This window comes from Tympanuchus pallidicinctus, unplaced genomic scaffold (genome assembly GCF_026119805.1).
Source record: "Tympanuchus pallidicinctus isolate F22 unplaced genomic scaffold, pur_lepc_1.0 scaffold7, whole genome shotgun sequence".
NCBI lineage: Eukaryota > Metazoa > Chordata > Aves > Galliformes > Phasianidae > Tympanuchus > Tympanuchus pallidicinctus.
The window spans coordinates 21,376,880-21,665,237 of record NW_026294791.1 but is presented as its reverse complement, the minus strand read 5'-3'; the positions used below and the strand labels follow the sequence as shown (position 1 = coordinate 21,665,237).

The 288,358-nt window shown below is 34.9% G+C and overlaps 1 protein-coding gene and 3 long non-coding RNA genes across 11 annotated transcripts in view; 3 read left to right on the top strand and 1 right to left on the bottom strand.

The window, feature by feature from the left end:
• The window catches only part of LOC128072710 (uncharacterized), a 123,126-nt gene extending 3,429 nt beyond the window's left edge, over positions 1-119,697 (top strand). Inside the window, exons 3-4 of the long non-coding RNA XR_008202412.1 lie at positions 68,047-68,097; positions 119,593-119,697. This is a non-coding gene — a long non-coding RNA (uncharacterized LOC128072710). The remainder of the gene's footprint in view (positions 1-68,046; positions 68,098-119,592) is intronic.
• A 17,447-nt stretch (positions 119,698-137,144) lies between these two features.
• Positions 137,145-280,624, bottom strand: KCNT2 (potassium sodium-activated channel subfamily T member 2). Of its 8 annotated transcripts, XR_008202461.1 has the most exons (31): positions 280,420-280,619; positions 256,109-256,188; positions 251,224-251,323; positions 246,539-246,595; positions 245,628-245,676; positions 243,850-243,909; positions 241,906-241,980; positions 241,372-241,455; positions 240,687-240,781; positions 218,627-218,807; positions 215,910-216,074; positions 214,412-214,548; positions 210,540-210,603; positions 206,180-206,288; positions 198,672-198,780; positions 196,082-196,138; positions 194,856-195,005; positions 193,585-193,814; positions 192,485-192,701; positions 191,075-191,180; positions 190,648-190,820; positions 188,458-188,529; positions 185,203-185,337; positions 180,931-181,042; positions 173,702-173,803; positions 172,332-172,415; positions 170,246-170,374; positions 168,867-169,167; positions 167,583-167,667; positions 166,129-166,460; positions 137,145-137,158 (listed from the first exon to the last, which is right to left on the bottom strand). XR_008202461.1 is itself a non-coding variant. In XM_052667067.1 (30 exons), the coding sequence occupies exons 1-30, from the start codon at positions 280,512-280,514 to the stop codon at positions 166,349-166,351; spliced, it is 3,525 nt and encodes a 1,174-aa protein (XP_052523027.1). In that variant the 5' UTR covers positions 280,515-280,619; the 3' UTR covers positions 159,851-166,348. The 8 variants fall into 8 exon arrangements, 7 of the variants coding, with proteins under 7 accessions (XP_052523027.1, XP_052523029.1, XP_052523030.1 ...); XM_052667067.1 differs by lacking the exon at positions 137,145-137,158 and having other exon boundaries at positions 159,851-166,460; XM_052667069.1 differs by lacking the exons at positions 137,145-137,158; positions 170,246-170,374 and having other exon boundaries at positions 159,851-166,460.
• Positions 146,862-153,197, top strand: LOC128072851 (uncharacterized). Its single transcript, XR_008202463.1, has 3 exons — positions 146,862-146,950; positions 151,215-151,324; positions 153,066-153,197. It is a non-coding gene; the product is annotated as an uncharacterized LOC128072851 (long non-coding RNA).
• Positions 272,416-279,007, top strand: LOC128072850 (uncharacterized). Its single transcript, XR_008202462.1, has 4 exons — positions 272,416-272,503; positions 277,003-277,157; positions 277,788-277,871; positions 278,738-279,007. It is a non-coding gene; the product is annotated as an uncharacterized LOC128072850 (long non-coding RNA).
• Positions 280,625-288,358: the final 7,734 nt, after the last annotated feature.

Genomic DNA, 288,358 nt, shown 5'->3' with positions numbered 1-288,358 from the left:
TAAACACAGTGCTAAAATAACACAGCAAATGTGATTGTAAAAGTATGTTGCTTATTGTTTAGAGACAATTATAGAATTTGGAGCTAAATCTATAGAACTTAAGAGCAAACAAGTCTTCTAAAATATATAACTATCAAGTATAACAATCTATTTCACTTTACATGATCGTTCTTGCATTGAGTGTATTCTTTCCACTGGAATGAAACTGTCTGGTGCTTGAAGTAAATAATCCATTTGTCAGTGCATGGTTCTGGAATCTTAGTCATACATGGCATGAATATTATCTTAAAGCAAATAAACACTTAAAAAGCAAGATAGTAGTTGAAGATCTTGCCCTATGATGAATTTTGCTGGTACATGAAGTCATGCATTTATAAAATAAAAACCATAAACAAACCACTACATTATCTTTTCCTCAAACTGGATCTTTAAAACTAAGTATGTGAGAAAAATTTCACTGTAATCTGGACAGTCTAGAGTTTAAAAAAAAAAAAAAAAAAAAAAAAAAAAAAAAAAAAAAACCAGCAACATAAATCAACCCGTTAGGGTTAGATTTACATTGTTTCAAACAAATTTGGTGGCAGTTGAAGTACTTCATTATGGTATAAAGAACTCTTCTGAGATCTGCATGTGTAATGTGTAACCTGTGTAAGTCATTATGTCCCAGAGCCAGGATGAGTATGAGACGGGACCAACCCCAGATGTTTGACTTGGGTTAATATTTATTAAACTTAGAAATAGTTTTAAAACTAGACAGTAATCAATTGTTCATGCTGCAGCTCTCTTTACATGGTTTCTATGAACAGAGCAGCCTGTTAAGAGTAATAATATCTGCTTGAGCATACAACTACTTCTGCAATAATTGATGCAGCAAGCAGCTCTGTTCAATGACTGATGGTACGTATGCAGACTTAACTCCAGTCTTTGGTGGTTTCAAATAAAATTGTGCTGAATTTGGAGAATCTTTACTGTTGAAAGGGATTTAGGCTTGGTATTAATAGTTATTTTTTTAAATAAGTATGAGATGGAGATTTGTATTTTTATGATATTTTGATCTCTGAGGATGTAGGAGGAAGACAAACCTGTTTTCTGATCTAGAATCATATAATGGCTTAGGTTGGAGAGAACCTTAAGGATGTAGCTCCAGCCCCCTACCCGAGGCTACGTTGCCACCCACTGGATCAGGCTGCTCAGGATCCCATCCAACCTGGCCTTGAATGCCTTCAGGAATGGCACGTATCGTAAGTTCACATCAGTCTTTTCTTTTTCCTCCGATTTCATCACATGAATGAATTGAGCACAGATAAAAAAGAAAAATGAGAAAAAAAGAAATTGCTCTTTTGTTTTATGGTTAGGATATGTGGAGTTATTTGTTTTTTCATTTTGTAAAGTTTTACTGCATTGATTTGGAATAGAAGTGCTGGGAGAAGGAGCTCTGATTCCTCAGATAATTAGCTATATACTTCAGGTCATGGTACCAATTGGATTTTAAATATGCTGGATTACATTGGAACTAGTGGAAGTAGCTGTGACATTCATGTGAATTCTAGATAAGTTTTGAGTCATCGGTAGATTATGGTGAATACTAAATTATTAAGGCAAGTGTAACTGTATTCCATATTTGTGATGCAAGCAGCTGTATGAGTAGAAAAGTAAACATCCCTGACTTAAAAAAAAATATATATATATAATAGGAAAACTTACAAGATCCAAATGCAGTGTATGTGTTGAAGAGAGAGGGAGAGAATCACATCCACAAAGCTTTTGTGGGAAAGAAATAAAAGCCTTCTGGCTCTGGTTTGGAATTTTTTTTTTAAATGTTTGAATGTAATAGGATGAGTTATGGAATACCATGCTATGCCATTTTAAATGAATACCAGGCAGATTACCTTATTTTTTATTTATAAATCATAAGTGCATCAAAACTGGAGAGTACAGGGAGAATAAAGTGGCAAGAAGATGAATTACTATTACTTTTTTTTAGAATTATATTCTAATTAATTTGTTAAGGATGATACATGGGGGCAAGAGAAGAATGAAAGTCTCTTGGTGAGTGGGTGAAGGTGGGAAAGAGGAAATGCAGGTAATGTTAACCAGCAGTACAGAATACGAAGGAAGTGGAATTCTACCTCTACTGAAAAGCCTGCATATTTTTGCCCATTTATTTTATTTTTGTTGTTTATTTTGCAATCCAAATCTTGCTGGAGAAGTGCGAAGGTCTTCTACAGTGGTGGTAGGTTGGGTTAATCTAGGTTAAAATCTTATGTTGTTGAGGCATTGTCCTTGTCCAAACAAGTGTAACAACTAACTAACAATTAAAAATAAAATAGAGATAAAAGCATTTTTTTAATGAAGAAAACAACATGAAGCCATATCTTGCTGTTACCATATTACTGTACACAGAGTAATAACAAATAAAACAGCAAACACCTTGACTGTCTAGTGATCTTTGTGGTTTTTTTTTTTTTTTTTTGTTTGGTTTTTTTTTTTGTTTTTTTTTTTTTTGTGAAACACTTTCACACTTAGTTCTAGGCATTTTCAGTTGCAAATAGTAGCTGATGATTGTAACTATTTAGAACTGCTAAGAGTTGTCCTGTTTGAAATGAGCATTTTTGTGGAGAGTTTTCTGTAATCCAACTCATCAAAGTAACTTTCTTATTAACTTATGTTGTACCTGAACCTTTGAAGATACAGTGCTTATTAGATCAGAGTTGTGTACACGTTCCATTATTCATTCATTCACCTTTATGTTGTATTAAATTGTTAGTCTTCAAAGTGGTTTGCTGTGCTTTTGGATTTTGGAGAGCGATTGTTTTAGAGGAGAAATTGAGAATTTTATCTATTTTAGAAGGAAAAGTTTCTTTTTAAAGCTTACTTTACAGTCCACTTCAAAGCTGTGGTTGCAACTCAAAAAAACCTGAAACATCCCCAGTTCATCATCAGTGATGAACTGACTTCTTTCTTTGGCCCCACATGGAGGTCAAAAGTTCAGCATCCCTTATTAATTCACTTTTCATAATACTAATACTCTTGAGTGCTTAACTATGCAATGACTTTAATACTGTATTGTAATCAAGTTGCAGTGTTAGTAGTAGCGTTACCTTTACTGTGTAGATAGGGATATACTAATTACTTATTTCTATGTTTTGTGACTTAAATAAATCAATCTACAGTTAAAGAAAGCCCAAAGCCACTCTGAAATGTTTTAGTCATGTTGGCTTTGAAAGAAGAAAATGCTTGGTAGGTTTTGGATATCAAACCCTTTAAGAACAGTTAGTCAAGTTCTTCCTGCTGTCTCCTGCAAAGCAAAGTTCACAGTAATGCTTTTCAAATGGATTAAAGAGACTCTTACTGAAATTATCATAGCATCACCGGAGACATCTCCATTAGATTAAAAGAGCTTTGGCTGTAGATGCTTTATGGGCTCCAGCATCTTTTATCACCGTTAAATTATAAGAGGCTCAGTCCTTCTGGGGCAAGTTTTTGAAAGTTGCATTGCTTATATAATAGAAGGTGCAACAAAGCTTCATAAAAGCATTTTCTTTGCCAGTTATCCATGTGTGAAGTCATTTATGTATGCTTCTATATTCTTGCAGTTCTTACATGGTTTGTTTGTTTGTTTTTTGAGAAAAGTATTGAAACTAAAAACTGAAATCTATAGGCTATTCTACAGTAGTAGATTTACTGTAGGAGGAATTTTTGTGCTTTTAGTGAACTGAGGTGTTCAATTTGTCTGTCCTTAAAAGGATTGACCCTGTATTACAATCTTACATAGAGATTTATGTGGTATTTCTTTAATGTGCTTATAATGACCACCTTTGGAAGGAGTGAAGTTGTATGAGCCTCAAGTTGTATTGTTCCCACAGAGCTCCAGAGTATAGAATGAAAATGATGCGAGTAAATAGGAAGAATCTACAGCATCCTTCTATTATTTAATTTATTACATTTGGAGGACTTGGAACGATGAGAAGTCCAACAGATTTTTTTTCTTGACAATTGTTTTTTGGGATATATTTTTTGAAGTTAATCATCTTTTGAGAATAATGACCTGAGCATACATAGTTAGCTTGGATCTTAATATTGTATATCTGGACATAATAAAGTAGCAACAACCTATCAGAGCAAAGTGGAGAGGATAGTGGTGGCTGTCTTGTTACTTAATTTTACTTCTACTCTGCATTATCGAACCTGACAGTTGCTGTTACTTAAGTTGTAATATCTCCAATGAACTATTAATTTGAAAAAAAGTAAATTAGCATAGAAATTAAATATAACTTTTCAATGATTTGCAAGTTTATGCAAATGACCAATTTTTAAAAAAACTTAATATAATCAGACAAATTCACTTCTCTAGCTGAACATAAAATGTTCTTTGCAAATTTCATTATATGCAGCTCATGAGAATGTAATTAACTTCCTAATTCATATGCAGATAGCCATCTAAATGTCAAAGCTCTTTTATTCAGTAAGTTATTTCTCATTTCTGAATCAGTACTCAAAAAAAAAAAATAGTGCAAGAAAACTTCATAGAGGCTAAATGAGAGACATCTAGTCTTTCATGAATACCATTTTGACTGTTCTTCTAAGCAGGAGTGCTTTCAGTTGTCTTTGTTTTCAGGGCATATTCTCCATCAACTAGTGTAGCTTTATACATTTGTCTGTTTTAGAATGAGTGTTAATATAAAGTACGTATATTGAATCAACTTTGTTTTGGATTTAGTTTGAAATGTATCCTTTGTGAAGTCAGGAAAAGTATATTGTTATAGTCTCCCTACTTAATCCTGTAGTCTGAAGTCATCTATACAGCATTGCATCGTTGCAAGAGAATACTTTAGACATGAATGTGAGAATAAAGTGAATCTAAAGTAATCAACTGTCAAAGCTATACATTAAAAGCATAAGAGGGGTCTCCAGCAGGCAAGATGGAACATTAAGGACGGAATTATTTTGTTAGAAAATATGTGAAGAAAAGTATGATGTTTCTATGATAAAATATAAATGTATGATAAAGCTAATACATATTTCTTTAAAATATTGTTTTTCAAATAATTTTAACCCTTCTAAATTTTTAACGTATAATGCTTAAACTGGTTCCATTATCTAGTGTAGCAAAAAAAAATAAAAAATTAAAACCAATGGTGTTAGCATAATAAACATCGATAGCCCTTCCTAGGCATCATTTAAGGGTTTGTTTGGCAGTGCAGATGAGTGTGTCTCTCTGGAGATAGTCATGTCAACAGCATAAAATATGTAGCCATGTTTTCTGTTCTGATGGAAAAAGTTGAGAATAGATTTGAAGATTTCCAAAGTTCAGTTTTTATATATTTGCAACTCCGTTTTGAGTCGGTGTAAATAACACTGGATTTTCAAATGGAATTGTGGAGTTGCAGTCAGACATAGAAGTCAAGGATAGATTTGATTGTCTTTCTACCAGACTTTAAAGCCCACGTTTAAATCCAACCCTGAGTAAGAAGGCAACAAGAGGAGGTATTGGCAATTCTCAAAAAATATGATATATCAAACACAGCAGTTGAATAACAGATGTTGAGTAACTTTTAAAAAAGCATTTAGTAGCTGAACTTTTGAACTTTATATTTAGATGACACCTTTACTTTTTAAAGTGTAGCTTTTTCTGCCATTTTCTAAAAGGGCATATTGTTGTGTTTGAAGATATAGTGAATGTGTGGTTACAGATCAATCAATTTCTTTCACATTTTTAAACTGGCCAGAGGGAGAAAAGACTAGTTGGGTGAATGCATCAATTTGGCTCAGTTTATTTCTTAATTTCTTTTGCTGCTTTACTGCTGGAAGCAGTATATACTAAGGGAGGTAGGAAGGGAAAGATATTCTATAGTTTTACCCTTTAAAAAAAAAAAAATAATAATTATAATCCCTCCTTGCATATGTTCTCAATTATATTTCAAAATGATGGTTCTTTTTAAAAATATATGATAGTGAAATCTAGATTGTACAAATACAGTCCTATTAAAAAATCCAGTGTTTGCCGTAATGGCTGCTGTGAGCTTCTAATATGTTATACAATTATAAAATGAAATTAATGCAGTTTTAATGAACTTCCTCTGTGAGAGCTGTAACACATCCTGTTAAATGTTTTATTATGTATTTATGTGTTCAGTTCAGCCATTTTAATCAATAAAACATGGTGTTTAAATGCTAATTAAACTTAAAATCAGACACTTAGTAGAATGCAACAGGAGCAAAAATCAGAACTTATTCTGAATTGTTAAATGACTGTTAGGTAATTTTATATGTAATTATTAAAAATCAGCGGAAAAATTATCTTCTCTGAAAACTAATGGAGTTGTTCTTGAGGATGTTAACAGGTTTAAACTCTCTTGGAGTAACTGTTGTATTTGTCTTAAACTCCACTTGGCTACTTCAGCTTTGCAATTATTTCAACATAAAAATAATTTTCTAGCATGTATGATTTGTACAATGACTTGTTCTTGTACTCTATCCGTGGATACTGTATAATTATTGGTCTTATTATCTGTTACCCATTGCATTACTTACAATTGAATATTGGAGGTTTGTCTTCCACCTAATGAATGTGGCAGGTATTTTCCTTTAGGGTCACTGGATAAAGATCTTATGAGGTGCAGTTTAGATTATGGCTTCCCCATTTCTTCCTGCTGGTTGAAGTAATTACTCATTTATCATCTTTCCTCATGTAATGTGATTAGCTGCTACTTGTTAGCTTGTGTAGAGCTACTATCTACTGTCAGAGATGGTAAACTGGATCATAGACCTAGCACTAACTGTTTCACTGTGGGGTTAGGAGAAGCATTTGCTTTTAGAGAGGATTTGGATTACGTTTGTAGAAGTTTCTGAACTCTGTTGGGAAGATTCCATACGTTTAATTACGTACTTTATTCGTCTTCCTTAATAATTCTTGTATTTGTTTCAAATGTTAGCATCTTTCCTGCTGTGCCTGTGGCAGTAATAAACTTCTTGAGATCTCAAAGTAATGACTTGAATGTATGTTCCAAATGCACAATGCAGCCTGTCAGGATAAGAGTGCACAATGTTGTCACGTCAATAATGTGAGGTTAAGTGGTGGGAGCTGGGGGAGAGCAGTAATGGAAGGAGAGGCAAAATAGTCTCATTTTCCTGGGAAAGTATTCATGGTTAGTTCTTTAATAGCTCTTTAAGTTGAGATGAATATTCACTGGATTTATGAGAAATTTATCGTTTGAAGGTTATTTGTCTTAAACTAATTCTAGTGTAAGAGAAATAACGGTATCACAGTTCTTGAATAGACAAGGTTCTTATTACATTTTTACATAATTTGTAAACTTCCCTTATTTTTAGTGAGTTTAATATTCATCTTCTGGTAAAAATCTTTTTTATCTGTTTCAATTCCAGAAGTATGATATCTAATTCTGCTTGTAGTAGATTCACTAAAACAAAACAGTGCCCCAGCCCCACTCTAGTAATTATCTAGTAAAGCTGACCTGAGCAGTGTCTCGTGTTTTTTGCACTATTGTTTCCATGGCATTAAAAAATAGAATTTGGAAAAAAAAAAAAAAAAAAAAAATTATTCAGAAGTCTTCTCTTTAATAAATGAAGCACAACCTGCTGTGCTTTGAAGCCATAGCATTAAGAGAAATGTTTAGTGAAAGGAAAAAAGTTCTGAAGTCATGGTTATTCTGCTAAAATTAAAATGTTATGCAAAATATTTTTAATAGCCTAAAAATGCTTGTTGATAACATCAAATCTCCTTTCAACTAGCGTGCTTTCAGGCTGTTTGGGAATATGTATCCTTCTTGGGTTCCTTCCTTAATCCAAGTCCTTGATTTGATCCTTCTGAGTTTGCGTAATCTCTCTTGTTTTACCTCTTTTTTTTTCTCCTGCCCTTCCTTGTGAATTAAATCTTATTGTAATTTTTATTTTGAAGGCACTGTTGCCCAAATAAATGTTAGATTCATTGTACAATGCATCTCTTGTTATTGTATAGAATAACCTGGGCATTAGAAGGAAGTTATTAGATACCAGTGTCTGGTTTCATTCTATTCCATTATTCTGTGAGGAGCAGGGTAAGTCAGACTTAAGTGTGCTTCAACTGTACCCAATCATGACAAACCATAAACAATTTATGTGCTGTTGTGATGTTTACTTTCTTATTTTTTCTTTGTACACAGCCTTAGTAAGCCTAGTTCCTACTGGTACAAACAAGTTTTTAAACTTATTAAGAAACAAAGAGTAAAAAGGTCAGAAGATGATCACATAATTAGACAGAGTTCATTAAAGATTGGAGTTGTTGAATTTAGAGTCATAGAATCCTAAAAGTAGGAAGGAACTATGAGTTGCTTAGTTCTACACAATATTTCTGATTAATGATAGATGAAATATGGACAATTTTATCTGGACAGGAGGCTAAAATAAAAATAATTCATTTTGGGGTTAGACCCAAACTTTTCTGTAGAATAAGCAAGACTGGTGTCTGTTATTCCAAGGATGTGGAGAAGGACAGGAATGGGGAAATGGGAAAGAAAATTGAGGGTTTGAACACAACCTGTTTGTGGGGAGCAATGGGAGAGAATTCTGGACAGTTAACCTCATTTCTTCAACTACAGAAGTAGATGAAGGTAACCACTGGTACAGATGAGTGGCCTGCCATCTTCATTATTCTCTTACATGGAATCAAATCTTGACCATCTCCACAAAACCAACAGCAGTGAATCTAGTTCTAGAGTTTTGTCAGAGTCAAAGCAGATAATAGGACTGCAGCCTTCTTTATATGCAACTCAGTTTGTTGTATAGTAACTATTCAGTTTTGACTCCCCATTTTACCTGTGCCTTGTCAACTCTTTGTTTCTTACTGTTTGCTCAGAAACTCATTTCCCAGGTCACAGCAGGATTTGAACAGGAAACGGCTTTGAATCTGTCTGCAGAGAAAAACCTTAAAGTGCACAGCATACCCAATAAGCAAACTCTTTTCCACATTGTTTCCCTCAGTCCCTTTCTCAAATCTTTTTATGATTTCTTCTCTTTCTACTGTGTGTCCGCTCCTGACACACAGCTTCATTCACAATGATACGTGTTCAGACCGCTCTGTTTTCTAACTCTGTTTATATCAGTCCTCAGGGAAGCTTTCAGTGTCAAGCAGTGCTGCTCTTACTTTGCCAGTCTAATAGCTTTTTGTTTCATGTTGTTACTGTCACAGCTGTCTTCTTTCAATTGCTCTTCATGTTTGTCATGACAGGATGTAAGACTGGCTTACTGAGTCCACTGCCTGCCTTGTGCTTGTTAACATTGTGGAACAGGGTTATTAAATTTTGTAATATAAATATTTGGGTTTTTGTTCACATATGGGTAAATCCATTAACTCTGAATTTTGTTAAGTAGTCTGTGAGATATTGGCACTGAACTGTTTTGCTTTTCTCTCAAAGTAGCTGTCTCCAGTCTAGCAAGATATAGCTGGATTTCTCAGAAATGGTGTTGGAAAACATGTGGGTTTTGTATTGTTTTATATTCATGATTAATTGGTCCTATGGTATATTCCCCAGGATGTGGTGGTTTGTATAAAAAAGATTAAATTTCCTTCAAAGAAGAGGGTCTGGGGGGAAAATCTTTTTCTTACTAGAAAAACAATCATGTTCTGAGAATTATTTTGCTGATGGACTTTCCTGATGTGCTTCAGCACTGTGAGTTTGGAAGCGGCGTTAATATTGTTCCCATGTTATGTGGAATACAGCTGTTCAAAGCACAGTACCATTGTGTAACAGCCATGATCTTAGTTTCTTTGTCACCTACCAGATAAGATTTAAGCTACATGAGCAAGCATGTTTTCCTTATTGCACCTTCAGAACTGTTAGACTTCAAAATCACAGTTTGGTGAAGAAAGTTCAAGAGAAAACATGGGAAAAAAGATATAACTTCCTGTGATCAGAAAATTCTTCTTGTTTAAAAACTACCTGGTGGAGTTTTTTGTGTGCTTCTCCCCCCAACTTTGTCATCAGAATAGAATCTGTTAGAGCTTATAAGAAATATGAGATGTCTCTTCTGTGACAATTCTTATTGACCTTGCCATGTCAGGCTTTGTTTTACAAGAGAAATACTCTATAATGATAACTACTGTGGAAGACTGGTCTAAAATAGATGTAACTTAAGAAAAACTCAAAAGATTTGCTTTCCATTTTGAAGCTGGTTAAATAATATTTACGATAACATTGCAATTTTCTCTCCAGCAGGGCTGCACTTCAGTCTTTATTAAGTTATGGGAATACAAGATTGAGACTGACACAATGTAAGAGACATCATATTTGTTTCTGGGTTGTTGCTTATGGACCCATATTAGAATGTTGGTACTAAAATTTCAGAGAAGAAAAATGTTTACACTTTCCTCCATCAGTTGCTGCATTCAGGTACCGGTGAGAGAGAGAGTAAGAACAGTTGGAAAACAGCACTGAGATAATTCTACAGCCATGAGGTTTTCCTTGATTTCCATAAATTGGAATGTGTTATAATTACCTAATTTCAATCTTAAAATGTACCAAAAACATTATTAGAGTCCCTAGATGTAGACAACTATCTGGAAAATTTGTTTGTATTATAATTTTCCAGCATATATCATAGTATGTGAAATATAAGCTTTATTTTAGTTGCATCTCTGTGAATCACTCAATGTAGTTTTTACCTAGTTTTCTGGTGATTGTTTCTGGTGGTGCTGTACTTCTGCATGACCATTGCAGAGCTCAGAACTGAGGAGGATTTATCCATATTGTTAGTTGGTCCAGATTCCTGGTTGTGTATTGAGGTCTTGGAGTTCTTTACAGGACCTAAACTGTATTTAGAAATACCATTTAGTAGTAATCCACTACAAGTGAAAGGTGGATGTATTTCCAAGGTACTCGAGGGCAAGAAATCAACATTTGGGAAGCAAAACTTATAAAACTACCCTAGAATTATTTTTTATTTCTTAAATACTTGTTAAATTGCTTGACTGCATACCTCAAATGTGTTTTGGAAAGTAAAGTAATTGCTTATAACCTTTGTGGGAGCTATCTAGGGAATGTCTGTCAAGTGCATGCACTCTGACTCTAGTGGAGAGACAGCACCTTTAAGAAATACATTACTGATGATTGCATTTGGCAATTTTGCTCTGTAATACCTGAAGGGAGGTTGTAGTGAGCTGGGGGTTGACTTCTCTCGTGTAACTGGTGATAGGACTAGAAGGAATGGCTTCAAACTGTGCCAGGAGAGATTTAGGCTGAACATTAGGAAATACTACTTCTCTGAAAGAGTGGTCAGGCAGTGGAATGGGCTGCCCAGGGGAGGTGGTGGAGTCACCAACCCTGGAGGTGTTCAAAGAACATTTGGACGTTGTGTTGAGGGACATGGCTTAATGAGAACTATTGGTGATAGGTGGATGGTTGGACTGGATGACCTTGTAGGTCATTTCCAACTGTGGTGTTCCTGTGATTTTGTATTTCTGTGGCCTAGCATTTTACAAACAAATGGGATGTTGGAAAACTACCAAAATCTTTGCTTCTCTTTGATGTAAACAAGAGGTACTGGGCGATCAACACTGAGAACTGGACTGCTAAGTTAGATGTTCGAGTTAAATACATAAGGGTTTTGTCATGGAAGGTGAGGGGAAGCATGGAAGAGGAATAGTCCTGCTTCCTCCAAAAATGTCAGATATTTGAGGAAGTTAGTAAACACAGTCTGAGCCAAAACTGTTTCCCCAGGGTTCCCCAATCTGCATGTGTAATGAATTCATTACTGAATTTACTTACTGAACGACTTGTTTTGGTGTGTTGTTTAAGTCATCCTTGCCACACTGAGTCTGAAATGAAATGTTTATGTGTAACTCAGGAAATATTTGCCAGAAGCATTCTGTAGATAAAACATGGATTAAAGAAAAGTTGGAGTCATTCACTGCTCTGGACAGTTCCCAAGTGGTTAAAAAAAAATTAAAAAAAAAAATAAAAAATAGTTGCCTTAGAAAATATCTGATCATAAAAGTTAAGTAATGTAATTATTAATACTTTGTGAATCTTGAGTTCATAGATTGTTTACTTTATTTACTAATAAGGAGTGTTGATGTCATTTACTAATGAGCCTAATTAAAAAGGTTGGCAAATAGTAAGAAGTAGGGCTGAGAACTGGTAAAAAAAAAAAAAAGTGTACAACAAACTGTAGTACAAAAGCGTACTTGAAAACAAACTAACAAGTCTATCTGCTTTGTTATATGAATACACCATGATAGCTCTTTATCTGAATGTTTGAGGAGGAAACAGTGCTAATACTTCTAGTATCTGCAATAATATCAGATTCTCAGCAATATGGTACTTCTGTACTCATTTTGACCATTTTTCCTTTCCATTTAGTTATTGAGTTAAACGACACCAGGTTCAGTCAGGTAAACTGATTTATATCACTTATAGGTTTGCAGGATTAATCTAGTTCTATTTTAATGCACTAATCATCCTCAAAGATGATTCTGTGGAAGAATACTCAATGTTCTCAAGTTAGATGTGGTGCTGTTATCTGGTTTTCATTCACATGTTTTATGTAGAATAATGTGAGAAGAAAAGCTGTGCTAAGTGAAACGCTTTATTTTTTCACTGTCAGTGAAGAAATTGCTACACAAGTTAAATGAAATTAAGTGTGCGAAGCATTGGTAGACTTCTGAAATATATTTTAGTTCATCAGAGTACATATGAAGTTTTACCTGATATCTGAAAAGGATTCATTTTATGCACTGATTGTAATCTTGTGGCAATATGTGCTCAGAGAAAAATTCATATTGATTAAACTTAAAGTAATAACAAAATAATCATGCAAAATTCAAGTTTTAATGAAAATGCTGCTTGAGCAACCTAAAGTTAATCCCCATAGGTAACGATGTGCATTGCTGAAGATTCTATAACAAAATTGCTTGCCAACAAATATAATTGTACAGCTAAATGTGCAGAGAGAAAATTGCTGCTGTGTGAATTCAGGGGATTGATGCAAACTGTCTTAAAAAATGCAAGGGCTGCTCTGAAATTAATGCCTCCTGTTTCAATATTTGGCCCATGACATCAGAGGTGGATGTTGGTGGTGTGGCAGCAGAAGTTGAACCTTCCCACCAATGTTCTGTGGCGTGTTGTTGCTGTGTGACAGATGTCAGCAGAAGGGCAGTCTCACAGAGTGGTGTCTGATGTGGAAGTGTGTAAAAAGCAAAGGTGTGTCATTGAATTCCTCCATGCGGAAAAAGTAGCACCTTGCTGACGTTCATTAATGCTTGGTGAACGTTTCTGGAGACCAAACAGTGAAGTGAGCACAGAGAGGCAGTGGGTGGCATGTTTCAGAAGTAGCAACATTGACAGTCACCTCTGCTGGTGCAGATTATTAGGAGTGAGGCATGCAGGCTTTTGCTCAAGGCTGCTGGAAATGCACAGCTAGTGGTATTGACTATGCTGAAAGTTGGTGTTTTGTAGCTGACGGCACAATCAAATAGTGTTATTCTGCTCTTTCTTTTACAAATGGAAATAAACTGGAAGCATTATTTTTGGAGCGACCTATGTACATTGACAAGAGTAAATGATTTTAGAAGTGATACAAATATGAATTTATAAGCAGCCATAGTATGAATGAAATTTGAATAAATAAATCATTATTAAATCAGCGCATTGAAATTACTTCAGTGGCCTTGTTCAATTACAGTCTTCTTATGTTGGGTGTTGAATAGTTCTCCTTGGATAAGTATTATTTACAGGTTACAGTAAAAGCATCTTCTGTTAGCACATATGTTGATAGTTCATTATGCTGATTGTTCTTTGTAGTACTTCTTAGTGGAATGAGTAAAGATCAGAATGCGTGCTGATTGCTACTGTTCTCTAACACATGAATCTCTGCTGGTCTCTGTGGCATTTCTTGTGCCTCATGTACCAATGTTACATTCAAATACACAAATCTTGACATGAGTGAAACGTGAGAAGCTAATGTATGTTTCTTCTTAATACTGGCTCTAGTTTGGTCTTGCTGTAATATCCCAGGTTTTCCCACATGTGACATTTAAAGCTTACAGGCTTTTAAACAAAAAGGTAAGATCTGTTACTGTTAGTAGTAGCTTTCTATTGAGACAACAAAAGCAATTTGTCTAGTAGGAGTTTTCATGGTATCACAGCTTACATAAATAAAGGTCAGTAATTTGATCAAGGTCACAGAATGAATTAAAGGCAGCTGGAGCCAAATATTCAGACTTTCATTGAGTCTCTGACTATGTTCAGATGAACTTTGAGATCACTGAGGATGAAAAAAAGAAGGAAAAAAAAAAAGAACCTTTACTATTTAGGCTATCATAGCTACTTGTAACTGGTGAAGACGATATTTACTGAAAATCTTGCATTTAAAAGATTTTTTTTCTTGATAGTTTTATGATCTTTTTCTTCAATAGGACTTCTCTCAATGAGGCAGCTAAATGGTTTTTATGTATGCTATCGGAAGAAATGAAACTCTATTCTGTTCTCATAGTCATCACAAATTAAATATTTGATTGGATCTGGCAAGAGTAACTAATCTTCACTGAGATAGGAAAAAACTAACCTGAATTGTTTGTTTGTACATTTTTAATAAAGTATTAAAAGTGAGACAAATTTATAAAATATACAGCAAGGTAATAATGAATGATTGCATCGGAGAATATTCATCATCTATATGATGTGCTGTGTGAGATGCAATTACAGTTTCCTCTTTGTTTATTATAGGGAATATATTCTTGTGTTCTGGTTTTGTTTGTTCATTTCTGTTCAGGTTTGGTTTTGGATGTTTTTTGTTTATATTTTTAATCTCTGTTAGTCTAAAACATAAAACAGACATAGTTCAGCAAATTAATGTACTGAGTTGACTTTGCTTTTTTCAATATTACATTATCCCTTTTAATTAGTATCTGCCACAAGATGCATTTTACATTTAAACATTTTTCACTTCACAGTATAAAAATTTTAGGATTGCTTATTGTCATGATGTTTATCAAATCTTTTTCCCCAGCAAATAAATGCATGAAAAGAAGTGTTATCCCTTTGGAGGTATGTTTTCTGCAGAGTTGGCAGGGTGTATTCTTGATGTGTATTTAATTGCTAAATATGAACAGAGCAAAACAGTAGAGAGCACTTCAAAGTTCATTTTCCAATAAAATATTAAGTTTCTTTTGAAGTGCTTTTTTTTTTTTTTCTTGGAAATTAACTCATGATTCTTTAGAAGACTTAATGCACAAAACTGGAGGTATGTATTTAAATGTATTAGTTCAGTGGTATGTTTATAACACTATACAAAATAAGAGAGTAACACATGCAAGTCTTACATGAATTAGGGTTATACTTGAGTATTTTGAAAAACATAAATATTATTCTTTTAAGGATGTTGTATTGAAGCCGTTAGATGTTCAAAGGAGCTGTTCAAATCAAGCTTCTCTCTTTTTTTTTTTTTTTTTTTTTTTATTTGAACTGACTCGTACACAGGGCTTTTCCTGCATTTGCATGTGTCCTTCAAGTAATGGGAACAGAAATCTCCAGATGGCTTCCTTTCTCATTGAGGAGAATTGTTGGCAACTGCAAGTATGGAAATCATAAGCTCTTACAATTGCTGAAGTATATATTGTGAAATATAGGCTGTAGTGATGCAGGAAGTGATTCTCAGGACTTTTTAGTGGAAATTCCTCATCTGCTATAGAAGCAGAACAGCTGATCATCAGTGTAGATGAGATATAAGCAGGAAGTTTGATACAGGGATAATATCCAGCGTGTTCCATATCACATACCAGCTGTGGTTTTTTTTTTGGTTTTTTTTTTTTTGTGAATACATCACTGATGTTCAAAATTGGCTTCCAATGAAAACAAACCATCTCTCTCACCCTCTTCGTAATTGGCATAGTAGAATTGTGTAGCCTGTCCTAGTTTTCTTTAATGCTGGGGGGTAGTATCTGAGATGGGAACTTTGTAAGATATGCTGTGGGCATGGATGCAGTTAAAATTGCTGCAACCTGTCAATTGTGCAGAACAAATAACAGAGAGCTTGGGTTTCAATCCCTGAGAGTATAGCTGAACTTGAGAAAGATGAGCTCACTGGGCTGGAAAGCTCCAAATACTTGCTACTGTGTATTAATGTGCTACTGAGAAATCAAGTACTCCTGTTATTGTTGCTGTCATTCTTTGGAAGTGTGTCTCTAGAAAAGGCTGTCATTGCCCATGACAAATAAATAGAGAGAAAGTTCTGCTCTTGTGAACACACAAACGAACACCTGTATGCACGTGTTATTTGCTGATTTTCATTTAAAGTCATATGACAATTGTAAGATGACAAGTTCTGAATTAACATTCATCTAATAAATGGTTTAGAGAATTCCTAAATAGAGTATGGGAATATATAATTGTAGCTAGAAACATCTAGCTAGAAAGTATCAGAAATGGAACATAGCCTTTTTGTCCAGTGTAAATTCTTCACTTGTGTATTGACTACAGTTGCTAGTTGCAAGGGCAATTCAAGATAATACTTATTGCCAATTAACTTGCAGGGTGATCATAAGGTGTGGGTTTTTTCTTTTTTGTTGTTGTTGTTGTTGTTGTTGCTGTTGGATTTTTTGTAAGATTTAACAAAAAAAAAACTAACATTTCGTTGATCCTGATCATGATTGGATGGTAATTTTATTTTAATGATAACTATGCATTTAATTAAAGAGGATTATAAGTTATGCATTAAGATTTGTTTATATTAAACTTAGTTTAACTTGACAGTTTGAAGGGGGGGTGGGGAAGGAACTGTTTCAAAAACGTTTGGACTTACAAAATTCCTTGTATACTTCCAGGCTTCCATTCCAATTTTCACTTTTCAGGATCTTTTATAATCGAAGTCTGGAAATGTTATTAAAGAAGTAAATATATCAACTATTAAATAAAAAAAAAAAAAATTAAGAGATCTTGAATTAGTCTGTGCAGCATTTAGACATAAATGACTTTGGTAGATATTCTCATAGTATTTTAAGCTTTCTATTGCTGAAGGGTATGCACAATCAAAGCTACTTAAACAACGCATGAGTTTTTATAGGTAGAATTGAGTAGCAGCATGTAATGAGCCTGCTTAAACAGTGTAGCATTCCACAGTGAAATGGATCTTACAGGCATTATAAATCCATTTGTGTAATGGAGAGCTGCACTTGGTGCAGTTGCTATTTGGAGTCTTTTCTGTTGTCAGTGGTGTTTTTAAAATATAATAATGAGGAAGTCAAAAAGAATGCATCATGTTAAGTAAACACGCTGCAAGTCTGAAGATCAGTCAGAAAGGTATTTAAATCTCTCCAACACATACAATTAGTAGAAATAAGTTAAATGTGACGCTATAAATGCATATCACCCAACAGACTTTCTGACCCATTAATAACTGGCTCTTTTTTTTTTTTTCCTCCTGCTGTTGTCATGAATGTCAGTGAATTGGCAAAAATATTGATATCCTGTATTTCTGACTTTGCTATGTGATACAGTCTGTGACCTTTATCAACTTTACCATCAGTCTGCAATTTGTGACACAAGTAGATTTTACTCCGAATATAAAGTATTTGAATAATTAATATTACTGCTTCCTTCATGCTGTGAAAGTACTGTATGCAAACAGAGTATCCTGGTTTTGGCTGGGCTAGAGTAAATTTTCTTCCGAGTAGCTGGCATGATGCTGTGTTTTGGGTTTAGAAGAAAATATTGATAACAGCAATGTTGTATTTGCAGCTGAGCAGTGTTGCACAGTGAAGGATATTTTAGCTTTTCACATGTATACACAATTACTATTGATAAATGTGTTTTCTATACAACGTATCTGTCAGCTATAAAAAGCATGCACTCTGAAGCAATGGCAGTATTAAATATTGTTCGATTACTAATATTACTTTCAGTTTTAAAATAAAAATAGGTCATCTCATAAAACATTGTTTAAAGTCTAGCCTCTCTCTGCTAAGATCTTGCAGGTCCTGTGCTTGCGACTCTGGCTTGAACTTCTAAAACACAAGAAAATGAAGGAGATAACATAGCTTTAATGTGTAGATCTTAAGAGTTGTAAAACTGTCAGTATCCTAATCAAGCAAAGCAGCAACAGCTACTGTGCACAATATCTTAAAAAAATGTTGAGCTACAGGGGTGGAACATTCTTTTAAGAAGCATTAATAGAAGTTCTGCTGTCTTTTTAATATTTAATTGAAGGCATTCAGAACCACAGAAACATATCTAGTGTGGTTTCTATCTTCCAAAAAGAAAGGGAAACTGCTAACCATTATTAAAAGCAATATCTGCAATTTATAAGACACGTTAAGAGTAAAAAGTGTAGAAAAACGTGATGATTATGGCCAGCTATTCATTTGGAACTGCAGCTAGTTTTCCACATTTGTGCATGTATCAACTGCAGAGAATAAGAATGAGATAGTTGCTTGCTTGGCCAGATTTAGAGCAGAGATTTGCTTCTGACTCCCTTTACCCAGCTGTGAGTGTCCGTAGAACAATTCTGACTGTTTTGTGATTGCTTTCTTTCTTGTTTGCTGATTCAAAGAATCTTTTCTGATAGTGTTTTGTTTTTGTTGGACTGTATTAGCTAAAACAAGAAGCCTTCATTTGAGTGAATCATTATCCTCAGTGTTAAACATAAATAAAACTAAAGCTGCTTGCTCTCACGTGACATTTTCAGAGCCATTGTGTTGGCTTTCTGTGGTGTTGATTTCTTTTATTTATTTATTTATTTTTTTTATTTAACATCTCTGAAATCATTTAAGCTGGAAGGCATGGTTTAGGCTTGTTTTGTAAGTCCTTATTTTAAGTATTGCTTACCTGAACAATTTGATAAAGCAGGGTGTTTTGGAGGGTATTGTGACTGTTTGGTCACGGAAAGTTGTGAGAGAATGATGGAGATGTAACAAAATGATTTAAAAACAAAGGCAAAGAAACTGAGGATGATGCAGTTCAACAGAGTTGGAAAGAGAATGAGTATGCCTGAGGTTTATGTATTTCCATATGAGATGTTTTAACTTGAGGGCTTTTTGACACTTTGTATCCAAAGTTTTATCAAATGCGAAGGAGAATATGTTAATGTTAGCTATGAAGTACGAAGTCAGAACCCTAATGTTGACCTATATTTTTGTAGATTCAGGTACTGAATGTGGAAAACTTTGTCCTCAGTATAATAGAGTTATATTATTATACATAGTATTTACAATTTTCAGCTCTCATTCTCAAAGGCAAATTCAGGTGGGATACTGAAAGACAGACCGAGGTTTTAGAAATGGTGGTATTTCTATGTATTATAAACTGTTCTGGATAGCTAGTCAAAGATTGGGATGGTTAAGTTATCTTCATTGTCTTACTCTTCATTGTGTCACCCATCTAGCAACAGAAATGGCATTCATAGAATTATAGAATGGCCTGGGTTGAAAAGGACCACAATGATCACCTAGTTTCACAACCTCTCCCCCTCTACTATGTGCAGGATTGCCAACTGCTGGGCCAGGCTGCCCAGAACCACATCCCATCTGGCCTTGAATGCCTCCAGGGATGGGGCATCCACAACTTCTTCGGGCAACCTGTTCCAGTGTGTCATCACCCTCTGTGTGGAAAATCTTCCTTCATATATCTTAACCTAAACCTCCCATGTCTCAGTTTACAACCATTCCCCCTTGTCCTGTCACTATCCACTCTCATAAACAGCCTTTTCCCTTCCTGTTTATATGCTCCCTTCAAGTACATACGTATTACATTATTATATTACATTACTCTTGGATTGTGTGCTGTTTGTATTGCAATACTCTGTGCATAAGATTTCTATCTTCTTTTGAAAATAGCAAATCAATTGTACTTTTCTGGATTTCTGTGAAATAATACTTGAATTTTTTTCAAATGCAATAAGCTATTACTTGACTCTCTCAGGAAGATCCTGTACTGTTCAGCATCTGCAGAGGTGAGATGACTTCGTCTTTGTCCAAAACAGGCAATTTAGTAGTACAGAACTATTCTGGTTGTTCTTGTTGTTTTATCAGGAGGATTAAAACTTTTACATGATATGATCACTTCCACATCTTTGTACAGTCTGTTGACATGGAAATGCAGTGTGGGTGAAGTAATCCATGGCCCTCTTGAGCAGAGTATTCCTTCATTGTGACTGACCTTGTGGCACTGAAAGAGTTGAAGGAGAAAGTTACACAAGTGAAGCACTAGGGAATGTTCTGGAGTAGTCTGAACGCGCAGCCCTGCTTTTTTCTACCTCGCTAACCCAGTCTTCTCATGGTACTGAGTCATTTCCTATAGAAAAAATAATAGTCTGGCATCAGTATTTCCAACTGATAGGAGTATGTAATACAGAGAGAATACATTTCTGGAAGAATGTATGCAACTAGATTTGTGAGGTCAGTGAGAAAATTGATATGTTGCTTGCTGAATACCAAAATGGACATAGTAAGGGAGTACTTACAGCTTGTGTCACCTATGTATTCGCATAGCAGAGTGATCTTAGAAGCAAAATCGAGCTTGCTAGCTGAAAGGTAGAAATAGTGTAGCAGCTTTCAGAATATTCTGTTGCTGTTTCTGATGCAAAACCTCACTGCAGACAGTCTCAATACTATTTGAACAAACATTAGCACTTACATTCAAGTGAAAGAATTCTGAGTTTCCCCAGATTTGTTACGTATTGTATAAACATACTGCCCATGTGGTACAAATAAAAATCGGAGGAAGAGATATGTATGATGACAGGAGGATAATATTCATGGTAGTGGGTGAGATTACTTACTACTTCTCTAGAAGCTGCTGTATCCTTCAGCTGGCAATATTTACAAGAGAAAAAGATATATATGATCATTCAGAAAGGAAATTGCATTACTTGAGATTTATATGCACCTTAAGGAAGTTCAAAAAGGGAGCAATAATCTTTGTATTTTATTGTGGAAATCTCATAAGATTGGGGGATATAGATTTTCTTAGTAGTAGATTATAAATTAGTTATAGATTTTCTTAGAAAATAAATTTTAGTGTTCTGACATTCATCACTGTTAGTAATCTTTGTCATGTACTTAGACCATATTAAATTAATTTTGTTACCATGCTAACAAAAGGCAGTTGGCAGGGTTTTTCACCCTTTCTCTTGTCATCAGAAATCTTGTTCTTTAGCATATGTGTAATTACAATGAAAGCACTTCATTTAATGTATTTACACTATGGAGTATCACACACAGCTGAGGAAGTGCTAATAATTTATTTTACATTTTCAGCACAACATGCTAAAGCAACTGAACTATAAGTCTTAGGTGAGTAGACTTCTCTACTTGTGGTATTTACTATGTGGATAAATTAGGTATACATAGCAACCAGCTGTCAACTTCCAGATGTAACACAGTCAAGCTGCATAAATTCTGTAGATTCAGACACTACGGTCTCCCCTGATGAAGGGTTTGGTGGGCTGCTGTAAATAATTCCATACTGTGTAATCTAATTTCATGCCACCTTTGTTTCCATTTTTATTTTTCTAGTAATTTAATGAAAAGCATGTTTTTGGTAGCAAAGTCTGGTTGAAACAAAAGCTGTTGGAACTCTGCTTTCTGAGAACACAGGATCACGAGGAAGTAGGAGTATGACATTTCAGCTACAGCATTTAGAGAATATTAGACAAAATAAACGAGTGAAGAATCATTTCTAATGAACTGTATAGGCAAATTGAAAATATCGGTAATTATATATAAATATAACATGAAGATTTCTTCTCCATTCTCTTTATTTTGTTACTCCTGATGGAATAAGATCTTTAAGAGTCTGAGCAGCTCACAAATTTCAGTGGAGCTACTGAATAGATCTGATAGCGTAAAAAATACTTTGATGCTTTGATGGTCAATTAATGTGATAGGAAAAACTTAATGTTAGATTTTTTGCTTGATTTGTATAAAGATCACTATTGCTGTTCCAAATGAAATAAACTTACTATATACAGGCATGACATACTTAATGATAAAATAATAAAATCCATGTGTGTATCTCCAACTTCCAAGCACCTGTGCATGGAACTTGAAAATGCGCCATGTTAAAATGGAAATTAAGTACCATTTCAAACTTGAAATGGTGGAGAAGGGGGGGGGGGAAAAAAAAGATTTGGGAGAAACATGAAGTTGAATTTTATGAAACCAAAGCCTTTTAATATTATGTAGTAATGTAGACCAAAAAAAGACAACAAACCACCAATACAGCTAAACTGATGCATAAAAACATAGCTACTACGCAGTCTGTCAACAGAAGAGATTTCAGAAACTGTAGGTTATACTGGACAGAAAGAGAATCGTAAGATAAATTTGTCCACCTGTATTTACTGTAGATAAATAAGGTGGAATTTTTAGTCATCTAAAAATTGATTTTGTGGCTTGAGGGGGGGGAAAAAAAAAAAAAGATACAAGAAAAACCTGTCTTGACAATTCAGGATAGTAGGCAGGAGGTGGTTTGTGCAAGCCTCCTTAGTCCTATCCTTGTAGGTGCTTTGAGTTCTCTCTATTAAACAGGTTCCCAGCTTTTATTTATTTTAAATAAGCTTTTCTGCATTAAAATCTGTTTTGATGGATTTTGCTTAGGGATAGAGGTACTTCCACAGCAAGGCTATACCCAGTTCAAGGTTTAGTCAGCAATAGTTAGGCATTGAGCTGAATGATAATTTTTGTCACATCCCCTCCTCCCATAGTCACTTTTCTGCAACTTCAAGTACCTGATAACTTTTGTAAAGTTGTCCTCTGAAAGACCTGAGAGAGTATACTAGACTATGGAAAATAAACGTACAGTACTGTCCTACTGTCCTTTTGAGGCAGCTGGTACTGTTCTTGTCAATTTGTCAACCCTCAACTTTAGTGTGTTTTTTTTTTTCTTTTGCATAACTTCCACAGATTGCTGTCAAAGAGCCTCACATCAATTTTAATCCAGACTGAATTCTGAGTAGGTCAAAATTGCTTAGTATGCCATGCATATTCTTGTACCTTTGCCTTGGCTGTTGGTTATTTTTTCGTCTTTCATTTTTGTTTTCTTTTTTCCCAAAGACTTTACTGTCCTGTTTTACTGATGTTATTGTCCATATAGCTACTAATTTTCAGGCTTTCTGTGTATTTCAGAGTGGAGGTGGTTTGTTTTGGACTCGGTTCTTGATTTACTTAAATAATTTGTTTGGTTTCTTTCCATTCCTCCATGGTAATGATACTTCTAGACTTTTGATTTCTTACCTAATTGTTGTAACAAGTTTTGTCTTAAAAGCTATTGTATCTTAAATTCTGATTATGCTTTCTTTTAAAATATGATTTGAAAACTCCCGTTAAAAAAAAAAAATGAATTGCCACATAACGTGTTAGCTCATAATGAAAGTCTTCCAAACACCTTTTTGCTTCAAATTGTTTTTTACTTAATAAAATCAGATGAAGGATTTATAATGGTCAAAGACAGGCATGTTGAATCTATGGTTCTGCAATTGAGTTAATGTAATAATAATAATCTTGATTCTTATGCACATTAATGTGTAATGTGTTAGCCATTTTAAATTTATTTCTATTTTTCAAATTTTGTTAGAAATTTTCAAATGGAGATAAAGAGCTCATAATTTCCAACAGTGCTTGCTAATATATGCTGTAATTACTCCAGATTCATGAAGGAAGGGATTTGCTTATGAGTTCAAATTCTTTTATCTTGTCTGTAGAAATGCAGTGTGTGCTCTGCAGAGGTAAAGCATTATCAATCTTTTTCATGTAACCTTTTATGGAGTGTATAGTTCTAAAGTCTATGTGAATGCTGAACTATCTGAATAGCAAAACAAAGGGAGAAAGCAGTGAGAAAATCTGACAAGTTAGTGTACAGATAAATTTTTACTATAGACTAAACTTTTTATATATATATGTTTTAATACTTTATGAACTTGAAACATTTTCTGAGAAGTCTTTAACTTGGCTTAAAAATATATTAACTATTAAGTGATTAGATTAAGTTGATTGGAAAAAATAAAAATAGGCAGTGAGTTATGTCTTTGTCTTGTTAGTATTCCAGCTATTGCTTCTGACTTCAGCCAGCTGCCTAACAGGAGGCTTAAGGTTACTTCATCAAATTACAGTACTAAAAAGCAAGTCCAGTTAATTGTTAGCACTATATTTTCACTGTTCACTATAAAAATAGCAATAAAAGTAACATCTTCGCTGTGAATTCCTCATAGGAGGAATACAGATAAGCATCAACATTCTGCTATGCTTATGCAATGCTTCAATTTTCAAAACGTTTCCATATGCTTTAATTTAATAAGCACATATCTATTTGTATGTTTCTGCTGTTTTCCGTGTGACAGCCTAGATAGATACTCATCTGTCCCAACAATAAGTCAGTACAGGAGCCTGAACCAGTAGGAATTGAAAAGTGCAAAGTATACTCTGTTTCTTAAGAAATAGTCATATCTGAAATGTATAATTCTGATATGTATAAATCTGAAATTACCTACTTGTCATACAAAGCTGTTGAGCTAATGGAAGACTGGGAGCATTACTAAGATTGATGTCATCTCATTTGAAATGAAACTGGATGGCTCTTTTTTTAGGTTGTCTAGGTAACTTGTTCAGTGGATGTCTATGTTTACTTAAAATTGACAGAGGTAGCTAGATAAAAAATTACTTGCATTTTTGTATTAATTGTTAGCAGCATGTGTTATGGGTAAAATCTCCGTTAAAGATTGCTCTTAACTGTTGGGAAGACAAAAATTGTTACATGTTTAATGTCTGGAAAATGGCTCTTCATACTGTTAGAAAATTTCACATGAAATTAAAATGATTATCTCATAATTCTGGAGTAGGTTATGTGGAAATACTCCAGAATCGTTTGATGTGCCAGCCATAGCTTGAGTATGAAAAATATAGTTTGAGTCTCTTGTGAGATTTGTATTAACATTGCTTTAATTACCAACTTGTTTTAACATTTACTGTGCATAATATTGCCCTTTTCTTTTAGATGTTTCTTATGATTTCCTAGAAAACTATATAGAAGTATGCTCACACATAGCTGGTCATATTTGTTTGAAATGTGTGCCTCTATATCATTATTTAGAGGACAGTATGATAAGTAATCAACAAATCCAAAGCTGGTCTTCATTAGTCATATTCAGATATTTATTTAAACACATCTTATTAAACTATGGATTTATTACTTGTGTTATTTTCTTCAGTGACCCAGTAGAAAGCTATGCCTCTATTTGATGTTCCATACTTTGTTCTTAGCTATCTTTGTGTAAACTCACTTCATGTTGATTAACTTCATATGTCATTGTCTTAACCTAGGGCTTTATGTCTTCATATAATGAAGGGCTATTGATTATTTTTTCCAGTCTAGTGCAGCAACACAGATAATATACATATATTCATTGTCCCTAATAAAAAAAAAAAAAAATGCAGAATTTCATTTTGAATCCTTGAATTGAACGAAAAAAAAAAAATCCATGTCAATGTTATATTTTGCTGCAGTCAAGCACTCACACACTTAATTTTCTTCTCATCAGAAATCTGAAACCTCCCAAATTTAACTTTACTGGCCAGTTACTAGAGTTTAATGAAAAGCCAGATCCTTAATTTTGTGGCTAAATTCTAAATAAATGCTATGTATGTATCCAAAAAGTGAGCTGAAAAGTAGATTTTAAGTACGGGTGTGACTACTTTTGTATTACACACTGTGGCTCTTCCCTAACAAACACATACATGTAAGGTACTATGTAACAGGTGTCATGTATTTATAGGCATAAATTTCAATTCAACAAAGTAAATGAGTTGCTTGAGTATTTTCTTCTCTTCAGTGGAAGCTAATACTTAAATATTTTACTTAACTGGGATGCTCTTATTAGTTATTTTGTATTGAAAATGTAGAGCAGATGAGTACAGTGCAAACACTAGAATACTGCCTCTTCAAACTGAGAGCTTCAAGAATAAGCTTAGTAGTTCTGCAAATAAATAAATAAATAGAACTACTCTGACTAGTTCATTTGGCTTACATTTTGAAATGCCAGGATGATGATGAATGTTCTACAATACATTAATAATACTGAGGAGCTTTCATTCCTATATTTGAATGTGTTTTAAAATTGATTCCTAAATTTACTTTAAATGATTGCAAATGTGAAAGGGACTCTTGAACTGATTATAGACTGTTTTACCCTATTTTTTTTCTTGTGTATTTGAGAGACATTACAGATTACAATGCAAATAATATCTGACCATTTAAGTAAGTTTGGTTTCATGTGGGTAGATCTTTGAGAGTATTTTTCAGCTGTTATTTGTAGGCCTGTTAAGCGGCAGGAAAGAGAAGAAGGTTAGTAATTGTTTTCTGTCCAGCATGACTGTTGAAACTGATTTGGCTTCAGGCTGAGAGATAAAATCAATCCAGTATATTATAGATGATGAATCTATACCACATTGTGCAAATGTACACGTGAGGAATTTTCCTTCCTTGCATTCAGTTTTGCATCCCAGAATCTGATTCTGAATCTTTTCTGCTAAATTCCATTGCAAATCAGGGTTTCCTCCATTTCATCTACACTGAATCTTTTGTTTTCTTAGAAGGAATGCTGCTTTCACTGCGTTGAGTTTTGTTTTTTTTTCCCCCTTATATCTAAGGAATATGGGCTATAAAACATGATGCGCAAATAATGAATGTGAATGTGAAGGAGTGCAAGAGAAGTTGATACAAAAAGGTCTTGACTGCAAATGTTTTTTATTTTCCTTAATTCTAATATAATATTTATATTTTAACAGTAGCTATAGCCTTGGCTCTAAGGAAGATAAAAACCCCTGTATTTCACTTATGATATCTAAAGAAAATATCATAGACTACTTGAAAAGTTTTCCTTCAGAATAGGGGTTTTGGTAGTAGTTACTTTGGTAGAACAAACTTTCACTTGATATAGAATTAAGGTCTTATTTGTATTAATGATGATGTAGAAAGCTTTTTTATTGTCAGACTTCATGAAGTAATTTCTAGCTGTAAGCCATTACATTAAAAATGTATTTTTATTTTTCTTAAACAACAGATGCCAGAATATAAAATAAATATAAACTTAAAAATAGCTAGCTTCCATGAGATAAACTGTTGCCTCATTAGTAAAAATCTACCGTTAGAATTTAATTAGGTGCTTCTGAGGCTAACTGTGGAATAAATAGCTTGTAGTATGCAGTACTGTAAAATATTATGAGGTTGCTTTACAACTGTTGCTCTGAGTAGCTAATTAGAGGTGCTAAGTGCTATACAGAGACTTCTATGTTAACTTCTGCATGGTTTCCAAGTGATATTCACTTTACATAAGTTGTTATACTCAAAATCTTCTTTATGGACTAAGGAAAACATATTAAAGATTTTTTTTTCTGTAACTGAAATTTTTGTAGGCTAAACATTATAAGTCAATATCTGTTACAGAAAGAGAATATATCTACACAGGAGTTCTCTAAACTAATGGACTTGAAGTTATTGTGTGTCCACTCAGCAATGTTGTACTTCTCCCTACATTATATACACCCTTTCTCTGCTCCCTTGGGTCCCAATATCAGCATTTTTGTCCCAGCATTGGTAGTAAATGTATTATAGCAAGTCATCAGCATTCGCAGGTCTTCAAGGAAAGGAATATCATGTTGATTTCTTTTTTTTTTTTTTTTTTCCCCCCCCCCTCACTCGAATCCACGTTGGGGGATGCTTTTTATTCATTTGCCATAATATAATTTTGCTGCTTGCTCTTTCATTTGTGGTCTGTGGCACTGTGGTTTGTTTACATGTATGATGTTTATTGTGTATGTTAGATACTATTTCATTGTTTTCTATTACTCTTGAAACCCTTTTTGTCTAGATCTGCTTTTCTTTAGCCATTGATGGAAGTTAATTCTAGCCAACATATTTCAAATGCTGAAGCTCTATCCCACTTGCTTGTGTTCTTCCCTTTGTGTATCTCCAGTTCTCAAGGCTTCTATTATACCAGGCCTGTATTCTTTTGTACTACATCTTATGTTTGAATTGAAAACCTGTGGAGATACTATACAAAGATAAGCTTAAAACCAAGTAGCGGTAGACACAGGTCAATTAGAAAACTTGTTATTGTACTTAAAACCATGCAATACAAAACTGTGAACCTGTAAAGATAAGTTCAGACAAAGCAACTCTCAGAAGCCTCTGTTAAGAGGAACTGCAAGCTTAGGACAAGGCTTACAAAAAAATTCTAATGCTTTCAGCTAACAGCATAATCAAGTGTTTCAATTGAAGTACTGAACAGTAAGAAAAAAAGACATCTCACTGGCTTGCATCTATTAGATTAACAAAACAATATTGTATTGACAGTAAATAAGACTAAACTTTAAGTTATAATTTGCCACGATGTTCCCAAGTTTTAAGGTAATGCTTAATTGTACCTTTTTTAATGTTTTACACACTTGTATTAATTAAGGAAAGATTTCATTTCCCCATTTACTTAACAAACAGCTTTATTGTGATTTAAGGTTGCCTATGGCATTTTGATAATTGTTGGTCTGTGATTATTACTTGGCCTTTTTGGCTAAGATCAAGAGTAATGTAGCATCTGTGATCACTACGGTTGTTAAAAGTACAGCCATATCCACTGTCAGTACTTGATCTGAATTTCTGGTAAATGTTTTTTTGTGAACAACATGCTGTCCACCACACAGACCATTTTGCGTATACTAACTGGGATCGTGAACACAGCTCTAGCCCAAACAATTTGCAGACGTGCTTTGTAGTACTGTATATGAGCAGCAGATGTCATAGCTCATGTGAGACAACCACAGAAGTAACTACACAAGCTTTCAAGGTTTCCTTTCATGATCTCATGTTTTCTCTAGCAAATCACAGACTAAGCACTTGGACTATAGCTTAATACGACATGACTCTGATTTCATAAGGTCATATTGATCCATTCTGCAAAGCTGCCTTGTCTTGTGTATTTGTATTCTTTTCTTCATCATTTTATTTCTTTCTGTTCCTTGCTATTATGCTTTTTTTCTTCAATTTCCTCTGCCCCGAAGCAGTGAGGATGTCAGTAATGTGGGAACATGCAACTCATTTTAATGGATTTCATTTAGATTTTGAGTGCTAGACTACGAGTTTTAAGGCTTTTGCCATGTCCTCTTTTAATATCAGTACAAGAACAAATGTTTTGAAACAGCCTAGTCATGGGTGTTACCAATGATCCTTTCATTACTGCTGTTTCTGTATGCATTCCCTTTTTTTCTTTGTTTTTGTGGGTGTGAGAATTGAAGACTCCGCTAAAGACTTATATTTCACTGAACTGTATGATAAAGGCTTGTTGGGAAAAGTAAAGAAATATTTCTTACTGCTTCCTCCAAGATTACTTGAAATTTTAGAAATCTTTTGTTCTCAGATTAAAATTATCAAATTTATTTTGCTTTTTGTTGTGTGGTAGTTTCCTGTCAGTGATCCATGTGTAGCTTCTCCTTCATAGATTTTTCATTTTCACTATTTGCTTTTCTTGAGTGAATCAGGTCTGTCAGAGGAGGTTAAAAAAAGAAAAAAAGAGGACTGTGGGGATTGTGTCATGGTATTGTGGTATTTCCTCTTGAGCTCTGTTTCTTTGAATTGTGCCTGGCTGTTGGTCACTTCATTTCAGTAGAACTGTATCTTCTAACTCCAGTTTGTTATCTTTGGTAATAGGTGTAATTGTGTAGATTAAATTGCAGTTACCTATTCCATGCATGCCTTACTTGACAAATAATCCCGTGTTCAGTTTTGACTTACTTTTCATCACCAGTTCACTTGTTATTTTGAAGACCCTAATGTCTGCTGCAATCTTTTGTGATGTCATTTAGGCTACACAAATCAAGGAAGTTGGCTATTAGAAAATGTATTTGCTCAAGTGGATTTGAGCAAGCCTCAGCTCACTTCATTTCACTATTTCCATTTGCAAAGTGAGATAAACATGTTTTCCTTTGTAGTCTGATCTGTTCTGTATAAATACACTTTCTTCAGCTCTTCATAGTAGTGAAGACTATCGATTGCCAAGTGCAATGATTTGCATGAAGCTGTATGAGGAATTTATAAGCATCTTCACTTAACAAAACATCTTCAATCTCTAATTCATGTCTAAAGTTAAGTATTTGTTCACTAACTTGCAGGTGGGCTTACATATTGAGTCTATGTTTGAAAAGAAGATTCTGACATGTTATTTGCTCTACCAGCTGGTTTCCAGATGGATAACTTGTAAATGCTGTGACAGACTGAGATAAAAATATTATCGAACTAATAGCCAAGTAGGAATAAATTCATATTTCATTAGTATGCAGGATTAATATAAAAATATCCCTGAAAATACAGTCATCTTCAAGTATTATTTGAGAGGCTCTTATGAATCTTGAAAATCTTCAATAGGAAATACAGCAGGAGTAACTATGTAAATCTTTTGGTATCTGTCTGTATTTATAAACACAGTTTTCATTTGCTGCAGGTTATTTACTATTGGCACTCACAATTGAAGTGTGACAGACATCCCAGGGCTTCTATTGATGAGAAGTTTACTAAAACTTATACTTTCATTAAGACATCCCTGGTCATCAAGTGTGAATATGGACAAATATTACACTGGCAGTCAGAAATTATGGAAGATCAGAAGCTGCCAGAAATACAAATTCTAGGATACTCTGAAGAACAATCTCTGACATGTCCTTAATAATAGATAACTGTGGGCTTTCTACTCTATTTCAAATTCATTTAAAGCTATAGCAGTTGTCTTTTTAAAGTTATATTAAAAAAAATCTTCATGTACGTATTTTACTGAAAGCTAGTACCTAACACTAACATGTTGTTCCTTCATGATGTAAACTTGCCTGATTTGGAATTTGTTATTTCAGTATGTAGTCTTGATTGAACATCCTGGTTTTTTTTGCAAACCTAACTTTTCTCGTATATTAAGAACGAGCTACTTGGTACCTGCAGGCAAAGCTCTGAGAACTGCTGTTAAACGCCAACAAGTACTGCAGAGAATCCCCTGACCTCACCGATGTGGGAGGGTGATTTTAAAGCTGACATCTCAGATGTATCTCAGACTCTCTTATTATTCAAATGACCTATACATATATATGCACACACATTTCCAGGCAAGGATATGTCTGAGTATTTAAACTAAGTGTTTTTGCATCTGGCCTGGATATTCTACTTATTCGTATTCATGCTCTGTGGATCAGTGGTTCTGATAGCGTATGTGGGGCTGAAGTCCAATTTCTTCAGAGTGTTAATTGTGGTGGTATCAACAGAGCTTGTTGCTGTTGATAACAGATTTCTCTGCAAGAAAGGTGCTGAACTATTTGTAAAAGAGGAAACTGACTAATAGATTTTGAAACATCTTTTTCTGGTTTAACAGTATTTCTAATCTGCTGCAGGATTAGTAGGTAATCTTGGCCAAACTAGTTTCCCTCTGAATAGTAAATCCATTTTAGTTTGTGCAACCCTTGCTTGAATAGAGCTTACTATCAATATTTGGCTGTTTTGGATGGCTTTTCTGGTGTATTTGTTTTTCTCAAAATGTGGCTTTCTAGTTTTTGGTTTCACTGTGGAGGCTTTAAAGTAGCCTACCAAACATGTACTGAACTAAAAACCAAACATCTAACTAAATGTTAGTCTCTTACCAGTATGTAAACCAGAGAGAAATAGTAGCCTTTTATGATTTTGTGATTTAATATGCTTCTGCTAGAAAAAGCACATTCTTTGGTAACGCAGGCAGTCCAACAGAAGGCTTAGCCTGTTTTGTGTCATCAAGCAAGTGCATATATAAGACTAATAAGTACAATCAATTGGGAAATTCTTGACAAGGCCTAGGGGCTGGGGTAGACTTGTTCCTTCATTAATGCTGTCCACAAGCACAAAGTCATCAGAGGAGTTTATGTAAATGATTTAACTGACCATTACTCTACTACCATTGCAGCCAAAGTCGTCTCACTTTTGTAGACAGTTTAGAGTAGGAAGTGTTAGAAAAAGAACAGCTACAAATACAAGTTCAGTTTAATCAGAATAACAGCAGAAAAGAGAATGCGGAAAGTTTACAGCCCTTTTTTGCCTCGTAAGTTTGAAAACAAGTTACAAAACTGTACACCTCAGAAAACAACTTCAACAAGAGCAATAGCAAACAGTTTTTCGAAGCACTGAGGGTGCTTTTTCACTTGGATAAATTAATGTTTGCAGAGGAAATGCTATCAAAAAATATTTGTGTAAAACAGAGCCCTTTGTTTTGCAGTGTTACATTTGTCCACGTTAAATGGTTTTCTTGAACTTGAGATCTCCTTACCAAGTATAACTACTCCTTGGTTATATAATCAAATAAATGTTCAGTACAATGCAACCTCACATCCCTAGTTGTTCTGTGATGACATTAGATTTTAACTTGATAAAATTGTCCTGTTTGATCCATCCTTCTTGTTTCCTCTGGTCTATGCTGACTTCTATTGAGCAGAAATGGGATCTACCTGACCATCTGGGGCAAAAGCATGCCAGCAGATCTGATTCTGTTTGTTATTTGAAATTTGATAGTGTAGTATTTTCCAAGAATCTTTGTTGTTGTTCCAATATTGATTGATTTATTTTGGCTATGTGGCTTCTGTTCAGGTTTTTCTGTCCAGCTGCAAGTTTTGGTCTGTCTGGAAATAATAATTTTCTGGTAGCAGTGTTATTTTTACCAGTAGTCTCATTTCTTTGCACATGTGTACAAGCATGTGTAGGCCCTTATTTTAATTTAAGTTAATGAGACCTCTACTCAAACATTTTCATGAATCGCAACAGAAACACTGTTCTTAGTGATCATTTGTAGTGATCACATGGACATGATAGTTCCATAGGCTATAAGCGTTTAATTTTTAAAGCTATGTTCTAAGGAGAAAAATAAAACATTTAAATAATTTCAACCGATCCAAGAAAAAAAAAAATCATGTTTTATTACTGTTAAACTTCCTGGCAGTACTGTAGAATACTTCCTATGCAATAAGCAGTTCTTAAGCGTGTTCTTATGCAGTGACCTACCTGAAAGTAATTAAGTCCAAATGGTAGGGAATAAAGGTTGTCTGCTAACTACTTTTTAACGAATACTGGCAGATTACCTTTTTTTTTTTTTTTTAAGCAAACTAGGCTGGAATAATCAGCTTCAACATTGTTAAAAAGAAGTACACCAGGTTGGGAAGTTATGAATTATGAGTATCATAGGGAGATCAAAGGGTTGTATTCACATTACAGCTGCCTGCTTTGTTAGCACATCTATGTACACATACACAGGTGTGATGTTTTCAGAGGAAAATTTTTCAAGCATAAGGTATCTAAAATTATTTTTCAATATTGATATCACAAGATGTTTAATGAGATAGGGATTAATGATGGATAAGCTTGTACCAGAGCACCTTATAATTCAGGAGCTCAAGGTTATTGTTTATTCATTCTTTATTGCAATGTTGAATCCCAGAAAATGTTGTTCTTCTTTTCAACACCTAAAATCACTGCAAAAACTTCAGACCCAGACCAAAATCAGTCTAGTTAAGGAAGTGAATGTACATAAGTGTGTGTGTTTATGGCTTAAATTGTCTTCATTGAACAATGAAAAAGCAGCTTTCCAGGCATGTCTTTGAACTTTAACATTTCCTGCCAAGTGCAGGTAGAAGGTAAGCAATCACTGTTTCTTTCCTCTTCAGCTTGGTTTGCTGTAGATCTTTACAATGCATTAATTGCAGCTCAAGCAATTGCAAAGAGGAAACTGGCTTATGGACTGTTTCAGAGGCTATTTGTAATTAGAGATAATGAAAGATTCTGCTTCCCTCTGTACAAAGAATATGAAATATATGATTGTTAAGGTGACTGTGGCAGGGAAACTGAAGTGTCAATAACAGTGCTACAGGTGTTACTCAAGGAGTGCTGCTTTTTATTAGTTTTATTAGATCTTAATGGTGTAAAGAAATGTAGATTTCTTGTGACAGTTAAGACGATATTCTTGTCCTTCTTTCCTAACTTCCAGTTATGGGCACTAACTATATGTTGTTTAGGATTTGTGGTGGATTTTTCTTATGATTCTTTGGTTTTTTGCTGCTTTCTCTTTGCATTTGGTCGATAGATTTTTAATGATACTGGGCCAAATGATACCAGAATTCAAATTGATCCAAAATAATGTATGTCATTTACTGGCATATAGAGGAGGACTGTGTTAACTAAAACAAGACTGGGACCGTATTTTGAGATACTACTCCTTAAATAGCAGATACGAAGAGGGAGATTCTTTTTCTTATTATTAATAATTTGATTGTTGCACTTAGATGAAACTAATTTCAAATTTTTCTATTGAAAATTACTTAAAACGTTGCTTCTACGTGAATGATAACAGTGAATACTTATTTGGGTAATTATTTTTTTGAACGTTGCCTGAATGTCACTTCTGTCTCTAGTTGGCAACGATGATTAGGTTTTTTGGGAATCAAAATCAGGAAACTGTTCTTAGTATGTTGATACTCAGATCTCCAGTTTATTCTCAGTTTCTCAGGTATTAAGTTAAACTCCAATTCTCAAAATTTTCATGTAATAATCTTATGTAATGAGAAGACATTGTAAAATAATGCATTTTATTCTTTTTTTTTTTTTTTTTTTTTTTTTTTTTTTTTTTTTTTTTGCTACTGTCACGGAGTTGACCAGATCAATCTATGTCCGTGACAGGGGCGACAGGCCTCTGCCCTCCCCCCCCACCCCAGTCCCACAAAAATGGGAAGGAAGGAAGGGAGGAAAAGAGCAGCGGCAACAATCTATGGAGGAAAACTTATTTTACTATAATATTGGAATGCAAGATAACACAATGTATACAATTTAATTGAAATTGAGATTAATAAATCAGACAAGATAAGAGAGAGAGTTCCCGGGACCGATTCAAACCTGAAAAGCTTGGAACGGCTAGGAAAGCACCCTCCAGCACCCACTGCCAGGCAGCAAGAGAGCGCCCCCCCACCCGGAAGGGCCAGATCCCGTGACTGCTGTAATGTACAGGGACAGGTACCTGGGATTGGGGCAGTGACACTTTAATGCCCCGTACACTACATGATGTTTTGATGTGGAATACTAAAATCCAAAAACTAAAAACAAAAAAAACAAAAACATAGAACCATGACAGCTACCTGGCGTTATAAAATTAATTCTTAGCCTGTTCTAAACTATATTTGTTTCTCTAACTTGTTTGGATGCTTTTCCACTAGTTCTTTAGTTAAAATTAATTAAAAGGATTTTGTTATTTCTTGCATCATCAATTTTGTTTTTCTGTTTGGATTTATCTGGATAATAATGCATTTTAATGTAGGTGTTGTTTCAGTCTGTTATTTACTAGCCTTCCTTATATTTCCATTTTCAAAGTATAATAATATGCTAATTCTTTGGTTGCTTTCATTCAGTGCTTATAGCTGCAGTTCTATTTTGAATAAATTTTTTCCTGCGTCACATTTCTTCTTTTTATGTTCTTAAAAAAAAGCCCATGAACCAGAATTTAAATATGAAAACTTGTTCTGCAAACATTTAAAAACTCTGTTCTTGCATATTGGAACAAGTTCTCCATTAAGTAATATCTAATTTAAGTACTTTCTCAGTTAATAGCAGGTAAAATATTAAGCTTGGATGGTGCTGTTTCATTTCACCGGAAGTCTGAATACCTTTTCTTCTGCTTCTTTTCTTTCTGCACTGACAGAAATACTACCACCATCCTCAATGTAGTAATATAGAACTGTAGCAGTTTTCTGCAGATGTGAATGAAGCTTAGGCAGGTTGACAGCAGTACAGAGTCCCAAGACTATATTTACCATACTTAGACCATATAAATTATTTGAAGTGATAGATTTTGATTAAATTCATTGGTGGTCTTTTTGTTGCAGTGGGGGCTGCGCTGCAGTAGGGTCGTCTTGTTGGTAACAGAGGAAATTCACTGTTTGCATGTTGTATAGATATATCTTGCGCAATTTTTGGTATTTTTTAAAACAAACTTTATCATTATAGAGTTATATAAAATGGAGGTTCTATGGCTGGTAGATCTGTTGCTCAATGTCAACTCAGAATTATACCTGGAGAATGTAACATAACATGCAAAGGCCCTGAGTTGCCATGAACATTGCATGTGTGATGATTCAACAGCCTGTGCTCTCTGCTGCTACTCAAGGCAGGAAAAGCTAGCTCAAACGATTTCCTACTGGCGTTTACTTCTATGATTCTGGAACAACTTCATTATCCTACATTGTTTTGGCCAAGTCTGAACATGAAGAAGATGTAATAACCAGCTGTCTGTAGTGGTGCTTTGTTAGGGATACTGCCACAATAACAGAATGGACTGAAAGTGTAGGTGCCTCTACCTGATCTTCTTAATTTTGGTTTAGCATATTGCACTGTCACTGAAAGCACATACCTCTGTAGAATACAAAAAAAAACATGCATTTTAATTTGCAGATTGAGTTAATATGGTGAAGAGCGAAGACTGGTAAATAACTATGGATGTTTATGAAGTGCATGTTAGTCATAGCTTTCAAAAATGTTTTTTGATTACATTGCTATGTGAAGCAATGTTACAAAAAAATTGGGTTTGATAGATGTCTAAACATAGTGACAAGTGAAAAAGGTTGCAACTGGGGACAAAATGTTGGGTGTCTTAGATGCTCCAAAATAGTAACACTTGGAATAATAGTAAATGAAATGAGACAGTGAGAAGTACTACTAAATGATTCTGTTGAACTGGTCAGTCATACTTTGACAGCAAAAAATATATAATGATATAAGAACATCAACTTTAGAATATTCTATTTACAAAACACTAAATGTGGGAATAGTATACTTATCTTCCAGGCAAATGACAGACAAAGTGACAGTAGAGCAATCAAATGGTATCATGATGTGCTTTAATCAAGATCCATGACCTATTAATCCCTATGTATGAATCACGATAATGAATTATTTGCCTGAACTAGAGGCTGCCAACAGAAAGAACTGAAATTATTACAAAGTTTTGAGGTTCTGTACAGTCCTACAGCAATACCTGATTTTCTCCATAATGTTGTGCAACTGACTTGTTTCCTGTAGTTGCATAGAAGTCTGTATTGAAAATGAACTTTCTTTATACAGTGTGACTTTTGTTCCAGAATGAATATACAGTTATATATTTCTGAATGTCTGATGGGATTTCAATTTCAATGCTCTCTTGCAAACTTCATAACCAGTATCAATTGCTTTATAAAATCCTTACTATAAAATGATGATACATTATTAAGTGGCCTTGAGAAAATGGATTTCAGAATACTAATGGAAGAAGCAAATACCTTTTAATCAAATTATTTTAAGTATGCAAAGTTTACTATGTTCTGGGTAGGGATTAGAAATCTTATGTAAGTCAATATAGAGTAGATGGATTTCAAGCTAAAGGGCTTGGGGTGGATTTTTTGGGTTGATCATTTAGGAACTGTTTCGTAAAACCAAGTATATGTTTCAGAAGGTTTTAATTTAAAACAGATTAAAAAGATAAGCAGTGTACTGGAAAATGTTAAAATGCTTGGCATTGGGGAGGAGGTTTTTTCTGTGTGCTTCTAAAGTAAAGCATTGAGGTGAAAACCTCAGTGTTAATTAAAAAAAGTCTGTGATTTATGTCTTTATTTTTGATCAGGAAAAAAAAAAGCATAACGTGTTTGTCACTTAGTGACATGAAGTTATTCCATTTTGAGAAGATAGTGCTTCATGTGGTTGTAGCTGGGTGCTTCTCGAGCCACATTTTGAGTTAATATTGAATGGTACATCCCCAAATGCACTGTGTTCCTTGTGTCTCCAGGGAAGTAAGAATGCATTGAGGAGCCACTGGTACCTCATCAGTGGGAGTGGATGATGAGAAATGGGACTTCAACCAAGTCCATTCTCTAATGAAGCATTCAATTCTGTCGGAAATGAGGTTTTATCTGCAGCTGCTTTGGCTACTGAAGCTTTCATTCCCTGAAATGTCATCACTGCCTACAAACAACCATCTGCTGAATATTCTCAGTCATTTCATATAACCACTTTTTATTGTTTCTTTTCTTGTGTTCACAGATAGAATCTGACTAGAATACTTCACATATTTTTTTTTTTCCTAAAATAAGTCATCTTGCAAAATTCATTCTTTATAAATATAAAGAATATAAAGAATATAATTCAAGACTTGAAATTTCAAAAGGTAAATAAACTTTGAAGTACATATAGCGTGATTCTAACATTTCTTGTTAATTATTTAAGTGAACTCTAAATATTTTATAAATGTATTTTTATAAGCAGAGTAGAAAATCAGCATCTTAAATACTGAAACAATGATTATTTTCACGTCGTCTGTCAGAGCTGACCTTAAAATTTGAGGTACTAATTTCTACTAGAACAAAATCCAGAAAACAAGTCAGAAGACTTGGAGATAATAGTGCTTTTGAGCACTTCTTATGAAATGAAAACACGTAAGTCGTAAATCCCTGATGGGATAGGAAAATGCCCTGCAGTATATTTTCAGCCAGCAGCGTGCTAAATACAGAATTTAATTACATCTCTGGCAGTCACAGTTGCTTCATTTGAAATACCAACCTCCCCAAAGGCTTCTAGGAATGACATTTATTTGAGCTTGCATGTTTTTTTTTCTTTTTTAAGCTCTTCAGTCAGAATGGAGAGGGCACTGTATTCATTGTCTTATTGTAACCTTGTTAATGTTTGCTTTCAACGAAACTATATGTGAAATGGACTGAATGTTTTAATTGAATTATATTTAAAAAATGCAAACAAAAATAATAACACTTGTCTTTTGAAAAGTATGATTTTGGCATATTTAGGTTGGCAGAATTGTATCTATACTGCACCAGCAAAGTGCAGAAATAAGAACTGTGAATGAGTGTAGGACTAAGAGGAAAAACTTGATGTGCAGTATGTGAAGCATCCAGCAAAAGAAGATAGTACAGGGAATGTTGCACAGGTCAAGGAAAAGACCGATGAGGTCTGTTCATTGATATGCTCATTAGGTATCTAGAGAAAAGGTGGTGATTTCACACCATCTTTTTCAAACCCAAGTATAAAGCTAAAAGTTGAGGTAGTTTATTTTGCAATTGCAGAGAGACGATTAAAAATTGCAGAACAGGATGCATCCTAAGGTAATTCATGCAGGCAGGTGTACTTTTCCACTTAGAACTTCATCTGCCTTTAATATGCAGTCTACATAGTGCAAAATATTTTTTTTCTCTCAACTCATCTAACCTTCCTAACGCCTTGTATGTCCTTGCAATGCTTCTGAACCCTGTGAAGCAAACTTGACTCCCAGATCAGGTTATTTTTGTTGACAGCCTTTGTTAGGCAATAGCATTTGTACCTCACCAATAACAAAGAAAGAAGACGTAATGTCTTTAGCACCTGTACAATTCTGATTTCACTAGAAATTAGTGGAATTAGTATGCTGACCTTGCTGTTCATACTCTTTAAAATAGCATATAAGCTAATATGATTGGCTAAGGGAATCATTTGTACTAAATTCATTCACATTGTGCACTGAAGAACTAGTTCTGCTTTACATTCCTAGAAGATGCGTTTAGCTACATTGCTGAGATATCACCATGAGCCAGCTTTCTAGTTTTCTGTCCCTTAAGGATCTCCTTAACACAGTAGGGAAGTCTCAGTTACTAATAAGCTGTAAAAACTGAAGTAATTTCATCTTATCCTTTAGTTTGGCAAAGGTATGTTCAGAGTTGGTATTAATTGCACATCCGTAAATTGAATTTTTGTCAAATGAAGCTGTGTTTTGTAACTGTTGTTAGGTATTGATGATGTTTTCCAAACTTCTGACTTGTGCAAAGGTTCTGCTTTATGAAAATGAGCTTCCTTCCAAGCAACAGCTAACCATATGTTTAGATGTATTTATGAATATGTCTTCTGCACTTGAAGTAGTGTTTTATTTTTTTGTAGCTTTTTGGAAATATAGTATTTCACCTGTAATTCACATATACGTAGCAGTGATATGGAAAACTATTATCTCCTGAGAGGATCAGAAATGAAGCGGTTGCAAGAAATAATGAGAAGTAACTACACCAGAGAATTGGGTTTAAATGCAGTACCTAAACAGTGGAGTTCAGTCATGTAATTAACTATATTTCAGACTGTAATTTCAGGATTAGGTTCTTTGAAGTCAGCATATCTAATTCTCATTTTTATGCAAAGATGCTGTGATACAAATAGGCTGAGCTGAACTACCTCTGCTTTTGAAGCTAGACGTGTACTCCTGTGTTGCTGAATAAGGCCTTGACTTAGCAGGTCATCGAAATCAAAACTCTTCTTTTGAATTGCTTTGATTTTTTTTTTCTGCTTTAATACTATTTTCAAACTGTCAAACACTTTTTTTAGCTGACCACTAATTAAGACTAATAACTGTGCCTCCTTTTTGTTTTATTTTGGAGTGATTGTCGGTGATTCTCCTTTTTTTTTTTTTTTTTTTTTTTTCCCAGTCAAATTAGCTAGTGAAGTTAATTGTCTGAAGTATCTTTCAGAAAAGAGGTAACAAAGTCAAGAGTAATATGAATCACTGCTACTGTAGGATTTCTTTCAAAGACATTGAGTGAATTCTGTGGAAGCTGAAATGTAGAAAATATTTTCATTCCTTCTGATAGAACGCTGTTTTATTTCAAAACATTGCAGTAAACCTAGTTAATTTATGATCAAGTTATATTTATGGTAAAACGTATCAGTTACACAATGGCTGTCTGCCTCTACTGAAATGATGACAATATCAAATCAGACATTGTGACCTTAAATTCTATCTTACAAATTCTTGCAAAAACAGAAGAGATGTTTGCGCATTTGACTGAGAATATGATATTAATGACTCTGATTTTGAGACACTGTAATCAAAGACAGACTGTAGGATTCCTTTGGAGCTTCTATGTGTTGTGATGATTGTGGTTGTCAGAATGGATTTCAAGACTGTTAATTACCTTCTGATGTACAAACCCAAGTTCTTTTTCTAGCTTAACAGAATATCTTTAATTAGAATTAAATATTCACTTTTCCTTACATTTAAAGTTATTCCATTGCCAAACACTATTTACAGGTAAAGTTCAGCTTTATGGCAATGCTTTCAAATCAAAACAGCTGAAAATTAATGGCTCTGTAGCTTTCCCCTCCAAACACATACTATGTTTGCTAGTGAGATGCAACTAAATCTAGCAGTAAGTGTCCTGACTGCAGTCTGGAAAGGCAGTGTTTTTTAAAGATAATGTTATTTTTAATGTTCCACTTCTACAGTTGAAAAAAAAAAAAAAGACAATTTTTTATTTCTTACATGAACTTGAAGAGGGGATAAACATAAATTTGTTTTTCTATATTTTAAGGTGAAAATATCATTAAAATAATTCTTGTTCATGTTTAGTGTGTATGTTACTGCACTGCTGTTTGTGAGTCTCCGAACTTCTTTATTAATCAACATCTGAAATACTTGAACATAAATAATCAAAATCCATTTGATTCCAGAGTATCACTGCTGTGCATCATGAGAATTCAATGGGGATAAAACACCGTACAAATGCTTTTCCATTTATATTAATTTAAGCTGTCTAAATCCAGGATATTTATGTTTACAAATAAAATTTTCATATCATTATATTGCTGTGAAGAATTTTAAATCAGAATTGTAAATTAGTAATAAATTAGTAAAGATCCAAGTAAAGGATTTAAATGCTAGAGGGTAACTGTCCTCACTTTAAAATAGTAATAAACTCACCTATTCTTAATAAATATTTTTCTAGTCACATGAATTAAGTTTTGCTCCATAACCCAAAAAAAAAAGCAGATTTTTTAGTATGTTGTCTCTGTTGTCAAATCTGTAACAAGACAATAATTAAACTCAGCAGGATTCATGTTCTAATTAGAGTAGGGCAAGAAACTATTCTCTTGTCCCATGACAGTTCTATGAGCTGCCTATTACTCTTATCTAGGTTTTCATAACAAGCAAAACACGAAAATCCACTGAGAGAAATTTAATGATCCACTAGTTTGAGAGGTCCCAATGAAAGAAGAGAATTATGCCCAAGTGAGGGCGTTACAGAATAAATTTCACCTTGCTTCTATTTTTATACTGTATGCATGAAAATTAGGACGCTTTGTAAGACAGGCACTTTAGAATGGACGAACTGACACAGGTCTTGACATCAGCAGTAAAAAATCTTAGCTACGTTGCATTTTGTTACCAAACAAATTCGTATAGATTTTCCAGTCTTATTGTTAGGAAACAAGAACATCTGAAGGTGCACATGATGAAAAGGAAACATATATTTCTGTTTAAAATACACTTATCTTTTGTTCTCCCTAAAGCTGGGCTAGTAGAAGAAAATAAGGTAGTTTCATTTGTGCCTCTTGAATTTACCTTCACTGTCTACTATTTAACCCTTTCTGTGGCATGTTGTGCATTTGTTCCTGTACTGCCTGATGATATCAAGATGATTGTTATTGTTAAGATGGTGTTAAAAGTTAAAACTGTGGCTTATTAATAAAACAAAGTTGTCATGGAGGTGTCACTACTGCAGAAAATATTGAGTTGGTTGCCATGAGCTGAGTTTGGAGCAACTTAGTGCTGAGACCTGATCATGGAGCACTGAGTTTACCAAGCACTTACCCCAGCCTTTCTTGCCATAATTCCCAGTGGCTGGAAGAGGTTGTGTTGTTTGGGAAGGCAATAGTCAAAGAGTTCTGCCAGTTTAATCTTTAGCGTGGTGAAATACTGAAATACTGTTGCCTCACTTTCGTTGCAACTAACTGTAGCAACAACAGCCCTTCCTCTGCTGTCTGCATCTTCCTATGTAAAAACAAGGTAAGAAGGGAAGAAAGACAGTAGCCTGAAAGCATGTCAGTTGAATTTAAAAAGCTTTGTGAAAACCTCTAGCAGAGAGGGTATTTGTGTTCTGTGGTGCTTTTGTTTTTTTTTTTTTTTCTTTTTTTAGCACTGATAATTTTTAGAATCGTTCAGGAGATCCACACTGAATTCCATTTCTTCGGTAAATTTGCCTCTCTCTACAGTCCTACAGAATTGTCAGAATTGCTGATTTGCCTCAAATCTTCTTTTTCTCTCTATTGTGCCCAGGTTTTTAATCTCTAGGTTATGCAGCTGTTACAGTTTGTAAACTTGCTAATCCTGTACTACATGGAATAATATCTCCCAATCACTTAAATAAAATCCTATTCATCCTAGCAGGAAAAACAGATCAAAGACAACAGTGATGGAGCATGTATAATTCCTGTAGCCTTTCCCATACTCTGAGAAAATGGAAGTAGTTTAGTCTAGATTGAAAGCAAGGGCTTAAATACCATTAAAGATTGCAGTAGATCAGAAATTCTGTAGACACCTAATTTATAGATAGTCACTACCTCTGAAAGTTTGATTTCTATTCTATAGCATGCTCTATTCCCTAAGGAGATAATCACCAGCACATGAATCACAGCACAGAATCATAGAATGGCCTGGGTTGAAAAGGACCACAATGATCATCTAGTTTCAACCCTGCTATGTGCAGGGTCACCAATCAGTAAACCAGGCTGCCCAGAGCCACATCCAGCATACAACTTCCTGTAGTTTAAAGATGGAGGGGTAGTGAGAACAAAACAAAAACAGTAAGAAAATATAATTTTTCTTCTCTTTCGGTAGATTCTTAATTTAGTAAATCACTCTTTCTGGTCATGCAGGTCTCCCCAAACTATCATAAACCCTAATTATTGCCATCTGTTATTCATACATTTTCATTGGAATTTTCTGTACTCGCTGTAGTTGCACTGTACATACATAGCTGCAAGACTGCAGTGCGGATCTCTATGGGCCATGAAATTGCCACTTCTTTGCGTTTGCTTCCAAAGAGACATCTGTGAGTGATTCGGCCACCTACTTCCAGAGTCTGACTGCTTTGTCATTAAGAGTCCTTAGGGTTGGTTTGCAGTGTAGTAGTAGGGAAGGTACTCTGTGAAGTACATCTCACTATTACTTATGTAGTTTTAATCCTGCATAACAGCTCAGTGTTATTTATTATTTTATTAATCTAAGGATGGGTGTATTAAAGAGATAGAAAGAAGCTCATAATGTAAAAATATTATCTCTGTGATTATGATGTTGTCAGACATTAAGAAGTTTTTTAGGGGAGGGACAATCTATTACAAAAGATTAGCAAGGTATTTAACTTCTACCATGTTTCTGTACACACAGAAGATGCAGAAATCATCTTAACAATGTTTCTGGCTTTGTTGAAGCTTATGTACCTTTTTTTTTTTTTTTTCCTCTGTTGTGAATCCTAGGATTTTATTTTGTCTAAGGAATTGAAAGAAGAACAAGGCCCTTTAATTGTATAGGAAAAAAAAAAAGCTCTTCATTTAAGAATGCATAATATAATAATTAACCCAACAGTAAATTACAGTGGTCAATTTTCTGACATATAATTATTTGTGCAACTGTAGTCCAAAAAATTATTTTCCTGGGAGTGCTATTAGAGGTAAAATTGCAAAGAAAGACCAGAAGCTCAGCTGTCATACTAAGAGCAACTTAAAATCATCTGTAGCTGCCAAAGATTATTTCAATTTGTACTCATTGAGCAGGGGGAGGAAATGTAATTGTTTTTTCTTTTAACTTATGTGTAGACATAAGATCTCCATCTATAGTGATTCTTTCACCGAGAAATTCTGTGCTAATTGAATTTTATAGAAGCTTTGCTATTAGCCACAGCAAAGAGAGATTTTTACACTGTGTATTTCTAAGTAGTCAGCATGACCCTTAGCTGTGATGTTTGTTCAAGTATATTTAATAGTTAGTGTTTGTTTTTTTAACATTTGTAAAGCTGTCTCTGTTTGAAGCAAAAAGTTATATTAAAGCTAAATATTAAAAGTTTGCTGTTATTAGCTATCTTTGCCCATTGTGTGTTGTACTGAGAGCACAGCATTAATACAGTTTAAAAAGAAATGCTTAAATGATCCCTTTTAGATTTAAGTATATTCTCAACAACCAGGCCTGTGTCCTGTTTCAAAATATATAAAATATATTCTACCTCATTATGATACTTACAGAATCCTGTATATACAATCTGTATGGATTTGTTCATGAAATCTGAGGTAGCTAAGGATGTGTCCAGCAGGCAGGCTTTTATAAACAGATGTGAGCAATGACGTCTTCTGCTAATGCTTTCTGAGTGATGTTCATGTCTGAGGACGATAGGGGAGCTGTGCCCTGACAGCAAGTATAGGCACTGTAAAGGCTATTGTGATCAGTAGCAATCCACATACGTGCAGATCCTCTGTATGCTGGCAGCTTTGTGCTTGTGTTGTTACACAACTTAAAATCGTAGAATCACAGGGATTGAAAGAGACCTCCAATATCTTCTAGTTTAACCATTCACCTAAAGCCAATATTTTTCCCTAAACCATGTCTCCTAATATAGTGTCTAAATGTTTCTTCAACTCTTCCAGGGACAGTGACTCAACCTACTACTTGGGCAGCCTATTCCAGAGCCCAACCACTCTTTTAGAGAAGAATTTTTTCCTAATAACCAACCTGAACCTCCCTGGTGCAAGCTGAGGCCATGCCTTCTAGTCTTATAGCTAGTTATGCATGAGAAGAGTCTGACCCCCACCTTGTCTCAACTCCTTTCAGGTAGTTGCAGAGAATAAGGTCTCCCCTGAGCGTCCTCTTTATTATACTAAACAATCCCAGTTCCCTTAGCAATTTTTCCTAAGACTTGTGCTCCAGACCCTTCATAAGCTTCCTTGTCCAGGACATCAGTAGAGGTATTAAATAGTACAGGCCTCAGTAGTGATACCTGGAGAACACCACAAATGACTGGTTGTAAGCTGAGCTGACTCCATTCACCACTGCCCTCTGTGTTGTATTGCCTCCAACATCTCTGGTCTTGGCCCTCCAACCAGTTTTTTTTACCCAGCCAAGTCTGTATCTGCCTAGATTAGGGGCTACCAGCTTCTGCAGTAGTATACTGTGAAAGGCTTTGCTGAAGTCTAGGTAGACTGTACCAACTCTTTCCCTTATCCACCAGGTGGGTCACTTGGTCATGGAAGGAGATCAGGTTCTACCTGCCCTTCATGAAACCCTGCTGGCTGGGCCTGATCCGCTAGTTGTCCTGCAGGTGCTGTGTGATGTCACTCAAGATGATCTGTTGTATCACTTTCCTTGGCACTGCAGTCAGGCTGACAGGATTGTAGTTCCCCAGATGCTCCTTATGACTCTCCTTATGAATGGGAATTGTGTTGGCAAGCCTCCAATACTCTGGGACCTCTCAGTTGACCAGGAACACTGATAGATGCTGGAAAGTGCTTTGGCAATTGCCTTTGCTAGCTCCCTTAACACCCTCAGGTGGATTTCACCTGGCCCCATGGACTTGTGACAGTTCAGGTGAAATAGTAGGTCTCTGTTTCCAGCTGAATTGTGAGGGGTTTATTCTGTTCCTCATCTTCTTGCTCAGGGAGGTAGAGTACCCTGAGGATAATTGGTCTGAGTTTCAAAGCCAAATGTAAAGGCAACAAGAGCCTCAGCCTTTTCCTCAGTGGTCACATTTCCCACTGCATCCAGTAAAGGATGGGTATTTTTCTTAGCACTCCTCTTGTTAAAATACTTGTAAAGAAGTTTTTGGTTTTCTCCTGCAGTGGCCAGGTTGAGCTCATGCTGGGCTTCTGCCTTTATGATTTTCTCCCTGCATATCCTAACATTTTCATTGTACTCTTCCTGAGTTGCCCACTCCTTCTTTCTTTCATAGGTGGCAGACTTTTTTTTTTTTTTTTTCTTCTCCTGGAGCCTCTGAGAAGGTTCCCTATTCGTCTATTCCAGTCGTCTTCCCTGCTAGCTCATCTTACAGCTTAGGGGAACAGTGTGCTCTTGTGCCTCTAAGGATTTCCTCTTGAGTGTACAACCTTCCTGGACCTCTTTACCCTTTAAGACTGAATACCAAAGGGTTCTCCCTACTCACGCCCTGAATAGTTCAAATAGTTCAATAGTTGCCCTCTGGAAGTCCAGGGCAACATTTTTGCTGGCTCTCCTCTTGAGTTCACCAACAATATAGAACTCTACCATTTTGCCATCACTGCCCAAGACAGCTCCTGACTTCTACATCTCCTGCCAGTTCTCCTCTGTTTGTGAGCAGCGGGTCTAGTGGGGCACCTCTCCTAGTAGGCTCTCTTAACAATTGTGTCAGGAAGTCATCTTCCACGCACTCTAGAAACCTCCTAAACTTCTGTATTGTATTTTCAGTCTATCAGTACATATTGGGGAGGTTAAAGTCCTACATAAGAACAAAGACGGGCGATTATTCAACTTCTGCCAGCTGCTTGCAGAACAACTTGTTTGTCTCTTCATGCTGGTCGTGTTACCTATAATGAACCCCTACCAGGAAGATAACACTGTTGGCCCTCCCCCCGATACTTACCCATAGATGCTCCATCTTATCATATGTAGGGCCTTAATGTCCTAGGCCTTGTTACCTTCTGTAACCAGTGACAGACTCTGGCACTTGATATAGTGATTGTACAAGCTTTAGATATGAAATTATTTCTATATCTAAAAGGTTTAGAAATACATTCAGTAAAAATAATCCATCGAAAAAAAAGCTACTTTAGTAGCTTTCCTTTCTTTGCTGTGTTTCATTGTGTACATGTGGTTATCTGGTGCTACATCAACAGGTTTTTAAGTGAGCCCTGCTTCTGTCATACAAAACTAAATGTTTCTTCTTAAAAGCAGCTTTGTTCCATAAGGTAATTGTGTGTAATGTTCTCTCAAAACATAAATAGAGCACAGGATCAGTGCAGAAAGAACAGACACTAACGTTCTATAATTTGAAATTCTTGGAATCTGCAGCAAAAATACTGATGTCCATTCCAAGGCACTGTAGACTTGCTCTTGAAAAACTGCCTCTTGAACTTGGTTTTCTTTTTAGAAAGAGGTTATTGATGATTCAAAAGAAAGCAGAGACTATACTGTGTTTTAATTACTTGCTTTTCTTTTTGGATATGAAGCACTGCTTTATTGTTGTTTTGCAATTATGTGGGCCAATTAAGAGCTAGTAGGGTGGAAAAGTAGCTTCCAATGCTGCTTTTATAAATTCTAGTAGGATTTTTTTTTAGCTATAAAATAATAAGGTTAAATTCCAGTGGTACCCAAAGTCATCTGGATTTGGTTGACAAATTTTCTTTTAATGTAGATATTCAAGTTAACAGAATATGCCTGAGCTTTCATCAAATATAAATAGGATGATAAATGTGTCTTCCAGATTCCAAGCAGCCAATTCACACATTAAGGAGGTGTTCACAAAACCTCTGTCACTGATGTTATGAACAACATCCTAAGAGTTCAGTTTTGAATTGATATGCTTTGATTAGCTGAGTACGTTCTGCTGTGTTATTGCGATTGTTTGTCTATGATACTACAAGCCAGAATACTATAGTGCACGTAAGAAGCTTGCACCGCTTCAAAGCTGTAGAGGTGCCAACAAAACCAGAAAGGGACATGTGAATAGTCAGTTCCAGGAACTAATTCCTAACCCAGCTGGATGTATGTATGTATAATTTTATTCCTTGCATGAATACTCTAATATATTCTGATTAGAAATGCAAAAAATATTGATCCTTCTGGTACAAAACACAACTATAACTCTTGAAGATCAAATCTTAATTCAGAGTAACATGTCTAGGCAATCCTAACTTAATGCTTCCTCGCAGTCCTGTATTAGATCTATAGAGTATCAATGGGTTAACTGATCTTATTAATAGACACAGCTGGTTAGGTCAGTCTTCTGTTTTACCCTTTTTTTTTTTTTTTTTTTTTGTCTCATATGATCAAGTTCATTTCTATTAATTAGCATGAAAAGTTAGCAGTGCAGTTTGATGTCCTTAATAGTCACCGAGCTTTTCAAGTTTTGATTTCATAAAAAAAACTTTCAGAAAAAGTTTTATGCTTGACCATGTTTAGCAGTACAATGCATTCCAATATGATATCGTAATGGGTTGAAACAACAACAGAAACCAATAGCTTTCTCCATTTGTTTATGGGTGAGAATCTCTTGTGAGGGAAGTGAAATGTTGAAAAGGTTCAGTCAACCAAAAGTTGATTTGACTTGTTTAAAATGTGGAGCTGTTTACCAATAGCAATTGAAAACATTATTTGTGTACAGTATATCAAAATGTAAGTAAGAATTAGACCATCACTTAAAAAGAAAAATCTCTAGAGAATGTTTCAAACGTTTCCTGTTCCTTTAATCCTTCATGCAGTTGCATATCTCAATTTTTACAATTTATTTTTCTGTAAGCAATTTAGTTTTCTTCTTTCTAAATGAAAGCTAGGAAGCGTAAAAGCTATTCTGTTTAATATGTCACCATATCTGTAGCAGTAGAGAAACTCTCTGTATAAGTACATCCTTAGGTTCTAGAAGAACATGTTAACCACTCCCAAAATGTGTGACTTGGTTGATCTTTTCTCATTTGCTGGAATAAACAAGCAGGCAAATTTTGATTAAAGGAGTTTTAGAAGATGACCACAGTTTTCTGAGGAGTTATATAGTTGTGCTTAGTTGATAGCTGCTTTGTATGTGCTTTCAGCTGCATGCAGTCTTTACTAGCACTGTACCTTTTAATTAAAAATAACTGCATTTTCACTTATTAGCCTCTGTGTTCCCAAGCTCATTAATTGAAATTTTCCAGAGATATAATAGAAATTAGTCATCTGACTTCCACTGAATTTTAATGATATTATGATGCATGCTTGCTGCCATAATGTATTTTCTAAAAGAGACCGCAGACCAGTGTTTTTGTACATGTGTCAAATGTGGAGGTTCTTTGTGCTGCTATTTGTGCTGGACTGCACTAAGAAAATTGGATTTTCAGAACTGATACTGGGGCTCTAGTCCAAAGAAATCTTAAATTATTGGCTTGCAGAGAAAATGAGGCATTTTTTCTAACAACTGAAGCCTACATATCTTTGCCTAACGGCCTTGTGAGAAAAGCATAAACCATGCTGGTTATTTTACGCTGATGAGCTTACGCAGATCATGCAAAATGTTTTCCTTTTCATCAGTCTTCTCAGTACTAAACTGTCTCATGCGCTGTTTTGTTATTAACTGGTATGTTTGCTCAAAGTAGGAAAGTGTTTTACATAGCATTGTAGCAACCTGCTTTATTTTACTACATGAAACTGAAAAAAGGAGCAAGTAGCCAGGCTGAGTGCTGGGCAAAGTTCTGTTTACTGTAATCCATACATAATTTTATTTTTTTTTCCTGGAATATCTCTAGTACAGTCATCTCTGAGAGAGCACCTACTCTGATAGTAACCAAATACTTACTACTGTGCTCTCTAAGGAGTGTGGAAGAAAAGCTAGTTATACTATATAGTTCCTAATTAGGTCACCATGGTAAATTTGTCCTGTTAATGAAATTTTATGGGAACAAGGAGTAAGAGAACAGGAAGGTTACATGTGTTTGCTTTTTTTTCCATAAAAGTATAGATGGAAAAAGTGTATATATAGTATATATAAACTGTATATGTAAAAGTATATATAAAGTAAAATGGATGATAGCTGGTATGTCGTAAAAATGTGGTACAACTAAAATAGCATTATAAAGCTGAAGAAAACATTTTTTTTTTTTAATAGAGAAAATGCTTGCTCATTTTACTGCTGTAATCTGAAGAGCTTCTTCAAAATAATGGAGGAAAAGATTTTGATGACTACTTTAAGGTTTTGAAAATTTAAGCCAATTTCAAAAATAGATTTTCTTTTCCTCTAAAATAATTACACTGATTACTGTGAAGCACTACAGTGCTAATTCCTGTTAATTTATGTAGATAATATTATGCAAAGTTGTCTGTTTGCCCTGATCACAAAACCTAAACAAACGTGAGAAGATTAACATTAATTGTATCCCTGGCCCTTTGGAGCCATCTTATTAATTGCATTACTCTATTTTATTTCATCACTATTTCTATTTCAGTCCTATTTTTGTCTGTTTTAGCAACTCTAATTTCATTTGTACTGATCCTTGTTTTATGTTTAATCTTCCATCTTTTAGCATGAGAGACATTTTTCAGCTGGATCATTTTTTTTTCTTATACTCTTTTATATCTAATAGCATTCTTGTGTCAGTTTCTTAGATGTTAAATGTCTTACTACAGAAATAAGACCATAAATCTTCATGTGTTTGTAACTTAAATCAATGATAAGGCTTGACTTTAATATTAGTTACTCATTCTAAGATTAAAGAAGTACCAATTTTGCACAGACTAACTCTTTATCTTCAGCATTAAAAAAAATCTTGCTACCTTGTTTTCTTTCTATGAAATCCCTAGGGTTAGAGGGGACTTCATAACATGATCTAGTCTCTATCTGTCACTTGCTGTCTTTCGTTTCTTGCTTCCCGTCACTTGTGCTCTTACCAACAATGTCTTTGTGAAGATGCTTCTCACTTCTAAACTCAATGGATCGCCATGGAGAAGAGTGCAAAACATTGTACTTGGTTGCTTGCACCGCTGTGAACTGGAAATTCAAGTGATGATAGTCTTTTGTACAAAAAAAATTAAAGGGAGTAAGAATTCCTGCATTTTTTTCTAATTTGTTTTTTCAAGTGATATTCATGAAAATTTCAACCTTAATATGGTGTACATGACAAATTAACATACAAACATGTTTCCCCAGGAAAAAAGCTCGACTTGGGAGGGGCAATATATTTCTTATACTCAAGTACATGGATTTAGAGGAAAGAGACCAAATCCTAACTAAAAAACTTGGTTATTTTGTGGATACAACTGCTCTAAAATATTTCTGACCTTATTTTAAGTGCTTTGAGGCTGTCTTTTTTCAGTGTACGTTGTATGTAACTTTATGCAGGGAGGACGAATGGGAATTTCCTCTTGGCTTCTCTGGGACCACAGGTATCAATTAGAATGCAAACTAAAATACTCTCATTTATAGTGTGGCACCTATTCTTGCCTTTCCTTATGTAGTATTTATTTCTTGCTCTGAAGCAGATTGTGATTTTTTCTTGATATATTTCTGCATATTTCTTTACTTGACATGAGAGTTAAGCAATATCACTTTCAAAAAACAAACTTTTGCTTATTCAGGCAAACTGCAGTAAGAAAGGAAAAATCAGCTATGACTTGATTAGATTGTGTCTGAAGATAAGAGCTGAAAGTTGATTGAATCACAGCAGGGGCAACTTCAAGAATCGCAGCACGCGAGCAAAATCTAAGGATTTGATCAGATTTAAATATGTTATTTATGCAAAAGTGATGTAAACAATTTTCCTTTTCAGAGGTTAAAAGATCTTTCCTAAGTAGAATAAAGGAAGAAAGAATCAGTAGGTATTTACTGTACAGCCTGTCCCACTTACCTGGGCCAAGTGGAGCTTGACCAGCTACAAATATAAATATAAACTCAGTGAATTCTGAATTCAGTGTATGAGGATGCTTCTATAGTATCATCCACCTTTCTACACTTAGAAGCTTCTGGTCTTTTCTTAGGTGTGCATTTTAGAACTTAGTTTGTTTCATGTTGAACAAATACATATTATCGACATATTTACTGTAAGTTAGAAGATGGAAAAAGTAAGGCTCAAAAAATTTAAACTAAAACCAATTTAAAATTGTGAATCCTATAATAAGAATTACAAGCAAAAAAAAAGCAACCATTTTAACTTACCTAACAAGTGAAATCAGCAATTTACCACAGCAGTTTCACTGATCCCTGATAGTCTTTCAAGTTAGAATTAAAGTTTTGATTATCAGGTTATTAAAAGCTGAACTGAATTTTTAAAAAGATACTCTCAGTAATATGCAACTTCTGGAAATTTGGACTGAGATAACTGAGTTGATTTTCTCTGTTGAAATAGGTGAAGTTAACACTTGATTTCTATTAGGCCATTAATTCATCTCTAGGATTTTTTCAGAAGGACTGCAGCTCTTTTCTTGTCCCAGTCTTGTCTTCTGTCCATACCCTAAATAGCATAGTTGAGAAATTGGCAAGAATGAAGGCCTATAGTCTTGACCCAAGGATGAGGAGAAGCTATTCTATGGAATGTACCTGCTAGGAAATAATCTCTTAATTTGATTCTTCAGCCATCTGCTGTAGAGTAGTAGTGTAGGAAATAGTAAACAGGAAGAGTAGGATGTTGGTTTGGGTATGTTTATGAATTGCAAAAAATCTGTTTGACTTCAGAATGGTCAGAAGTCACATTGTGCAAATTTAATTAAAAAAAAAAACACAAAAACTCACCACCGTGCACGCTCTCTAATGAATAAGACACAAATCATTAAAGCTTTAAATTAAATTTGCATGCTTTGTCACAGTTGACATTCTCTATACAAGAAGGTGAAGAGGAGTTGTGAAGATCCTGACTGATCTGTTAGCTTGAGAAAGAATACATGTTGTTATTTTTGCTGTTCCTGGATTCAGCACCACAAAAAATAGATAAATTAAGAAATTTGTATTCTAAATTGTCAGAGTTCAGCCCAAGCTGGTTGGCTGGACACATTCTTCCTTCCAGTGGGAACACAGAGCTACCCTTAGATCATGGTCTGTACTGTACATGTGACAATTGCTGTAAGAATAGGGACTTCCTTGGAGATTTAGGAACTGGAGATTTCAACAAAATACACTTTTTATTCTTTTGACCTCTTTGTCCTGCTGAGAGGAAGAGTTCTTTTTCACTCTTGTCAAAATCCTATCCAGCCCACGTAAACTGAAATGGAAATTTTCCTGAAATTTATTAAGCAATGATATCAAAACCTTACTTCTGTGGGAAAGGTAGTCTCCATGAAATGCTTTGTTCTAACTCTCTAATTTGAGAGCATAGGGATCTGACTGGGTCATTATAACATAACCTTGAGCATAATAGACTGTAATTTCAGGCAAATATCTAAGGTCTGTTGACCACTCTGTGTAACACTAGAAGGTTCTTCTTATTGATGCTTGTTTTTGCATATCACTATTTCATCCAAGTAATATTTTTGATAGAATACTTCTTTTCAGCAATTAAGTGCTTTCAGTATAAGCCATTAATCCGCTTCTCTTATAACGCTGTAAAAATAGACTGAAAACTTGCGCTTGTCTTATCTGTGCAATTTAAAGCCATAGAAAGGACTGTGTTTCCTTAACACTTGTGTAAATTAATTCCTGAAATGATGGTTTCTAAAAAGGCTGCAGATAAGTTGATTGTACAAGAATGACTGCTATCTATATGAACATATTGTCAGATATTAAAAATAATTGAGAAGACAGAGTAAACAGAGCACATTTCTGACTGATATGCCTTAATATGCATCAAGTTTGCCCCCTGTAGAAATTTTAAATGAGTGAATAGAAAAGTTTTTAACTGTTGGGAACACAAAGACAATAGATTTTTCTCTACTTGAAATTAGGGTAAGTAATATTAGCATTATCACAGGGAGCTGCTATTTCCTCAGTCAGTGGCTGAATGGTTTTGGAGCATGCATACAGAAGAGACACCAAAAACTGTATGCATTTGACAGATAAGTAGAGGCATTAAACTGCTTTTAAGTGCCAATTGTTGAAAACTGCAACAATGCACTGGTGAATTCAGGCTGTTTTTTCTCTTTATATATGTGCACAGACATGTTGTTAGGCAGCTGAAGAGCTAGTCTTGACATTCACTTAAACCCAGATTTCTGTTCAGCAAAACGTAAAATATCTGAGCAGACCTGCTTGTGAGGTGGAGCACGGTTATAAGGAGAAGAAATCTGGCAAACTGGTTGTCGAATATTATTCAGATATACAGCACTAGTCTTGTTCTGTACCTTTTAATATGAAGAAGTTACTTTGGTCACAACACTCTGAAACTGTCTTCGCTGTTAAAGAAATTCTAACTTTGATTCATAATGTGAAAATTAAAAAATACAAGTCAAAAAATAGAATTACTCAAAGACTTACAACTCATTTACTGAGGAGCCTTGCAGAGCTCTGACAGTACCTCTTCTAAGCTGTATATTACCTGAAAAACCCCATCATTGTATTCCACATAGTTTAATTTCAGCTGAGAGATGTTGCTGTCCATGTGGTAGTATTCGGTAGTCATTGTATGCTAGAATTGCTGAGTCCTGAGTTTAGTCCTGAGCATGATCAATTTACAGTTCTGTAAAGTCTGATTAGCTAGAGCTAGTTAAAGAGAAGCATAAGCTTACAAATAGGGCTTGGCATTGCACTTTTAGTTCTCGGTTGAATATTGCAAGAACTGTTAGGTAGAAACTCCACTATTTCTGCGTTTCATCTGAAATTGGAAGTGTATTCATCTTTATTTTGCAAGATGATATATTTTTTAGAGATTCTGAAAGTATTCAGTTGTGGTTAGAACGTAACAAAATTATTTTCTAAATCCCCTATTAGGTTTTGTGTTTGAGAGTTGGTATTGATTGACTTATAGTTTACTGCTTTTTTTTCTTATTCAATTGCACACGTCAGAAACAATTTATTTTGTGGAGTGTCAGTGTTAAGTGAATGTGATTCTGAATGTAGTTTATTGGAAAACTGATTTCCCCTTTGATATAAGACAGAATTTGTATAAGGCAAAATAGTAGTTTGTATATTTTGAAAATTTGTCTTGTGTTTCAACATATGTATGCTAAAAATATTGCAATGTGGAAATATTTCATATTTGTATTTCAGTCTTACTCTGGGTGTGTGATAACATTTTTCTTCCTTCCAACTATTTACTGTCTGTAGAGTTTGTCATGGGGCTCATAGTTATTTTGCCAGATATGACTCCTACAGATATCAGTAACTTATTACGGATTTCAAACAAAAAGCTAAAGAGTTCTACAAATCCACCCTGTTGTGCAAACAGTGTATTTTGAAATCATACAAACATGAGCTATTGCTCTCTGCTGAAAGATTGAAGATGGCAATCTGACTCAAACTCTAAAATTTACCTCTCAGCTGTTTATATATCATTCCGTTTCCTTAGCTGTCTCTTAGCTACACAAAAAAAAGAATACATGCAGTTACCAGTCTTTGCAACATGTCGCTCCTGGTAACAGGCTCTTACTCATCTTTTCAGATAACCCTGAACCTATTTTGTGGCAAGAGTTTCGTATATTAACTTACAATCTCTACAAGTTGTGTGAAATTCAGAGATTGTATATGATTTTTGGTGGCCTAATTTTTGTTCAGTGCTTAATAAAATGTTTAGGAAGTAAAAAAATACGACAGCATTACAAAACAATCTTATCTGAATTCTGTCAGTATGGTTTCTAACCATAGAGTGATTGCTGCGGAGTGTGGTGGCTTGGTTGTAGTTGCTTTTAAAAACACCACACACACACACACACACACACACATCCACCTCAAAGTAGCGTTCTCAAGTGACACGATGGTTTTTGATTTGGAATCCTCATTGAAATAAGAAAATGGAACTTTCTTATTTGTTTGCTTCTCTTTTTACTAATCCAGCATTACTACACAGACTTTCAAAAATATCATATTTTAGCTTTCTTAATACTGATTTGTATGATGTTGTTTCAAATAGAGGCTTGATTTTAAAGCATTCATACGGGTATGCTTAATGGCTGATCTTTCAAGACTCCTCACAAAAGTGTGGGGTGCTGAATATCCTTTCCAAAATTTGCATTATAATTAGCATATTACAAATATGAGTAGGTTGTTTTAATGATCAGGTATGGCACTTAATTAGTATTTTTGTGATTATGACTAAAGAAATCTACTAAAAATTATAAAATAGGCTTGCTTAGTTCTAACTATGATTGTCCTCCTTAGAATGAAAGATTTAATTATGAAAATCTGATGAAATGCACTTTTAATACAGATTTTCTGAAAGAACGATGTAAAGAAAAAAAAACACCACCTTTGAGTAGAAAAGATTTAGTGAAACATTTAAATTTATGTCCATAAATTTAAGGCTTAACATAAGGCTTTTATGTTTCTTTCTGTTATCTGACATGCAGAAATTTTCCATTCTGATTTTCTGTGAGCTTCATGAGCCTTGCTAATTGTTGGGTCTCTAGAGACATCACCTTTCATCCATTTTCTCAGGTGTGGAAATAAGATGAATTCTCTTATTGATTTTTAATGTAGGTAAATGTAAAGTATGCATCAAGATGGGGGGAAGAGAGGAATCCCAAAATCTGCAAGTTTACTTTTGTAAATGAAGTAAATCTTCCCGTTTGCAGATGTCGCAGTAGAGATCTGACTTTAAGCAAGAGAAATTCTTTAACGGTTACATCTGACTTGTATTTTTTGCCAGTATATCAAAATATTAGTTCCCAATTTCATTCAATTTAAGAAACATAAATGCTTATCCTGAAAACAGCTGATGACTGAATATGTAGTTTCCATCTTAAAATACTTCTAAAAGTGCGTCACAAGAAATAGTGACAGTAAAATGTCATTCTTAATTTGTAAGCGAATATGCCCCAAAGCCTCTTGTGTCCATGAACAGAAGTAAAGAAAAAGCCATAATTTAAAATTATTTCCTGATTAGATCCATCACAAATTGTTAAAGAGTCCTGGTCATTTATTCTTTAGCATTTCATCAATTCAACAATTTTATTGCGTGAGTCTCCCGCAAAGCTAGAAGTCTTATCTTCTAGTCACCAGGAGGTACTCTGAGAAAGAGAGATGAAATCTATTGATTATTCTACAGTTAAATCAATTTAAAAGGATCTAAAAACTGTGAATGAGTAGCACAAACAGTGCAGTTTTCCAGAATCATTTATATGAGTGAGTAGTTCTGTGACTACTTTTGCTGACTACATTAAGATTACCTGTGTGAATGAAACTTATTCACAGAATCTTAATAACAGAAGCAGTAAAATATTGTTCTATTAGAATAAGAATGTGAATGTCACCACTTCTTTAGAATCGTTACCTAAGTTACACTTCTTTTTATAGCTTGGTGTAATTCAGTCCTCTAAAAACTCAGCGATAACCAGTTTTTCAATTAATACCTTGGGTTTTGAATCAGTACAACATTTCTGTTGGATCCAGCTGAGCGTCACATCAGCATGGTGAAAATCCATTGGATTTGTTGGAAATTTAGTGACCTAGGATTCAAAGAATGTGAGCACACTTGAATTCTAGGGGACAATAAAAGAATAAGAGATCCCAAGTGGACTATATAATATAATATAATAAGAATTATTACTCAGAATATTTATCAAAATTACAAGTGCTTATGCAAAGACTTTACTTCGCATATTGCTTTAAAAAAAAATTATTATTTTCTAAGTGGAAAAATTCACCAAGCAACACTTGCAGTTGTGTTCATGCATATTGAAACTAGAATTGAAAAAACGTCTGTTTTTGTAGCTCACAAAATGCTGCTTGAGATCTTATCCTTAATTTTAGGTGAACAATCCAGTGTAAAGCTGCTTTTTTCCATTAATGCAGTTGAGCTGTTAATTTTTTTATTCTAAGCTGAAAGCTGAGGAAAGGCTAGACTCATTTCCAGTGGCATGGAATTTAAGCTGCAAAGACAAAGTGAAAAGAAATTAAAATAGTTACAGTTTAAGACTAATTGTTAGTCATGTAAAGAGTTTTGAGATGAAAACATCTTTTGTTATAAATCTAGGGGATAGGATTTCTGGTCTGATAAAATGAGCAAGACCATTTAATACTCAGTTCTGTATCAATGAACAATGCATCTTAAAGATTTCAAGGTCAGCCAAGAGCAGGCAATGGCAGCTTGCATTATGTGATCTTCCCTTATGTTCACAGTCTTGGTTTGTGATGATTTAGATTTCTTAAGCATTTGACAGTCTTTGTAGTTACTGATTATAATTAATTACAATTTAAAAAATATGTAATAAAAAAAAATAATTATAACTACTTTGTAGTTACCTGATTATAATAGTTCCAAAAACCAGCTGGAAATACATGCAGAATAGCAGTACTTAGACTCTGTTAAGTCTTTGACTTGAATTCAGGGCTAGTAACACTGTTCCGATTCTGGGCCAGCCAAGCATTTCTTCATGCGAGTAAAATCATAGCTAGCAGTTTGCAATGGCTTGACATGCAGCTTACTTTGTAGGAACTGTGCAGAGGAGACTGAAAAGGCTGGCATATCTGACTTTTCATAGTAATAAAACTTGTGGTCATTATGCAAAATTTAAATGTATGTGAGTTCTTAAGCATTCCGGTACACCAAGGAGAAACCTGGATCCAAATGACTTGGGAAAAGATTGAGTGCAAATCAACTTTTTAAATGAATACATGCTTGCTTTATTTTCTATAATCACGGTGCGTCTATTTTTGTTATTCAAGATTTTTAAATTAGAGGGTGGAAAAATAAAAGCTTCTATCTAAAGGAAATCAGGAAATCCTTTTTATAGACAGCTCTGTAGCACAAGCTTCGTCCTTGAGAGAAGCTGAGGCTTATTGGACTGCGAAGACAAAATTACCTGGAACAGAAAGTATTTTTAAACACGTTATTCCAAGGTAGGCAGCTGCTCACTGCATGTGTCCTTTGGTCACTGCTGTGCTCAGCAGTTAACTTTCACTACTTAAAGGCACTAGGGCATGGAAGAAAACTTCAACACATTGTTTTTCTTTTATTCTTTACTCTCCAATATTATCAAAGTGACTATTTTAGTAGCAAGAAAATTATGGAAACTCTGCTGAATGTGGATAAGCTGGTTAAATATTACCTCCCAAGAGAAGACCTCTTCATTACTAGTTCTTATTCATACATTCTCCAAATCATGGAGGAAAACTTAAAGGTTATTATTCAGAAAGAGTCACCACCTCTCTAGAATGCACAGCAGTTTACTTTTTTTCAATAGAGTATTAATTTCTCTTTTTAATCATACTTTTTAAGTTCTGTGAAGTACCATTGCATTGTTCCAACAGTAATCAGTTAATGTTTTCTTCAGAAACACTTCTAGTTATAAAACTGTAGTCTTAGAGTCTGTATGAATTCTCTTAATTAACAAAATAATAGCAAGTTAGAATCCGCTGAAAGTAAGAGGAAGCAAGGAAACTCGGAGTATTAAGATTGAAGGAACAGCCAGAAATATTACTTCACTCCACACATTTTGTAAAATTGTAAGAGTTCAGAAGTCTCCCACCCAAACTATAAGACAAAAAATATTGTGAAGTTATCTCCAGGTAGCATTGTTTCCAACTGAAAACCTTGCAGCATCTGTCTTGCTATTGTTCAAGACCTGCTCATGTCATCTTCAGAAACTCCCTCTGGATTACTTACTTTTTTACTCAGAAAGCCTTGCATTTAATTGCCGTACAGGAAGTTAAATAGGTTTTCAGTAAATATTATAATTCTGTAGTAAACATTGTATCCTAAGCTTCCAAAAACAGTTAAGTAATATTGAAAGTAAGAAGCATAAAAATATCAAGTAATTCATCAAAATATTTGTCATTTAAACAGTCCAGTGTAGAAATATATCAGTACTCATAAATGAGGATTTTTAGCATTATCTGTTTAGGAATTTGAGTGATCTCTTCAAGAAGTTTCTATGTAGATTTTGAAGGGCAACCTATCTCTTTTTTTAATATTGCCTTTTAACATTTTTATTATGCCGGTAAGTTAAACTGGTTTCTGAGATTTTCAAATGCTTAAGAAGAAATAGTACTTTCTTATTCTTCTGTATCAATTTTACAAGTTCATGTTTGACTAAATATTATTATAGAGTTTTCTTAAGTAGAGTGTGTGTATAGAGTTTCTCAAGTCAAAACTGAGTTCAACAAGTAACTTGTTTATATTTCATGATTTTTCTAGTTGTTTTTAGCTTTTACATAACCAGGATGGTGAGTCTAGCTTTCATCTCTTTCTTTCTCCTATGAGCTTTTCATCAGAAATGTGTAGATTTATAATTCCCGTGGAGTATAACTCCTTTGGAAGCTCACAATCACACACGCACAGATAATATTTTGTCTAGAGAAACCTGTTCTAGGTGACCCTGATCAAGCAGGGTCATTTGACAAAATGACCTCCAGCAGTGCCTTCCAATCTCAACTGCTCAGTGATGATATTTCAGGTAGTTAAAGAGGACTTAGAGGCAACTCCTGAAAACAATCTCTGTTGGAGGGGAAACCAGACTGGAGACAGCAGCAGTTGTGTGATAATGATTAATAAGGATGCTTGATCACACAATACATTGCTTTCAAGCAAGTAGTTTCAGTTAGTGAGCTAAAATAATCAGTCTGAGGGCACGCAGCATAGGACTGTTATCTCTTAAAAAGTAGGACATCTCTCATACACCACAGGACATGAACACAAAGGCGAATTCTTAGTTAGTGAGTACACATATTTGTTATAATGAAATCTGTTTTCATCCTGCTTTCTCATGACAGAAAGCTCTCCCCTCGTGATAGAAAAATTTCTGTCCCCAGGATATATGTTCCTGCTTCAGCAACTTGGTTCTCCCAATAAAATGGAAGCTTTGAGATTATTGGCTGTTTCACCCTATGGAACATTTCAGTACGCCTGCAGAAAACAGCATGGATATAGCCACAGGCAATTATCTTTCCCTAAATGGTGAACGTTTCCTTCCAAGTTTTCAAAGCCATTTGGGGGGTTTGTTTACCTGCTTTCCTTTATCTGCTTTTTCTTCTGGTGATCACAGGATGAACTGTAATGTTTTATAGCTTCGACCTTCTTATTAATGAATTAACATTCTTCTCCACGATGAGCCTTGATGTCTAAAGAGAGAGGCAGATAAATATCTGTTTGATAGTATCTGTTCTATTCTTCCTACAATATTGTCAGCTGAATGTTCTTTACTTTTTTATGATCAATTTGTCATCAGGAAAAGAAAAAAAAAGAAAAACAGGAAGAAGTGTTGCTATTTCACAGTCAAATGCTTTTTTATGATGTTCAGAAAATATCATTCATTGATAATGTCAGGAAACATATTATCAGCTATCAAAGAACAGTTTTAAAATGGAAAAGAAGATGAAGAGTGTACATAAGTGATGCTTATCTAGTACATAAACTTATGGAAGACTTGTTTATCAATTGAAGGCCTTTTCAAAGATGCAATGACCGTTTTCTGCAGAACGTGGGAGGGAAAAGTTTCTTCACTGTTGTCAAACATACAGTGTTACTAGCGAGCCTATTCTGTGATGCTTGGTTTTGTAACACACCAAAGTTACATATTCAAAGTTTTATTTTTCATTTTTCTTTATTCCCCTATTTTCTTAACTCATTTATTTCCACCCTTTCCCAAAGGTTTTAATTTCTTTCCCAACTAAATTTTCATGTAGCTGCCACTGTACGGAGTTTTCCTTAACTTAGGCTTTTGTAAGGAAGTTCAATCAGATGAGCTGCTTATTTTCCCTCTAGCTGGTTTCCAGGTGGTTATCCCCAGCATAGTGCACATACAGCTGGCGTACAGCTGGACTTCATGTCACAGATCACAAGCCTATGAGCCTAGCAGTTTGGCCATTATTTACTTCACCTTATTTCTATTTGAACACAAACATTAGTATTTATGGAGCTGTGAGAATACAGTGGCTTTGTATAGTTCCAAAAATTCATTGCCATTCAGCTTGAACTCTGTTTAGTATGTCTTTACAGGGAAGTGCTCTGCAGTTGTGCAGACCCGGGGCTCACTTACTGAGCTGATACGTTCTGTAGCTCCCTGCAGCTGTACCAAGTATGTGACTACTGCAATGTCATTCTTCCAGCGTAAGTTACACACAAGTTGGAACTACAAAGCTGATGTATATTACTCATTTGTACATGTTTCATAGATAATGTAGCCATAGTCATTTGTGTAACTGCTTAGCTGTGAATTTTCCTTGAGTGGTGAGGATGCCTGAAAGAGAAGACAAATTTGGCATATTTCCTCCAGACAGCTGAGTTCTTAGTTTTTTGGATATGAATAAAGACATGGAAGAGTCCCTGGGTTTCAGTTGTGATTGTAAGCTTTCAAGCTGTGATTGTAAGCTTATCACTGTTAACTTACTTGTAAATTTTTAGTCTGTAATTCGTTCTTTTATACTGACGAGATTCTTATCCAACTTTTAGTTTCATGCAATATATATATATAGTTATCATTTTTACTGTTCATGCACATTTTTAAGTTTCAATACCAGTGCAAATCTTCAATTAGGTAAGCTTAATATGTTCAGTAAAGTAACTGCAAAGTACAGGAGATCAGGAAGGCAGAATCCTCGACTGGAACTCAGTGTACAGAGTTATTTCCCTTGCACTCCTTATTTGGATGTGTAGAAATTCAGGGAGTCTGTAGGCACCTGATAAACTGGTCTTCACAATTCCAAAACTTTAATCATTATAGGTAGTATGTTTGGTCAATAAGCATTTATTCCTTTTTTTTTTTTTATCTGAAGTTTGTTATATTTATATAACTAAGTACAGTTATGCATGTCTCAGTGCAGACTAATTCTATGCATTAGAAATCAGTTCCCAAAATAGAAAGATTTTTAGCACTTGAAAAATATTTTGCTTCAGTGTTCAGGAAAAGAAACAACTAAAATGAACCAATATTTTTTTTCATATATAACTAATATATTATGGTCAAGAAGCCTATGTGCTTGAACCACAGTTAAAATGAAATGCTTAAAGTCGGTATTAATCTTCAGAGATATTTTCTGATAATTCAATGCTTGTATTGCAGTAGCTGCAAGAATTCATGGAAACGTACAATAAGGATAATACGCACTCTTGTGATTGGCTGAAAAAATTAAACTAGAAGGAATGCGAAGTAGATGATGCAAGCAGAAAATAAATTGAGAAAGGAAATGTCTGTACCACAAAGCTCAAGTGGAATCCAAGTCTGTTGGCTCCCAGTCAAGAGGCTGTTCATTAGCCTGTGCTTTCTCCGTCATTGTCCAACCACAGCTATTTCAAAAAAGCAAAGTGTGACTGCAAAATAGCATTTTGTCTTGGGATTTATTTTCTGTATGCAGAAATATAAAATCCACAGAGTTCTTCACTAAGCTAGAAAGGCAGAAATTGGATTTATTTATTATATAGAATATTTTGTATTAACAACATTCTTTATATTTCACCAGAGTAGCATTTTTGTCAAATAATTTATCTTCAGAAGCAGTATTTTATATGTCTGTGTAATATGTAAGTCTTTTAGCCTCATTAAAGTCCAAGGAGATATTTTTAATAGTCAAGGGAGAATAATGAAGGGCAAAGTAGTGTCTATCATTTCAATAAAGAAAAGCAAAAGAATCCATCAAGTCATTTCTATTGAGAGACTTAATTGGTGTATAGTAGGTCTCATGGGTTACCATTGTTATGAAAATTAAAGGACATTGGGTCAGCTAATTAGGAATTATACAAAAGTCCTGATAAGATAACCTGTGTTCATGGGACTTGGTTCCTCCCCACCCCCCAACCTTTCTCAGCAAAGCCATTTTAAATTGCTATTTATTCATGATGTTTCTAGAAGGTGCTGATGATATTAATGAAAGCATAAGCATTACTTTTGGATTGGCAAATGTTACTGTTAAATATTAAAAATAATGATAATAATAACTTTCGTATTTTGAAATTCTGTCCTTTATTAAAAGATGTATTATGGTTACGATATTTAAGGCTTCTTTGTGGAAATGTTTTTGTATATGGATTAAAAATAAATATTCAAAGGTATCATGGATTATTTACTTTAACATTTTTCCATATGCTTACATCATTGAAATTAAACCTTTAAAGTACCTGTGTAGAATATATGCTTTTGGCACACCTTCTATTTCCTTTATAAGCCTGCAGATGCGAGAACTGATGCCCTCTGCTGAAATTAGTATGTTGCTGTATAGACTTTGGAGGAAAAGAGCTGCAAGAAGTTTTCCATTTTGGACACAACCCCTGGTAGCCCTGTGTTGATGGGATAGCATTAACAGGTGTCTGGGGGGCGAAGGAGTGCTGTGCATTTAAAATGCACGTTCAAGCTTGGAGAATCAGGTTTAATGATCTTAAAAGCTTAATTGTCTCAGTGGTTGGTAAGACTTGATGTTTTTGAGGGTCTTCTCCAACATCAGCGATGCTATGATTCTATAAGCATTAGCACATCAGTGTCCTGACAAGAACAGTTAATAAATACATGGACAATCACCTCTCAGGTGTGGCTGAAATTAGGAATTCTTGAGGTTGGAGGACAACACTTCCATGTAATTCCAGGAAATCTGAATGGAAAGGTCTGGTCTGTGGACACAGTATTTTGAAGGCTACTCTTTTTTTTCATTGTTTGCTTGTTTTCAGTTGACATTTAGCTCTGGAATATTTGGTTAGTAGGAAGATAGCATTTTTTTAACTCTGATTGGAGATAAGTCTCATATCTTGAGCAGGATTTGAATCATAGTCGTGTTTTATTCACATGATAGCCAGGTAATTGAATTGTGTTCATTCCTTTTGTCACAGGTAATAAATCAAACTAGGTGCAAAATAATTTTGTCCAACTGCGAGAAGGAGAATAGATCTACAGCTATTTCTAGAAGTTTGTAAGGACTGTTAACATAAACTGACTACATGAGTTTTAGAATATGAACAAATTCTATACATTTGTACATCAGAATATATTATACCTTTTCTATCAAACATTTCAGTGATAACCATAAAGGAAATAAATGCCATCACAACAGCAATTCAGAATATGCTGTTTGCAAGGCAATAAAGTAGGAATTGCTTTACAAAAAGCACATTTCTTGGCTTCCCACTATATTAAATTATTTTCATGTTAGCGTCAAAAAGGCAAAGTAAATAAGTATTGTCACAAACTGTATTTTGTCTTGTCAAACTGTTTAAGGTAGATCATCCTGTAAAACCAACTTCTATAGTATGAATCTATCTGCCTGCTCTGAAATGAATCTTCTCTCAGGTATTTTGTCAACATTGTCAACAGCTTATTTACTGTTATCAGTCAGGCTCTATGTTACAAAAGATCTCATGCTAATGTAGTCAGTGGAGAGATGTTGTGATTAGATGTAAGGACTTTATTTTTTTTTTTCCCTTTCCCTTGTGCTTTAACTGAAATATCTTCAAGTCTCCCAGAGAGGTGTTTTCATAACATCAGAGAAGCTGGAGAATTCACTCTTCTTTTGTAACTGGAAGCAAGGGTTATACAAAAATCCCTTGTTTTACCCCTACCCTAAGCCTGCCAAGGGTTTTTAACTGTTTTCATGGCATGCTTACAAGATACTCAGTTAGGGAGAGTTCCAGTATAGAGAAGGATACCATGCTCTAGTTTACACAGTAAATAAATATTGGTTTCCTTTACTGAGTATAAAGGAACTTAACAGATACTGTGATGCATAAATTATCTTCCTGTTAGTGTAGCCATAATGGCCTTTCTTATACGCCCTAAAAGAGCTGCAGTAACTTTCTAATTCCTCTACCAATATGTTAATACAACACTTGGTGGGCAATCTGTTTGTTGGTAAATTTGTTGTTCTGTAAGTGAATTAATCATTTTTCAAAGCTACATGTACTTGTTCAGTCTTTTTTTTTAGAGGTTTAGATGTTCTCTCTAGAACTGTATTTCCTTGTAGAAAGGTTGTTAGGTCTACTTTCTTATGTCTATATGTACAAAATCAGACAGATTGCTAAGCTATGTAACCAAAATGTTATACTTAATTTTAATATCTCCGTGACAATACATAGTTGTTTAAAGGATGTAGCTAGGACTAACTGATGTAGTGTGGTATGGTGTAGTGATTATTAAATTCTTGTCAGTATTCAACAAACAAAAGTTAATGTTACAACAACAACAAAAATTGTACTAGGGAAGTTGATTTCCGAGTGTTTACATTTAACACATTTAACAATGTTAAAGCTGAAATTGAGGAGCTTAAAAAATTTATGTCAAAAGCCTAATACAGTTTAAAAATATTGGGTAAATAAATATTAATATTGTATAAGTTTAGTAACTGGTAATGTTTTAAAACAAGTAAACAAAGAAAAAGTCAGGGAGGAAGGAGAAAACCCCCAGATTTTTCAGTTCTGTGTTGGTGATTTATATTAGCTCAGGTACTGACTGCAAGTTTGGTACAAAATTGTTGCTCTTTAAGATTTATTTATATCTTGACCTGTGCTGTAGGATTAGTGTCACTTAAAGGAAGGCTCACAGCCCAATCCGTGTGCTTTCCATTGGGACATGAACCTAATGGAGCTTCTTTACTTGACCTTTAGTCTTACTGTGGGCAGAGCACCCAGCTTCTGAAGGCTGGTTGACTTTACCACCATACCAGAAGCAGACCGTGAATCAGGTTACAAAGTCTCTGTCCTTCTTATACTTAATTTTAATGAACAGTGATGATACTTACGCAAACTTCACTTTGAGCATTGTTTCTTAGCACTTAATAGACCATTCACGCTAACATTCAGTTCCTTTTATATTGTGTTAAAATTTTTAAAACATTGAAGACATTTATTGAAGTCGATCATTGGTGTCCTTCCTTTGAGAAATCATTTTTTTCTAAGAGTCATGCTTGTGCTTGGTTTTGCACAAAGGGGAGAAGTGAGTGATTATCTTGTGCGGTGACCAAGGAAATAAAGAGCATGACAACCTCAGAGTCCTAACAGCCCTATCAGACAAATTTACTCTTATTTAATTTTAAGAAGTGGCAAGCATGAAATAATTGTGAGGTTTTTTTTGCTTTGTTTGTAGTGGCTTTATTTCCCCTGTGGTTAGTGTTACTATGTATTTGGAGACTGCTGAAAAAGCCTTTTGGCATGTTCTGGAATGCACTGCAGTTGATGTGAAGTGTTGTAATGAAATGGACTGTTTTCCAAAACTTAATTTCTGCCACTTCATTTTATAGTAGCAATCCTCTGTGTTTTCTTTGTAGTATGTACAGGTTGTTTGCATTTTCAGAATGGCCTAAGACTATTTCAAATATTTATTGTGTTGGCAGCACACTGACTTGTTGTTTTTCAGATCAAGAAGCCATTTTGTGAGCTTTGACCAATTTTAGTTATGATACTTTTGTTGGCAGGCAGTCTTGACAGGCCTTATGTTTTCTTTGTGTATTGCCTTGTTTTCTTAGAGCATTACGTAATAATGCAGCTCTCCATCTTCTTTTCCCAGGACCGCCAGCTGAAAATTTATGTGAAACATAACTACAGCAGTGCTAACTTGGTAAGCAAAAAAAATCTGCATTTTCTTTAATGCCTATTTTATTTCATATTCATTAAAAAAAAAAAATAAAATGATTAGACTAGCAAGTTATCTTGAGGAATGCTTCCTAGTGAAATGTGTAATCTATGAAACCATGTTTTACATTAATTCACTAATTTACATTTGAGTGTGCTGAAACTATGCATTTGTTCAGTAATACAGGCTGATATACATTCCTAACAACAACAAACAATATTTTAAATTGCCATAGAATCTGCAGACGCCTTTGTACCTGCATGTATAGCTTTCAGCTCTGCTTCTCTCATGTGCAAATGAAAGAGGAAAAGCACTTGATCTAAACTCATATTAAGACTTGCCATGCAGTTGCATATAGAGAGCTAAAATAGCCCCCGTTGTTCTACAATGATCATGGTGTTGCATGATTCAACAACAGATAGGTTTCCATACAGACATAGAGCTGAGGGAAGTGTGGGTCATGCAGGAGGTATGTTGAGGGTATTCCAAATTATTCCAAATTAATAAGAAAGGCAGAAGAAGCAATGCCATAGCGACATACAAAACCAGTTCAAGGAGGAAAGGCTTTGCCAGGCTGTTGGGTAATCTGAGTTATTGTCTGCCTGCCTGGGAGACTGAAGGAACAACAAAAAGTGTGTCAGTGTGAAGTAAAGCATAATTTAATGTGAAATCAAGGGCTTGAACCTTCATTTTCTGTGCAGAATTAATAACTGCGGGTGTAGCTTTTTATCTGGGGAAAAATAATATAACTTGTTTTGTTCCCAATCCTAAATATGTTAATAATGTGATTTTTTGCATTAGCGTGTAAAAATGTCAGGGAATAATTTGCAAATAATACATAACGGATAGTCCTGAGCTTTTTAAATTGCTAGAGGCTAGAACATCATTGTATTTTTATAAAAGAGGTTGGTAGCTAGGGAAAAAGGAGATTCATTTTGATAGGAAATACATCTCCAGATAAAATAAATTGTGTTTAACTTTGCCACTTGAATGTCAGTAACATGTGAAAAACAAAAGCAGCAGTAACAAATAGATTATTTATGCACATATATTTTGTGGAAAAGAGAGCAGAAAAGAGTTTGGGGTTCATTTTTCATTTGCAGTGCTTGCAAGCTCAGTGAAAACTACAGTGAGATACGATTCTAAGAGATCTAGTACATGATTTTGACTTGCTTTATTGAAGTAGACCAAAAAATGCTCATCAAAATATATTGTTTCCCAGAGAAACACGCCATAGCATGATTGTATATTGAACCTACCCAGAGTTTACATAGGTCCTGCCACATCACAATACTATGAACTTGGGTACTAAAAGCATAAGTAGAAACAGATTCCTTAACAATCAATTTATTTTGTAGAATTTATTCTTTGGACATTCCAAGGATTCATTTATGACTTCATTAAGCTTTTTATTTTTTTACTTTTTGGCTGTAACTGTTGAAAATGATAGAAAAAGTGTCACAAAGGATCTATAGAGTTCATTGGCATCTCTGTAAGATATGGGGAACATTCTGAAAGTGACCGTGAGATGAAACTAGTTGCCAGCTTTGGGTTCAAATATCCAACTGTTTTGTTGTGGTTTTTTTGTTGTTTTTTTTTCCTGATATTCCTTCTCTCACGGTAACAAACAAAATATTTCTTTGTAAAAAGAAAATCAAATGATGATTTCATGTTGCAAGGATGAGGTCCTTTTTGTAGTGTGCTCACTAGCTAAGTCACTTGTTGTTACGTGATGCAAGGCTTGAATGCATACCAAGTATGTTAGCAAATGGTACTGAATTTAGGAGGAGATGTTGACTCCCCTGAGGGTGGATAGGCCTTGCAAGGAGACCTTAACAGACCAAAGGGCTTGGCAATCACCAACTGCATGAATTTTAACAAGCACATGTGCTATTCTGCATCTGCACAGAGCAGTTCTGTATATATGTACAGACTGAGAGACACGTGGCTAGAATGTGGACCGTTAGAAAGGGATCTGGTGGTTCAGGCTGACAGCAAGTTGAATGTGAGTCAGCATCATCCCTTCTGACTCAGAATATTCTATGATTTCATGATACTCAGAGAGAATTTGAAGCAACAGAAAAAAGAAACTGGCTTTCAATGGTTTTCCAGAAATGAGTTATAACAAGTCGTCTTGAACTAGAGGATGGAAGACCGGTTCAGGGATGTATCCTGTCTGCTGGTACCACTAAATGTCATAACCAGCTTTTGAAAAATTTGTATCTGATCATGATATAATGAAACAGCTTTGCACCCACATTCTCCAGAACTTGATTCCTAACTCATGCCTATCATAATGCCCTCTTACCGGGAAGTTCTATTAAGTTATTTCTTCATCACACTTCATTTAAAAAAAAAAAAAAAAAAAAAAAAAGCAGCACTAAATGTCAAGAAATTTCACTGTTTCATTGCATTCTCTGTCCAAGACACACGTTCAAATCAAACTATGTTAGCTATTTCCAAACTAAGATTTAGGACACAAAGTAAGGAGGAAAGAACAATGAGTCACCATCTCCTTCCTGCTGTGCATCAGAAATAATTCACTTCTAGAATTTCCCAATTCAGTTTGTGAATCTAATCTGTTGAGATGCAGGCTTTGAGTTCAAAGTCTTTGTCTTGCCATATGTCTTGACCTGCACAGCATAAGTGTCTTGTGTCTCACTGCTCTCTGTCTTACAGTGATATGTGTATTGTTTCAGGCAGTATGATTGACATCTTCCCTCCTGAAGGTGAACTTAGTTTAGCCAAGATACTGTTCAGAGTGCTTGGAAATTATATAAAAGATTCAGCAGTAAGCAAGCAGGACTTGTTTTGTTCTGTCATGGACGTCATTCTGACATTTCAGCATTTCCTTTAGAGCAAAAAGCTCTAACAAAGAATATATCTATTACTAAGTTATGATTAAGAGATATAAAAAAATTTTAACTGATAAAATTAAAACTATAGTACGAATGATATCTTTGTATGCTGATGCATAAAGTTGAAACATGTAATATGTGTTATTTGAAAATATAAATGTTTTTTAAGTTAAAACTTTGAAATTGAACGATAATATGCAGCTCATGATTTTTGACAATTTGCCCGTTGAGCCACAGATGCTTTCCTTGAAACCTTTCAGTTTACTGAAACATCTTCCTCTACATGTACCCTTTATAGAATTCCTTGGGCTATCAGGTTGCTTTTCACTTGCAAAAAATGTCAGTAATGTTCTGAAATTCTGTAAACGGGTAATTTTTTCTCATTCAGTGCCTTCAAAGTTAACTGAAAGGAGGAAAATCCTTTAATTTCTTCACATCATGACTCTGCTACAGGATGTGGTTATAGTTGTAGGTTAAACAGCTCTGCTCAGCTTAGCAGAGATTGGCGCTAAAACTCCTGTTTTACACTGGTGTAAACAAAACAAGAATGTGGTCAACAAAGTCTGATTTATGATAAACAGCAGCCAAAATTTGATTTGCTGTTGATATGCTTCTGTTTTTGGGAAGTTAACAGCTAATCACTTTGCAAGGCTGGAGCAACAACAAAAAGGCTTAGTCTTTTCTGGATGCAGAAAGTCATGTCTTTCAATCAACTTGACCACTTTTTTTCAGTTAAAAGAAAGCATTGGGTTAAAAATAAATAAACAAAAAGGATGGTGTATCTGTTATTACCAGATGTCCTTTACAAGAAAGTGTAACACGAATCAAAATCAACTGCAGCATTTCTGTGAAACATCTAACTTTACAGAAGCTGACATATTCAAATTCATGAGGGGAAATTCAACAACCTGACACTGCTGAGATGTAGGAGTTCATCTATTGTGAGAGAGTATATTCCGCATCTTCATATTTGGTTTCTGAGTGCCTTTTGTAATTTGCTGTGTGTGTGCAGTGGTGTGACAACGTACTTCCCAGTTTTTGAAGGAGCTGTTGCTGTTCTTTATTCAAAGGAAGGTTGAAGACCACATGACACAGTGAGACCAGTTTGGTTCAGTGAGCTTAGCTACTGTGTTTTGGTAAGAGAAGACATTTGAGTCATATACTAAGGATTTCATTTTTCTCTGTGAGTTATGTGTTAATCATTTGTTTTAATTTCATGTGAGTGTTAACAGAACTGTGTACCTCATAGTTTGGACAAATTAAAAAAAAGAGGTCTTACAGTGGCTTTAAATGTCTAAATAAACACCCAATGCTCAAACTATTTTCTGTTCAGCAGTAGGCTAAATTGGATGAATTAAGAAGTGATTGTTCTGATGAACAGTCTTCTCATTCCCAGACTTAGCAAGGATATAGCACAGTACAATGCATATTTTTCCCCAAATGCACAAGTAATGAACCCTGAAGGAGGAAGAAAATACAAGCAGATACTCAATGGTTTGGTATCATTGTAACAAAGTAATATTTTTGCAAACTGTACAGTAGTTTTGTTCTCTGTAATGCTATGTACTTGACATTGACTGGAGATAAAACATAATTTACTTGTTGCTTGGGGCAGATTCAGCTGAGCTCCCTATCAAGTAAAATTTTAGCATAATATTGTCATTGTTCATGTGCTTTAAGTGCAGTGAAATATATTCAGCCCTCAGAGATGCATTGTGGCAGAGGAAGTCCCTTCAATATTTTCTTTGAAATTGATAACGCAGTGTAAGTAGCTGTTTTAATGGGTGTGAGAATTTTAACCTTAAGCTATTTCCCATATTGCTGAGGCTTTTTAATTCAGTATTTAACAGTATATAGATTTTTCTTTATTCTATCCATGAGGGGAAAGATACTTTCACTGTAATTGTTGTTAAATTGATACTTTCTTCACCTTGAAGTTGTGACAAGGACGGGTATTGAAAATAGATACTGGGAAGTAGGACTATGTAAAAAGCAGAAATATGAAGAAAAATAGAAACACTGGTCAATAAAGTCAGCTGTCTCTTCCAGTTTAAATCATAACCACACGAGCTAGATTCTAGAGTATAATGAAAGATGTACATAGAAACTATGTCTAAGAATGCTGTGTGCACAAAGATACTCCTACAAAGTAGGGAGGAGGCGAACTGAACTTGTTAGCAAGAAGTAAACACTCTGAAGCACTAAAATTAGGGAAGGAGGTAGAAAATTGAGGTACAGTGAAGTCTGACAACATAATTTTATAAAGTTGAGAAGATATATTTGATGCCTGTTAGGGTAAGACAGATGTCCTTAACAGGAATGCGCTTAGAAGAGTAATTTTAAAATTTTTCACTTCTGTTGAAAGAAAGACCCAATATCAAATTTCTTATTATCTATCAATCAGAAGTGACAAGGTAAGATAAAGTGATCTAGTCACACTGAAGTTGGTGGCTCTTCCATCTCTTACCTGAATGCCACTCAGCTTCCCCTCTAGACCTCTACCACCTCTGGGACAATTTGTTAATGTCACTCAACTCTGTACCTGCTTTCCTCATTCCCTAGCTGGTTTCAGACTAATTCAACAAAAGCTTCATGAGGTCAGTTATTATAATGGTTGTTAAACAGTGTCCAGTTTGAATCAAGCAGTTCAAATGCTGAAACAGACTTAACAAAGATGCTGTTAGTTTAAAGTGCTGTGCTTTTTCTTGACAAAATTTGACAGCTGACTGCTGATTAAATATTGCAGTCCTTACCCCAGGAAGCACTGAGTCAGCCTAGAATTAAGAAAAATCTTCAAAGCAGTTGGTACTTCAGTACTGTGCTTTACGAATGATACAGTGGATATGTAAACCAAAACAGAAAGGAAAAGGAATACTTGACATATTTTACAGATAAGCTTGAGCACAGGAGGCTGACTTTGAGAGACAGAGGATGCTCTTTTTGACTGATACTTCAGCATACAAGTGATTGATGCGCGATGTATCACAACTAGTATAGCAGTATTTCTTTACCTGGTGAGAAAGATCCTTTACAGGGAGTTAGTCCACATATAGATTATTGCCTAAATAACACCTAAATAAAGAATCATGAAATTGAGTTCTTCTTCCTACTTGCATTATTAGCATATTTTTCACTACGAATTAGTGAATTAAAAGAAAACAATGTAGAAAGCTAGGTAAAGATTTATTTTTCTCTTGCTTGCATTGGTTATGTATTTAAAGGACATAGTAACAAGAAAGTGAAACTGGTAAAAATGGGAGTGAAAATGCTAATGATACTTTTACTGTAAAACTATCATTAATGTCATAAAGTCATTGAAAAATGTAGCTTCTGCTAATGACACAGCAATGTCAGGAATCTTAGATGTTTGAAGAGAAATTCCTGACATTTGATGGGTGATCGTTTCTCTTCACTGAGGATTTTATTTTATTTTATTTTATTTTATTTTATTTTTACAAGAAAAGTAAAAGAGACTTATTAGTATTGGAAAACATAATTATTGAAATAATGGGCCTGGAGCATCTCTCCTATGAGGAAAGGCTGAGTGATCTGGGTCTGTTCAGCCTTGAGAAAAGGAGACTGAGAGGGGACCTGATCCAGGTCTATAAATATCTAAGGTGTGGGGGGCAGAATGGCGAGGCCAGACTGTTTTCAGTGGTGAGTGGAGACAGGACAAGGGGAAACGGCTGGAAACTGCAGCATAGGAAGTTCTGCACAAATGTGCGCAAGAGCTTCTTTACAGTGAGGTGACGGAGCACTGGAACAGGCTGCCCAGGGAGGTGGTGGAGTCCCCTTCTCTGGAGATGTTCAAGACCTGCCTGGATGCCTACCTGTGCGACCTGCTGTAGGGAACCTGCTTTGGCAGGGGGGTTGGACTCGATGATCTCTGGAGGTCCCTTCCAACCCCTACAATTCTGTGATTCTGTGATTCTGTGATTCTGTGAATGAGGAAAAATCATTTTAAGCAGAAAATCCCGATTTCTATTAAGAAAAGGCCTTATTGCCACACAGAGTATAATACCTCCGGTATTATACTGGTTTTGTGGAACTTTATGTGGTCATTGTTTCAAAAAGTACTGTCAACATATTTATTTTTTAAAAATGTATGCTTCGAATTAATTTACATAGAATCAGGAAATAAGCAGTTCATCCATCGGTTTATTCCTAATCCTACTTCCTTTATTATAAGCTAATAAAATCACTTTCCTGATGCTGAAACTACTGTTCAGTATAAGTGTTTTATCTTTAAGGAATTTCTTTTGAAAGGTAAACTGATAAATAGACTTGAAAAAATTATCACTGTGACTCTATATATACTTTGATCATGCATAGAACTAAATGAAGAAAAGTGAATAATATGCCTACCTTTAATAGAACACATATATATACTACAGGTTTATTTAGCATTTCATGCTGTTTAATACACTGAAATCTTCGTTAATGGTTAGTGGATCTTGATGGGTTAGTAAAAGGAAAAAAAGCAATATTAATGACAGCATGAACAGTGTAAAGAGTGATACTGGTGAGGAATCAACATGTGAAGGTTGGTGCCTTGATTAACACTCTATTTTTTGGCTTCCAAGTTCATGCTTTTTTATTGCATTGTTAACCAAAAGCCTTGTAAACTGAAGTGTATTGGATTTGTTTTTACATTTCTCATGGGAAAAAATCCTCAAAAGGCAGCAGCAGGAAATAAATTATTACAAAGTTTGCCAATTCTTTAGGATTCACAGACCCATAATACTGTACTTTCAAGTATGTGTAGCTCTATTTTAAAATACAAATAAAACCTAGAAGTGGGATGTTTGGCAACTTTTTTACGTCCTGTAACCACATGCTTACTTCTCTTTGGTACTTTGAGAGAGAGAGAGAGAGATTCAGTGTCTTTGTGAAAAAACAGTAGCTCTAAAATAAATTAGAGTTAATCACACTATTTTAATAGCATTCTGAGAAGTTGCATACTTTAGAACTTAACATCACTTAATTCTGGAATTGAAAAATTAAGGTTAAATACCCAAATTGTCTCACTTCTTGCCTGTTATGTGTATGAGTTATCCGATGCTCTCTAACCAGAATAGTCTTTTGATTTTGTTTTTGTTTAGCCATGGCTTATCACTAACTCTATACAAATTAAGAATCTTCTTGTATTCTATGCAGTTTTTATAGCTTCACTAACTTAAAATCTATGTATACTTTTTCAAGTGATCTCTAAGCTAGAAAAGTATTTCAGAAAAGGAGAGAATTAGAGACTTAATAACTTTGTGTGAAGACTTTTCTTATAATTTTACCTTAAATAATTCATTTGGTAAATGCCTACCCTCCGAAATCCATAAGATGTTGAACTTCCTGGAAGGCCTTCTCTTTTTTTCTGAACAAACACTTAGTATAGAGACCAGATGTTTTGTCCATTCCAAACTGGGTTATTGAAGCTGAATTTAGTGTAAAAAAAAAAAAACCTGTTCATTTCACATGAGACAAAATACACTGCAGTTTTCCTAGTCACAAAGTCTTTGTGAGCTGCACTCCATTGAGACAACGTAGACCGCTCAGTCAAGGGTAATCACTAGTGAGTGCGATCTAGCCATTGAACAAATCTGATTTTAGACAAATCCAGAAAATAATTCTAACCACAAAAATGAATGGCTTCAGCTATGTTTTTTACACCTATGCCACCTTTGATCAAAATCATTTCTGAAATCCAGCTCTGATTTTTATTATTTCCAGCTATGAATGTTTCTTTTTGGCAATTGGTTTTCTGACACTGGAAAGCCTTACTTGCAAAGAAACTATATGAGAGGAGTTGTGCATTTCTCTTTTGTCAATCTATATATAATATAAGTATGTAATCCTTGTTTGAGTTTTCTAATTAGATTTTTACTGTTGATTTCTGGTAATATACAGCAAAATGAGCAGAGGGTTGGACACAGCAGAGCTAAATGGGATCAGTGCATTTGTGCAGGTGTTCAAAAAGTATTGTTGTTAAGTTAAAAACTATGAATTAACTTACTATAATAAGGAATTTACAAATAAGGAAACTGATAAGCTAAGCATGGTGCAGGATTGTGACTGAAGGAATGATTGATAAGTAAGAAAATTCTTGAAAAATCTTGTCAGGTAATCCTGTGGTATGCTTGCCTTGATGTTGTAGTCCAGACTGTTTTGAAAAAAAAGGTAGCATTAAAACTCCTATCCTGAAGTTAGCATGTTCCAAACAATGAACATTTCTGGTTTTCTGAGGGAAAAGGGAAAAGTTACTTGTCTTCATTTTGGACTGGTGGAATATACACTCATGTTCTCTTTCTGTAGAAGTTCCAGAAAACAGAAGTGTTAGTTTTCTTGCAACTTTGTCCAAATACTTTATCTTAATTCATACAATGTGCAGGTTGTCAGTTTGTGTGCTATGTTTGTGAATAATATAATAAATAGGATTTCATTATATCCGCAGTTGGTCTTAGGGCTACGTTATCACAGTCTAACTGCCCTGATTGTATAGCGTTACTCAGGTCACTGCCCCTGCAGAGGGAAGAAAGAGAAACATAGCAGAGCAATTTTGAGAAGTCCAGTGCATTTTCTTTTTACACTGAACTACTTTCAAGCTGTTGTGTTTTTTTGTTTGTTTGTTTGTTTTTAAATATTCTTTGGAAGATAGTCATCTATAATAAAAGCCAATGAAAGTGGAGATGTGACTCCCTTAGACTCTTTGGAAATGATAGCCCTACCTAGCCAGTTTATGTGCTTCTCATGACACTTGGGTGATTTAAAACTCTTATTTCCTTCCAAACCACTAACATTATTTGCTGTAATCCATGTATATGTATGTGTATGTATGTAATGTTATGTATGTAATGATAATAATGATAATTTTGAATGCCTGGCAAAATTGCAGAAAAAGTGATTTCATTACTGATTTTGTAAAGTATTATGGATTTTCAGTATTTAAACACAATTTAAAGAACACTTTTTTACCAATATCAATCTGAGAGTACTCTTAGGAAAAATTGTAGCTCTCTATTTGCAAGAGCTACGTGTCGTTTCTTTGCAATCATTTCAATTAGCCATAAAAACTTTTTGATTGTGCCAAAGAAATCCGCACAGTAAGTGAATGTTTCTGACATTCACTGGGTTTGAAAGTGGTCTGCAGGGAATGAACAGATCAGTTCAGGAAAAGATCCAAGTGAGTTATAAGTATGATAATTTACTGAATTAGTCTAGAATGGGAATTGTAACTAAAACTTGTTGTCAGAGCCAGAGAAGCCCATGTAGCAATAAAAAAGTACTTGTCATATGTAGTAATTGGAGACCTGAACAATGTGATTAATGACTTAGTCATGAATAGTGAAAGAATAAAGAACTGTTCTACAGTCAAGAATCAGCTATAGAAATTTTGCTAATTGAGCTTAGATACTTGACTTCATGAAAAGCAATACTGCTTTAAGTATTAGTTGTTTGTCTTTTTTTTTTCCCAATACTTTGTGTAATGATAGGAAGTGAACTCATAGCTAATGATGAGTCAAATGATGTAATATTTATCAAATTTTTGAAAGTGACAGTGAAAGTGCAATTTGAAGGGCAGTCTGTTTCTCCTTGTCAGCAAGGCTAATAAAATGAAAACCCATCATTTTTGGTCAGGGTTCTGAACATCCATCTGGAGATAGTGTGCTGACATGGCAGAATGCTGGCTTGTCTACAATTTCAGATGTTTTCTAGTGGCATATAACAGGGAAATATTCAAATAAGGCAAGCAAACTTCTTATTTGAATTCTTAGAGGATGCAGATTTAATTTTACTGATGAAAGTACAGAGAAAAGCATCTAGAATTAATGAATTCTACCTGCTGATACCATTAACTAACAAAAAGAGAAAAAAAAGTCTAGTGATTATATGAAAGTATCAAATAACCCATAGCTTGATTTGCACCATTTGTTTTGAGACATTATAGGTAATATTAAATGAGAAAATATTAAATTGTATCACTAGTTTTATGTTTTTGTTTACAGGTTTAACCTAGTTAGGATTTGATGAGTTTAATAGAATTACTGATTTTTACTATTGGAACATTACCATATTCATCTACTTTTATAGATATTTTTTTTTTAGTTGAGTTGATGGTATATTGATGGTATATTGTGATAAAATGTCCTTTCACTTTCTTGTAAAATAGTGAAACAACTCAGTAGGTACAACAGTTAAAAGGAGAAGAGCCTACTTGGTAAAATAGTTCTCCCTTACTTTCCTATGGATTTTAGAATGTGACTTTACTTTGTAACCAAATGAATGGAATAATAATATTCCTGTAGAAATGAAATGGAATTTTAATGTGAATTACTGACTCCTAGCAACTGTGACTTCAGGTAGATTTGAGTGCTTTATTCTGTGCTTTAAACACAGTTATCATAGATTTTTTTCATCATTTTCCAGAATGAAATAAAATAGGAGATGGGAAAATTGGGTTTGATTTATCTTGTCCTTAAAACTGAATAGAGTTGGCTACAGAAATTGAAGAATTGGTAAGTCAGGCTCAAATCTGAAGGAAGCAGCTTTAGGTTCAGCTTCAGGAACCTGCAGGTATAACATAGTATAAAACTCAAATGTGACTATACCCACATTTCAGAATTTTGTTTGTAAGTGCAATTTGAATTTTTTTTTTTCCACAATGAAAATAAGCTTTAATAAAAAGTAAGTGAAAAGTAACTCTTTTTCTTTGCTATTCTATGAGCTAGATCTTGGAATGCCTTTGTGATCTACAGCATTTGCTCTCGTTGGAGATATCTTATGTTAATCTCGGAAGACAAAAACCTAATTGTTTATGAAGCACTCTAAATGTAGTTTTTAAAGAAAAAGCATGTAATCATAAAGTGTTTATTTGGAACAGGGTCATGATAGCTACACTATGTAAAGACAGACTAGAGGATATGTTGACACAGGAAGCCTTCGAAGGATAAGGACCAGTAAGCAGAGAGAAATAAGAATGAGGAAAAAATGGTTCAAAGGCTAGAAAGCTGTATGAAAGAATTAAGAAGGAATGAGTAAAGGGTTAAATAGAAAATACATACATTATAGCTGAACATAGAAGTAAAAAATGGATTAGGCTTAGATGTACAGAACCTTTTGAATATGGTGAAAGTGAAGTATAATATGATGAGGTGAAATCTCTTTCAAGAAAAAGGAAAATAAGTAACTGTGTTGTGGAGCTTTGTCAGATCAGCAGGAAAATGATGGCTTGATTCCTTTTGGAAAATCTGTAGGTAATGCAGAATGTGATACATGATGATGGTTTTCATTGGTCGGCTTGGAAAATTACAAATGAAGAAACCTTCTGGGTTGCTCAGTAATTCCTTTATTTTAAGCAACTATATCATGCCATTCCTTTCCTAAACTGTGTTAAATCCTCTTCTTTCTAAGGAGAAGCCACCTAAATTTCATTGTTCTGACTGTTAAAAAAGCTTGTAACATTCAGACTAAAGGTATTTGAGAAACAGATTTTCTGGCAGCTCGAGGCTATCTTCAGTGCTAATCTGTTGAGGTCAATTGATGTGCTGCAGGTGGAATCATAGAATCATTTGTTTTGGAAGGGACTTTTACAAGTCATCTATTTTCTGGTATAGATTTTGTGTAGCTGTGATATCATACTGGAAACCTTTTAACACAATTCTCTTATATTATAAATTCTGTTTTTTCCTTGTGGTATTAAAATTCCAGGATATTCCAGAGAAGCAATTGCAAACAGTTTAATACAAAAAGAGATTTAAAAGCATGTAGCAAGGTGTTTGAAGGTGGACTTTCAGTAAGGATGACTGTCTTGCTGAAGCACAAAAACTTACAGCAAACTATATATTCAGGACTTCAGAATGTCAAATATCAGTAACATTTAGGGGTACCATAGCCCTGGAAGCAATAGAAAAGGCACACTGTTCCCAAGTAACTTTTGATTTTTGAAGAAGAACTTTGTGGGTTTAGAGAGTAGCAGAGAAGCACAAACCCCCCTAGGCTAAACCCAGGAAGTTGTTAGAAAGGTTTTAGAAAAAAAGTCAGAAGTATCTGTACTGCCTTCAAGGTGCAGCAACCACAGAGAAAGATGTGACTGCAGAATGAATTCAATTTACTCTGTTACAACCCAAATGCTTTAAAAAATTACAATAATGCTTCCTGTGTCAACATGAGTGTGGAACATCATTTAATAGTATTGTTGGTTTTTTTAATTACTCATTTTATAATAAATATTCTACAAATCTTTTCTTGCTCTATGGGTATGATGCAAGGCTGGGCAACTGTATCAGTTTGTGTTTACTGAAGCAAAATGAAAGGCTGGTTACATTTTTAGGCAAAAAAAAAGAGATGGAAATAACAGCTCTATGTAATTTAGCAGAGAAATTTTAGGTAATATTATTCCTTTCTATAACTGAAGAAATTTAAGACGTTTTCAAAATCCAAACAGCTAACAGCATTAATAAGTATTATTTTATAGGTGTTGTATTGTTTAGAGGTGGAGTCCTTCTAGAAGGAAGTACATAATGTGAATTTATCCACTGTTGTGTTTAACATTTTCTAATTTATTTCAACTAACAAAATCTGAGTTATAAATTCAGTTTAAAAACCTTTTAAGGTGTCTTCTGTACAGTCTCTGTTAACAACCGAGTAAGAATAGACAAGATTTTCACCCTATTCTATTTCTGGGATATTTGTTTATTTATTTAGAATGCTATTTCATGATCATTCAGATGTTTCATTTGCAGTGGGTAATATTATAAAAGTTTTTGTTGTTTTTATTTTAAATTTCAAGATAGATGCAGGAAGTATGTAGAAGATGCTAAATAAAATGTGTTTCTTATGGACAGATATATTTGATTGTTACAAACACTGAAAAAAGTAAATGGGTAACTTACATGAAGCTCAGAACAGAAGTTGTTTTCAGTATTTTTCCTCTAACAGAAAAGGAAACTTATATGGATTTTAATTTTGAATAAATATTTGGATAGTTGTTGTGGAATTCACAGAATCACAGAATCACCCGGGTTGGAAGGGACCTCAAGGATCATGTAGTTCCAACCCCCCTGCCTAGCAGGGCCACCAAACATACACATTCAGATCAGGTTGCCCAGGACCCCGTCCAACCTGGCCTTGAACACGTCCAAGGACGGGGCATCCACAACCTCCCTGGGCAGCCCGTTCCAGGGCCTAACTACTCTCCTTGTGAAGAACTTCCCCCTAACATCCAACCTAAATCTTCCCTCCTTCAACTTGGATCCATTTCCCCTAGTCCTGCTGTTGTCAGCCCTTTTGAAGAGTTTACTCCCCTCCTGGGTGTAGGTTCCCTTCAGGTATTGATAGACTGCAATGAGGTCACCCCGCAGCCTTCTCCAGGCTGAACAAGCCCAACTCCCTCAGCCTGTCCTCGTGGGGGAGGTGCTCCAGCCTCCTGATCATCTTAGTCGCCCTCCTCTGGACCCTTTCCAAGATCTCTATGTCTTTCTTGTACTGAGGGCTCCACACCTGGACACAGTACTCCAGGTGGGGCCTCACAAGAGCCGAGTAGAGAGGGACAATCACCTCCCTCTCCCTGCTGACCACCCCTCTCCTGATGGAGCCCAGGATCCCATTTGCCTTTCGAGCTGCCAGAGCGCACTGCTGTAGTATATTCAGTAGTATAATTCAGTAGTATAAAAAAAAAAACCTACAGAAACCATGACAAATTCTTGGATATCTGTCACATTGTAAGACTTCTTCCACTTAGATGCCCATGTTCATCACCATTCAATTAACTGATAATTTAATTACAAAAAAAAATAATGATTTATTATTAGTCCTTACGATTATGCTGACTGCAGTGTGTCAACATAATCAGACTGAACAGTTATAGAATGTGCTTAAACAGATGGAACATCAAAATAAGTAAGAGTTTTAGTTGTGCGTTATGCTAGAAAAGATGAATAAAAAAGGCATAAAACCAGATGCAGCTGCTGAGGGTTCTACATGGCATTGAATTTCTTTTTTGTGCTGTTATCTCTGGAATTCTTTAGAGGATTGTGAGGGTGATTTGTATCCAACATTTTAACAGTAATAAAAATAGGTTATTTCCTTTACTTTTTGCTAGGCTGGTTTTGACAGAAGTGATTCACTACATTTTCTAGTGAGAGCTTTCTCTTACAATCCCGGACTGAGCATTTGCCTTCTGTAAATTCTATCAATGAATATTTTATTTTTAAAAGATCCTATAACTTTCTAAGGAATTTACTCTAGTATTAGTATAACATATGTTGATTGTTCCAAAAGTAATGCCTCCTATTTATTTCCTATTTTCCTATTTCCTATTTTATTTATGACAACAGCTACAAAGAGCATAGTGACGCTATTTGATAGAGAAAATTCTCAGCTACAAAACAGTTTTTCAGCATAGGAACCACCATTAGCCCTGTGTTTTTGGCAGCGGTGAACAAGAGCCTACAAGCCATGCTCTTTAAATCTGCACCAGCAGAGATGACCCACTGCCACCACTGTAGAAACACCACCACCTCACCTCACTGCGCTCACATCCACTATTTGGTCTCCATAAATATTCAGCAGGTGTTGATAAATACCGATGGGTACCATTTTTTTTGCATGAAGGAACTCAATTCCACACCTTTGTTTCATACGCAGTTCCACATCAGATGCCATTTGGTCAGACTGCCCCTCTGCTGCCACATGGCAATAAAATGGAATATTTGTGGGAAGATTCAACTTCTCCTGCCATAGCACCAACATCTGCCTCTGACATCATGGGTCAACATCATAAAATAGAAGGCACTATTTTCACAGAAGCCCTCTTATATTCAGCTTATCCAATCATAGATCTTTGCTTTGCATTCACCTGTCTTGGTCACTTATGTCTGCAACTATCAGCTGTGTGATGAAAAGATTTTACCTTTTGAAGATCTATACAGTGAAATTCAGGAGCTTTTCTTGTTCTTACAAAATTGCTACTAGCATACCAGCTGTATAAATAGACCATCGTTCTCACCAGTTGGCCAAATTGAAACCAAATATTGAAGTCAGAGTTTGCAGAAATAGAGACTCATACAAGATGGGGGGGAGGGGTAGGGGAAGAGGAACGAAAAAACATATTTGCTCATTTTTTGTGGTTAATATTGGGATCAGCTGGAAAAGACAAATTACCCTTAAATATGCAGATCATCAAGAACTTAATGATTTCAGTGCTTAATTCATGATCCAAAACTAAGCAACAGTAAATGCACCATCTGGATAGTTAATGATTATAATCTTCTTTGAGTTCTGTTGCTGTGCTTCCCAAAGTCTGTTTTTGTCATTTATATCCCTTTGTCAGTATTAAAGTTGTCCAGTCATGTGGTTATTTAGGAGTTCATTTTGGTGGGGAAAATTGCAGATTATTTTAATTGTACGTAGAAAATTTGTAAGGCTGTGTTCCTTTCATGCATTGTCAACATTTCAGTATGTGCCATCTAAGGTTTTTTTTCAAAATATTCCTAAACATTATAGAATATTAAGAAAAGAACTGAACATATGAGTTGAAAGATCAGGACACATGCTATGATTATTCTGGTTTGGATCATGATTCACTTTGTTTTGTTCACTTAGTTCCATAGCATAACCCTAGAATTTTACAAGTGGAACGAATAGCTTGCATCTATCACTGACAGCACGTGATGCAGACCATAGACAGATCAAAATTGTTCCCAGATAGCAATGGGAAATTGTCATCAGAGTGACTTCTAAACTGAATAAGTAGGAAACAAGTGAAGCATTGTTTCTGATCAGAAAATTGCATCTTTACCAGTGGTAGTGTCTTTTCTTATTTTATATCTAAGAAGATAGATGTGAAAGAGATGGTCCAAGACTTTTGGACACTACATCCAGGTTTGTGTGAACATATTTAAAACTTCCTCAGAAATTCAAAATAAGCAGAGAAACTGAACCAGTTGGTAGCACAGCATGAAGTCTCAGATGCAACATTTGTCCTATAGTTAATTCATGTTTAAAGACTTTCCAGTCCATTTGTGATGTGTTAGACCACTATGCATACACTTTGACTCTTGTACATAGACTATGTATTGTATGTTACCTATTTCCCTGGAATCATGTTGATCTTTGCTGGCTTTTGGTCTGTGTGTCTTGTAAATGAAAATTTCCCTCATTTTCTACATACAGTTATCAGTACTTTTTGACTTATGTATTGATCTAATAACTTAGGGAGTTATGTGCCTGAGGATTCAAGTGAAATGAATGGAGAGAAAGGTCTGACAGTGTTAGGGTAATTTTAGTTGCTAGGAAAAAATCTTATTTTGCCATTTCAGAACCATAAATTCTTTTGGGCATTAGTTTCTAGGCACTTAAATTGTTGCTTGGCTCCGAAAGATTATGGGAAGAAAATAAAGGAACCTTTCTGCCTTGACTGTGATTTTCCTGTTTTCAACTTTAAGCAAACTTTGTAAAGATGTTTAAACTAACGTTCCATTATGCAGAAAAAGAGGTGACTAATGATGGAATGATAAAGCTGGTTATATCAGTTAATTTTTACACTGAGGATGCATACTCATAGCCTGTCCTATTTTGCTAATATATTTTCAAAATGTAGCAAAAAATTTGGTTATTTCTCTTTAAGATACTCTTCAATGAAAAAAATATGCAAGTATTTGCAAAGAGGATTTATGCGTTATAAAAGTGTTTTCCATTTACTGTATTAGTTCAGTCACTCAGCCAGTGACACAGGATTTGACTAAGTGAATACCCTGATTTTGAAACATCGGCGTATATATCGTATTTTCAGTTATCATTTAATCTGTGAAGCAGTGACTTTCAAGAATAATCTTCCATTTTTAAGAGTAAATCACAGATTTCAACTAATGCCTGAACCAAGTATACATTTATTTCTTCTGCTGTAGTTATGAACTTCAATAAGAAAGTACGCAAAACCGGTTGTTGCATGAAGTGTATGTTCTAAAATATATGTACATATGTACACACATTCTGAAATATGGCACACCACAATGATTCAGATTTAAGTTTTCAAATCCAGGCAGCCTGACACAGTGCAGCATTTAAAATATGGAGTAGGACTAAATATCATCAAACACTATCTGTTTAATTTTGACTAAAAAAATTAAGATGGTTGGTTAACTGAATAAAAATGCTGATTGGAAGCCAGCACTGTGTGGGATTTGATGCGTTTAAGTCATTTTTATAGCTTATATACTTGGCTTTGCAGGCTTCTGTTAGGACTAGCTAAATGAAAGCCAATCTCAATGAACATTCTAGAAGTAATCTTGTACAACCGCCACCACAGTCTTGCAGTTTTACAAAGAAGACTTCTTTCCCTACCCCCCTGAACAGAGGCATTGTGCGTACCTGTGTGGGTTTCTAACTTTTCCAGTTATATCTCCCTGACTTGGTTTTATCTCCTAAACATCTGACAGCTAGCTGGAGACTTCCACCACTCTGAATGACTTAAGCAGCTCCAGAGAGAGCCCATTTACCTTTAAAGTGAAAAGACCTGTTAAGATCTTTCAAAATCTTAGATACTCTTAAAATCACTGGTGTAGATTTCCGTCTGCATATGCAGACTTGAGCATAAGTGAGGAAGCTGTAAGTTGCCATACAGTAATGAAGACAAGAATCAGAAGCAGGAATTGAAGCTGTCAGTATAGATTTGCTAGTATGGTAGACAACCAAGTGTAAGTTTTATTACACATATGAATACAGTATCTGTCTTTAGATTGCATAGTCTTGTGTTCTTAATTTTCTTCTCAGGAATCCGTCTTTGCAGCCAGGTGACATTATGTATGTTCAGGGAATCAAAATTATCCCAGTCAGTTCCTCCTGGGCAGCTACAGAAGAACTGATGGGAATTGTGTCTGCTTGATTTTGTTCTTTATTTTTCCTCGACAAAAATTTGTGTGCAGCTTTCCTGTGAAGCAGATCATTCTTGGCTGTTATCACACCTACAATTTCTCTATCGGAAACTTGCAGGTTTAAATTTTCTATATTCTCATTTCTGTAGAATTAAGAATCCAAACAAGGACAAAAGGAAGTAAGCAACTTTGAGAGTGCAGATTGGCTTGGAAAATATTACTAGTAGGAATGCAACTTTAGTAGTCAATTCTGTCCTATTTTTAATTAGCATATTCTGAATCCCTTATGGGCATATGTTGTGTCAGCAAAATGAGTTTTCTTTAAACAAGTTTAGTAAATTAATTGTTCTTATATCCACACTGGAGACTTTCAGTTTCTCATATCACTGTTCATTCAGGTATGCATATAAAAGCATGTAAAGTAAACATGACTTGAGGCCAGGAATGTAGAGAATGTAGATTTGAAAAATATCAGGACAAATATCCTACATTTTGCATTGGCTCTTCATTTGAAAAGTTGTGATACCAGCAGGTATAATAAAATTCAGTTCTATGACTTGCTGGATGGTGCTTTTCCAGGGAAGAAAATAAAGCAGTTGAGGAAGAAAACTAGTTTGTGTAAAGCGTGATGAGAAGACATTCTGACAGCCATATTTTTCCTTGATTCTTTTCTATAGCATCCAAAGCCTGCCGCTTCCAGAGCACTTTTTTTTTTCTGATAAATCATCACTGAGAACTCCAGTATAGGCTGCTCCATAGCGACTGCTTCTCAGCAAGTTCTCTAATACTTTTAGTAATTGAACTTACGATGATCAAAATTGATGACTAATGAAGCAATGTAAAGTAATGTCCTGTAATGCAAACAGGTAGTGCAGAGCTTTTCTAACAGTGAAATTCAATTTCTATGCAGATAACCAGAACATTTTACCAATTATTTCCATGAGTAACTTTCTTGTTGCTGTTCTCCTGATCCCTGAGAAATGTAGTGCAGTACTGAGGAGTAAAGAGGCCATGGAGAATGCAAAGCTGCAATAATATAGAAGGATGACATGAGACAGGAGTTAGTATGCATAAAGCTTAGCTTGGATTAGATGAAATACCTGTGTGAAGGAAATAACAGATTCATTTGATTACAGACCTAGAGTGAATAATGGTGTACGTTTGATTTGCTGTTGCCTATTGGATATCCTGGGGGAAAGACAAACCGTAAAACTGAGCTTAGTCAAGAACATGTACTAGTTTAATGAAATACACAGATTTTAATAAATAGAGAAGTTCTTCTGCTATTGGATCGAACTGACAGTTATTGAAATCATATAGTAAAGCTATTCACTTGGAAAAAAACCATAAATAGCCTACTGTTGCCTCTAGCATTTGTTGCATTGGGTTGAAATGGCTCCTCAGAAAATTATAAAATATATTACTGCATAGAAATGACCACACACTGGAACTATTTATTTTTTTTTTTGTGGCATGTTGATTATAGCCTGAGAAAAAAAGAAAATAACGAATTTTGTGAGCTAAGTGACATCTATATTTTAAATATTGCTATTCCTGTATATTTTTTTTCCATTTACCATGTTCATTTGTTACCTTGGAGAAACTAGAAATGAATATTAATTAGAGTCACCATGAATATTTGATGTATGCTACTCTTTTCTTTTCAAGCCAGCTTAATGTTTTTTCTTCCAGGTGTGGTATTTCCTCACAATGGCTTATATGGTTCATTATGACTAAATGAATAAGTATTTTTTGACAGTATGCCCTTAAAAGAGGCACACATATATTGTTGTGTTATTATGAGTTATTATGAGCTTTCATAAACCTTCTTTCTATTATATTTTTTTTCCCCTGAAGTATACCTGAATGATCTGAAAGAAAAATAATAATAGAATGAACAGTCTGGAAAAACTCATAAGAAATTCAGTAGCAACAAATGAAAGGTAGCACACTTGGATAGGAGCAATCAGCTTCACAGATAGAGTATGGTGAGAAATCTAGGCAGATTTGGGGCCTTGTTTATAGCTCCATGAGGCTTTCGTTGTTGTTATTAGAAAACACTAAACTGCAGTATTATCTATCACAGCTTTTATTACCATACTTTAGCAATTGGAAAATTCAGGATCCATAGAGTTCTAATTAAAATTTTGAGAATCACTGCAAGGAGGATAACAGATTTCATTAATACTGTGTTTGTGACGTAAGATTTTCATTAAAGGATCTCTTATTTAGTTTGATTAGGCCATGAAGATGTTGTAAGACAAAACTTTCTATAAGGTCTCAGAGTAGATGTATGTAAAGAAATCTCTTTAGTGGCGCTGTGTATTCTTCTCATATAAAGCATCAGCAGTAATCAGGAATTTAGTATGCATTCAGTGATTTCACCACATCTCTGTTTTAAATGTTTACTATTCAGTGAAACGATATTTTGCTTGGAAAACTGAATTTAAAGATTTATACATTTTTATTCTCATTTAAAAAAAAAAAGAAAAAGAAAAGCATTTTATTTATTTACAAATTGGCAGCTGTGGATGTGTAGCATGATGGCCTAGAAAGAAGACTACATTGTGCCTGTCTGCTTTATGTACTGAAATACAGAAATGAACTGTTGATCTTCTTGATCTCTTTAAGCTTAACATTGCTAGAAAAATGGAAGGCACAGACTGGAAATACCCTAAAAATGAATTTATCTTTTAAGCTTTTCAGTTCTGGGTGTTTTGTACAAGAGTTTATTACATTGCTTTTCTTGCTCTGACTTGTGATGTAACTTAAAGCAAGATCAGGATGGTTTGCTTCTCTATTGATAGTTTCCCTCATTGACTAGTTGGGAATAAGAAGTGTAAATAGTAATGGAAGATGATCAATGCCAGTCTGCATGCTAGTGTCCAGTACTGTGAACAAGAAGGGATAAAAACGTTTGTAGGTCCAAGAACCTCTTTCTTCAAGTAGTTCAAGCACCTCTTCCTTCATACTTACCATAGTAGACTGACTGACTTGCAGTGAGATTTATTTAATTTTTAACTCAGAGAGTGAGGCCCTGGCATACCCCATCCCTGGAGGTACTCGAGGTCAGGTTGGACTGGGGCCCTGGGCAGCCTGACCTTGTGTGGAGTGGCCAGCCCACAGTAGGAGGGTTGGAGCTGTATCTTTCAGATCTCTTCCTACCCAAGCTATTCTATGATAATTTAAAATTAAATATGATCACATCTGAATAACTCTAAATGATCTATCCTAATCTATGAGTCATGTGTTTTCCTAATGGATTAATAGGTGGGGAGGTTTAGTTATGTTTATGACTTTTTTTTTTGTAAAGCATATTTACTCTGAAGTTGATAATAATGTATATTTTGTGAACTTAAATTATTTGTAGATGCTCAATGTGAATGACTGTAGTAAAAACATTAGTAGCAGAAGTTTTTTTGGAGCTAGTCATGAGATCAGTAAATTCTTTCTCCATCAGACTTTGCTTGGTATACCTATCATTTGTCTAAAGTAGCTTTTCAAATAAACATATGTCTTATAAATGCATAAAATACACTTTGACCAACATTTTTTCCATCAGCAATAAAAAATGGAGTTGGAAATAAAAAACTGACAACTGTAATCTGAAGCAGTAGCTATTGTTTGCTTTTCTATTGCATAGCTGAAAAATCTTACGGTTTTTTGGTTTTTTAAAAAATAGAAAAAAGTAATGTTGATTTAGCAAAACTATTTCAAAGATTCCTCCTGACATTTCTCAGTCAGGTTACCATTTCTCAATCACCTAAACGGTTTTAAAAATCAATAATATTTACTCTGTTTTTCAACTTATTTTGTGAGATATATTTCTATTCAGCATTGAGATCTGTTTTGCCATCTGAAATCTCATCATATTTTTATGTATTTTAATACGAATTTTATGTTTTTATATGCCATAATCTTCCACGTATTATTCACAGATAGATAATTTAAATTGAATTTAATGTGAAAACTGCATTTAAACCATATGGCGTCCCTTTTTTTTTTTTGTATAGCAATTCTTCTGCTTAAGAGATATATTTTGTATAAGTACAACAAAACTGTTTACTTAGGATCAATTCTCTTTTTTAACCTGAAAATTGAACTTTTAAGGAGAGCCTGAGGTACTTGATGAAGAATCAAATTGTCTGGGAAGGTGGATGCAGTTGCACCTTAAAGGATGAGGTTTCACAGTTCCTGGCCCAAGGTCTATATGGTAAAATTCCAATGATTGATAGTGTTTGCAATACAAGTTCTCAGAATTTTCTTAAGCCTGTCAAACCCACTTGAATTTTCCACGTCTATCACAATAACCCATTTTGAATAGTGCTCAGAAATACTAATTCATATGTTTGAATTTGGTCCTGTAAATTTTTTTTTAAATCAAGGACTGCAACTAATACTTTTTGTTACAGCAGAGCATAGTGTTTATCAGAGCAGCTATAGTGTCTGAAGGTGTTCTGTGCACAGCTATTATTTTGACATGAACAACAAAGTTATGTTTTTAGAAGTGTACAGGAAAGGTAAATTAATGATCCTACTGATAAAATAATCTGACAAAGAAAGGAAGTTGTTAGTTCAAGGATTATTCAGAAGCTTACTATAAAGTTTTATCCTATTATATGCATATTGTATGCACAAAAAAAGCTAAGAATACTCCCAGGAAGAAAGCGATAATCTTCGCTGACAGTCCAAGGAAGATTTCAATATCTGAGATGTTTTGGACTGAGGCTTTAAAATTTCCCAGTTGCAGCTGTTTGATAATGTAATTTTAGCATTTCCTTTTCTTAGGCAGAAATGTAAGTCTAAATAAAATTATTGAACTAAAATTCGAAAACATAATTAAGTAGCATTTAATGTGAACATGAAGCTCTAAACAAATACAACCTCATTTTCTGCTACTAACATGAATAGAAGTTTTGATTCTCATCATAACTGAAAAGCTGAGTGCCTTTTCTTAAGTGCCTGTGAATACGTGTTGTTTCAGATGTATCCCTTCTCTTGGTGTGTCTTTTAGAAGTGACCAATGCTGTGGGGAAATCTGAATGCAGACAACTATTCATTGCCTGTTGTGGGTTACTGTTCTGTTACAGCATTTGGTGATGAAGTAAGACAGTTTTGCAGGATCTGAAACAGCCATTGTTAGTTTGTTATTACACACTGGATCACTGTCACCCTCTTCAGTGAGATTGAGGGCTTGTGTTAACCTAGTGCATTCTGAAAGGTTTAAAACATGAGTTGTCTATCCTTGCAGGACAACAGCCCTGAGCAACAGAAAAATATTCTGAAACCTGACGTCTTTAAAAACTAGAAATAAAATGAAATAGCCTTATGCATGCTCTATGATGTATTCTAAACCAGTTCTAGTGAGCATAAATTAGGCAGGGTTAAATCATTTCTTCTTCAGCATAAACATGCAATCTTCTTTTAAGTAGTCTATTGTGATAACTGATGCTAATGTTCTGTTCCAGTTCTGTGACAGACCTTTCCCCTAAACACATGGTATTTGATTGTTGCTCAGATATCATTTAATTACCTTCTCGTCTTTCATTCATCGTCCTTCTGACCAATTTCAATATTATCTATTTCTTTTTTTTATAATTTTGGTTTACTGTTTATTTCTGTTCATTTTAGCCCCTTTTTTGTTTCCTACTGGCTTTAGTGGTTCTTGTCTATAGAGGAATCTTTTGATTGCTTTATTTTTATTATACTACATCCTCCTGCATCAACAGCATATTCCTTCTGTTTTGAAGTCCATGAGTAGTCCATGAATGGTCAATATTCAACAATAAACCTTTGCAATTGTAGGTTTCTCTGAGGTGCTATCTCCTCTTCAGGACTCTCTATTTTCCCAGAATGCTTTTTCTGTACCTACTAGAAGCAATGCTTAGGAAGTCATGAGGGACGGATTTATTTTTGTCCGGAATTTGAGTTGAGAATTCAATGGAAAAATTCTGTTTTCTTTTTTCAGTAGTCAATACTACAGATTACTCCCCAGTTTTGCTCCTCAAATATAGCCCGATCTTCAGTGTACTGAAAATGAATACAGCAGAGCAAATTCATTGTGTCTTGCAGGAATGTAAGAATTACAGTCCTCTAGAGGAAGACTTGATTGTTTTCATACAGTTTCAATTATAGAATAGTGGGACAAATGACTCTTTTTCACCATATGCGTGTTTATTATAAGTGCATCATCTGTTTAAAAAAAAAAAAAAAAAAGTGAGCAAAATGTTTCTAACTGAAAGCAATTGGAGTTCTTGTTAATTGGCAAATATAAGAGTCGTTTTGTCTTTCCTGCCCTAAAGCTGATGCCAGAATTTTGGATTCTATTTGCAGTTTTTATTACTTCAAGCATGGAAATCTTAATATCTTATTATTATTTATTTTTTTAAGAAGTTGTATGAAATATATTCACCTAGATGCAATCCCCCCTGGTGAATTCCTATGAAGTCCTAACTTCACAAATAGGAACTTTATGTGCAAATTTGCTTATGTCAATAAGTGTTCCTATGTTTTTCACAGAAGGGGGAAGTCAAAATGAATTTTCCAAATCTTTTCCCCAGAAACTCTCTTCATGTTGATTAAGTCCTTGAGATTTTAAACTGTGATGTATTTATGTAATAAACAGGTGTATATTCTATGCTGATCAATCTCTTCACTAGTTTCTTATCAGTATTTGCAGATTTTCCCATGCTGTAGGAAGGATTTAAGCTGATTGAAACACCTGATACTATAATACTTGCTTAGCTCTTATAAATGAATAAAGAAGAAAAGTCAATCACTTAATGTTGAGTAGATTCTATATTTATCTGTATTAATGTATTTATAAATCCACTTAAAAGTAAATTAGCAACTATGGAGTTTCTTCAGAATAGTGAACTAATGTTAATTTTCAGAAATCACAACAAAAGTTGTGGAGATAAGTAATACATAGATTTATTTTTTTTGATTGACCATTAGTGCTTGTCCAACAGGCTTCAAATGAACAGTTGCAAGATTATCAATTCCTAATCTCAATCTCTCTTTTTCCCACAAAGGGGAATGACATCGTGTCTTCTTCCAATTCCTCTGCTCTATATTGACTCCATGATGAGGATCCAAATTAAAGATGATATTGTGAGGATTTGTTAGCCAGCTCATGTAGTCCTTTGAACATGCTATAAAGCTTTGCTATGGAGCTTTATTTGGACAAGGATAACTATTCCAGCTGGTCTCAGTCCAGTTCTTAGTGAGCAGGTGTCTGCAGTTCATAAATAGCAATGACAGTGCTTAGTAAGCCATAACAGTAGCATCAGACAAGAAAGAAAAAATATTTAATAACAACAGAGGAACCATTGATTGACCATAGAAGCTCAGATGCATAAGATTGTGTTTGGTTTCTTGTTAAACTGATATTTTGCTTGTTGTTCGTGTTTTGTTACCATTCGGGTTTTTTTTCATACTACTGCAATAATCATGTTGCTTTGCAGTTCCAGAATTTGAGCATAAAGATGATAAATTGCATACTGTACAGAACTTTAGTATTTGTCTTTTGCATACTCTATGAAGACCTTATCTTTTAAAAAATGTCTCTTTTTGAAATAAAGTTGGTTATAAATATGCTCCTTCCTCCACATGTGCCCATGTTCAAATGCACAGAAGTTATTTTGTATGACCACATTTTACCATCTTTTATATATCATAGAATCCTTAGAGTTGGAAGTATCAGTGGAGAAAATATCACAGACACAATTTAAAGAATTTTGAGCATATACTTTTTTCCACTTAAATCAGTTGGCAAGTAAATTAACATTCCACTCTTGAAATTTTATAGGATGATTGACTCTTCTACCGCTAGATAATTGAGTACCAGCCTCTGCAATCACATGCAACTGATATGTTTAGTCCACTCACATCTAGATGCAGCAGAATGGAAAGCAGCTCTACTGAGACCCAAAGGGAGGATAGAGGGAGAAATGAAAAATAAAGCTAGATAGAATAAGATGTTTTCAGTGCCCTGGCACCCCATGGCAGATGCCTGGCTTGATCTATAAGAATTTCACCAGAGAATGTGGCTCTGGGTTCATTTGCTCTTATTGTTGTTTATTCCTTTTAATTATATGCCTGTTATTCTTCTTAATGTTATTGGGTATTGCATTCACATATATTTGACATTTGTTATGTGTATACTTTTAGAAATACATCTCAGTATTGTTTTGTGGTAGATCTTCTTTATGAGAGAAAAACTGTTACTATCTTTTAAAGGGCATCTGAGATTTGACTGTGAAATCTCTTTGGTTATTACTATCCAGCAATTTACTATCCAGCATTACTTTCTTCTCATTTTTCTGCTTCAGAAACTTAGTTTTCATTGCTACTCTCACTCCATACACCATATATTTCCAAGAAAAATTTGAGTAATTTAAGATTTTTTGAACAATTCAGTGTGACAGGTTTAATAGCACCTGACTGACCTTAAGTACTGGCTTATTTGGCCATCTCAAGATTTAAAGGTTACCAAGAATATCTGTAAATAGAATTTTGATATGTTGGCACATTTCTTATAGTAGCTGATTTGAGTACCTCTAGGCTTAAGTGGCAGCTGAGTAAGGGTTTGCAACACTGGTATGGGATTTAAAAGCCAGTTTTTTTCTTAGTAGAATTTTAAGTGCTGAAATCCCATTTTTGTACTTAGCAGGGTACGAGTCAGGGCTTCTGTAAAACACAGTTCTTTCATTTATCTAATAATTAAAAAGTAAAGCAAAAGTGGCTGCATCCCATTCTACTGCTAGGACACTTTCGTGTCCTGCTTTACTAGGAAAAAAACGTTGGCTTTATTTCTCTGTCCCTTTTATTATTTTTCATCAAGTTATATTCAATTTGTGGAAGCAGAATTCTTAACAATACTAGCATTTATATTACATGCGTATTTATGACTTTAAATCCAGAAGAGCAATCTTTTTATATTGAGTTCTACTTTTTATCTAGTGCAGATCAAAAATTAATCAGGATTACATATTGGCAGCATTGAATGGGATGGGATTACAATGGTAATCCTAAAACATAAACTGCATGTTAAGAGATACAATGGAAAGTATAAATTCTCAACTGAGGTGACTGTATCAGTCTACACAGCACAGCACAGAGTTGAGCAGTATAAATTAGCTCATAATGAGTTTCATATTGCACTGGCCAGTTTAGTTGTCAGTAGTGCCTGAAGTATGTAATTTTAAAAGAGTTTTAAATTAAAGTTTCTCTAAAATATCCTTCAGTCAAACTGAGAGTATCTGGCCTTCTTAAATTTCTTAAAAATGAAATTTAAAGTACATCTCTGAAAATAGTTAGATATCTATATTTAGCTCAGTTCTCCAATAACTGTGGAATGCTCATATCCCAGGGACTTATGCTTACCTTAGGGACAGGAAGATGCAAAGAGCAACATTTTCTGTAGAGTTACCTCATAGGTGGCTGTGGAAATCAGCTACAGTTAAAATGCCCTTTCTTCCTCTTCTGCTTTCTTCACTCACAAATGAAATCCTTGAGTCATTACATAGAATTTAACTTTATTCTTTTTGTTGCATTTTAAAAAAGCATTTAATATGCTTTTTATCCTTACTCCTGTGTTGCTATTTTTAGAGGAAGAAAAAAATATGAAAAACTCAGTTTATGAACTGATATTTTTACGTTATTATGTTGTTTGTTTTTTTTGTTTTTGTTTTTGTTTTTGTTTTTTTGCATTTATTTCTCTCTTTTTTATTTGGAGTTTTTTCTTTTTTTTTCCCTTTCAGTTCTGATGGTTGTTTTAGACCTCAGTAACATATGCAATTGCTGTAACTGACAGAACAAATGCTGCCCTGATAGCGTGTATGCTGTTGCCACCACTGAAAGGTAATTAGGTAGGTAAATCCAAGCAAATGAAAACTACAATGCAAAGAACTCTGAAAAATTGGTAGGACATGAACTGCCGTTCAATATGCAACAGTAATGATGCAGAAATGTCAGCATTTGTCTCACAGGTACCCCAAGACTCTGATTGCAGTTTGATTTATGGCAGTGCAAATTAAAGGTAACTGTGATGTTGGAGTCAGTGGCATTGTGGTAGTGTAAAACGAATATCGCTTACACACTCTGGATTATTGCCAGTTTTACTATTAGTCAGTCCAAAAGCATCAGTAACACCATTGAAAAACAAGATCTCTTTCTGCAGCTGGGGCTTGTGATGTTATGACAACAGCAGCACTGATTGTTGAGTGCCACGGCTAGACTTCCTACATGAACATGAAATAAACATGAAATAAAGCTGAAGATTAGAATTGAAGTGCTTTGAAATTTTAGTGATTAACAAGGTATGACCAAAAAAGTAAGGAATGTAAAATTGAAGATAATCAGACAAGTATTTTGAAAGAAAATTGACCACTGCATCATGGCACTGACTAAGCTGAAGAGTCAGGCTGAAGAAGACAACCTTTGTCTTTCAATATGATAACACCAGGCACCCTACTAGTTTGAAGAAATTGAGTATGTTGTCAAGCTTAACTAGACTGGACACCTAGATTATATTTCAGATTTGGTGCTTTGTGTATTCCATCTGTTTGGACTAATGAAAGATGGACTGTGTGGGCAATATTTTCCATGTAATTATAGTGTCATAGGCACTATGAAGCTTTGGGTCACACCAGCTGGTGCAGATTTTAATGAGCATAGCAAGCAGATTCTTGTTCATCACTGGAAAAAAATATATAGTTAATAGTGGTGTCTGTGTTAAAAACAAAGTAGTGTTTTGTAGCTGAGAATTTGCTCTATCCAGTGCTGTTTGTGTGTCATAGTTTCCTTGGAAATAAATAGGAGACATTACTTTCAGAGTAACCTATGTACTAAATTGTAAAAATATACAAATCGATTCCAGTGTTGAAGTACAACTTTGCTCTTGTCAAAATCAGTTGCAGTATTTGACTAACAATACATACTAGAAGTGGTATTGAATGAAATGTGGTAAAGGTTATAGTCTTTATAGTTGTTCTTTCCATAAGTTATGGTTGGAGTCATTTATGTTGATTGTCTGATGAGGGCTCTGCTGTATAGTGTTCACTGTCTTAGCACAGATGAAGTAAGCATGAAGATTTACTGGAGCAAATACAGTAAGAGTAGTTTCATCATCTGTATAGAAGCAGCTGATTAATTTGTACTCTACATATCCCCAAAATTGATTTCTTTTCCCTTAGTTTTATATTTTTAGTGTTATTTCATAATAACAAGTTATGATCTTGCCCTTTCATGCTTCTTTATTGCATTTTTTTAAGAAATGGAAATGATGGCAATAAGTCTGCTGTAGAAGTTTCTTGAATTTGCATTATGGTAGAACTACATGTGTATTTTAAACTAGGTTCTTCATAAGTGCAGCAAACACCATTTCTTTAACCACGGCCTACCAGCAGATTTTCTCTTTAGACTGAACTAATTTTGGGAAGAACTTCTGCCAGTTTCACTGCACTGATTGAGTACAGACTGGAGAAGGGCAGAAAGTTATTCTCAGAGTTCTTGTCTGAGCAGCAATTCTCTGATTTACAAAGATAAAATCTAAAAGAGTGTAATTACCTGACCTCGGTTTTCTCTTATTTGTTCATAAGCAAATTCAGTGTAAGGACCCTGCATATTTTAATGACTATTTAAAATTGATTTTATAGAGAGTGACATCCTGAAACTGGAGTAAAACCTTTATACTCATTCAGTCATGAACAGTACTGCCAGTTAATGATCAGAACTTAAAAAGCTTATCCTATCTTTAACTAATTTAAAAGTACCAGAATTTGGGAATAGCGATCTGCAGCAAGAGTTGTCTCCTAAAATTTGTTTTGAGAAATATGTGCATGGAGGAAGAACCTATTACTATCAAGGTTTCCTGCAACAATTTTTTCCCTCCTGTGTAAAAGGTTACACTTCTAAGATCACTTCAATAAGATGTAGATATTCCCTCATACATCCTTTGTTTCTGTGGAAAAATATTCCTTTTACTTCTATCTTTGGTCTCTATACATCATTTTAGTGGTGTGAATTGAAATAACTGAAATTAATGACCATTTATTTCAGAGTATTATTGCACACAATTTCTTTGATATTTTTTGTGCGTAAAATAATAGGCTAAGCTGTTCGTTTTTTAGGTTATTGCTATTGAAAGTTAGTAGAATGCAGATATTGATGATTCAGTACAGAACTATAATTATGGTAGTTGAAATTGAGAAGATGAATTTGAAACAAGAATGTGATTGCAATGAGAGCTCTTCTGCAACATATAATACAGAAAATCAAAACATGTCATAAATTGTTTTTAATTAATGAGCAATGCATCCTGCGTGTACTAACATTAAGTTTTAATGAGGCACAGTACTGCATTCTCTTCTGTTTTGAAGTATATCTATGTACTTACCTAATTTTTGAAGCACAGCCTAAACATGAGGTACTTTTTGATGTTTTTCAGTTAATTTTTCCAGCTAAATTTCCCTGATGTTGTCAGAGGATTTTAAAGCTGCCATGGTTTTTAAGTCCTTTCAATTCCCACTCTGTGGGATGCTGTTGCCTTTCGTATTCTGTTGTTTTCAAGATTATGGAAACAGGAAAAAACCTCTGTTTTCCTGAAGGAACATCTGAACTGTCAAACTCCATATGAAACATCTGACAGAAAATCATGGGGTGTCTCATTACTCTTCATACACAGTTTTTGCATTTTTTGAAGAGTAATTTATGTAATTTCTTTCTTCTTGTTTAATTTCTTTAAAAATGTTTAAAGAGGAGGGGATGCTAAACAATCATCACAATAAGTGCCCTTTGAAGAGAAGGCAGCTCAGTTTTTGCTTAAGCCAGCTGTCTTAAGGAAAATGAGATCTGATCTTAGAGCAGCCGACCTCATCGTTACAATGGCAGATAACACAGAAAGTACATTTATTAGATTTGAGAATTCAAAGTTAATGTGCTAGGGTACATTTGTACCCATAACATTCAATATTTTATACATTTAATACATTTGTTAGAGCCTAAGGATGGTAGATGTTCAGATTATGCAGAAGCCAAGCAGTTATGGTCTTCTGAAAATCAACTTTTTTTTTTTTTTTTTTCCAGTGATTGTGAGATATTGTTTATTTTCTTTATTACTTAGTGAACTCTACCAGCCTTTCTTAATGCACATACTAAAAAATTGTTTGTCAGTGTTTACATTACTTTGAAAAATAGTGCTGCACTCCCATCTGGGTTTCTAATGTCAGGACATTTAAAAATAATTCAAAGCATTGAAATTTTTGAAAAATATAGAGATTCAAACTAAAGGTCTGTCATTTAATCAGTCAACAATTGCTAAACATTAGTTTTTAGGCCTTGTACCATAATGCCATTATAAGACTGATTAAAAAAAAAAACCATCCCAGGAAGGTGGTGGAGTCACTATCCTAAGAGGTGTTCAAGAAACATTTACATGTTGTACTGAGGGACTTGTTTTAGTGGGAAATATTGGTGATAGCTGGATGGTTAGACTGTGATGATCTTAGAGGTCTTTTCCAATACTGGTGAATCTATGATTGCAAAATAAGGAAGATAATTTCATTGCATTTCATAATAATAAATTCATACTTGTGGTTAGATCAGTAGTTCAGATTTCTGGATCACAATGTGTTTGGTCATATACCATCATAAATTAAAAAAAACCAACAGGATAAAATTAATGGAAAAGTTGAATAAAGATTGATGATGCTTTGTACTGTTAAGTACCTACAGCAACTGCACATCTGTGGTATAATTATACTCCAAGCCTATGTTCCATGTTAGCAACAATTCTAGGTTTTTATAGTCTAATATTTTTCTGATAATTGCACTGTTCTCTTATACTGTAATATAGGTATTATTTTCTTTTATGAATTACTTTTTAAGTAAATAACATTCAGTACATGGGTATTGATCACTCTTCAATAGCAGAATATACAAAAGAATTCTCTACACCTTTACTGGTTAGACGTTGTTTGGTTCTCTTCGATTTTTCCATTCAGTTTTTTCTATTCAATTTTACTGCTAAGTACCATGACAGTAGATATGCTCTTCTAGTGGCAGACAGCTAGGCTAAGCTAATGTAATGGCAAATAATTTTTTACAAATTAGTCTTGCAAACTCATGTTGAGAGTTCTGAAAGTGGTAGAAGCTTAGTGAAGTAGCAGGCAATTAGCTTGTAAATTAATTGATGTTAAACTTGTCCTGGAGTTTTCTCACTTCTCATGCACTTTCTACTTGATCATCTATGCCTGCTGTGAACTTGTATATACTTGCCAAAGTATATTTTTCTCTGGTTTTATGTTTGAAACTGTTCCCCAGAGTGAAGTATTTGCTCTAGAAGTTCCAGAGGCAGAATTATGCTCTGTTTTTTATCTGATCTTTCTGATATGTTCTCAATTTTGTCTGTGAAATATTTCAAAATACACTACTGCTTGAAATCTCTTCCACATCTACATCCTCTTTCCCTGAGAGAAAGTGTTGGTATTGAAAAAGGGAACATATGAGGCTGAGTAGAAAATGTTACATTGAAATCTCACACCTAAAAAACTGCAAACATTATAACACGACAACACTCCTATGGAAAACTTAACATCTGTCATGTATGTGCAGTATCTGTAACTGTCTTTCATCTCTGTCAGTGTACTATCAAACTATGTGACCATTCGACAAATAACTGATGATAACATTTTTTGTTCATTTTCAAATAAGTTCTTTTACACCTCTGCATCATTTACTCAATACCTTATTTCTGTGAAATATATCATGCATAGTTGACTCTATCACAGTTTGTCCTGATGCTTTGATATGCATCGTTGATATGCATTGGTAATAAGAATGGAACTTTAAGACCCTTTTCTGTTAAGGCTGGAAAATCTTTTCTACTCCCTGGGGATGATGTGGCCTAAGCAAAAGCAGCTAGTGATGTTTACCAGCCTGCATTGCCAGTCTTGCAGCTGCTACTGGAAAAGGGCGCGATCTTCTGCATTTCATGTCAGTGTGTGCCAATATCTAAGATGTGTGAGGGAAAGGGATGATGCCAGGCACTTTTCAGTGGCATGTGGCAGTAGGACAAGGGGAAACAGACACAAACTGAGGCATAGGAAGTTCAGCACAAATGCACATGGGAACTTGTTTGCAGTAAGGGTGATGGAGCACTGGAACAGTTGCCCAGCGTGGTTGTGGAGTCTCCTTCTCTGGAGATGTTCAAGACTCAAATGAAAGCCTACCTGTGCAACTTGGTCTGGGGAGCCTGCTTTGGCAGGGGGGGTTGGACTCAATGGTCTCTAGAGGTCCCTTTCAGCCTCTGCAATTCTGTGATTGTTTGATGTTGCATCCATCAGCTGTGCAATGCTTAATGCTTAGATTTGGACAACAGATTTGACTCCTTCAGTATCAGATTTAACCTGACTAATGCAGGATGTCTGCTTACGATACCTTTCTGACTCACGCCTAGGTGACTTAGAATGCAGCTGTATTGTTGACTTCCATACATCAGTTGTAAACAAACTGCCTAACAGATCAGAATGCATAAGGATGATACCAACTCAGGCATGAAAGCATTGTGTATGCATTCTTTATATGTGTTCAGTATCCAAAACAGTAACAAGCAACTTTCACCAATGCAATAGATTTTTATTTCTTTGGGTAGCCTACCTTATACAGCACAGAAACCTACTTTCAGAATTAATGCATAAACAGAATTTTCTGTGTACTGCTGTAAGTCAGAGGACTTTGGGCTATACACCCCTTTGACATATCAAATTGTCATCTCTCAACATAAGTTTGTAATACAGTCTTAAAATCACACTGTCTTTTCTCGCTCTGATGCAGTTTGGTTGCATATGTTGTCATGTTCAGAGCTTTTTAGGATTCATTGATTTGTTTGATGCAGGATGAGAAACAAATTGCTGGTGGTTTTCAATTACTGTTTTTCTGAAAACATATCAAAACAACAGTAACAACTCAAGTTTCTTCAGATTAAATTCCTTACTCTTTTATTTAATTCTGACTTTTTTTTTTTTCTATTTAGAAACCAGTGTGATGACATACTTTTTTATTTTTTTGAAATATTTTAGGAAAGTTGTATCCAACTGTTTTGTTTATTTCAATGTTAGGAAGTTTTTTTGTGAAATCATATTTCACTGTCTTTTCTGCAATAGGTTTCCATTTGTTTAGCCTAAGTACATTTTGGTTTAAGAGAAATAATCAATTTTTTGTGCACTACATCTAATGCCCAATCTAAGGTTATCTCGTCCTCTGTAAAGATAATATGGATCTTGAAGTGGTTCATTTCTGTAGGGCATTCAACATAATTTAAGATTCTCTTGATTAACCTATTGATTTCAGGCATAAAGGGTAAACTATTTTTCTTTTCATTGTCTTTTTCCATGAGCTTGCTTTCCTTTTACAAGTAGAAGAAATTTGGAGTTTCCAGTATAAATTTTTTTAGTGAATATAAATATTTGAATGGTGTTTTTTTGCTCATCAGCAACAGTAGTGCATTTCAAAAAAATTCTTTAGTTAATAATGAAGTAGCAAATCATTCAATAAACAGATAATTCTATAATTATGTTTCCCATAAATGCAGACACTTAAAAAAAAAAAAAAAAAAAAAAAAGTAGTAGAAATGTTTTGCTATATCAGTTTAATGATTTGTTGCCCCAAAAGTTAGATTTTTGTAGATTTTTTCCATCTTTAGTAAGAAATGCTCCTTGATGATAGTGAAAATAAACATTACCCTCTTTTTGTTTGAAGATCTTTTCATAGCTTTTGCCAAATGAAATTGTTATGCTATTTCATTATCCAAAATGGAAATGTCAGCACTCTTCATACATTACAGATAAATTGTTCATTTTTGCAGAATAAAAATTCTAAAACGCTGTCTCAACTATTTTCATTATTTAATTTAAAATCTCTGCACACTGTCTGTCTCATGCTCTAATTGAAAAACACTGTTTTTCTTCGGGAATATCTTCGTGCAAATACTTTGGTCAGCACTGTGGCAAACTTCTTTCTCTGCAAGAAAGTCTTTATATGTATTGTGATGAGTCATGTCCTGAAACTGTGCAAGTCAGGAATTTAGCTGATTAGCAATTTTCTGTAAGTGGAGTTGCCCTACTTTAACAAAAAGAAAAAGAGAAAGCTCACTGCTGTTTCTTGCGTAAATACTTATATAGAAGAGACTAATTCAAATATGTGTAAACACATAAGATCATGACATAAATGAATACAGAAAATAAATAAAGGTAGAATAGGTCTATTTTGTTTCTTTTTATTTATTTTTTAAAACTTGAGAGAGCAGAAGCAAAGCATAGTTTGTCTAAGGGAGAAAGTAACAGGTGTAGGAATGGGCAGCAGCCATTTGTCACTATAAGAAAACCATAATGGTAGCATCAAGGAGAAAATTGTGCTAATAAAAAGTCATGCCTCGTGGTGCCATTAGTACTTGCTTGTGTTACATGAATGATAATAAGCATTATATCACTACTTGAATTTCTAAAATGTTTTACAAACTGCTTGTTTATACATTGCATTCTGTTTCACAGTTGGAAGATTTTCAGCACCTTCCAAAGAGTTTAAACTGTAACACTGCACACTGTTTGCCTTAATTATAAATGCAAGTGTTACTTCATGTTTTTATAAAACTTCAGAACCTTCTCCCTGAGATTTGTCCTCATTTCTTCAGCTACACTGGGTAGAATTATATTTTTTCAAAGCATTTTTCCTACAGTATACTACAGATTGTGATAACATCTTTGTAAGGTATTTGTCCTGATGCACAGACAGATGTCTTCAGTAATTAGAGTACATTTTATCTGAAGGTTTCTGTATAGAGACTGTATAGAACCAATTATGAATGGAATGATTGGATGCTCCCACTACTGCCTTGCAGTTATTTTCAGTTTTTAGCAGCATCTGTGTGCCTGAACAAAATCAGTTACTGTATTATTAATTCATAGCCTGGCTTGTATTCTGTTATGGTAAGGACAAGTCCTTGCTATTTTTATCTTTGAGAGTAAGAAAATGAAGACTCCCTCTTCTGTTTCTGGACTTTACGAAGCTCATAGCTGCTGAACTTTACTGCTTATAGTTGTGCAATAACCTATATTCTTTACCAACCTGATCTAATATTTTTTATTGCTCACTATGTGTAGTTAAGTTGCTTTCATAAAACACAAACTTAAAGGATCTTCTTTGAGTCACCTTCATGTTAACTGAAACCCAAAGCTGCATTCAGAAAGTTTCTAAGTTTCACCATGGTGTTTATTTGCCTTTCACAGCTGTGCATGGGAAGCATACAATTGTTCTGTTTCATTTAAATCACAAAGAGAAAGTTTATGTCATCGCAGCTTTATAAATCCATGATATACTGTTAATTTACTTCACGGGATCCTTATTTACCTCAATCCTTGCTCCAATGCAATACATTTACCTAAATTATAATACGTTGCTTAGTGATGCACAAGTCTGACTTAAAAAGCAGCCAATTGCATTTTTTTGAGGGTTGTCTGTCTTTAGTTTGAGGATGACATCATTCTATGCCTGTCCCTCTCTGGCAGAAATGAGGATGATTGTTTCATATCGTGGCTGTTAAAACTGCTGTCATTAAAAGGGTATAATCCTCTTGAAACATTTTTATAGTTCTTTATTGAATCAAAAGAGCCCGTACTTATGAGGAGAAGAGATGCTTTGTGTAATCTGGGAAGCTGCAGAAAAATGGAGGAGGGGGTAAGCCAAAGAAGGGAGTGAGAGTGATGCACATTAGTCTTTAATGATCTGCACCTGAATTCAATCAGTCCCCCTTCTCAGGCCAAGCACTGGATACTTCGTAATGTGGTTACAGAGCTGTAACAAAATGCTGTTTCTCAGCAGGCCAGAATGATTACAGGTGAGAGAACTGACTCTGATTTTGGCTTTGGAGTTGAAATGTTCTGTTCGTAGTAAAATTTGTATTCACTAAAGGCTGATATCATCAGCCAATTCTATTAAAAACATGTAATTTCAAATAAACCACAGAATGATTTTAACAAGCCCCCATGAACAAGTGAAATCTCATGTAGTGGCATCCGCATACAAGCTACTTATAGGGAAGACCGGTGGCTTTTTTTTTTTCTGTACCAATTAATCCTTTTTCCTCTATGCAGACCTTTGTGCAGACTGAGCTTTTCTCCTCTGAATATCTTATCTTAATTAATACCCAAATTGATATCCTGTAAGAGAAATGGTGCTTTGCTGCAGTGCTTTCACAATTCCTTTGCCGTTTTGCTCTTAAAGATGGATAGCTGTTAAAGAATTAGTGCCACACTTTCAACATTTGATAACAGGTCTGCAGAGTAACTTAAATTTTTAGAAAGATCTTTCTCTGTGCTAACCTGGTTTTAAATCACATTTGATACCTTAAAAAGAGATATTGAAAAATGACTTTGTCCCACTGGTTCTGTGTTTGTAGGTTCTGGCTGCAATAACTTTTACTTTCAGACTCACGTTAGAAATTTGTATGGTTGGTTTTTTCTGAGCAAATTAGAGCTTTATTCTGCCAAGAGACTTCTGCATGTATGCACTCAACTGACTGTCGGCTTTCTCTTATTGACCCCTGATTGTTGTGCAAAGACTTGTTCTTTTTGTCTTGTTACTTACGTACTACTTTTTCTTTTTTTCTGCTTTCCCCTTTTCTAATTTGAATTATTTCCTTCCACTTGATGTTTGTTTCAAGTCTACTTTAAAGCACTGTTAACAGCTTCAGAACAAGATCTTTTTCTTCAGTATGACTCCTGTACAGAGACTGTACTATCAAAATAGCCCCCCAATTTGGAGGCATGAACTTTTGTCTTATTTATGGCAAACAGTGGGATTACAATTTATTCATTTTTCACTTTGATTTTATATATTCTGTTGGTGACGATTACCATCATGTAGCATCAATCATGTAATTTAATGTCAGAGATACTTAGTCTTTTTCTTAGAAACTGGACCTGGTTTGTTGGAAGGTAGTCAGTAAATATTTGTGAGTTTGTGTGTCATGTGTTATTTATCATAAGACAATGAAGTTTTTAAAGTATTTTTTTAGAGACCAAAGAGATTCTTTTATACATAACTGTCTTCAGGAAAAAAAAAAAAAAAAAAAAAAAAAAAAAAAAAAAAAAAAAAGTGAAAATTATTTGGAACTTAGGTGATATAGTTTGTACCACATTTGTTATCAGAACTTATGTTCTTCTGTAGCATTATAAATGACTTCAGCTTTCTGTTTGAGCTAAAATGTTCTTTAAAACCAATTATAGCACTGATTGTAATGTGTGTCAGGTGCCATATTTAATTTCATCCACATTAAAATTATATATGATGATTAATAATTAAAATAACTTGTGGATAAAATAATAGCTTTGAAGGTTGGAAAGCATATTTCCTACAAAAACCTTTTCATGTTCCACTTTGAAATTATGTACCGATTTAAGAAAAACAGAAAACAAATTCTACCTCCTAAATCCTTTAAAATTATGGATAGTAAATATGCAGAATACATTTATATCATATTTAGACAAATTTCCTTTGTAGTTCAGATCAAGCTAAATATACTTAAGTGGTAGAACTACATTGCAGCAAGTTAATTGCTATGAAAACAAAATTATTCTCAAAGTCTTTACATTTACCCAATCCTATTTGTGCAAATCATCTTATACATTATGTGATACAATTGTAATTGTGAACAATATTTAAATTATTAGCCTGTTTTCTCATCAGTCACTGGGTTTCAGTAACTCCCAAAATTTTTGTAGTGAAAACTGTTTCCAAACAGATTTTCCTCTTTATAAATCTTGTACTATGTGGAAACTAGTGTAAACAATTTGAGGCACAACATTATGGAATTTTTCTGTCCTACAGTAATTTTTATGTAATTTGTTTGATTTTTGTGAAAAGAAAGTCATTATGCATCTGCTTATGCTGATGTTAATGTGATATCATTAAGGTTTCTTTCAAAATATGGAAATGTGTCTTCTTGTTAATGAAATGTAATGAAAGTATTCACAGTATCACGAATGGTGGATGTTTCCCGTATGGTGAATGACAAGAAATTAACCATTTATTGTAGTTAATTACAGGAACAAAACTCTTATTCTGATACCAGAAAACCCCTAGGGAATTCTTGTTTGTAAATGGCTTGAAGAGAGCAATGTTTTGAAAGAAAGGCGACTCCCATCCTCAATTTGGATATTCTGAGAATTTAATGCATCTTTTTTTCTTCCATTTTATTTTGCTTAGTATTCAAATATACTTCTTAGAGAGATAAATATTTTCCATTATACAAGGGCTGCCCCAAATGTAATGTCTCCTATTTTATTATGATTGTTATGAGCACAGCATGCAAGCTTTTATATATGGTTGAAAAAATACATTGCTAATGCTGGTGACTATAGTGAAAAACAGTGTTTTGGGGCTGACAAGTTGCTCTATCAAATAGGAGCTATTACTTTTGGAGCTACCTGCATGCATAGCTCAGGAAGCCTGTGGGCTGAACAGTATGAATGTTCTGCTTTGGCATTGTGCAGGGGAATGATCCAGTCTCAAGTGCGTGGTTCAGAGTCCTCATTATGCATCCAGTCCTTGCACACACACCTTGGAGTACAGAATCTTCAATTTCCTTACCATCATAACACTGTGACTGTGGAGAGGAAAGCATATGGGGATCCACTAATAAAAATGATCACTTTAATTTTGAAATACATAAATACTATCCTCCTTATTACTTGAAAGAAGTCAGAACAGCGGGTGATTGAACTGTTGAAAATTGCTTCTGATGAATTCTGGAAAATGACAAAAATGTAACAGGGACAGCACTTTCACTCTGTTGCTTCTCTTTCCTTTACATTCTCTCTTATCTAATATTTTTATATTTTCCCCCAAAAAAATTCAAAGGAAAAATGAAATCTTTTACCCTTTGGGGAAAAGCTTTTTTTTTTTTTTTTTAACAAGATTCAATATTTCTTATAATTTATTATTAATTTTATTCAGTGAAACTTTTCAAGGTAGTCACAGAGAAATAGACTTCAAAAGAGGTTGAAACTATTTAGATCATAGCAGAGGAGACGATGAAATGATTGTTAGTCTTTCTTCCTCTTTCCATAGAGTATCTTGACCGTCTTTCATCAGGTGAGCCAAAATATAATTCAGTTTCCTACCAAAAAATGCATTTTACTTCATTGCCTTTACAGTACTGTAATCTAGATTCAATTTTTTAATAAGATGACAATTTTGAGTCCTGCTCAGCTTTATTTTTCTGAACTCCAAAATACTGAACGCTGTCATAGGTTTTACGTTACTTTGTTCGCAATGTGTTAGATGCAATGAGGAGATACAATCGCATCATTCAGATCTATATGGATTTCAAAATGTTTCCCAATTTTCAAAAGTTCTAATGTCTTTGGCAAGACAGATTCTAGGTCTAATCCTAAGACAACTCAGAAAGCTCATTGCTGAAAATGAATGAGTGTGAGAGAATAATTTAATCAAATCCATTTTTTTTTCTAATGTAAGAAAGGGAACTAATTGTATTTTCAGGCTATGATTAATTTTGTACCTGTTGCCATGAGTGCTCATAGCAATTGGTTCTAATCTTGTTGTAATTGTTTCCAATAACAACAGAATATTTATATTGTTACAGAAATGGAAGAATAAAATTTTGACATTGTTTTTGATGTAAATTAGACTGCTTTGACCACTGAGATAATAGGAGAAGCTCTTGATAGGAGGAATCATGCTGACCAGCCTTTTACTCAGGAAGAAAGGCATAAGCTTTCCTGCAACTTACAAATCAGACAGCTCCTCTTGTGGTTATCAGACCCTCTGTTACTCTCTCTGTCACAGTCCAGCATGGGGAAGAAGCTGCTTTACACTAATTGAAAAAGCATGATTCGAAGAGCAGACAAGGTGCTTTGTAATGTTCCTTTTTAGACCAAATCACTGGCTTTCATAACCTTCCATTTGATCAGACCTTTTCTTATTATTCTGGTGTATTCTTCAAGTGTTTCAATTGAGCATGTTTTTTATTCAGTTATTTGAATACATTCTGCTTATGACTGTTAGATTTCTAATACAGAATTGTGTCAGCTATTATCTGTGGAGTGTAGTGGTGCTCATTTGTTGTTGTTGTTTTTTTTTTTTTTAATTTTTTCTTACTTGTAAGAATGGAGTGGACCGAGCCTTTTTTCTTTTTTTTTTTTCTTTTTTTTTTTTTTTTCTTTTTTTTTTTTGAGCTCAATTGCTGTATTTATTTCAATGCATTCATCTTTCGTGTCCCTGATGATGTTTCTGAAATGATGAGTGTTTACTGTATGTAGCCATTCTGGGACATCTTTGCATTATGCAATGATGATTTGACTATTTTAAATCTGTGTGTTTTGAGGTATCCTAGATATGCACTTCCCAGGCACCAGTTCTCTTCTTTTAGATTTCAGTCCAACTGGGGTTCGGCTGAGAGAGCTGGGGCTGTTCAGCATGGAGAAGAGAAAGCTCCAGGGAGACCTGAGAGCTGTCTATTAGTATCTGAAAATGAGTCTGTAAGAAAGAAGGGGTCAGCCTGTTTAGCAGGGTCTGTTGTGGTAGGAAAGGGGAAATGATTTCAAATTAAGAGGTGAGATTTAGATTGGATATAAGGAAGAAGTTTTTCATTGGAACAGTAGTGAAGCACTGGCAGAGGTTGCCCAGAGAGGTAGTAGATGCCCCATCTTTGGAGACACCCTAGGTCAGGCTGGATGGGGCTCTGAGCACCTGATCGGTGCATAGTTGTCCCTGAAGGGGATTTGGACTAGATAACTTTTACAGGTTCCTTTAAATTCAGGATAATCCATGAACTGATTGCTAGAATGTCTGTTATGTACTAAGCATGTTATTATACAATGTATCAAAGTATGTTAAATTTAGTAATGTACAGAAAAAATGCTACTACTTTTCTGTGGCTAAAATGGAACAACATCATATTATTTTTTCTAAACTGAGGAATTTTTTTTTTTTTTGAGAAGTCTAAATTATTTTTAGTGTACATGAGATTTCCAGGTTTGAATATCTGTGTTGCACTTTCCTAGACACTTTAGCATCTGCCTCCAAGGAAATGCATCTGAAATGTACTCAGTACTGTAGCTTAGTATAGCAATCTTTGGAATTTAAGATAAAAGTTCACTGTAGTGTAACCTGGTATTTGTTGGGAAATGCATATGCAAGAAGCTTTTTGTAATTGTTCATGAAGCTTTTAGACAGATATCCCCTCAGGTACCTGCAGATTTCAGTGCAGTGTGTGATGATATTGTTTATTCAGGCTACATATTAGCATTCTCTACACTTCACTACTTCTTCAGTCATCTGGGACTTTGTGTGATTGTTTCTGTAAACTTATTTCACTTGCCTACCTTGTAGAAATGATTCTGTAGAACACATTGTCACTTATTGCTATAGACCAAAGTCATAAAACAGCTTCCTCCGAGTTTAAGAAGTTTGCCTCTTGCTATTACAGGGCAAGTTACACTGGAGTTCAGAGTCTAATCCTAGATGTTTTATAAGTTGGCATGCCCAAAATTGTTTTGCTGATGAACAGCGGGAAGAGTATCTTCTGTTTCAATGAACTGCAAAATCCACTGGATTTTTTGATGCTTTTATCTTTCACTTAGATTTGGACATACTTAACTTTACTATTCTCCATAAATAGAAAAAGATTACATTGTTGAAAAGAGATTCCTCAGCTTTTATGAAAGTCTGGGCTACCAAGTTCCTCATCGCCTTTGATACGTTTGGGGTTACTTCTGCTGGAATTACTTTTTCATCCCAATATTTTGGTAATTAATATCCGTACACAAAAAAAAGCATCAAATATCAGAAGTACTTGAGAGTCTTCAGTCTTTGGGTTCCATCACAAAAATTAGAGCTGAAATTAACAAAGAACTAACAGTTTTTAGGAAGCTGTGTATGCAGCTTTGTGTTTGCATACTGGCTGCTGAAGATATGAATGATATTCTTATGTAATATTTGTTCTGGTTAGGTCTGGATTTCAATGAGGTACTGAATAAATGAACAAAAAATGTAAGGCCATGCTCTTGGGCTAGAGTCAAATATATATTTTTTTAGCTTCTGGGAATGACTAGAAGGAAATTGCAGGCAGCATAACTACTGCAGTAGTTTCATGATGTAATCATGAAACAAAAAGTAAATGCATTTTTAAAATGTATCAACAGAGATTTGGCAAATACCTCTTCAACAAATACCTTTTCATCAGGATCCTGGTGGCATCTCACTGCAGATACTGCATAAAATTATTCTGTTTTCAAGAGTAATAGTTTAAAATATTATTTAAAAATCCCCGAGGGTGGTCAGAGAAGAAGGCAGGAATATGTTAATCACGTGCAATATGTAAGAAGGAATTTGATAATTCTTTAGAAATGCTGGGTTGGAAGACAGATTACTGCTATAAGAACATGAAAATGGAATCCATTTACTGCCATGAACTGGGCCTGAGTCCATTTAGATCATCAAATTTAGGTAGAAAAAGAAGATCTGGAAAATCTTTCAAAGGTATTTATGACATCAAAATAATGTAAAGAAATGTACAAAAGGAAATGCGCAAATCATGCAGCTCATGCCTAGTTCTCTGTTTTACTGGTCTTCTTTAAAGAAGTTGTTTGCATATTCAGTAGAAAAATGCTTTCAAGACTTTTTAGATGGTTGCATTTTAACACCTTGTAGCTCACATAAGCTCTCAGGGTAGCTGTACCCGAAAAAGTTGTGCTCCTAGCTGAAAAGTATCTGCTCCTGGCTTCTTTGATTCCAAGTTACATTTAAGTCCAAGTTGTTTTTTGAATATGTTCCACTGACATAGGTATAAATTAATACTAATTACTATTGAACTGTAAGCACACTAATGAACAAGTTCCAAAAAGCTGCCATTGTATGCATCTCAAGATAAACCATCATTGTGTTACAAAGTGCATTATTTTTCCCATGAATAAATTTGAAGAGATTTATTTCTTCAGCCTCTTGGTAATGTTTTCTTTACCATTATAAATAAAATGAATTTAAAGTGAATCTAATATCCAAAGAAAAAAGCTTTGTCAGCAGTAGCTTGTTCAGAAAATAAACCTGGGATTCCAATTGAGCTACTCTTATATCTAATTGTTCTTACTTATGGAAAAGAATCCAGAGCTGACAGGCTGTTTGCCATGTACCGTGTAGTAACGTATTAGAAAAAAAAAAACAGTCTGTGAGTTCCCTACAATCAGAAAGTATCTATTTTAGCTTTGAGCATTTCATTTTGAGTAAAAGTAAGTATGACACCAACTGATACGATTATCATGAGGTAATTGTACCCAAGGGATTAGAAGCATTTGCCTGCAGGTTGCACATGTAACAACCCTGAAAGTAAATTATAATAATTGCTTCATAATAAAACTCTGCACTGCTGCACCTTGTATTCCAAGTAGCCTGAGGTTAGCGAAATACTTTCAGATGCTTTTGGCAATTTTACTTATTTATTTATTTATTTAACCTTAAGGTTACTTCTATTAAGATCATTTCGATGAATTGAAATGAACAAATGCAATATGCCCGAATTGTGCTTTTTTTCTAAAGAAAATGTTTGCATCCAGTATTGCATCTTATTATTTTTTTTCTCCCCAAGGTACATTTTGCATCTCTTGTGCCTTATACAAGTGTCCTGTGTTTAGTGTATACAGTGTCACAGAATGCTGAGATTTTTAAGCAAGCTGGAGAGTTTCAATAAGTTACTCTTGGAAGTTTTTCAGCGGGCTAGGAAAGATGTATGAGGTAGCTTTAGAGACTTATCGTGCCTTTTACCCTGAGTTTGAACTATTTTTCTTTACTTAATATTATTTTGCTTGTCATACTTATCTTACCTCAACTCAACTGCTGACAAAACCACTTTCTGCACTGAAAACTCCATACATCGCTTAGATTAGCAGATATATAGAAGCCTGACACTGAGAACTGGAAATATCTAGGGACATAAAAATTGAAAAGGATGATTTATAGATTACTTGATAAAGCAAGTAGCTCCAGTTCTGCCTACATGATCTGGGAAAGAAGAAGGGCACATTAAGTTCTGCATATGTCACATTTCATTTCCATGTATCAGTAGGAGTTCTGTAGTAGTAAGTTCAGGGAGCAAAATGTCCCTAGCCTGTTCCTTTTGATCATCTCTATTTTACCTATAACTGGTAAGAGCTGACTACGTTTTCTGCATCTTTGTGGCTTGAAAATGGAATAACCTCAAGATGTAATCTTCAAAAATGTATTGGAGGTGGCTTTTGTGTGTCTGGAACCCCTCTCACAGAACTGAAGTTATTAAAAAAAAAGCCTCTGTACTTGTATAGTTAGCATTAAAAACTTAAATTATATATTCAGTGCCACAGAGTGAAAATTCTAATGATGTAGTGATTCAACAGCATGACTGAATGCTTGAATAAAGCATAAAAGGTCAGCCTCATATCGTGATTTTGATTCCATTGCATAACAGGTGTTCTGTACCCCAGACAAATCTCAGTATTTCTGCAAACCTCCATGGAAGAATTTCCCATGGCTCTCTCAACGCAGTTGCAACTTTGGTGATTTTCAATCTCATAGTACTATATCATTGGTAAGGCAATAATCCAGTGTTAGGTGGGAATGGACACACATCTCTCAGATCTTTGCTCTCAACCTTTACTTGTACCACTGAATTATTATTGATTGTTGATATGTATCTTATAATATATAATGTCTCACAGCAATACTTTGAACAGACTTAAAGTGTGTTTTCTTGGATGTATACAAACCTAGAGAGTTCTTGAGTTTCACAGAATTTTGGAAAATTAAGGTTAGCTATCAGATGAATTCATCTCTCTATCCACCTAGGTTTTTTCCTCTTAATTTTGTTTCTTTTCAGTTAACAAGCAAATTTTATCTGAGTGACTACACTGAGTCAATTTGGATAGGCTATCTTTTCATGGGTTGACTGATTTAATAAATAGCACCTTAGAACTGATTTGTCCTTCACTCAATGTATCCTAAGTACTATTCATCTGAAAGTCTACAGGGTTTTTTTTCTGATTATTGATTTAAATGTTTCATTTGAAAAATAATTTCAGAAGTTAGATGCCTGGAATAACTGTAGAAGGCTTCTTGATTTCAGATTATGTCAATCTCAATGCTAAGCATAACAAAACTTGAATTAGGAAAGGTTACTATGAATGTTCCTAATACTGGAAGCAGCAGACTGGTGTCTTGCACAGAAAAGACTTCCGTGATCATTTCTACTTGTATTCATTTTAATTATTTAGTGAGGAGTTAATAATCTTACAGCTGGGGAGGAGGGGAGGATGAGAAAATAGTCCTTTTATTTGATTGTTATGTTTTCTCTTTCTACTAGTATTAAGATCTTCATCCTGTTCATCTTCTTCATTGGATTCTGTTCAGCTTTGTAGAGGATGGCACTACAGTAATAGCTATGAGTAATTGCATTTCTCCACTTTACCTTTTTTGTCAGAAGTGAAGTACATGTTGCATTGCACTTTTTTGTGACTAAAGGGACTACGAAATCTTTTGTGTTTAAGCAGAATTGAAAATGGAAAGTCCCTTTTTTACTCTGGCATAAGGTGTGCAAACGTGCAGGAATTTGAGATATACTTTTTTCTTTCTGAAAAGTTGAAACTTTGATTTATCCTCTAAAAATTATTTATATGTACGAGTACAACTGAGCAATGTTTTATAGCACAGTATTGACCTAAGTTGAATCATCATTAATTATTTCTATCACAGACATATAGTGCCATTAGTAGAAAAGCAGAATGTCTTTATAACTCCAGGAAATCAAACATCAGCCACCCAAAACTAATATTCTGTCGTTACATTTCTGTTTACCAGTGAACAAAATTCTGTTCTTGCTGATTTGAAAAAGTTCCCTGGAGTAAATGCTTCTACAACATACATAAATCATATCCTCCATCAAGTAACCTAATGATGCTTTGGGGGTGGCATCATTAGGCTTCTACATAATATTTTGCCTGACAAAGAACGAAAACTATATTTTAATTATCAAGGCACTGAATAACAGGGACAAATAAACAACTTAAAACCTGACTCTTTGTTATCTTTTCCTGACAAAGTAACAAAGCAAAACACACCCTTACCAGGCTCGTATTCTACTACAATCTCAGTCCTAATATACATTCTTGCCTTTGGTAGGGAGAGAAATTGATTTTTTAAAAATTATTTATTTCATTTTTACTTGGTATTTTTACTGTCTCATAGGTACAGTGGGCAAAAGATTGGTTGATTGTTATCAGTAGATAACTGATTTCTTTTTCTTCATGCATCTTGAAAATCTCTTCAAGAGGTTTCTCAAAATCTGCTGGATTTTATGCATGCATCTACAGTATTTTTCTCTTAAATCTCTTGTTCTTGTCTTTCATCTAAATTGATGTTCAGTGCCTTTCCTTTCAAGAAGTGTACCAAGAGACGTTTCCACCAAACCTTAAAAACTTTTAAAACAACGGGACTCCAAATTTATATAAAATGTGTATGCATACATAAATTACATATGAAGGAACACGCTATTAGATAAGTGCTACTGTAAGAGACCACAAAGTAAAATTTACATGCTAAAAACTATGACTTCTTAATTTATGTCACAGAAATACTGTTGCTAATGTTTTCATTTCTGTTCTAGCAAGATAGAATAAAAGGCTCCTTTATTGTTTCAAGATGCCACATCACTCTAGAAGAATGTGGCCTTATAGGAAGGATGACTGTAACTTCTGCTGCTTCCTTTAGCACTAGTTTGGCTTAGAGCTGGAAACAGAAAGTTCCTTATCTACTACGGACAATTAGAGTCCAATGTCCCTTGAAAATCCCGACTGAAGTAGTTAGTTATCTTAAGTGAGTAAAGCTATGAACAAACTTTTGGTTACTGTCCCTAGGACACTACTTTATATAGGCAGACTGGACTCCCTCACACAGAGACAGGGGATCAAGAAGGCTGGAAGATTGTGGATGTCATATCTGAGTTATTCATCTGCATAGATAATTAATCAGTTCCTCATTTAGTCTTCCACATTGAACATAGCTTTTCCAGTGCTGAAACATTCCTTTTTAACCAGAATGCCATTGTTAATTTTTTATTTTTTTTTAATCTCCTCACAGTATCTTGAACTCCACAGTATATTCCCTCTTCAGGGTTTGCACAGGTTTAGCATTTTAACTTTCTAAAATAGATTTTGGATGAAAGCCCTGCTTAACAGCAAGTTAGATAACTCATATCATCATGATAAATCTTTCTGCTCTATCTGCAAACTGTAGCCCAGAAAGTAGAGACAGAAATCATATGAATCTTTTTTGATAGTGTGCCTGACAGGTGATTTCCAGGCATTGCTGACTTCTACATACATATGCTGTGTGTGTCTGAATGTATTTTAGCCCAACTAGTTTGAAGAAATCAGAAAGAATCTGATACTCTATTAGCCTATAATCACATTCATTCATGGTTTGTTACCCTCTACTCTGCCAATTCTCAATCTTCAATTATAAAATTAATGAAATCACTGACATTTAAATGTCTTCTCATCCATACTCCAGATAATTACCTGTATATTGTTTAATGATTTCCTCTTGCACTTAATGCCATTAAAGACATAAGCAATTTGTCTTTGGTCTAACATCTTTTGAGGAGATATACATCTTAAGGCTATTTGTGTCAAAAAATTTTATGGCTCATCGTTGCCCTGCACAATTCTCAGGTTTAGTACAAAGTTTCTAAATATCTGGGACTAGTGTAACTGTATTAAAAACAAACAAACAAACAAAACCTTAATATTTCACAAGTTTTTCTTTGAATGATAACTTTGGCTGAAACTACTCAATTATAGTGTGATCTAGTGGTCTTCCTATCAGTGTTTGATGCCTTTACTGAAACATGTCTTCCTTAGACTGCTACCTGGTGGCTTTTTTTTGCATTTCGTATTCAGTTGGTTCATGAAAGCTATACTGACATTTCTAAAGTACGTTCAATCTATAAAATATTCTACAAGCGTGTTTAAATACATACCAGATAGTAACATTTTGTACTGATGAGCTGTTTCATAACTTGTATTGAAGTTTTGGGGGCTATGAATTTTCAGAAGATTCAAAAGTTTTCAGTAAAGGATCACTTTGAGTTTCATGGAAATGGGCTAAAAAAGAATAAATTACTGTTGTCACATCTTATTGTGATTGAAATCTGTGGTGTTACAGGAAGATTGGTTCCATGGTCTCACTAGTTCAAAGCTTTCTAAATCTTTATTGCTGGAGGTACAGTCCCATCTGCATTGCAAGCCTCTCGTAGTCCTCATTGCTAGGGTCATCACTTAGATTTAGTACTTCTTTTTGAAAATCTATCTGTGGGACTAGTCACCTCTTGACTAAATATCATGCTATAACCATTAATGTGTTTTTTGTACAGAGAATCATAGAATTGTTTGAATTGGAAGGGACATTTAAAGGTCATCCTATCCAATTTCCCTGCAATAAAAAAGAATACCTACAGTTCGATTAGGTTGCTCAGAGCTTAGTTCAGCCTGACTTTGAACATTTCCAGGAACAGGGGCTTCCACCTCTTTGGGCAGCCTGTGCTACTGCTTTACTGTCCTTCCCATTAAAAAAAAAAAAAAATCTTGTTCCTTACATCTAATCTGAATCTCCCCTCTTTTAGTTTCAAACCATTTTCCCTTGCCCTATCACAACCGACCTTGCTAAAGAGCCTGTCTGTTCCCTTCTTTCTTACAGCTGCCCTGTAGATACTGAAAGGTCATTATTAGGTCTGCCCAGAGCCTTCTCTTCTCCAGGCTGAACAAACCCAGCTCGTTCTCACAGTGGAAGTGTTCTATCCATTGGATGTATTGATTTGATTAATAAAGTTGTGGGTTTTTTGCTGGTTTTTGGTTTTTTGTTTTTTTACTCTTTACTACGTATGACTCATGAACAGTACTTTTTACAATTACTGTACAGCTTTAGCACCTCAAATTGTCTGTATAGATGAATACTTCTCAAGCCTATTTTAGCTCTGAGGTTAAGAACCAGAAGAGTCAAATTAAATGTCTCGTGCCTCTATTTGACCAAGAGAGTCTTAGAAAATTGCATAGAATTAGCATCATGTAATAAAAATGCTGAATTAGTGTACTATATACTGACTGAAAAATTTTTGGTTTTGACAGTATAGAATCATAGACTATTCTCTGTTGAAGACACTGTTGGCTCACAGTTATCCCTTTTACAAAAAGAAGTATAACGTTGTGCAATTCGTAGTACTTACAAGAAACCAGAAATCATTGCAGAATTATTTAGTCCGTTAATTGAAACCTTACCATACATTCAAACAAGGTTTCAACTTCAGATTGAACAACCTCACTGTAGTTACAGTTCATACAGTTAATTGTAGGTGTGGAATTCAGTGGAATAGTAGAAATAATAGAAGATATTTTTTTCTCATATGTGAAACAGTGCATTAAATGAAGGGTTTTTTCTAATTAGCTAAAAATATATCAGCCACAATTTAAAAGTTTACTTATGAAAATGTCTAAGAAATGTGGCTTTATTCAGTAGTGAAGTGCAATGTAGACAGTTTCCAGTCATCAGTAGGCCAGAGAATTTAGGACTGAATAGAAATTTTGCAGTTGTCCGTTAATTGTTGAATGAATCTTTTCCACTTTCACTATTTTTTAAAACTGAAGCTGGATGTGTTTTTGTAGTTATTACAGTGTCCTAGGAAGATCTGGTGCCAAGAAAAGAACATGTGAAGCAGGACTGCTTTCCCTTCCTGTCCTTCCTACACAATGCTGAGTGAAGAGATAAGCATAAATTTTTGCTTATCAGTGTTGCTGCAAGCATTATGTGTTTGGATGATGTGTAGCTGTTGGTCTATTCTGTCTCTGAACAGGATGCTTTGGGATAAAATAAAAGAATCTGATAAAATCGGAAACAAATTTGAGGAATTCAATCTAAAAACTCATCTGCATGAGATAAACTTTCATTAAGAATTGTTTCAAAGTCTGAAATAGAACAAATACTGCATCTCCTTCCTAGGAGTCTTCATATTTAAGAATGGTTGCTTCCATCCATTCATACAGTAAGAATCTAAAATTACATCTCTTCACTTCCTGAGGATATGGATATAAGTAAATGACAATGGAAAGAGTGTGTTTCACACACTTTGTAACTGAATTGGTTTTCTCTACAGGACAAAATAAACAATCATTTTAAACATGAAAGGTTGAGTTTTTAGCATTCATACTGAAGGTGAAATTTAGAATGGGATTAAGATTTTTATTAAAGGCTGTGTATGATTTCTTTTTTGTTTGTGAAGAGAACTCAGAGGAAAATAATGAGGGCTAGTCTTTGAAATGGATTTCAGGATTTTTCGCTCTTATCCGTGCAAAAATTATACTTTTTTTGACCAGTTTCAACTTACATAATGGTCTTTAATGTCTAGTCTACATACTTTTAATCACCTATAAGCATGATGTCTAAGCCAAGATGATCACAGAATCACAGAATTGTAGGGGTTGGAAGGGACCTCCAGAGATCATCGAGTCCAACCCCCCTGCCAAAGCAGGTTCCCTACAGCAGGTCGCACAGGTAGGCATCCAGGCAGGTCTTGAACATCTCCAGAGAAGGAGACTCCACCACCTCCCTGGGCAGCCTGTTCCAGTGCTCCGTCACCTCACTGTAAAGAAGTTCTTGCACACATTGGTGCAGAACTTCCTATGCTGCAGTTTCCAGCCGTTTCCCCTTGTCCTGTCTCCACTCACCACTGAAAACAGTCTGGCCTCGCCATTCTGCCCCCCACACCTTAGATATTTATAGACCTGGATCAGGTCCCCTCTCAGTCTCCTTTTCTCAAGGCTGAACAGACCCAGTTCACTCAGCCTTTCCTCACAGGAGAGATGCTCCAGGCCCTTCACCATCTTCGTGGCCCTCCGCTGGACTCTTTCCAAGAGATCCTTGTCTTTTTTATAATGGGGAGCCCAGAACTGGACACAGTACTCCAGATGAGGTCTTACCAGGGCAGAGTAGAGGGGGAGGATCACCTCCTTCGACCTGCTGGACACGCTCTTTTTAATGCACCCCAGTAAGCCATTGGCCTTTTTGGCCACAAGGGCACACTGCTGCTAAAATGATCTCTTATGTCCCCTTTTTAGTCAATGGACAAAGGCTGATATCTTCAGAGAGCTGACAGGTTATACTGACTCTATCCATGAACAGCGATTATTATGTGATTTACCCTATGAAACCTCTCTGTAAATTTGGAAATAAGAAGAGTCTTGTAATGTCTCACAGATGGAGCCATAACATTTCCTAGCCTAGAGATGTAATGAACCAACAGCATACTATGCTGTCTGGACTTTATACTTGATCAGGAAAAATAGATGAAAAAGCACAGAGATTAAAGGCTTTTTTTTTTCCTTTCCTTAGTCATTGAAAATGCAAAAGATCAGAAGTTAAACTACAGAGCTGAACCCTAGGAATCTGAAATGAAAGGCTGTTTCCTTTCTTCTGTCCTAAAGAAGCTTAGACAATTTAGGAAAACAATCTAGTACCATCTGCAGCACAAAGTAGTTAAGTGAAAAGCTGTTCTGAAAAAAATGAAGTTTTGTGGATGTTGTTGATGTATGTCCTTCATTCTCAAGGATTATTTCTGTGTTCTAATCAAAATTTTTAGGTTGAGTTACTCAGCTTTATGTTATCTTACAGTTTTTAGAAATATTTGCCATCTTAAATGAGCTCTTTGTGTCAGAGATGTCTGATAGCATATAGCACTCAGATAGCTTTCTATTCCATAAAAAGTAGTTGTAAATTAGGTAGGACCAAGAGACAATCAAAACTGAATTTCTGAATGATCTCCTTATTCTAAGGAACTTATCCCAGATATGCTTATGCCTACTTTAAAGCAAAGCAGAATAAATTTAATCCATTAGAGGATACTGTGTTCTCACTGATTTCATTTCCATTTCTTTTCTATAGATGTATTTTAGGAAGAGGAGGTACAATACATTTTAGATATATTTCTTCAATTTCAATCACTGTTGATCCATAAGTACCAAATATTCCTTACAATGTTTTTTAGATATTAGGGACCCCTTGACGTAGAACGGTGTGTGGCTGGCATTGAGGTAAAGTCAGGTGAATGTAAAAAGTGCACAACTCTGCTTTACATTTCTTTTCGCAGTTATTATAAATGTAATGTAAATGTATGTCTCAGTGTAAGATATATATGTGATTTTTTTTTTAAGGCGGGGATGCTGAGGGGGATTATCAAGTTTGATCTCATTTCAAGCATAGTAAGTAATACAAAAATCTTTCAGAGAAAAGAGATGTACGTTCTATGAATTGGAAATGAATGGGGTTTTTTTCTGATTCATTGACAATCCATTTCCATGTTTATAGATGTGCTGCTGAAAATGATGTTTTCGGAAAGGTTATTTTTTAAAAGCAATCTGTTGTCTTAAGTTGGAAACCTCTTTCATTGCTTTTTGATCTTACACATAAGCAAAAAAAGTTGTAGAGGTAAAGGTAAGAGTTGGAAAGTGAAAATACCTTTTCGTAGGAGGCTGCATTTTCTTAGAATTTTGTGTAGCTAGTGATAACAGGAGATTCAAAGCCTCATTATCTTCTGAATTTTTTTCATTGCATTTCTTCTGAATATTGTAGGCTACATTTATTAACTCAGGGAAATTGCCTGTCTTTGGAAGTCAGTTTTTCAATATAGTGTGGAGCCATAGATTTGCCTAAAGTCACGAAAAGTGATAAAGACTAACAAAAAAGTCACCGCTCTCATTCTAGTTAGGTGTTGTGGGGTTTTTTTGATTGTCTGTTCTTTTTTGTTGTTGTTGTTGTTGTTGTTGTTGTTGTTTTTAATTACAATGCAGTGTTGAAAGAGCAGAAATATCACAAAGCTTAAATTTCTACAGGCAAACGTCCCTTGTTTCTGTGCTGTCATGGATGTCTATATGAAAGGGTCTTATAGGACCCCTCAAAGTCATAGAATAGTGTAGTGGAGAGATTTGGAGCTCTGAAATGACTGTCATTTTACCAACTCTAGACTTAATACCAATTAAACAATTTGTGGCGAAGTAGAAAGTTCTCTTAAAACTGACTACATTTAATCTAGTCTGAAAAAATCCAAGTCCACCTGTATAAAATCACAGAATATCCTGAATAAAGTGTTTACAGGCAAAATAAATAGCTTGCAAAATTAGAGCGTATGTGCATGATGCTATAATTGTTCATGGTTGTTCATATCATTTAATAGAGCTATTAAGTCTAATTTAATTGATGTAGACAACTGGTAATGATAATGTTATATTTTTTGGAATTACAATATGAAGTGCTGCATTCCAGTTGAAAAAAATGACAAAGCTGTGTTAAATTCATCGTTGAGAGAAATACTCATTATTAAATCTTACTATCTATAAGATACTAAGTCAAATGTGCCCTTAGAAATTATTTCATCAATACAAACTCTGCTTCCTTATAGCAAGTTTACACTTACTGATGAGTTGAAGCTTTACCTTACTTTGTTCTCTAATGTAACGAATGCGCTTCTTCATCATATTTATGTATAATAACTTCTCTTCCTTGTCTTTCTGGGTAAAGATTTTGCTAGCACTGTTTTGCAGGTTAGGAAGGATGTCTTTTACTGAGGAAGTGAAACGTCTGACTAAAGTGTTCTTTTTGCTGCGTATACACAGACCCGTGGACTTCTTTAAGACAGAATAGAAACATTTCACATGCACTAGCAATGGTGAATCACATGAAGAATTAATTTGGACTACTCATTCTTGAAAGACCTAACAGGAGCTTTGCAGTATTTTCCTGTGTAATCTTGCTCCCTTCTACCTATAATCAGGGCTTGATCTTCCACCTCCATAAACCTTCTGAAGGTTTTGGAATATCTGTGACAGACTTTACCTCTGCTTCTTTCATCCCACTCTTTCCTAAATGAGATTTTATAATTCAACTCCACACTAAAAATGGCAAAATTATTGAAGCAGATAGAGCTGTGTGAAACATGTAGAAAAAAATAATTCATACCTGTCTGTCAAACGTTGATATTTTTAAGCCATCCTATCATAACCTGATTTCATAGTGCTAGTTGCTGGTTTATTGTTTTTTTGTTCCAGTTTAGGATTATTTTAGAGCTGTTTTAGGAACCTACTGTAATGGTAATTTATCACCAGAGTAAAAAAAGTTGCCTGCTAGGAATATATTTACAAAATTAGTTTTGAAAAATGCAAGCTTGTGGAGCCAGAGTCCTACACTTGGCCAGTCTGCTTAGAGTTTAGTTTATCAGTGATAAAAGGATTATTGTAAACAATAGAAACTGTTGTGGAAGTCACAGTTCACAAAACCTGTGAACTTGAAACTGAGGTTTGAAGATTGAAGACCATTCCGATTTTTCATTACTCAACTGCACTTGATAGAATTTATAGCAGTAAACTAAAATTGCATATCAATGAAAGTGCAGTTTTCTTTTATGGTATAAGTATTTGGTATATGGTATAGGGCTGTTTCATAAATTTCTGCACCATTTTAGTTACTCTTGTCCTGCATTATAAACTTAAGATGCCCTTAATACCAACAAATTTGCTGAAGGTATCCATTCAGTTGATAAAATATTTCTCATAGGAAAAAAAAAAAAAAAAAAACAACTTTCAAGAAATGGAACTACATATGGTGGATCTTAAAATTTACTCTTTAAAATATGATTGTATTACTCCTATTTTTCCCGTTAGATTAGAGATAACAGAAAAACATCAGAACAGCCATTAAATGCCTAACCAAAACTTTTACTTTTATCATTCTCATGAAATCTGTGTTGTATCAGTTCTATTAGCTGGCTGTACCTAATCTTTCAGTCATCCATTGTAGGGTTAATTTTTTACTGGGAGGATTCTGTAATGCTTGCACACATCGAATGTTTTCCCATATAAAAACAGACTCTGATCTGCTGATCCAAATTATTCCCCTCTATGCATGTAGCATTCCAATGATGTTAATGGGATTGCTCAAGTAAAGACTGCCCATGGGGCACCTGGGAACAGTAGTCTGTATTTTGTGGGAGATTAAAAATATCACTTTGTCAGTATAGCTTGATATGTAAAACATGTTATGCAAAACCCAGTGCTCAGGGGAACAACATAAATTTCACTTTTATATTCCCATTATGCCAGGAGCTTTGCCAACTCATATGCAAAAATATGTTCTTCTGTGCTCTTTGAATATAAAACAGGCAGCATACTTTGGGGGGTGGGGGGGGGTGGGAGGAGGGAAAAAAGCATCTCTGAAGTAATGTGACCTACTGATTTGAGTGTTTATTTTGAGAAAGAATTCCTCAAAGGATTTTTTTTTTTTTTTTCCTTTTGTGTTAGGAGTTTGGATCTTCATCAGACTCTAACATATCCGGGAGTCTTTTGCACTCATATCTAGTGGTTCACTTAGTTTTCCCTATCCACTCTAGATTTCTGAGATAATATTCAGAGATGAAATATCATGTAATTTTTCGCCAGTGACATTTTCTTAATAAATAGGTCACTGTGAATTGATTAGCAAGAAAGAGAGAAGGAACTTGGAAAGCAATCTAGGTATTAATATTTACCAACTCTGTCATCTTCTGAATATGTTTTAAAAATATAAAGACATTTTTCAAATGTATCTGGAGATTATTATCAACCGATGTACTCAAGTTCAATTTAAGAATTGGTTGAAATAAATGAGAATCTTTTTTTTTTTTTTTTAAATATCTGTGAATCATTTTTTGGATAATTATTATTTTGAATCTGGGTTTGTGAGCTTTGGTTTTTCACATAATCATCATCCTTTAGAAACATTCTATAGTGTAAGAACTATAAATACAGATATGAAAATCAAGATTACTACTGTCTAATCTGAATATGATTCCTCTTACACAGATTTCATTTTCTTTCTACACTAAAATATGTGGAACAACATAAAGCATTATGCAGATTATGGAAGATCCAGAGAAACCTCACTGAATTAGTTTTAACTTGGGTTTTCCACGCAGTATGCAAGACTACAGCTGTTCAGTTATGCAGCCGTTTGCCTAAAACACCACTGCTCAGTGACATTAAATCTAATACTTGTTTACTAGTCAGGACGGAAACACTGATTCCTACTTTACAGCACTTGTGATTTACTCATATACAGCATCAGATTATTCCAGTGTGGATCAGCACCATGAATCTGGGTAGATATGGCCAGTCTTGTCAGTGTCCTCTAGGGCTGGATCATGGCCCAGCCCCTACATGTGGTGGTTCCACCCCGAGTTTAGCTTTCAATACCACACATCACCTCATCATCAAATTTTTAGTATTACAATCTTCCTTTTCTTCCTGTCTGACCATTTTTCATTTTCATTTCTCCATTTCTTTTCAGATCTGATTAAAAAAAAAAAAAAGTAAGAAAAAAAAAAACCATAAAGGAAGAAACACATCCAGACATACATTTCAAATTATCGACTGATCGTTTCGTGTCAGGCTTTCCAGAAATGTTTAACCAGTATTTGGATACTGAATAATGCAGTTGTTAAATTGTCACAACATATTTTGATGCAAATTAAATGCGATAAATGCTGCCACATCACTAACATAGGGCAGGTTTTGGTATGATATACACTTAAACTTGTGTTTGGTCCCCAGTTGGTGAATTCCTGTATGCACACACACAAAGACATTATTTCTTTCCGCTATGCAGCTGTGATCTCTTGCTGCCAAATTAAAGTTCATGTAAATCACCATACTTGCAACCCCATCTAATACCTCCCTCTTTGTTTCTTTGTTCTCCAGAACAGTTTCTCTTGTGTGCCCCATGGATATTTTCATCTTTGCTTCTGGAGTCAGAATTTGGTAAAGATTATAGGGGTATTAATGTAGTTAACACAATATTTTTGCATAAAATGCTATTTGCAATTGCACTGATTTGGAAATAACTTTATATATTTAAGTTTTCCAAGATGCTGTAGGTTTATTAAGTAGGGGACAAAAGGTGCAGTATTCATGCAGAGGTATTTGTAGAGAAATTTCCCAAGTTTAATCAAGCAGTTGTTAACTTTTATCACTCTGTATGCAAAAATGATTTTTTTAAGAATGTGGATTTTTTTATTATTATTATTTATTCCTTTCTGCAATCAGACGTAGTGCATGAGTATGAATTAGGACCTCAAATACAAAGAAGAGATTGTGAGCAGCAGTTTTTGAGTGTTTAGTTGTAGGAACAGAGAATGAAGTGTAACAGGAATCACCTTTTCAAGTCCATTTAGATTTTCTTAAGTCCTAAATAAATAAATAAATAAATGATATCTGTTGTAAGCATGAATGATTGGTGGTTGCTTGCTGAGTGAGAACAGCAGGAGGCTTTGCTGTTAATCAGCTATACTTCTGCCAGCAATCACTAAAGCCAATGGAAATGACTGAAGCACTTTCCATTTGCACGACAAGCACTCTCAATGGCAAATATAAAGTACAAAACAGAAAACATTGTCATCTCAGAAGTGAGAAGCGTTTTTACAACTCACAGAGAAAGTCTGTCAAAGATTTCTACACATCCTGCCTGGTGAGCAGGCAGGTATCAAAATAAAATAATAGAATTTGAGAATTATAATTAAACCGTTCTTCTGGAGTGATTGGTACAACATTTGTTATATATTTATGTAAAGGGATTTTCCAACCATGCTGCAAGCACATTTCTGGCCTAAGTTATTATATGTTCACTGGGATATGTTTTAATCTTATCCCTTTCTGAAATAAACATTTTAGAAAGAAAGAACTGCCACTCCTCTTACATTGATTGTCATTCTTTTTGCAAATATTTTGCAGTAATAAAACGAACAGGATCACAGTTTACAAGAAGAAGTTCAGAATGAAGTGAAATACTACCATTTCTCTGTACAAAATAGAAATTAATATTCATACTAGAACTTGATATGAAGCAGGGACAGTTATTTCACAGTGAGACAAGAGATTGCAGAACACTGGCAGCAAATTGCAGCAATATTTAGCAGTAGTTCCAAGCCCCAGCCAAGTCCCTTCAGGCATGAAGAACTGTTGACTAGAAAGGGAAAATTTACTGATAGTCATCTGTCTAGTAATATAAGCCAAGAACCTGGTCAAAAGCCTGCTTTACTTTTTTCTAAAGACAGGTTTGGAGTTTTCAATTCCTGGACTTCATTAGGAACTCAGTTTGAGAATCTTGCCAGTATAGTTGGTAGCTGATTAAGTAATACAACAGGTTTCACTATAGAATATGATGATTTCAGAATCAGATTATGAACAGAAAGCCTATTCAGAAAAAGACAGCATTGTGTAGTAATATTTTCTTATCTCAATGATTTCTTTCATTGCAAAAAAAAGCACAGGTTCATAAATCTGATGACTAGCTACAGCTGGATTTACATTAACTTTTGAGTTGCATTTTGTTAATTTGGATTTTTTGGAATGTTCTGAGTTACATATCTAAAGGGCAGCGATGTAGTCCAGCCCAAATTTTTCTGTATCTTTGCATGGAAAATAATTTGTGGAATGAAATTCCTGTTTCTTAAATTCTCTTATTTTGACACACTTCATAACATTAAAATATTCTAAGTGACAAACTTTTTTTATTACAAATGCTGCATAGCAGTAAAAATGTGATGAATTCTGAAAACATCTACTGATACTTTGTTTTCTTTCTTTAATATATTTGTTTTTAAAAATGCATCTATGTGTTATACTGTAATCAAGTTTCATAATAGACAAAAGTACTTATTTTAGTATTGCATGTAAAAGATATCAAACCCTTCACATTTTTCAAGCTGAGATAAAACCAGAAAAACAGACTGTACCATTCTTTATTGCAAATATTTGATTCTATAAAACTATATTTCCAAAAGTAAAGTGCCATTATGCTATAAGCCTTGTTCCTGCCTTGCATTACAATTAGTTGAATCAAATTCATACAATTCTGTAGAGATCGTCAGTGAGAAAATGCATTGAGTTTGTTCCATGTTCCCTCTTCCCATTCCTATCTGCTAGTAAATTAAAAATATTGCAATCAGATACAAAGCAAAAGCAGATAAAGCATTTATGAGCTTTGGTTCTGTTTAGATTATTATTATTTTATTTTATTTTAGAGTGGTTGCTTGCTTGTTGTTTTGCTCTGTGGAGTAGAGTGGGACCCAACTTTATAAATGTTAATTCTGACAATTTCTGAAGGACCCACTTCTATCTCCAGTCAGTGACTGCTAAAAAAGTACTGGGTAACAAAAAGCTATTTTCTTCTGCTAGTATATTAGACACTGATCTAAGACTATATACACCTTACTATAGAAATAAGTTGTGGTTTTTGTTGTTGTTGTTTTTTTTTTTTTTACAAACTTTTTTTTATATTTGTTTAGATAGGAAGAAACCTGAGATGATTGCATCATCCTGCCTATGGCAGAGTAGTTTTATACATCATCTTATTTGTAATTAGTCATGATACAAACTTCCAAATGTTACATACAGTAAAAGTTAATCCCATTTTGAAAGCGTCTGTGGGGTCTTGAAAGACCTGTAAATAGAATTATAGAATCATAGGTGCTGGAACAAACCTCTGGAGATCATCTAGTCCACCTATTAGATCTGTTTAAGCAGATTCCCTAAAGCAGGTTTCACAGGAAAGTGTCCCGATAGGTTTTGAATATCTCCAAAGATGGAGGCCGTCACCCTCAAAGTAAAGCAGCTCTTTCTCATCTTCAGATAGAAGATTCTGCATTCCAGTTTGTACCCATTGCCCTTTGTCTTGTCTCTGGTCACCGCAAGAAGAGCTTGATCCCATCCAATTGACTCCTGTCTTTAACTATTTGTAAACATTATAAGATCCCTTCTCAGTCTTCTTCAGACTGAACAGTCCTAGGTCTGTCAGCTTTTCCTTATAAGGGAGATGCTCCAGGCCCCTAATCATCTTTGTGGTCTTCTGCTGGACTCTCTCTCTATAAGTTCCCTGTCTTTCTTGAACTGAGGAGCCAAGAACTGGACAAAGTACTGCATATGTGGCCTCACCAGGGTAGAGTAGAGGAGGAGGGTAGCTTCCCTCAACCTGCTGGCTACGCTCTTTTTAATGCACCCTAGGATACCTTGGCCTTTTTGATGTGTGCTGTAATTCCTCTCCAGCTGTAGGACTCTACAGTTGCCTTTGTTGAACCGTAAAAGATTCCTCTCTGTCCAACTCTTCAGCCTGTTCAGGTCTCTCTGAATGACAGCACAGCCTTCTGGTGTGTCAGCCATTCCTCCTAGCTTCGTATCACTTGCTGAGGGAGCGCTGTATCCCTTCATCTATAAATAGCTGGGTATTAATTGCATTATCTAAACATAATATAGCAGACTAACAAATACAGTAGACTTCAGATTTGTAGTACTCTCTTGATAACATCACTGATTCCTATCATGGAAGGTAATACTTCAGTTAAGACTTTCATTTTTTTTCTTACACTTTCTTGTACTTTTCAAAGAGGTCAGTTGCAATTTGCATTTGCAGTATTGAGCAACAATGTTTATCTGATGACTGTTTTCAGTTGGGAATTTCTGTATCTGAATATTATAGCATCTTTGAAATGGTTACATTGTCTTGAAAATTCAGGGTAATTTCCATTGCTACTTAAGCCAATTAATTGCCTTTTGTAACAGTTATATTAACTGTTTCAACAAAATGACTGCTAAAAGATAACACATAAAGGCTCACTGAATCTTAAGTGACGGCATTAAGACCATTTCAATACATCAAAATATCATCTAATGCCTTTTGCAAAACTGTTATTAAATTTTTTAGCTGCAGCAGGAATTGGCCTTGTTGGGCTGTCACATCCCTATTACCATTTTTTCACACAGGTGTTTGAAAGTAAGACTGCTGTGGGATGGTCCTGCATGCGGCAGCGCATTTTCTTTTACTGAGATCAGGACTATCATGTGGTTTCATAAGTACTCCCACAACTGTAGGACAAACTGTATAGAGTCTTAGCCTGTACCTGCAACATTTTAGAAGTGAGTGCACCTGTTTTATTATCAGAATGTTAAATTCATATGAACTGAAGTATAAAATAAATAAATAAATAAATATCTGCCCCCTACACAAGAAGACCAGATTCAAACCTGTATAATTCAAGTATCCTGTCTGCATTTCTGAGTGACTAAATGAGTTATTTCTACTATAGAAATTCAACACAGGTAAAATTATTTCAAGGATGTCCTGGTTTTCCTTCAGAAAGTTTTCATTCCATCCTTTAATAAGAGCTCTGGAGGATAGCTGTTCACAACAATGATCTTCTCCACTGAGCTTATGTTTCCAATTATACTTGCAGCAGTTGTTTTTAACTGATATCATTTTTGAGGTGATCACTTTCTATTAAGATGACAAAAGTCCCAGAGCTTGTACTCCTTCATTCCCTAGTGTCACTTACATATTGTGAGCTTGTGCAACTCGTTAACATAAGGTTCTACTTATAAATTTTAACTGGGGAATGAATGCAATTTTTTGCAAGTTTAAGCTAAAACTTATAATGAATTTGAACAACTTGTAAAAACATTATGGTGTTCTTCTTCCATTTTCAGCCAGTTTTAACAGTTTCCCTAATCTGAGTCCTTGTATGTGTTCTCTCAGGAAGGTGACCTATTATTATTTCTTACAAAATCTCACTTACTGCAGGATGGTTCTCACTCTGGTGAGAGTGCTGAAGTCTTACGCTGCTGTAGGCAGCGTAATTAGCTGGGAGTGGGATGGATTGTTCTGCTGTAGTTTGTTATTTATGTGAGAATACAACATGTTTACTATGTTCATATCATGAATTATTGACAGAGAAACTCTTTAACCTATTTTGGGTTTATGCACATGGCACTTGAAAATAGCACATGCTTAGTTTGTTTTGCTATCCAGCACTTCTGGCAGTGAAAGAAATTACATGGTGACTTGTCCTGAACAATTTGCCCTAGGTGTCTGAGGGATGGGGTGGGACCAGCAGACCTTCAGATGTCCATTGCAACTTCAACCAATCTGTGATTCACCCTGTTTATGATCTTTCTGATAAAAAGGCTTCTGCACAATTTGCATAATATTATGTACTGAGTTACATTTGTTAACGTAGTAAATTTGCTGTACTGATATCATAACCATTCTGCTTACCATGACTAGTGGAGGCTTCTCTGGATTACACACCACACTGTTTCCCTTGAAAAGCTATTGGGGTTCTAATCTGCATATTATGTAGTAATATATAGCATTTCAGGGTTTCTTCTTACAATTGGAACAGGACTGTGAGTTGCTAAGCTCTCTTTTGCTTCAGGTACTGAAGTGTTAGTAGTACCTTTGCCTTGCAGACGTAGTACTTTACTAGGAAGTTGCTACTCTGTGGCATCATTTTTGTTGTCAGCTTCTTTTCCTTGCCATGGCATATCTATTTTATGCTTTTTTCAGAGTATCATTTTTGTTCAACCATCTTATAAAATAAAATCACATAGCTAAATTTTCATGGACTACAGTCCTCCGTGTGAGATAAAGGCTCAGGAAACAAGCACACATTTTTCTGCTACTGTCTAATGTGAGTTTGCAATTCAACATTAAATAATATGGTAAATTACAGAAGTTGTAACTAACTACTGCATTATCTTGTGAATAAAAAAATATTCCTTGTAGGCTATAGCTCTTCCCAATGAAAGATTTTCAAGTCAGGTTTGCACCTCAAAAGATGTAGACTGGCTCAGCTAGGACAAAGTTGATCTACCTCTGCCAAAAGATATTTATTGTCAGGGAGAATAATGCTGAGTCATTTCTACAGTCTATAATTGTACAGGTTATTTGAATCAATTATATTGAAATATAACTGATGATGTGACCTTATTTTACAAATTTTATATTAATCACATTCAAAGTAAAATAGAAAAAAAAATTGTAATGACTGACTTTATTGAGCTCAAGTTTAGATTACATAATGTAACGATCATTGTGAGTTTTCTGTGGAAATAAGAACATGAACAATGAATATGATATACGTGTACTTTCATGATGTGCTAACTGTATCGCAAATCTCTTTTTACATTAAAAAAAAGTTAGGTGGGTGGTTGTTTATGTTTGTTTTGGTATTCATTTATTTTTTCCCCAAATGAGACATTATAGAGTTCACAACGTTCACTTGATTTTTAAAGGGTTGCTTCTCAAGCTATCTAGGAAGTGGGGAGCGGGGCATTGGCTTTTAATTTCATGTGAAATTAGATACTGGTTAGCATTCAAAAAGAAATTATAATCTAAAAACTAGAAGCTGCAACTTTTTACATCTGTCTTACAAGCCTAACATCTTTCAGTTCATTCTTTAATAACAGAATTGAGGAATGGCTTCTTCATTGTTTTGCTGCCGCAAAGTAACACTGAATGAGAAAACAAGTGAACTGGAATGTACCCCAACTTGTCCTGTACCCCAAAAGACTTTCCAGTAAGAAATGAAGTTTTGAAATTGTGATCAAGTTCTTCATCTAGAGTGTCTTGGTTCATCCTTGATATTCACTTCTCTGAGGACTTATAGTAAGCAGACCCACTCACAGTAACGTCTCAAGAGCACAGGTTCCTTGAGACCGGGTTGGTCTGTTGGATCATTTATTTGCTAAATGAAAAATAGTACAAGTAAAAGGGAGAAGTTAATTATTCAGCTTTTAGTGTAAAACTTTCAAAAACATATTTTTCATGATGGCAGTTGTTTCTTGTTAATGTTTTAAATGTCACAAATTAGGTTTAAAAAAAAAGGCATGCAACTCCTCAGAAAAGCATGGAAGATGTAGCTTTTCTGTATAACCTAGCATTTGTGAGAGACAACAGACATAAAAGATTGAGATGTCTTTCTGATGGAATCTGCCATTAATAGTCAGCAATTAAAAATGCCGTATCATTCGGATATAACCTTTCCACATCCTGTCTGGATGTGCTCTCTAATCTTAAAATAGTATAGTTATTTGGTGTGGTAGGTCATAGGATAATGTTAAACTCTAAATCAGTTTCTTCTCTAACCTTTCTAAACCTTTAATGCCTTCTTTCAGACACAATTGCAGTTTTGCCACCCATTCAATGTTAGAATTTTCGGCAGCAGGATGAACCATTTCTTTTAACAAATTTTTGCTTATATTCATAAAAGAGCATTTACTTTTCCAGTCTAAGTGGATTATATCCAATGAGAAAGTAAAAGGCATATGTCGTGACCTCATTAGATTTGCTTGCAATTGCTAATAAGAGTTGCACATTTCTTAGCACCATTTCATTACCAGCTTTCATCATTAAGAGCTTTAATTATTTAGTAATAGTGGTACATTAGATTAATTAGTTAAGCCTTATTACATATCTTTGTGAAAGACACAAAACATATTTAATCTTTGTTGGAGAGGAAAAAAAGAATCACAGAAAATTTAACACTCATCTTGTGAAGCATGTGTGATAAACTCCGATGTGGATATTTCAGATAAGTGACCTAATGAACGTTGAATATGCGAAATATAAATTGTCTGTCTGAATTAACTAAAGTTAAGGCTGTTCTCAATGATTTATTCACAGCTGCGTGATGATCCAGATCATTTAATTCTCAGTCTGTGCTTTAATGATACAGCATGCTTCATTCTTGTGTGAAAAATATGTCTTTCATTACCATTTAGACCTTTCTGCCATGTGTTAGTATCATGCTAGCAGAAAATACAAAAGCAATTCATATTGGTAGAAGAAAATCCAGCAATGGAAATGGATGAATGAATGAATGATGGAAAATCCAGTCTATCAGTCCAAAGGTTAAAGTAGGACATAAATATTTAAATAAAAGTGAGGATTCCCTTTCAACTCCAAAAGTTATATAAGTGAAAAAAGAGCAAGCCAGATGGGATAAAAAGAATCAGATTTCTCCAGTCCTTCTGAGTAAAAATACAGGTAAATTTTACTGAAGCTGTTCCAGTAAAATCCATGCTAGAATAAAATCACTCTCACTGAAGCTAATGAAAAAAATCTAAAATTTTCACCAGAGTTAATAATAATAAAGAAACAACTCTCATTGAAATCAAACTGGTCTTTTTTTTTTCTGTTTTTTTTTTTTTATTTTATTTTTTTATTTTTTATTTTTTTATTTTTTTTCAGGGTAAGGAGGAGGCTTTGAAAGCAGAAAAATAGTATCACAGTCATCAAGAATTCTGATAATTTCAGTGAGAGAGCATCTAATGGCAATTAACATAGGCAAATATTCTTGTTGTTGTTTAATGTATTTTTAGTCTACTTACATTCTGTAAGGAGATGAAGCAACTTAAGATGTCTTTTGCAATTAGCAATGAATTCTTGAAGAAGTTGGGGCTCAGCTATTCCAGGTAAGGAAGCAACTGAGAATTTTAAGGATACTAGAAAAAAAATTCCTTCTTTTGTAAAAGAAAGGGACTACAAGTGATCTGGAAACTGTAGCAGAGGGCATAGCTGATATTAAGTATGTTTCTCTATAGTAGAAACTGAGGGTACCTGTAATCTGTTAATTATTTTGCCTCACTTACAGGAGAAATTCATTTACTGCATCTTGAGATACTTTTCAATAATACGTAATGAATGAACTAGAAGAAGGTTAACAATACAGTGTGTATCAGCACGTAAACCTTTTCCATTAAACACTAGTGGCGTGAACTGTCCCTTTTCTTTTTAGAGATAAATCTAGATTCATGAAAGTAATTCTAAATATTCTAAATATTTTATCATTTTTAATGTACTCATGTAGACAAGACTTTGTAGTAGTCTCAGACATAATTCCTAAATGAGCTCTTTCCTTCATATAATCACTCATTAATCTATCTAGAAAAAGATGCTTGACTGTCTGCTCAACACAAGCATTGCCAAACCTCTGATAAAGTAGACTCCACTATGTCGATAAAGACATTAAATTATAATTCCCAAAGTTAAATGAAAATGAGCTTTTTTTCTATAGAAAAATAAGATTTTTGTTTTCTGAGATGATGAATACCTCTCATTATTATTGAAATGAGTGACCAGAGAGCACACTTGTCACCCTTCTGAAATGACAAAAGAAAATAGAGAGTAACTGTGCTCCCTTGTAGTGATAGGCTGGACTTATCAAAGTCATTTTGAATTTAATTCTGACACCTAAATTGTAACTGATGAGGCATTCTTTTTGGAGTAACTATGCTCTTCAGACCACAGGTGCTACACTGATAACTGAGTCTTCTCTTTGATAGGCTTTGTCAAAGTATGGTGTGCTGTGGGACAAATCTCTTCTAACCTGTAGAAAGCGACCTTTGTTATCTTGCTTTTTAATGGAATTTGTGTCTGATGTGTGTGATGGAAGGGCTAAACATCTTTAAAAGTAACATTTAATTCACTTAGGAAAAGTAGCAGTGGAAATGGCCTCACATAAATAGTTGTTTATACTTCCAGATGTCTCTGGGGACCTATGTGATATGAATCTCACTTGGCTTTGAATGTTATGAATCTATTTTTCAGGATTGATTTTTGAGTAAAATGGGGATCAACGCACGTATCACCATATTATAAAATAGCTATCTTTCCATAGTGATTTGCATGACAATATCTATTACGTTAAAGAATAGTTTGTGAAAAGAAATGGCTAATTTTGTCCTTATGCTACAAACCAGTGACAGAAAACAATTTGGGGAGCACATGCTTCCATTAACTTGAGTATAAATTTCCCCAACTTGAAGGAAGAATCTAGTCAGGAGGCATGGCAATTAAAGTGGTTAGGCCTAAGTGTCAGAACTCTAGAAATATCTGCCCTTCAAAACAAAGTGGGTGAATTAATTTCCACTATTCTTCACTTCTAATTCTGCCTGCATAAACAGGAATGCTTTTTTTCCCCTTTCAGTAGCACACCTACACATCTGTTCTTCTGTTCTTTTGATACCAAATTAAGGAGATACTCAGTTTTTGCACCTACAATACCTTTATTCTTCAGGATGCAATGCTAAAGTTAACCATGTGCATCCTGCAGGAGAATCTACTAGATGAATAGTAATCTGATAAATAAGAGTTTGAGATTACAAACTGACACATTAATTCACTATGACATTAGACAAAGTGAGCACCATATATCTTGTAAGCGGAATGAAGAATTAAATATTCATTTGCCAGGATGTGTAAAACCCTGCTTTGCTTTTCTACGTGTCTGCAGTGGAAATGTAACTGCAGCCTTTTTGTCCATCCTCATTATCCTCTAAAGGCACAAATCCAAGACAGTTCTTGGCTTTGTTAAATCATAAGCTAGATAACTGCACAGTCTAGTGGCCCTCTGGAACTTGCTAAACATTTAAATATAAGAATATTATTTCTTAATTTGAATATTGTTCTCCATAAGCTGTCAAAACCAAGTAAAAATAAAACCAAGATCAACATTGCTGAGAATTTATAGAAGCAATCCAATATTAACTACTTGTTAGATGTAATGGAGCAACGAACTGCCTAAAGCTCTTTTTGGAAGAATGTAGGGCCATATGCATCTCAAACCCATTAACTGTTATGAGCAACAGTAACTTCTTTACAGTTTATTGTGAGTACTATCTCAAACATTAGTTTGCAAAATGAGTGAATTCAAATGTTTTAAAATTGGGACTTTACAGCTAATTAACTGTCATGGTATTCATTACTTACTGCAAAGATTAAATTTGTGGATGTTACCTTAGAGTGTAATAGTTCTTTATAGTTCTGACGCTTTAACTCTTAGGATATATAATTTATTAAATGGGTCAAATGTCATTGTTTTAGCTTTCTGTTTGGAATGCAAAAACATAGAATCTATTTCTATTCATTTAAAAGTGCTCTTATTTATTTATGCTTGATACACCAGACTGCAAAGGACTTCAAGTTTACAACTAAAACAGTGAATTCTGAGGGAGGAGTAATCTCTGTAGGTCTTCCTTGATAACTAATGTTGTTCCAGACAAATTTTTGAATGATAGTTTTCACTTCATGGGTATAGAAACAATGAGCGGTTGAATGAAGAGATGATTGAGACAGCGAAAAAAAGGAACATGAATGATAGCCTTTAAGATAACTGGTCAAATCTAAGAGGCATGGTCTCACAGAAGTTAAAGACAATTGGTTAAATTCATGGAAAGATGTCTGTGTCCATACGTCTGATCCTCCTTCTGGATGTCACTCTTCTGTTGCAGTAAAACTTTGCAGAGCAAGATTTGCTCAAGACTGAGAAAAAGGAATTTTTTCCCTCATTATTGAAGCAGTGATAAAATATCTTGAGCTGATTTTCTTACTAGTTAATCTTGAGAAGTGCTGTACATTCCTGACCCTAGCACCTTACTGTGCTTCTTTCATTTAAGGGCATTTTGGGCTTCTAAAGAGATTCGTCATTTTCTCTCTTGAGGAAAAGAAATAAGCACACAGAGAAAACTTGAAACAAAATTTTTCAAGAAATGGATTTCTGTTTCACATAATCTGCATCAAAGAATCTCATTAGATGACTCAAAAAAAGATGGGACCATCGTTAACCTTCCACTGCACAAACTAAGAGATCAACTAGTTGCAGAATTTTAAATGTTTTACTTAATCACAGCTCATAATGAATGCTTAATGATGGAAGAGGGAAAGGAAGAGACTTTCATATACTTAGAAAATCTGATGTCTTACTTCTTTCTAATACCAGGAATTATTATATTTAGTCACAGTTTTACAATCTTGACTTCAGTAGCATATTCAAGATCTTCTAAAATTTGCTTTTGTAGAAGGTGCTATATAAATGCAAAATAGTATTGTGAAATAAATGAAGATACAAATTGTATTAAGTGTACAAAGTATATCCAAAATACTCTTTGGTATTACAGTCTGATTGATTTTTAATGGATTTGTACTAGAAGGTTATCAAAGATTATTATGTATGTTACTGCAAAATCTAGAGACTGATAAATCTCTTTCATCATCATTGCATGTTAAATTTGACAAAATGAACATTTACATTTTATCAGTTGTAGGATTTTGCAACTGTAAATGTCTACTAAGATGTTTTTTTCCCAATTCTCAGCAAGTTCAGACATACATAGAGCAGGGAGAGATGCTCTGTTGCATAAATCTCCTGTGCAGTGACAGATTTCATGGATCCTTTTCCACAGTTTCTTATGGAGTCTCTGTATGCAGAAAGGGATTTGCTTAGATTAGGTTTACTATTTGCTATTAATATTAGAGCTAAACAAATAAAGGTAGGCTCTACCTAGACATTAGTTCTTCACCCTAACTTACAAGATGGGAATAAGGTTTCAATATGACAAACTTGTTTTTTAATTGCTGCTGAATAGTAGGTTTTTTTTTTTGTTTTTTTTTTTTTGCATTTTAGTGTCCCTTGCCTAGAATGCTAATTATTACTTTTTTAACTGAAAAAATAATACTGTCATTTGAGAATCACACTTCAGAGTATCTTCTGATGTCGTACTTCACTTGAAGCTCATTAAATGGAAATATATATCTGTCGAGAGTATCCACCAGAAATACTTTCATGGAAATATAGCTACAAAATCTATACCCAAAGTAATAACATTATTAGTGGGAATTTTGCTTTGTTTTAGTCTGTTCATGCAAACAAATTCAATTCCACATAATAATGAAAATATGAAAGTTTTTTATTTAAACTGTGTATAGCATGGAGGTAAAGCAGGTCATTTGCAAAATCAAATTACAAGCAACAAATTTGAGCAAACAAAAGTGTTGCTGGCTTTGACTCAGACAGAATTGATGCTAAATCTGTGACCTTTGAAGTCCACAATTACTTACTGGAATCTGAGTTTTCACCTCTAAATTTCTTTACTGAGCTTAGTTAAGAACTTTTATCAATCCTTCAGCTAAAGGTCATAGTGTTGTGCCATGTTATCTGGATTTTTATTATTTCCTCATAAACTATGACATTTATAAAATGTCAGCATCTAAGGAAACGAGGCCTATATGAATGTAGAAGAAGGATAAAATCTGTTTACTTTGGCAATTCCATCATTGTGGTTCAGAGTTATAAATGTTATCACAATGAATAATGCAATGTTTCGTATTGCTTACAGGTATTAGTAATTGTTTTTTTGGATAGACATGCATGTTAGTAAACTTAGAAATAAAAGCTAAGATATATCATGCTTTATTTAGACGGATTTTGTCATGTTCACGGATAACAGAAAGGTCTCTCTTGTAAGAACTAAGAATAAATTTGGTTCTTCCATTTTCCTTTTTCTTGTGCAACCTTTACGCGAGCAAATAGTGACAAGGGGGAATAATATAAGAATAAAAGAAGAGAAATTTAGCTTAGATATTAGGAGGAAATTCTTTACTTGGAGTGTTGCAAGGCAAGGCACTGGTGCAGACTGCCCAGAGAGCTGTGGCTGCTCCATACCTGGAGGTTCCCAAGGCCATGTAGGATGGTGTTCTGGGCAGCCTGATTTGGTGGGGCGCAGCCAGACACAGCAGGGGGTTGGAACTAGGTGGTCTTTAAGTTCTCTTCTAACATCAAGCTATTCTGTGATAATACTAACCTAGGGTGGCACATTCTTGGGGAACTCAATTTTGGAACAGAGCTCAGAGAAAAGTAGATCTGGTGCTACCAGCTCTCACACCAATGCAATTCAGCAATGCACCTCTCCTTTTTCCAAATTCTAACCAAAGCTGTGCCAGCTGTAGAACCTCTCATTTCTTTGCATCCCTTGTAGTACTTAGTTCTTCTTTTTTTTTACTCCTTTTTTTAGTACTTAGTCCTGTCCTTTTTTTATGTCCTGAGCTCCTGTCCTTTTTTTATGTCCTGAGCTCTTTTTGCATTATTTACGGGTGGACAGCACATAAATGGCCAGAAACGAGCATATGGGTAGATCTGTGTTAGGGAAAAAAAATAAAAAATAAAAATCACTAGTAATTTAACCACCATTAAGAACCATTAAAGTTCTTTTAGCTCAATCTTTTTCAAAGGATCACTTCCCCATGTGTATGATATGCTCATGCAAGAAAACCAACTCTTCTCCTGTGCTCTTCCTGATCAAAACCAAGTTCAGATGAACACTCAAACTTCACAACTTATTCATTCTCCATTAAAATTAAACCCATTTTCTTTACACAGTAACTACTGCTTAGGTTCCATTGAGACAAAGGAATATTTGCATGGACATTCTTGTCTGTTTAAATAGTTTTGGTATTTCTTGTGTTATATGCAATTAAAGAAAGTGGTCTTTGATATTAAATAAAATATGAAAAACACATTTCATTACTTTAGGCCATTTATCAATTTATTCCTAACTGCTTATCACTGTGACTTTCTATTAAAGTAAAAATAATAAGCATATCAAATAGCAATGTATTTTGCATTGCAAACAATTTTGCATCACAACGTAAAACACGTTGAACATATTGAAGGAAAGAAAGAAGTGTGGATCAGGGTTGGAAAAGTCTGGGATCCACCTCAAAAAATGTCTGGCACTTAAGGTATGTTTGTTGATACTTGGACTTGTTCTCATGACTTCCTTTGTTGTCAGTGGAGAGAAAATGAGACAGTGATTTATCCGTTTTCTAAAATTAATGTCTCAACTGGTATTTTTTTTTCTATTTTTTTTTCTAAATTCTGATAGTTCAAATTTTCTACTTGCAAAAAACAAGTGAGAAGTGGATCCAGCTGTGTAGTTACTATAATCATATGGAGCAGAGAACAATACATTTGGTATCTGCTACCAGTGAAAGGAAGCTAAGTATCTTCTAGGAAACCTTCCCATTTTCTTCACACCTTGCTAATTTAATAGATCCGTGGTTGCAATTTAGTGGTACTTAAATTATATTTTATGGTTTTCATCACTTTGAATTTTTATTCTAGGAAGTGAGATTCTGATCTCAATGTCATCAGTGTAAAATCCATTGTAGTTAATGAGTTACACAAGTAAGGAAATGGTCTATGAGCAGTCAGTACTGGCGATTAAGAGTGGAGCTTAATATCCATCTACAGTAGCTCTGCTACAGTGTCATTGTAATGAGGTATTGAGGAAAGTAAGGATTTTTCTTTCATGCTGATAAGGATGGTGCAGTTATACCTAAAGAAATAAAGAAATGAATCCATCTTCTTCAGACAGGTTCTGTACATCGGAACATTTACTGATGCTGAAATACCACTGCTTCAAAGATGATGTGGGGAGTGTGCATATTCAGAAGAGGAAAAGAAAAATCATTTTAGAAATAGTAGAGTCTCCCAGTGTGTGTGCCTGTTCAGTTGATGTATGCTGAATATATAGCTGTTTTACACTTGCTTTTTCTCTTAGAGTGTATCAGACTGACGGCATATGTATCATTCTGCACTTTTCCCTAAAGAAATAGGATATTTTGCTGTTTTAACACAGAGAGCATGCTGGTATGTTTGAGTAGTTTTCCTTGTTTACCAGCAAACGCGGTAGATGTTTTACTTGCTGCAGCTTTGTCACACTGTGTTTGTTAGTTGATTAGACAAGTTCACCTTCAGAGGAAGCAAGTCCTGTGAAGATTCACTTTCTTTTTGAAAAGAGCATTGTTTTATAGCTATTTGCTGACATTAGTAAGTGTGAAAAGGAGAGAAAATTACTCATTATTTTCAATACAATAACAAAGTTTAAAATATTTTTCATAATAGAAGAATTGATCTTTAAATATGGTAGGTTTGTTTCAGTTATGTAATCACTCAGCCTTTTTGATCAGTAAATGTTGAGTTTTCAAATCCTCTACAGTAAATGCATTACATTTGGACGCTGTTGCATAAAGTGTTGGTTTTGTGTTTGCAATTAATCACATAAATCCAGTACAGCTGTTTCTGCTCTTTGTCTTAGAGCTTCTCAAACTGGCAAACAATCTAACATTCAGAAAATTACTTTGGAAAAGAAAAGGAAAAAAAAAAAAAAAAAAAGAGGATGTGCTTAATGTGCTGGTTGTATCAGGAATCTGGACATTTTCTTGAGTACAATTACTTTATTTATATCATCAATTTTGAAGATTCTTGATTTGATTCCATAAATTGCACTAAAAAGGTTGGCTCACCAAGGGTCAGCCCTTGCCAAATGTCTTTTGAGATGATTCTGATGATTTCTTTGTCAAAGCATTATCAGCTTAAGTTTGCCTGGGAAGGCAGCTGCTTGAGATCTGTGGGTCCTGTATTCTGATTAGGCTGTAGGATGTCTGGCCCCTGATTTCAGTTATTTGGCTATCACTCAGAAGGAATACAGATAAGCTGTATAATTTCAAACTTTTCTTCCTTCTAAAAGTAGCACATTCTTCTAGAAATCTTGGACTGTTTGTCTCATGGCCTTGCAACTGAACACTGCAATATTGTTACAGCAGTTCTTATGGGATGTGCTTGTTGCTGTTGGGTCAGACACACATTATCCTTCCCTTCATTCTTTTTGTTTGTGGCATTTTTGTTTATACTACAGGACACACCAATACATTTGCACAACTGCCCCTAAAAAAAATACATCCTCAAGTCATTGCTAACAACATCATAAGCTATTCCCTGTTTATAGAATTCCATGTGGCAAATTTGAATGGGTTTTGGTGAAAACTATGTGGTTGCTGTCAAAGCATTATGCAGGCATCATCTGCTGCTAGTGCTTTTCTTTGCTCTGTTCTATCTGACTGCCCAAGTTAGGAGTCAGTGAGTGTTCTATTCAGTTAGAATGGAAAAAAATTGCTTGTAAGATCTTTGTGTACTGTTGTTCCAAGACAAAAAGAAGGAGGGCTTCACTGAAGGATGAATGGTTTATCAAAGAATTCAGTATCATTGCTAGAGAGGAGGAACTAATGGAGGAGTATCCTTATGCAGGTCCTGTGCATTCCCTGGGCACCTCTCCCAGCTGCTCTCCAGTCTTCTGTGAGGAAAGCCAAACAGGAAAATGGCACCTTGGCATACTTGTAACTGATGTACGTGAAGCAAGAATCAGTTCTCTGTTATTCTAACAGACACTCAGAAAGATCTATAACAAGAAAAGGACAGAATTTCTTGTTCCCATTGTGGGATATTTCTACTGACAAGATGAAGCAGGTCCCCATGGGCTTGAAACAGCATCTTGGAAATTAATAGAAACATTTTAATTGCTCTCAGAACTGTCAGATGCCTAGCAAAGCATAACAAGGGGCACTGATGTAACATTTCTTTTTCTGCATATTACTGCATATTTCTACATACTGTTCTTTCTACCTACAATTTTTCTACTCAGTCTTTCTTCCATTTACACATTAGATTGTTAAAAATTGGAACATTAATGAATAAATATGTATAGTGAAAGTAATATATGATTCTTTCACAACTTATTTATATTTTAAATATTTTATATGAATATATCAGATAGGTAAGATTTAAATAATATTTTATTCATGTATTTCAATACGTAAATGTGTGTGTATTGCTCTGAAAGTAATACCTCCTATTTATTTCTCTGGAAATAACAATAGATAAAAAGAGCACAATAACATTATTTGATAGACAAAATTCTCAGCTACAAAATGCTATTTTCCAACGCTGTCACTGCCAGTAGCAGTACATTTTTGCCAGCAATGAACAAGAGCCTGCCTGCTGTGATCATAAACATCTTCACCAGCAGAGGTGACCCACTGTCACAGTCACCACTGCTGAAATGCAAAACTCACTGTGCTCGCAGCCACTGTTTGGTCTCCAGAAATGTTCAACAGATGTCAATGGGTGCCATTGTTTCCACATGGAGGAATTCAATGACACATCTTTGTTTCGTACACATTTCTATGTCAGACGCCATTCTGCCAGACTGCCCCTCTGTCACACAGCAGCAACATGTCAGGGAATATTGGTGGAAAGATTCAGCGTCTACTGTCATAACACCAACATTCACCTCTGACATCATGGGCAAAAATAATAAAATAGGCCTAACTTTTAGAGTGGTTCTTGTTTATATCTATATGTGTATATATATATATATATATTTGTGTGTGAGTGCATATATGCATGCATGTTTTGTATTCTTTTTCCTGAATTCATCTAAATCCCATTAGGACATTAATTGGAATGTAAACTGATCTTTCCTACTCAAGTTTTCATGTACCTAGGTCACAGTTCTCAGTGCTGTCTAAAGTAAAGCTGCTACATGCATCTTATTTGTTTTGAGAGCATTTGATATAGAGCTTTTTAAGTTAATGTCTGCATAGATGTGAAACTTCAAGTAGCTATGATAATGTCTTTAATAATCAATAATAAGAGTGCTAAAGTTGTTTTAATTATATTTATGTGTGGCTGCCTTGTGATTCTAAAGGAATAACAGCAAAATCCCGAGAGTAGTCTTGTAAACAGTTTAAATAAATTGACTTTGCCTCTATGTTCCTTTGCATACTCTGTCAATATTGTAGCCAGTGAATTTATGAAAATAATGCACCACACTGAAAGCAGATTTTTAATTGAATATTATCATATTGCTCCAGAAACCTGGCTCTAAGTGAGACATAAGTGTGCAAATTGAATGGCACATCTGAACTGCCTGAATTTTGACCATATGAATTTGAGTAGTTACAAAAACTATACAGAAAGGAATTATTAGTTGAAAATATTTGGTAAGCATCTTCACCAAGTATTTAAGCTAAATTTGTTTACAAACAGCCTGTGAACAAAAAGAAGCAGAATATTTTTGTTGGCTACAAACTACGATTAGAATTTCCCAAAACAAGAAATAAATTGCATTGTCACAACATATTTAGGTAAGGCTCCTCAGAATGATGCTTTTGACATAAGTGCCAGCAAATGTTGAAACAGAATTTGAAAGTGTAATTAAACATTTGAGACGGTCTTGACTTTTCAGCAAACATTTTTGTTTGTGTGGTATGCATATGATTTATTTTCATAACAAGCACAGTGGTCTTTTTACCTTTAATAATCACAATTATTTAAATAGATTTCACGTCATTTGGACCTCCACTTTAAATAAGCAATTATTACAGTAAAACCTTCATGGATGAAGAAAGGAATGAATGAATGAATTCTCAGTTCTGCACCTCCCATGCAGCAGTGCAGCCCCTTCAATATGTGTGAAAGAAGTCAGCACACCTGCCATCTGTCAGCACCTTTTCATCTGTGTCCTGTTCTTGCCCACGCTGCTTCACCTGTGAGCTGAATACTCATCAACACCCTCCTCCAGTGTTACATGACTACATCCTGCTGCAGCTCCAGGAGCTTTTTCAAATGTTTGTCCAGTCTTTTAAAAAATGCCAATAATTTTGAACAAATCCCACACTTTGTTACATTCCACTTGAAATAATCAACTTCTCCTTTGATTTCATTTGAAATTGCTGAAATATGATAAAATACAGAAAATCATCTCATTTAAGCACAATATCATAGAAAGGCCTGAAAAGTTAGATTGAAGAAATATGAATGAACTGTTCTGGAGTATAAGATATTTAAGGGATGGAATAACTTTATCAAAGTAAGGGATAAGCCCTCTAAAGTGGGAGCAATATGTAAGTCAATACAAAGAAAAATGAAGAATTAATGAAGAGTCATCTGCGTGACTTAGTTCAATTATCACAATCTGTGGAATAAATTCATACAGCTGTAGAAAGATCTCAGAAATTAGTGGGAACTGTGACTTTGTGAGTTGAAGATAATAAATTAACCAGAGGAAAAAAATACGTTAGAAAAAAAAATCGAGTAACACTTTAACAAGTGTAGTATGTTTGACATAAGGTAATGCTTTGCTCTAAGAGATTATGAATTACCTTTTGTATATGTGTACACTCTAAGAATAATAGGAAAACAGGGCAGAATGAGATCTTCAGTGATCATCAGTGTAGTAATTCCGTGGTCTGCAGCAGGTTATCTCTGCTGGCAGAAATTTGGCTACTTTGTTCTTACAGCTCTACAGAACATTAGGAATATTTTCTATTTGATTTTCAGTCAGCCAAGGTGCAATCATTCATATACTCTTAAATCCACCTACCTGCTTGCCTCTCGTGTTCCAGAGCAGAACTTGAATCATGCTGTCTACTTTATACCCGTGCATTACCTTTACCACAAGATCAGAAGAGATGCAGAAGCCATCAGTCCAAGCCAAGGTAGTTATGAATTTGGTTTTCCTTTTTCTTGTCTCTCCTGCCACAGTATTTCAAATATGAGTGTGACCTTGTCTCCTTTTTATTTCCAAACTTCTGTAGTAGAGGTGAATACAGTGTTTCTTGGGAACACATAAATCCTTCTTGACACCATTTTATAGCTGTAAGCCTATGCTGGCTTCCTGAACATTTAAACCTCTAAAAACAAATAACAGCCTAACACCAACCACTGTTTCAACAGCGAGGGAAGTGTAAACAGCTGAGGCAAAAGTTCCAAATGCACATTGCACTTGTTTTAGGACCTGTTATCCTTCTGTCCTTAGATGTTCAGAAAAGGGTGTCTTTGATATATAGCACTGATAAGAGGCTTATTCCATTAAGCTGTAGCGATTCTAGTTTTCATGCATCATTTGACAGAGAAAATGAGAATTTGCAGAAGTAATAGCTAATGTAAAGAGTATTAGATTGCATTGCAGTTCGACAGGTAGAAAATAAAGTTCATGTATTATGTTATAGATGGGCTTGCATATTTTATTGCATGTGCATAAAAGAGAACTTCTTGGCTTGCTATTTCCATATCAAACAAACAAACAAAAAAAATGCTAGGACCATTGTTTCTGAAGTGGGCTGTATCCTCCATATTTCCTAACAGAGGACAGGATTTCAGTTTCAAATGGACATTCTTAAACATAAAGATAAACTGAAGTTGGAAAAAGAAAAAGAAAGCTCTAAGCAGGTGTGAGAAAAATAAAATAGTAGTTGACTCCAATAATGATTTTCCTACATAACATCTTCAGACATACAGGCACCACCTTAATGCTTAAATAACTCGTGTGACTTTTTTTCCTAAACTATTTCAGGCATTTGTCAAACTATTCTCACTCTGCTTCCTGAAGTTCACTTTGAAAGAGTATTTCTTCACCATTCATTTCTACTTACAAGAGGATGAAGGAGAAAGTATTGTGAATTTTTAGGAAGTGCATGCAATTGCAGTTTAATTAATGCCCTTGGTATCTGAGAAGAGTGGTAGGAAAGAGTAAAAAAAATAATTACGTGATTTGTTGCACAGTGAGTTCTGAAAGTGACCTACAGTGACAAAATCTATTGCAATCTATTAAAATATCCAAGAATTTTGGATACATCATGAGCACTGAGGTGATAGCTGTTTCATTCCTGCAGCACTTTAATGCCTCTATAACTTGATGGCACTTGTAAGCAATAATCCGAATTGCCTATCAGATGATCCATTTACTATTATTTACAAAAGAATGACTGAATAACTTAGAATGTCACTATTTTTGTATGGAAATAAAGTGAGTCTGGCAACTTCTATAATGGAGGAAAGTACAAGCAGTATTTTAAATTGTTCTCTTCAGATAGTTGTGCATAAGAAGTTGGTTTCATGTAGCAATATGATTAGTTCCTGCATTTCAGAATCAAAGTATGAAGAAAAAAAAGGCCCAAATTTGCATTCTTTCAGACTGTGGCTTTAGAGGAAATTTAGTTTAGCAGAATGTCACGAATAGAATGTCACGAATGTCACAGTTATTTTTACTAGTGCTGGCAGTTTCTTGGAAACCTTGGCCACTTCAAAATATTTTTGCAACTGCATCAATAAACATCCAAAACATTTTAAATTTCTTTGAAATTGATTTTACTTTACATTGCTTTTTCCACTGAACGTAGTATCCTTTTATTACCACATGTATGCTACCCCTATCTTTATGAGAAAAACTATGATTGTTCAAAACTGTGTTTTTTTATACATGATAAAGTTGCATTAATATTCTGAAGTTCAAAACCTGATTCTAAATCCAAGTAAAAATAGTATAGGTCTAAATATGAGGTAGCAAATGGAAGAACATTGGAAGTCAGTGAAAAAAATTGAGCACATCTGAATGCTTCTTCCTACCCGTGCTTTTTTTTTAATAGTTCAGCTACATTTTTTAGCTATGTTTTTTGCTCTAGAAAAAGTCAGAAAGAGAACTGAAAAGGATATAACTGAATAAGAGTGCAAATAATCCAAGAAGTAAGGGCTTACCACTAATGTTTATCAACTTAAGATTTTTACAGATGTTATTGTTTTCCTAGTTCAGTTATATACATCAAATGTTATAATATTTTTTCATAAATTCCCATGTGGTTTCTGTGTTATGAATTCCAGTCTGTTCAAGAGAATTCCACAATGCAGACAGCATGCTAGAAATGTACTTCCACTGCAAATATCATGGCTTCAGGAAAAATGTGTCCTACCCTTTGTTTCAAAATCCAGTCTCTGAGGTGATCAAAGATATGCAAAATATCTCATTACTTTAGGTACATTGTATTGTACAGCGTCATGATAAAAACTGAGTCCATTTACTGTGGTGTACTTACTGAGTAGGAAAATACATTTCAATCTTTGTTGAACTGGTTTTAAAAATTTTGTTTCCAACTCAGCAACTCTGTTCATTGCAAGTAAAGTTTTGTATGCGCCAAAAACATTTACTGCATTACTTCAATGCAATGAACTGTCATTATAAGCTATCGCTTAATGCAGAAAACACATATATATTTCTTGGCACAACTTATGCTTAGATGTATTATGATTTGATTAACCTTGTTGGTAAATACTCTAAACAGCAAGGACAGAAACAAAAAGCAGTTTAAATGCATTTCAGTCTACTAAATTTCGTACTGAAAACACTACTTGATAAATCATCTCAGAATTCTTTTTTCAACAAGGCTGTTTGGAGCTGGCAAGATTGCTAACACTAAAGTAGTATTTAAATATGTGATAGAATAAAATGAAATTTTTAATCTTTTACTCTACAGCAACATTATAAATAAGTGAGGATTTTTTGTGTTATTGTAGTGGAGCTTTTTAACTGGTCTGTTCTAGAGAATAATTGGTGTTCATGGCCAATTATTATGGCAAACTCAGCTAGAGGAAAACTGACAATTTTCTGGTAAAGACCAGACTGGAACAACCAGCTAGTTTTATGACAATTCCAGCTAGTTTTATGATGAATGATCATACCTTTTATGACTGCCTCTTGACATGAGCTTGCTACTGACCAGGGATACAAGGGAAAACATTCACACTCCATTACAGAAATTTCCTGTTATTACCAGTGATATTAGACTACCATCTAGAGGCCTAGCTAAGATTATGTTATTAGAAAGGGATGCCTATTAGACCAATAGAAATGTTACTAGTTTTGTTTTGAACTACAATTTTGTATATTCTTCCAGTTCAACTTCTAGGGCATTTCAGCAAAACATTTAAATACAAATGAAAAATGTTTCATTTCTGTGTAACCAGAACGTGAAATTTGATAAATGTAGTTCAAGAATCCAGTTAGAGCTGCGACAAGCAAGGGAAAGCCTTGCACAGACTAAAATGAAATGTTAACCTTAACCTTTCCAATGTATCTAAGGTACCTTTTTTGCAAACTATCCTGATATGTTTAAGAAAATGCTCTGCATGGATGTATATACAAGTGATTGGAGTATGAAAAGAGCTATTCAATTCATGAAGGGGACGTCTTTGCATGCAGGGTCAGTGGAGCAAATATGTCCTGCAAATGGCTCTCATTAGGCTTCTGTTAGAATCAACTGTTCAACTGTTCTAAAATATAATCTCTTCTGATTCGTGTTTTTCAGTTGAATTCCTCAAAATCCCATTCCTGTGTAATCTTGTCGCCTTCTTATATATACTAGTAAATTCAATACATTCCTGATTGTACTGTGTGTGTGTATTGCACCGATTTCTTTGCAGACACCTGATCATGCTGGTATCTTTAAATTCCTAAAGTGAACAGAAAGCTTTGTAAGAAATATAAAGAAAATTATAGTGCCAGTTGCACATATACAAATATTCTGCTGTTTATGGTTGTTTTTTTTATAATCTGGATCTACTGGCACTTTTGTTTGGTACCTTCTTTTCACCTGATGACGACCTAATTACTTGCTGAAAAGCTAATCATGAGGATAATCGTGATAGGTCAAGCAAAGAAATTGGACAGAAACTAGTATTCCGTGCTATCAGCTTGATAATTAACATTGTCTATTCACTCTGAGCCTGAGGTTGTCTGAGCCAAAAAATATACGAAAGAAATGAAATGTGGCTTATTTTGAGACAGTGACATTTTAACCACGATCACAAGATGGCATCGTTACAGAACCCTTCACATCAGGTAAACTAGAAAAATTTACATGTAACAAACTTTTATCAGTCCTGTTCTGCTCCCCAACAGAAGCACTGAATCTGTTTTTTTCCTTTCAGGGAAGTGTCAATCCATTTGAGAGATCTGATGAGAAGGAAGGAGAATGGTTAGAAGTCCAGTAAACACATCAGAACTGGGGATATATGTGTGAACTATGAGGAGGGACAAGGTAAAAGTCATCAAATGCTCTTTACAGAGAAAAAGAATGTTTGTTTCAAATGCTTAAAGAAGCAATTAATTTTTAGTGCAGCACAGTTATTTTAGTTTTGATTTGGGAAAGAAGCAGAAGAGTGAGGCATTGAATCAATGCTTTTGAAGGTTTTGGGTCTAGATTATTGAAGTATTTTATTAAGTACAGGTTAGAGATAGAGACACCTGTCAGAAATGATTTGGTTAAAACTGATCTTATTTTGGGTAAGCTTATGATCTCAGTCTTCTGTTAAGGTCTCTCTCTGTTCTGTTTTCTGTGTACATCTCTACACACTCATCTTAGTTCACTCTCAGATTCAAAGCCAGCCTTAAAAGTTGACATTGCTCAGAGCAATGAGGCAACAACACAGAGCTGCACCAGGGGAGAATCAGACTGGACATAAGGAAAAATTTCTTTGCTGTCAGGGTGGTCAAACAGGAGCAGGCTTCCTGACAAAAAGGTTGGTGCTCCAAGCCTGTTAGGGCTTTAGATCATGCCATCAGAAAATGATATTGAAGGCCCCTTCCAACTGAACGATTCTATTCTAGTCTAATCTAACTGCTCCAAAATGTTGTTGTCTTTGTTGGCAAAAGCAACATAATTTTCCTTTCCATAAGAATGGCATTTTCTGAGAAAGACCAGGAAGCCAACACCTTTACTCTCTCTTCTAGTCCTCAGTACTCTCCTGTATGTCTTTTTCTTATCCATATATTGTTGTGATTTCTGAGAATAAAATATATTTAAGCAACAGACGTAGTAAGGAATAGAAGGATGTATAGGATGTACTTTATAGTTCTTACATCTACTTGCTGGATGTAACATAAGAAGAAAATAAATGTTAATAGCTATGGAAAGTTTCATTCTTATCCACAGAGAATTTGTTGACTAGCCTTTGACAGTACTGTTTTTCCCCTTTCTCTTTATTCTCGGTGATGATGTTCACTGTGTTTATATACACTTTCATCTCTTTCTAAATTCTTTACATTTAAAGTTCCTATAAGAAGGAGATTTTTGAAATCACAGCCTGGCTTTTATGTTTGGTTTTGGGTATTTTTTGTTCTTAGCAAGTTGCTGTATTTTAGACACAAACACAATTTTAAATAATAGCATTTTTAAAAAGTGAGAATTTCTATTTTTTCTATTTCCATAATCAGAGAAAAGAGCTAAGTAAGTAAATAGCTTATCATGTCATTAGCACAATGTTTATGCTTATCTGAGCATAAGTACTATAAAGGTGCTTATGATGTCTGGTTTATGCTAATATCAAAAATAAGGGCAAGTAACATAAAACATACTTCATTAGGCTGTACTTTCTAGTAAGATCCAAATAATTCCTCTCCTGAATTGAAGCATCACCTCTCACAGCACAGTGTAGTAGAGGTAGCTTTGATATACGTAAACGTGAATAAGGCAGAGTCCTATCTGAGAGCAGGAATGTCTATTTTGGATTAGTACTGCTTAATTGTACACCAGGAGTGCTTCTTTATTTTGCAAAGAATGTTTAACACAATAATAAAGCCATTTTTCAGATTACCAGGGAAATACTATTTTAAGATGGACATTGCTGAACAGAAATATGAAAATGTAGCAGTGTTGCTGTTACTCATTCAAATCGTCGGAGTTCACACTGATCTTATTGTGTTCAACTAAAATAATGGTGTTGAAAGTTTCTAAACGAATGACACTGTTTTCATCTTTAACCATTTCCATTACAATGCAGTTGAATTTTATTGCCATGAACGACAGCACACAAGCAGAATTGCAACAGCACAACTAAGATGATCCTCCACACTGTAAACTCAAGTCCACTCTTGCTTACTTTTCACATAAAGAAAATACCTACTGTTTCCATCTTCAGGTCAGTTAACAAGCAACAGTTCACAATTTTTGTATGAAATCTATAAGAGTCAAGACAAGCCAGGCTTTTTTGGTCTGGCTTAGACTGCAAGGGGCTTTGTTCTTTTTTTTTTTTTTTTCTAATGTGTAATGGCTTGGTTATAATTACTTGATTGCCTATTATTGTAGCTATTTTCACAGCAAATAACTATTCTGTGTTGAGTACCTGTTTATTACCCTAAGCTGAAAGTATAGTGTAGGAGTGCAGGTGTGGGATTATATCAAATAAAAGGTGTCATAAATAAAGTAGCAGTATTTAGTTATTCATTATGATAGTGTTGCACTCTTGAGTGAAGCCAGATTTGCAAAGATCAAATATCCAACATAAAACGACCTGCATGTGCAATAAATTCAGACGCTATGTGTATAATATTATTTTTCTATACTTTGAATTCTGGTGACCTTGATGTTTTAACTGAAATTAAATGTCAAAAAAAAACCTCCCAAATTTTAAACAATTCTTATTGAAAAAAAATGGTGAACTTACAGCTGAAAATGAGTCTAGTGTGAATTAATAAAAAAGAATCATTTTAACACAGCAATTTAATTTATTAGTAATGAAAAAGCTCAATGAGAAAGCACCTTTCTTGATATTGCTAATAGCAACTTCCACTGTTGAAAATCAACATGGAAGGTCTAACAGGAGATTGGAGGATCTGAATTCTTGTTCCTGGAGTTAAGGTTATTCAATTGTTTATGCTGAGAGTTGACAGTCAAGATCCAAATAAAGCCCTACTGGGAGGAAGCAGGCAAAATCATAATACTATTCAATAGGACTTCGCACAACTTAACTCTTAAAACTATGAGGGGTACGAAACAGCTTGTAGTGGTATAGGCTTTGTAATGAAGACAGATGGTGCTGTTTTTATTAATACAATATATCTAATAGAAAAGCTCCTCAGGTTTCTGTCAACTCCTCCACAGAAATCTTTCACTGATTGTTTTATAAATGGATAGAAGCCTATTTGTGTTAAACAAATGCGATCTATCAGAAGAATACCTGGGTAACAAATACTCTGTTTGTTCAGGAACTGGCTATCTTTTCTGGAGACCTGACTTCAAAATTGTCAGTGGTCCTGTTATGATAAAGTATATACATTTGGAAGATGTCTACTTGGGCTCCATCTCAATGCAAAGAGAATATATAAATTGCCTCCCCCTAATCTTTCATTGTTTGATCTGTGCAAAGTCCCAGATGTCCCTTGTCTGTACAAAAACATAATTATAGATCACACTACATCCACACAGATGAGCAGATATTCTGCTGGGAAACACTGAAAAAGAGGAAACATATCTGTCAGGTAAAATGGACAAAACAGCAAATGTTTTTTATTCATTTTTTTAAATGAAAATGGTGAAGCAAGCTTTCTCTCTCAAAATGGCTGACTGAATACTGCATGGTATACATTAATTTGTTTTGGATGAGACCCCAGTTAATTCTTAAGCCTTTTTAAAATACAGAAAGAGATCATATCAGATAGTTACACTGAAGAAAAACAGGAAAGATGCATTGAAACCATTTTTCATAAACAAATAATGAATTAATGTATTCATATGAATTACTCAGCTGTAATTAGTCAAAGTATCTTTTCATATATGCAGATAGCTTTCCAGTGTGACTGAAGAAGAAAGCATATTATATCCATGCTACTGAATTACTGATAGTAATAGGAGTACAAAAGCTTTCTTTTCAGAAAATCTAACAGGATTTGCCAGATCTCTATCGCTCTGTAAAGCTACTATTACTTTTTGTATTCAAATATGCAAACATTTTACAAAACATATCAATTTAGGTATTATTATGGAAATATAATAAATTCGAGGGAAAGTAAATGCTGATAGAGTAATCTGATAGCAAGATATTAAATTCCATTTTGGGATATTCAGGCGTGTACAAAGTAGCTTCATAATTAAGGAAAAAGTAACAAAAAGTAACATAATACTTAATAATCTAGAAGTTTTAGTCAAAATGTCTATGTGAGGTCTCTCCAAAAGTAATGCCTCCTATTAATTTCCCTGGAAACAGCAACAGCTATAAAGAGCACAATACCACTATTTGATAGAGCAAATTCTCATCTACAAAACACTATTTTTCAACTTAAGCATGACCATTATCTGTGCATTTTTACCAGCGATGAACAAGAGCCAGCACACCATCCACATGAAAATACACACCAGAGGAAGTGGCCCACTATTACTGCTGCCAATAGTGAAATACACCACCCACTGCCTCTCTGTGCTCACATCCACTGTTCGGTCTGTGGAAGTGTTCAGCAAGCATCAGTGAATGCCAGTGGGTGTCATTTTTTTCACATGAAGCAATTCACTGGCACAACTTTGCTTTACACGCACTTCCACGTCACACACCATATTGTTGGACTGCCCCTCTGTTGCTGTCTGTTAGATGGCAACAACGCGTAACGGGGATAATGGTGGAAAGGTTGAACCTCTTCTGCCATCCCATCAACATCCACCTCTGAAATCATGGGCCAACAAAATAAAACAGGAGGCATTACTTTCAGAACATCTTTTATACATCGTAAATTTCTGTCTGACTGAGAATATTGTTTGCTAGTCCCAGTTAGAATTAAATGGCCTTCACAGTAGTTATTGAGTGGACAGACTGGTTGGGTTAATGGAATAGCTTGAAAAAAGTTCCCTATAACTATGGAAGAAACTTATCTGATAGATATAGGAATCAAGACAGCAATCATATCAGTACTTTAGCTGAAGCTGAAGTGAGAAAGTGAGAATATTATATATGCATCCCAATTATTTTAGAAACATACATTATGATAATCAATGAATGAACTTAATTATCTGTCTTCCTGCAGAGAAGAAAAGTTTTCTGCAGTTGTTCAGAAAAACGTAAAATGTATTTCCGTTAGGAAATTCAAGCTTATGAACTGTTCAAGTCAAGGTTATGGACTGTTTCTTTTCATGATTTTTTTTCTCTCGGTTAGCAGGTTGTTTCTACATGTTGTCCACCAAGTCCCAGGATTTGAACTGCTCAAAGAAAATCTGATGTATGAAAATGTTAACTATCAAGAGTCTTGGTCAAAATGGCCAAAAATGAACAGTTGAAGAAATTAGATATTTTTATTTATGCTTTCTTCTAATTCAAGCTGGTGTTGCACTATTATGCCAGCAACAGCTTAGCTGATCTGCCCTGCAGATAGAGGTGAGAATTCTAGTTATCATACCTATATTTTATAACTGTGAGTGCTAACCTTTTTCCAGATAAGTAATTGATTGTTACCATGTCACAAAAAAATTGGAAATGCCAGGGAGATTATATTCAGAAAAGTAGACTAACTGTTAAATGAATAGAGATATGAGAGCTGTCTGCTTGAAATGCTTTGTATATATTTTGTCGAGTGACTTTATGAGAAAAAGTAACTCATAGCAGCAAAAATTGGAGCAATCTGTAACACAGAAGAGTTTTATATTACTATTTTTAAGGTAGTTCAGGATTTGTCTTTACTAGTTGCTTTTGCTTATTCTTGTTTTTTGTTTGTTTTACTGTGTCATTGACTTCAGCAGAAAATGACAATCATGAAAAACAGCTAAAGACTATTATTACAATACCAGACAAGCTTAGATATCAATTTTCTTGCAATATATGTTCAATGAGAAAATGCTTTATAAATTTTTTAAGTTCCCTTTTTCACTCTGCATCCAGTTCTAAATACATAGTTATTATTGGCAGACTCTCAAACTTAAAATTTACCAAGAAAACAAATAAATACAGTTGAAAGGGGAAAGAGATTGTTTCATGACAAGGAAATAAATGAAGTAATCTCTTTATTGATGGATTTTTAGTAAAAGGCAAAAAGTATGTTGCTATTATGCAGCAAAATATATCATAGAGACCCAAGGAAAAGTAAAAAATAATAAACTCTTCAAACTCTTTTACAAAATGCTAAATGTTTGTACAACTTTATTCACATCAGCACGTATGTGAAGAAAAGTCTTTTCCACTCTCTGTGTTTTGTGATACCAACATTTCCACCATGGAGGAACTGACAATTACCTTCACCCCTTTCAAAACAAATTTGAAGTTATGAACCATAAACAATTCCTATACAGCATGAGGCTGAGTCACAGGCTTTGTGGGAAGAGGCTGAGAGAACTGAGCTTTTCAAGCTAAAGAAGAAGAGGCAGCTTTGGGGGCATCTGACAGCAGTCCCTGGTAACAACTATAGGAAGGCGATCAAGACAGTAAAGCCAGGCTCTGCCCATTGGTTTCTGCTGGGAGGATGAGACAGGACACAGAGTAACACAAAAGAGGCTAAGGTGATGTATAGAGCAACCTTTTCCCTGTGAGGACAGGCAAGCAGTAGAGCTGGTTGCCCGTGGAAGGTGTCCAGCCTCCATCACTGGAATTGTGCAGGATCAGGCTGGACAAAACCCTGAGCAACCTGGTCTGGGAACATTTCTGGCCCTGCTTTGAGCAGGTGATGTGTATGCAGACTTTCTGAGCTTTATCCAAAGAGCATGATCCTGTGATTCTGTGACTGTATAAGTTTATATGATTATAGAAACCTACCTAAAGCTTGCTGATGTTCTGATTGATTGCAGAAGCATTTGGATGAGAACCAAGACTTTAGAGCGATAATAATTCTTCATGAGAAGGGACTTGATTCAGGATGCTGTACCAGGGCTCCAAAAACTTGCTGATGCAAGTTTTCCAATTAAATCAGAAAAAGAATGTTTATTTAGCAAAGTTTACTGAGTGTGTCAAATTGATGTGTGTTATGACTGCACAATTAGAATAACGCAATCACTAGCAAATAGAGATGTGCATCTGGCACGTCTCTTTGTAGAGAACATGCTATTAAATTTTGCTTTCTTTCTGTAACACATTTTTCCTAAACTATTTCATAACTTTTTATCTGTTCCCAGAACAACATATTCCTTAAAAAGTGAGATCCAATTTTGTGCTAGTCATGGTAGAAAACCTCTTCAAATTCATATTTTTACTGTTGAATTTGTGAGAAATATTTAGATTCTAATCTGTAGGTGAAATAAATACACCCTTATTTAAAACATGATGCTGATTCTTAAGGCTGGTTGCAGGCACAGGTGTTTCTACTGATTGGGGAATTACAAGCAAGCTGTAAGTTATAGGCAGGGAGAAGAGTAGGGGTGGAGTCTTGGGGAGAAGTTTTAAGTAAATGGGAGTTTGTTGGAAGTGAACAAATTTACAGTACTAGGAGGAATATAATGAGCTTGAGCTTCTATGGTAGGCACTCTGAAAGGGTAAAGTTTATGTGGTGAAAGTATCTCAAAATGTGGGGAAACTTTCAAAATGCTAATGGAATGCAATGGCTTAGGAAACCTTCTGAGATGGTATCATGTTGCTAGGAAATGGGATAAGGCTTTCTGCCTCTTTTGGTTTACGTGCTAGAACTTTGCTTATAGAAATGGCTTCAGTGTTTTGGAGTGGTGCAAATTAGGCCTGGCTTAGGTCAGCTTGTTGAAGGCTGCGGGTCTCTCTGGCTGCACTGGAGTTGCTGGCCTGGGAGACAGTTATGGGGGAGGTTTGAACTACGTATTCTTTCTCTTTTGATGATCATCTTCTTATGAGAAATTCTTAATTATTTCAGAAACGTTCCCACTGTTGCAGTTGCAAGGATGTTGGCAAAGTAACTTTGCTGTGTCAGACTCCTGCACTAAGGTAAAACTAATCTCAGGAAATACAAATGTAAGATTATTTTCTAGTTCTGATATTGGCTGGTTAAAACATAATAAGTTTTGCATTCATAAAATAACTTAAAACTATCTCTGAAAAAGCTAATCAGTAACAAGATTTTTTTAATTGGCTTTATAGTTGCTGGCTTGTTGTTTACATTTCTGCTTATTAGTACTGAACTAATGGGATTTTCTTTTTTACTTGGTCTCTTGACCTTCATTTGAGGGACTTCTGTACTTCAGAAGGTATTGGAGGAGGCTATCATATTTTAAGACCTAAGTTTTTTCTGTTTCAAAGCAATTGCTTTTGTAGTGCCTCGTATAGAAATATTCCATTCCACCATTTTCTAGTCAGTGCAGTTTTTTATAATGGATGTATGTAACCTAGAAGAAAAATTACCAGTGCAATCCAATTTAAAATGTAATTTGTTGCCTCGGATATTATATTGATTTGCAGTTGTAATCAGGATTGTTTTCCAAACAGTTGCATAGCTTTTTAAGATGCCCAGAGAGAACTCATTATTTTAGCTGTTCTTAAGCTGAAATGTATTCCTCTCCCTTCTAGGCATATTAATAAATTATTTGAAGAGGTTAGCCTGAAAACTGAAGTTATTTGGTACAGAGTAGTACTTCGTATGCCATAAGCACTGTGAGTGTATAGCAAAAGCGTAGCAAGCATCAAGAATACTGAATACCTCAAAGTACTGTGAAACATTTGAAAGTTTTGTTCATTGGATTCCTTTAAGTAAAAAGCTTATAGTTAGCTTATTATATCTGAGCGGTGTTCAGCTGTATTGAGGTCTTCATTTTTTGTCAATTCACCATTTCCTGAAAGCATTAAAGGAATTTTTTTTTTTTGCTTCTACTATGTGATGGAGGCAGTGCTGACAGTAGCTCTTCAGCTGGTGATAATGAAATGGTCTTAGGGTGGGATGTGATGAGTTACATAATTCTCAAATGTGGATTCAGTATTGTTGTTCATCAACGTTTAAAAAGTCCAAGTTTATAAAGGGAGGGCTGGTAAACCAAGTGTCTCTATATATTTCTAGCTATCGTTTGTACCTGCATGTAGATGTTTTCTTTCTTGTTCAAGTTGGTAATAAAACTCCTATAGTGACTAAGGAATTTTCTTAAAGAAACAGGCCTTGTTACAGCAAAAGTAATCAACATCTCCCTTTGTTTCCCATTGCCTAAGCTAAATTAAAAAAAAAAAAAAAAAAGCCAGAGGAAATTGCTCTTATTTTTATCTTGTGTTTGTCTACTGTGTTGTAAGGCTTCTCTGCAGATGATACAGCTGGGCTGCAGTAGCCAGATAATTTGCACAGAGTAATTCATGTAGCTTATTAGTGGAAACACTTAACACCTGAGATGAATTGGAGGGCTACATAAGAATTTAACTCCAGAGCTTGATTGGAACCAGTTGCAAATACTTTGGATTCTGGGTGTCTTTGTTTTTTTTTTTTTTTTTTTTTTTTTTTTTTAGAAAGCTACAGCTTGTCCTTGAAGGAAGGGGCACATTGTGAGTGAGGCAAGGCCAAAGTCATTTGTGAACGTTCAATATGCATCTGTGGAAATTCTCTTGTGTTAGTAAGTGGTGTCTTGCTAGTGTGTACACCAGAAGATTTTCTTCTGAAGACTAATGTTCTGCAACTAGCTCCTGTTGTGAATCTGTTACTTTTCTTCTTAGTCTAAATGCATTTGAGAGATAATCATTGGTCTCTTCTACTTTCCATTCAAGAGTCAGGTACGAAGTAGAAAAATCTCTGTGCTTGTTAATCTAGAGGAAAGGACAGGACTTAACTACTTTTTTTCATTTTGGCAATGAGAATTTCTACTTCCTAGTAGTCTAGTTGATGCTTTAGACTCATGTAATTTTGTAAAAATGACTGGCTCAGAGTGGAGCTCATTTTCTACCTCTGTACATCCCAGGACTTAGTACACCTAACATGAATGTATTACTTTTGCCTCCACTTAATAACAAAGCTATGTCCAGATTGTTTTTACTAAGCTTTGTTTTGCTGAAATGAAGGTTTAATAATGATTTTTTTGAATGCTTCAAAGACAGACTAGTATAAATACTGAAGAATAAGCAGTATGTGTTCTTGATTAAAGCATCTACCTAGAGAACAGCAGTCTGTCCAATAACTGAGTAATTACATTGGCTCTGGGGAAAAGTTGTTGCAATAAAGCATCTCATGGTTCAGTTGTTTTCTAGAAAAATGTCTTTTCATTGGCAGTGGATTTCCCACCTAGTTAGGGAAAAAAATGAGTATGAAAAAAAATGCTAAAGATACCCTTACTGTTTTGCTGTCCCACAACAGGACACTGAGCTTCAAGTGTGCCTACAGATGTAGGAGATAGCAATTATAGCACTGAGAGTTGTATTAGATTACTTTAATCACAGCTGTGATTTAATGTATATTAAAACTATAAAATGAACTTAAATAATAAATGAACTTCAGTCTATGCAAACCAGCTGGATCAATAATTTAACTGCTGATTCTTATGTGTATGGAAACCATAGCTGTACTTGAAGTAGTGAAATAACAAGCGTGGCTAAAATCAATTCCATATTCTACTGTGTTTCTGTTACTAAGTATCTTGCTTTGGGGTTAACGTCTGCATTCTCTATTATTTTTATAGGTATCTATAAATATCAGAGATCTCTTTGCATTTATTGTCTTAGTTTGTGGTTATGGCGGTTTCTTACATCATCTAAGTTTTTATTGGGGCTTTCTGAGGACTAGCACATCTCTACTCTGTCCTCTATTTTATCCTGTTTGCTGAGAATTTTGCTGTAGTTCCTATTCTTTGTTCCTTGATAGCTGATATTAAAAATACTTGAGTTGATGTCCTTGAGTATACTGTAGCTAATGGAAGTCTGAAAATTGAACAAGTTGACATAGATATTATACATTTAACACTTCCTAGATTATCTTGTTGAGAAAATGCATTAAACAGTACCTTATTTTAAAGAAGATAGTATTCTTGTGGGATGGAAGGCCTCAGGTTATGTTGATTTGCATTGTGGAGTTCACCTAAGTGGTGACAAAACTTCTGGGTAGACAAGACTCTCCTCAGGATACATTCTAATTCCTTTCAACATATTTTCTTTATTTTTTTGGTAGTTAGATAAGGAAGAGCAGATTAGGAGAAAGTCAGCTTTTCTTTTTGACAAGGAGAATGGCAATTGCTTTATGTTTCTCCATTGAGTATCTGACAGTTGTTAAGTCAGCCTCTAAGGAAAAGAAGGGAGTGAGAATAAATATCCCTCACTCTGTTTTTTTGATCTGAGGAGAAAAAAACTTTAGAGAAATTTATCCTACTTTACAGTGCTAGCAAGTATCCAAATTTTACATAATAAATTGAAAACTAGTTTGTAAAAACATCAAATTCTTGTTTTTTACTTTGTAAAGCAGAAGCATTTTCCTAATTAAGTTTCTTGAGTCTCTGGGAGTTCATACTTGTGTTCAACATCCGTTATTTGACAGCATCATCGCATCACTAGTATAGACAATAATGATTTTCTTGTATAGTTCATTAATATTTTTTTGCAACCTCTAAAGATGATGATCAGCAAGGTCTTAGTGATCTTTCATAGTGTTCATTACTTCTCTGCTCTCCCTTTAATGTATGTTCTGCATCAAGCAAAAAAAATAGAGGTAAGAAAGTTGAAGTGCAGTCCTTTAGACATATATTCAATGTATGTCTGTTTCCTAGTGCATCATATGAAGAATATGCATGATATTTTAAGCAGATATCTGCATTTATGCCTCTAGCTCGAAAACAGATTTCTAAATAATCTTGTGTACTTGATATTATTAGGTAGTACTGCTTGTTTTTATTAATTTGTTTTGGGATTGTAATGACTGATTTTATTCAGATATCAAGTAGATTTCAGCTCATCAAAGCCTCATACATCAGTGCTTCAAATTTACAAAATACTTGTTTTCAGGATTTACTGCCTAGAAACTACAGAATTGTGTTGTTTTGGGTACATTTGCTGTTACTTAATTTTTCCTCCATAGCAGAAACCCAAAAACTATTTATTTTGCATTTTATTGGTGCAGTAGTAAACAGATGTATAAGAAGTCTTCAGTAACTTAAATACTTTGAAGTACACGATTTGCTACAAAGGTAGGAAGCTATGGTTGAAGGAACTATATTATAACAGTTTGACTTGGAAATTAAAATGAAAACTTCATTAACTCACACTACTACAGATTTTGAGAACTCAAGTTGTGTTAGTGCGTGTTCTGGAACTGGAGTGGAACAGTAAAGGAAACACAATGTATTCCACGGTAATACCTATTGTGACTTTTTATTGTAGAATAAATAACATGTTTCGTCCCTTTGACTTCCAGGTTTCCTCGTAGTTGTTCAAGGAAGTGTTTGGTAAAGAGAGCATGTCTGATTTACTATTAATACGAGTTACAAAGAGAAGAAAAAAAAGTACATACAGTTAAATACAGACTGAAATCTGCTGTTTTCTTTGATTGAGTGGGGAAAAGATGTTATTTGGCCATCTGGCTTCTGACAGTTGGTTCAGAATTTAATCACTTGCTTTTGTAAATGATCATAAGTTTAATCTCTGTATTCACTGAGTGAATTGTCATCAGACACAACTCTGTTCAAGTCTTCTGGACCCAATGACTCTGAAGCTTTGTCATCCCTCCTCTAGCATTGAGCATGGATATTACTTTTTCTCAACTTGATCTCCAGTCCAGCTGTATTATATTGCTGATAATCTTAGCAAGAAGCATGTGAACGCAAGATTGCCTGTAAAGTGATCCTCAAAGAACTGCCTTCATGGCCATCAAGGAATATGCGTGCTATCTCATTCAGTGTTAATGTAGAGTACTCGGTATGGTTCTTGAAAGGCTTAAATCCCACTAGAATGGGGTCTGCAGACGTGCCTGGGGAAGCAAAGCTGTTCTGCTTCCAGCATGAAAGGTGGCACATCTTGAATCACGGCATAGAGCAGTGCATCATCAAGGTGTTATTAGACTTGTCTCAAAAGAAGCTGCTAGCTTTTACCTTGCTCATCTTCCAGTAGAATTTGAAAAGAACCAAGCATTTATATTCAGAAAAATTATCTTTGCTTTATTTTAGGCATGCTGCAAGTTGTCTCTACCTGTCTCTAGGGCTATTGAGCAATTAAAAATCCATCAAGTCTAGGAAATATCAAGTGACAGTAGATGCTACTGTTCCACTGAGTTGGGTAGAAAAATGGATATGCCTAACTACTTATTTCTACTTGTTTATAAGATGGTAAATGCCAGGCATGGAGCCCTAACTATTCTTGTGGCAGAGAGTCTTTAAATCTGTTGCGGTTACTTCAGGCAATGTACAGATAATGTCTGGATTGGATGACTCCAGGATATACTGTGTGAAAAGCAGAGTAGCTTGCTGGTTGTGGATACTAGGCATGTTTCTGAAATTCTGTTTGCCTACTTGAGACTGTGTTAGAAAGACCTTCAGTATGAAACACAGAATTGTTCTAATATTTTGGAGTGAACATTTTATAAAACACTTCTCTTGCTTGGAAACATACAACTGGCATAGTCTTCTCTCTGAAGGTATTAAAAATAGAAGGCTATTCATTTTACAAACAATTATTTCTATGTGATAGTTTCTATGATGCAATCTGGACAAGATTCTGTCTAAGAGATGGTATGAGCAATTGTTTCAATTGCTTTGAAGCATCTGATTGCTTTGGTTTGCTCTAAGACCTCTAATTCCTTACAGTTTAGTTTTGGAAAAATTAAGAGGAAGAGAAGGAATAATAGCAGACCTTGTGTTATTCCTAATAGGAGTGTGATGTGATTTTTAACATACTTGCAGTACTGATAAGCATACTTGCTTGTTCTTCAGGCAGCTTGGCATTTTATTTTTCAGAACAATATCAGCTATGCTTTTTTTCCAAATAATAAAAAAAATGTTTTTAGAGAGGATTTCTCTGTACACAGAGAACATCAAGGGAATTCAAAGAATTATTGGTTCTGCCACTTCAGTCCACATGTCAATTTTTTTGTAACAGTCCTGTATTGATTGTTGTAGCAGGATGGTTTGAACCTTAAGGACCTTCCTCCCCTTTCATGATCAATGGCAAAGCAAGAATGTTTTGAAGATTGTGTACAACTATGTTTACTTCTGTAAGTAAATTCTTGACCAAAACTTCTGGGATTCTTGTATATGTAGACTGGAGATTCTGTAGCAGCTTCAGATGCTTCATACACTGTAGATGCTTTCTTGCGTATTGAATGCCAAAGCCTTCAAATCCATTTAATGTAGTGCTCCATTTATTTTGTGGAATAGATTACAAGCTTTTCTTGTTTTCATTATGATATGTAGTTTCATATGAACAAGTATCATATTTGGGTAATATGAATGGGGTATGCTTGTAGTTTGAACAGTTGGAGTTCTGACATCGCCATGGGAGTGGGAACGATCTGTGGTTTTAGTTGCTCCCTGGAGAGACACTTGCATTTGGCATCATCCATTGAGTCTTCTTGCTACCAACTTGATTTAGTGGATGGCAACCCTCCTCATGGCAGGTAGATTGGAACTTGATGATAATTAAGTTCCATTTCAACCAAGCCGTTCTGTGACTGAAAATTCATGTTAAATGATTCATTTTTCATCTGAGCTACAGCTGTTTGTAGCTTCACATATTCTTACCAGATTTTTGCAAATGTAAAGGACTGCTTTTATATAATTCCTTTAAAGGTTCTGCTTTGCTTGCTCTATGAATTGTTCCTTCTTGAAATGCCTCTGTGAGGTTCTCTGAGCTTCTCTGAGCTAATTTTTCAGTAGATGTGCCTCAGGTCAATCTCTACAGTGTGACTAAGCTGTGTCATCTGTAAACTCACAGAGCAAACATTCAAGTCCTAGAGGCCATAATGGGAGTAAAACAAGGCTGTTCAAATATAAATGGGTGACAAGTTAAGCTTGAAAATTATCTCAGAGGTTGTATTCTTGGCACAAACATCCTCTTTGACAACTTTAAATATTAACTTGTTTTCTGCTACGCATACATGATCCCTTGATGGACATCAGATAATCTTTTATGATTTATGTCGGGAGCTTACTTGCAGACATGCTGCCACCTTGATAGATATACTTAGAAGCTTCTAAGTGAAACATTTTGGAGTCTCTTCTTTAATCATTTCTTCATATTGGTTAAATCAAACAGTTTTCTGCTAAACTGAAGTTCAACTACAATGTTGAACAGGCTACAAGATGGACAATCATGAGGAAACTCATAAGAGTTTCTAGAGACCGTGTTTCTAAAATTAGTGACTTACCCACTGTCACTTTGTTTCCAAAAACTGAATAAAATGTACCACTTAGTTTTCAAAATGATTGGAGGAAACTATATGTATAAAACTGTTAATTTTGTTGAATTGCATATCAAAGTTGTGTTTCCTCTCTGGTATCTTGTCCCACTGTATTGCAGAAGCTGTCTTTTCGGCTGGATGCTGTGTTTGGAACATAAGCCAATGGATCAGGTCGGATCAAGTATCTACAAAAGAAATTACAATTCTTATTGAACAGACTTGGCACAAGCAAGGATTAGTAAACATACTATTATAATGTTGTTGGGAAGTTCTGAGGAAGAGTTAGACTTAATCCTGTTTCTGTTGGTTAACTTGGACAAGTTGGCAAGTCCACTCACATTAGATAGTAGTTTCACACTGTGTCTACCTAGGCATCATCTGTATGTACTAGACACAGATAAACCTTAATTTTGTCTGAGAGCCCATTTGACCTTTGGATGCATCAGCTGTTTTCCTGAGCAATCCACTATGGTCACCGAACACAAAAGTTTGCCAATAACTCTCTGTATTTATGCATTTGCTTTATTCATTATGCTTTGAAGAAGGGGCAAAAGTAAATTGGAGTAAATTATAAAATTTTTGTGTGAAAGCTAGGGACACACTTCTAACTACACTCAACAAATAAAAAGCATGATGTTGATACATTTGATATACGCTGATACACTCAAGATGAACCCCTCCTCTTGAGAAAGAACTAGAAATTCTAACTGCTGCAAATGCTGCGTTGAGTGCAGTTAAACTGTCTCAGCATTTACAGATTCCTTATATGGTAGTTCAAAGCTGAATATTATCTAATATGATTTTTAATTTCTCTGGAATTTGTGAGTGGGGGAATTTCTGCATTTAGGTCCTGCTATTTGTGTTCAAATAATCTTAAGCACAAATATTGTAGGAGATGTTTTTTTTCTGCTGTATCATGGATTCAATGACCACTGCAAAATCCCATTTGAAAGCACTGATTCAAAAGGTTGATCTTCCTGTTAAAACTGGGTAGCTTGATTATAAGCAAGGTTATTAATTCTGTGAAGATATCCAGTGAACTTGGTTAGTTTTTATGCATACGCAGACCAAGATAAGAGAAAATGGAGTTAAGCGGATATCAAAAAATATGTATTTTACACCATCATACATAAAGAATTAAATACATGTTTATGTATACATATAAGTACCATTACATGTCTATTTAGATAGAAGTCTCCATCTTTTCCATCCATTTTTCAGGTGCATGGCAATGTGTCTCCATTGCCTGAGCAGAAATATGAGAGAAGAAACTTTACACTTCTTGTGACTTTTTTTCTTTAACTTACACTATATCATTCAGCTCTAATCTTGTATCTGGAGAAGGATTGATCAGGATGTAAGAAAGGTTGTTCTGATGATCATTCATTTCATCTAGAGGACAAAGATAAATGTACCAAATTAGATTTAAAAACATATAATCAAAAGTATAATTTGTAACAACCTAATTTTGAAAGTTTATCTTTTTTGTCTCAGAGTTGACAAACAAAATATATCAGGTGCCAAGGTAATACCAAATAGTTAGAACTATCTGATGTATCGACTTTTGAGTTTTCTGCTCTCCAAACATGCTTTCTTTCTGAAATATATTCTTTTGCACTTCTTTCCAGTTACAGCAATTCTCAATACAACTCAATTTTATTTCAACCAATGTGTTACATGGCTTATGTTAGCAAGTGGGAAGTAGCCAAGCTTAAATGCAGGCATATGAAATTCTCATCCATTTCTAAATTTAGTTGATATGAAGTGTTTCCTTTTTTCACCTGTGCCAGTGGGTCAGAATGTGGAAGACAGAGAAAACACAATTGGTATTTCTTTTTTTTTTTTTTAGAAAGTTTTGCTAAGTAAAGTCTCAGCCTAACTGTAGCTATCACTGACATTATCTTTTCTGTAGTTTACTTTGAACACTTTTCCTAGGGTGTCACAGTGAGACTAATAGGTCTAAAATGAATAAACATTTTGTACATACTTCTTTTTCAGTGGAAATTAAATAATGTGGAATAGCCCAGTTCTAGTTTCAGTGCAATTCCTAAATCTTAGTAATGAACTGTGTTTGAAGTGTGTTCTGCAGGTTAAAAAATGACTGTTTTCTACTATGTGTAACTTTCCTCTGTTCCTGTATCACATATTTTGCACCATTGTAAGTACTTCTGTCTAGAGAATAATTGACTCTGAATCCAGGTGCAATTACAAAGCTGAAGTGATCTCTTACCAGTGCAGTTTAATTCTGTATAGTAAAACCAATTTTAACAATTATTACAGTACTAAGTATTTTAGCAAGTTATACAAATGCATTCACCAGTGCATTAGCACCATCATGCCCCTGTGAAACAGGTGACCAAACAAGTGTTATGCCTCAATTGGATTAAGTGAATTTACAGTTAATTGAATTTAGAATTGGAGGTCTCAGAGGTATGTTATCAGTGTAAAGAAAGCTGAAGGTGTAAAATTGGCTTTAGGATTATTCCCATACATGAAGATTTGTAAGTAACTGTGGTCGCTTTAGTTCATGGCATCCATTAAGATGAGGCTTTTTTTCCATGATGCTAATATTTTCATTAAGTATTGCGTACCGTATCCTGCTGGAGACAGGCCCAGATGTTTCATTCTGTTTTTCACAAGCTCAGCAAGTTCCTGTCTTTCTGACCTCCTGTAAAGGTTCATTCGTTGCTGGCTTATCCTCTCAGCTGTTTTACCAGAGTGTCTCGGTACTCTTCGGCTCAGCCGTCGAGCCCACTGCATGCTTTTTCGTCGTAACAAGGGGTGATCGGACTGATCACTAGATGTTGAGTTACGATGATTACTACGATAGTTAACCTGTTCCCTGGTGTCCTTAGTGTCTTCCCATTCTTCTACGCTGATAGATATTTGAGACTTGAAAGGAAAGTGATAAGAGAATAAGGGCATTAAAGAGTAGAAGTGGAGTAAAATGTTTTCGGTAGTGTAGTTGAACATCCTATTTTTAGAAATTCAAGTTATGTAACTTGAAGCTATCTAAACTAATATATACATTCATATTTATTTCACATATATATCATATATATTTCAAATTCATTAGGAAGTAATTCAACATCCACTGCACTGCTATGAGTGCTCTCTTAAGATAAAAGGCAAAAGGCGCCTGTTACCAGTGTGATTCAGGGCACATTTTCCAAGTAAGGTACTCTGAAGTTTCTACCTTTGGGTACAGTTATGCTGCTTTTTTAGCAAGACAGTTAAGGAAAAAAATGCATCATCACTGGAGACATTCAAGTCCAGATTGGCTGGGGACCTGGGCATCCTCATCCAGTGAGTGGCAACCCTGCCCACGGCAGTGGGTTGGATTTGTGTAAACTTATGGATCCTTCCACCTCAAGCTGTTCTTATGGTTCTGTGACTGATTTTGATGTGTTAAGTATTGGTGGTTTATTGCTGTTTCCTTGTCCTTATTTTATGCTTTAATAAAAAAAAAAAAGATGACTTGAAAATGGTGGCTGCTCGCTTAATGGAATCCCTAAGAACAGAATGAGTTAATAATATGCTCAAAGTAAAGCAAACTTATCTGAAATGCTGCTGAGTTTCTAAATTTCTTTCTTTTCCTATTAGAATAAAATATGAAAGCAATATTCTGCTTATCAGTGTTGAAAATAATCTTAGAGGTTTCCTGCACTGGTCATTACAGCTTATTGATAATGCTGTTAGTTGCCACTACATGCAAGGTCAGACTAGAGCTAACTCTCAGAGCCTGTCCTACCTGTGCTTGTGCTATTCCTTCAGTCAGCCACTTCTTTGTAGATGAGAAAAAGAATGAAAATCTGCATGTAGACTGGGCCGAGTGTTAATCTGACTGTATATGCATCAGCAGATGGTGACCTTCAGTGGGTTGGAATTAAGTGCATTTGCAGACATGGCATCCCCAATATTCTTTTAATAAGAGGTAACCAAATCACAAGAGTATAGTAAACTGACATACTTCAGACGTTGTAAGCTTTTGGGATTCTGTCCTGTAGACTCCAATTGGAATGTCTCCTGTAGAAGAACAAAGTTTCTGATATAGTCTGGCATATGTCCTAATCCATAAATCCTCTTCTGTGATTTTCATCTGAACAAATAATAATAGGAAGAAAACTTAAACTCATGAGGGTTTACCTCTTGTTCATCATACCACTCTTGAAATTTTTTTGGAACCAGGTGCTAGCTGATAATGATCATATTGTAGCATTGTACCTTTCATCCACAATAAACCTGAAATTTCTAGAGTTTGTAGACCCTGTTCCCTTGCTCTCTATTTGGGAGATGCTGCAGTGCAAATGGTTCAGTCTGATGGAATGACCTGTCTTTATTTTGAAGTTGCTCAAAAATTTCCTTCACATGATGTTCATATATATGAGTAAAATGTAAAAGGATGAACTAAGTATTAGCAGTAGTAAGAAACCGGTGATAGACTGAAGAACAAGCACGTATTTTGAATGCATCCAGGTAACTGTGCTTTATGCTGCATGTGGAGTATTTGGGAGAAGGAAAGAAGGCAATATGATAAACATTAATACGTAAGAATGAATTCTTAAATTAATTTCAAATAACTAACAGCTTACATAAGCTTTATTTCAAGTTGCACAAGTATCTTGTCAGAGATACAGCTAATTGGCATTTACTGTAACTAAGTTAATGATTGACCTACAACTTCTGCAGTGGTTTTCTTTAAAACTTTTTCAAATTAGCATTAATTAAAGCAATTAGAGCAAACTTCATTTTTGAGAGCAACAATCTATAATGCTTTATACTTCACTACAAAGCAACTGGCAAATGACTCAACTTTGACTTGTATCTTTGCTGCTGTTGTTGGCGGGTATGAGGGAAAATGAAGTTGAATAGAGTAACCCACTTATAATATTTTTAACTGCATGGAGGATATAGACTTTTGAACTGCACTGAAATAACCAAATAACTTCAGTTTAGGCATGCGTATTGATGCTTATTTATATAAAACTAAATTTTGTCCTTCATTACCTATGATTGGAAACACTTGTAAAATAGCATTAGGAATAAATACTAGTCAGGATGTACTATACAGGAAGAGTTTCTTGTTTTTGATAAATATAGGTTGTTCTAAAAGTAGTACCTCCTACTTATTTCCATGGAAACTAAAATAGATACAAAGAGCGTAATAACATTATTTGATAGAGTAAATTTTCAGCTACAAAACACCATTTCTTCAATACAATCACAGCTATTAGCTATGCATTTTCAGCAATAACGAGCAAGAGCCTATGTGCTGTGCTCATAAAACTCAGCATGTCCAGAACGTGGTTTATGATTCATGTTCACCACTGCTGAAATGAACCACTCACTGAGTTGACATACAATGTCCATACAATGACATACATCCTGTGATGTCTAGATTTTCAGCAAGCCTAAGTGAAATTCAGTAGGTGCCATATTTTCACAGGAAGGAATTCAGTGGCACACCTTTGCTTTAAATGCACTTCCATGTCAGATGTCATTTTGTCTGACTGCCACTCTGTTGCCATCTGTTCCATGGTAACAAAATATAATGGAATGTTGGTGGGAAGGTTCAACCTCTGCTGTCATACCACCAGTGTCTGCCTCTGACACCATGAGCAAAATAATAAATAGGAGGTGTTAGTTCTGGAGCAGCCCTTGTGTTTGGTTAGTAAAATTGGTTACTGAACTGCTGTATACATCTATTAAAATAATAACAAACAAACTTGCACTTTTCTTGCTTTTTCCTGTATTTCCTGTGTTTCTTTATGCTTCAGAGCATGTATTTTGTTTTTTGTGATGGGGTGGATTGGTTAATTTGGTGGTTGTTCTATGCTTTTTTTTTTTTTTTTTTTTTTTTAGTAACTTAAACTATTCATGGTTTCTAACTAATTTCCTGCAGTTCTTTTTCCCCCTGCTGAAAAAGGAAACAGATGGCCTTTCTTGGTATTCAACAAAAACGAAACTCTTCTACAAAGATAAAGGTGTTTTGCAGACCATATGGAACATTCTCTGTTGCTTTGTAATAATAGTAAATATACTTTTTTAGAACTTACTGAACAAAGAAACCCAGATCCTGGTGTTGTATCAAGTCCTAGGAGAAGTCTTGTGATAGAGATCATATAATCTTTCACAAATGACTGCAAGATTTTTAGAAGAAGACACAGAAAGACAAAAAAAAAGCTTCAATAAATAGATGAGCAGATAACCATATGCACCATATGTGAATTCCACAGAAACTGTACATCTGTGTTTAAAGTCAATATCTTTTAAGTATCTTTATAATTGTAGAAACAGTTATTTCTTTATGCATGCTGAATCTATTGATTTAAAAAATAAAAAAATAAAAAAATAAAAAATTCTGCATATATCCATACAGGAGTCAAAAGCATGATGAGGTAGCTTGAAAACTAAGCTGTTTATCAATGGGAGTAACCTGTTAACATTTATTTGTTGTGAAACTTTAATGACTATCTTCTCTGCATATGAAAAGCTCTCATATGTCACATGGAGGTGCAGTATAGAGTAGTGGGTAATACTAAGGTGAGGCTTCTATTATCTTAATTCGACCTGGAGTCATTTGTCTTCGCTGGTCCAGCTAATGATTAAGGTAAAATCTGCCTTACCTCAGATCAGACTTGTTGCTTTAACAAAAGTGTTTTGGTAGAATGATAGAAATTAGAGAGGACTAACCAAACTAAATGTAGGAATGCATGTGAAGGAGTCCGGGAATGGACATTACATATGCTAAAACCACAAATGTTTCATCTCCTTATCAAGTGGACTGCTGGAATCAGAAAGCCGTGTGTGCTCTCCTAACTGTGGTAGGTCTGTTCATTGCCACCTCTTGAGTGTAGAAGGGTAGCATTCAAAGCAGGCTGTCTTTCCTTAGAACACAACTTGCAACTGGCTCTTTGGCTTTAAAGTGTGATGGCTGCTCATCTGGAGGTCTAGTTAACAAGAGTAAGAGGAAAAGATAGGGTAATGTAATAAAAGCTTCTATCAGCAAGTGAAGGTTGCTGATAAACTATTCATACAAATATTTCTATTGATTTTTGTGATTAGAGGCACTGTTTTGTTGAAATTGGCAATGAGTATTTGTTTTTTTTCCAGTGTTAACAGTCTCTATAATCTGTATTTTATACAGTCTGTATCAAAACTATCCGTTTTTTCTGTGGAGAACTTCACAGTGTTATAATATTTAAAACAGAATATGTTCATGGACAGTTTTGGGTTGGTGACTGCAAGTAGTGCTGTCAGATAGAATGTGCTCTGTGGTCTTTTACCTTTGATTGCTCCTGGCATAACACCTACATTAATGGGTTAATGTAGGAAAACAGGGTAATCCAACAACTAAGTAGAAAAAATGGGAGGTAACATGGCATGACTATGTGAAATGAAGGCACGTGGTTGTTATTCACAGTACCTGGTACAGCAGTGTGTCCAACATACTGATGCTGAAAACCCTGCCAGCGGCGAAGGGCAGTCGAAACATAAATGCTAAATTAGATCCCTTCTCCCGTTCTTTCTGCATGGAAATTAACAATAATGAAAAAAAATTACTGCTTTTGGAGGGATTATAATACCAACTTAACGCTACTTTGAAAGAGAGCAAAAGTATAAAAATGGCTTTGTTCTTAAGATAGTTTCCACAAATACGTAGCATGTTTCAATACTTTAAGTTTTTCAGGTTGAAAATTTGTTAAATGCATGTGTTGTTTCAATCATTACATCTGCAATTTGACATTCTTCCAAATCATCTTAAACAAAGATTGAGGTGTTTCAACTGTTTTTAAAGCAAAGTTCTTTTTATTCGTGATCCAAACTTCTCGGTGTTGACAGTGGACTCTCATTCAGGTTCAAAAAGTCTATTAGCAACACGAATTATGAACAGAGGAAACAGACCAGACAGACTAGGGTAGACATTTTTTGTTTTGATACTTCTGAGGAAGAGAGGCAGAAGAACATAAATAGTTATTCATTTTTCTGATGACAACTCATACATAAAGAAATCACAGCAATGTGCTTCCTATTCCTTCAGTAATATGTGAGTAAACTACAGGTTGGAAATAATTTTTCCTATTTTAAGGAGAGATGACATCTCCAAACTGAAAGCTTGATACATCATAAAGAGCACGTTCTCAAAGTACAGAGAAGTCATGTTTTGGAATGGAGAGACACATTCATCACATACATACACCAATCTGTGCTTGGGGCTAACAGTCTCAGAGGCAGCTTTGTAGGGTGGGTATGGGGATCCTGGTGGTCTCAAATTGAACATGAATTGACAATGAGCCCTTGCTGCAAAGGCAGCTAACAGAATCCTGGGTGTTAGGAGGAGTGTTGCCAGTAGGTCAAGGGAGGCGATATCTTCCTCTCTTCTCAGCACTGGTGAGGCCAAGTGTGGAATACAGTGTATAGTTCTGGGCTCCCGGGAACATGCAGGTCATGAATGTTCTGGAGAGTCAAGTTAGTTTTACTAAGATGATCAAGATATTGGAGCATAAGGAAAGGACTCAGACAAAACAATCTCAAGACAAAGTATGGGGAGATGTGGGTGGATTGGTTGATGCTGATTTCAGGCGTACAAATATTTGAAGGGAGGATGAAAAGATGGCGGAGATAAACATGATTCTGTGATAGGTTCTTTTCAGTGGTGCCCAGTATGAGGACAAGAGGAAATGGGCATAAACTGAAATGCAAATGATTCTTTCTGAGCATATGGAAACATTTTATTGCTTTTGGGTGACAAAGTAGCAAAACAGGTTGTAGAGTCCTTCCTTGGAGATGAACAAAAACTGTCTGAATTTCGTCCTGGGCAGCCTACTCCAGGTGACACTGTTTGAGCAAGGGCCATTTGCAAGAAAACTTCCAGAAGTTGCTTTCAAATCCAACCATACTCTGATTCTGTGATATGCAAAGAATAAGTCTGTTCTAGCTAGAGCATCATCCAAATGTGTTTAGGTTCGATTGCAGCATGCTGTAACCTCTGTTTGTCATTGTTGGTTTCACCTGTTGATTCTTACTGTTTTACATGAGCAGAGTTGAAAAGGATGTCAAGGAACAGAAGTAGTTTCTAGTTAAAAGTATTTAAAGTAACTCTTGCTGTCATTAATCCACTCTTTGTAAAATGTCACCTCTGTAAAGGGGGCCGAAAATTTTTTTAAAAGTATCTCAGTACTTGTTGGTTTTTATTATTATCATTTATTCTAAGTATTCTCTATATTCTGAACAAATGCTGTTGAGTTGTATTAGAAAGCACCATTTTTAGGGCAAAAATGGTCTAGAACAAGCATCTTCAAACTCAAGTGCAGACTACAGTGATGTCATTACAGTAGGAAGTTGTATACTCTTACTTCTGCTCAGCATTATATAAACTAATGAAACTCATTAAGTCATATCTCATTCCTAACCAGCTTGACACAGATACTTCTAACTTGCCTTGTCAAAGCGATCACATCTCCCACTAGCAGTTCAAAGGAACTTAAAATCCTCGAAGAGGAACTTAAAATCTTAAAATTCAGAGTGGCACCAGTGACTGAAATTCTGACAAGCGCTTGTTAACTCACAAGCAGAATTCATACCAGGTGCTACCTGAATGATAGAAACTGGCCTCCAGATATCTGGCTGGGTTGAGATTACTGATTTGCTGCAGGTACTTATCCAGCTGGTAATGGGAGTACCAATGCCTGCTGCATAGTGCAATCCAACAATCTCTGGGCTCCCACTGTGACCCACGCCATGTGAGCTGCTCTGCTAACTTTTAACATGTTAGCTACGTTCTGGCTGACTGGCTAAATAAGCTTTCCACAAACCAGCAGGTTATTCCCTAATTTGCAGGCAGGTCAAGACTACAGTTACAGGCCAATTGTTATAAATACACACACACACACACACACACTGTAAATTACTAATAAGCAGGCTTCTGTCTGTTCGTTTCTATGCAGATATGTTTGTCCACCACAGTGCTTTTCTAGTTGTCAGTGTGTAAAGTGTTGTAGGTAACATGTTCAACTTCACTTTCTTTCCCAAGAATCTATTTCCATATTATTCAGCTAAGGTTTATTTATCATACATTTCAATTAAAATAACTTATGTCCAGCCTGCTATTGCAGTTGTTGAGAGTCTATGTACAGCTTGCTACTCAGGTAAGCATACTAAAGCTAAATGGAAAAATTATCTTGTACTCCTTTGTTCTATACAGTCACACTCCTCTCTGTACTTTTATGTCACTAGGTCATAAAAAGAAAATATACCCTTACTAGTCTCCCTTGTATATGAAGTATAATTGACACAGCAATTATAGTCTAAGCCCATTAATCCCAACAGGCAACATTGTCCTGTCCACAGGAGATATTTAGAGGTGTTTGTGCAGAGAGTATATTTTTTCATGAGTAACGTCCTTTTTTTTAAAAAAAAAAAAAAAAAAAATCCAGTAAAATATTTTGTTCTTTAAATTAAATGCTCTTTAAAATGTGCTAGAATCTTACGTATCATTGTAGTTAGAATACTTTTGCATTGCAAGGGAAAGATGTTTTGTTTTGTTTTTTTGACATTACAATATCAGGTTGAGCTGCATTATATTTCTGGAACAATGTAATCACTAACAGCATGGCAGAAATGCCTGTTTAACTGGGGATAATCAATAGCTTAAATGAAGAACCAGAGAAGCATGTGTTCAGATACTTAAGTTTTGGGGTTGTTTTTTTTTTTTTTTTTCAGAATGTAATTTCAAAAGCATCTGTTAAGCTTGCTTCTCTTGCTGAATCAATAGGAAAAAAAATACTATATACTTCATTATCCTTAATAAGTTCGGTGTGTTTAGACTTAGAGTTTAAATCTGCCCTTCATGGTTCAGTTTCATTCCTAAGATTTATACTGCTTCTGTGAAACATTAGACCAAATAGAAGTATTGAACTGAAATCTCAACACAAGCAAGGGAAAGAGGACTATTGTCTTGTGCAGAGGAAGAAAAAAAAAAAAAGCTTGATTTTGTTGAAGTTTTTTGCTAGTTATTTGTTTCTGCACGATTCGAGCAAAGCTCCATATTTTTATTTATCTGTGACTCGATTTTTCTTTACCATGACAAATGCATGCATGCAAACAATGCACAAATGTTCTGGTTGAAATGGCAAAGAGTGTTTCAACAAGTGTATTTCATATAAAATTGAAGAAAGCATTATCTTAATTGTACAAAGAACACTTATTTAGAAAAGCATGCTATTGGTCTTACTGGTGTAAGCCACAGAGATGAAGACTATTTATTTTGTAGCTCTACATCATACATTTGAATGCTTTTCTTTTATTGCAAAGTAGAAGATAGGAATTGAAGAAAAGTTATTGTGAATGAAAGCTTGTGTGTTGTACAACAAATACTTCAGTATTAAAACCATATGAATTTCATAGCATATGTTACATTAAATTCTTTGAATCATGCCACAAAATATTTTAAAGGCAACTGTGTCAATCATATGAAAAATACCATGTGAATGAGGTGTAGTGTTTATCCTTCCATCTTTTGGGGAGAATTTGCTGAGGATTCTGGTTTGGAGCCATGAAGAGGTGAGTTAGGGCAAAGGCCGTATCTTCAGAAATACTTTTGCTTTGTATCCAACGACAAACAGACCATTTGGTTTATTTTAAAACAAGAGTACATTTATTTTTCCCATTTATATTAAGTTTTTTATATTGCCTCCTTTCTTTTATTACAGACTTGTTTTCCCTTTTTTCTGGCTTAAAATAGATTTGTTAGAAATGCATTTTTTACTCAGGCATCTGGTGTTGATGTTTTTTTTCCTTATTACCTGCATACTCATTGGTCTTCCAGACAATATAGCAGATGTAGAAGCCAGAAATATGTCAGAATGCCTGAAATGTTTTCTTTTTCCCATGTGTGATGCCCAGCAGCTCCTTCTCCGACACTTGTTTTGGAATTCATGAGAAAGGAGATATAACTACTCAAAGAAAAAGCTTAGATCATTTCTAGGAACATAAATAAAAGACTGTGGTGTATGTGCATTTCAATGGAATGCACACATAGCTTACATAGTTTTAAGATAGTTATTAATAGATTATTTACTTCATCCTCATTGTTTTATGGTTGTGGTTTGGTTCAAGTCAGGAAGTTCAAAATTATCACTTTTCTGAGTAGTAACAAATGTACACTTCTGATTTTGATAGTTCCTAGCATGTGCCATGCTTCCTCTGTATTGCTATTTAATGTATAGTTTATTTTTTGGAGGGTTGCATTTTGTCAGAACACTAGAGAATGTCTGTCTGGCTCAAGTTTTTATTGAGATTTTGCCTTTTTACTATTTAAAAATAAAAATATAGTCTAAATAGTTAATACTGTAATGCCAATTACAAAGCACTATCTGCAAGCTAACCTGAAGCCCTGCTTTGGCCACTCCATCAGTGGCTGAAAGAGGTGTACGGCCCATCTCGATTTAATATATTCTCCTGCAGTTTAGACGGCAGTAAGGAACTCCGTGGAAGGCTGTAAATGTTTCGTACAAGCAATGTAAAGTCACTGTAAAGGAATCTACAAGTACATAATGTGACACACACATGTTTTGGGGTCTTCCAAAAACATAAATGTAATGACGTTCAGTTGCTTTCTACGGAGAATAGTGAAGTACATTGTTAGTTCTTATACTAGTTGTTGCCCATGTGAGATACAGCTGATTGAAATACAGTCACAGAAACCTCTTTTTAGTCCCTTTCTTGGTATAAGTAATTTGGGATTGTTATCACACCTCTGCAGTACTTTATGGTTTCTTTGATTATTTTCCTAATTGCTTCTGTTCTGGCTTTTTAGCAAGAACAGATTCATTTTTTTTATTGTTGATCTGGAACTGCTATCTACAGATCTCAATTCAGCAGCAAAATGTGCATTATTATTATTTATGCTTTTATTGTTTAACGTTACTTCAGATCTGCTTCAAATCAGAACAGTACTAAAAAGAAATGAAGACAGCATGTTTTATCCTTAACAGAAGTTTAGAAAAGCAAACTGTCTTTGTGTGTGTCACTCCAAATAGGCAGCTATCCCAGATAGATTTTTTTGCTCACCTAATGTGTATGTACTTATGCTTTGGAGGATATAAAATCAGAGTATAGTATGATGAAATTTACACAGGGTTGCACATACTTTAAAAGACCATTTAAAGTTAAGAGTTTTTATCCTTCCATTGAAACCTGTGGTATTTAATCAGCCAGGGCATTCTAAACTCTTTAAGGAAGGGTAATGGTTATCTCGTATTTTTTCTTTATCTGAGACAAATGGAGAACTAAGTTTTTGAACTGCAGATGCCACATACTGGAAAAGAAGCTACTGCTATCCTTGCTGCCCATAGTCATTAAGTTTTACATATTAAGGGAGTATGTTTAAAATAAATAATATTTGCAGCAGATAATAGTGCACCAAAGACATAAGCTTCAATGGTGTGTTCTAACCTAGGTCTTTCAGCTGTTGGCACTTGCTGCTCTATATAAACTATATAAACTCCCAATGAAACTGTTCCTCTCTTCATAACAGTTTCTGTCTAGCTTTTTCATGATTCTCAATTCTGTGCAAATCAAACCACCTAAGCAAGATTTAAGTTATCGTTCTGTTTTAAGCAAAGACTAAAAATTCACAAAATATCACCTACATATTTGCATTTTTTGGTCAACATGTATGCATGGATAGTCAATACAGTTGATTGTGATAAAAACTTCTTATCATCCTGTTTCATCTAAACAAGCTGAATTTAAGAGTTCTGTTCTTGTGTAAGATACTGGGAGCTGGGCTGTGAAGATAAACTTGTGTGAAAAGGTGGTTTTCCATTACATAATACCTTACACGAACACTTGTCGAAACTATGTCACTGTTACACAGTAAATAGCAAAAATGTAAATTTCAAATTTACACCCAGATTCTAGGGCAATCACTGTGCAGCTAGGAAATGGGAGTTTTAAGTTACTTCTGCATAATAAAAATGACTTCAAACTGAACTCGGATTTTTCTACGGTAACTAAGACGTATGACACGAAGAAACTGGGTGTATGCCTAGATTACTAGCAAGTGGGGGGTGGTGGATGGAGAGGGACTGGAGTGAAAAAGTCTGTTTTGAAGACTAGTGTCATGATAGTATTTGTCTTGATCTCATGAAATAACTCAGAATGTGGCCTGTGATCATGAAAACAATACTGGAAGTTTTCTAGGTCAGTCAGATCACCATCTCTGAAAAAGAGGTTTGTCCTGGAATTGACCAAGTTAAGCAGGTAGCCGAAGTTACTGTCTAGCAATAGTATCTTGGATGAGCCCGGGGTCACGTGTTCTTGAGCAAATTAAACTCAGCTTACCTCCCTATGGCCCTTCTGTTTGATAACTTGAAAATGCCAAACATACATGAGCCTGTATGGGTCTGTCAACGTTTAAGCAGTGTTACTATCCTTACCATTAGTAGGACTGTACTATGAAAGAGAACTGGTGCTCTCAAACTGTTGTGATAATGTAACTACCAGATAAATGAAAATGCTAACAGGATATATGATTACAACACTTTTACATCAAAATGGAATACAAACTGCACGTTATTCCAGGACATGTGTATGTATTAAGTGTTTAGTATATTTAACTGTTTTCTACATTTTAGAGATCTCATTACTTACCTTTTCCAATTTGGATAAAGCAAGAGAATAGCAGTCTTTGGCTCTGAATTGCATGAATCTCATATTGGCGGGGTGAGTTAGCTCTGTGATAATGCTTAGGCTCGAGAACAACCTGTATTTCAAAAGAATGTTGCAGTTTTAAGCTCCAATTAGAACAGTTCACAAACGTAAGGATCTACATAATGCTGTGACTTGTGTTCATGTCCATGTTTTTAATTAAGCACCTGAAAACTTAAGTCTTTATGGCAGCATAAAAAGCTCATATAATAGACTTTGATATAAGGCTCTAAATTTGTCATATTGTACCGATAATACATGGCAGTCATCAATCATTTTATGTGCTTTTCTTGGAACCTGACCTTAGTGAGGTAATGTCAAATGGATTGCACGGTGCATTTTTTTCAACTTTTTAGTCCTGGCCCTCAGTTTTGTAGGGATGAACTTCACTGAAATAATAATTCACATAGAGTCTAAATTTGGCAAAATGTATTTCAAGAACTACCTAGTAGTATGTGTGTTAATGGCATCTTACTGCAGTTTCTATGTCTGTTGAGCTTTATATATAGTATTAAATCATATGATTATAGAAATGTTGGACATCGTTATGTTAGCAGTTCTGTTCCTGTGAATAACCAAATATTGTGATCATAAAAGAAAAAATGGAATTAGTAAACTAGCTGAGAATCTGGACGACATCACTTAATGACATCTTGTGTGCACTGTAGCTTGAAAAGTGCTGTGTATGTTCAGTATTTTCTGTGGCAGTTTAGCTAGTGCAGTAGTTATATAAAGGCTATTATTCTACTAAAGATTGAGCCCTTAGGGAATAGAGCCTACATAGATAGGTTAAACACATGGTAAACACACATTTGAGTTGCAACTATGGTGTGACTTCATTTATTTATTTTTTAATATATGATACAAATGAAAGCCTTGAAAATGCTCTGTACATATGAACTTCTATCTCTTAACTAACCTAAGGAAAAAGTCCAGAGGAAGAACATATTTCCCCTTAAAATTCTGTTATTTTCTGTGTTAATTGTGTATCACGTAGCATATAATTACTGAAGTTTCTGCTGGCTGGAAATTTTTCTGGTATTGTTGTGTTAATGGACCAGCATTCAGGTTTGAAAAACAACAGTATAATAATTTAGAACTAAAAGCAAATTAAACAACTAATCTAATGATAAGATGCACATGATCTGAAGAAGATTTGCAAGTTACTAGGTTTCTGCTACAGATGGATTTAGTTAATAACCAAGTTATAAAAGAAGATTGCAAAAGATCTACAAATGTGCTACTGATTAAAATTCAGACCTCTTATTTAAGAGTGCCCTCCAGTGGAAATAGGGAAAAAGCATTAGAGATTGTCAAAGCAAGATAGCCTCTTAACCCTAGTTCAAGGCACTGCCTGCAAACTTTCAACACTACAGGCCTATTCTTTACAGAGATTTCTCTTTTCTTCTTCATTCTGTTTTCAGGGTTTTTTGTTTGTTTGTTTGTTTGTTTGTTTTTTCTTTTATTTAACAAAAAAAAAAACAAAAAACTGACTTGGGAAGAGGAAACCTTAGTCAGCCTGATGGAAGACATGCTGTTGTTGAATCGATATTTGGGAATTGGACAAGTGAGAGATGGATATGAGCTGAGAGAATAAAGTATGAAAAACATGTAATGGCATCGTAAAACCTTATTTGGTGCATTTATAAATTGGTACTGATTGCTAAGTGTCATGAATGACTTATTATGTACACTGTTATTAACAAATTTCTTGCAGTTTTTGAAACTTAGTCACTAAAATGTTAGATAATAAGAATTTAAAACAGGACTTCCCAAACATAAGCATTTAAATTCATTAATTAGTAAAGTAAGAATAAATATAAACACTTCTAGTACAGATTTTCTGCTTAAGGAAACCTGTTTTATCGAGGTGGTAGTCAGTGATTAGCTTCATATTTTACATTGAGAAAGATCTGTAGGACATAGCCAAAAACCAGTAATTGCTCCTTGTACTTTTAATCTATGCTGATTTGTTCTTTTCCACCCAAAGGATTAAAAATTTCCTTTCTAATTTGATGCAACTGTTTGAGTTGCAGCTCTTCGCTCCTTTAAACTATAAATCTGGTAAGTTAGTGTTGTGTCAGAATTTTAATTGGTATGAAACAACTTCTATCCTTAAAGGTGTTAATAACTCTATCATGTTATAAACAACACATCCATCTCCTAATCAAAGCTGGATGGGGATGTACTGTTCTGACTAAACAAGAGTAATTTATTTTTACTAATTTATGTAAATCAGGGAATAATGCCAAAACAGGCTTATTAGAATTGGCAACTTAGGCCAAACAGCATTACAGTGCACTTGCATCATCTCTTTAGTACTGCCTGCAATCCATAATGAGATCAGCTGATGTGAGTCAATGAGATTTAGATAAACTTATATAGCTTTATTTCTTATGACTCAGTTGGAATCTTTTTAATTTGTGTAAATGTTTGAGAACAGCACATATTAGCAACACTCCAGTGACGTAAAATCCTTATTTAATCCTATACTTTTTGTTCATTGCCTTTGTCCATTATCTTCTTCACTACTTTCTTACAGATATTACTAAACAACAAAAAAACTTGAAAGATCTTAATTTATGAGGTTATGTTCTTGTGATTAATGTAGTTTATTCTGCAGAACAGATGAATGTCACTACTTCACACTGCTTAGAGAAACTTAGTTATCCCTGCAACTTTGATATCATGTAAAAATACAGAGAATACATTGTGTTTGAGAAGAAATAAATTCAGGAAAAGAGGTAAAAGAACAGTTTACGAAGTTGACAAGGTTTTCTGGAAACAGTGTTAAATATTAAAATGTGTTATTTTTATTTATTTTGAATTTGTAAGAAGGTCTATGCAGGCTTAGAATTATACTGAGCAGTTGTATGTTTCATACATGAGTTACAGCTGCCATCTAGTTGTAGCTATTGTGCAGGTAAACTGAATGGTTATACAGCATGTTTTACTACTTGGATATCTATTATACATAATGTAATATTATGATTTTATTTTTTTAGTGTTGCACTAGGTAGAACACAACTATGGGAAATATCAACACCTACTTAACAAATTTTATTTACTTTCCATTCTATTTTTCAATTTTATATTTAGGGAAAAAATTCTGGAAACCTTAGTGATGCATATCATTGCCTCAGTGAGATATCATAGAACAATGTGGTTATTATTACACTGGAATGTTCCATGAATAAAGTTTAATTATAATTTCTAAATTTGATATGTGATTGAGATGCATCTATGTTAAAATCAAACGCAAATTCAAAATCTCAAAGTTGAAATAGACAGAACTAAAACTTCTTATGCAGCATAGATTTTGCTTCTTTTGGAGTGCTAGCAGTCATGCTAGCACTAATCAACTGCACAGTTGGGGAAAAAAAAAAAATCTGTTGAAATACTTTGGATTTCACATGCTTATTTTTCTTGACCAAACCTTAGTAAAATAAATCACAGGAGGTTTTGGACTTAAGCTCTAGATCAGGGAAGCGTTTCTTAGCTGTCTGCATAGCGTATATATCTGCTTTTGTTTGTGGGTGGGTTTTTTTGGTTTTTTTTTTTTTTTTTTCAAATAAACTTTCTTCACTGTTTAACGTGATTTCTATCATTTGGTACTTGTTGAATTGAGATACTTACATGAAGCGTAGCTTTAATCAGGAAATGTTCTCAAATGATCTGGAGGTCTCTGAACTCTGTCTGGTTTCTTAGTTGCTTTAGACTTACAATTTTTCACTCTGAATTTAGATATTCCTTCCTGACTCTGAATATGCTATTGTCAGAGGTAATACTGCACACATGCGCCGAAAATCTGTTTTTTGTTGAAAAATCAATATTCAAAATTTATACACAATTAACTTCATACTAATGCATAAGCTGCTGCATTAGAAGGGTCTGTTTTTTTGAATTGTCTTTAGCAGCACAAGGACAGCTGCACTAAGAAAAATGTGGGGTGTTTTTTGACCTGTTTTCAAAAGTAACATTTGTTCCTTTCCTATAAACCTGAAAATTAGAAATTATCCTCAAGTTTGGGGATGAGTTTTGTCTGAGATTTCAAGAGAGTTATGCCAAGAAACAGTTTATAGCTAAGGCTTTTTGCTATGTGAAAAGAAAGGGGAAACAAAAATAGAAACCACACCCTTGTCTGAATACAGAATGCATTATTAGGTACCTCGTGATTAATGAATATGTAAAACGAGACTGCAAAAGATCTCTTACCTGAAGAGTGTTTGAACATTTACAATGGTCTTAGCATCTGCCATGTAGTCTTCCTCAGCACTCATTGTACTTTCTTTGTCCACCACCACCATATTAGCTGCAAAGGTGACCCCACATCTTAATAAGTCATCTAGGCTTTTGTGAAGAGAAAGAGGAAGAAAGAAATGAACAAGTCACTTTAACCTGAAATGCTTAAAAGATTAGTGATAATACTGATAAATCACATTGAGTTGCTGGTTCCCTGCAACTCCATGTACATATTATAACTTCTAGTATAGTCCATGTCAAAAATATGAATTGAGAGAATAGAATATGAATTGTTTCCCTTGAAGTCATAGAGAATACACTTCAGGTTGTTATGGTCAGTCTTCCTAAAATGGTAGAATTATTTCAGAAATTAACATGAGCCTTTAACAGTTACATGGAAAGACTGTATGTCCTTACATGTTTCATCAACTTGCTTCATTATAGTTATTTTTGACAATGAATGGATCTAAAATGATTGCTCTTTAACACATTTTGTTTCAGTTTCAAAATGTTAATAAGGGTTCTAAGGGAACATCTGACAAGCTCCTCTTTTATCTATCGGAGTGTTGTTACAATGCCTTTAGGACCAGCTGTACCTCAGTAGAACATTTCACCTACTGGACAATATCTGCTGTAAAGTTTGACCACAGAAAACCACCTCTGACAACTAAGTTACAGTTGCCAGCATGCCTTATATTTATTTCCAAAATGAAGCACATTTTGGTTGTTAGTTTCTGTAGGAAAAGTTACTTTTAAAACAATTCTGGAAAAGTTTCAGAATTTTTTTTTTTTCGTTGGTTTTTGTTTTAGTTTCTGTAATAAAAGCTGCTGGGAACCAAACGACTCTTAAGTGAAAATGGGAAGAAAGGGTATTTCATGATTTCCAGGAGAAATTGAAAAGCTACGTTTTTTGCATCATTCTTTACTTCCAAGGAAGAAAAGCTATTTTGTCATTAGAATTGCTTCTCATTTGGCAGTTGATCTAATCTGTAATATTGTCTAAACTATACTGATTCAATTATTACTGTTCTCAGTGATCTTCTAAGGCTCCTAAGTTTTACATATCCTATTCTAAATCTGTTTTGAAACTTTAGAATAAGGAAAAGGATACACATTATTGATGTTTATTTTACATTTTATGTGTTCTTCCAAAACAAATATATGGTACAATTTTTGAAACTGCAGTTTTACTGGTGGTTGACTACTAAAAGAAAAATTATATGACCTATATTAATAATGTCAGTGCATATGTGGAAACCTGACCTTTCTCTGAGTAATTTAATTACTGAAATAGCAGTAATGTAATACTGAACTAGCAGTAAAATAGCAGCAAAGTCTAAAATGCAACTATATTTTCTGCATTTCAGAGATAAAAAAACCTATTCATTTTTTTTCAGTTGTACCACTACTTTGAGGTTTTTTTTAATGTGGGGAGTTAGAATTCTAATAAGTATTTTTATAATTCCATTATCAGTATTTCTTAATATGTAACAGACTCCTGCACTACTGGAATCTGGTCAGTTACATATCTCACATCTTTTATACTCCAAGTCTGTAGATGTTTCTGCTAACTTGGTACATTTTGGTGAAGTTCAGTCAAGCTATGGATTTCTGTAAAGATGTTTTTCTGCAGGCTACTTGCTTCTAGCAAAAAAAGGAGTGGTATATATGGGTAATCCTTTTTGCGGTTTTCTCTTCAACTTAGTGACATTTCGTGCCAAGTGACCATAGGACAAGTGTATTAGATATTTAAAAGGTAACAGATGGCATTCTTAAATGCATTGGAAGTGAATTCCAGAGACATTAAGAAAGAAACTTTGTATATTTTACATTGTAGCATTTAGCTAAACATGATTGATTTCTATTGGTTATATATGATTTTAAAACATTTAAGAAAACTCAGAATAAATACAAAATCTCATTATTGATGAAAATAGATGTCAAAAAATAAAATACAGTATCTGATTTTAAAGTGACTGCATTGTCAGATTTGATGCATAAGTTCATGTTAACAATACTGCAAACAAAAGAACTTTGCATAGTAATGCCTTTGGTGGACTGTAGTCCTCAGGTTTACGCATTCATTTCTTAAAAAGAAATAAAACACACCTCAGAACAAATGAAAAAAAACCTGTAGGAAGTGATTTCCTTTTGAAAGTAAAACCAGTAATTTTTATTAGAATTTAATCTTCCAAGTTAATTAAAAATGGTCTTTGGGTTATTAATTATTTTAGATACTGTGAGGCAATTCAATTAGTCTGCTTCTATGAATTTTCTGTAACTTTTATAGGATTAAAACCTTAAGAAAAATAGTAGCTGTTAACAACCCAAGACACATTTTTGCTTTAGAAAAAACACGTCTAGTAAGTAAAAAACATGTCTACAGATCCACTGCAGGTCTCACAGTGACTAAGGTATTGCCAAGACAAATCTGCAGCTCTATCATCGCGATTATAAGCAGTTTTAAAGCCCCTGTTAAAACAGGATGAAAATTTTAAAATGTTGAATATTTAAAATTTTCATTGAAAAAATAGGTTCTGCTACTTCTGGGCAGGAAATAAATTATTTGATGTCTGTGTGGAGAATGAGTACTGTGGCCTTGCAGCCCCAGCTCAAAAGCAGCCATGTAGTGAAGCGAACTATTTTCTACTTTGATTTGACACTAGGCACATGAGCTTATTAAAATGCTACTGAGCCATTGCTCCTCTCTCCCCTTTGTCATTTCTGCCTGATTTTTCTGTTAAATGTATGTTGCTGAGCTTAGATATGCAAATATATACCAGCAGAATTTCTGAAGACAAATATTGGAGTAGGCGAATATTTTATGTAGGGGAAAATTATGTTGGACACATTTAAACTCATTAGTTTTAGTGCTGTTTGTGTTCTATAGCTATTTTACACAAGCCTAGTCTGTAAATGATAAAGGGTGTCACTAGAATCAGTGCTATTACCTGGCAATTCCTAGAGACGTACTAAATACTTATTAAAATAAATGTTAATGCTTGGGTTTTGAAGATACTAAACTGTGTTCCCTACCATACTTTTTACTGACAATATCCTCTAGAAGTCAGAAATTTGAAATCTCAAACTATAGCACACAGACACACAGACCATGCATGCAGATAGATCATCTTCAAATATAACACACACGTAGACATGCAATGACAATACACAAAACAAGCCACTGACCACTACAATGTTAAGTTTTCTAACAGTTACTTCACCTACTTGTCGATAGAGCCCACCATGTAGTAAACCATTGGAAACCAACAGATTGCATCCAGAAAATGCATATCTGGCCTAAGCAGCAGATGGGATTACAAAATGAAACACAATATCACAACAGCAGCATCTCTTCTAAAATACTTCAAAAAAAAAAAAAAAAAAAAAAAAAAAAAAACAAGTAGTTTGGATGGTGGTTTGTTAACTTCAAAAAACAAAAACAAAAACAAAAACAAAAATAATAATTTAAAAACAAAAACAATAATTAAAAAAAAAAAAAAAAAACCTTGGAAGTATTATGTCTTTACACAAGTAATAGAAAACTGTGAAATAACAGTGCTGTAACTGTAAAGGATGATCAGAATGATCACATGCTTATTAATAAATGCACCTCTTAAATCAGAAAATTTATGGCACAGTACAATTTCAAATATTAAAACGAGTGATTGATTTCAAAGACACTGCCAAGTTGTTTTCCAGTGCACGAATTAGGGATACTAAAAATAAGCAGTGAAACCTTACTTTTCAGTGGAGTAGAATCTTTGAGTTACAGCTAATAACTCTGACTTAAGTAAAAGAGAAAAATTTTGAAGAAAAATTTAATTTTAAAAACAATGTGTGAAATAAAGTTTTATTGTTTCTTTATTCATAAATTTTACTGGATTTCTTCTTGCATATTGAGAAACAACTGAAATCTCAAAAAATGCCACGTATAGGTAACAGAATACTGTAATAGTGGGTTGATTAAAAAAAAATAGGATTATAACAAAAAGGCATAGGCAGGATCATCAAAGGTGGTTAGATTCCTGAGTCCAGTGAAAGAAATTGCAAAATGCCAATTGACATGAATGGCACCAAGACCTCAACCTAATGCATGTATAGAAAGCATGCTGGCTTTTCAGGAGGGACTCTGCAACACTGAATGCTGGGAGGAGCCACTGCAAGTGCAGTGTAGAAGGTAGAGAAATAAGGGTTCTAATTTAATTATCAGCCAAAACTTTTTGCTGTTAAAATGATATTTAGGTGTAAAATTATAGCTCTGAAGTGTGTTAGCTCAGGCGCAGTTGTGGAAAAGATAGCAAGCACTAGAGGGCACTCTGGGTTCACATCACAGCTTAAGCATCACTTTATAACAAACTTTAAAACCCAGAAATCTTTAAAGAGCAATTCAAGCTTTCACCAAATCATGTAATTCATTTTATGCCATAACATATATACACTTAAAACCTTTGCTTTGCAAACACAAATGTATATAGCTTCATTAAAAAGCTGTTTGAGGCTAAAGTAGAACACTTCATTGCAGATTTTTGCATAAAAAATTGCTTGTAATAAACCAGAGCACATACATGCAAACCAAAGTGTCACTTTAGTATCAATATCTGTACAGCACATCTTCTGATGTAATTTCTTTAAGTCATAGTTCAACCTCATATTCCTTATCTGGCTAGCCTCCATTTTTGTGTCTTTCAAATTGTGGTTCTAAGTATGTAAGCAGCACCAAAGAGCTGCAATTGCAAGTAAGTTCTTAAGCAGTACTATGGTTCTCCCCCAGCCTCTGCCCCCCCAAAAAAAACCAATTAATTATTTATGTTCAGATTATTAAGCAGTACTCTTGTCAGAAGGTTTTTTCTTAAAGTTTAAAAAGCTAATGCAAAAAAGGCTAATAATTTTAGTGATCTCCACACAGGTGTGGTATTAACAACAACATTATTGCAGAGAAAGGGAATTAGAAAGTGGATCCTACTGGCCTAAAGAACTATTTATCCTAGAGTGTAAAATTGTTACAAATATTCCAATTAAGGCCATTAAGTGACTTGTAAAAGCAGTGTTTGAATTGCAGTTTTATAGCTACAAGAATGACTAGCTACATGAATTGACTTTTTTACAGTGCTTACAAAGTTAATTTTAGTATTCATATTACTTTCAATATTTTAATACTTCATTGAAACATCACCTGTGAAGTATAAGGACATTAGAATGTAATACAGCCATTTACAGTCAGGAGAAAGTCAGTTTTGCATATAACAACATAGGTTCTGTATTTTTTTATTTTTTGCAAAGATGTACGTGCCATAATGTTTTTGATTTTAAGTTGGCCATCTGAAGAGTGATCACCTATCAAAGTAATGATAAAACGATTTTAAAATGTATCACAAAGAAAAAAAAAAGAGACAAATATTTTTAAAATCTACATACGGGTTATCCAGGAGTAATACAATGGGATTGAGTTCTTTTTTCGGTCTGTAATAAGCTCTAAGAGGGACGATAAAATTATATAAGCCATTTCCAGCAGTTTCTGCTGCAACGATAATCAATTTATTTTTGAATCCATAGGCTTTGGCATCTTCATAGTAGTTATGCTGGCACCCCTAAAATTAAAATGAGAAACAAGTTCAGTGGATATGAATGAAGAGGTTTAGTGGAATGGAAGGTTTTACCACTAGAAATAGAAAATTGTATCAGCCGACCTGAAATAGATCTGATTACATAGATGCAAATGCTTGGAGATGAAAAAGGATGAGAAACTTAGTTTGTGACAAAGCTCACATCTAAGCAAAAAATGTTCAGATGCAGCAGACAAATGTGAATGCAGTTTTATCCAATACCAGAGAACTCTCTTTACCTTATCTAGTCTTAGACAACAGAAGGGTACTTTTTCATGCAGAAGATGACAAAATGTGGGAGAACTTCCAATGTAAGGAGAGTAAGGAGGATAGCCTTTGGCATACCTAGTAGAATAGAAAAAAAAACCCAATATTTTTTAGTATAGACAATGAAATACATTTAATTATACAGCTGTTTTATGGGATGCTTATACCTATGCCTACTTAAACAAGTATTTGTGGACTAAGAGTCAAGTATATTAAATGAACAAAGGTATGTAATTTAAATCTTTGACCCATTCTATAAAATGTATTGACAGCTGTCAAATTTTTGTGAACTGAAGGAATTCTGTTTGGCTTTTTTTTTTTTTTTTTTTTTGTACAAACATCTTTGGAAATGGGCTGATATATTGTAGTGTACAGGCTTGGTGTTCTAAACACATTGGAATATAAGGAAAGTTGGAAAACTAGAAAACATGGTGGGACAGCTTCTCTTCCTTCCCCACTTATCATTCAGAATCTCAAGAACAAGTAAGGTCGTTACCTTCTTTTACCAAAAATGAAATTTCTAATTGGCCTTCATTTTTAATAAAAGACTACATGATAGTGAGGAAGACTCACTTGCAATGGGAGGTGCACATACGTGATCAGAATATCCACAGCCATCAGGGAAGACTGAGAAGATAGGCAGCCTTTTATATTCTGTTGTTTCAGTTGACAGAGTGAAGATGACTTATTCTATTATTTTTTTCATTGGATTTTTATGATCTTCCCTGGGGCTTCTCATACTTAGTGAAGTTGGAGATGTGAAACTGCTAGGTAAGCCATTGTCTTAATTGAGTATTTCAGTTTTAATATTCTTTTCAGTAATCCCAATAAACATAATTGCCTATCTTATTTTAAGGTGGTTACCAGATTTGCTTTTTTTGTGAGCAGTGCAGCATTACTTTCACTAATGTGCTAACAAACATTTTAAATTAGATGTAATAATGTGATCTCATATCACATTTTGGATTGTTCTTATGTTTTGGAGTCATGTACCTACTGTTAATGTTCAACATGCCTGTTAAATTACCTGATTGTCAGGGAAGGACAGAGGTATTTATTTGTTTACAGCTTACTTTAGTCCTAGTAATTATGAACTGTAGGAAAAATGGTCATGAATGTCACTTGATGTGTATGCTATAAATTGCTATACACACATCTGTATTACAGCGTGTAGAAAATCTCCTGTAAATAGAGGATGTGGTCTGTTTTTCTTCTTTCAAAATAGGCGTCGCAGTATTCTGCTACCAGATAAAAGCATTTCTTAAAAAAAAATACTTCCTTTGTGTGTCTTACTTGCTACAACTTCTTGGATTGATCTGAGTGTCAAAACTGCCCATGCTTGTTTCAAATAATGTTACTTAGTTTATATTAAATATACATACTCTAAGCCTGCAGAGACTTCGTCATCAGATGGAGTGGTTTCATCTTCTGATTGGTCACTTAGAAGGTCGCATGCCTGAAGTGAGGATGAGTCTGCAACCTCCAGAACAGGTGCTATACTGGGCCGTCTGCCCTCTTTACCTCCCTCAGAAGGAAGAGCTAGTGTAGGTCCGCTGGACGTTCGGCATCCTGTGTCTTGTAAATCGATAGCTACGGTTCCTGAAGTAGTGTTGAAATTGGTTTTACAATGTGATTGTTAAAACATTTAAATGAGATTCCCATATTTAGTAGGGATTTTCAGACCTCATGGACAAAGACTGAAAGGAATGCCACATCCATTAGCTGTGTTTATCATATTAAAGTATAACAAATATTTACTCTTGAGGAAGCCTTCTCCTGTACATCTGCACTATCCCTAACCATGAATATATATACATGCCAAGTATAATTCACTCATATTAATATGCGTCACCAGTAGATTTCATATTTCATTCATGCACATCATTTAGTAATAATTATAAGTTTGACCCTACATGTAACAAACTCACTAGATATTTTGACATTTCTAAAACCCACGTTAGAAGTTGGCATCTGAGTTCTTGATACTTTTTAATTTACTTTTTAAATTTAAGTTTTCTGTTTCTTTTTTCATGATATTGTTTCCTGAAATTAGAGAGAAAATGTAATGGTTGGAGTTTCTTTGTTGTAATAAAACCAACTAGTAACTTGGCATGGAAGAGATGCTAAATCTTGATGGTAATTACCATTATGTAGAATTGAACTAATTTATAATAAATTAATTGATGCTATTTCATGTGTTTGCAAACCATAAACTCCATTGTGTTTAAAAAAAAAAAAAAAAAAGTCTCCATGACGTATTTATTCATATACACACACACACACACACACACACATATATATATATATATATATATATATACAGTTTAGGGGAAAATACCCTTTTTAGGAAAAGAAAACGGGAAATGTTTAATATACTTTCTGCACTCTATTTTAATTTCTTAATTACAGGAATACATTTTTAAAAGCTTGAAATGCACTGTTAATTGAACATGTTGTGAGACATGTTTTTCTGTTAACTTACCCATGCTGGCTATTATACTGTGTACAGGCAACCTAGATGCTCCATGATAAGATAATTTTGATTCATGTCTTTTTCTGTGTTTTTCTTGCTTCTTGAAAGCAGAATTCTCTTCTTTGGTGATATTTATATAAAAGCATATATCTGTAGAACTCATGATATACCGAGGACCTGGATTCAGCAAAATGTTTTTGTTATCTTCCTTTCTAACACCAATCAGACAGACTCCAAACCTTAATTAGAAAAGGAGAGGCATGGTTCATTTTTTATAGTTCTGTATATACTAGAATTTCCACTGTCAAAAACGAGCCTTCTGTATATTTTATACTGTACAAATAGAATCTTTCCAGAATTTTTGTTGTCAAATGTTTGAAAAAATGTTATCTCCTAAGTGGATCATCAAGCAGTTTTTTTTAAATGATGAATCCAAGGTATCTGATTCCAATGTGTTTCTTTATCTCTGGAGATTCTACTAGAGATGTCTCAGTTAATTTTTCTATCAGATGATTAATCCCTTCTGAGAAATTATTAACAGAGAAATGGATACTTTCTATGAAAAATGTATTCATCATGTTAAATTGTTCCATGTCCTGGAAACTACTTTAAGAATATTCAGCCATTCACTTCTAAAATCTATTTAATTAGTCAGAGAAAATAAGGAAATAAAACTGAAATAATCTTTGGTCTCTTATTAATTATGAAAATAAGATCAACGTTCAAAGTTTTGATGAGTTCCATTCACACATCAGTACTGAATAAAAGATGCATGATCTGGAACATAAAGAAGATGTATTAATGTTCTTAAAATTGAATCTAAGCGGGGAAAAAAGTATTCTGGACAATCACCGGGATATAGCAGGAATCAGCTTAAAATTGAATGCTTTGCGTAAAACTGAACATGCTGGATTTCCAGCTGGCTCCTGAATCAAACACTGAAAACAAAAAAAAAAAAGTGAAAAGGATTTGTGTTCTGATTTAATCTGTGTCTAAGGTATGATTCATTATGGTTATCAAGCTTATCCTATATATCCTTTATATTCTATTCTCTCAGATTGAGCTGCCTATAAAGAACCAGTATTAGCCTTTACATGACCAACTGTAACTTACAGAAGTTACAATTGAATGAAATATATTTCCTAATATACAATTGAGTATATTGGTGGCCAGATGTTTTAATCCAGAAACAGAGTAATGCCTGATATTGCACTTTCGAATGCAGAGCTACATTTGAGGCAAAATTTTAAAGTCAATCTTTTATAGGAAAATAAACATACTTTTTATGTGCATGGAAAGAAGCATATGTGAAGCTTTTCCCCTCATACTCAGCAAAAAAAGTACTTTCTTCCAGGTTAATGTGAAACACTTCATTACCAGAGCATCTGCCATACATTTTCTGCCACTGTTCTGATGATTGCTGACTCTCTCTGAAACATGTACAGATAAAGAGAATAATTTAAAACTTAATGTACCATTCTTAGTAATCAGTGCATTATCACTAAGCAGTAGAAATTATAAACATCTATTGGAAATGTCCCATGGGCTAATCTGAAAGAAGTATCTGAGATCAAAGCTTGGTAACACTGTAAATAAGAAGATTATTTTTATGAAATAGAGAGCATTTTCTGCTAAGTAATAGTCGGATTATGTACTTCAATGCCAGGAGAAACATGGTGGAATTAGGTTAAATTCACACCACAAGAAGTAGATTCACTGTAATTGAAAGATGACAGGTGAAACCAACAGCATGCTCATTCTATTCATAAAGACAGTCTCTTCGCAGATTGTCTGGTTCCTGTTTGAAGTGGTAAAGAATAATTGAAAATAACTTATGTAGGCAGGACTCATTTGATTTATGTCACTTTATCTGCAAGAAAGATTTTTCTCTGCATTTGCTCATGTTTGTTGTCTTTAGTATTTACCCAGAAGGTGTTTTTTTTTGTTACTGTGCCTTGTATACTATCCTCTTTTCTAGTGCAAGAAAAGAAATTATTAATCATTTTAAGGGTCCTTTACTAAGTGCAGCTAACATTCCTTATCCAAATGCATTGTTAATGGAAATGTTCCACACCTTGCTAACACAAAAACTTGCAGACTATGGGCCTCTGTGAACCCCTTACTGACCAAGTTTCCATCTATGTGGGCTTTGCTAGGTACAGTGGAATTATATGTATCTTTATCAGAACAAACAAGTGACAAATATGCTCTGCATTTTGCCTTTTGGAGCTAAGATCTCTAGATACTGTGACTTGTTAGTATTCATTTCTACTTTTTCAGTATCATGACATAATTTGTTTTTCTTGAGATTTTATTTTTCCTCACCCTCAGCACAGAAACATTTTGTTCCAAGGTTAATGAATATAAAGTAAACATTTTTATTGCAACGGTATTAAAAAACAGTGCATTACATATAGAATAGCAGAATTCGAAACCTAATTACAGAAGGAAATTGTTCCATATTGAATTTTAGCACCCCTCTCCTGCCCCAAACTGAAATTCTTACCTGTTCAGAGTCTGTCTGGTTCCAGTTAGTTGTCGAAAAGCTTCCCATGGTGCCGTTCTGTAACGATCACATGAAGTTCAGGTCAAAAATGCTACTTTCTTCCAGAACTTTGTATTGTATTATAAACTGTTAGAGTTCTATTAATAGATTGGGAGTGTTTAAAGGTAAACGTTAAGATTAAAAGTAATCAATAATAAAATTATAAATAAAAATAAAGATAGAAATGTTGTGCCTCATAATCTGAGTTCTACAAACACTTTCTATGAAAATAAGATGAATTGCAACTAGCCTGGCCACTGTGAATATTACTAAAGCTGGATGGCATAAGCAGCAGCAAACTTCTTAATCTTAATATAAAGTTGGTCTGGTCAAAATTGCTTGGGAAATGCACATTTTCCCTAACCTACTCACAGAATTATACTGGTAAATATGCTTTAATTTATTTAATTTATGCATGTTTCTTCTTTACTGTTTATTGTTTTATCATTCTAATTAGGGTAGTACAGAGTAATTATTTTTCTGTGTTCTGCTGCTATTTATTGCTTTCAATTTGCAGTAATTTCCGTGTACTTAGTTCTTTTCTGATAATCATGAAGCTTACGTTATTAAGTGTCACACTACTTAGTAAGTATAGGAAGTAGATCCCAGTGTGTAACTGTACATAAATTAGCTGGTACTTGATTTGTAGGAGTACAAACAGCTGCATTAATACTTTTAAGTTAATATTTGAGTCTGGTAGGATTTTTCAGTGTTTAAGCTTTCTGTAGTTCTCTGATAAGCATCGCTTATAATGGCTTTTGGAAGCATCATTCTTCCAAAAAGCTTTGCAAAAGGGACAAGTTAGTATCTGGCAGCTGGGAGCATTGCTGTGGCTGAAAGCTTTCAGGACCTCCCTCAGCAGTGACTACAGCTACAGGTGGCTGTGAATGCCAGCTCCTAGCGGATCTAAAAGATGGGAGAAGCTGTCTGCTTCATGCTTCAAGTGACAGAGAGAGCTGGATCAGAAAGAACTCTAGAAAAGGGACCTTGATAAAGCTTAATCACTATAAGAGCTCACTATGTGTGGGAACATCTGCTCGTTTATTTGAGTAGCAGGGAGAAATTTTTTTATTTTGAAGTTCTGAATTATCAATCAAACTACTTTCTGAATGAAGTCTTATCTATGATATAGATTTGAACAAACACTCCCAACGCTACAGTAAAGTTCCTAAGCTTGTGAATCAACAGAGTTAAATTAGATCTTTGGAAACATATTCCAGTATTTCCAGGTGAAAGTTGTAAGAAATAAAAGGAAAAGAAGAAAACACCGCTCTGGGAATTACATATTTTGTAGCAAAGATAATGCATTTGAAATACTTGATCTTCTTTAACTTCTATGTTTGTGAAGACAACTCAAATTTGCTTCAGTTACTTCAACAACCTTGATTACATCAATTAATTCTTAGCGAGAAAAAAAAATAAGTACTTTTGCATTCTGCTGTAGTTACTTGAACCAGAGCTGGGAATCTATATTAAATTATCAATATGCCTGAATTAGAAATGCTAATGTTCTCAGGCATAGTAGAAAACGTTGCATAATGTCAGTTTTTGTGCTTATTGAAAACTCTCTGATATCTGCTAGGTATGCTATTCTTCTTTCATACAAAAATAATATGGAATAATCTTAAATGGCTCTGTATTCCGTTCATGCATGTCATGAAATGAGAAGTGGGCAGAAAGATTGTATGTCACCATGGTTTTCAGGAGGCATGGAAACATATTTTATTGCATACTGATTGACTTCAAATGCAACTTCAAACAGGAGCACTAAAGCCTTGATATTTGTTATTGCTGGTAACAAAAATTCTAGCTATATTTCGCTGTTCCCTATCTTTGGCACAGGAAAATACTGCAACTGCCATACAGAAGGTTAAATAACTCTGCTTATGAATATCAAGATATTACTGGACATCTAGTTATTTGAAAAAACATTCATTTCTACTGCTATCAAATGTACAGTTCTGTATGCATGTACTCCACTTTTACAGATATACTCAGATTTACTTGTTAATGCTTCTCTCGGCCCATGGCATTTTCTTAAGAATACCTTAGTGTTTCATGTCAATAGCATACTAGGAATAATAGATTTTGTAGAATTCTTCCAATAAATATAGAGAAGTTCTAAGGGTGATTATGCAGTCTGTAGAGACACCATAATTCACTATGCCTTTCCATACACATATGTGGTGGTTATGTTAAAAACCATCTCCTTGTATGTGTATTTGCTTGCTTCTTGATGTCCTTGCTCCGAATCGCACATAATAGTTTGTATGTTAGCAAAAAAAAAAAAAAAAAGGCAGTGAACACTTTCTATTATGGAACTGATAACACTATGCAAAAAATTCAATATTTGGAGCATGAGAAGGAAATCTTTTTTGAAATTATCATACCTTAATTAAAATATCTTGATGTCTTTAAAGAGCTGAAAATACCAATCTGCTTTTAAAACTGAAGCAGTTGCCCAGCGATCAAGTTAAGCCATGTTATACAGAATCTCAGCTGTAACTTCTGCAAAGCGTGCTTTTGCTTGTTAATGGTAATATATACTTACTGTCCCCTGGAGGTATGAACCAGCAGTGTGATCAATGTAGAGGTAGCTGGACATATACAGTTTAGAGCTAGCATAGCATATTTGAATTCTTCTTCACACACAACATGATCTGTGGAGAGAAAAAAAAAAAATCATTTTATAAAAATACTTTTCATTAAACAGAATTATAAATTCCTATATTTGCATAAGAAAATAGTGAAGTTAACGGAGAAATTGCCTCCAGATCTTCAGCATTCACTTTCACTTGGAGAGTAGCTATGTACAATTTACCCCATCTATGCTGCCTTTCAGGTTGCATGACTGAAGTTAATTTTTCATCCAGATCCTACTTCAGGTGCAGCTGCAGGACAGAGATGCAATGGCCCTGTAAATCTAAGTTCCACTATCTTGCTTCACTGATAGTTACAAGTAGGCCTAAGTAACATAATTCAGTTTACAAATTTGCACCTTTGGCAGTTAATATGATCTGGTATAAACATATCAAGTGCAGCACAGAGATGTAAGTTCTGTACCATGCAATTTCTGTTTTCAGAAAATAGTACACACAGAGTACTGCAATGTAGGAGTATCTCCTCAATTAGATATGTAATGCTGGTTTACAGACTGGTTGTTTGGAAGTAGCTCTGGCATATTCGCACTTCAGTAGCTTTTATTTTGTTGATTTGACTAATGTTTGCCCCTGAAAACAGCTAATGGCTGCTGCCTCTGAAAGGGGAAATTCATTCTTGATCTTTCTAAAGATCGAGGCCTATTTAAATGTCATAGGGAAAGACTGAGTTTTGTGAAGACACTGTCAAATATAGAACAAATTGAGGTTTTTCTTCCCCTAAATAAATTTCAATTATAGCAATTGTTTGCTGCAAAAGGGATCTCAGACAGAAATGTGCTTTTTTAGTTGACCATGTGCCACTAATACATCTATTTGAAATTTAACCTAAAGATTTTGAGAGGATAAGGCATAGTCTGCAACTTGGATGAAATATCTATATTCCATTACCTTTGCAAAGGTAGCAAAGATCTATGAAAATGAATATTATCTTCCCCATATTGAAGGAACAGGAAATTCATTTTTGAATTTGTGTAGGATTTTGTCAAGAAGTTCCTTTCGTTTCTTCTTTAGAAAAATGTTGTAATATAGCTAATAATTTTGAAAACAGACCAAAGAAAAATATACAGAGAAATTATTTCATCATCTTCTATTTCATATCTTGTACTTGAACAGAAATGTACCTGCTGACCTGATTATATACAAATGAAAAGAAGTAAACAATGGATGGCACAATGTGTGTGAAAAGTATATATCTCACTTAAATCTTTCATATACTCTATGTTTTCTAATGAGTGGCTATACCTTCTGGATGGTTTTTATGAATAATACTGCACAAACAGAGGATTGCACCTAGTAAAGAGATGTCTGCTCTAGCCACCTTAATCTCACACACGTAAGGAATTTGCAATGTGTTGTCAAGATCTTTACATAGGTCACCATGTCCATGGAACTCATAGGACAAATTCCACTTCTCTTGTAGACTTTGACCTTGTGTGAGCCACTCATGTATTTGTGTATCTGAAAAATGTATGAAAATAATTCCTACTTCAGAAGTGTTTTGAAGCTTTTGAAATTCTTAGAGGTAATATAAGAGCGTGGACAAAAGCTTCTTAGCACTCTTAATTACCGTGATTAGGAATATTGTTCTTATTCACTGATAAAAACATAATCTCCAGACTATATAATGAAGCAATCCTTCTTGATTCCTATTCTGCATTTTAGGAAGAAAAGGGAATGCTATGTAGAATACTTATTTATAAATAGTAAATCAGCTTTAAGCTCAGTAAGTCCCAACGCAGGAACTTGATTTAATTCTGAATTTAACTTCTAAGGTTCATCTGCCTTTTTTATCTGACTTGCATGCATGCCTCAAAAATAATAATCCAAAGTGTTATGGCATAAGATTGCATATTGTGACTCTTCACTGTATTAGGAACAAGTTTTGTTCTTGGTTGGACCAATACAAGGTAATTGGACCTAATCTTGTCTTATTCCAGAAACGTGTATATTGCTATTGTTAGAATGTTCCCGAACTTAAGAGATGCTTATTCATGTTTTCAATTCACAGAAAAATGCAGCTTGTACTAACTTCTTCTATCTTCATAGTAAGTCTTGACGTGCAAGACAGAAATAGCAAGTTTTTCAAATTCAAACTCCCAGTAATGCTGCTTCTTTCTGTATACCTATTGATTTGTGCTGGCTTTTTTTTTTTTAATGGTGCTTACCATGTGAATTGTTTGATTCTCTCTCCTTCCCCTCCTAAGTTACACTTTCACATTAATAAGATGAATCTTTCATACTATTTTTGTTCTTTTCCTTCTTTTCTGTTTTAATTTGAAACTTAAGTAGTGGTACTATGGGTTTCTCCTCTTTGGCTGCAGCTAAGTTCTTGTATTATATGAAGATTAGGTCAAGATGAACTTTTTTCTCTAATTATTTGCGAGATCATAGCTTGTCTATAATGTCATTGTGTTTTACATTTATGTTCAATACTCTTATTGTTGACATGTGGTGAGGGTTATGTATAATATTTAATGCTTTCTCTTCTAAACTGAGTAGGGAGGAAGCTGGGTGATGGTCCAGTAGTCTGGGAAACTGATCAAGTCCTCGGACTTTGGTTACTAATATCATCAAATCAGTCATTCCATGTGGCAGAGGAATAAATTGCAGTTCATCTTGAATTGAATATTAAGGATGTCAAACCAATTTACCAAATAGAAGGATTGCATTTATACTACAGAAATATGCCTTTTAAATTTTTTCAAAGTTGTAGTTTCTGTGAAAATACTTTTTGGTAGAAAACATGTTAAGTCTGTCACAAATAGAGGTAATAATGCTATGAAGTGAGTTAAGACTTCTGTAATGATATTGAAGATTAAGTATATGCAAAATATTGATTTATATCTATAGCATCAGCCACGTGGTAAGAACGTGTCAGGTCTATCTGACATAACTACTCTGAGAAACCTGGCTTTTCTTAATTTGATTAGTTAACATGAGTACTAACATACTAGATAGAGAAAAACGTCCATCTATTATCTCCAGACTATTTTTTTTTATCCATGGTTGGATAGATTAATCATCAGATGTATTCAATATCCATTTCCGCGAATCTGGACTATGTTCCCTTCTCATAATCCACTGAAGATGTAAAATCAGACTTCACCAATCTGAGCTAATTCATTACTGTATTTTGAGTAAATTAAGAATCACAAAATATGTTCCTATTCCTGGAACTGTGATTATATAAGTTTTCTGAACATTCAAGGTAGAGATGTTTATTTTCTAGCAAGCATATGAAATTTATTAGTAAAACTCAGAAAATACGTAATTTATTCTGGTCTCTAAATTGAATAAATTTACTGTTCTACTGTAGATAACTTTCACTTTATTTCATGTTTGTGCTAAAATGCAATGCCAGATGCATATATTAAGGGTACACAGCCTTTTGTAGTCTTGTGTTTAAAGGAAAAGCTGGAGGACTAATAAAACCATTGGCAACTGCAAGCGAAGTAAAATGCAATATTACTGAAAGAAAGATGAGTTATATGAAGGTATTTGTATATTGGAAAGCACAGAATTATAAAAATGGCTTGTGTTGGAAGGGATGTTAAAGATCATCTAGTTCTAACCCCCCTGCTGTGGGCTGGTTGCCACCCACCCGACCAGGCTGCCTTGTGCCCCATCCAACTTGGCCTTGAACACCTCCAGGAATGGGGCACATACTTCCTGGGCAACCTGTTCCAGTGTCTCACTACCCTCTGAGTAAAGAATTACCTTCTAGTCTCTAATTTAAATATCCTCTCATTCAGTTTCAAGCCATTCCCCCTTTCCTAAAACTATCTGCCCATGTAAAAATTCTGCCTCAGTCTTGTTTATAAGCATTCTTAAAAGTACTGGAGGGCTGCAGTGAGGTCTCTCCAGAGCTTTCTCTTCTGCAAACTAAACAAGCCCAACTCAACCTCAACCTTTCTTCATAGGATAGGTGCTCCAGTGCTCTGATCATCTTAGTGGCCTCCTCTGGATCTGCTCCAGCAGTTCTATATCTTTCTTGCATAGGGGGCTCCAGGTCTCAACACAGTACTCGGGTCTCATGAAGGCAAAATAGAGGGAAACAGTTGCCTCCCTCACTCCTCTTTTGATGCAGTGAGAGACATGACTAAGTAATTACAGCATTTAAACTCCAGGCAAAAGATTGTTATAAATGGTGATAGTGTTTCCTTGCCCATCTAATGACTGTTATGCTGACTGTAAAAAATAGAGGAAAATAGAAGATGCAAGGGTCTGTCTTTGACACAGAGTGAAAACATTCCTTTTCTGACAAGCCATATTATTCAGTGCAAAGTATCTCTATTCCCTAAGTGATTATAAGTTCTTGTACTCTCATTAAACAGGAGAAAAAAAAAAGACAAAATATTGCCTACTACACAGAAATTAACAATGACTTGTCGTTTATACTGTTTCTAAAGCTTGAGACAGAACAGCATCCTGCAGACTTTCTTCAGGAGAATTAACTTAAGATCTAAATTTCAGTACTATGTACTATCTTATGCCATGTAGGTTTAGTGGCTAAAGTATGATGCTGAGATGCTGTAGTGTTTTAGAAATTTTCAATTTAGTTAAAAATAAAATGTGTCAGGAGAACTTTTCTGAAATCTGTGGGTTTTTTTCTTAAGTTCAGTGACTTTTTTTGAGAATTGTTGCCTCTAAACTTGTGTGCAAAAACACACAATAAAAAATGGAAAAGTAAAGGAAGAAATACTGAGTATTTCACGTTCATAAAAATGCACAGTATTGGTTTGGGAAACCTCTAGAAGAAAGGAGTCATTTTTAAAGGAATATCAAATTCAAAAGAAGCCTTTTGTATTAAGGCAGTAATAAAACAGTTCTAAATCATAATAGGAAAAGCACTTAAAAAATTGTTGCATATAGTTACAACAAATTTTATTTGTAAAGACCCTGGACAGGAGTATAGTTTGTAGCCTCCACTGGGCATATATATCAGATCAAAGCAGAATTGAACAAGATTAGTAATCACAGTGAAGTCGTCCTAGGAAAAAGTCTGCAGGCAAACATTATTCTAATGATTGTAAGCATTAGTGGGCAAATATTTGTGATAGGTCAGCATCTAATGATGATGTTTATGCTGTGCAGGTAACCTGACCAAATTTAAAACTGCATTAAAAATTTCTGGTGTAATCAGTAAGATAAATTAAATCTTGTAGAAATGCTTGTAATTCTCTGCTATAAAGTGTTGCATGGTGAAACTGTAAGACATAAATAAATAATGCTATTTGCAACAAGCTTGTGTGGAAATGGATGCAGTGATCCATTCAAAATAATTTTGAGAAGTAAGGTGCTCTATAAATATTCAGCCCTACAATTCAGTAATTTGACAATCAATATTAGAGGAGGATAATGTGGTGGAGAATACATAAGGTTTTCTCAAGACCTTCAAGAAGTAAGGAATATAAATGAAGACAGTGAGATAAAAGATTGACTAAGCTCGAAGGAGGGAAATATTAAAATGTTTTGGTTTTGGGTTGTTTCCAATTTGCTCATTTTGCTTTGTTCTTAGGACAAACTTAGTGTGACTTAGGACACACGAGGGGGAAAAAACCCTCTGTTTTGGAAATCTAGTTATACATAGGTCACTCTGAAAGTAATGCTTCCTGTTTATTTCTGTAGAAATGATAACAGATACAAAGAACACAATAAATCAATTTGATAGAGCAAATTCTCAGCTACAAAGCACTTTTTCAATCATTAACTGTGCATTTCCAACAGTGGTGAACAAGTGCCTGCATGCTACGCCCATGAGAACGCACACTAGAGAAGATGACCCACTGTTACTGCTGCCTTTAGTGAAATGCACCACCTGCTGCCTCTCTGTACTCACATCCACTGTTTGGTCTCTGGAAATGTTCAGCAAATGTCAGTGAATGCCAGTGGGTGCTTTTTTGGTTGGTTTGTTTGTTGATATGGAGGAATTCAGTGACACACCTTTGCTTCATAAGAACTTTCACTTTGGACACAATTCTGTCAGACTGCCCCTCTGCTGTCATCTATCACACGGCAACAAAATATTACGGAATATTGACAAGAAGGTTCAACCTCTACTGCCTACCACCAACATCAACCTCTGACATTGTGGCCAACATCACAAAATAGGAAGCATTGATTTCAGAGCATTGTATACACAGTATACACTGCCCCTACAGAGACATTCAGGGATTCAGAATAATGAAACTATTAAAAATACAACTAGTAGCAATAAATTAACAGTTACTAATAAAGAGAAGTGGCCATGAATAGAGAGAGTAGAGGGAAGAGATTGTTTGTGCTACGTGGTTCTAAAGGGGAGATGAAAAAGCATCATTCCTGTCACAGCATGAGTTTTATTCCCTGCTGTGCTATCTCATAGTTTAAAATTATACTTTCATAACTTTCAGACTGCTATTTATGCTTTTTCCTCTTTTTCCAACCTTGTGGCAAATGCAGTAGCTTTTAAAATTTCAGCCTTTAGCTGTTTCTCTGGATTCGTTCTGTACTGAAATTTACTTCATCACGTTCTTGGGATGATGAAGGAGACTAATATTTGTCCATTTAGTTTTTTTGAATTTTGCTGTATGAATCAGCAGTCCCTTCTTGCTTAGAGTATCCTTCAAGAAAACTGAATTTTCAAAATTACAGTTGAAAAGGAAGGCTTTTCTCCTGCTTCATGGTGCTACTTTTCCAGAGAGAAGTAGAATGAACTGTTATTGTAAAGAGTATTCATATATTTTGCACATAAGTATATGTGTGTGTGTGGATATACGTGTATGTGACAGAGAGACATAGATTTCCACCTACACAGTGCTGAGAAAGTTTCTGAATTTAGAGCTAGTAATCCATTCTTATGAGAGAGGTTTTATCTGGATTTCTTACATCATTTTGCATTTTTTATTTTCCAATACATGAATTTCACTGGATACAGAACTAAATTACATTTCTCTTTCCAAAATATTTGAAAGAAAAAAAAAAATACTTTTTCATATGAGCTAGAGAAAAGCATCCCAGTGTAAAGATTTCTTTTTTCTCGAATGAATTTTGACCTTTTCTAAGTAGGTCTTTTCATATATCCCTTGGTAACAGTATGCTATAAAAGTCAGAAATGATTTAAAGACATGGATAAAACTTACCTGGATTTATAATTGAGAAGTAACAATGTATGACGTATCAAGTAACACTGTGCTATAAGAAATGAGTATCCTTCAAATGCTTATTTATAAGAGCCTGATATAGAAATGTTATTTTACTATTGAGAGGATATATTAACCCATAGTACTTGAAAATGTTAAGCTTTTAATGAGCTTCTAACTAGTAAATACACTTAGGGAATCTCCCTTTGATTATGCATTCATGAAACAAGCTGCCAAATACAAACAAGCGATTCAAATGGCTGAATTCTCACACTTACCTGCAAACTTGATGTGGAATTTATTCTCAGGTTTCAGTATTTGGACATACAAAGGGCAGTTCGGGGCAAAGTCTTTAACAGCCCATGCTCTTAAAATGGTTTGATGATCCTAAAATAAAAAGTAAGAAATTATAACAATAAAACACGTGTAATCACGATGATACATTAGAAAAATAATGCTTTACAAGTCTGTATTGCAGGAAATTCATTTCAAAAACTGTACAACACCATCTGGTATGGATATTTATGTACCCCTTCCATATAACATGTAATATTACTTATATATGACACACATGTAAATATGCACACACATTTAGTCAGCTACTGATCATAGGAGTATAAAAGATTTTTCAGCGTGTTGGCTTTTCTATCCATTACTGTCAAGAGTGAGTTAATGGTAGGAATAATATTCCTACTCCATGAAAGTATACAGTAATATATCCACTAATTCGTATAATGAATTTAATGAGGTATGGCTAATTTCAATGTATTAGTGATCAATTTTTATTTATTTCAGAACTAAAAAGGAGTAATTAAGAACTGCACTTAGGAAACAATGTTTGAGTTGAAATGTCTTGCCTAGTCATGAAATTGGTGCTATGAATAGATAATATGTAAAGAATGATTCATTATGTTTGCAGCATTTGCCATAAGAAAGGCTTCCAGACTCATGAACGCAAGGGAAAATCTTTGCCTTTTACTTAATTGACATTTTCAAACCATGATGTTTTAATGTCACTTGAGATGGTAGTGAGTAGTTTTTGCACTAGAAATACTAGAATGAAATCATAACAGGAAGACCTTTTGAGGATGGTGAAATGCATTAGTTCATGAGTTTTAAATTAACTTTTTATGAAAGATGTAGGATTACTGCATTGATTCAGGAAATTTCAGAACTCAGCTGTACCATGCTCTAAACTTTGCTTCTATAAAGTCACGTTTTCCTCTCTTTGTCTGTCATGTATGATTTCTTATGAGGGGGAGTGATTGTGTTGGCTTTGTTTTCGGAGGTCCTTTGCATTTGAATTTTTTTTTTCCTGTCTAGTTTCAAGGGACTGAAATGCCAGCATACCTCAGCAGTAGCAAATGGCTAGGTAATGGGACAGAAGGAGGTCACAGAGATACACTACAGAAGCCAGTTGTTTTGAGGTGGATTTGGAACAGATTTGAATGTCTGTAATATTGTAGATATGTTATCTGTTATTTTATACAAAAGGTGCCAAGAAAACCTAGTCATCTGCAGTGATAATGGAGCCTCATTGCAGAGTTTGAGGTTACTAAATTCCCCACTGCATTTCTGATAGTAGTCATGCAAAAAACACATTGGTCTGTAAAATGGTGAGAAAGAGTTATTTCCTGTGCACTAATGAATAGAAATGTAGCTTAGATTTAATAAAATTTAGGTGACTGTTTTTATTCTTAAGGATTATATAAGGAGCTTAAATTAAACTTACTGTGATAAACCAAAGCTGCACCACCAAATACATTTAATTGTATGCTTCAAGCCCTGTTTACTCATCCTCTGTTCTTCTCATTGTTATTCATATATTCTCTGAAATTTTTTTAGAAATATTTTCTCTATAAAGCATTACTATTTTTTGGAAGGTGAAAGAATTTCTGAAGTTGAGAATTAATAAAGCTTACTACAATTTTTAAAATGCAAATGTCATTAGAAAGAAAAAATTTACTGAACCTAGACCTATAGAAGTAGGTGTTGATTGATTTCAAAATAAAATATTTTTAGATAATTATAAAAGAATGGGAAAGATACTTAAAAACTCGCAATCATTTGGCACATTCACAGTTTCAAAACTGCTAAATATATATTGTTCTCCATTTGCTATTTTTTGAAGCAATTTACAAATGCGTAACATATATAAAGTAGGTACTTAAATGCTTTATACAGTTTCAGGAGATCATCTAGGTATGCATGTGCTCTTAATATTTCCATTGTCATAAGCATATGTTTGTGTACAAAAGCTGGTTATTTAGGATTCTCACAAAATTAGAATTTTTCCCCAGTTACTTTCACATCACAGAAGCAGACCAGGGATAGAAATGAAAATACAGGTAGGAATTTTAAGTGCTTAGATTCAATCTATTTGTGCAGTATTTGTGGCTCTCCCTTTTACATTTCTAGTAACTTATATACTAGTTTGTGGTGACGAAAAATTTTGACATTTTTAGCACATAAAAAGGCATTAAATATGTATGTATTATAACTAGAAGCAGCTAATGCAAAATTACGCTTCTATCCTCGTTACAAAGTATAGGCTTCTTTGGGAGTTGAAGGAAAAAATATATTCTCTTCCATGTGTGTTTGCAGGTCACACAATGGCCTGCAGTCAGTGATCAAAAACCACCAGATATACTGATGATGGTAAATATAGAGGTGATATTTCAGTTAATGTAGCAAAAACTGCAAATTTTAAAGTAAGTGTAGCAGGAATTTACATTTTCAGAACTCAAATCAAGACTTTAAATAAATTTGTTTTCCTATTTTAATGTGTTGACACTTGAAAGTCACTGTGACTTGGATTAACGGTATAATTATCTCATGCAATTTGATTAAAGGAAGGAAAAAAGTTTAAGCTTCAACTCAACCATCTCTGAATTTTCTGAAAGGGTCAGAAGCAGGATTTTGGCAGAAGCCATCTTTCATATATTTATAGTGCCTACTAAGAAGTTATCTATAGAATAGTTCAAAGGAAGTTCCCATCACTCACTAGATTAGACCAGTAGAAGCAATGTTTCAGGAAAGTGTATTATGGACCAAATACAGGCAGCCCACTAAACGTGCTGACTAATTTCACGGTCTGGCACAAGGACTACATCTCTAAACCATCAATAAAAAACAAAAACAAACAAACAAACAAAAAAAAACCAACAACAACAAAAAACACAACAAATTGTCATCTACACATAAGTGCAATTTGAATTCCGTTTAGGAGTCGCATAGTTGAATCCTACTAGTGAAACAGATGTCTGTCTTGTGTTATATAGCAGAAAAGCAGCTTACTTCTTGGTCTCAGTGTCAGAATTGCATTTGATATTGTAAAATTTGGCAAAGCTTTGTCTTGCTAGAGAAGAGAGAATTTCTGGTAGGAGATTTTGGAAAGCTGAAAAATTCTTGGTCTGACTACTCAAGTCCCTACTTCTCTAAGTGAAAAAGGAAGCAATATTTATGAAGTAACTGTCTGACACCTGTTATTGAATTTCTGAACTATTGTTGATACCCGTGATCAAAAGCAACACAAATTTAGGCAACAGAATTTAATTAACAGAATAGCAAGTAAAACAAGCATCTATCAAAACTGCTGGTAGCACCTATGACAAATGAGTAGATCCTCTGCTGAGTACCATAGATGGAGAGATAAAAATCCTCTCTGCCTTTGAAAAATTGCTTCTAACAACAACTGGTAAGAGATGTCCTCAACACATCTGTTAATTTTTGACAGCTGTCACAAGTAGGAGAGAATCCAATGCATTTCTCAAGCTCGGCAGGATTAAAAAATCAGCTATAGACTGTTGTAGACTAACACTGACCTGGACAAAGATGGAAACTGTCAGTTCAGTGACAAGCTGTAGCCTTGTGTGTATTGTTGAAGTACTTAGTAGTGCCTAGTGCTGGAACAGTATAGGAAATTCTATTTCCTTTCAGAGGTTTAGGAGGCAGTAAAGGAAAACAAACAAACAAACAAAAAAAATAGAAACAAACTTGCCCTATATTCCTTGTGCAAAGGAAATCTAAGCAACAAAAACAGGGATGGAGGTGAAATCTTATTGAGAATCTTCAAATTATACTGATCCCAGGAGTCTCACTGTTACAGCTCAGATGCTTGACTTATGTCATTCTCCTTTGGAACCACAGACTGGAAGACTTATTTGAATTTTAACGTTCTGAGATTTCTAGGCTCCCATGCTTTTGACAGACTTGAGAGTTGAGACATGAGCTATCAGGATCTAAGGCTGATAAATGGAAGCTCGAAATCCTGTTGCTTCCAGCTCCAGGGACCTCTAATGGCAGGCTTTGTTATAGAACTTAAAGCACTTAAAGGTCTGAGATCTCTAGCAAATCCCAAGGCTTTCTTCAGAGTTTTGAAACTGATGGTTTTCCTAGAAACAATTTTTATGAATTGACAAGATTCCAACAAACATTCCCTGACTGGAAAAGTTTTAACTCATTCAAATAGTAGTATTTACTGAAGTTTTACGAAATATTTGAAGTTAATTCAATTTATGGAAAATTTGTGTCTTGAATCAGCTTACTTTAATCTTGTGCTCTTAGAAATCTGAGGGTACAACATCAGTATAAACATCAGTATAAACATTCATTCTTGGTTATTTCTTCAGAACTTACAGCTGCTGTTCTGTCCACCTCACAGCGGCTACTTAGAATGAAACAAGCTTCAGCATCATCCATTCTAGAAAAATGAGGGAGAAAACCTTGTTACATACAAAAAAACCCCACGACCTTTTGTTGATTCATGTTTCACATTTTATGGTCTTATGTGACTGTAGATACTGAATACAGAGAAGTCTATCTGCTTTCATGCATTATGTGAACGTCAACAACACTCCTCTGTGTACTTAATCACAGTATGCCAGTACTTCTTGGCTAGGTTCTAGGAAATTTTCTTCCCTTTGTTCCAATAGAAGCTGTGCCAAAGTAAGAAAAGCAAGGTGGCCTCCAGCACAATTACTTTGCAAATTAAGTTTTTATCAGCCCCGAGTATAAAAAGGTGAATTAATAGCTTGAATTCTAACTTGAAGGTACAGTGTAGGTGAAGTCACAAGGGGATTTGAATACTAATCTGTTGTATGTGTAAGAGAGCAGTTTTATAGGCTTGTCAGGTTTCCTCTCGTTAAGAACTTGGAGTTGTAGGCTAAGTGAGAATAAAAGGTCATTCCTTGATGAGAAAGAAGGGTAAGCCAGAGAAGGACTGCAATAAGGGGTGAAGTGAAAGACTATGTAAATAATATTTCCAAAGTGTTTGGAAAGAATTGAGATGATATACATTAAAAACCTAAGCATTGTTTTAGTGAGATAAAAATAAGAGCTTGTGTAAGAAAATACTGGCAACGTTTGAATTTAGTCTACATAGGATGCTCTACAAGATGATCTCAAACATACGATCTACAATATTTTACTGGTTTTATTTGAGCAGCAAAACTTAAGATGCATTTTTAACAACCTGCAACTAAACTTGATGAATAGATATCCATATTGAGAAGCCAGATAAACTGAGTAATAACCTTTTAGTTTATGACTATAGAAATAGTGAATTTATGTGTTTCATGTGTGATCATTCAGAGAAAATATAAATGGAAAAGAAGGATAAGATAATTATATATTGTCCCCTAGGCAGCAAACAGTAGGAAAAACAGGAGAAGCCTCAGTACTTGAAATGCAAAAATAATAAAAAAAAAAAAGTGACAAAAGCAACTGTGTATTTCTAAAATAGTAATGTCAAGTGCAACTTACACAGAGAAGAATGGGCAATTCTATATGAGTAGTTTCTAGTTTCAGATAAGCATGAGAGCAGAAGTGGTAAGGTCTTTAAAAAAAAAATTTAGGAAGGAAAATTCAGTGAAATTAGCGATGGAGCAGCATTTGAAGAGATGATAAGTAGGGTCAATATACAGATGATTTTTTGAGGAAATGAAATCTCATTGATCATATTCACCTTTTTCTCCAGTGCTTTTTAGAAGCTTCTTGAATCACTTCAGCCACAGTTGGCAAGGATAATTCCACTGATGCTAACATTCAATAGATACCATGAATTTAGACAACTGAAACACTAATAACATCTATGCTATATTAGAACCCAGAATATTCTGACAATTCTATTAATTTTCTAATAACAAGAAAAGCTTTGTAAATTTTTATGCCATTAAATCTGAAAAATAATATTGTTCTACTGCTTGAGAATGGAAGAATTTGAAGTGACTTGATACACTGAAATATTGAAATAAATTCATGAAAACAATAATAAAAAAGAAGCTTAAAGTAAAGGAAGAGTGGATAAGAAGAGAATTAAGATGTGTGCTGGGTTCACTGAAGTAGAAAACTGTAAGAAGAGAAAAACTGTTTTTAACAGCATGGGAGAAATCTGTAGAGCAAGGAAATATAAAGTTACTTTCTAGCAGTAGTCTTCCTGAAGAACAAGAGTTTTTTGTCAGTTACTGTATAGATATAAAAGTTCTAATTGTACTGATGCCCAATAGATGTAGCAGTGTTGTTAAACCACGACACTGTTTTTTCTTGTTTTCCCAGCGAACAACCAAAAATTGCAAAGTGAAACTTTCAAAGGTAGGAAGCAAGAATGAGTATCATTTTTGTAGTCCGATGGTGTACTGGGACATAGGAAAATACAACTCTCAGTTAACTATTTACTAAATATGCAGTACATCAATTTTTGCTATTCCCTTCCTTCCTTTTGTAGCATGACCTTTATCATGATATTTTGGCATTGCAATTCATCTATAATATATGTATAAATTTTGATAAATAAAAAGACACTTCTTGATTTTTTTTTTAATTATTATTTTTTTTGTGGTGTTAAACATTATTTTGTTTAGTGAGAGACTTTTTTCTAAGGGCGGGTAGCAACAGAATGAGGGGAAATGGTGTTGATCTGGAAGAAGGTAGATTTAGAATAGATATTGGGAAAAAATTCTTTACTGTGAGGATTGCCCAAGGAGGTTGTGGAGGCATCCAAGGCCAAGCTGGATGAGGCTGTGAGTGACATGGTCTGGTGGGAGGCATCACTGCCTATAGCATGGGCTTGGGACTAGATGATCTTCAAGGTCCTTTCTAACACAAACCATTCTATAATTTTATTTGTTAGAAATTGTTTACCGTGCATATTGCTATCTTCTCAGTACACTATATTCTCATTGAAAAGAATATAGAAAACATCTCAGGTACTGGTTACTGGTTTACAGATCAAATTAAACATCCTATTAAGTTCCCACTGTGCTTTTTCCCTCAGGAGAGGTGGAAAATTATTCTGTGACAGGTACATTCAATTACATGTTCTGCAGGAAACAGGTACTTCATTGAGTACCTCCAGGTTATTATAAGTGAAATTCATTATTATCTGTAGGGAACAGTCTAATTTTTCTTAATGTGTAGAACAAACGTTAGCCAAATTCCCCTATGAATTCGTCCTTGAAAATGAGCAACAAAGTGAAGAAAAAAAAAAAAAAAGGAACCGCTTTTTGAAAGAAGTTCATAATCCTGAACAAAGATTTTCTGCATTTTCAAGTAAGGTAGTTATGAAAAGGTAGCTATTTTGTTCAGTAGCAGAAATTTGAAGATAGCACTGCTTGCTAGACTTCTCACAGATGAGATTCTTCAGAATAATTCTTTAGAAGGCTGAATGACACAAGTACTGACGTATTGGCTTGATTTTAGATATCTATATTAGTTGATTAATTTAAGTGAAGACAGTTACATTCTTATAAAAAGCAGTGCAGATAAATTAAAACAGTTATTTGAAAAGAATCACCTTTCTCTTTGGAGTCTGAAGAGACTACCCTCCTACACAAATTCCACTGTGAATTCTTTCCCACCTTTAAGTGATTGAGCAATGGTGGTTGGTTTTGGTAGTCTTTGTGGGGTTTTTTTGGTGTCTTTTTTTTTTATTAGAAACTTTGACTGGTTTGACGGATATGTTTTGATTACTGTCATTCAATATTAACTGGCAAAGAGGTTTTTTTTAGAAGTGGTAGAAAACGTGTGCTAAGAGCAAGATCCTGAGGGAAGAGTACATAGAGGTAAAGTAGAGTCACTGCTTATGTTACCAGGATGAACTTATTAAGAAAACAAGACTGTACAAAGCATTCAAAGGGTGATAATTACTTTTGTTCACTTTTTCTCCCCTTCAGTTGGCTTACTATCTATGCACAAATAACAAAAATTCTAGCATTATTGGCAGTTTCAGAATTTTCAACACAGCTTTTGCTAAAGAAATGATAGGCACTCTGTTTCAACACCTTAAAAAAATAAAAATAAAAAAATAGTGATTCAAAGATTGGTCAAATGAGGAACTTACAGATATGTTCCTTGAAAATTTTCAGACTTAAGGAAAAAAAACAAATATAACTAAGATCCCTGTATTCTAAATAAGCATACTTTCCTTCTAGCTGTTGTTGTTTGTCAAACTTCTTTATCAAAGAGGATATGTGAAACAAGGTAGTAAATAAGCGTTAGCTATATTTGCCTACTTTGCTCTCAGCAGGTCTTGATCTTTTAGTGCTGAGCCTTGGAGATAGATAACTCTTTGAGACCACATCGGGATTTGTAACACTCTCCGGACCTGAGCATCCATTTCAGTAGGACACAAAATAACAACATAATAGTCCTGCCAAAAACATAATGAGGAATAATCATGTTATTATTTGATGATACCATTTGTTGTTGCCAGGAGATGAATCAACAGACCAAGGATATATTAAACTTCTGTGATAGTTCTCAAATTTCACTGACAAAAGTAATTTGAATACAAATGTTTAAAATATGGAGTCATTCCTAAATGAAAATGGCAAGAATACTCATACAAGAGGTTAAGGTGACCAATAGAATAATCCTATTACTTTTTTGTTTCTATGAAAGCATAAATTTTTTAGACACAGTTCACTTTTCTGTCATTACAGCTGGAAAATATAGGAAGCTTTCCACAATTAAAACAGTTATTTTCACCATCTCTATTACTCCTTGAAATCTTTCCTCTGCATTAATGGGCAGATCCAATTTTTACTACCTGTACAGACAATCTCTATTAGAAATAAGGTCACCCTGACATGTATATGCGTGTGTGTATGAGAAGGAGAGACAAGGTTAGGACTGTCTCGATATGAAGTCTTCCTTATCACACACAGTCCTCTGCTGGAAGCTTACTTCCAGCATCATCTGTATCCTCCAGCTTCCCACTTCAGTTGTGAAGGGAATGTATATAATTTCCTTCATGCTACATAAGTAGTATTAGGACTTCTCTTACTTCATCTGTATCACAAAGACTGACCAATTATAAATCTGTGAAATACTAGATTTGTCTGTACGTTTGCTTAGACTTCTTACTATCTGATTAATTTGGAGAATATTTTGCATTTGGTATTTGTCATGCTGCTGCTCAGACATTTTGTGGGGGTTTTTCATTGCATAATTAAGTGTGGTGCCATAGGTAATGGTAAAAGACATTGGCAGAGAAGATTTTTTAAAATAAATGGTTTATAGAAAAGCTAATGATGATGAATCCAAATTGCTACCTCATATAAATAATCTTTTATATGATTGGAACAAGTTATGTGACATCTGCATTAAGTATTGAATGTGTACAATGAGAAAGACTTTGTAACCACCTTAAAAGGTCTTTGCTTCTATTTTTTCCTTCTTCAAAAGTATCTTTAAAAAAAAAATTCAAGTTTCCATTCCTTTCCTTCTTTGAGTAGGAAAAAAAGAAGAAGAAAAGGAAGCTGCATGGGAATGTCTGTTTCTAAAAGGACTAGCATAATTCAACAAGACAATAATTCAGTTCATTTTACCTCAATTCAAAACAAATGTCTCCATATTCCATTTCTCAACAACTCAACTTCTTATTGCAATTCTAGATTCTCAGTTTAGCCAACTATTTTTAAATTCAGCTTTGCAATTCAAAAGTGACTCCAGAACACTCCAAAAATCAGTGTTATGAGATTCTTTTCTTTTTTCTTTCACTACAAATACCTGCAGCCTAGGGTGAGCATAGAATTCATTTAAAAAATCCATAAGTAGATCAATCTTCAGAGAGCTGACGCACAGCACAACATGTTTTTCCGTCTGAGCTCTGTGTCGACTGTAGTTGCCTCCGGACTTCTGTCTCTCCATCCACAAATACGCCAGCTGTTCAAACTGTAATAGATATGTGTCAGTTAAATACAGTCAAACAGCTGTGCAGTAAAAGTGTACCCCTTACATACAGTGCATTGTTCAGATCATGCTTTTATTGAATGATGCTGTTAGCGCCAAATGTATTTTTCTTTGCGAAAAGTTCTTGGAGTATGGGTTAGATTGATAGTAGGTTTACAGAAAAATGTGGAAGTATGGCCAGTCTCTATTGCAAATAGCTGAATAACTTCATTAAAATATCATGTGACTACACCCAGCCCTAAAATTTTAGAAAAAAGTGATGACTGTGTTGTTTGCTATCTTGTTCACATATTTCACATCTCTGAGCTGTTTTTCCAGTGCCCTGTGATCTAAATGCTTCCCTCAAACGAAAAGTTAAGTTTTTATATGCTTAGGTTAATATGAGTATAAATACTTAGAAGCACTATTTTACTTTGGGCAATGACCATCTTCAGAAATTTCATAGTACTCTGAAGGTGATTGTATCTGTGTGTTACCATCCAATCTGTGTACTCACTAATATGACTTATACATATATATACCACTTACATTCATGGGAGCTGTTAATTTTGCATTTTTCCATTTGCCATCTGAATGATGTAAGCAGTCTAACAGTAAAATCTGTTTTGTACTCTAATGAAAGGGAAGCCTAGTGTGTAAGCTAGGAATTATGACAGAATTATTATGAATATAAAATATTGCTCCACTAATCAGAATCTTTTAAACTAAAGACAATACTGTAATAATCCGTGCCTTAATATAATTCATAAGTACCAAAGTGTTTTGTAATATGCATTTAATCCTGAGATCAATTTAACTATATATCTATTGCGGTAACAGCTTTTTCTCGCAATTTTTATTGTGAATAATAATTCACTTAATACAGTAGAAAGACAAAGCTCAAGAGTTTATAGTAAATGGGGTTAGATCAGGCTAATCCTTGGTGGGGAGCTCTGCTCTCTGATAACAGCGACAGTGCCAGAGGGAACAGCATGGAGCAGTGTCATAAGGAGAGACAGGTGAGGATTAGGGGAAGATTCTTCCCTAGAGGACAGCAGGCATGGACAGCAGACAGCAAGTTGCCCAGGGCACTGATCATAGCCCCCAGGTGCTGGAGCTCACAGAGCATTTGGACAGCACTGTTAGACATAGGGTTTGGATGTTGGGTGGTCCTGTCTGGAGCCAGGTATTGGACTTGGTGATCCTTTTGAGACTTTCCAACTCAGGATATTCTACGCTTTTGTGATTCTAGATAATGTCTCCCTCATTCTGCGTGTAGAAAACTATAAAGCCTCTTCATCACTACAAAAATGTGGAAATAAAATAGTGAATAATACTTAGATTGATGTGAAAGAGCAATAGATTCCAGATTATTTACAGGTAATGCATAGATTTGGTCTTTATATTAGAAGTACTTGAAAAATGAAATTTGTATTTCTGTGGAAATTCCAAATTTCTTAAACTATATTTTATTTCAAGCAGATCATATATTTTATTAGACTGTCATTGAGTGGGAATACAATTATATTAGTGCATATGTTTGCATATGCAGGCATTAAATATTTGGCTATAATTTAAATGTTCAGGTAATTTCAAGGAAATTAATGCTGACAGCTTGAGCTTCAAGTCTCACAGGGTTTCTATATTGTCTGCTCAGAGTTGAGGCTTAGTTCACAATCAAAGAAGTAGAATGCGGAAATCAAAGCTGTATGAGAAATTTGGGAGCTTTAAGGCCTAGCATCTGGGTCTGCTGTAAGATTCAGTAAGCATGCATGATGTCTCCCCACACTTCCTTTTTGTGCCCGTGAGTTTTGGATCATCACCAAGAACAAGATATTTAGTGTTGTGACACGGCTGCCCTGTAGTCAGAGAGCGTCAGTCATCAGGTCTTTGCTAATGAGCTGACAAATGTCTAGTACAAATTTATGGAAACTGATTGATTACATGAAATACTTGGATTTTCATAAATCAACCTAAGCTCATATAGGCACCAAAAATTCCTAAATGTGCACTTGGATCAGTGTGTGCCAACACACACAGATGTGAAGACAATTTGCTTGAGTTGCAGATTTAATGAGTTCTTTTTTTAAGTTTGCACTGAACTGTGAGAACATGAGAGGAAGTGGAGAGAATCAAGATTAGAAACAGGGAAAGCCTGCAGAGGAAATGCTGTACTCATAAAGTGCAGGGTATTCGTTTTTTTATTGTGGTTGATTTGTTTTTTGTTTTTGTTTTGTTGTTTTCTGCATTTTTCAAATTACCTAGGATAAAGAGAAGGGCTCTGTGATACGTGACAGAAACAGAAATCTTTCACCAGAGATTGAAAGCTGGCTTCAGTGTTAAATATTTTATTATAAATTTGTATTATATTTTTATTGTACATTTAATCTAAACAAAGATAAACAGGAAAATTTTAGGAAAAGACTAGAGGGTACAGAAGATGGTTATTATTTCTGATATTTTATATGCATTGCAAAAGGATGTTTTGGAGGGGTTATAGTTTTGTTTTAAAAACAATTCTATAGAGAAAATTAAAAAAATATATCCATGTTTACCTGTATGGGCAACACCACAAGTGCAACACAGATCATAATGACAACAAGCAGTTTTGAAGGCCATATCTTGGGTGTAACATCCCCAAAGCCCACCGTGGAAAATGTCACTATGCAGAAATAAAGGGAGTCAAAGAGAGTCAACTTGTTTCCTGCTCGTTCCAGATGTTGAATTCCACAAATACTATGTAGAAAAGAATGAATAAAGACACGAAAAATAAAAACTGCACTTAGGTTCAGTTCAAGTTTGATGATTATATTGTATATGCAAAGAATTACTTCTTTTAGAATGGATACATTGCTTAGGAAAGACATTTCTAGGAAAAATGAGTATCAAACTAGAAGTGTTATTAATATATATTTTTACATCATGTCTAATAATCTCATTTTTTTCAATATTTCCGTGTGGTATTGAGAACTTTGCTACTAGATTTTTCTTAGTGACGAGGGAGAAGTGTTATAAGGAACATCATGGACTGATGCAATTCCTTTCTAAACCAGAACAAGACAGATGGTATACAGTTGCCACCATTCAGGTTTTTTTTAATGTATCTTAACTTTTCAGGGAGACTTTACTGTTATAGTGAAGAAAATGCACATAATACTTTCTTTATATCTGTTGCTCTCTATATTGGTCTATATTGCTTTGTATGGCAAGAGCTATTAGCATGAACACTAGTTCATTTAATACTGTTAGTACCTATGGTTACTAACTGTCTGGAATAAACCAAATGTGAGAACTAAAGGCTATCCAGCTGTCACAGAAGTACATGCCCAGCATCATGGTCAGCCTTCAGGTAGAAATTGTCAACTGGTATGAAGTTTCTGTTTGCTAAACATATAGCATAGAAATAAAATACTTGATTGTTTCTCCAGCTGAACATATTATGTTGGTTCCTCCCAGTTACACGTTTCTGGTAAGAAGTAAATAGTAGTATGCTGCTTGGTATTTATTTCACTTGTAATCAGTATGATTAGGGTAAATTAGTGCTGTTTAGGTTGTGAGAAGCAGTGGCAGAAGCTATACAAAGGTCTTACTGCTGTTTCTTATGTTTCATGCTTTAAAAATATTTCAGTTTGGAAAAATATACCGTGATAAAGAGCTTAAAATATGATTTTCTGTAAGAGAGTAGAATCGTTTAGACTAAATCCAATCCAGCTTTTAAACTGTATTCACCCATATGAAGAAAATTGATGTGTGAACCGGTCTGAATAGCGTTGCTTTTTTTCCCCTTGAAGCTAGTTGAATTATTTATCCTCACACAATTAGAAATCTAATTGGCAAATAATACCATATTCCTTGGTAATTATTCTAGAACATATCTAAGATAATTTCTTCATATATCCTATCCAGATGGTAAGAGTCACTCATTAATATCTGCCATGGTAAAAATTTTGCATCACCAGGGAGACCCTGTGTTTATAACAGCTTTTTGGTTGTTCTTCTGTTCTCTGTTCTGTTCTCCAAAAATAATTCAGTAGTGGGCAGTGGCATTTCCAGAACATATGGATCAAATTCCCAGTTTCCTTTTCACAGTTCTAGCATTTGTAGTTTTCACACTTCTTAAAATGTTCTAAAAAGGGTGCGGGTTTTTTTTTTTTTTTTTCTGTTTGCATAAGTTTCATCCTTCAGTCAGAATTGATAATTTTATGTTCCTTTCCAAGTTGCTACACGTTTTTCACTGGAGTAGTAATCTAGGTCTTCCATAATTTTCCTATGTTCACAGTTATCTCTTTCCCTTTTCTTCTTGAAAAAAAATTTTTGTACCTTTAAGTATTAATGGAGGAACTGTCCAGAAATATGCTAATGATGAACACTTTCTTTTGGTCTCAGGCATGGAAGTGTCTCATCTATCTCCTATTTCAGTGTTAATTTGAAATGATGGAGTAAGCTGTAGAAGATGTATGAAGAAATAAGCTATTTTATTGTAGTTATTCATGTAAGTTACATGTAATAACAGAGCTATGAAGGATTTCAAATCTTTTGATGTTTTTAATCCTAATCTCTCTGGTATGTTTTCTACGCTTTGCCTGTGGGTACATCTCTGAAACATAAACTTGATTTCAAGAATTAAGGTCACAACAGCCAGGAAAGCAACAGTTACACAGAGACAAGGATATGGCCATAACATGCTAAGTGTGTTTATTATCTGCAAATTAGTTTGTATTGAAGCATAATCCTATCATTTCTAGAATGCATTTTGTCCTACTGTTGGTGTATGGTGCTTCCATAAGCAGAAGGGTAGGTTCTAATTTCTGTATCTGAGAGAATGAGTTAAAATTCTGTTATCCCAGAGTTTTGTGGGTTTATTTAGGGTTTTTTATTTTTTGGGTTGCTTTTTTTTTTTTAAACATATTCAAGGAATTAAGCTTGTTTCTTCATTTATTCTTTCATGAACTTTGAGTAAAATCTTTAGAAACTTACTTTTAGGAAAACTCCCAGCTTAATGGAGATACTTCATTAATATTATTCTTCATGTATTCTCTTTACATCCCACCAAACCATACATTAACTGAACTGAAAATACATTCTGGATATAACATGAACCCTTCCAACCTTTTTTTAAGTGAATAACAAAAGGTGCATTGAATTGAATGAGCCCAATTATATTTTATGAGCTGTACTCCTGTATATTCCTATATATGTATATTCTTTAAAGCCATCAAAATCATTTTGAGCCTGAGTCAGAATGTTATGGATCCAAACTGCCTTTTGTTGAACTCAGTGGGCATGAAGCCAGAGCATCCCAAATTCAGTTACCAATATTAAAGTCAATTGGACATGGAAACTCTTTATTCTTCTCTGAAGCAGAAATTAATTTATTCTTAGAACTTCTTGAAGAATTGATTTACTTGTTTGAAATTACTTGCACCTCATCTGCAGTTCTATCAGATTGTAACTGAGTCCCTAACCCTGAAAGCAAAGCCAAAAATAGTTTACCAAGTCTTAGTTTCAGTACTTGTTTTGTTGTTCTGCCTTTCGTTTTCACTAGAGCAAGGGATAACAATTTTGCCGAAAAAAAATGATCTTGAGAGATAGCTTTATGAGAATTCCAAATGAAATAATACTCCCCCCCCTCTTGGGGATTATATCTTCATCTCAAGTATAATTTGTTAAGTATAATTTGTGCTACTAGTGAAGTATAAACTGTAGAGATTACACTTTAATCTCTTCTGTACATCCAAATAAACATTAGTCTGTTTCTATAGCATGTTCCTACCTGATTATGCTGCATAGAGTGCCATAGAAATTTACTGGTTCTCCAGTAAGGCATGTCCATGTGAATTAGTTATTTAATTCCCCACAACTTACTGACATCTTTTATTGAAACCTAGTTATTTATGTTAATAATAGTAACCACATTGACATTATTTTTAAAAGATGCATCAATACTACACGTACCAAGAGTCAGCACATGTTCGTGTTCTGCTTTCTCCTGTTTCCCAACACAGTGACCTCAAACTTCATCTTTTTTTCTATTTTGGTATTTTATGGTGACATTCCTATCTCCTTCTTCTTGTTTACTTTCTCCTTCTCTTTCATACTATGAAAGAACAGTATGCTTGGTTTTCCTTGAACAAACATCAATCAGGAAAGCAGCATTCAGCAAAAGCAATGCTTATACTAGCTTGTCTTTGTGGAGAAAATAAACAGCTATAATAATAAATACACAGAAAATGCCTAATAAAAATAAAAGGCCAAATTCACCTCCTCCTACACCAATTTTAGATTTCTGTAATTCTGACATGTTCTCTTTTCATTGTGGATTTAAGATAGCAATTACATCATAACAACACTGGCTTAATAAAGGGGATATTTACATTTGTGTATATATATATAAATATATATACACACACACACACCATAAAACATTTAGTCTGCTAAAGCAAAAGCAGTGTCAGCAAATGTACTACAAACTCGTGAAAAACAGAAGTGTGATTTTAAACATGTAAATATGTAATCTCTGATGATTAGTTATGTTTAGTTAGGTAGAACCTGAACTTTTGAGAGTTCAATCTTTGTTTTACTGGAATTTTTTTTTTCTAATTCCAGGAATCTTTGCTTGCTCAAGTATTTTGTATGCCAAAACTAACTACAGTTTGTACATAATCTGTCTCCACATGCAGTACAGAAGCTGCCTCAAAAAATCAAGTGAATTACCTTCTAAGACATCAAAAGAATATACAGAAGGATTGATGATATGTTTATTTTTTTCCCTGTCCCTTAGCTGAATATTTAACTGTTTTTAAAAAGTAAGAAACAGTTAAGATCAAGATTTTAATATACTAATCAGACATATCTGTGCAAATTTCTATTACATGCTAGAAAGACAGGTCTTCTGTAAGGAACCTCGCATGTTTAAATAGATCAGACAGGATGAATACAGTTAAATATAAAGCTAACTATGCCCACTTCCTTCTGTCTGATTTTTCACCAGAGGGCCTTAATGCTTCACTCTGTGTATTCTCACTTTTACCTATGTAATCCAATTTGAAATGAACTAACCTGGAAGGGAAAATCTGCACGCAGAAGGGGAGACAATTTACACTACAGCATGAATTCAAAAGGCACTATGACGTTAGTCAAAGCCAGGGAACTAGAGAAATGTTTGGAGGGCCTGAAACTTTACTGATGCAGTTTCTATATAGTGGCATATTACAATATTTGGATTATTATCTGCTGCATTTTAATAATTATTTTATAACTGCTTTAGGGGGTGAGAGGCGGAGGAGAGAAACAGTAGCTATTGCACTATTGCCCAACAACTTTATATGTAAAAGAATACAAATTAAATGTTCCTGCAGTGCTATTAAGTCACCTGGACAGTTTAAAATTCAGAGAAATCATGAAAATTTGTGCTTAGGTGTTTTTATTTTATTTCAAACCCCCATTCTATTTGGTTCTAAGTACCCTGTTATCAGAAATAAATATTGTAGAGTAAAATAAAACCATAGATTAATAATGCTTTTATCATGCTATGGTATCATGCCGTAGAAATGGGTACAACAAGAAGTTGGATATTTATTTGCAAGTATTGTACATTAACTATAATTATTTATAATCACTCATAAACTACTTTATATTAGTTTGTGTTTTCCTTTGACAGCGGTGCCAAATAGATCTAATTTTGACTCTTTTTTTTTGTACTTATAGGAAATTATTATTTAGAGATACAACTTCTTGAGGTCTGAAATAATGTGTCACAGTCTGAAGTCAAAAGACAGAGAGGCTTAGGTGACTTCACAATTAGGTAGCAATCAGCAGCACTGTTTTCCATGAACTTTGAGCTTCAACTTGCATAGAAACTTCTATAGTGTTTCAATTAGTTAGCTGTAAGGAACAGATGAGTATGTTGAAACCAATGGGGATGAATTTTATCATGTTCATTGAGATCCTATGGTACGGGCTCAGGTATTCTAGAAAAAATACAGTAATTCTGCTGCCCATATTAAATAAGTATTCCCATTTACTTAATGGTTTCCACGTATCTGAACATGGAATAGTGACAGAGCAAATTCCAAGTTAAATTGCAATTATTTGATTGCGCTATGTTGCCAATTGATATTTGTATTACTTTAAATACTTTTGATACCACTGGTACAATATTTTTTTCTGTATTGAAATACTGAGTGACCCCTCTGCTCACAGACCATCAACTGCAGCAAATGTTTATCAGTAAAATTCAAAGAGCATAACAGTGAAAAAAATGAGTGTGTTAACTTCCTAGGAAATATATGGCAGGTACTTAAAACATATATTCCTATTATAGTGGCTGTAACTGTCCAGTTACGTAAGTGAAAATTTGGAAGAGTTCACCAACTTTCTTTCTCGAGAAAGAAACTTTCTCGATCTTCACACCAAAATAAAATGTGACTGTAAGAACAGTTCATACTTTGGATTCACTCTAGAAGGCATATAAAATCTTTCAGAACTCTGATAGATGCATTGAGTTTTTGTCTGAAATTGGCAAAAGGTGTTTACTGTTGCCAAACATGCTAATATTAAGATGGTGCTAGGCTGAAGTCCTTGCAATGAAATTTAAGGCTAATGCTGTATCTGAACTCTGATTTATAATGAGGGAAACAGCCTTTCATACTGCGAGTTGTCTCTGTGGGTATTCTGTGCTCTCGAAGGAATTGGTATAGAGCCAGATGTGGTTTTGTCCTCTATTTTCCTACATCTTTAAATTAGACATTATTGGAAGAACAATTTTCAGTGCTAGTAAAATTAACATACAGAGAATCATAAAAAGCTCAATTTGTGCTTCACAAAACTTTGCTGATGTAACTACAGTGATATTAAAGTTACTTCATTATTAATTGTATCAGGTACTTAATGAGATACTTCATGTTGATTTCCAAATGATAACATATGTCTTCTGAATTTTGAGTATTTTTTCGTAAGAGACACTATTCAGCTTAGCAGTCTGGTCCTACAATCTTAAAAGGTGAATATGTTGCCTACTACTTTACTCATGAACAGCCTAATACCTAATGCTTTCTGATTCTTGTGTAAATAATGGAGAGACAAAGAAAAGAGCAAGGAATGATCAGAATCTACAGCGAATAAATGAATGGAGACAATCAGAATTTGCTCTGACCAATAACAAAACATCTATCCTATTCAAACCTCTTGAAGGTGAGGTTTTAAGTTGCTGAAAACAAAATGCTTCACTTTTGCCAAGATATATGATTTTTCTCAGAATTTTATACAATGTCTGAACATCTATTTTCTGAAAAGCAGTTTTCCATAAACATTAAAATAGAAAAACAAAATTGTCTGGTTTATGGACATTTAGAATTTCTAATATGTTAAAATGACAATCTAGTACAATGTATAATAATATATCAAATTAAGGAACACAATGAGAAGTTCAAACTTGCTCCCTTTATTATGAATAGTAGGCTGTAAAGCTGTAAGCGTAACTGACTTCAAAGACATAGAAATGATTGATAAAATATATAACATAAAAGAAATTAGGGAGGAATGCTGATTGGAAAGGTTGTTATGCTGTCTTTAAAGTGAGTGAGTAGAGAAATATATTTGCTATTCCTAGTTGGTAACAAGCAATCTTGAGCATGGTAGGGAATGAAATATATTTAAAGACTGACTGGACAAAAAAAGATACTGACAGTGTGACTTCTTACACCATTGATTTTGTTCTTGAAAATTATCTAAGATATTTTTGCAGCTCTGATCCCATTGCATCAGATAGTCCAAGTCTATAGTTTTACTAAATATTTTCTTTTCATAAGCAGTTTTCATACAACACTCTCTCTTTTTCAAAGAATCTCTTACTGAAGGAAAAGATTTGCGTAACTTCAACAGGCTTTGAATCAAGCTTTCAGGTTCTCTCAGGCTTTATGAATAGCTGTTGAGGCAGGGTTAGAGAGCTCTTTCTTTCTCTATGCTGCAATCCTATCACATTAGAAATGAATTCTGAACTTCTCTTCAGATGAAAAGGTAATCTCTTTGTATTTCAATTCTATCTCCAGCCAAAATGCTGTAGTTTGATGATACCATTTTTGTGTGTCTATAATATCCAATTATAAGCATTTTCCCTTCTCCAAGGATCTGTACATGTTATGCAACTAGTGGTACAAAAGCTGAACTTATTAAACTTCTACTAATAAGCCATGTGACTTTCAGACACTGAATAATAGGATGTTATGAAATAAAGAAGTTCATATAAATATTTGCTGAATCTGAGTGAAAACCTTGCTACTCCTTCTGCTGCAGTTTGTGAAGCTGCAGCGTAACAACTCTGATCATTTGGACTTCACGAGTAAGAGTCTCAATGTGGGCAGCATTCAACTGACTGCATTTCCATAAAAAGTACCCTTCAGTCTGCAAATCCCAAGAACTAACTGCAATTTTGTATGCTTTCAGGCTGCTCCAGAGCTTTGAAAGTCAACAAAGGAAACCTTGACATTCTGACCTCAGTGTGTCAATACTGTTGTAGCAAAGAGCCCCCTGGAGCATGAGGTTTTGTGCTACCAACACAAGTCAGCCTCTTATTTCAAAAATAGAAACATGCAAGTAGTACTTGAACCACAAGATACCCTTCACCTGAAGTGAGCTGCAATACCACAAGACCTTTTTGGCAGGGTTGTGCTTTGTCCTTATATTGCCTAGCTTGTATTGATAGCGGGACTGCAACAGCCTTGCAATTGGATTTATTGAACCTCATGAGGTTCACCTGGGCCCACTGTTGAGCCTCTCTAGGTCTTTCTGGATGGCATCCCATCCCTCAGGTGTGTCAACTGCATCTCAGTTTAATGTCATCAGCACACTTGCTCAGGATTCACTTGATCCCACTGTCAACGTCATTGGTAAAGATGTTAAGGGGCACTGGTACCAATACTGACTCCTGAGGACACTGCTTGTCACTGATCTCCATCCACACACTGAGCCACTGACCACCACTCTCTGAGTACCATTCACGACTAGTTTCTCATCCATAGAACAGTCCACACATCAAATGCATATGTGTTAGGAGAGAAGGATACTACTGTTGGGGAATGTGTCATATGCCTTACTGAAGTCCAGTTAGATAACATCTATGACTCTGAATTCAAATTCACATTTATTCTTTCTAAGGAAATAACAAATAGGTCATGATGTAAACTTGAGTGACTCACTTTTCTACTGAAGTTGTTTTCTTGTCATAGAATCATTAAAAATGCATTATTTCATAGCAGTAGGGGGTTAACAAAAATGACAGGAAAACTGCCCAGCCTAGTAGGAAGTCTGTGACCTGGGTATACTCTTTGCCCTTTTCCAGTAGGTGACTGTTTTGGTTGTTGTTACATAATTCAATCACAGTATAATGCTTTAAATTTTGCTCTTCATCTTTTGCACAACTAGGATTGTATTTATGAAAAGTCTGCCTCCATTGTATGTGTAGATTAAATCCAAAAGCATTTCTTTTTCCAGGAGAAGGTGGAATGGGTTCACATACCATGAAGTTTCAAGGACTGTTATATAATTTAAAAGAAATGGAGCCTGTTAAATTTTCCAAGACTCAGCAATCACTTTTCAGTCTTGCTTTCATATTTCTAACAACTCTTTTTGCAAAGCCATATGAATCAGAGGACAGCATTTCCAAATCTTGAACTTTGTGTTTAAACATCATACATGTCATACATTTGGCCTTATATCTTTGCCAAGTGTAGCTGTTAATCTGCAGCAACAGTCTGAGTTAGTCAGGCCTCATGGATGTCAAGCAAGCCACCAAATACATTTCTTTCCTTTTGAAATACACACCCAGCATTACTTGAAGCAGTGTTACCAAGCATAGTTTTCGTTGATTTTTGAACACTATTAGATCCAAGTCAAATAGTCTAAGTGAAAAGATATGGTCTATGAACTCTAGAAACTGCTGAACTTTTGTCTCAGCCTCAAAGAAAGAGATGTTCTTACTTTGCGTTGTGCTCAGTTAGTTTCAAAAAAGAGCACAGGGATTCTTAGTTCTCATTTTGTTTTGGCCTTCTAAACGTCTGCATCCCAAACAGTTCTATAGCCGTGTTTGTTGTATAATTGAGAAAAAATCTTCTGAATAAACTGCATCAAACTGTTTTTCATTCATATCAAAAATCAAACATTTCTTTACTGATGCTTTCTGATTAAACCAGAGTTGTAGGCAATTCTCTTCCATAGCTGCCAAGTCCTTGGCTTGCTGAAGCCTCATTCTGTTTTGTGATCTCTCAGAACAGTAAAAACCTCTTCACACTTCCATGCACTGTGTGTCATTACCTTACAACTGACAGTTGTAGTTACTTTGCTGAAAATAACATGGTTTAGACACTGATTTGAATACTTGCAGTGTTGATTATGCTCCAAAAACCTCTGTTAGGCATCAAAATAATCTAAAACCCTATCTTTTGTTAAAGTCAAACATGAAGAAAAGCTATTTACTTGTGTGGGATTCTTTAAGGAAATTCTGTTTATCATCTCTTTATGATAGCAAAGGAGAAAATTGGTAAGAACAGGCAAAATGATTATCAATTTAGACAAATAGAATGTTTCTAAAAGGTGGTCAGAAAGAAATGGTCCATATTAGGTTAGGCAAAGGCTCCTTTCATTCAGAGCCTGTTTCTGCTGAGAGCAGTAGCAGATGTTCAATGAAACAATAACTAAAAACAGTATAGAAAGATCCTCCCATTTAATACTCTGCCTGCATTAAAGAGCTTGCAATAATAGTTCTCTGATGGAAGGAAAATCAGTTCTTTGTCCACTTTAGCCTAGGTACACTTTATTCTCCTTACAAACACTGATTTTTTTGCAAAAAGCCTGCAATTCCTGACCTTCAAGTATCCATTCTAATGTTTATATGTATCCTGTACTAACCTTCTGTACTGTGCTCTCCTTATCACACTATGTTTTCACTTGATTCTCAAGGATATTCACCAAGGATCTTTCCTACACTTTCACACATTTTTACATGTTCTTGGTAGGCTCTCACTTGTTTGCATTATGAGTGCAACGCATTTTTTTCCTACTTTTATATTTTTCACAATCCTGCTATTAAAACAACTGCCTTAGAACAAGCCAATTCCCTTTCCTCCAGGTGCAAAATTTTCATATTAGTATCATCTTAAGCCAAAATTAATTTGTTGGAAAGTTAAAGACAAGCAATACTTAGAAAGAATGGTATATTCTTTGGACTGGTTATCCTGCTGTGCAACTCAGACCATTGGTAAACACAAGTAGGAGTGGTCTAAAATGTGCAAGTGATTCACATCTGATAGCAATTTTTTTTACCTATCTTAACCACAGGCATGAGGACTGCAGCTCATCATAAAGCTCACAGGTGAAATTTTTCTTTCCAGCTTAAGTATCTATAAAATATACATTCTGCTGCACAGTTCTGTCTAAGCTCTTTCAGAAGTCAATTATCTCCAGACATGGAATAAACTGAGTTTTACTTGCCTTATTATTATTTTGTTCACAGTTTCTTAATATGCTATTAAGCAAATCCTCACTGTCTGCATTAAGTTTGGCTTTTTCCCAGAAACTTTCACTCATGTTAGTTTTCATCACTAATTATTTGGAAGGACCACATGGAATAATTATAATAATGGTGATAAATTTTTCATGATGCTACATGTGGAGAGCCGAGACTGATACCAGGAAGATGACTTTTTCTGAGCCAGAGAATAGGCTTCTTAAACCACAGTCTACTTCATAAACTCTAATTCTAGGTCCTGCATATCTAGCTTGTTGATTATTTCACACGCCAATATTTCTGGTTCTACTTCCCCTGGTGGAAAATTGTTAACTGTGTATGATTCTTGGTTTCCCTTCTTATATGGGCACTATACCTTATGCAAGAAAGACTAGTAATGAAGCATCATTTCCTAGAAACAGCTTTTCTTATATTTCCTGGGCTTATAGATTATTTTATTGGGCATCCAATAAAACAAAGAGAGAAAAAAAACTTCTAACGAGAAATAGTGGAATAAAAGACCCAGACATGAAGGCTAGAAACTGATGGGAAATATCTGCTTTCCATCATGACTGCTCGCTGTACTTTATGTAATCTGAGAACCAAAAAGAGGTTTGCAGATTAGAAGAGGAGACACGTGGAAAATGATGGAGACCACCTTGAAAGTTTTGAGAAGCCCAAATGAGAACCACGGTGAAATGCTACAATTATGTAGGACTATAGGAGATATAATTACCTGGAGATCTGTTATGCCTCTTCTATTTTACAGTGTTTGTGCTTACAATGAGTTCATTATGCAGATGCATAATCATAGAACAGATCAATGAAGTCCAAGATCTCATAGGACTACTCTGAAGCATGGGGTGTTACTATTTACTTATCACATGTATGTTTAATATGGGTTATTATTAATTCCAAACAAGCTACCGTCTCAATATACAATACTTGATTGTAATCACCATTTAAAGAAAGAACATTAGTTGTATCAGGATGACCTCACAAGTGGGATGGGGAGCTGATTATAGTAGTCAGAAAAATAATACAAGATGAATAATCATAATATTTGAAAGATGAGGGAGAAGAAAGATCATAGTGGCTAGCAGGAGTGACAGCACACTGTGTAGTTTGTCACTTCTGTGCTCTGTCTGGCAGGTTTTTTCTTGACTACTTTGCTCGTCTAGGATATTATATCTATATACTCACTGCAGCCCTTAGAATCAGACTTCTAATCTAAATATTCAGGGCTTACATTAGACTTTAAGTTGGCTGATCTGTGCTTTGTTTTGGTTTGCTTTTTGCATCTTTTGTCTTTTCTAATTTCAGGTTATTAGCTAGGTGAACAAAAGAAGATAAAATGAAAGAGTATAGGTGAAGCATGATTCAGTATCATTCTTTTTGCTGTATTTGTCCAAATCTAGAAAATGTAGATATATGCTATGTATAACTATGTCCACTTCCTAGCATAAATTTTTTTCATTTAATTTCTTTTCATTGCTCATCACTGATGATATCAAACATGAAAAATATAGGATTGGATTTAATTTGTTTATATTGATGCCAGCTGATAATGATAGATATCCTGACAGCATGAAAAGGTAACTCAAAAAATATATTGGCTTTTTTTTTTTTTGAAGAATTCTATTCTTGCACTGTAGAGTTAAGCAAAGCAGTAGAATACATGCAATTACAGGAGACCATAATGCATTTGATGCATTTAATCTACCTTACCCTTATGCGAACTGTTCCTTTTTGTAATATATTAGTAAAGATATTGTTTTGCTGTGGAATGTAATTAGTATGGTACACTGTGCCCAAAGGAACTGACAATTTGATTTCATGCCCATTGTTAACTACCCAGTCTGCAAATTCAACCCACAGTTTGTACTTCAGTGTTCACTAAATGAATACCAATTCTTGTTTCCTCCTTATTGCTGTGACTCACGCACTTCACTATGACCTATGGTGTATATTTATATGAAATATTTTGCATATGTTGCAGAAATGCATGCCTTCCACAAACATAAAACATGTAGGTTTATCACTGCAAAGAAAGTGAGCATGCATCCAACTTTACATTGCATTTGAGTTTCTTTATATAGTGTTACCTGATGTTGCACTTGATCTTATTGGTCTTTTCCAACCTAAATGTTTTATTGAGAACTAGCTATAATTTAATATTTTTAACTTTTTGGCAGATCCTTATATTATTGAAATCTTTTGTTGATTTCCACGAGCAATTACTAGAGATTGTTTAAATATAATGTTTTCATAATGAATCACAGTTTTCATTAGTGACTTGCTTAATTTGAGGTCAGTAAATGATTTTTTCCTGTGACAGTTCTGGCATGGGAATGGGAACTCTATTGCTAAAGGAATGAATATCATGCATAGGTGGTTTAGAGGAATCCATGGACATTTAATTTTAGTTTATTACCCAAATGTTATAGTATGTTTGGATGACTGCAACCTCCTCTAGTCTTCACCTGTTTGAAAAATATCTGGCTAAACACCATAGTAATTTCTAATTTCCAAATACACAGGAGCAAAATGAGAATTCTTTCTTTTAGAAATCACTGTTCTAAATGCGTGAAATATCATCTTCTTTTTAGATCATGTCACACTGCAATTCTAGCTCTGCCTAAGTCTCAGAGACATCCTTTCAGTATTCAGTAAACTTATGCCTAACATGATTGAGAAATTCCTAGTGGTTGGTGCAGCTTTTGTTGGAATGGCCAGATTTGCAGTGAAATCTTTTTTAACTCTTCACTGTCTGATTTGAGATATATTAATTATGTTAAACTCCATGCTCTCAAAATGCATTTGGAATATGTAAAAGACAACAAAAGTGATCAAATCACAACATATTGTTACTGTTCATCAGTAACTAGATTAATGAGATCTAATAATACAGTTAAATGTGTTAACATAAACCAATACAAACATGAGATCTTAGTAATGTATAATAAATAGTTTGTCAGACTAATGAATCAGTCATTGAAAGATAAACATACATATATTTAACTCTGCATGCTGATGAAAACTTCATTTTTGAGCCAGGAATAGTGAGTGATGATGGGCTGATGCCAGACATTGAATTTAAATAGTGAAGTAACATCCTCAACCTAATTAGTCATCTGCAGCTACACATGGCATTCTATTTGCTTATGTCTAAAATGATAAAGCACTGTCAAAGACAGCATCTGAATATCAGATTTTTGTCTTTATTGTAAAGATGAGAAGAAGGATGTGGTATGTAATGTTTTCATGTAATGAAAAAGATGGAAGACAACTTTTAACACTTGTTACATATATTTAATTCATCCTTTAAGAGGAACATTATCTGCTTTTTTTTTTCTTTTTGAAGTCCTCCCCAAACCAAAGGAAAACTTAATGTTTATTTTGTTTGTTTGTTTCTTAAATTAGTATGATGATGATGAAGCATTTCACAATACACAAATTCTGGTTGTATTCCAGATCTATGTTTATTCTAGCATTTTGTTTTACCAAAGTTATTCTTGTCATCCCTATTCTCAAGAGAATATGCATATTTTACATACGTAGCATTTATGTTTTCATTCAAGATATCTACTTACAAGTCTGTGATTTAGAAGCAGGTACGTGTGTGCATGTGTATTTATTTGTAAATGAACTGAAAGTTTACTAGAGAAGCCACATTCCTGTAATTTTCATGTCTTTGTATGCTCGTTTAATTTGCCTTTGTATCTCCCTTTGTCTCAATTCCCTGTGGGAGCTCTATGCCCACCTTCATCTAAATTCAGTTTGGAACTAATTTTCAAGCTAATAAATATCTGCAACCTGTGCTACAAATTAGCAAAGCTTTGATGGTAACTTGGAAAGGTCACAAGTGGCTGAAACCTCTACTCATCTTCCAGGCTATAATAAAACAGCAGTAATCCCTCAATCATATTGTTTACTTCTTTAATGTAATATTTCTCTACAGTAAAAAATAATAATAATTTTAAAAATTCACTTATAATCTGTTTTTGACACTTTATTTTCAAGGAGTTTTGTGAAGGGCAGCATTCTGAGCTACCATTTAGTCTTTCTGATTATTTTTTATTTTCAGAAGAATGGATCACTACAAATGATATCTTTCACACTCAGAAGATAATGCAGATTGAACTCTGTATGACTTTGTTCCAGAGGCCGCAGAATAGATGAGTCAAATTATTTTCAATTTCACTGGTCTCTGCAACTACTTTTAAATGTTCCATTACATCTGTTGCACAAAGAATTCCCTGCATGTAGCATGGGAAAGATGCTGACCTAATTATTTTAGAAATAACTATGTAGAAAAATCTAAAAAGATTAACAAAGGAAATATTATGTCACTACCAAATTAGTAACTAAAATAGCATGAAAATCACTGTATAATTATGTGAGTTGCCATAGAAACCACGTTTGATGGGTAGCCAAAAAGACTTCTGATTGGGCTTCTATAGTTCTGCTCTGTCTATAATAAACATGATTTCTTTTCTTCCTTCTGTAAACAACTTGCCAGTTTTTCAGCATGTCTGCATCCTATACTCTTTAAGCAGCCCTCTTCAACAGTTTTGATTGCCCATATGTTTTTTTTATCAGTCTGAACTCATGAACTTAAACATGTAAAAATCTTTTCAAAAATGTATCATGACAAACACGACATTATTGTCCAAAGGAAAAAGAGAATAAATTTATGTATGATATTTCTGCATTGTCCAGTGCATAAAAATAAGCAAGGGCATCAATCCAGGATTTTATTGTTATAATTACATTTTATCAGCGTATTTTTTCATTGATTTTCCTCATTCAGCTTTAAGGCTTCAGCTCTGAAATACTGACAGTAACAATATAAGCAAACACTCCTTATTGCCAGCAAAGGTGAGAAAAATATGGCCCATCCAAGAAAACCCTACTCCATTGTTAACAACAGGTATTTCATTTAAATAATCTAGACCAACTATTTGTGATAATAGTTTTCACACTCTTCTTATATGGCAGACTTCACCTAAACAATCTCAGTAATTAAAAAAAAAACCATTAACTTAGTATGCATTTCTGGCAACTGCAGAGTTTCCCTTAAGAGAGAAAGAGAAAAAAAAAAAAAAGCAAATCAGCTAATGATCTGAAAACATTTAACGGAAAAATTATCTTTAAATAACATGTTTTCTATGCAACAGTTTAAATTTACACTGAATCACATATCAGCATTTTCAGTGAAAATTCAAACCTGACAAAATAACTTTTGCTAGCATATGGAGTATTAGACAGTGGAATATTTTGTCCTTTTGTTTTCTTTCTAGGATGTAAAAATGGCAGACAATATTTCTTGCAGAAAATGTTTGACTTGAAATACTACCTCTGGTTAAATCTCTTCCCTTTTACCTCTCATTCATGCCACATGGAAGCCAAGTACTGGCTCGGCTGAAAGCTCTACAGCTAAAATTGTGCTGATTCATTTTTTCCTAAGCTATCCCTGCTAGTTCTTGGCCTGAGACTATCCTATCTGAAGTAGCTGAAAACAACACGCATCTATTGGTTAGTGGTCTTGGCTGCCTCCCTTAATAAGAGATATTAAAGAAACAGTTCAAGATTATAAGTAAATATCCCTGCCATATGCTTAATGGCATCTATTCAAGATTCAAGGCAGAAATTTGCTCAGTTCTGAGACAACAGTGCAATCAGTAATTTGTTTTACTACTTGAAAGTACTGCTTAAACTACTTTAATAGTTTAAATCACAAAATACTTATCTATTGGTTATTTCTAATGGGAAAAGTTACCGTTCAGATTTGTTTACTGTTCTTTTTTCCTGTTTTTTGAATAACATACAATACTGTTACTGTTTTAATGATATCAATATAATTTTGGGAACACTTGGTCACTGCAAACACATAGAAACGTGACACAGCCACAGTGAAATGAATGAGACTTTAATTACTATTCTCATGCCAGAAACTGGGGCCATCTCTGAATTCCTTCAGGAATTTCCAATAAAGCGTAATTAACGTTGTGCTTATAAATAAATTACTCTCCTACCAAAGTTGATGAAAAGTGTTGTAGTTGTTGAGCAAATTATTTTGTATTCTTTACAGTTACTTAGGACTTCTAATTAATATACTAGAATACTCCGAGCCTTAAATTCTGCAACCACTGTTTAATCTTTATGACCATGACAATTAATATTCTTTATTAATCAAGAATCACTGGATTTGATAAAACGAAATGACAGAATTGCAGTTTAACTTTGTGCTGTTTTTGAATGCAAAACATCTCTCTAAATCATAAACATACTCAATCTGAGCACTGGATGTGCTATGCAACAAAATCAAACAACATGAAAAGACTTGCAGATATTATAAACATATCTTATTCTACATTATATAATTCACTAGCACTCTTTGAGTTCAATGTACTTAATGTTAGGCATCCTTCTTGGAGGAGTGCCATTGTTGGCTCCTGCTGTAATCAATACAGAAGGACAGAGAAGCAGTGTGATTTAGTTAAATTCAGATCTGTACTGCACTCGGAGGTGATTGTCTCTCTTATTGATAATAAAAGGAACTGAAGCATTGAATTGAGAGGTCTTAATTTCTGTGATATTACATAAAATTATTTCCTTTATCTCCTTCTTTTTTTTTTTCCTTTCCTTCTGTAACACAGTGTTCCAAGTCTGGAATTTTGTCTTGTTTGGACTAGATTGTTGTCTGAGTTTGTTGTCATTCCTACAAGCAAATTATTTTTATTGTTTGCTCCAGATGATAATTTTTAATTGGCATTGAGGCTACAGAATTGGTATGATACAGGAATTCTGTAAGTATGTTTGTGAAAACATCCTAATTTTCTGATATTGAAAGCACTGAAGAATAGGCAATGCTGAGATTTTCTCAGTGAGCTTTCAAGGAAGGTATGAGCAAAGTTCGTGCAGGCTTCATACATTCTTAATCTCATTTGTAGCCAACTTTCTTACAAGCTAATCATTCCACACTAATGATACATGACTAGCACTGATTTAAAAAACAAAGTCTTGAAAGATGATTCACTGTGTCATAGATGCCTGAAATAGTCATTTATTGTTATTTGTCTGACTGTAGAGTTTATGAAAGTAATTAGTATTGCATTTGGCAAGCAAAAGCAAACATCCATTAGCTAAATGACAAAATATATATTTTGACTATCTTTGTCACTTTCACTAAAACTCTATTAACAGTAATTGCTGAACAGCGTCATAAAGGAGGACACTTCTTTTAGTGTACTCATAATTGGGTGGGAGAACACTGAGGTATTTAAAGAAATAAATTATTGATAGCCTAACCTATCTTTGGAACTAAAAGAGAGAAAAAAAATCCATGTAGTAACCTGTAAACTGCAGATACATGGAGTTATGCTTATGAAGTGACTGATCTGCAGATAGTTTCTCGGATCCATAAACAATTGTCATTAAAAAAAAAAAAATACAATATATCACAAATTTTATGTGATTATTCTTTGTTCTGTAAATTGCCAACTGTATTCAAAATTATATAAAGCCTCCTGCTAAATTCTAAGTTAGAAGGATAATTTATAAAATGATTTTCTAAAAACTGTAAGATTAAACAATTGACTGTAAACATATTAATGTTTTATGTTTTAATCTGAAGCTCATATCTGAGTTATAAGACAGGTTGGAATATGTCTACTTGTGTTACTATCACTTAGAAAACTCCTGAGGAGATGCAACTGATGTTTTTGATGACATTGCATGGAGCCAACTTTCCAGTGAGATATCTGCTTTTGTAGAAGTTCAGTTATTTTGAAACATATGTGCACTTAGTAGCAAAGTTGACGAGAAGGATGTTTTCTGTAAGTATTTCTGCTTCAATGTAAGTAATGCAGAACCCTCCAACTAGTCTATAAGGTAAATTTTTGTGGAGGAAGTTGGTCAATCAAATGAAATGCTATTGTCTACACACTAGAAGAACAAGTGAAAATGTACAGTTACTAGACACATCTAATCCTCTCCCTCCATGGTAAAGCACTGCAAGGTCAGAAGGTCTAGCCAGCTTCTTCATCAGTGTTCTGAGTGTTCTGAGACACTTCCAAATGACTGGGGACTGAATGCTTCCTCACATTTATGAAAACATGATTTCAACTCTAATACATTGCACAGAGGAATGCTGCTGCTCACCAAACTTGTATATATACAAGGATGAGACATAAGCATCCTCTGACAAATATCCTCTTATTCTGTAAACACATGAGCTCTCAGAAAGGAGAATATATATAGTATATCTTCTATAGTAAAATTGTGCTTTCAGAATTGTCTGTGACAACATATCAGTTCCAATAGCCTTGTCCGCATGCAGCTATTTTGTACCTCTTGCAGAACTACAGAGTTCTGCTGATAGACAAAAAAAAAGTAGAGAAAGTAACTACTTTTCCATCTCAAGCACCCAGAAAAAAAAAAAAAGAAAAAAGAAAAAAAAGAAAAAAAAAAGATTAAGTACAGTAAAAACACACTCAAAAACAAAATTAAGGAACATATCCTGTAAGTACTGATTACTGAATAGTACTTATGTTTCAGCATTTGTTTTAAAACTTCTCGTAGAAAAGATCATCCCCAGAGTTACTAAAGCTTTCAGCGTCTCTAGAAGCAGTAAAAGAGCACTTTTTCTATGCTTCCTCAGTGCACCATTCTAACCAAGAAGGTAAAAACAATTTAAGTAGAAAGGGGAGTCTCTCCTGGACTTCTTATAAAATGGCATAATTCCTGTATAAAGTAATGTGTTCCTTTTCCTATGTGTCTGCTAAAAAAGCATGATTTTGAACAGAAAATTACATAGACTTCAACCGGTGTTCCTATTGAAGCAGATGGTCAAAGCAAGTCTGCCAACCAGCACTTGGGATGTAGTGTTACAGTTTAATTCATACAGTGCATTGAACTCATTCTTTCATTAACTGTAACAGTTTTGCATTACTGTGGCTCTACTATTTCTTGAACCAAGGTAGTATCTCTAAATGTCACCAGAATGTCTTTATAACAGGCTGCTACTAATTCAAAACCTTTCTTTTTGCATTGTTTTTACTGCACATATAGATCAGACTGTTTCTGGTCCTGGGTTTTAGAGGGGGAATTCAGTCACTCAGTTACAACTTGCTATTGTAAAAAGTATGAGAGAACAGCTTGAGGAAAGCTATCCTCAAGTAGGCAAATTCCAGAAACAGGCTTTGTTCTTCTTTCAGCATGAAAAAACTCATGTAATCTCTAAAACAAATCCTGTAAAGTGATGTAAAGTGAGATACTGCCTCAAATTCACAACGGATATAACATAATAGAAGACATTAAGTTGATTTTGACTGTTTATAGAGAGTTTTTTATATACGTGTAAAATACACTCTATAATAGAAGTTCATAGATGGGTAAAAATAGTATAAAACACAATTATATGTGTTCCTATAAGTAAAAATAACTGCTACCTAAACAGATTCCAGCATTAGGCAAGCTGCAGGTACTTGAACATCTATTTTTGGTAATTCCGAAAGTATTTCATTTCCTTAGTTATTGCATTAATGGGTGTTTTCATCCTATTTAGCTTATTTGGAAGTCTAGCAGGGTCAATACTAGGTCACCATAATCTATAATAAGCTCATATCTATGACTGTTGAGACAAGACATAATACCACAGGTGAGCTTGCCATATTCTGCATGTTTTACCGTCAGTTATCAAAATGCCTGGTACTGAGCATGACGTTCATTTTAGCTGCATTCATTAGCTGATATCCTACCAAGCAGGGAGGATCACAGTGAGTTCTTAGGAAACATTATTGTTACTAGCTCACCAGAAATGGCAGCGTTTGTCATCGAATTTTGTGGCTTTAAGACAAAGGACCATTCATTTAATCACTGACCAGAACAAACCTATATTCTTCAGTAAAGAGTAGAGAACTGAGAAAGTGTTTCTCAGGACTGAAAAAGTGTTGTTTTACTCTGTTATTAACAAAAGACTTAAGGCAGGATCTAACAGTGGACGTCAAGAGCATTCTAGAGAAATAAGATGAGTAAAAATCAAATCTCTTTCTCCGAAATGTCACGACAAAACTTCATCTGTGCACTATCCCAAAGGCACCCTGTCTGGCAAAATTTCGTTTAGGGATTGTTAACCCTTTCCAAAAAGGTTCATCTCTGTTCACTGCCCTCTTGCATACCATCTCATAACACACATATTCTTTTTACTCTTGCTTTTCTCCATATATGACACTCAGATCTCAGATACTACTGCTGAGAAATTTCTGTTTGCTAAGTAACTTCCTAAGCTACGCTACCACCTCTGCCTTTGTGTGTGAACATAGTTATGTCTGTGCTCAGTAATTTCAAAGACTCAAAGACTTTTGCCTCCAGCTCTGTTCAACTGTAGATGTATAAAGCATAGTATAAAACTGTGACAAAAAAGTAGTATTTCCTATGAACATTTTTCTAGCTGCCAATAATCTGCAGCTCTTTCATTTTAGGAACTTAGTAGATTTATATTTATTACTGTCAAAATACTTTTCTCTGTGCTTCCAGAACCTTTATAAACTTAAAAGTTTTTGAGATCTTGCAACAAAGTTCCTCATAGTATTACATTCTTGTTGTTTGAACCTACCATCCAGTGCTTTCTGTAATCTAGATTAAGAATATTTACTTTCTGTAAATAAGATTATTACTACTTTCTCCCTTTATATCTTATGACTGGACTGGGTAAACTGAGTGATAAGTCTGAGATTTTTTTTGGCCTTCTTCTGTCTATCCCTCCAGTAAGAGAATTATTACCTTAGTCTGGGTACCTTCATTGGTTCTCTTCAAATTCAAATGACTTTTTCACTGAGACTTCCTCCATCTATTTCTCCTGTGTTTTTGCATGATATGTTTCCTTCCTAATTGTGAGAATGAGACCCTCTCCCATGCATGCACATTCTATTTCCAAATCCAGTGTATCAGGGCTCTAGCTGTACTCAGTGCTGAGTGGTATTTGCATTGCAAGTATGTTATTATTTTAATTTCAACATGTGATCTCCACAATGCCTATTTTATCACCAGGTACAAAAGTGAGAAAAGTCAATATATATAATAAAAACAGAAGGATTTTGGTCACTTACCAAGTGAAGATAAGACACAGTAAAGTGGATATTAAAATGAGGACTTGGTTAAACATTGCAGACTGTGTACGTTGGATGGCTCTGTGAAGATCATTCTGCATTAATAGAAAATAGCTGTTATTTTTGGCTTTGAATTAATGAAGCATGAGCTGATTCTATAGAATTACATGGAGTCCTAATAAAATTCACTCATTCAAATCCACTTAAAATTTGCTGATCATGTGGAAGGGTGCAAAAGAACCAGCTGTGACTCAGTGATTGTTTAACTAGTTCTTTGTTCATCCTGGCACAATTCTGATACTACTGCAAGCTGCCTTAAAGTTTATCTGTTCATATCTAGCTTATAAATTACAGGCTGTGAAGACTAATTAAGGCATAGCAGTTGAGTTCCCTGTAATTGCATGTGAATGCATAAGTAGCTAAAAAACTAGCCATTGTAACTTTCCCTCCTAATGGGCACTGCAACAATTTATACTAATTTGAGATTTCATTTCATTATTTTTTTTTTTCTAATTTTGATGGAGAGAGTAGCTTTAGTAATGCTTGACCATTTGTGTACTATAACTACAGATCTGGTTAGCTCGCTAGAAAAGTTGGGCAGAGAACTGTAATGCCAGAATCCCAGTTAAAGTAATACATTAAAAAATAGAAAATACAAATTAGTTCTTTTCTTTATCATACTTACAATCATATTCTCCAAAGCATGCTTTGCTAGCCAACAGTTTAAAAAAACAGGAATAAACAGGTTTCTTAGGACTGGCCAGAAAATCTGAACAAATTAAAAATGGAAAATGAACAAATTAATTAAAAGACTTCTATTCAAGAAAATAGCAGCAATGAAGTACTCAGGAAAAATATATCTTTATGAACTGCATGGAAGACAAAATGATTAAATACAATATATAGAGTCAATATAGAGTTACAAATACTGACAAATAGATATTCTTTGATTTTTATGTCTGACTGTTTTATCTTATTGATTGTGTTGTAATTCGAGTTAGGGATCTGTTGGTTGTTTTGGGGGGATTTTTTTGCCTTTTTTGGGGAAAAAAAATGATGTGCACTATTTCCTTTAAGTAAAAATCTGCCTTGTTGTTGTTGGCTAATTTCAGTTCCTACGAGCACAATTCTTTCATCCACACAGAATTCACTTGCACCTCAGTGAAGAGTATTAGTGCAAATGTAAAAGTGTAATATGTATTAATTCAAATAGTTTTACCGTAATGATGAAAGGGACAGCGTTTATTATTTCCAGCAGGAAGGGTATTCGCAGAATTTGTTCCCAGATATTTCCCTTCAAAGAAAAAGAAAAAACAATAAAAAGCATGTCATAGTAAGTTTGCCTACGCATCTGGGGAGGAATATATAAGATATTCAAATGCCAAATACATTTATCTAAATAATTGAATTTAATGAAAAGCATTTGTCCTATAGATTTAAACACGTGTTAAATGTGAATATAGAAAACAGGATACTTTGGCCTATTTTTTCTTTCTGTTTATTATAATTTACCTCACACATATACTGTTCAAATCTATATTTTTACTACAACAGATCCTTGCATCCACATGACCACATATTTTCATACTGTGGCCTAGTTAGTAAAACAGCAAAGAATGAAAAATTCTAATTGCATTAACTAGTCAACTCATTATGTCAGCTAATGAAGAGCTTCATTAAATTAAGTTTCTAATTTTTTCGAAGAGTAATTTCTGTTTCCTCGTATTGCATTTTTAGGTACCTTGGAATCCTACACAGAGATCATCTGGTTTTTTTATTCTTCCAACATTGGTTTACTTTAATTTTTGCATGCACGCTTACACATAGGTAAGGAGATAAGGTTCTTTTCCTAACAAATTGATTTTTAATAATTCTGGTTTTTGCTGGAACCCTCACGCAGCACAACCTGCTGGTGAGTTCTGTCTGCAGCTGTTTTCTTTCTGGTATTTGGTTTTTTTCTGAGACATCTTTAAATCTCTAAAATCCTACACTGTCATACTTTAGCTTTTGGTTGTTTTAAAGTTTTTCTCACTTTAATACTTATTATTTAAGACTGTCTTAAAAACTAGAGACGAAATTCCATTGTAGTATAAGAATTGTAGAGATAAATGTGCAAAGCACGTGCCCTACTCAGAAAATTTTATATTGAATCAACTGTTGTGATTATCATCATGCACAGCTAACTGTCCTATGGTTCATATTGACATTTAGTATGAATAATGAGCTGCTCTGCTTGCACTTCTTATAAAAATTTCATTTCAGAATATGCAAGATCAAAATTCTCTATTTTTGTCTCAAACACTTCAATACGTTTCAGGGCCTGCTTTTTCTTGATCTTACACAAAATTAGATGTTTTCCCACGTAATTGAATGGAAGTGGTACAGGTTTCTTGATCTGCTTACCACTAGCTATGGAGTAGGAAAAATACTGGTTTTTTCCCACATCTGAGCAGTAACTGTAGTAATTAGATGTTTAGATGAAGATTATAAATTTAAGAAAGAAGGTAATTAAAATTGAGTGTCTTACAGGTATACTAACTGTATATACTGTATATCAATAGTCCATCATAGATAAGGGAACAATGCTGCCTACATAGTATTGCAGTGATTTGCCACTACAGAATCATTATATTTTCAGTTTCATCAATAAATTAATGTTTCCTGTTAAAATGACCATCTGATATAGTAACTGAAAATTAAATCCAATCTGCATTGTAAATAACATTCTTTCTCTATTTCTAATTTTTCCCTTTTATATCTGGATGCCATTGTAGCTACAGGCAGGGATTTTTGTCTTCTATGTAATTGTCTTCATAATTGGTGAGAGTTAGACATACTTGAATAATCTGTAATATTTTGTATGATAACAAGCCCCGTAAAGAGAAAATTGTGAGAATAAAGAGAAAAGAGAAATTGTGAGACTGTAAGCCAAATTTTTATTGTTGGAACAATAAAATGAAAATAATCCACTGTTAAAATGTGTACTAATAGCAAGGAATCATAAGGAATATTTCAGAAAACTGGCACTTTCTTAGCATCTGTCTTGTTAGGGGCTGCATCCCAGAAGAGGCATGTCAGAGATGCTGTACTGAGTGAAAAAAGCAGCATATGCTACAGCTTTGGATACAGTGGAGATAGGAATCAGGCAACTGAAAGAACTTACCTTGTAGCTAAGATAACTCAGCAATAGTGTTTCAAAGAGACTTATTAAAGCCACTGAAACCTTAAGTGAAGAGAAAAAAAACAATTTACATTAATACCATTTTCTAAAGAATATGATATAAAAGATCATATTGAAAAGGAAATGCTATGATTTTCCCTGCATCTTCTGAATTCATCTCAGCTAACAGCATTTAGCATGAAACTTAAATAGTATTGTTTTTCTGACTAAAGTGTAGCCTGTGACTTGAGTCCCATAGGTCTTTTCCAGACACAACGTTCCAGAGAGCCTGCAGTGTGGCATTTCCATGGCTTTTAGGTATTCCAGCAGTCAGCCAGACTGTTGCTCAAGTTTCAGTTGTCTGTTCATGAAAACTATCAAGATCCTTTCAAAAGACAGAGATAGGAAGCAGCAGAAACAAATAACAGAAGCTAGACAATTCTTTACTTCTCTGTAAAGATGTAAAAAATGTGTAGAAAAACATTTTTCTAACTGTGTATAATCGAGAAATTTTAAAACACATTAATCATTATTATTTTAATTTTTGAATTCAACTGATTTTACCATGTCAACTTTCACTTTAATTATATATAGTACATTATATAATATAAAATATTTAAATAGTCAAATATCAAAATTGTAAAAATTTTACTTAAAACTATAAATTGTACTAAATAACCACAAAAATTACTTTAATACTTTGCACAACAAATATTTGGATTTTAATGGATGTTACAGGGAAAATCTATCAAGAATATGTACAATAGCAACTGGATCTGAAATAAAATAAGTTGCTGGAATTTTAATTTTGAATTAATGCTCACTACTAAGAATCTAATGCTCACTAATTCAGAAGAGTGCACCATTTGCAAATATAATATCCTTACCTAAAATTAAAACTAATGCTACAAAGCAGAAAATTGTTTAAGTATGCCACCAAAATATAATGCCAGTTTTCCAAATAAGTAGCAAAGCTTTATATGAAATTACATTGTACCTGAAATAAAAAGAAGTATCTTTTTTCAAGTATCGTATATATCCTACTGTGAATGCATTTCTATATATGTATATGTATACAAAGCCACATGTATAAATTCCTATGTTTATTAAATCCAAATATTAGAATAAGTTTCTAATCATAACTTAATATGGATAAAGATGTGGAGCAACGCTGAAATCATTCTTCCCCTTCCTCAGTTACCAACACAGTAATCCTATGAGCACTTTGCATTCCTTACAAAGAAAGGCCAATTGCACCTGACCTTCTGCATTAGGTTTTAATATCACTTGACTGTAGTGCTGTCCATGAAAAAAATGCCCACACTAAGGTGAGCATTTCTAAGGGCTAATGGGATGTGTTTTATAATACACACTTCTAAACATCCGGCCTTCTATATTATGAAGTAATCTTAGCTTTTTAATGGATTTGACATGAAAGTAAAGGAAGTACATGATAAAAAAAAAATACTAGTCATAAGAAATCATGAAATTTAAACTCTTCGCTGTAGAAAATATTAGACTACTCAACAGAGCTTGATAATTCTACAAGTAAAAACTGTTCAAATTCCACAATATTTTGCTACAAACTTTCATACTTTATAAATATATGATAAAGGCATACAATTTAAACTAGGTAGCTGAGATCAGCTTATCTTTCCTTTATGGTTTTGTTGTGTTTGTTAATCAAGTAGATTTCTTTAATTTTTCCATATATCATTTAATATCACCAAAATGCTGTAAATCAATATTGCAGGTAGTAAAATTGGCCATTTACTTATTACCTGTAATCCCCATAAAGGCAAACTTCGATTCACCCAAATAATAGGAGACCTGTTCATTGCAACACAAGAACAAACATGGAATTTAAATAAATCAAAAGAAAAATAGAAAAAAGAATTGTACATATCAATGGAAATTACAGCAGTCTTATATTAAAAAAAATAATAAGTAGTAAAGATTTAAAATCAGTAGATATCTACGGAGTATTAGCAATTTTTCTTTCTGTTATAGAGTCAATCACTAAATTCACATGGGAGTAATCCAGTACCTCGTGACACCAAAATGTTTTATTGGCTTCAGTGGCTGCTAGATCATCCCCCATGATTCTAGGAAGACTAAAGCAGTTTGAGATTTTGATTCTAGAGATGCAGAGGAGCCATTATTTGTAGCAGGAAAGAGAAACTTGACCATTCTTTTGTTTAATTTTTTTTTTTTTTTTCCTGTGTAATGATTTAAATGGTATCTATATAATAAGAACTACATATTTTGGAAAAATACCATGTTGTTTTAATATTTACTAAACCCAATGATACTTGATAGAGTGCTGCTAGAATCTGGTACTCTCAGTGGCACAGTAAATTACTGTTATTTACTGCTAGTCATAATTTTTTTCTAAATAATAAGGGTGTCTATTTTTTTTATTTCAGCAAGATATATAGACATTATGGGAATTCAGAGTTTACAACAGCATGCAATCTAGCAAGTCTGTTACATAATCAAGAGGAATAATTAGAATTTTAAAGGCGGTTTTGAATATCAATGAAGTTGAAAGTAACTGATGGGTTTTATAGAAATGTCACCATGATATATTAAAATATCACCATTCCAGACAAAGTTGATTTGTCTTCCTGTCCCAGCCTCCCTCACACAATTATGTGGATTTTTTGTTTGCTTTTTTAAATGAGGAACTCACCAATCAATTGTTCCGGGTGTGTAATTTTGATTGTAACAATCCCGGTTTAATTCCTTGCTGATAGTTGTCATCACATCAGTGCAAAGTCCATTTTCATTAGCAAATGCACATGGGAACACAATCATAAAAACATACAGGGGAAAGGCATATTAGTTACACTATTAACTGTAAAATTTTATAAAATTCATGCAATAGTTTGAAACACTAGATGATGAATATAAACATTTTTAAAAGTAAAATAGTTTTTTGAATGTAGTTCTGGATGTGTTCTGTATCCATAGAAAAATACTGTAAAGCACTTCAGGTTACATTTTTTAAGATTTATTTTCAAACATGGTCTGATTTGAAAAAAAAATAACTCAAAGTATACTTTGAAAAGCTGAACCAATAACAGTATATATTGAAGATCTAGAGATACTACAAGCCATATCACAAAGCTAAGTTGGGCTTAGCTTTGATACTTGGGCCATATCACAAAACTAAGTAGAAAGACCAAATATACTTGTCATACTCTCAACAGCAAAGACTGCATCACGCTACACTTTGTCTTCTCTTGTGAGGATGTAAGCTGGGTTGCAAAACTAATTAGTGTAAGAAACTGGTGACCTTGATATAAAAAAAAAATAGAGCTGTTCTGTGCATGTGATGTTATTTTACCTTGAATTCCTGGTACAAATCCTCCTTTCAAATAGTCATGCAAAGATGTGGAAATTTTTGTGTAAATTTCCTTGTTTGTCCCTGGCACCTTTTCTATGAGTGAAGTGGGACTTCCTACACAATTTTGTGCCCACAGTTCTTCCCAGAAATGATTTTGGTCCTCTGTTAATTAACTTGGACTTCAAAGAATTCTTGCTTCTGATATTGAGATCCAGGAGATTCATGTAAGGACATCTGTATAGCACAGCAGTAGGTAAACTGGCAGGTCAGCCAAAAAAGAAAGGGAATCTAATAGCTGCATTCTTACAGGTTATGAATAAGACAAATGCTAAATGGTATGCATTAATAAGGACGTTTTATATCTTAAGCTTTGCTGGGTACATCTGGTTTGCCTGAAGGAATAAATGAAAAATACTGACTTGTGCTAAAAGAGAGGAAATAATTCTGTAGTGGGAGTCTATGGTGAAAAGCATTCCTCTCCAAACTGTAATTTTAAGATCAACCACATGATAGTGCTTTATACGATCACTATGATAGTGCATGGAGTAGTTTCACTCATTAGGCTGTGGCATTTTTTTCACAACATTATTTTTTTCACAACGCAGCACTTGTAAGGTTGCTTTATGGCAGTGGTTTGGTATGAAGCCCTTGGGATGTGTATGTGCAAAACTATTGACAAAATGAGGTACTATTTGGGTACAGGACTTGTTTTTCTGGGAAGACAAACAGACTTTAAAGTCTGGTTCTTCATGACCACATAGAAAACAATTACATGAAACTTTTCAGCCAGGCAAACTTTATACAGTAATAGAACTGTCTAGTCTATTAATGTCCCATAGCTCAATACAATGGAGTGCTGTACAAAAAACAAACTCTTAACCAGTGAATTATTAAATGTTTAGAAGGAACAAGGAACAAACATATCAGGAAAGGACTGCAGAATTAAGCAGTCTGCAAAATACAAAAAGATCTCTGCATATGAATACAAAACTATTGAAATACTCTTGCCAGTAGCAGAAGTGCTGCTGTTCTAATCAATTCCACATACTCAGTTATACCATTTCTGTCAAATACACTCATTGGAGCTCCCTACAGTTCTTAGAAGCTCTTAGAAGAAGATGATATAAACAGTTTCTTCATGTCTGAAGCTCATTAGCCACAAAAAACATCTGAACTATGGGTTTCTTTTCCACAAGAAAATTGCATTACATTAAATTGGATTCATGAAGTCCAATTATACTTTGTTATGCAATCCTGCTTCAAACTTCAATACCAAGTGCATTATTTATTCAAAACCAGAAAGAATATCATTGTTTCAATTTTTGCAATATGCTTGGATTTGAGATTTATTTTTTTAAGTTGTATTTATGGAAAACTGTATGCAAATTAATACAGCTGCTCTGTACTGTTACAGGGCATATTATAAGGGTATGCAGGGTATATAAAATATTATTCCCTTCTCAGTGCCTTAATGTTCAAACATCTCCCTCATTTCATATTACATGTCTTTTCAAATCCTGAAATGTTACTGCTACTCACTGTGGAGTGACAAACAACATCAGCTTTAGAATCCTGTATAGTGATTTTATAAAAATTCTATTTTTTTTTCCTAGTCAAACTATTAAAAGCAGCAACTTGAATAATACCGTGAGACTACTCTCTAAAGATCAGATCAATTTTTATCTGTTACTACATCTTACAATATCACATTGATAACACATTCTGAAATAACATACTGGGAGAGGACAATTGACTACATTGTTCAATTAGACACAAAAAAATCAGCAGGACCTTATCCAGGTCACATATTGGCTGTTGAGACTTAGTGCCACAGGAAGCCACTGCAATCTTTACAATTTTTCAATGGCATGGTCCCTATTTGATTGCTGTGATCTATTGAAAACATTAAAACACAGTTTTGGCAAACTCATTTTCAGTGAAACAGTTTAGGGGGTGTACATATGTGCATACATGTGAGACAGGCAACTGTGCCCACCAGCTACAGACAAGCAGGAGTTTTTCTCATTGAACTACTCAAATGTCCTGTACTTCTCTTTTTCATATAAAGACAGCATTCTTCATGTAAAATTCATACTCTTTACACAGTAGGGTCCAGTCACACTATCAGTAAGTCATTTAAGGGCACTTTAGTGTTAATGATAGGAAGATGCTGTTCACCTCAGCAGCTTAACATTTGTTTTGTGATTGAAAAGATGGCCAGAACTGAATTAAGATATATTTTGGCCTATACAGAATATAACTATTATTAGGAAGCATTAGTGTTTTCTGCTTTTCAGATTCACAGAGGAAACAATAATTAGTTTTAAATACTTCTTTATTTATCCTAACTCACTATAAAATGCTTGGGAAAAGTTGATGCAAAAGTACTGATATTTTTTGAATGGAACATTGAGTTTCAGCAAAATTAACATTTATCTTCTTAATATGATAAGAGAAGTAAAAGGATGCATATTTTAAGCGCTTTAGCTTTGTGATATGAAGACTAATTTGAGAAGAAACTAACCTCAAGGAGGAGAAAAGAACAGGGTTGTCTGGAAAGCTGAAGAAGGCTGTGTGTTAAGAAAATTTCAAGTTCCTGACTTGCTGTGGTGCAGTGTCTAAATTTCAGAGATAATTTTTTCTTTATCAGTGCTCTGGTTTTGAAGACTGCTACTTGTTTCCACTCTACACACTCCCTCTCCTTGAAGAGACATTTAGAGATACACGCGGAGTCAAAAAATAACGTTTTTTGCAGTTCTTGCGTTTCAAGGGAATTTTTTTTCTGTTCTTTTTTCAGATGTTCTGATTTCTTACAAAAAGTTTTGACAAAAGATTCTCAAATGAATTTTCTGTACTTCCTATTCACACATCCCACTCTCGTGTACTGTTGAGGAAAGTCTATTTTCTTTAACTCACTTTTCTTTGGAGTTGATTCTTGAAATCCTATGCATTAGCTTTTCTAGAGCATTATCCTATATAGTTTTAATGAATTTCAATCAATCTTCAAATTAGAATTCATACTTAGTCCTTTGCCTAACATTGTGTGAAGAGTGCTAGTTCTGACACCTTGAGCTTTTGAGTATTTGTAGCCATGCTTTGTTTCATTCAGTATTTAAGGCTGACAGAAGCAAATCAAGGGAATGCAAGTAAGTTAATTGAAAATGGTGTTCATTATCACTCAGGATTGATAATATTCAGTATTTCCATGATATATATGCAATCAGAGCAAAAGATTGCATAAATTATAAACAATACATCAGAAAAAAGCTGAGTATCCAGTGGCCTATTTGGAATCTACTGCCAGCTGTAGGTATTTAAAAAATTGTGCATTGAAATGATGGAACATCATGGGTACATAATGTACTTTTATGAGTACATAATGTACTTTTGGTCTCCCCCTTCTCTTAAGTGTTTAGAGAATTAAGAGGGCTAGAAAGTTATCATCAGCATCATCTGTGTGAAAGCTCAGTTTCACGTATTTGTCTAATTGTGTCCAGGATCTAGAATCTTAAGTAAAACAGCTAATATTTCAATATTTGTGCCATAGTTAAGTCAGAACTATATACAATACTCTTCTTATTTCCAAATTATATTGAAAGGACTTTGCATTTAGGTGTCTGAGAACTACTGCATAGCAACACAAATTTTCTCTGGCAGGAGAGTTAAATTTCTAATAAATTAGTACTGATTAGTAGATGTTCTGCCAGCTGAGGCATCAGAAAAGAAAGAAAAAAGAAAAAAAATAAAGCTGCTACCTAGAGCTATTTCATTTACAAGAGTACAAGAAGAACAGTGATCCTTAACAGCTCTGAACCATCCCAGCTGATGTGGAAGCTAATTCTGCATAGCTCCTATCCTACATTTTATAACCACAAAATATAGAATCCTTGTTTGGTAGATTTATTCTCTGGGAAGACAGTCATAGTTCCCACCAAAATATTGTTCCTTATTCATTTCTTCATAAAATTAATTTATTTTATATATGTTTAACAATGTTTTGAGAGAACAAGTAACAAAACAAATATTACCATCCATGTCCTTGTGTAGGGTCATCCAGAAGCACACGAATTATGTATAAGAAACAGCTTAATAGCTTAAGTGAAAAATTGAATAACCGTATTCTCAGACCTATTTTGAAAGGAACAGAAAGAAATTTAGACTGTTTACAGTTTCATTAACTTTTAAGGTAAAACTAAAAGGAACTAAAACAGCCATGATAGAACAGAGCAAAAGTCTATCCAGCCTGTACCTGACATTGCCCTTTGGCAGAAAAATATATGAATATGCCTGTCAGATGCACATAAAATACAATTTTCCAACTTCCAGAAATCTCTGGATTGAGATTTGATCCCTTTTAAAGTGGAAATCTAGACAGTTGTTTTGCTTGAAAGCTATTCTAAACCATCTCTTGTTCCTTGGATCTTTTGTAGTTTTACAAATTCCTTCTCAGAAGGGGAATCAGAATGACATACAGTATTTGAGATGCAAGATACAGTAGCATGAGGAAGACACACTTTCAACCACAGGCAGAAGATATCCAATGGCAATTATTTAAATATTAATATCTGACAGTCTTTATGTAGTAGTTTCTCATACAGAATACATTAATACTGTCCTAACATAAAATATTAAACTGTAGATATTTAATGTTGAAGTTGCATAATTAGGAATCCAAAAATCAGGATGTCTGAAAGTCATGCTGAATGCACAACTTTAACTGATTCAACAGCTTCTTCTATGGACCATATGAATACCGAAATGTTCTGTATAATAGATCTCAAATACTAAATACTATCACAGAATATTACATTATGTCTTGCAAACCATAGGTTTACTGCATAGAGAAAGGATTCCTCCAAAGGAACCCAGGTGGACAGTTGGTTCTGTCACACAGGCATTTTAGTTTGGTGCTAATGGGAGACATTGAATACTACAACAAAACTTGATTGTATTTTAATGAAGCTTTGGAGTCATTGGAGGATTAGCCTTTCAATCCTCAGTCTTGTTATTAGTTTTAAAATTAATGAGGGAAGGCAATCTTAAGCACTATTTTTTTTTCAGTCATGTGAACCAGGAGTCCAATTCTGTAGAGCTGAGAGGCCTTCTTCCAAAGCAGAACATTAATGACTAGGTCTCACATGGATCTTATTTCCTTTGCACCGAGTATATTTTATTTTTGAATTGCAAGTACGGTATCAAACCTGCTGAACTAAATATAACTGTTTCTATGATTTGGGAATGACAATCTCATCAAGCATACTCAAATTTATGTCCAAACGTCCTATGAAGCTGCAGTTATCACACAAGAACTGGGTGAACTTCTACAGCATTTCATCATCTGTAAGCTAAGGGTTAAAATCCTGTGCTTAGGTCTTGGCCAGGAGAAGTCCCACAGCTGTTAGAGTGTGTTGCTATCCTATTATTTGACCAAAAAGTTTTTTATTTTTTCAACTATGCTATAATCTTGTACATTTTTGAACTGTTGGTGAAGAAGACACAAATTCTTTGTCTATGCTAATGATTTTATGGAAGACTTCTGGAAGGCTACTGTAACAATCAAGCCATTAAAGAAAAGAGCAGATAACCGAAAAACAAAAGAAGACAACAAAAAAGCACACAGAATTCTTTTCCCTATCCATTTTGTGTTATCAAAAGTTCATCACTTGTTTCTTCTGTTCCTTAATTCTGTAAATGTTTATCTTGATGTTAAATGCCTCTTTTTTGTATTGATAATGGGCCAACTTCTCATAATTGTTTGAATTTATTGTTGTCCTAAATTCCAAAAGAAAACAGTGCTTTTATGATTTCAAAAACAAATCAGTACATAGCACTCATTCTCCTGGCTGCTGCCTTAAATCTTAACTCTCAAATCTTGGTCTTGAAAGATTGAAAACTGCTTACATATTCAATATTAAAATTCTCCATACTATAAAATTCTCTTCCATACTATAATTGAAAGTGCTTCATTCTGAATATCTCAACTGGGCTGTTTCCCATAAAATGAGGCATGGTTTTCACTCCTTATAGGCATTTGTGGAAGGCCTCTAGGCATGACAAAGAGCATATATAGTAGTCTGGGTTACATGGACAGGGCAGACAATAGGATCTGTCTATGATAGGAGTGTGGTTCGGGCATTACAGAAGTAATGTAGAACAGACTTCAGGTGTATCTTCTGCTTCAGCTTCTGGATATACCCTGACAGAGGAAGTGCATTTGGTCACTCCTGCTAGAGCTGTAATAATTCATGTAAGTAAATATTTGCAGGTCAAAATATTCTGTAGCCTCATAGTTAGGGATGTCATCTATGAGCTGGAAGAAACACATTTGTTCCACTGTTATGGAGATCTAAGATTTCACACCAGAGGAGGAGGAGGCAGTCACCAGAAGGCTGGAATTTAAAATAGTTTTTCATTTATTACTTTCTTACAAAGAAAGTATTTCATACTTCTGGTTTTCTGGTTGACTATTTTGGTCCTGTACTTTACATAAACTGCTTGGTTTAATTTCTTTTTCCTTTTTTCCATTCACAGATTGTTCAAATAGCAGAGTCATTTACACAAAATATCTCAGCTTTGATATTGATGCCTGAAACTTGTATTCAGCTATATCAATCATATGCTGTTATGAATAGTTTAATGAGATTATAATTCTACCTTGTCCCTGTAAGCGTGATGTTACATGTGTTGGCTTCTTCAAAAGAAGAAATTGGCAAGAACAGTTCCAAATCTGTTTGTTTTCTGAAGTAAAAGTAACTATATAAAACTGAGAAGGAAACATGAACATTTGAACAGGTATCTTCTATCGTTTTGCCAGCAGTTTTAAGTATGAAGTAATAGAATACCTGATCAGGTATAATGCAATTCTTTTTTTATTATTACTTTTTCTTATAACTTCTTGGTACTACCACTACAAGCATTTTCAGAGATAATTCTCCAGTCTGAAAATCTGATCTACCTCAAAGCAGGGCTGATAGGGACAACAGCTGAAAATTTTACTATCGCTTTCCATTTTTATTTCCTAATAAATCTCCAACGCTGCTGGCTTTTAGCAAAGTCATCTCAGTAGCAATTGGCTTTAGGAGTTAAATCACAATATGCTGTTAATAATTCATATCCTGATGACAGTTATCTGTTTTATACTGTCTCCAGTGAATTGAAAATTCACTTATTTTTTCCTTTGAGAGTTATTATAAGCTGTGTGTGATCTTGGCAAGTACAAGCAAGTCACAAAAATGTATTTTACTTATTTATTTGCAGCTGGCTGACACCTTTTTAAAATGTCTTTTGTGTACTGTTTTAATTTTATTATAAACTTGTTTACAGAAGGTTGAGTGGTAGCTAAGCTGAAATCAGATGTGGATGGCCTTATTTTACTAGTTCATAAAAATGTGTTCGGAACTGGAATAATGAATGAGGCAGTTGATATTTCATGCCTGTTTCTGGTCTAATTAGATTGGTATTCTATCAAAAAAAAGAAATCGTATAAATTCTGGACTAATAGCACTGGAGCATGGGATATTACTTCTCACTCTCTGATCTTCTTAACCTACTTGTGAAGTCTTGGACTCATGAAAACTTTGCAGAACATTTGTAATTTGATATAATACTGTCTGAAAATTTGAGAAAATAATTCAGTAGAATCAGTAATGACAGGAAATTGATACACAATATGTGAAGGAGGGTTTTCAGTGTTCTCATTGAAAACTAAGATCTAAAGGGCCAAATCTTTTTTCATCAGTTCCCTGATACCTAACATAATCACCAGGAGGATCAAACAACAGTTGCTTCTCACTCCTTATTTCAAATAAAATTCTATAAAATTCCTTTTCCTTAGCCTCATTTTCCTAATGGAGCAGAGATGTCCTAGAATAGTAACTTAGGACAATTCCCTTAATATAGGTAGCCAGAAGTGTTTGGCAAAGTAATGGCCATGAATTCATCGCAGCTAACTATCTTCAGGTTTCATTTTTGTGCTGCTTATGATAAATATGTCTGTTTTTAAATGTATTCTTTTCAGTTCTTCCATCAAAATATGTATTTGTAAAAAGGTTTTTGTTTTCATTTTTTATTAAGATCTATGTAGAGGAAAAAAATTCCTACCTTTATCTCAAGCAAGTATGTATCCATAACATTCCTATAATATCTGTGAGAAGAGTTTTATAATGAGTTTGGTCTCATAAAAATCTGTTTTATGGACTAGTTCACGGAACTAAAAAAACCTATTTACTGCTTACAGCTTCCCAGATTGTTTTCTTAGCCAGGAGTAATACTCTCTTCTAGTTCAGTTTGCTTTTCTTTCTTATCTCTTACTCCATTATACACTACATGAACCCTCTTGGATCAGCTTCCTGGATGTATGTAAACATACATTTCTTAGTTTCTCCACATAATTGTCTTCTGTGATGAATTTAAATGTGAACATCAATGACAATACACTGCTAAATTGGAATATAAAGTTACTATATTCATGAAGACTGAGAATTTGTTAGAAATTCTCTACCAGTTTCCTTACCAAATCACTCTTTTTTAGTTTTTGTACAAAGTTTGATGCTTAGTTAGGAGTCTTCAATAAAATTAAACAGTACTGCTAAAGCACCTAGTTTTTTGTTCTTATACTCGAACATCTTTGAGGTGTTTTGCTTTCTTAGAAGTAAGGTCAAGCAACAATCATTGATAAAGCTGACATTACCATGATGATCATGCTCATTACCATAAAACAAGAAAATCTTTTTTAATTTTAAATACTTTCTCAGTGTTGCAGAAATAATATAAAACTGACTCCTGTGGGGCAAAAAAAAAAAAAAAAAAAACTGCTGAGAAGAAAGTTAATAACTTTGCTGTTGCCATCAATGGAATTAGATTCTAACCAAATTATTACTATATTGCTTAATAGAAATTAATCCAACTGCTTACTTGATCTTTGGTTTTTGATGAAGAAGAGTTTTAGTCTCTCTTTAAATGTGTTTTCATTCATATAGAATTCAACTTGCACCCTGAAATATAAAAAGAAGATTAGAATTGAATAAGGAAGACAATAAATTATCATTTTTTCAAAATAACTTTCCCTAATCTGTTCTTTCTGTATGACCAGTGGAACATTTACTATTCAGCCAAAGGCTCACTCAGATTTCAATGACTTAACATTAAAAAAACTGGAGATAGATACATACATAATTTATCTCCTTTACATCCAGATCATTTTCATAATACCAGAACACTCTGCACTGGAAAAGTTGGAAGCCTCTATGTTTTTAAATTTTCAATGCAAGATTACTTTCATATCTGCATGCTTGTAAGGAAGATTTCATTGATGTTCAGGTTAAATCTTCCATCTCCATTTAACTATTTCTGTAAAATTGGCATTGTAATGATATTTTTTCTATCTTATTGGTGTATTTGTTAAACACTCATGTCTGAGAGTTCACCTTTAATCAAGTACTCCCACCCAAAACAAACCATTCTCTGAACTCCATTTTTTGTCACAGTAAAATACTGAGACCTGAGAGCAAAATTATATTGCCATCATCCAACGTTGTACAGAAAACAGTTCCCCTTCCTATTTATGCTACTAAAACAACAGTGACTTCCTCACTTCCTCACAATTTGCCCAGACCTCTTTCATGTCTGTCCCTCAATTCATTCTGAGCACAACTCTTGCAACAGTGGTCAAACTACAAGGGAAAAGAACAGCATTGTGGAGTACACTAATCATACAGAAAAAATTTAAGCAATTCCAGAGCTGCGCTGCTGCCTACCCTAACATAAATGCAGCATTAGCTTCACTTCCACAGAAGTCCTTCCGTCCTTCCTATCCTGCTGTGATGCCTGTGCTGTTCTGCAGCACAGCTGGAGAAATCACAGTGCAAACTGTTGCCATTCACAGTAAGTCTCCCTCCAACCCTGATGGAGTAGCAGTATTAAACGCCAGCATGCCAGGCTGGCAGCAAAGTCTTGTGGCTTTTATTTTAATTTTTTTTTCAATTGGTTGGAAACAGAAATGGTGAGGTACTGACAGGCTGACTCCTGTTCTTACCCCTGCCATCAAAATGGTTCCAAAGAATGTTTATCAATCAGGTGATAGGCGCTTTATATATAAAAATATCAACTAATTGAACTTCTTTCACCAATTTCACTTATCCAGTAACTAATCCTCACTCGCTTTACCCCAGCACAATTTCTGTTCCTTTTTGAGAAGACCGTACTTGGTTTGGGAACCACCATACTACTTCTAAAGGGACAGCATGAAAGTGAATAAGCAATTAAACTGCCACCTGTTCAAAGAGTGGTAGAAGATCTTTAAAATTCTGTGCAATGAAATGTTTGATGAAGCTAAGAGTAAATCCTATCATATACTAGCTTTCCTGCCCTACCTGGCTCTACTTTTGAGATGAGATCTTTAAACATTTTGTAATAAAGGGAAGGAATGCATCTGTGTTTCTCTTTTTAAATTAAGAGTAGCCACAAGTGCATATTTAGTAGAATTTGAGCTCATAGGGATGCCCTAGAAATTCCCACCAACCTAGAAGAAAAGCCTATCAATTAACAGCCTAATTTTAAGCTTTGATTGGGGTTAAACAGAGTAAGAGTTATGATATTCAAGACAGCAGGAGTTATTGGCATTAGCAGAAGTACAGCTTAAATTATTGGTAATGTTAAGGAAAGTTATGGAAACATGTCCAGTGGTTAATTACAAGGTGAGAAGGTTTGTGAAGGCCTGAGTTTTGCTTCAGTTCTTTTCACAGAATCACAGAACTGTAGGCATTGAAAGGGACCTATTAGGGCTATAGAGTCCTACCCCTTGATAAAGCAGGTTCCCTATAGTAGGTTGCCCTAGGAAGGCATCCAGATGGATCTTAAATATCTCTGGAGAAGGAGGCTCCACAGCCTCTCTGTGCAGCCAATTCCAGTGCTTTGTCACTCAAACAGTAAAGAAGGTGTTCCTTGTGTTTGTATGGAACATTTCCCAAGGTATTTACTGTCACTGCATTAGTGACAGTTTTAGAGAGAAACAGTTCTTGCATTTTGGCAGGTGCAACACGATAAATATATATACGTAATTTTCAAGGATATATTTCAGTAGGTAAACAAAGTGGCATAAGCATCTGAAGTGAGGGATCTTATTTAAAAGGAGTGAGTACAGTATTGGTGATCTTTTTTTACATGATTTAAACTAATCCTAGATTTTAGGTAAGAAAATTACAGTCATCACTTACAATGAAAGAACAACATGTTAACAGAAAGCTGTGAATTAATGATACTGTGGAAAGAGGATGTGGGAGCTAATCAGACTCCTATCACTGCTGCTAAGGACTGCTCTGATAGCCCTCTAGCAGCTGTCTGCTTCTGCTTCGCTGCCCTTAGCAACCAGTGCTCACAGCAGACTGGAATTCCACACTGCAGTCGTTTCCATGGCAAAATGTATTACAAATGCTGCTAACACCACTCCTATGGCTCAATTCTTCCTTCTTCCTCTGATTATTTTTGAAATTCACTAAAAACTATAGTAACCTTCTACATCTGCAGGAAATGCATTATCACACACATGATCACCATACAATTCCATCATACTCTGGCTACCAGACAGAGAGTATCTCACTTATTTAGTTGACTATTTACTAAGAATAGATGGCTGAAGGAGCCACAGGTAGTGATGAGGATAGGAAACCTTGGATACTGTGCTTTTGTTCAATATTCTCCTTTTGATTTTTAGTATTTCAGACGTTGTGGTCTTTTTTACCCCAAGTGTTTACTCTTTTCTGTCTCTTTCCTTCTATAAACTGTAACGTGGAAAATGAGAATTTCTGGAATAGAACGCACATTCTGATCCTCACTTGTGGTGTTATTATTGCCTCTTATGAAGAGGGAAAGCCTTGTAGAAGCTTTTCTGGACCCGTTACAAACTTGGTAATTAGGATGTTTCAAGTAAGTGAAATTCATTACAATGTACTACTTATATGAAACCTTGTTCTATTGCAGCAGAAACACTAGTTGGAATTTGGATCCAAGCAGTGGAAGGGTAAAAGTGTGGTTCTGGTGCTGATTGAATGAGAAACATGCAGGACAGACTGACTATCTGTGTATGTAGATGACCTGACCTATGTTTTGTTTTGTTTTGCTTTAGTTTTGTTCTGTGTTTGTACTGTTCTTCATGTTTTTCTTCTCCCTGTACCAAGGCAGTCACAGTTCAGTCCCTGGTCAAAAAGTAAGTCAAGCTGATGGATTAATACACTTATCCTTGATGATAGACAGAAATACTTAATGAATGCTGGACCTTGTATAGATAGCTAGTCGATCGTTTCAGACTTTTTCTATGTGCTAGGAATTGAATGTTCATGAAAATCTGACTAAGGGAGTTAAAGAACAGGTCAAATGCTTTACTGACTCTTGGTTCAGCTTTACTGAAAATGCACAAATACAAGTAAATGTATCTCTGGCACAAATAACTGAAATGATTTGCTTCTCTTGAAAACATAATGCTAGCTTTAGCACATGCAGGTGGTTCATTTTCTAAAGCTTCTGTTTAAAATTATATACCCTTAGTAGTGGTTTTCTATATTTGAAAATCAGAGAATAGTGATGTCAGTGGAATCTTTCAATCACATCTTAGAGTACCTAAAGTACAATTATATATTATACACTGTTAATCCAGTCAAGATGTAATTTGAATAGTACATTTTAATATAATATAGAATATAGTCACAAAAACACATCAAGGACACAAATTCTTTTCTCAAGACTGTAAATCACTGGAACCAGTTCCTTAACTATGACTGCATGTTTGTCACTGCTATTTATATATGCAACTCTAACTCCTTAGTCATGTTTTACAGTAGTTACATTATCACCTTGCATCCTCAATTTTACATTTTTTCTCTTTTGTGTTAGAAAGTAGTAAGTGTGGCAGAAATAATTCCTGCAAAAATGAAAGTATGATTGGGATTTCTCGCTATGTGCATGCTAAGAGAGGAAAATTTTAATGTTTACTGTTTCCTGATATTGGAATCAGGTTGGTCCAAGTAGAACCAAATTGAAGGAAACTATATCTATTAACTGAATCTTTTTTTATGGGAAGGGAAATTTCATGTTGTCTTTCCTGCAAGAAGAAAGTTGTATAAACAGTCCTTTTTAATTGGGATTTTCAAATCCAATATATGTGAAATTGTGTTAGATGTCAAAATTTAAAGTTTATATAATATGGTGTAGATAGCTGCTTCAAAATGAAGTCATTTCAGTGCAAAACGGATGTATTTATTTTTAATTCACTTCTAGAAAAAGTCTTGTGTATTTTAATGATGACTATCTTGGGTAGATTCCCTCCTTTAGGAAGTTTTTCAAGTTCAGACATACTCAGTACTCTGATTTGGTTAGAGCTTCACAGAGAAGTCATCCTATTAACACAATGTACTTTCCAGGCGAAAAAGCAAAAGTTAGATGGCAGACACTTCTACAACTACAGCAATCTATTCATTCAATCTGTACTCTCTGAGGATATAGAGTCATGAAGCCTGCCTGGGTAAACCACATATGTTGCATGAAGGAATTAGAAATTATTGTTCTTAGAGTATTTTCTACTTTTATATTATTGTGTTTTACTGCTAAATACCAAACTTCTGACTGCGTAACATTTCCAATGAATTGCTACCTCAGTAAGATTGTCTCCTCTCATTTTCTCCAAATAAATAAATAAATAAATAAATAAAAGTCTTAGTAAGTACACTAAGTAGTTACATTTATATCTACACTCAAGCTCTATCCTAAGCACCACCCCTGGCCATGCAGCATGTTTCAATTGTTTATAGCCTTACATCTCTTCACATTCTTGCTCCTACTTCCTTCTTTGGTCCCCTGAGATCTCTCTTCTTCTTCATGCTCAGATGACAGTTTACATCTCATTCCAATTCCTCCTCCTCTCTATTCCTCCATTCAAATTTTAAACTTCTTCCTATTTCTTCATAGATTGTCCTATACTACAGTCCCTTACAGAGTTCACCTTGTCCTGCCTTCTTTACACTAGAGAAATTCATTTTTTTTCCACCTGAAAACATGGCTTCTTTCCTTTGCTGTAATTCTCTAAATCGACTTTTGCTTTCAATACACCTTTCCTCTTTACACATTCATCACCTGGAAATGTAGTAAGAACTCTGTTTTCCCTCCTCCTAAACCTTTTCTGTTTTCCGTTGGAAACTACTTTTGGTGAAAGTGTCTCATTCTCTTATTTTTACTTTAGCTCTTTCTTTTGCAGAAGTAATTCATTCTCTCCCATAGCACTTGTCTTAGTTTCAGCTGAAACTGAGAATTGTTTGCTTCCGAGTGTCTGGTATGATACTGTTTTGATTCCAGGAGAAAAACAATGTTGATAATGCACAGATATTTATAGTTGCCTGCTAAGAAGTGTTGTACAGAACCAAGGCTGTTCGCAGTGAAGGGCCTAAGGAGCTGAGAGGGAACAGAATTAGCTTATTTAAACTGGCCAAAGAGATTTTCCATACCATATGACATGAAGCAGAAGGAGTTTGGAGGGGGGTGGAAATTCATCTCTGCCTCTCTTCCGCTGCTGGGAGGCAGTTGGGCATTGACTGGGGAGCGGTGTGTAATTGTCTGTGCATCTCGTTACATACATTCATATGTGTATATGTACATTTGTCGTAATTGTTACCCTTTCCCCTTTCTCGATCTTAGTAAGTAGTTTTATCTCAAATCACAAGTTCTAGTTTGTTTTTTTCTGATTCCCTTCTCCATCACACTGAGAATGGGAGTGAGCAAACAACTTGTGGAGCTCAGTCACCTGCTGAGTTAAACCATTTCACCACCACCACTTCTAACTCTAACCACAGACATAATAGAATGCATAGCCTTCTCTAGGTCTCCTTCTATGTCATTGTCAACAATGACATTGTGACCAGGTGTCATTAATTTAGTGTTACTTCTGGCAGTGTTTTCATTATCCATCTCCTCTTGTCATCATATTGTTTAGAAATAAATCTCAAAGTCATTCCTTTGCTGCTTAGTGTACAAAAGCTTTAGCTGTGCCATGGCTATCTCTGTACCTCATTGAAATGTTATCATTTCATAACCTTAAGAGATCTCAGTCTTTTGAGATGTCGGTCTTCCTTCTCCTCATGGATTATTTCATCAATTTTCAGCCTGCTTCCAGTGTTGCACATAGAGACAGCCCACAGATATTATAAACTTTGCAGAACTGCATAAACGCCATACAGGTCTATTGGTGATACATAGCCCCTGAAAGACACCTTTTTTTCAGGCCAATCAGAAACATAATGGCAAGCAGATAATATAATATCCATTGTATGTTCAAAATAGATGATGGCAGTGAGGGAGTTATAATATTGCTACTCCAACATTTAACATATGCTGTTATTTTACAGTAGGCTTTATTCTGATAAGTTTGGATGCAGTTTCCATGCTCTCAATTTAACACATTTTTCTTACAGAGCCAGCAGTTAAACACTATGAGGGACACTGTCATGAATATTACCTAGACAGTGAGAGAAACAGACATTCAGATAAAAAGGAGCCTTAAATTTTCCTGGTAGATGTTGTCATCTCAAAATGTAAGAATCTGAGACTGAATGCTCTCTTTAGATATGGCCACTTAACCAAATCATCTTTGTTGGTATAGCAGCTTTTTTTTTTTTTTTTCCCTTTATGGTTTTTGTTTCTGTAGTGGCCCAAGATTTAAAAGAAAGCACTGTGTTCAGATGTGTTGTTTACTAAGATTAAGTCCAAAGTGCCTTCACTTTTTAAGAAAATGCTGAACAAACATTCTTCTTAAAGTTGGTCCCTTGAAAGTGTTTAAAGTTAGCTAGTGAGCACCAGTGACATTGAAATCACAAATCACTTAAACTAATCTGTTATTGTTCTTCTTCAAGTTACCTTTTTCTTTCTTATCACTCAAAACTGCACCTTTTCTAAAGCAGCAAGTAGGACAAAGCTGAGAACTGTTAGCACATGGTATCCTCGAAGACGAGATCATTTATCTTGGCTTTATTTTTACTTAAAAAGTAGGAAATTAAGGTTTAGCTATTTGAAAATGGAGCAACAAGGAGAAGATTAAAAGAGCAGATGGATATGCGAGAAAAAAAAAGAATCCAAAAAAAGGAACAAAAACCTTGTGGGTGAATCCCAATCTGTCATTTTTAAGGAATCACATGACCAAGTGTAAAACATAACTTTAAATATGACTTAGTAATATGGTATCAGAAATCCATTGGCAGTTACCTATGTCAAGACCCAATGCTCAGTACCATCAGTGAAAAGATTCTCCCCACTTACAGTTGAGTAAAAGAACCAGATATAAAATAATCACGCTGGACTTCTCTTATTGCTTCATGTATTTCATTAATATTTTTCTCCCAACATGGAAGGCATTTTCTTGCCACTTTATTTGTACAAAATACTCTGTGCAAGTCTGGAGATCAGTGTGAGTTTCAGAAGAACATATTTATTGATTCTTCTCTAATATAAAGAGCTCTCCACAGCTCTTTATTGTTGACATCTGGCTTTCTTATTACTTCTGTGACTTTTCTGCTTTTGATATATATATTTTTATTAAGCTGCACTACATTAGATCTGCCTGCTGATTTTCCATTAAAACCGATAGCATTTCCAGAAAAAATGGACGGTATGTCAAGTCAGAAAAACAAACATTGAAGGTCTTCCTCTAAATGAAATGTTGAGATTCAGTAAGTTAACCTACTTCTTTATATAAGGCATGGTATGCTATACAGAAGTGTTAGCTGTACTCCCCAAAAGGAAATATAACATTATGGGAAAAAATTGTCTTAAACTACCTACAGTGGTCGATGTTCATAGCAGAACTTATGTGATCTTTGTATTTTGTCTTACTCTCTGATTAACATTCTTTTACAAGAGAAGTTTCAGAAAATAAATCCTGAATTTTAAGGCAGAAACATCAGCATGTCATGTCAAAATCACAAATTCCTGTTTTTCTTCTGAAAATTGTTTTGTTCAAGAAGGTAACTGTGCTTTAGATTTCCTTAATCACTATTTAAGCAGAAAATCTAATGAATTTTTTCAAGCAAAATGCATTCATCAAGCTGGACAACAGTCTTGTTCAGTTTCATTTTTGGCATTGTTTGGGCTTTTGAACCCAATTATAAAAAAAACTTCTGAAATTTTGTTTTTGTACCCTGCATAAAACTACAGTTACTGTGCAAGAGATTAAGCTGTCTTTTTTATCACATTGCCTTAGTGGGAAGTGATCTGTATTCTGTGTCCAACCTTTTGGGAGCTATGTTCTTCTCATACTTCTTTGCCCTAGCTTGGTTGTCTTAATTGCTTCCTAGATAACTGCAAGGAAATGATAATGAGTCTTAGCTGGTTAACAGCTTCCCACTGAGCCCTGAAGTGAAAACAGCATAAGTAAGACCATCTTCACTGAAAATGCTAAGAAAGCCTTATGAGGAGCATCTGATAAACTGCAAGTGTCTGCAGTTTCAGAAAACAACACTGCATTTATCCTTCAAATGTGAAAATCTTCCGATTTCCCTTCTAAGTGTTAGGCTAAAAGTGAGTAAAAGTGAATCCAAGTGTGGAGCCCCCAGTACAAGAAAGACAGGGAGCTGTTGGAGAGAGTCCAGAGGAGGGCCACAAAGATGATCAGGGGACTGGAGCACCTCCCCTATGAAGACTGGCTGAGGGAGCTGGGCTTGTTCAGCCTGGAGAAAAGAAGGCTGCGGGGTGACCTCATTGCAGCCTTTCAATACCTAAAGGGAGCCTATAGAGGGGAGGGGGGATCAACTCTTTGAAAGGGTTGATAACTGCAGGACAAGGGGAAATGGTTTTAAGTTGAGGGAGGGGAGATTTAGGCTGGAGGTCAGGGGGAAATTCTTTACCGAGAGAGTGGTGAGGTGCTGGAACAGGCTGTCAGAGAAGTTGTGGATGCCCCATCCACGTTGGTGTTCAAGGCCAGATTGGATGGGGCCCTAGGCAGCCTGGTCTAGCATTGAATAGGGAGGTTGGTGGCCCTGCCTGTGGCAGGAGGCGTTGGAGATTCATGATCCTTGAGGTCCCTTCCAACCCTGGCCATTATTTGGTTCTGTCATTCTGTGAGTACATTTTGCACTTAAGATCCTATTTTTTTTTAATTGGACACCAAATAGATATCTCTAATCAATCTGAATTGTCTGATGCCTCTCTGACCTGATCTTTCTTTTTTTTTCCTTCTCCTAAAATTGCTTCCTTCAAGATGAAAACTAGGCATAACTAAATTGCTTTATTTCTCATAGAATGACCATACTAATGATATTTGGAGGAGAAATGAAGCATGAAATATTGCATGTTTCTTTAAAACAAATAGAAATCTGAAGTGCAGATAACTATTAACCATAAGAAAAAAGCATTTGAACACACTGAAGATGCTTTTATATTCACATAGATGGAGATACATATTTTCAATGTGCAATTGAAAAAAATTTGCAGATAAAACTCATACCAGTCAGTGAAAGTTTGGCACACACTTTGTAATTCACATGTGCTTATGCAGTTGCCATCCAGGTATAAACTATATTTTCAGATAACAGAGGAATTTACTGTCAGGGAGGTTATGGAAAACTAAACACTGAAATGGTTGAGCTAATATAACCTTCAAATATTTAAACCTTTACGAAAATTAAGCTGGTGCTAATTTTAACCTCAAGTGACATTACATGTAGATCATAAATCACAGACTCATAGAATGGTGTGGGTTGAAAGGATCAAGCTCCTACCCCTCTGCTGCAGACAGGTCCATCAACTTCCACATTTAATACCAGACCAGGCTGCACAGGGCCCCATCCAATCTGGCCTTGAACATCTACAGGAATGGGGCATCCACAACTTCTCTAGGCAGCCTGTTCCAGCACCTCACCACTCTCAGAGTAAAGAACTTTCCCCTGATATCCAACCTAAATCTTCCCTCCTTCAACTTAAAACCATTTCCCCTTGTAATGCTACTGTCTACCCTTCCAAAGAGTTGACGCCCCTACTGTAAAGAGGCTCCCTTTACATCTGAAAGGCTGCAACGAGGTCATTCCACAACCTTCCCTTCTCCAGGCTGAAGATGTGTGTGCACTTGTGTATTCCTGTGATATATACACATTAGATTCCTCAATTATTAACCCCTTGCATGTTTGCCTCAGGAAAAAAAAAAAAAAAAAAAAAAGTAGAGAAAAAAAAAGTAGAACGTTTCTTTGGTTTCTTCATCTTGGGAGATGGGAAAGGAGAAAAGTGCTCAATTTCACTTTGTTAGCACCGTTGCCACTTACTCTTCTTTCATCCCTAATCCCTGAAGTTCTCTCTTGCCACCCCCAGCTGTCAACACAGTCTGGTTTGTCACCTTCTAATCCTCTCCAAAAAAGGCTCAGTGTGGAGTAAGTGCCAGTGCTGCTCTCCAGGGCCTTGAGTAGTAGACTCATTCACAAGAGTTTATACAGCACAAGGAAAGTAGGGTGAATTTTATGCTGAGTGGAAGGTGAATTCATGTGTACATCTATGCAGTGATGTAACATAAATAACAGGTAGGGCTGCTAAGATAGTTATGTCCGGAAAAATGACATTTATTTAACAGGTGCTATATAGTGCAATTGAATTTAAGTGACAGTCTAAACCTCTATTGCAATAGTAATTTTAAAGGCCAAATGACAGGACTGAGATTTATCCAGTTGTGAATTTAAGAAAAAAAGAGAGAGAAACAATTGTTACATAGAAGGCACAGACTACAGTTAACACAAGAGAAAGCTATGGCTGATAGAAGCAGATGCTCAGGACTATAATGTAGCTGATAGCTACTTGACATCATGCGGGGCTCAAACTGAGGGAACAGAGTAGGATCTTAATTTTCTTCTGTAATTTGCAGAGCAGGGATTAGCAGCTCTGAAAGGGAAGAGGCTCAAGCATTGGCCTTTGATGCCAGTTTGTACTACAAAGAAAGGGCTGCTGACAGAGGCCTGACAGTGCAGAGCTGTCTGGGACATGAGGGTGTGCTTGTACTGCGCATCCAAGTCTACTACTATCAGTTCCAGCTATCTGAATCTGAAAGCAGCCAAGTGTATTCATAAATGAAAAATATATACACATTTGCAGTTCAGGGTAACTTACAGAATCATTAGAAAAAAAAACCTGTTTCTGTAACTATATTGATCATAAGAACAAAATGGAGACAATATAGAAATATATGTGAGAATGGAGTAAGTTCACTGAGGGAAGAATCAGAAAAGAGATCTACCGGAATGATCTTAGAACAAGACTCAGTGTGTTAACTTGCTCTGTTCTTATACTTTGTCTCTTATCACCTACTACTCTCTGCTAAGTAACTGACCAATCACACCAGTTTAATCTGTGATTAACAAACTAGGCAGTCTTTGATTTTTAGAGAAAACTAGTTGAGCAGAGTCAAATACTACCAGTATAAGATTAATATTATGAGAAATTTTATCTCTCGTTAATAGGGTTAAAAGCTTATAATGTTCAACGTCAGCTGTATGAATTCATAGCCAACTGAAACAACAGTATAATTTGCTAGCTTGCTAAAATGAAGCTTGATATAGCTACCTATTCAAGTTTGTAGGGTTCTTAAAATCAAAATGGATTATTTTTCATTCATAGATACAACTGTGAAAGAAGTGCAAGTAAGAGGATGTATAACTATGGTATTCCCAGGAGGAGAGTTTTATGGGTTATCTTTTTTCATTAAGTTAGTACTGGCGTAGTAATAGCTACCCACAGCAAAGAGCTGAACCCTCCCATCCTACTCTACCTGCACAAATACATAGCTACTACATGAAGGCTGCTAAGCCACTGTGCTGTCTGGAGGGAAGCAGCTTTCCAGTTACTTCTGTAAACTTGCTTTTTTCCTTCAGTAGTTCTATTTTCATCTTTGTCTTCAAACAGTATAAGTGCTTCTTAAGTATCAGTCTTTAGCATGCCTTCAGGATTAGGAGGCAGTTCAGTATGCTGAACTCTTCATTGTTTGATCTATATTTGATCAGGACACTCTGGTCCTGTGTTCCATCTACTTGCTGCAAATTGCTTGACTTCTGACACATTCCTCTTGAAATGGGAGTCATATGCTCTTCTATTTCCCTAAAGGGCTTTTCTACAATGGTTTGTCCTAGATTCAAGGTCTCAGGATTTCATATAAATATAGTTAATAATAAAAATACAAGGCAAATGTATATGAAGTTCAAAAGCAGATTTTTATGTATTTTCTTATTCTTCTCTTTATGAATTCCTAAGAATGCCTTGTTTTTTTAAAAAAATTATATATATATATACAGTAGTCAAAAAGATGCTATTCTGTACTATAGTTACTCAAGTTGGAGAAAGTGTTAGTATCTTAAAAGGATGGGAGATAATTCTCAGCTTGCAGTGATTTTAGTTTCTTTAGAATTGCATAAGCCACATCCACAATGGTAGACAACAAATTGTCTGTAACCTAAAAATTGGAATTGTAACCAGACATAAAGTTGTAACCACCACATTAGGGTGAAAAGTAAAGATTAAAAAATGGCAGCTAAATAAAATCATGGCAAAAAGCTAACAAAACAACAGCAAAAATGTTTATAGCATATGTTAGGATTGATAAAAATACAAGTACCAGTGCATGTTGGTGGGAGATGAAAAAGAACAAATGGCACCCATGCCAAGACCTTCAAGTTGGATTTAGGCTAGGAACAAACTAAGAGCAGAGCAAATGACAGATATAAATAGAATATGAGCTGTAGCACTCTGCTCCATTATGAGATAATTGGAAGAGATAGATAAGGGAGAAGTCTGAAGTGAACATCATGTACTTAATTTTTTTTAAGTCATTTAGAAAGGTTCTATGGAGACTGATGCTGCAATAATAATAATAATATATATAAGAAAAAGTAAGCAACCCAAAAAGGTTGCTGTAATACAAAATGAGAACCTGTCCTCACAGGAGACATTTTCTTCAGGAAAGAAGGTACAATAACAATGCCACTGTGGCCAAAGAAGCATAGAAATATACCATCATTTTTATTTTTTTTTTAATAATTTTTTTAAATAGAAGTAGATTAGGTTGAAAATCAAAGATGAAAGAAAAAACTGAGTAGGAAAGTGATATAACTTGAAGAATAAAATAACATGCAGTCCTTTGTCATAAAAGAATATGTATTCTACCTGGAGCTAGAACTGAGAGAATCCTAATAGAATAAGCCAGGTAACTTCTTACAAATGTACAAAAGCAGAGGATTTTTTGCACTTATAAAGTAGAAGTAGCCTAAGCAAGATAGAATTAATCATCATTGGTCTTGAACCCAAACAATAAGCACACTAAAATAATCAGTAGTGCTGAATAAGTATTTCAACACTTATGCACATAGTCAGTTGCAGTGCAAAGAAATAATAAATCCATATATCTCAATTCTCTCTGTGTGGTGTGACATGGTATTATATAGACAGAAGTGTGTTCATCAGCATTGACAAGAGTGACTGCTGTACATATGGCCACAGAAGTGATAAAAATGTTTTGTAGTCTAACAGGATAGACATAAACTTCAGGTATAGAGTGAGCCACTTTGGCTCTGAGGAGGGAAAACAGTAGAAACAGGCTGTCAGAATATTGTATATTCCTATATATATATATGTATATGTATGTACCAGGTACTCAGATAAATGTAGCTGCACAATACAAAGTTGCTAATGATTTACTCTTATTTTTCTGTTTTCTATTGTGGTTTTTCTATTGCTTCAATTGCAACCTAACTTGCAAGTGATAATTTTAAATGCATTTTTGTCTGCTCTATCAATTGTGTGTAAGTATATACTTATCAGTAAGCGAAGTACTTGGTATCCTCACAGGAGAACTGATAAATAAAAGACTGCCAAATAAATACTTTGAATACTCACACCGAAGAAAAGGCAAAACATCAGTTGTTAATCTGAATGAAGTTTCCTTTGGGCCCTCATCTGGAAATGCTTTCTAGATAGTTTCTGTGGTTTGTTTTGGTTTGCTTCTTTTATTTTTAAAAAACAAGAACATTGAGGATTCCAAGAGATGAGGATAACACTTTGCTTGGTATTGAGAAAAAAATAGGAAAAAAATAGTCTTTCCTATTAAGAATTTATTATTAAATATATAAAAGAAGATAAAGATTTAATGACTTCATTTGTTACAATAAACATTTGTCTTAACTGAAGAACTATTGAAAAGGGTAGGACTGGGAATGAAAAAGTAAAAAATTCAACGATTAGTTTTACAAAGACCCTCATTCCCTTCACTTGCATGCAAGTGAAATCCTGCATCATATAACGAGTTAATGAGACTATGGCTACTTACTGTCACTGTAGGCTAATATTCCATCCTAGTACCTCATAAGGCATAGAGCAGTTGTCACAAATCTGTGATTTGTGTTTATGTGTAAAAGGAAATTGGTCTATATTGATAACTTTTCAGTCTCTACTGCATGCTTCTTTTTTTTTTTTTCCCCACAAAAAGAGTGTTTATTTATATACTTTAAGGAATTACGACTCACAAACTCTGAACACAGAATAGAACAAATGAATGTCACTGGTATCTTAGATGTCGCCTGTCTGATACTGTTCTTCACAGCCAAGAAGGTACAGTGTAACTACAGATTTCATGTAAATCTCATCCTCCTTAGAGTGAGCTATTACACTTTCTATTACACATACATAAGGTATGGTTTTTAATTGGCTTTTTCTTAGATTAAGAAAACTTTAAAATATGTTTTCACAATATTTTAGCAGTTTATTCTATATTTTTTATTCTAGTTAAATAGCACTTTCACAATGTAGTGCAATGATTAAGCACTTCAGTGTAAAAGTGCTGCTCATCAGTAGATTACCTGGTAGAATTCTGTGCCCGGTATTTTATTTTTTAAATAATCTCAAAATTCCATGATGTGCTTTAGATGTTTTTACAAAATGAGTTAGCAGGTGCCTTTGGAAAAGTGGCTTGTTCAATGTAAACTATAACCTCCCAAATGAAGGCAGATATTTCAAAGTTCGGTGGCTTTAGTGAGGGTCACATTACTTAAGATTTTTTCAGCTAACTGTATTGCTGAGATGGGTTCGAATAGGTTTTGTTCTATCATCTTGTTCTTATGCTTTATATAGATCTTAAGGCAGAGCAGTTAGTAATAGGTGGAATACCTGCATACAATGAGCAGAGGTGTGTTTATGGATCAACTGTATTAACATAAGGAGGTCTGATAATGAATTGTCAAATGCCTAGGGTAATACAAGAAGGCATAACAGTACTTTCAACTCTTTCTTCTTTTCATATGAACATTTCTGTCCATGTAAAGTGGCACTGCCATTCCTAGAAAGGAAAGGAATTTCTAAACCCACAGGTCACCATAGCCCAAAGAGAAGTAGCAGCAGATTGTTAGACAACTCCAGCTCTTCAACATCGCCACTCCACAAGTCTAAGATTAGCCCATGGTGCATGTCACAAGACTGGCTCACAAAAACTCCCTTTCTACCATTTCTCAGACATCCCTACTGATATCCTCAGAGATGCTTTACTCTGAAGCATTTCTAGTGGCCCAACTCATTCTTCCTAACGTGAAATGCCATGCCAAGGTTGCATTAAACCTGTTTGAATGACCACTTGAGTTGGTTAAACAGCACAAAAATCACCTTGTTCAAGTTTTCATGAATAGTTAATTGCTACAGTTTGTCGTATTAAAAAAATTTATAATACAGCATTCATCTTACTTTGTGAGGTTTTTTGTTGTGTGTTTTTTTTTCCTCCAGACTATAATCTGTAAATTGCCAAATTAGGGGAAAAAATCAGAAGCAAAAACTAATCTGGCCCTTAAAATCCAGTGCACTTTAAATGTATGGGGGTTTTTGTGTGAGATTAGCTAAATTAATCAGTCAGTTAATTAATGTTTGTGTACTACAAAATATTTTGCTACACTGTGTGTCTGTATTGTCTTTTTTTTGTTTTTTTTTTTAATGATTACTGAGAGAACAAAACAGTAATTAAAAACCAGGTAGTAACTACAAAAACATCTTTTAAATAATAGTTCATATATCTGATTAAAACACTTGTATGAGAACTGTTGAGTCACAGCCTGAACCACTGATTGATCACCTGGGGAAAGGATCTGGTCAGCCCTGGGAGCATGGGTGAAGGAAATTCAGCTGTGTGATCAGAAGGGATGGAGACTGGCTGCACCTCTCAGAGCACATTTAAGGGCTGACTGGTAGTAGGGAAGGATCTCTTGCTGGAGATGCCCCCCCCCTCTGCCCTCTTCTGGAGTTTTCCTCCTGAGCCTAGATGTTTAGAGATGGGTGAGTGCTTTTTCTTTGTAGTTTTCTTTGTAATACCCTTCTATCATGCTAGTCTCTTTGTCAGTACATTTCCTGTATCACCATTCCTCTGTGCTGATCTGTCTGGCTGTTACACCACTAATCAAATACAAAATTGTTATACACAGTGGAAACAGAGTTTGCTTACTTTTCAAAAGGGTGCATTCAGTTAAATATAGAGGGTAGTCTTCATACCATCTTTGCTAGAGCTGGCTGTGCTTGACAGGAAGAATTGCAAGGCAGTAGTAATAAGTAACCAATGCCCTTACTTCATTTCAATGTGAGTATGGGAAACCAAACCCCTTCTGGAGTAAGGGGATGTTGTGCATTAACAGATGCTGTCACATAAAGAGCAAATATAAAGCAGTGTTCCAGTCTCAGCTTAACATTTTTCCCATTTGTATTTGTTTCAGATTTGGATTAACGCTGCTTTTATCTGTGCTTAAGTCTTTTCTAGTCACCCGGGGAAGAAAAAACAAAGTGAGGAAGACATTAAACCCCCCTAGAACAACATGGCTATTTAGAATAATACAGAGGCTGTTTTAAAATGTTTACTCCTTATTAAATATCTCAATAATCACTATATTTTGAAGGAGCTCTGTAACTTAAAGATACTTGAAATACAAGTGGCGTTAACTCTAACACTGTAAAAAGCTAAAGCACAAACTCTTTTCCTTGCAGAAAGCACTTTGACTCAGAATACAGTATCTAGGAGACAGGGGAAGACTTTCCTGGCAGGGCTAATCTATAGCTAGGACTGCTGCTCAAATCTTGTAAATTGCTCCTACAGGCATATGATCCTTGTCCAGCTGTTACGTTTCCAGTAACTAATGGCTAAACTCCCTGCCTGAGAGTTAATTTTTTTTTCTTGTTCTTAACTCAGTAGATAACTTGTCCGGCACTGACTAGTTATAACCTAATGCCTTCTTCCTCATCTACCATGGCTTGATACTCAATAAAGTCAAGCAGAATGATATGAGATTTAGTGATTGGATTTCCACCACAGATCTACAGCACTGCCTCATAGACATCTCTATATATGGAGACAGAATTTGTCCCTCAAGGGATGCTTGTCAGTAAATAGTAATATCACTGTTTTTATCTCTTAATGAGTGTTTCTGTTTTACTGATACTTCCCACCGGGAAGTTAACTGATAACATAATTAGTAGATGACTGTGTGGAGGAGGCTGGAATCTTTAAGGCATTCTGCACCAAATCTTCTGTGCTGCAGAACTTTTGCAGTAGTTGAACGATATTCATTTTAAAGGATTTAATGGACTAGAACAAGTCACTGGATAGAGTGCACGTACCATAGCCTTCAATTCTTCACTTCTAGTACACGACAAATTTCCAGTCTAGGAACTTGATGTATAGCACTAAGATGTTTAAAAAAAATCTTCATAATAAGTGTTTTGAAGCTTCAGACATTTGGGATGTTCCACATGACTCACAGGAAAATAGGAGGCAATAGAAACCAATGCTACCATTTGTTATAAAAGAATCATTCTGACAGTAATCACAGCAACACAGAAATTTACTGTTATTCTATCATAGCCAATGATTATGATTTATAATAATCATAAAATTAAGAGAGAGAACATTTGGGAAGGAACTGATCAGTTCCCCACGGAATACTGTAGTGTCTGCCAGATGTAAAGTAGTACGGATAAAGGTTCTAGATGGAAAAATAAGAGCTTTTGAGTATTAAGTGTATAATTAAGTAATAATTGAAGTACCAAGCACATTTACAAACTTGGCCAGGAGAAGACAATAAAAATTTAAAAAATTAAGAATAAAAACTCTTTCAGAGTTTTGAAGCTGAGTTACTTAAACTTTTTCTGCACCAGAAAACTTCTGCAGATGTTCACCATTGAGGTCTTTCTAGGGCAAGTACAGATATAACAAGGAACTGTTTCTCTTATCTTTTTATCTTTTCCCCAATTCCAATTTGTGCTAGATGAAGTGAACTGTAGAAATAATACATCTTTGTTTCTGCTGTTGTTGTAAGAATGATGCTAAAACACGTATAAACTGACAGAACCACCTTTTGTGGAGTATTGCTTCCTCTTCACCTCTTCCACATAAGAAAGTTCATTCCTCCTTTTACCTGTAAGATTAACTAAAAAAGGGACTTAATCCAACAATTAGTTGAGACGGAAAGTGAGTTCTGAAATACGAATTTTTCTATGAGAACTGTGCTCCTAAACCTGCTACCTGAAGTATAAATATAGACCTCTAAATGTGGCTGATGCAGTGGTTTTGAAATGTTAGTATTTTTCTTTATTTTTTAATTATTATTAACATGCAGCCATTTTTTTTCAGGTCTTTGGGCAACTCAAACTTTCCAAATACCTCTGTGCAGAGTCTCACCACAGTTGCCATGGAACTGTTTACTTTCTTAGTCAATTAGACCATTCGAATCTTAAGTGGTTTCAGTCAAAATCAAGCTTCTGAAACAGAATTTAGGATTCTAAATTGCTGAATTGCTTTGAAAAATTACTTATATTGCCAAATATATCTGGATTTGTTTTTATTTGCATAAGATCTTTTACATTGTGATCTGTGTTAAATGGAAGAACTCAATACATTTTCCAAAATGAAGAGGTCAAATTGAAGGAAATAGGGGGGTTTATTTTGAAGAAATCATAACAGAATCTTCTGAGGAGGTGCAGAATTTTCACGTGATTTGAATCGAGGGTCAGATATCTTAAGTCACTTGATTCAGAAATGGGTGAGCTTTTAAACCCTCTTAGTTGAATAATCTCAGGTGACTTCCAAAAAGTAAGACAAAGGAGGGCACTACTCCATAATATGCACTGTGCCTTCTGAGGTTTACAAGAGGAGCTGTTCCTTGAAAGTAGTGAGTCAAGTGACAGCAACAGTTCTCCAAGTGGTGTGTGGAAGTGCTGCAATGTCTGGATCTCTTTCCAGATAGGTGGTAATGTTGATTTAAGTGGTAAGCAGATTAGAAAGGAAATCTGGTTTTAATTTAATCCATTCAGTAGCCAATGTAACAAAGCTAATGCTTGCCTGCATGGTTTTATTATTAAAGTATATGCTATAGCAAAATGACTCAAATCTTCATCCTTGGTACAGGAGCAGTATTTGAAATGTGTTCCCAGTACCAGCTAGTGTCTCTTCTTACTTAGGTATAGAAAAGAAAAATGCAGAACTGAGAAATGTAAATTTTTTTCTCTGACTGTGAAATTGTAAACACTTAGTGGAACAGCATATGGAAATTATGAAATCTGATGCTTTGAGTGTGAAAGTTACAAAATGCATCAAGGTTCAGTGTTCTCTTTTATTTACTCTTTTGGTATGTGATTTTGGAGCAGCATAGTCACAGTGATTCTTTCTTGAGCATTTTACTTCTCCGTGTAACTTGGAAATCCAACAGGCAGTAAAATTTATAGTAATATAAAAAATGTTTTTGACTATAAACTCTTGTGTATAGTATAGCAGTTCAAATGACAGACTGTATTAATTCAATGCTCTAATGTGTACCCTGTGGTCTCTTCATTCATATTGCTAGAAATATTCAGTATTTATGAAATTTACATTGGTATACAAGGACCAAAGAAAATCCAACATTCTGCTTAATCTTGCAGAAACCCAGAGGGATTTGAAGTGTAAAAGATAGTAAAAACAAAATGTTATATTTTTGAGGTCAACAGAATCTCCTGCTGCACATTTTTAAAACATCCATGCATTTTTTCCTTTTCTGTCTCTAAAATATTGAGGGAAAGGAATTATAACAATAAAGGTGTTTAACACACTTATTGCCTTCAGTTTAAGGCTATACAGTGTGTTTGAGAAAGAAGACCCAGGTATGAATGTGGCTGCTAGTTATACTTGGACCTCCCTGTAGCAGAGCTGCCATATATATGTAAAATGAATGTGTGACTTGCAGGAAACACAGGCAACTTAAAAAAAAAAAAAAAAAAAAAAAAAAAAAAAAAAGATTTAGTAGCAGAAATAGGAAAAGCAGTGTGTAACATTCAAGGGTAGATGTTATTTCCACAATAAAATGACAGTGATCCATTCTGGGTACATCTTTAGCAGTAAGACAATGGGCCCAGGCACTGACACTGACATGAAATGACAAAGAATGCCCTATATACACACTGTGTGGGAGTGTTTCCTTGGACATTCTAAATGCCAGACCCCTCCTGGACGCTGCTCAAACTGTTTTGGCTACCTGGTGATAGCCAAAAGCATGCAGCAGAGATCCAAACAGGTCACTAGTGTAAGCAATCACAGTGGTGAGTAACATTCTTGACTCTACGTGTTACTTAAACACTGAACTTATGACTGACCTTACTAAGAAAGCACTCATACCAACAGAATGTAAATGCTTTTTTTTTTTTAATTATTATTTTTAACTTGGAATTCTTTTTGCTTCTATTTATCTGCTTTGGCTTTTTTTGAAGTATCTAGTGAGTACACAGATGAAACAATATATTTTCTGTTTTCCAAACAGCTTTTTTGAAAGTTGACTCGGGAGCCTGAAGTTAATATCTTTTCCAGTTCTTTGAAGCAAATTATTTGCCGGATTTAAACCACATCAGGTTTTCACTGTGATTCACTTATAAGGATATTTTCTACTTTTGTTTCTGATGCTCTTCAACTCAGCTGGTAAGACTGATAATTGATTATCAGTAGGCTTATGAAAGCTGAAACTATGTGTTATGCAACTTACTGTTACAGTTGTGCTTCAGTGAAATCTTACTGAACTGATGGGTGAATGGCTGCTGCCGAGATAATCCCCGAGTTATCCCTTTACTCCTGCTCCCTTCCCAGGCAGCCAGACTGTATTATGATGGTAAAGAAAAACACCTAAGAATATCCACTAATCAAAGAATTTACTTCAGTTTCAGTTATTTTCAAGAGCGAAGGCAAAATTTCACCAAGGGATATTAGTGATATTTACATAATTAGTGATAAAGTCAGTTATTCAGTCTTATCACCCATGGTCCAGTGGTTGGATCATTTCCATGGCCAGAACAATGAAAGCACCTGCTGCAGAAATAATTGTGTGGCACCTGTGTACTTCAGCCACTGTGCTGGGCTTTCACCTGCTCTCCCATCTGGACATATGTGAAAAGCTTCCACATATGTCCAGAGTATTCACATACGTTCCAAAGTATTTAAATATTTTACATGGCGACAGGATTGTGAGTGCCTCTACTTAAAAAATAAATAAATAAAACAACACAAAAAGATCTGAGTAAATTAATATTTTTTTTCCATATGAAATGTGAATAGCCAAATGGGGACTGAAGTTTTACTGGAAGAGCAATCCTAGTGAGAAAATGGCGTTTAGAAGTCTATCTGCAGACAGAGACAGAGGTAACAACAATTTTCCCTAATCAGAGTCCCGTTACTTTCAGCAAAGAACTTTGTGCGTGCATTTTATAAGCAAATAGAATGATTTAAAATAAATATCTGATCAAATTCTCCCCTTGAAAGGAATGAGCCTAAAACAGCAAATTAAGAGTTCAGATGTAGCAGGCCTGAGGTTTATCAATCACAGGTGGAAATCGTTGGTATCAATCTGTGCGCAGGAGTCAAAAGCAATTAGAAGAATGAAGTTTCAGTGAACTGGAAACATGCAAAAAATTATTTCCAGGATCTTGACCAATGGCTAGTAACCTCTGAAAATGAGCCATATTGATCACATGCCTTTGTGCAGCCATGTTATAAGGCTACTTCAACTGTATTATACTTTTCAGGTATTCCAGTCATAGTTAATGTCTATTCAGTTGAAGACGGTGTAAAGCACAACCTTTGGCAATATCTGTATTACGTGCTAATTAGAAGAGAATACAAGAAATGTGCTTCACCAAACACAAACCTGGGTCGCTTATGTAAGGTCACAAAGAAAAAAAAAAAAAAAAAAACATTGTCATACTCATGTAATATCAATCCTGTGGTGAACCATTTCAAACTTTGTTAAAAGTCCTCACGGGTCTTTAGCCTCTTTAATAAAGTATTGCCTGAAAGTGTCTAATATTAAAAATATATGGGCATATTTTTATACAGAGTATGCTTTTGGTATACTGGATAGTAACAAAATATCAGCAGTGGGATTGCAGTAATATTTTAGTATTAAGTGATCTCCTCTACTAGAGAACAAACAAAAACAATCTCAATATGACCATATCGTAAGATGGGCAAATAAAAACTCAGATTTTTTTTTTCTTTCTTTTTTTAAGAACGGACTTTGTTCAGATAACAGAAAGCAAGTGTCTGGAGACTGCTATGGTAACTTGCAGCACTGGAGGAGAAGAGTGCTGCTATGACAGCCTCATGCAAAGTAGAGCCAACTGCACAGCCTTCCCCCCCATGCTGCAGCTGTGTCCAGACCTAACAGAGAGCAATAGCTGAAGTTCTGGAAGGCCATTTCTGCTCTTTTCGGTCCTGGCTTCATAATTTATATTTCAGATGTGACCAGAGATGGTTATTTCATTCATGGATGTTAACAAAATAATTAAACTATTAACTATTCATATTCCACTAGCCTGTTGGTGTAGTTTTCCAATAATAATCATGCTCTGTAATGCTGTTACGCTATAGTTGTGCTATCGGTATTTTCCAAGGATTTATATATATATTTCATTAAGCAGACGTAGACTTGCAGTAGGAATTTCCATGCTATGGTTTATAGTTGCTTATACACAATTTCCAGTGTGAGATCAGCCCCATGCTTGCTCCACAGAAGGTAACGTTATGAAGTTTAGGAAAGCAAGTCAAACAGAAGTTTGAACTAGAGATGGCAGAAGTTTTAATCCACAGAGTGGTCCGAAGAGTGGCACAGAGAGTATTTTATTTTTGTTAGCCATCACAATCTTAGCTAAATAAACAAACAGTTAATAAAGAAAGGTTGTGGGCTTTTTTCCTATTCCAGTCAAAAATAAAAAGGAGGCATATTATCTACTTTTTCTAAAGTCCTCAAAGAATGCTGTCATCATAAAATTATGTGCACAGAATACGCTTATAATTTAATTAGTATTTAAAATATATAACCATGCTTTGATAAATCCAGTAACTCCCTTGCACTGAACTAATACAGCATGCAATGCCATCATTTCCAGCCACCACCATGTTTTCATGACTATCTTAAGACATCGTTCACCATTTCATAACTGTCTGGGTAAATGGAATTTGTTTAATTACTTCATTGTATACCGCACTGTCATAAAGAAAATACCAAATTTTGCTTTTATGTGAACTTGTGAGCAATGAGAGGTCTTTTACTATTATTATTTATTTAGGAAAGGAGCTAAAATTGCAAGAGTAGATCAGCATTAAAATCAAAGTTTCTGGCTGCTGAGTTCAAGCATGACTCACCCTGGCAGTACAACTGTATTGAATTAAAATCGGTTCAACATAGCATTACAGACAAGCAGGCTTTTCTGCCATTTAACCATAGGGAATTCTTACTGCAAAGCAGATCTCACGCGGTTCTGCAGGCGCTGTGAGTGAATCGCTCGCTGGCACGGCAGGTCGCGCGGTCACATAGCGGCACCGCGGTGCCGGTGATCACCAACGCTACTTAGTGCCTGGAAACGAAGCACGCCTTGGTGCACCATCGGTTTGTTGTCTTTAATCCTCGCAACGATTCACAACCAGATAAAGGCAATGGCCATCCCAGCCTGAATCGCTGCGCGGAAAGAGAACGCCGGGCGGGAGCCGCGTGTCGGACAATAGCGCCGCTCCCGGAGCAGCCGAAGCGCGGCTCGGCGCGTTCCCCCGCGGCCGGTCCCGCATCCCGCCCGCTCCTCCGGCCCACTTTCTTCCCCTGGAAAGTTTGCCCGGGCGCGGAGCCCCCAGAGCAGGGCCGCGCCTCGCCGCCCCCCGCCGGCCCGGCCCTCCGTCGCTCCGCCGCGCCGCTCACCTGTCGTCGCTCTGCCAGCCCTGGTCACCCAGCAGCAGATCTCGAAAGCGGTACCGCGGCGGCAGCGGGGGGACCTCGCTGTCCAAGTCCACCATCCTGCCCGGCGGAGGCGGACCGACCCGCGGAGCGCCGATCGCTCCCGGGCGCCGGTCCGCGGCTCCGGGGACGGAGCGGCGCGGCACGGCGGCGGTGCCGGATCGGGGCCGGCGGTCCCCGGACGCCCGAGGCGGTCGCCGCGCCCCACACGCGCCGCGGGGCCGTTACCGGCCGCCGGGTTGAAAGTTCCGCCTCGCGCGGCGGGGCGGACAGGTGGCGGGCGGGCGGCGGCGGCGCGCGCCCACCCACAACGCGCGAGCGCGCGCGCACCGCCCGCCCGCCGCGGTTGACAACAAAGAGCGGTCCAGCGCCATGCAAATATTGTTCGGAGCCGCCGCGGGCCGGCCAGCCAATAGGGCGGGCGTTCGTTAGCGTGCTCCGGTGACGGTGCGGGAACCTCTGCCTGCCGGCCAATAGAAGGGCCGTCGGCTGCGTGCAGAGTGGGGGGCTGCTCGCCCCCGGGACGCAGGAGGTGCCGCGCCGCACCTGTGCCGGGCTCCCGGAGGGCGCCTTCATGCCCCGGGCGTTGCTCGGTACCTGCACCGACAGCTGCCGCGTTCGGTACCACCTGAGGCTGCCTCGGAAGTACCTTTCCATAGGCCCCAAACGTCGAAGTAAAGATTGTTCAGTCTCTGGGTGTTTTGTTATGATAGGTCGTTCTTTCTTGTATTTCGTTCTTTTTTCACGTGCTGCCTTTAAGGATCCTCTCTGCAGACCCCACGTTGCTGAAGGCCTGCTGGTTCTGCCATAGCTTTGTCTCCTGCTCCTCTTTGTTCTAGCAGGCACGGCTTGGTGGCAGGCAGGCTCAGAGGACTACATCAGGCTCCTATCCGGATACAGGTGGGTGTCTGCAGGGCCAGCCTTCCTTATTGTTTTCATTATTGTGAAGGACACTAAATTGAGAGTAGCCATTGAGCCCCTCCGTAGAGATGCCTTGCAGAGAGATTTTTACAAAGCAGGCAGCTCAGCAATTGCCAATTTCATGAAGTTAATATGAGCAAGTGGGGGATTCTGGACCTGGCACAGAACGACCCTGGATATGTACACAGGCTTTGGGTTGAGAGGCTGGAGCGCAGCTCCAAAGAAAGGGATCTGCAGTTCTGGCTGGTATGAAAACAGAACTGAGCCAGCAGTGTGCTCTGGTGGCCAAAGGGTTCCCAGTACTGCCACCGGGTGATGGAAGGGGCTGTCCTGCTGTGCTCTATGTGGCCTCACCTCAATCATTGTGCAGTTTGGATACCACAGCATAAGAAAGACGTAGAACTATTAGAAAGCATCCAAAGGAGGGGTACAAATATGGTGAAGGGTATGGAGGACAAGGTATATGAGGAACACTGAGACCCTTGGGTTTGCTCAGCCCAGAGCAGAGGAGCTGCAAGGGAAGGCTTTCGTGGCAGCCTATAGTTCCTCGCAGGGAGTGGAGGGGGAGCACTGAGCTCTGCTTTCTGGTGACAGTGACAGGCACTGAGGGAACGGCATGGAACAGCATCAGGGTGATCAGGTGTGAGTTAGAGAAATGTTCTGTGCCGGAGAGCCTTGGGCTTGGAGCAGGCTGCCCAGGGCAGTGGGCACAGCCCCAAGTGCCAGAGTTCAAGGAGCATTTGGACGCCACTCTCAGATACGTGGACTGCTGTGCAGGCAGTTCTGTTTGGAACCAGGAGTTGGACTCGATGATCCTTGGTGGTCCCTTCCAATTCCAGCTATTCTATAGTACTGTGATACATGGCTGATGCTGTTTTGTGTCAATTCTTTTGAAATTTAAGGTGCAAACACGATAAGACATTGATTGGTTTGCACTTTCTATAATTTGAGTTTTTGTTTTGAATTTCAGGAGTGTTGGCACAGGCCCCATAAATATCGAGGGAAGCTGGGTTGTTTAGATGCACAGTTGTGCAGCTGACGTGGCTGACTCCCAACAGAAGGGGCCCACCTACCCATGAGTTTGACCTTGTCAATCTACCAAACGACTGAAGCCTCTCAAGCAGATGAAGTTCTTCCATACTTCCAGTGTAATCCATTCACAGGGATACTCAGGAAGTAGCTGAGATTCTTTAGCAGTGCCCGGAATCCATTTTTAAATGATTTCCTTTTATTACCTAGACTTCAGCTTGATGGGCCTTACAAATAGGCAGAGCTATGAAAGGGGTTATATGTATTTATTCTTTCCCTGGCTACTTATTCCCACCCCCACAAAGCCTGGAACACAAGCAGCTGAAAAATAACCTTTTTTAAAAAATTATTTTCTGGGTTAGTTTTCATTTCCATAAGTTTCCTAAAACCAAGTTCGACATATGTGCTGGCAAAAGATGCAGCTACTGCAGAGCAGTAGTGAGGCAGTATAACAAGACATAAGGTAGGGAAGACCTACTTCTTTCAGCAGTAGATCTGTGTAAGTCTAAAGTACAGTTCTGTTTTCTATGGGAACCAGCATCAATCAAATGCTTCTTACTTATATGCGTTTGTTTGCACCTTTCTTTGTCATTGTTTTCTGTAGCTTTTTAGTGTAGTCTTCAACTTATGCTTTTAGCGTTTGGCTATGTGATGACTGTAAAATTGTAGAATTTTGCTTTTTCTTTCTTTCTTTCTTTTCCCTTCCTTCTTATGTGAGCTAAAAGCTTGATTTCAAATTGAGTTGATTTAGCTCTGAAAATATTTCTGTCTTGTAGCTCCTCACTGTAGCTGTCTGTCCCACCTTCCTTACCATCTCAACTTTTGTTGTTGTTTTTCTATTCTAACTTCCACCTGTAGGTTAATTCAAGATTAAATACAAAAATCCTGTCTTACTTGTGTTTTTTCCCAAGCAAAATACTTCTCTGTGTTGGTAACTGTTCTGAGTGACATCAGTCTGTAACATTTGAGTGTTACATTTGTTGAACTCCAGCTAAGTTTCAAATGTTAGTCTTAAACGCATAAACATAAACAAAAACGCATATACTCCTTTACAGCCTCTGAATTGCACAATGAAAACCAAAGCCTAAAGATTAACTTTGTAATCAGTGACTGAAATGGGAGGCGCTAGAGGAAACACTTTAATTTTGTATGTGACCAATGAAATATAGACAACCAATATGAGAACCTGTTTGAATTCCCTGTGCCAATTGAAATAGCAAATAGTTTTTTGCTTTTTAATTTCCTATAATCACTAAAATCTAAACTGTCATATGTACCACAGTCATACTTAGTATCTAATGCCTTTGTCTACCAGCTTTGGTACCAAATAGAAATTCCTTCATTAAAATGAAGTCATACACCGTGTAACAACAGTGGTGCAGTTTTTAAGCATGGCTTTCACAGCTTGTTGCATTCAGAGTTTACTTTCGTGCTTCTCATAAGCATTTGTTAGATTAAGCAAAACAGATGCACTTATGTGGCAAAAGTTCAAAGGTAAGTTGTTCTTTGCTTTGGCTGGTATGAAAAATAACTTAAATAATGAATTACCCTGCTGTCACTCTCTTGCCAGTTTTACTGTGCTGCGTTCAGAAGTTAGAGCTCTCTAAAACTTCAAAAAAAGAAAAGTGCAGTCTTTCTCCATTAAAACACTTGTTACATGCAGCTGATTTTTCTCTTTCTCAGCTGCTTCTACAGTTGAACAAGATGTCTCTTCCTAGAAAACATTGTTCCTTCACTCTGCCCCAGTATCTTTTCATCCTGCCAAAACTTCCTTGTTCTCTGTATTTGTTCCTCCACTTGAGGCAGTGGGAAATCTGTCTGCTATAATGACTTGCTACAGAAGTAAAACGAGGCTTAGGCTAGCTACAGTCCTTTTCTGAAGTCTATAAATCATCAAATGAGTCAAATGGGTCAAATGAGAAATTAATGGTGTGTCTACTGTCTCTTCTAACTGCCTCATTAATTTTTCCACCCTAATTGATTACTCTAGCATTTGTTTTCATACTTGAGGAGCTAAGTAGAAATAGAAGCTGTAACACTTTTTCTACCATGGAAATGCATTTCAAAATGGCATTAGCTGACCCGGTAAACTAGCAACCGGGTTAATAGTTGAGCAGAGCAAACAGAAAGCAAACTCATAACTGAAACTATAGTCGTGCAATCTATAAAGAAGCTTAATTTTATTCTCCTAAGTAATATAAACTGTTTGCATTATAAAATAACTGTTTTCTTTTATGTCTGACAGCATGTGGCCTGTTCTGTCTGAAATGCTCTTAGGTACATAAAATTGGACAGAAATGGGATTTAAGTTAGCTGAATTCAATGTTTTGATTAGTGACACAAAACACCGGGGGATGTCTTGAAGCTGAAGAGACACTGAGTCTTTTGCTTGGAGGCAAACGCTCTTATACACAAGCTGTTGTACTGGGTCACTACACTCAAGAGAAGATTTCCTTCTGCAATGCTTATGTGTTAAAGAAAAGCTGTGAGCTGCTCTCAGTTCTTTCAGGGAACAAATGTAGGTTCATACTCTCAAGGAATTATTTTGGCCCTGAGGAGTGTCACAAGCATCTGTGGCACTGAATTGAGGACTGAAAATAGACTTTAATGAATGTGTCCTTAAAAAGAGAGGAAAAAAAAAAATAAAAAAATAAAGTAACTGGCTAGATACAGGAGAGTAAGTCTTCCCAAGCACTTAACTGAAGTTTAAGGGAGGCTGAGGGAGAAAGAACTGGGCTCCTGAATGTTTTGCTAGTGATTATGTAGAAATCTTGGGTCATACTGAGGTACAGAAAGAATAAAATTTTCAAGCTTCCTGTTTATGTTACTCATATATCTGGTGGAGTGTAGGTAAAACATCAGCTGAAACAATGCAAATTACTAGGTTGATCTGAAAGTAATGCCTCATATTTATTTCCATGGAAACTATAAGGAATACAAAAAGCACAATAGTACTGTTTAATAGATCAAATTCTCAGCTTTAAAACAAAATTTTTCAGCAAAGTCACCACCATTACCTATGCATTTTCTTCAGTGATGAACAAGAGTCTGTATGCTGCACTTGCAAAAATCTGCACAAGAGGAGGTGACCCACTGTTTCACAGCTGCTATGACAGCGTTTCTGCTAGGAAAATGTTGCCCACGCAGTCCCTCTTTCATTGTCCTGAACAGATGGAAGTCAGAAGGTGCCAAATCTGGACTTCATGGGGGATTTAGTAAGACAGCCCAGCCAGGATTCACGATGTGTTTCATGACTTTCAAACTGATATGGGGCTTGGCATTACCACATTGCAAGAGGAAGGTTGTCCTCTCTGGCCTGACTTAAGCTTGTTGACTGTGATTTTTACAAAAATGTCTAAAAAAACATATATATCACCACAGTATACTAATAATGATCAGGGCAGTTCAGGACAGAATGCCTAAGTGGGTTCTTACAAAGTAGCAAGAGGACAAAATGACCTCTAAATGTTGGTTGAAGCCTTTTATTTTTCTTTTACTTGTTCTTATAGTTGATGGAAAGCTAAGAACATGCTGCTGAGCGGTGTACCAATTACAGAGCCCACAATTCTTTGAGACCGTAATTTTTTATCTAGTTAGACCTGATTCTTGTACATTTATTTTTATACAATCTTGCATGCATTTCTGCTTGGACCCATCATTTTATCTACAATTTGCTGCTCAAATAAGGGCAGCACTGATTTCCTTCTCCAGTTTCATCACCATAACATCAGGCCTGTTAGTTAAAAATCAGCTACTTACTTCCATTTCATTTCCAAAGACTGCCTGGACCACTCCTTATTCAATTCTGTCCTTTTCTATTCAGATATTTACTTCTGTCCTGCATTTTTCCCTAACAATAGCCTTTGTTCCCACACATTATAATTTGAAAGCATCATCATTTTCTTTCTTCTCCTTTTTGCAAAGTAACTACCTCAGCAATACCACCCTGATCTCTTTCACATCCTTTTCTCAAAAAGAAGTTGATGGTAAGTTAGGTCAACATGAGCTATGTTGGTTTCATCTCTTTTGTTTGGTTGTTTAAATGTATTATTTGTTACATTTTATTGGGTTCTTAGCTGTTAGATATGAGGTCCATTTCTGGCTCATTCTAAATGTTACAGTGAACTCCTGGAGGATGGGCAGGGAGGCAGTCAATATACATTGCTTATCTAACCCTTATATTGTATATAATGGGAATATATGGGAATAGCTGCTGATAGATCTTATTGCCCTTCAAGAAGGCACAGCCATTTGCAGAATATTACATTAATACAACATGAAGCTTTACAAAAGCTGTTAATCATAACTACTAACAGCAGCACAAGCTCCAGATTATTCCAGCTTATTTAAAAAAAAAAAAAAAAAAAAAGGTATTTATTTCTAAACAAACTTGGCTGTTCTTATGTATCTTTAAAGCTTTAATAAGTCTATTTACTTTTTATTGTATGTTTTGCGTTCAGAAGTTGCCCATGTCTTCTTTTTACTGTCTGATATAGTTACTAGAGTACAATGCTGTAATGTGGGTGATATAAAAAACTACAAGGAAAGCATTTATTTAAACTTCATAGAAAAAGGGTTCATGGAGTCCTCCTGTTTTTCCCCTTTTTTTTCTTTTTTCTTTTTTTTTTTAATGTTTGTGAAATACACAGACTGTTCTGAAGGAGAGGAAGGTTTGATAGTGATTCAGAAACAGTTACAGACTGAAATAGCCCAAAGTGAGAACAGAGTTTTAAGGTTTTTGTAAGCTAGGATAGAAGAAACTGGAGAAATTTTGGATTTGGTAATTCCTCTGAAAGAATCAAATAGTTAGAGAAAGTTTTGTTTTCATTGTTTTCATTTTTATTGTCTAACAAAACTGATGGTAGAGGGCATGTTTTCCATAGCCCCTTGAGTATGGCTGTCTCAGAGACATGAATCTAAGACATACATTGCATACATGATGCAAACAAGATCCCTGTAAGACTATTTCAGACATGGCACTCAGTATGACTTGATCTTTGTTTTTTATCCAAAAAAGGATGTGTATCCAGTTCAGGGCTACCCCCAGCCCTTGTACACCACAGTGTTCTGACATCTGTGGTGATTAGGAAAGCAACTGTGAGAATTAAAGGAATGGCAGCACTGCAGCAATGGAGAGTGATGTGGGAGGCAATGGTGATAACCTCTGAACTGCCTTCCAGTAAATCTCCACTCAGCTGTGGGCAGGAGGACTTTGTTTAAACTAAAGGTTGTGGCAGTTACTTTTCTATTTATATAGACTTTGTTGGTTTTTTTTGTTGGTGGTGGTGGTGGTTTTGAGAAGAACATTTTCTTAAAGTGGTTTTCACTTTTCTTTTGACTAAAGAATTTCAAACTAGGAGAATGAGATGCTATTAATAGTAATTGGAAGTATGGTGAAGGTCCTTCCCCTAAGAATTCTACTCATGCATGCAGTTACATGCACAAAGAGCTGCAGAGCCACCCTCTCCCATACCTCCTGTTGGAGGTGTGGGGACTTAACGTGCACCTGTGTGTGCATGTGACTTTGTGTGGTACTTAATTGACAATATGTGAAGTTGCAGATTTTAGCAAGCAGTACAGGTGCACGTTAAGATCCCACATCTCCAACAGGAGGTATGGGAGAGGAGAACTGTGCATATAATTCTATAGGTGGGTGGCAACAACTCTCTGCTTGAACATGAATTTGGGAGATTAGTGATGAAAAGACCTACATTTAGGTGTTAGGTGTTCATTTGCATTTTTTCTGTTAAGTGTCTTATCTGTTGTACTGCCGATGCTGATCCTGAAAGTATAGCTCACTTATTGCTAGCTAATTATGTGCTATTAATAAATCAGTAAACAACTTTCATTCTGATTAGGTTTAAGTTCAGTAAACTGGGCATGCTTTCCTTTTTATACCCATATGTTGAAATTGCAGATATTACATGAGACATAGTGTCATTATAAATTGAAG

What these genes read in the sequence shown, in the direction of transcription:
- KCNT2 (XM_052667067.1), bottom strand. Translation starts at nt 280,514, where the DNA reads ATGGTGGACTTGGACAGCGAGGTCCCCCCGCTGCCGCCGCGGTACCGC. An exon ending in CCTACACAAGGACATGGATG is followed by an intron (nt 246,596 to 251,223) that starts GTAATATTTGTT and finishes GACAACTATCAG; the next exon opens with CAAGGAATTAAACCGGGATT. An exon ending in TCTTTCCATGCACATAAAAA is followed by an intron (nt 193,815 to 194,855) that starts GTATGTTTATTT and finishes TTTCTAATTAAG; the next exon opens with GTTTGGAGTCTGTCTGATTG.